General features: G+C 43.8%; 11 protein-coding genes and 3 long non-coding RNA genes across 33 annotated transcripts in view; 6 read left to right on the top strand and 8 right to left on the bottom strand.

The window, feature by feature from the left end:
• Window positions 1-87457: 87457 nt before the first annotated feature.
• On the bottom strand, window positions 87458-133164 carry dysf (dysferlin, limb girdle muscular dystrophy 2B (autosomal recessive)). Of its 9 annotated transcripts, none has more exons than XM_069519056.1 (58): window positions 133026-133164; window positions 131002-131106; window positions 125770-125825; window positions 125369-125460; window positions 124851-124956; window positions 124018-124141; window positions 123628-123887; window positions 123415-123543; window positions 123268-123330; window positions 123109-123159; window positions 122987-123017; window positions 122684-122799; window positions 122455-122581; window positions 122276-122379; window positions 122119-122187; window positions 121764-121807; window positions 121539-121621; window positions 120959-120991; window positions 120632-120747; window positions 120317-120430; window positions 120054-120231; window positions 119833-119957; window positions 119632-119738; window positions 119350-119545; window positions 119109-119255; window positions 118865-118996; window positions 118608-118774; window positions 118412-118526; window positions 118210-118315; window positions 117969-118111; window positions 117412-117585; window positions 117066-117150; window positions 116898-116975; window positions 115161-115342; window positions 114912-115052; window positions 114731-114760; window positions 114604-114639; window positions 114204-114245; window positions 113794-113895; window positions 113482-113643; window positions 110377-110554; window positions 110220-110293; window positions 107615-107674; window positions 101887-101985; window positions 96877-97005; window positions 96540-96695; window positions 96338-96429; window positions 95403-95573; window positions 95135-95277; window positions 93321-93460; window positions 93143-93231; window positions 92930-93025; window positions 92695-92836; window positions 89844-89943; window positions 88413-88585; window positions 88030-88139; window positions 87780-87927; window positions 87458-87665 (listed from the first exon to the last, which is right to left on the bottom strand). In XM_069519056.1, the coding sequence occupies exons 2-58, from the start codon at window positions 131087-131089 to the stop codon at window positions 87609-87611; spliced, it is 6411 nt and encodes a 2136-aa protein (XP_069375157.1). In that variant the 5' UTR covers window positions 131090-131106; window positions 133026-133164; the 3' UTR covers window positions 87458-87608. The 9 variants fall into 9 exon arrangements, with proteins under 9 accessions (XP_069375157.1, XP_069375158.1, XP_069375161.1 ...); XM_069519057.1 differs by having other exon boundaries at window positions 117412-117582; XM_069519060.1 differs by lacking the exon at window positions 107615-107674.
• Window positions 132208-148469, bottom strand: LOC109634807 (zinc finger protein 638-like). Of its 4 annotated transcripts, XM_069519055.1 has the most exons (21): window positions 148374-148469; window positions 145894-147578; window positions 145342-145785; window positions 143719-143780; window positions 143458-143496; window positions 143164-143349; window positions 142677-142990; window positions 141965-142233; window positions 141649-141789; window positions 141114-141212; window positions 140978-141006; window positions 139535-140613; window positions 138798-139285; window positions 138429-138491; window positions 134982-138254; window positions 134621-134720; window positions 134159-134272; window positions 133854-134075; window positions 133555-133671; window positions 133331-133452; window positions 132208-133251 (listed from the first exon to the last, which is right to left on the bottom strand). In XM_069519055.1, exons 2-21 carry the CDS (start codon window positions 147361-147363, stop codon window positions 133177-133179), a joined length of 8706 nt encoding a protein of 2901 aa, XP_069375156.1. In that variant the 5' UTR covers window positions 147364-147578; window positions 148374-148469; the 3' UTR covers window positions 132208-133176. The 4 variants fall into 4 exon arrangements, with proteins under 4 accessions (XP_069375156.1, XP_069375153.1, XP_069375154.1 ...); XM_069519052.1 differs by having other exon boundaries at window positions 145342-147578; XM_069519053.1 differs by having other exon boundaries at window positions 138798-139282; window positions 145342-147578.
• A 495-nt stretch (window positions 148470-148964) lies between these two features.
• On the bottom strand, window positions 148965-166808 carry LOC109634748 (uncharacterized). 3 transcript variants are annotated; one of them, XM_069519045.1, is made up of 31 exons: window positions 166738-166808; window positions 162980-165338; window positions 161941-162002; window positions 161716-161754; window positions 161434-161613; window positions 160753-161321; window positions 160333-160598; window positions 160200-160228; window positions 158814-159892; window positions 158087-158263; window positions 157950-157984; window positions 157665-157817; window positions 157304-157426; window positions 157053-157091; window positions 156836-156961; window positions 156616-156742; window positions 156072-156277; window positions 155504-155668; window positions 155290-155424; window positions 155051-155089; window positions 154825-154965; window positions 154404-154498; window positions 154255-154278; window positions 153413-153827; window positions 150997-153147; window positions 150799-150892; window positions 150582-150704; window positions 150086-150385; window positions 149775-149891; window positions 149565-149686; window positions 148965-149479 (listed from the first exon to the last, which is right to left on the bottom strand). In XM_069519045.1, exons 2-31 carry the CDS (start codon window positions 164921-164923, stop codon window positions 149405-149407), a joined length of 9150 nt encoding a protein of 3049 aa, XP_069375146.1. In that variant the 5' UTR covers window positions 164924-165338; window positions 166738-166808; the 3' UTR covers window positions 148965-149404. The 3 variants fall into 3 exon arrangements, with proteins under 3 accessions (XP_069375146.1, XP_069375148.1, XP_069375147.1); XM_069519047.1 differs by having other exon boundaries at window positions 160339-160598; XM_069519046.1 differs by lacking the exon at window positions 166738-166808 and adding an exon at window positions 165741-165865.
• A 411-nt stretch (window positions 166809-167219) lies between these two features.
• Window positions 167220-189941, bottom strand: LOC109634806 (uncharacterized). Of its 4 annotated transcripts, none has more exons than XM_069519048.1 (30): window positions 189680-189941; window positions 180498-182658; window positions 178893-178954; window positions 178615-178653; window positions 178326-178487; window positions 177668-178218; window positions 177195-177415; window positions 176933-177067; window positions 176605-176703; window positions 176324-176352; window positions 175866-176008; window positions 175644-175748; window positions 175523-175557; window positions 174945-175097; window positions 174671-174799; window positions 174416-174583; window positions 174204-174330; window positions 173797-173967; window positions 173673-173707; window positions 173382-173546; window positions 173168-173302; window positions 172929-172967; window positions 172703-172843; window positions 172511-172605; window positions 172393-172416; window positions 171581-172019; window positions 168519-171387; window positions 168225-168341; window positions 168000-168121; window positions 167220-167922 (listed from the first exon to the last, which is right to left on the bottom strand). In XM_069519048.1, exons 1-30 carry the CDS (start codon window positions 189817-189819, stop codon window positions 167848-167850), a joined length of 8886 nt encoding a protein of 2961 aa, XP_069375149.1. In that variant the 5' UTR covers window positions 189820-189941; the 3' UTR covers window positions 167220-167847. The 4 variants fall into 4 exon arrangements, with proteins under 4 accessions (XP_069375149.1, XP_069375150.1, XP_069375151.1 ...); XM_069519049.1 differs by having other exon boundaries at window positions 175644-175743; window positions 175867-176008; XM_069519050.1 differs by having other exon boundaries at window positions 177219-177415.
• Window positions 189942-191391: 1450 nt separating this feature from the next.
• On the bottom strand, window positions 191392-196634 carry LOC109647653 (type I phosphatidylinositol 4,5-bisphosphate 4-phosphatase-B-like). Its single transcript, XM_069519070.1, has 7 exons — window positions 196327-196634; window positions 194803-194984; window positions 194193-194299; window positions 193956-194067; window positions 193819-193871; window positions 193638-193728; window positions 191392-193182 (listed from the first exon to the last, which is right to left on the bottom strand). The coding sequence occupies exons 1-7, from the start codon at window positions 196427-196429 to the stop codon at window positions 193039-193041; spliced, it is 792 nt and encodes a 263-aa protein (XP_069375171.1). The 5' UTR covers window positions 196430-196634; the 3' UTR covers window positions 191392-193038.
• Window positions 196635-198765: 2131 nt separating this feature from the next.
• LOC109644312 (integrin beta-like protein C) lies at window positions 198766-204714 on the top strand. Its single transcript, XM_020109666.2, has 10 exons — window positions 198766-199019; window positions 199815-200002; window positions 200335-200475; window positions 200896-201034; window positions 201132-201309; window positions 201712-201853; window positions 202340-202483; window positions 202602-202654; window positions 203532-203611; window positions 203963-204714. Exons 1-10 carry the CDS (start codon window positions 198897-198899, stop codon window positions 204029-204031), a joined length of 1257 nt encoding a protein of 418 aa, XP_019965225.2. The 5' UTR covers window positions 198766-198896; the 3' UTR covers window positions 204032-204714.
• A 1728-nt stretch (window positions 204715-206442) lies between these two features.
• On the top strand, window positions 206443-212255 carry LOC109644311 (mucin-2-like). The gene is made up of 11 exons (XM_069519067.1): window positions 206443-206650; window positions 206851-207035; window positions 208146-208286; window positions 208534-208672; window positions 208875-209049; window positions 209176-209317; window positions 209479-209622; window positions 210131-210183; window positions 210285-211118; window positions 211346-211422; window positions 211846-212255. The coding sequence occupies exons 1-11, from the start codon at window positions 206549-206551 to the stop codon at window positions 211933-211935; spliced, it is 2082 nt and encodes a 693-aa protein (XP_069375168.1). The 5' UTR covers window positions 206443-206548; the 3' UTR covers window positions 211936-212255.
• Window positions 212256-212504: 249 nt separating this feature from the next.
• Window positions 212505-218783, bottom strand: LOC109644313 (palmitoyltransferase ZDHHC3). Of its 2 annotated transcripts, none has more exons than XM_069519069.1 (9): window positions 218628-218783; window positions 217622-217710; window positions 217420-217493; window positions 216669-216781; window positions 216493-216554; window positions 216154-216274; window positions 216004-216076; window positions 215690-215861; window positions 212505-215599 (listed from the first exon to the last, which is right to left on the bottom strand). In XM_069519069.1, exons 1-9 carry the CDS (start codon window positions 218720-218722, stop codon window positions 215508-215510), a joined length of 891 nt encoding a protein of 296 aa, XP_069375170.1. In that variant the 5' UTR covers window positions 218723-218783; the 3' UTR covers window positions 212505-215507. The 2 variants fall into 2 exon arrangements, with proteins under 2 accessions (XP_069375170.1, XP_069375169.1); XM_069519068.1 differs by having other exon boundaries at window positions 218598-218765.
• A 714-nt stretch (window positions 218784-219497) lies between these two features.
• Window positions 219498-234330, top strand: stk26 (serine/threonine protein kinase 26). Of its 2 annotated transcripts, none has more exons than XM_069519044.1 (12): window positions 219498-219849; window positions 227427-227495; window positions 227614-227775; window positions 227879-227935; window positions 228185-228293; window positions 228616-228773; window positions 230507-230692; window positions 231277-231419; window positions 231494-231593; window positions 231687-231749; window positions 232080-232207; window positions 233097-234330. In XM_069519044.1, exons 1-12 carry the CDS (start codon window positions 219829-219831, stop codon window positions 233110-233112), a joined length of 1212 nt encoding a protein of 403 aa, XP_069375145.1. In that variant the 5' UTR covers window positions 219498-219828; the 3' UTR covers window positions 233113-234330. The 2 variants fall into 2 exon arrangements, with proteins under 2 accessions (XP_069375145.1, XP_069375144.1); XM_069519043.1 differs by having other exon boundaries at window positions 232080-232216.
• On the top strand, window positions 221970-223645 carry LOC138406545 (uncharacterized). Its single transcript, XR_011239975.1, has 2 exons — window positions 221970-222677; window positions 223117-223645. It is a non-coding gene; the product is annotated as an uncharacterized lncRNA (long non-coding RNA).
• Window positions 233257-242832, bottom strand: LOC109646063 (FERM domain-containing protein 7). The gene is made up of 12 exons (XM_069519042.1): window positions 241740-242832; window positions 239051-239155; window positions 238902-238944; window positions 238547-238625; window positions 238287-238384; window positions 237925-238039; window positions 237694-237841; window positions 237259-237354; window positions 236990-237153; window positions 236838-236891; window positions 236661-236736; window positions 233257-236551 (listed from the first exon to the last, which is right to left on the bottom strand). Exons 1-12 carry the CDS (start codon window positions 241866-241868, stop codon window positions 235328-235330), a joined length of 2331 nt encoding a protein of 776 aa, XP_069375143.1. The 5' UTR covers window positions 241869-242832; the 3' UTR covers window positions 233257-235327.
• On the top strand, window positions 239170-242838 carry LOC138406546 (uncharacterized). The gene is made up of 2 exons (XR_011239976.1): window positions 239170-240428; window positions 240563-242838. It is a non-coding gene; the product is annotated as an uncharacterized lncRNA (long non-coding RNA).
• A 20665-nt stretch (window positions 242839-263503) lies between these two features.
• dachb (dachshund b) overlaps window positions 263504-268727 on the top strand; it is a 56371-nt gene continuing 51147 nt past the window's right edge. For both annotated transcript variants that reach the window (XM_069519041.1, XM_069519040.1), the window contains exon 1: window positions 263504-264423. In XM_069519041.1, coding sequence (XP_069375142.1) covers window positions 263786-264423 — 638 coding nt within the window. In that variant the 5' untranslated portion in view covers window positions 263504-263785. The remainder of the gene's footprint in view (window positions 264424-268727) is intronic.
• Window positions 267459-268727, bottom strand: part of LOC138406543 (uncharacterized) — a 2706-nt gene continuing 1437 nt past the window's right edge. The window contains exons 1-2 of the long non-coding RNA XR_011239972.1: window positions 268341-268727; window positions 267459-267705 (exon numbers count right to left, since the gene is read on the bottom strand). The exon at window positions 268341-268727 is cut by the window's right edge and continues 1437 nt beyond it. This is a non-coding gene — a long non-coding RNA (uncharacterized lncRNA). The remainder of the gene's footprint in view (window positions 267706-268340) is intronic.

The following is a 268727-nucleotide window of genomic DNA, read 5'->3' as shown; positions in this document are numbered from 1 at the left end:
CGGGAGTCGGCCATAAATTCTTAAATGGAAAAATCTCATTACGTTTCTGTTGATTTTTGTAATTTTACAACATCGACCTGGGTGGTTTCTGAGTGCGAGGGTGTGTGAGTGAGAGAGAACTGTTTGTGTAGACGTGTGAATAAGTGCAGACGGTGAATGAATATCTAACACGGATTCTCAGGGTGGTTAGAGAACTGTTTTTAACACAGCCATAAATACTTTGAGTGTAAAATCTAGAATATACTTTAATTTGCAAATAGATAAAGCGAATAGTTAAATTTATTTGTAAGTTCTTTGCAAAAGCAACTACGATGAAGTTATCCAATACTCATCCTCTATGTGTTCAATATAATTTTTACAGTCTTGTTTACACTCTATAAACTAATTTAAAAAATAAATAAATAAATATAGTTATTATTTTCGCCTCTGCTGCTGTAACAGTAAATAACAGTCTGCAAAAAAAACTGTAGGACTCAAAGTTCAAGGTACTTTTGCTCGAAATGCAGCTCCAGTGTTTTTTGCAACCGTCTGGACTGAGGATGCAAAACCCCGGTTTCTCTTTTTTAACACCTACAATCTGTCGTCAACCCCCCTCGCTGCGACTCCGCTGAACATAATCCAACCAGAGATTATGTGGCCGCCACAACGTCGTTTTACGTAGGCTGCATATTTCACCATGATTGATTGGCTCCCACACTGGCCCCGATGTCAAAAAACCCTGCAACCACTGCGATGTAATTCAGCAGATCAATGTTAAAACGTCTGGTGTCGAACGCTGCACATACATCATCCTGTCCAGTGAATCTCAAACGCCCGAGTCGAGCACGGTTAAGTAACGCTGTTAGGCCGAAGGGGTGCTTTAAGGTTGTAGGAAACTAGAAACACTTGTTCGAGCTTAGAGCCGCCGCAGACGTTAAATTAAGGTCAATGTAGGACGAGAGGAGGTGGGATTTGGGGTTCCGGTGAATTATGGGAAATTCACCTGACGGGCACGATGTTCAACTTTAAGTTTTTAGATAATTTTTACACCGTTTGTACGAGGGCACTGTTTCTAAAAGGAATAATAATTATCACACTTTGTAATTTATCTTGAAACCTGTTCTATTTCCCTGTAGCACATGAAATAATGATTTAAACTTCTTCTCAATTTCTAAATTAATTTCCTATTATTCTGTTGCATTGGATTATTTTCCACTCGAGTGTTTTTCAGTGGGTTTCAGTTCATTCAGCCTTTTAAGGTCGATCAAGTCAGAACGTAGATTTTATCGTTGTTTAACCGGCTTTTCAACAGCTGATCATGCAGGTGCAGTTCTATTCTATTCTATCTCTACAGTCGAGTGAGTCGGTTACATACCTGGATCGTTTTCTTAACCCCTCTCCCTCAGTGACACGCTCTGCCATGACGGCCGCAGAGCACGCACTCCCTCCGACACACCTCGACCTGGTTTATACAGCTGTCTGAAATGTGAATGTGTGTGTGTGTGACCGTGCAAAATGAAATGGGGGGGGTGGGGGGGGGGGGGGGGGGAGAAAACTGAAAGAACAACTATGTCTTTGTTGAAAATCTTAATATTACAATGGTAGAGTTCGAGGGTGAGTGAGAGACGGGTGAGTCAAAAATTCACTTCACTCATCAATCACATTTGCAGGGTGAGGGCAGTGACTGTGTATATTTGTGTGTGTGTGTGTGTGTGTGTGTGTGTGTGTGTGTGTGTGTGTGTGTGTGTGTGTGTGCGCGTGACTGTGAGACCGACTCCTGTCCAAATGACTGACTCACCCCATGACTACGCTGAACTTTCCCATGTATGTGTGCACGTGTTCAGTGCATCATTTGTCTTTTGTAGAACGTCCGAGCCTCGTGCTAACGTACGCAGGACATTGCAGTACACAAACTACATACGTGTGCGTGTTCGCGACTGCGTTCGACAAAGTCCGCGCTGAGAGCGAAAGCCATTTTCCCCTAGAATTAAACAGTAACTTAACAACACGGGGCTCCTTCGGTAAACCATCGCACTCTGTGTGTGTAGAGTTACACGCCCGTAACGTGGTGTGCATTTAGTTTGTCTTCTCCTGTCCGGTGCGTTCATGTATGAAAGAAAGCTTTATGTCTAACCGTCCAGTGTTTTGTCTATTGTGAAGTGAATCAGACTGTGGAGTTCACTGAAAGCTTGGCTCCGCCTCTGACATACAGATGATGCAGCTCTATGGCTATGTGGTGGTTTCTACTTCAAATATACAGTTTGGGGACACACACACACACACACACACACACACACACACACACACACACACACACACACACACACACACACACACACACAGAAACAGATTTGACCAAAGGCAGCCCTGACCCTGAATCAGGAATGCTGTGGTCTACACAATGTTTCCCTCCTTTGTGTGTATGTGTATGTGTGTGTGTGTGTATGTGTTAGATATACGTGGATCACCAGTGGTAACGTGTCCGTGCATGACGTCACGAACGCGTAACGACAGGAAGCTCTGCGGTAGAATTCGGATCTCCCACGTGGAGAGGAAAATGTAGAATTACAGCTACTCATTACTTTTCCTATGATTACATTGTAAACACTCGGTAAATTAATATTAGGTAATCTACAAATGTAACCTCCAGCCCAGCTGTCATGAAAATTAGATTTAAATTAATAAAAGAAATACACAAATAAAATGAATATAAAACGAGGCAAAAGGATTAAATATGGGAAAATGTGATGCAAGTTAATTCAAGGAGAACAAAATATACTCACGATACAAAAACACTCAAAAGATTGGTCACAAGAATCGGACTGAAGGAATCTTGTTTTCCCAACATGAGCCAAATGTCGTCATCATGATAAAATAGTTAATGTTAGTCTTTACAAAGATAAACCAGAAGAGTCAGAGTCAGTTGAGGCTGCATGGCAATAACTCTTACACATTTCTAAAAAGTTATTCTACACAAACTGTGATTACTGTTAAATACACGCGCAAGACTACAATTTCTGAGACATACTTTCCCATCGTTATTTTCCAAACTGCCGGTGCAACAACAACGCTGACCGATACCGACGATGGACGCTATTGGAAAGGGGAACGTATAATTTACCATGGCTGTAACTCATGTCACAGATCCGTACTCTTGTTTCCGGGCCATTACGTCTCATTGATATCCACAACACATCCACTCTATCTTCATTAACAGTAAAAAGCCAGTTCTAGCCAAAAACTTTTAACAAAGGAAGTAAACCATTATTTCCTGCAGCTCGGAGAAGACGGAGTGGGCCAACATTTGCTTGTTCTGGATCAGCTTCAGTACTGAAGGGCTCACGATGAATGACAGCGGGAAGGGAGGAGGATGATGAATCAGAGAAGGGCTCGCCACGCTTATTATTCTTTGTGTGTCAGCTACCAGCACATACCAGTGGTGGAGTGAGTGTATAAGCCCGGTCCGTCTGATGGTTGCCTCTGTGACCACGCAGGAAGAACACATGTCCACCCTGATCTCATTTTTCAGAAAGACTAAATCAAAACATGGATGGAACGATGAACATCTACAAAAAAACATCACAGACCTTTTAAAAGGGGCTTTTCTGAGGTTCCCCGGTTTTTGTTGGATTGGCTCGCCAATGCTCGTAGAGAAGCTCCTGAGGACTCCTCCATTTGAGTGGCAGTAGATTGGAAAAGGTCGCCTCAAGAGAAGTAACGGCATCAGTTTCACGTCAGGAGAAGATAAGCAGAACAAATCTGGCGAGGGAAGTCTCTGGGTGATGTTATTGTAAAGAAGAACCTTACCTCAACATGTAAGTGTAGGATTTAAATTAAATTACACTAAAAGCTGAGTAAGAAGAGGATTCTTGCTCGAGGCCAAGATTGTCCTCACAAGCCTTTAGTCATCTAAATGTTTTTTTTGGATTCTTGCTGTACTGAGCTGCCAGCAGACAAGCAGAAAGTAGGTCTATGTATTTGTTTTTGACCACTCCTAAACATTCCTTGGTGACTCAATGACCCCACAAAGCAACCGCATCATGTTTTTCTGTTCTGACTACGTGACACACTGACACTCTGCACCAAATGTGCCCGTGTCCTGAAAAAGGACAACCACAGAGGGCTTCCTCTTGAATCAGTTTAGGAAAACGAATATCCGCTAATGTCCTCCCTGTCAGGAAATAACACGTCACGTCGAGGAGGCGGCGACGAAGGAAAAGAAAGCATAAAGTGGGGTGAAGTCAAGATGGACACATATCAAATCAAAAATTGTGTTGTCGAGGAAAAGTTATTGAGAAACTCAACTCATGGTGGGAAAACTTTGCAGCGAAGCGTTTTAAAAATAAAGATAGAAGAGTGGACGAACCCTGAGATCTATTTAGTAATGCAGCAACTGAAACGCAACAATTATGAGGAGAACAATGTTCTAGATCCACAACTGTGATACAGATGATGACGTTACTGACTAGAATTATTCAACATTCTGGTTCACGATTGTTTATGTGGAATTTGTAGACAAACTCGAACCTCAAAGCAAAACTGACTTTTCTTTTTCTACTTTCTCGATGAACAGAAGGTTCCTGAGGGATGTGGACAAGCTGCAGGACGGACTCATCTTGTTCTGTGTCGCTGTGTTGCCAGGCTCTGTTTATTGTTTCATTGTCTTGTTGTGAATTCAACCAGTGAAATAAACAAGACACAACTCTGTCAAACACACACACACACACACACAAACAACACTCCAGCGAGCAATGTTGTGGTCATTGGAACCACAACTAAACATCCTGGTACCAGACCTCAGGTTTGCCTTGTTACCATGACAGCACAATTGTCACTGTGTCATCTCTATTACGGGATGGGAATGGGGTGATTCCGGGGTTAAACCACACATTTGTCTGTGTGTGTGACCGTCCACTGCCACTGTTACTTATTGTGTGTGTGTGTGTGTGTGTGTGTGTGTGTAGTGATTCCGTGCCTATAGCCTACGTGCTTCTCGTGCATGTGTGTGAGACACGCTGCAGATTACAGGTCTTGCTGAGGGCTGGCTGCAAAGCGCTGTGGCTCGTCACTGTATAAACACAAAGTAAACAAAGTGATCTGACCTTTGGCTGCCCCCCCCCCCCCCCCCCCCACACACACACACACACATTCATTTTACAGTGTAATAGTGTCATTCATCCTGGTTCTGTGGAAGGGCGTGGCTCAAGACCAGAAGGATTCCGGGTACCGATTACAAAAAAATTAAATTAAGGGGAACTAAAGAGGGAAATTGTACTAAAATATCATTATTCTTGTTAACTTATGTCAATTGCACAACTTTCAACTGCCAATGTCCCAACTGTGAGCGCCACGTTGGGTTAAACTCAGTGGACACAGCATTGTCCATATTTCTCTCGTCCATGACGCAGAGTTTGCGCCAATATTTTCAGGTTGATACATTTTCAACTCGTGCGCCGTGGACCACCCAACAAAGTGAAAAAGGCCAAGCTGCTCCAGCATGTCAACAAGATTAAACCACACAACATTCTCTAAAAAATTAAGCCGCAAATGTCAATATTTAAAAAAAAACACTTTGACGAGGCACCAGACTTGTGGGGCAGTTCAGGCAGGAACATCTGAGCCTCTTAAAGAGAACGGGAACTGCTGGAATCGAGTCACCCGTGCTTGGCCTCGGGTGTCGTTGAGTTCAAGACACGAAATCGAGACGGAGGAATCAGGAGAGGTCGTGGACCGTCTGCAGTCAGTGTGTGAGTATAAGCGTACATCTGTGTGTCACGCTGAAATGTTCAAAGAGCACGGAGACAGTGACATCAGTGGCTGCTATAACCGTCGAATGGTGTCTTTAAACGTCTGTACGCGAGTCGCCTGGAATCCTCGCAGGTCAGCCAGGGGCTAGAGAAGCACTTGTCCTTGTATCTCATCTTCTTTCTATTTCCTCTCTTCGCAGGTGTTTAATCTCTTTCTCTTCTTTTTTCATGCAGAAAAAGATAAACAGAGAGTGGAGAGGACACTGATGTAAGGATATGATGAGAAACAGCCAGATGGAGCGATAGCAAAAGAGAGAGGGAGAAGTACACAAGACAGTGATACAGACGACACGGCTGTGCCAAGTATGTGATTGGTCGGAACCAGTAATGGGGGCCTATACATTCCAGTTATTGATTGGCTGTCTGATCCCCTTCCAGTTGCTGATTGGTTGTGATGCTGTCGCAGTCCAACAGCAGTGTCATCCAGCGGGCAGGGAGGAGAATCCAAACCAGGAGGTGACCAGGGCGCCACAAGATTTCAGGTCACAGCATCATGTACTGTCTCACTGTTTACAGATGTGTCTGTATATTTGAAGCAGATACTCAGGAAGACAGCATTGCTGGGTGTTGTTACACGTTCTGGTAAAGCTGAAGAAGACTTTTTGCTATGACTGCCATGACAGTTTCAATTTAATAATAACAACTGCGTTAATCAGCAATACCTTCTTCCTACACATTTAAGGTCATTGTAAGTTGTTATTTTGACCAAATGAAGATTCCTAAAACTCCAGATGTGTCATCTTCTGCTGCCAGTTTTAAGATGTGTCATAATCGAAAGAGCAGAAATCGCTGTTCAACCAGTGTTTGATTACTGAGATACACATTTTTGTTATTAAAGTTATAGTTATACATTTCCCGGGGCTTTTCTTTGGAAATAAACTCATTCATTAACAACGTACGGTTTAGGTTTCCCCAGAAGATAGAAGCATTGTTGAAAGTGATTCATTCGCCAAGAGGTCCACAGCTGGTCTGCATGTGGACAAGACAGCGCTCTGATCACTTGTGAAAGATGAAACCGTTATCCACAGGTGCATCACTGGTTCCAACCAGAGAGGAACTGCCTGGTGTTAGCAGGAAAACATTAGATGTGATGCCTTATAAAGAAAGAGAAGATGTAGTAGCGTCATTTCCAGCAGTTTGACGGTAATACAGATTGGCCTAAATAGTTTTTGTACATTTGAAAACATTTAACAAAGCAGCCTTTTCAGGTTTTCAAAGAAATACTGCAGATTATAGTCTGAGCCAATAATACTGTATGTTGGACAGTAAAAACGTTGTTGTTTAGGCAGAGAAACTACTTTTTACATCTTTCGTGCTCGAGCTCTCATCAAGCATTTGTCCACTTATAATAATAAAGCATGAACGTAGAGGTAAAGAGCATTAGCCTGATATTATTAGAAAATCGAAGCAGCCATTTGGTGATCAGATAAAATCCAGGGTAATCACAACCAGACAATTCAGAGACATGCTGTAATGTCAGGACGCAGACCATGTAGCATATTCTCTATTATCAATCCTTTAAAGCTGCGGCCAAACTGGCAAAAAGTGCTTCGTCTTGGCGAACAGAAGCAAAGAGAATCCCAGATATGCTGTTTTGAGGGGAGCAGCTCGGGATAAATGGTAAGTAGCTAAGCCCTGGTTAGGACTGGTTTGGCCCTGCGGTGGAAACCATGCTGCTGGGAAGAATCCAGAAGACACAGTAGGACGCTGGCTTCAGTTGAGATGAAAACTGCTGGCAAGAAAGAGGGTGGCTATAAAATACAGATATGAAGATGTCTCCATGTCTCTGATGAGTCGTCCTTTTCAGACAGAAGCCAAGTGAGGTTTACAGCGACATATGCCATATGAACCCAAATGTGTGTACTTCCACTTAATATTGACATGTTTAGCATGATTTGTCACCTCCTTGTTCTGCTGCGGTTTGGGTTATTAGCTCTGTTATTGACAATTATGAATTTTAATGCTGATGTTATGGTACCTTTGAAAGTTTAGACCACTGGCGAAGGTTGAAAGGGAACTTTTGGCAGGCTAACAGACAGCAATAAAAAACTCTCGCTAATGATTTGTCCATCTGCCTAAAGAGGACATTCAAGGGTCAGTGCGTGCTCGCTCAGCTCTACTTTATTGCGCTGCCTCTTCTGCTGCGTACATGACTGGTGTGTTAGGAAAGACATGACCCCAGGAGGAAACAGGTCAGATACCAGACGTCCAATTAGAAGGTGGCAATTACAGGAACTGCAATGATTCACCTTTTATCACCATGATGAGGCTGTTTTACGGCACTGTCTCATCGCTTAGTAACACCATAACAAGCTTCTATTGCATTTTTTATGGTTTCAAAAAAAATCTGCTCTGGTCCAAAGATAGCACAGTAGAAATGTATCTGGTCAATATTTTTTATTTCTTGTTCTAGAGTAAGCGTTGGGTAGTTTCTCCCTAAGACAAATACTGAGTAGTGTCAAATACAGTGAGAGATTGAAGGACTGAAACTCACAACACAAGGAGATACCTGCAAAACAACTAAATCCTCACAACACACCTGAATACACAATTACATACTCGCAACACAAACACAATGCAAATTGTACAAATGATAATAGAAGTGTTTCAAGGGGACACTAAAGAGTGATAAACAAGACTGGGATAGGTTTGTTATCGCCATTTTTTTGTGACGTGAAATTATCAGCTGTCCCTCGAAAAATTAGAAAATTTGTTTTTTTGGGATTATTTTAACATTTTATTCACATGATTCAGATATTCTTAAAGATATAAGCTGTTAACCTAGCATTAGCCTAATGCCAATCTGCCAAGTTATCAAGTAATCCGACAAATAAACTAAATTGATGTTACAAACATCAAACCATTTATCAGATTCCTTGTCGCACAGTTTGACTTTCAATAAACATAAAGGGTTGTTGAAGTCTCAGTCTGTCGGATGCCTTCTGCGATTGTTGTCTGATAAAGGTCCTCTTGGCGAAATCAAGGATTATAGCGACCATGTACTGTATTTGTGGTTGCACCCCTGAGCGCAACTTCTCTCCAGTGTGGACAAAGATTTATATCGCCATAGCCACAGCAGAAACAAAACAGCTGCTCTCGGGGCCAAGTCTAGATGCACAGCCATGTGATCACATGCAGCAAAATCCAATCTGCAGAATCAGATCTCAAAAACAGCACAGGGAGAGAGAGGGATGCCAAGTGTAACCGTAACTCTTAATTATCCCTTTAGTTTGGAGGTCAGAATCTCACCAGGTTCCATTTGTCAAGATACACCATTAGCCAGAGGTTAGCTCGAGGTAGGCCGCTACAAGCTGAAATAACAGCCAGATACAGACAGACGGAGGTTACAAGAAGTGCAAATGACTGCAAACCGGGGTGAATACACACATGCATGCACACACACACTTAAAATAACTCCCGTCTGACTTAATCAAAAACTTAACACATGCTAGGATTCATTAGGGTTGAAATAACAGCCAAGAAACCAACAGTGTGACGTTGGACAGTGTTTGGAAGCAGCTCAAGTTGGCAGAGTGAGTGACAGCTATTAGATAGAAATGAAGATGTTTCTCTGTTTTTCTTCTCAGTCACTCGGAGAATCCAAGTGTTTTAAGAGCGCAGCCAAAGGTTACCAGATGCTGCAGAGATACAAGCTAACACAAAGCTAAGTTGAAGGGAAGGGGAGTGTGGCACAACTGGGTGGATTTCTCTCGTTAAACCTGGGGAGGGAGGCGGAGAAAGACCATTTGAGTACCCGTTTGGTTTTTCTCTGATTCAAGTCTGCAGCATTTAGACGAGATGCTTGTTGTAAGGACATCTTTGTTTCACATATGCATCAGGAAAGAAGTAGAAGAAGTGGCAGGAGAAACTCCAACTTTGATCAGACAGAACGTCCCGAAGAAAAGGTGCAGGTTTGGTGGACATGAGTTTTGTAGATAAAAGGGACAAAGAGGGAAAGTTCAAGGCCTCGATCTCTTAAATCACACATCTGAATATGTAGTTAGACAAAAATATCCGAGGTAAGACGCAGTAAGTCACAGTCTTGGCGACATTGTGGCGCGTGAGTGAAGCGCACATTCCACTGGAGCTTAAGATGACAGGGACGCGTTAAAGAAGAGCGGGGAAGCAGGGTTACGGTATCGTTACGGCTTCAATACTTCCAGCGTTAAGTTACAGGCGTACAGTACAAGCAGATGTCCCCCTCCCCTCGTTGTCTGTCTGTCTACTGAAGGGATTTTCTACCTGACTGTGGACGACAGCCAGAGGTTAACTGAGGCTGTAATAAAACACCACAAACACCTGTTTTACACTCGTCCAGCTCTTCTTCAATCTGCCAAGTTCATGTCTTTTTTTTCTTCCCTCCATCCGTCCTGTGACAGTCACCGTATCTACATGATGTTATTTTTTAGTTTTTCTATCGAACTTGGGCTTTTGCTGATGCTGTTGCCATGGTTACTTGCAGTTTAATGCGCAGAGATTGCTGACACACACACAGACACACACAAACACACACGCATTAAACTACAACAACTGAATTGTACACAACTGACCACCGCTGGTATTCATCTTGCAAACAAACCATCTCAAGGTTATTTTCCATTACCTTGTCCTCCTTTTTCCACATCCTTCTCTTTCTGTCACACAGACACACACACACACACTTATCCTTTCAATAACTTACACACAAGATGCACTTTGTTGTATAAACTTCTTTCCTTAAAAAAAAAAACACACATGCACGCGTGATCCTCATAATCCTGACCTCACCTTCACTTTTAACTATGAACGCGCACATGCAGACGTGTACATGTGCAAACACAGACACACTAACACTTTTCAGCATCATGCACTTTCTGTTGTCTTGCACATAGTAGCTCTACAAACACACACACACACACACACACATACGTACATGCCCGGGCGCACACAACACAACAGAGGGAAACCAGTGACTTCTGGCCAACCTCTGCACCACCAAGGTCAAGGAGAACACACACCACACACACGCTAAGTACAACACGAGTACATACACACCAAAAGGAACGCTGACAAACAACATGATTGTAATGATGATGATGTCTTTGTTCATGAACTCTACAGGACCTATGCCCGGCTACTTTTATCTGTAACACACACACACACACACACACAAACACACACACACACACAAACCTGCAAATGCATAGTTTGTCTTTACACTCTCAGCCCCACAGATGTGGCTGGTTGTCTCCGTTTCACTGAGGTGACTTTCAGCCAACATCTGTACACGCATGCTTTTGGTCAGCTCCGCTATTCAGCTCTCTATTCATAGAAGACCACAAACTTATCACTCAGCACTGTGTTGTGTGTCTGTGCGTGTACATGTGCCTCAGCAAGAAACGCAAGATGTGTGTCCACCAAAGCGTTGGTGAATGTAGAGAGAGAGAAGGAATAGAGAGATTGTGTGTGTGAGTGTGTGTCAGTCTGTAATCACGATGTCAAACTAACCATCTGAACGTTAACAAATGTGCCACAGTGACACAAAGATCAGAGACACACATTCCTATGAGACATCGAATGCATCACAGTGACTATATATTACACTGTAAAGTGGCAGGCGCACACACAGACACACACACACACACACAGACACACACACATAACCTGTGGTTTGAGGATCTCTGAAGTTCAACCTGTGAACTTGAACTGAACCTGCAGCTTTGACTCAGAAACTGAAACATTTCAGACCATTTGCATGATCTGACTTTTCTAAAGGAGAAAATTATCTAATAATTTCACTCCAGAAATAAGTTGTAAATAAAAGATTGGTGACACATCTCCACTTCCTGTGCAAAAACAAACCAGCATATCTTGTAACAGCCGAGTTTCACTGACGACAATGAAAATAACAATGAGGAGGATTCAGACCCAGACGATGTTCCTGCTGACCCGCTGACCAACGCTCAGTCGATAAGAGACATGTTTGAGGAAGACAACTTTGAGAAAATCCTGGACAGAGTAAAAGAAACCAACTGAAATTTGGAAGAAAAAAAGGTTTCAAATATTTGTGTTGACCCACTGAAACTCCCTGACCTCCCCTCTTCGCAGACTTTGTGGCTCTACAACAACACGACGCTGCCTCCTCCTTTGCTACGGAGACGAGTCATAACTAAAACAGTCGCTGGAGGTTTTTGTCCCTCGAATGAAAACACGTGTCCTTCTGAGGTATTCACTGAAAAGACTGATTTGCGTTGTTTTTCTTGGACGAACGGTCCTTAGAACGTCCATAACATTCAAATCATTTCAGAATGCAAGTTATCAGAGAATGTCTGACACTGAGACTGTTACCTCATAAAACCCTGCAAGGATTCGCCAAACGCAACATAAGAGGAATTAGGGAGTGAATATTAGAACCTCCACCAGGGGAACTGTTAATTCAGAGATTCTATTCTTGTGGGTAGCATCGGAAATATCAGCTCTTATTCCATAAAGTTTCTATTTATATTAACACATTTTGCAGAATTTCCACAGTGGCACTTTTAAAAACTTAAAATAGAAACAGAAATTAAAAATAAACAGATTACAGACATGAGAAAAAGAGGAAAGAGAAGGACATACCTCAGGAGAGGAAGCTCGACTCCTGTGGGTTTCAAGCTCATCTTCGTCAACGCCAGCATAACCCCGCTCGCCCTGCACAAAACAACAAAGGGAGGAAAGACGGATGAATGAATTTCAGCCTTCTCTTTAGAGTCAAAGCAAAGTGTTCTCACTCAGATTTACACGATGAGCTTCGATCATTTTTTGGACGTGGTTCTCGAGCTTTTTGGCTCAGATGAAATGGTTTTCAGTTCATGTGAGCTTGGCGCTCAAATGAATTAAATGACGACTGAAATCTGGAGCCTGGGAGGATCAGAGCAGAAGAGGGGCTATCAGGTGACAGCAGAGATTTACGCAGGTTTTTGTTTTGCGTCCTTACGAGCTCACGCTGCAACGTTTACGGCGGGAGAGGAATGACAAACAGCTGAGACGAATAAGGGCGATGGACGGGAGTCATTTAGGGGACACACAGGAGGATTAGGGTGTTGATTTACACCAGATCCATCCTGGAGATGAGAACAGAGATCTGATTAGAGGTTCAGGTCATTCGACTTTTATGCTGGAGTTCTTTCTTGCTCCGTGCTTCATCCTTTCACCGAGTTTTGTGAAAATCTATTTAGTAGGTTTTACATAATCCTGCTGCTTAACAAACAAACAAACAAACCAACCAACCAACCAACCAACGGACAATTTGGCAAAGTCAAGGGAAAGAATTTAATGGAACCTAAAATATTAAAAGGGCACCATTTCACTGACTATTAAAACACATTCAGGAGGGTTTCAGAGTTTTGTTGAGGAAATAAAACTACCACAGATGTAGACACACATTTATAATGATTATTATATCCAAAGTGTTATTTGCAGGGGGAAATATAAAATGTTCCAGAACGCCTGGTGGGATGTGTAACTGGGAGATTACAGGGTGGACCCTCACTTTGTGTTAGTGATGAGGTATTACAGTACATGCTACTGATGATTTTAGTGTGTGTGTGTGTGTGTGTGTGTGTGTGTGTGTGTGTGTGTAGGTGTTCGTCTGTTCCTGGAAGAGGTCAGCATCTTACAGAAATCATTCCAAGTCATTATAATTAAATAAGAGAACACACACACACACACACACACGATGAAGAATGGTTTAAAGAGCTCTACTTTACTGGAACAGTGGAGGAGGAGGTGTGGAATTCAACATATGTCAGATTGTAAAGGAAACATAAAGCTCACATAAACCTAAAGTCAAACAAGATCATAATTTCCCGCTTACAGTGCGGCTCCCCTTCGTAAACATCTTCAAACCCTCTGCCTGGGATCTAAAGCTCCAGCTCCGCCGCTGCAGCCTGTGCTTGTTGCTTCGCCAGAGCAGAGGATCTGATTCGGATATTTGGGGTGATTTAGGGCTTCGACAGTCGAGCAAAGACGTGGATGAACCTGAGAGCCTGTTACGAATTCAGGATTACCAACACGCACTCACTGTCACAGATGTTTAAATGAACTGGACGCAACGGACGTCCTGAGAAGAACTTAGTCTATTAAACTGTCGCGTTCTGAAAGTCACTAGACCTGATTTACAGCACAAACATAAAGTATCACATACTTCGCAGACGCAGGATACACGTGGCAGCCATGATGCGTCCCCCTATGGTTTGTCTATGGTCTGTATTTACGGCTTTACAGCGTTTTATCTAACACGCATCACTCATCGACTGCCACACAGCTCAAATTTATGGTTCAGTATCTTGCCCAAGGACACTTTGCCTGAATGGGGGGGTCGGTCAACCTTCTGGTTAGTGGTTGACCCGCACTGCGCCCTGAGCCGCAGCTGTCCCTGAACACAAACTTAAGCAGAACATTTATGAATAAAAAATAAATCTCGTGATTTTTTTTTTTCTGTTCTCCTCTCCTGTGTAAACACACTCAGGTTGAAGGACGACAAAAAGTCTGATGTTCAGAATGCTCGAACATCTCTGCACCGCTGCATTTACGTCTTCTTCCTTGTCTCGCCAGTTTCTTTCTTTCTAAATCTCCAGCCCCTTCATTTTACTGTGTTATTCCTGTTCCTACTGTGTCACACAGTGTAAGTGATACAGATAGAGCGGCCGCAGCCTATGATAACAGGATTACTAGACAGCAGTGTTTAATTTGAGCTCAGGGCAAATAGAGGCCAAGTGTGTGTGTGTGTGTGTGTGTGTGTGTGTGTGTGTGTGTGTCCTTGTGCTTCTATGTTAGTGAGGACCAGTTTGAGGCATAGAACGTACAGAGTGAGGACATCGTGGCTGCTCCGCAACGTCTGACACCGTTAAAAGACTTTCAGGGTGAAGACGTGTTTTTTCAAGTTATGGTCAGAATCAGGTTTGGGTTGGGATCGGGCTTTTAGTTGTGATGGTTATCGTCAGTTTGTGTTTCTCGTGTGAAGAAGCAGCAGGAGATTGTTCAGGTTGTTCACAGCAAGGGGTGGAGCCTGTAGAGCAGCAGGAGGCTGGACATGACGGATAAATACTGTCAGTGTTTTTGTTTACGGCTCATCCGCACCGCTATCGTCCATTTTCACGTCCGTCACGTGTCAGAAACCTCATCGACGCGTCCACTCGCTTGCTGTGAATTTTCCGGACACTGTCCTGCTGTATTCTCACTCTGACATTTTTTTACCAGGGGGCTGCAGGAAAAGTTCCAGAAAAAGTCCAGAGAAACTCGGACTTCTGCGTTCTCACATGCAGCCGCTTCTGGTAAACGTCAGGAAAATGTCCGAACCTCAGCGCAGGACTGAAAGCAGCTTATTATGTCAACGAGAGTCCTCACTAAGATAGAAGTATAAATTTGCGTGTGTGTTTCCTCTGTCTTTTTAGGTGGCCTCGATTCCAGTAAGTGCAGTGTCTGAATTGGCTTAGTACCATCATTTACCTCCACACACACACACACACAGTGTAAGATGAGAAGACACCACCCCACATATTTGGATAATGCCTCCATATCTTTGACCAGTTCACTTATTTTTAGAAGGGATCACATCCAAAGAACATTTTTCTTTGGTTTAAGTCTCCATTTTCTTTTTCCCACTCACACTCACACACACACACACACACACACACAGAGACACACACAAACACACACACACAGATCGGCCACGCTGTCCAAGAAGAAGATGAGGAGAGAATTTTATCCTCCTGCTTCTGCCAAATACTTGAAGTCATGCAAACATAGTTGGTCCTCGAACACACAGACACACACATACACACACACAGGTTCCTCTGTGCTGCGGTCGGGATTCTCAAATTAGCCGGTCAGCAGTCGGTCGTATCCAGGGGGGGTTGTCGGTTGGATTCCCGTAACTGAGGCCATTTAGTCCCATTTTATCTTTTCTTTTTTTTACTACTATCTACATTCTTCAAATAACCATGACTCTTCACATTCTTCCGCTCCCTTTGTTTCTGCCTCCACTTCCTATTTCACTGTTTATATTTGGTGTTTTTCCACACGGTATCGTATTTTCACCCAAAAACCCTGCGGGGGATCATTCAGCTTCATATTATCTAAGTATCCGTGATGTCTTCATTCCTTATTTACAATTAACTCACCGCGGACTTGTGGTTGGAGTCATTCAAGAATTTCTTGCTCTGGAAGAAGAAATCATTTCATTGACTGAATCCAAGTCACTGAAAGTCCATGATTTTTTATCCTCCCATGTATTAAAACATGTATTTTCATCACATGCTGTTTACTGAATTATGTATATTTACAATATGTATTGTTATTGTGTGTATTCTCCACTAAAACCTGCCTGTGATGCTTTTGATGTTTGTCTTTTTCTTCTCAGTCTGATATTTATTGGGACAATTTGTCTCAAACGTCTGAACGTCTCCTACCTCCGTCCTCTCTGCTCCTTTACTTCATCTATTTTGGTCCGAACTAAGCAGTTTTCCAGAGGTCGTATCACTGTGTGTGTGTGTGTGTGTGTGTGTGTGTGTGTGTGTGTGTGTGTTCATGGTTCTCTCAGAAAGTGATGACAAGGCCTCAGAACTCAGTGCTTTTATTTGAGGCCAGAATTTCTCTCTTTTACTTTTATTACTTCTTTTCTTTCTGTCTCCCTCCTCCTCCTCCCCCTTTTCTCCCTTCACTCTGATCCAACTTAACATTTGATTTAAAAAAAAAAAAAAAGCTTTATTGGCAAAACAATGATAAAACAATGATCTCCTTAAGGCTTCTCATGAGAAATCTGCTTTGAGAAGTATTGAAAAGTTTTTTTCAAAGTTTGCTTCGAGGGATATAAACATTTAAATAGACTTTGAATTTATGGACTGACAATTTAATTTTGTTTTGTAAATTATGTATAATAATAAATGAAACATCAGTAAATGGAAACAGACATAAACTGCAGTCTGTCATATAAAAAGTGATTTGACTTTATGGCAGACGATTGAGAAGTCGAGCTACTTAAAGGGAAACTAAGAGAATAAACAATAAAGCTGCTATATTACAACAATGGAGTGATGTTCAGACTTTCTTTCACATAATATTTCGACGAGAAAAAAAGGCTGAATATTGTGAGAAAAAAGTCCGAATTTTAGAAAACACTCAAAATATTTCGAGAATTAAGTTGAAATATGCTGAGTAATCCGAGGCAGAACGAGGGAGATGGGGGGGGGGGGAAGAACGAGGGAGAGATGGAGCAGAAGACTGCAGCTGCTTCCTCTTCTTTTTTCTTCTTCTATTGTTTAATGCTGTCTCTATTTTCTGTGATTGATCCAGAAGTCCAAACTCTCCAAAAAAGTGTTTTCACTGCGAACAGAACCCCGGCTCAGTTTGATCCAGACCCAAACCACCTCTTTTTAATCGGTGGTCCAAGGCACTTTTTCACATCTGATATGTTGGTTCAGACTAAACTGAAAAATCAAAGTCTGAACCAGACGAGGCAGAAGTGAATATGTTCAAAATTCAAACTTTATCAACACAAAGTAAACATCCTTCCTCTGAGGGGTTTGAGACTAGAGAACCAACAATCGCGCCGTTGTTATGGTGACGTAAGGAAATTAAACAGCATTTGGTTGAAATTCAGATAAAAATCGCCTGAAGATTCGGTTGCATTGTCAAGGAAAACTATTTATACTGTTTGAAAGAGCACTGAGATCCCAGTGAAGCAGACGTTGGAGAGAGAAGAGAAGCTCATAGAACAATTTAGAGCGAGGGTCGGACGGAGGGAAAGAGAGACGTTTGGAGGAGATAGTTGTTTAGCATGTGGCGCTAACAACAAAATGAAAGTAATGGAATTAAATGGATCCAAATCCAAAACTGGTAGACTGACTCCAGTTCAATTTACTCACACACAATGGTCTGTTCAATATCAACTGCCTTACTACACACACACAGACACACACACACACACACACAATCTTTTTACACTTCACTATTCTGCATTTTTGTGCGTGTGGCATCTGAAAGCATCTTGGCAAGGCGAGCGACTGGAGAGCGGCAAGGCCAAGTGCTGGGTCACTGAGGGGACACACACACACACACACACACACACACACACACACACACACACACACACACACACAACATGAAACAGACACACACACAGGCCAACTCACAGGAGTCAATATCTTTGACTTCAGGCACATTCAGTACATTCTGTCATAACCAGAGAAAGACAGAGAGAGAGGATGTGTTTAGCAGAGAAAGCTGTTCAGCATCATTCACATCGAACACTCTCACATTTTGACATTTAACAAAACCTGAACAAGGGATCCTGTTGTTGTACAGTATTTCTACCGTGGCTCTGAGATGAAGAGGAGGGTGGAGAGAATGAGTTGATGAAAGACGAGAGAGAAGGAAAGAAGGGAGGAGAAGCAGGAGAAGGCAAAACACTTTTCATCCAACAACATCAGTACCAATACGATCGGTGACCAAACATCTGCCGAACGGATTTCCTCATCGCTAACTGGCTAACAGTAGCGCGTTAACAAGCTAAATTTAGAACAAGATGGAGGTTGAACCTTGTTAGCAAAGTCAATATAAACAGGACAGTGTGCTAAAGTTGGAATTTATCGTAATCGAACACTAGCACCAAGCACAGCGTCCACGAGTCTCTGGCGTGACAAATCAAAAACAAAATATTTTGCATAAGAATTGAATTAATAAATGACGAGCACAGCAGTTTCTTCTTGGTTCTGGCATTTACAGTAATGAAATTATTTCAAATTCACGCAGAGATGAAAGCTTCTTTTATTACGTTTAATGAAAAGATCAAATAACTAAATCAAAGCAAGGACAACCCTGCGCAAGTCCTGGAACACAAGATTGAAACTCAATAGTCACGGTCTCGGTTTTAGTTCAAACTTTCTATTTAATCAGACCTGCGCTGAACATTTCCCTGAACTTATCCAGAGGGGTTGTATGTGAGAATGTCCCGCCTCCTGCTGCTCTACAGGCTCCACCCCTCGCCTGAATGTTTCCCCGCGTGTTCCTGTTGTTGTGAACGAGTCGGACCCGATGTATCTGCTGCTGCTTCTTCACGTGAGAAACACAAACACAGCTTCAGTTTCACACAACATAACACTCAAACTGTTAATGCCACTTTGACTGCATTGTGCATATGGTGTTTAAAAGACATCATTCAATACTGTGTGCGTTTTGAAAACACACCCTGCTCATTCAAAATGCTTTCTTCACGTGTTGATATAAAAACGTGTTGATAATCTGCTCATTGTTAAAGTTTTATCAAAACACATTTCAGGTTTAGTCGCGGCTTCAAACCCGGACACGCACAGATGTTGTGTCTATGTTGGATAGTTTCAAGCATCTGTTAACGGTTTGACAGGAAATATCAGCGATTAAACTTGTTTCATGAAACATTTGAATGTGATTATGAAGGAGTCTTATTGTGCATCTTATTGTTTTGTTGGCTTTTGTTTTCTGTTTTGTTCCTGCTCCGGTTTTATTGATCTACTCTCTTCCGTCGTCCGTCCTCCTAATAAATCGATAGCAAACGGTATTCGTCATCTGGAAACACTGTCATGTGCAGATGAACCCACAGATATACGCGCAGCTCTTTGTCGCAATCTGTCGGAAGTACGAACCTAGAAAAGACACGCAGCTTTGTCCGTTTCTAATTTATGCGTTATAACCGTTGCTGCCCACATACTTCTATAGGTTAGCATGGATGTTGAGTAATAAATCCACAAGAGGGCAACACAGAGTTGAGTTATTGACTAACATGGAGCCTTAAAAAAAGTTTTCGGTGGTACTGCTCTGTTTTGTCTCTTTTGTCCATATAGCTTTCAAGAAAACGTTCAGAAATACGGATGAAATGAACGCAGAGTAAAGACGGCTTCAACCGTTTCCGTGCGACTAACACTGAGCACGAGTTAGTCTGTTAGTACATGTAAGGCACACGTCCCCTGTTTCACGAGAGGGACTCTCCAGCGTGAAATTTTAACTACGTAGCCAGCACTTTAACGAGCGCTGGCTAACGCTACACTGAATGAAACTAATATACCATAAGGACGCGGGTTCACATCGGTGCATAGTCTTCATTCCGAGAAAGCATCTTGTGCCTCGACATTAACTGACCTCTTTATCCAGCCTCCTGTCCAAAACGTCTCTATAATCATTTTCACCCCCCTTCACCCCCCCCACCCTCTCTCTCTCGCTCAGTCTCTCACTCATTTTACTTTTTTTTTTTTTTTTTTGGATGGGGGTTTGTGGGTGTTCCCTGTGCGGGACCACCAGTTTGAGGTGTTGAAGACGTCTTGGAACATCGTCTGAAGCCAGCGAACATGAACGGAAAATCACGTGATCATGTCTGTTGTTCTTTGCATAAGTGTGTGTGTGTGTGTGTGTGTGTGTGTGTGTGTGTGTGTGTGTTCTGCGGCAGGGTGATCAGCTTTGAGCCAGAGGGTTAAGAGAGACAAGGAGGGCGGGAATTATGGGAAATGAAACCAAGTTGAACATGAAAAACTTTTGTGCTCTCTCTCTCTCACACAAATAAAAAGCAGACAAAAGTGAAAAAGTCCGTCATGCCTGAGTGGTTCACAAAAAGATTCACATTCTGTATTATTTTTATTCTTTCACTCGTAATTTTCCACTTGTTCCTCTCTCTCTCTCTCTCTCTCTCTCTCTGTCCATCCTGTCTTTGTCTGTGTGTCTCTCCCTCAGTTTGCAGAACCATTTTAATTTGCAGGAAGCAGAATTCGGACAAATAGGGCCAAAAATTCTGCAAAGAGCCAGTTATTGCTTTAATTATCAGTCAAGTCAATTGATTCAACATCTGTCTGCACTAAAGACATGGCTCGCTGTGCTGGAACGCTCCCACCCCCCCAACACACACACAGGTTTCTACAAGTTCACTGTCCCTTAATGCTCGAGCACGCAAGTATTTTACATTTTTGACCTGTGAAAATATGAACGTTTAATGTATAAACTTGAAATACTGCCTCTTGATGTATCCAGAGTCAGTATTTCAGTTATAAACACGTCGTATAAAGCCCTGTTTTAACCAATGACTCTGCTTAAAGACAGAAACAGATCGTCTGTACGTCGTCTTTACAGCCTGGCTTCTCCCTCCTCCATATTTTTAGCAGATATGTCCCGACAGCACGCTGAGCTTGGCAGCTTTTCATTTTCGACGAGTGCTATTTATTAGTGCATTCGGGCTTTTAAACTTGCGGGTTCAATATGTGCGGACACAGGGAGTCATGGCCGGGGCTTCCAAATTGCATCTGTTTTGAGGATGATGCAAAAAGAGTGGAAGAAGAAAGAGGTAGAGATAGAGTGGGAAACAGAAGGCCGTGGTCTAAAGTGGTTTCGATCGAACATTCGCTCCTACGTCTCTGACGTCTTTAGCTGCATGTGAGCAGAGTTGACTGCTGCGCTCCAGTGTTTTATCTCGAAAAACTTTGCAGACCATTTTAAAACTATTTCAAAACGTTCACCTAATCATTTAAACCTCATTGTTTAGGTTTACAGTGAAGCATCCAGATTCTTTTCAGTCCAGCTCAGGAAAGGTCTCATGCAGGGAAACACAAAGACATTCATCTTGTGCTCGTATCAAACTTTTCAACCAAATAAAGATAAATATGCACATGTAGGATCAGACTTTACTCTTTATCAAACTGAATGTGTCAGTTTCTCAGCAGGACTGCTGAAAAACTACTGAATCGATTTCCATGACATTTTGTAGTGAGGCGGGACGTGATCCAAAGAAAAAGACAGCCTTCAACTGTGGATCTGGATTATCGTGTGCATCCGGGTATTTGTTTTAAGACAGGGCGTCAGAGTTGCAGGAGCGAGCGCCCTTCTTGTTATGAACATACACTTACGTTACTCGAGTCGAAATGAGATGATAAAGTAGTTTATGACTTTAAGTGTCTGACATTAAAATATCTGTGTCTCATATCCTGTTATTTGTTGGCACATCTCTTCGCCAAGGCCCGACTGTTCCCTTAAATAAAATCAAGCTGCACCAAAGTGCACACACTCATAAATATGAATCCGGTTAATCTGCCTGTTTTATATCAACTTCGAGACGAATTTTGTGGAAATCTGATGAGTAGTTTGTTTGTAATCCTGCTGACAAACAAACCAACCAACAAATGGACCGGGGTGAAAATATAAACTGCTTGGAGGAAATAATGAAGCAAATAAACAATGATAGTGCATTGAAATCAAGAGAACAACATTTCCTTTCAATATATTGACTTATTTTTAATGACCGTATATTTGCCAAGCAGCTTTAACGGATTAGACTTTTTTTTTTTAGACGTGCTCAAATCAATCGGTTCATTCACCACTGGAATATCTCAACAACTGACGGGTGAATGACCCTTTAAAAAACAGATTGAATATTAAAAAGAAACCGTTCACTACAACAGTGAGTTAAACTAATAACTATATAAATCTTTTTTTTCCGGCTTGATTGCTGAATTACCCAACGATCAAACCTGTATCCAAATCAGAAAAACGTGACAGAGAACAGAATCCAGGCTGCAAATGAGTCAACGGAGACGAAAGAGCATGATCCAGAGAAAACTCCCAACTATCACAGTCCCACGCTGTTTGATTGACAGGTGATGTCTGGGAAACATGAAAGCACAAACACCACAGCAAAGAGCACTTCGCAGCACAGACAGATAAATTAAACAAAGATCTGGAATTACAGTAATTACACATCACATTAAACTCATTACAGTCTGTCCTGCGTCTATATTTATGTCGCGGCGGCAGCTTTTTCTTTTTTCTGTAAATGCAACGACAAAGCGAGGGAGTCACATGATAATGCCGAACACATGTGTTTTTAAGGTTCTGGCAATAAATAAATATAAGTGAGGATCATTTACGGAGACACTGTTTCTCGGTTTCTTCACTTGATAGTGAAGAGAGAAAACAGAGCATCGCTTCTTCAGCCAGCATGACTGATTACATAACGGCTCACTGCCAGAGCCAAAAGGCCTTTACAAGTTTGTTGATTTCATTCATCATCGAGGCAAACGGAGAGCGAAGGAGCGGAGGGAACGCCAGAGATGCAGACGAAATATTAGAGCGGACAAGGAGTCCAAAAACAGGCCTTGATTGTTGTCAATTCCCGGCACCTCTCTCCATTTCTACTCATCTTTCTGGACGTTTTTCCCGTGTTCATTTGCTTTTTGTCTCAATATTTCTTTCCACCACCCTCCGTGAATTGGTGTGCAAAGTCTCCGCTCCATGCCAGGCTCCGTGCTGCCTCTGCCAACCATAATACTATTGTAGGACAGGACACACACACACACACACACTGGGAGAGAGAAGAGCATATAAATACTTCCACATTACTGGAATAGTTAAGGAGAGAGAAATGCATGGCTGAAGACGGAGGACAGACGGGCCGAGGTGTTCCAGAGGGTAAAGTGTAGATGGATGGAAGGAAAATAAGAGAAAAATAGACCCGAAGGCGAAGTTACCCTGGAGAATAAGAGCTTGTTCTTCTCATGCTTTCATCATGAAACTCAATCCATGATTACAACTTTGTGTATTATGACTTTTAAAGATGCGTTTACATGATCGAACACATGTTGTCTCCGAGCAGAACTTGTTTCTCTGATAACTTAAGAGCCATACGACCGAAGAATAGAAACTTTTCAAACCTACATCTAACTATGAAATTATAAAAAGTAAATGTTGATGCTCCTGGTCCATGATCACGAGTAATATGACAGGCGACAAAACTGGATTCAAATCAGATCCTTTGGTTCAAAATCTGCTCCAAACATCTGGGATAATATTATTTGACAACTCAACAACATGTGAGATGTAGAAAATTTAAGAAACTACAAATTATACTTTTAGATTCTAATCAAAAACTCCACATGTCGCTTTTTAATCCACACCTGGGACCTTTATGAATTTGTTTTTACACGTCTCTGATGGAGAACTTAAGATATACGATTGAAATTTGGATGAAAAAGAAAGAAAAAGAAAAAAAAAGAAAGTTGGACTGAACACTTTCAGGCTCGAAGATATTTTACAAACTTTTTATGCCAACTTGTTCCCGATTTATTAGTCGCTCCGAAAGTGTGTGTACGTGTGCACATTCACTCACAGAGGAGGTCAAACAGTAGGGGAGCATTTTATATCAAAGTGTACGAGCCCAGGCTGGCTCTGCAAGGCACAATCACTCCCGCATGACCCCTGTGTGTGTCTGTGTGTGTCTAAATTGTTCCAGTATGATCATAACAATGTCACCAGAAAGTTAGGAGATCTGGAGCACAGGCGAACACAACAACTGTGTGCGTCCAAATGTCTGTCCGTCAGGCGTGGAGGCGTACGTGCCTTTATGCCTGTGTTTGCAAATGTGTGTGTGTGTGTGTGAGTGATGGATGTCTGAATGTATGCGTTTGTGCAAATGCATCTTTCCATTGATCCACGTGTGACTGTTTTCTTTATGTGTGTGTGTTTGACAGAAACGCGTGTGCATGTAAAAGCATGAATCCAAAATGAGCAACCCCACCGTTTCAAAAAAGGCCAAAGTCAGAATTATGGAAATTTCAGAAGCCGGAATTCCTCGGTTTGCTTCCAAACATCATTCTCTCTCAGCGAGGTCAAGTCCATAAAACACACGCACGCATATAAACTCACATACACGCGCAGACAAAAGGGTAGTCGGTGTAACGTTGGTGAACCGTGTCCGTATAAATCTGATAGTCCCAACATAATACGACGACGGCCACAAAAATGTCAACAGTCTACTTAACCCCCTGGAACGGATGTGAGGGGGAGCAACGGAGAGAGAAAAGAAAACGCAGCGATGGATAAACAGAGGAAGACAGAAATGGCTGCAAGGCGGCCAGAGCTAACGGAGAGCGGCAGTGGAGCAAAACCAGGCGAAAAAAAAAAAAGAGAAGAGGAGTTTCAGAATAATCGTTTGGTTCGCTGCCACTACATCTGAACCTGAAGCATCTCCTGACTGGTGATCACAATCGGACGCCACCAAGATCTTTTTCCCTTAAAAGTTGGTCTTTAACCATAAAATATACATTTCGATGCTTCTGGATGACAAACATACGTATGACATTCACATCTACAGGCAATTTAGCATCTCCGCTTAACCTGTGGAGTCTCTGGACAGTGGGAGACGCCTGAGTACCCAGAGAAAAAACCCACGGAGACACGCGAAGAGCATGCTAACTCCACACAGAAAGGCCCTGGTCCTTGGGCGAGGATCAACTCAGAGAAGTTTTTAACAATGATAGAGAAAAACACTTGAGACGGGTCGAGCATCGTATCATTTCCTGAACTCATCCCTGTGGAGTTTTTTTGCAGACATGTCCAACTGTGAGGAGACCTCAGGGTAGTTCCAGAACACAATGGAGGAATCATTTATCCCAGCTGGCCTGAGAACACACCGGGATCCCCTGTGAGAACTGGAGGAATCAGATTAGGGAAAAGGCCAAATGGGTGGTTTTGGCTTTGCCTGCTACCAGCCTGTGACCCAGACCCATACAAGGAGAAGACACATGGATGGATTTATCGCAGACGACCCTTTTCTCGGAGTGGAGACCTGTTTGGCATTAACGTTCCTTTTGTTGCAGTTTCAAGGATGCACATATGTTTGCCTTGACAGTATCATCAGACATCACAGACAAAGGCTCCACTGACTCCAGCGATAAAACAAAACCCAGGTGTGGGGTCCTCAACTTTCGCCGCCGTACAACCCGAACGCACGAGCATGAATTTTTTTATTGTGATTTGGGAGCTTCTACTGTTTCTCCAGGGCTGTAAATTCCTGTCCTGTAGTCTTACAAATTGCTGTGCAGTGTTTAGCCGTGTGAAAATCCTTTAAACCCCCGGATCCGTTACTCAAACCAGATCCGCTGTCGATAAGAAACATGCTCGCCACAACGCAGCCTCTTTCACTCTCGGAACGCGCTGCTGCTGTTTTTCGGTCTCGACGCTGCGTTGCTGACTTACTAACCTCTCCTCTTTGCTTCCACCTCCACCTTTTGACCTGAAACTCAACTCCTTCGCTCCGCTACCCCAATAACTTCTCGCCCTGCTCCCCCACTCCCTCTCCGTCCTGTCCCGTAAACCAAACTTTACCTCTGTGCCTTCCTAACACTCGACTCACCCCTTCCCTCTGTCCAACCCTAAATTTCTCACCCCCCAACACCTCCCACTGCCAGCTGTAACCCAAAACGTACCTTTAAACATTGTTAGCCTCCCCGCTCCCCCTCCCCACACACACACACACCTCAGTTCACCCTGAGCCGGCCCAGTGGCCTGACCTTGCCTCCTCTGCATTTTAACTCTCCCATAACTTCACACGGAGCTGAACTTGTGCCCCGAGCGCCGCCTCTCTCACCCACAAAGATGTGCAAGCACACACACACACACACACACACACACACACACACACAAACGAGGTCGCATGAACGCTTCCGATCTTGTCTCCCTCCTCTCCTTCTGTGCTCGTGATGAAATGCGTCTTCTTTAAAACGTGTCTGTTGCCTAAACGGGAACGATTCATGAATCTTGAGGACAAAGAATCTGACATATTCTAGGGAACGATGTCAACAGGTGTGACTCATTCATCCAGCGTCTGCACAGAGGACGCTCCTCTCTACCTCCTGAGTCGCCTGTCATCTTCATCCTCCTCCTCCTCCTCTCCGGTATTCTCAGAAACAAAGCGTATCAAAAAAGACTTTTTCTGGCCGACAGATGAACATCATCTCGCTTTCATTGTGACGTCTCCCCAACCCCCCTCTCTCGTTCTGTGGTCGTTGGAAGGTCACGCGCTCGTGAAACATCCGTCGGGTTTCTCTCCCAATTCACAGCCGACCGCTCTCCAATATATTCTCACATTCTCCGCAGTTATCACGTTCTCAGATGTTAGTCGAGGGGCCAAGAGGTCTTATGGATTCTGAGAATACTGGAGAGAGCACGCACATGCACGCACACACACACACACACACACACACACACACACTACAGACAGCCTCTGTCCAACCCTTGTTCTCTGGTTGACCCTTGCCTCGCTCCTGCGTTCTCTCACCCCGTAACTTAATGCTTATTTTCACATTACATGCACACACAGGTAGAAAAACACAGATTCTCTCCAAACTTAAACACTAAAATAGACACCCAGGCAGCCTGTCTCACCTTAACGTGTCTCTCTTACATCTCACCCCGTCTCGTGCACACACACACACACACTCTCTCTCTGACCTAGGAGTAACTCAGTGAAGTCAGCCAATAAAACACAGAGGAATCGTCGGCATGTAACTTGACATTCTAGTGGTTTGTTTGGATAACCTCTCGCTGTGCGGAACCAACACACCCACACACACCCGCTCAGGCACACACACACACACACTGTGGCACACTATTTTACATTTACGACTCTCTGGATCCTGCAGGAGCCCACCGCCTTGCTCGGCCCCCAGCGTTGCCCTCTCGTCCACCCCGCCACACATTCAGTCGACCAACCCTCTGATTTCCCAGCAGTTATCTCCAAACTACACAATTACCCACACGCACGCTGTAACGACCGACCACAGTTATTGTGAAAACTTTTTTTTTTTTTTATAGACACGTTAGTGGCAGCGCTCCAGGGACGTCAATGTCGGTCAAGTTAGGAAATATCCCAATAACTACTGCTCTGAGAAAGTGGTGCAGACCTTTGTGGTGCCAGAACATTTGTACACGATAAAATGTAGAGGCTCCGGGTTGCAAGATGACAAGATAGAAAGAAAAAACAAACTATACTGTGGTGTAATCTTTTTTTACTGGGACAAACTGGAAACAAGAATTAAAAATGAAACGAAAGTCTCAGCTCCTAAAATATGAATATTAACTGCTGTCTTTAGCCCTCATCATAATCCAACAGATTGCTTTGTGATATTTTATAGATTAAATAATTATTTCTAATCAAAAATGAGAACTAGAAAGGAACACACACACCCCCCAATGCCTAAAGCCTAACGCTCTAACTCGCTAAGTTAAGGTGGTAAAAAATAATTCCTGGATTTGCCCGTTTATCTTCACCTTAGTCCAGATCCAGACCAAAATTTAACTGGACCTTTCTTGGCCTGTGTCCGATCCTGCCGCCAAGTTTCACGGAAACCCGATCTGTAGTTTTTTGTGACACAAATCAACAAGAGTGAAAACAAGACATTTCCAGCCTCAGTAAATCATTTTATAATTCCAAGCCTCTAAAACAGTTCAGATGAAGTTTAGGGTCGTTCAGACTGATTGCACCTCAGATCTATGCAAACTGTGATGAGGGGTTTGAGTAGATTTTGCTTTGGTTTGAATTACATATAAAACTGTGGAATATTTCCCGGTGGGACCCCACATTCTGTTCCTGGCGATACAAACATGTTTTCATTATTTAAATCCAAATCCTTTATTTCGTAAAATCTCACATTTCAAAGTCCTTTCAAACTCCTGTGTTCAGCTTCCACTGCAGACTTTGTGATGTGGCTTAAAAACTTTTATGATTAACTTTACGGTTTCTGGAAATCAGAGCGTCATTCATCTCTTTTATATCATCATTATCATTTAAAGATTCGCTTAAATATTCCTCCTTAACTGCGGCATCGTCATGGTTCAGGTTCATATTTATAACTTTAAAGACCGAATAACTATTTTCCGACAACGCATGCGTTTGTGTGAACGTGTGTGTGTGAACGTGTGTGTGTGAACGTGTGTGTGTGAACGTGTGTGTGCTCATGCTCCCCTGCTGTGCTCCAGGTCTGTATTTACGAGTCTCTGGACTCAAAACCAAATCTTCTTTCACTTTAACTTCAACACTAGCCTCGACTCGACTGTGTGTGTGTGTGTGTGTGTGTGTGTGTGCTGGCAGTGTCATCATTACCTCATCATAACCCCTGTGTTTGAGGAAAGTAGAGAATGTGTGTGTGTGTTTGATGTGTATCAGGATTACCTCTACCTCTCACCTAATCCTGACCTTGACCTCTCGACAAAACCTTCTCCTTCACAATATAAAACATCATAACGGCGGCGTTTTTCAAGGCGCGCTTCAAAGGGACGAGCTGAGGTTTTGGGGGAAACTGGCACATTAGTCATTTTACTTGTTAGGATATAAGAACACAGACACCAGAATCATCCATGTGCACCTCGTAGATCATCCGCCGCACCTCAACGCTCACCGGGACGACTCTGGGTTTCGGGGCCATGACTCATTTTTAGGTACCGAAAGTTTCCTGACCCCAGGTTGGATGTGAAAATTGTGTAAATCTGATACTTGGGGGTGAATAAATCTGTCTCATAGATTTGTTTCTTTCTTATAGATTTAAAACAAGAACATTACACTTCAGTTACCAGCTCCGACGATGGTAAGTGTTACAGTCGCACAACTGTGCTCATAAAGTCAACAACTGACTCCACTTCATCATTTACACAAGAATTTATAAAATAACTAAAAATACAAACCGGTTATTTTTCCCAAAAATGAAAATTATTTTATTGTAGAATAAAAAAATCGGAGAAATGCTTTGGCTGATATTATAATAATTTATCTTGTATATGTGTACAGTCATTAACACACCGAACACTTATATATATATATATACATGCATATGCACTCAGTTAATTAAGACAAATATATGTAGATTTTCATAATTCAAGTTAAGAAACTATTTATTATATAACTATGCGTTTGTTGTGTTTTCCTTTAATTTAAGTTTGTAGTTAAACTTTAAAATATCAAACCTCAGTTAAATGTGTTTGTCATAAGGTTTTTTTAGGAATTATTTACGATTATTTTTAAAATATATATTGGTATCAAAACATTTTTACGCCCTAAAAGTAGTATCTGCCCCAAAAATCCATATTTGTCAGGCTCTACCATCGACTGTAAATAAAGGACGATGCATTAAACTGACGAGAGAGACGAAGCACCCGAGTTATCTTATATAGAAAAGAGCATAACATTGAAGAAGGCAGTAAAATGACACAGGAAACAAATCAAGCCAATTCCGTTCTTTAAGCATAATCTAGGTCCACGACAGTTTCCACTGATGTGGTGACAGGAAGGAGGTTCAGCTGTGTGGAGCATCATTATGGTGTCAACAGGAAACATGGCTGCGTTCAGAGAATAACGTTTCAGGGGGGAAAACAAAAAGGGAAAGAAGATGCTTTAAAAGTCTGAAAACACTAACACCTGTGAGGAGAATCATCTGTAATTTTGAAGTTCATGGCAACGTACGCCAGGCGTCGTCCTCTGAAATACCGTTTTCAGGAATGAAGGAACTTTTTTTTTTCCCCCCTCTTCTCTCTGAGGGTAAAATATCCGGCTCAGCCTTGACTGGGGCTCCTCTGGTGCTGTGGTTAGTGTTACTGTCTCCACCCTGGCCCTCCACCGGCTTCAGCTGCAGCTTAATAACGGACGGTCCGACCACAGAGATTTCACAGACGTCCGAGCGTTGTCAGCTGCTACCTCCGCGGCTGCACATGCGAGTGTGCGTCGGTGGGTTTGTGTGTGTTTCGTTTGGCCTTTGCGTCGCTGCGGTTTTTAATGAAACGCCAGGTTTTCCTGCATGTTGCTAAAAGGTGAACGAAGCATGTGCCGCGACGCCCTCATGTGAATAAAGCATCACGTGCCAGTGTCCGTGTGTGTGAGACGTGTGCAACATCTCTTTAATGTCTCTAACACACTCTGACCACGGATGCTCCGCAGATCAACACGCTGTGTCATCTTCGTCCTCTGCTGCTAAAAAGCAGACGACGCTTCGCACACTATGTCTATACTTAAATCTCAGACTCATCTCATTTTGGCAGAACCTCTCTGGAATGTGGAACACAAGTTTCTAACGCTCTCCGGCTGAGCTCAGGATGAACAGAACCTTGCAGCACCGTGGTTTTCACTCTCTAACATCCACAGCTACCGTCTGTCTCAGTTCGGGGGTCGACCCGGTCAACGCAGCCAACGTCGGCTGCATCCTTCATCGGTTGCGTAACCAAAACGAGACGGTCTGGTCTTTAAGCATCTTGTCCGCTCCTTACAGCCATCACCTCCCCGAAAAAACAGTTTGTCACAGAAGCGCAATGAATCATGGGAGTTGTCGGGGCAGGAAGGATCCACCTGATGGAGCCTCAGTTGCTCGGGGGGTGGAGGGACTCATTTGGAGGGACAGTCTTGTCGCGCCGCGGTGACACAATCAGTCTTCAAACGCGGCCTCCGAAGGTCGCGGCCCCTGAATTGAGACACGTCACCGTCTCACCGTCTGGGAGACACTTCTGTGGAGATCTGTCCTGTTAACCTGGACAAGCTCCAGAACGTGTCCACCACCCTGCCGCCTGTGTTCTCACCCACATCACGTCCCCCCCACCCCCATGTAGAAGAAGAAGCTGAGTCAAACCTCTGAGCTGCTGTTTCTCTCTGCTCTGAAACCGAGCGAGCCTCGCACTGACCGTTCTCTCACCTCACACTAATGACTGTTATTGTTCCTCAACTGGCAAAACTCGCCGCTCGCATTTTTCAGAGAAGGCATCTGAGAAATTTCACCACCTGTGTTTCCTTAAGAAGTGATGTGCTGGCGAAGTGAGGCGGCCTTTTTAAAAAAAAAAAAAACGTGACATGAAAAGTTCTCCACTGGACGAGGTGGTAATACACAGGCTGGCAGCTGTGTGTGTTCGTTTGTGTGTCTTTCTCTGTGTGTGTGTGTTTCTGTGTGTGTCTATCAACGTCACTGTTTTACAAGCACATGGACATGATCACTAACAGTTTCAAAAAAGAAAGAAAGGAATTACACTATAAACACCAACATGAAGGTGTGTGTGTGTGTGTGTGTGTGTGTGTGTGTGTGTGTGTGTGTGTGTGTGTGTGTGTGTGTGTGTGTGTGTGTGTGTGTGTGTGTGTGTGTGTGTGTGCGCAACAATGCTATAAAGTGATGGAGGAATGTGCTTTCACTCTTTAATGAGGTTCATCAAAACAGTGAAGGCATCAAGAAACTAGCCTCTTCACACGCGAGGGGAAGAGGATGATGGTTCGCAAAACAGTCAAATATGTAAAACATTACATCATATAGCCAAAATAATCTTCATCGCCCCCCTGGTGGCTGGCTGCAGTATAGGTTAATGCTAACGTTGGCTATGTAGCACAACTGTACATGTCGCCTCTTTAAGCAGCAGAAGAAGAAAACCAGACTGACCTGTTGCCCTTCGACGTGAGGAGGTCTTCACCTGGAGCCGTTTCAAACCTGAAATGACAAAATGAAAAGTTCAGAGGTGTCGTCTCCTAATCGGATGGAGACGTAAACAGTTAAAAAACAAACCGAACAAAAATCGGCAGATGAAGGAAAAAAAAAACTGATGATACTGGAACAGAAGGTGAGAGAACGAGTTAATTTACAGCAGAAAGACGACGGAGCGGAGATTTACTGACGGAGGCAAAACTCAGGTTTTCTTTTCCAAATGTGACGAGTTTCTTCTTCTTCATTACCTCTGATGATGGTAAATCACAGGTTCCACATTGTACCTCCTGGTGTGTGTGTGTGTGTGAGTGCGCGTGTGTGTGTGTAGTCTATATAAATCTACAGTGTGTTTTCTTTCGCTCTGCTCGAGTGGAAAATTTTTCTAATGACTTTTTATCTGTGACGCCGAACATCACATTAACGAACACACACACACCATATGGTAATGAAATCAAGCAGGACTTGCAGAGGCCAAGGACACACACACACACACACACACACACACACACAATGAAATGCAGTACACACTATCTCTGTGTCTTGATGCCACACACACACACACACACATTCTCTGGCAGATGGAAGATAGAGGTCGACAAAACAAGAATCCTGTGTGACCTCTCACACCTCATCTAAGTGACTTCATGCATGTTTAGCTATTGTAAGTGTACACAACAGTTCATTATAGCACAGAAAAACATGCATGTTTCTGCTTGTATGTGTTTGTTTCCATCAGCGCCGCAAGGAAAACATCCAGGTTTCTCATCAGTTCCAGGAAGACAACAAAGTTTGTGACCTCCATTGCCTGTGTGTGTGTGTGTGTGTGCACCAGATATCATCTCTAATCTGCCATCAATCTGGATTTATTGTAAACGGCTGCAGATTCACCTGCCAGACAACACACTCATTCAGCCCCCACAACCTTTTGGCCTTTGCCCCACCCACACAACTGCAGAGGCTCAGACAGAGAATTTAAATAAAGCATTTAATTCATTAAGTTGTTTGCGAACAGATAAACAAATGATTATTTCTAACTAATTAAATCTTTAATACTGATATTCGGTTGATTGACTTTCACGTATGTTTGTGTACAGATTAAAATAAAACAAGAGAAAAGATCTTAATCTGTGAGCTGTTACTTTTCCACAGAGCCAGGCGAGCAGTTTGCGTCCTCTCTTGATGCTAAGCTACGCTAATCACCTGCTGGTTGTAGCTTAGGTTTGAGCACTGATGCGTGAGTTAGGCTCGGTGAGGAAAGGAATAAGATGTAGGCAGAAAGATAATACTTTTTTTTTTTCCATGCATCAGGGTTCTCGTCAACAAACAGATCCACAGAGAAAACAATATTTCGGCACAGCTTTGTGCTCCTCACTGATTTCATCTGCTTGTTTGACGTTGATTTCTCCGGCTGATTCTGTTTCACACACAATAGACGACTCGTTATTTAGTCTACCGGCTTTTCAGTACTTTTACATTCACAGACAAACATTTCTAAACAAGCTGGAGGACAGTAAAAGTTTAAAAAAAACCCTCATATGTCTCCTTTAATAAAACACTAATATTCTTTCCTGTGTGTTAATTAAGACATTTAAAGAATTAGGACCAAAATTCTGAGTTTAATAAAACATCCATTTCTGATGCTCTTAGTTTAATCCAATTTATCTGTATGGCGCCAAATTAATTACGATAACGTGGAGAAGCCCGACAGTTCCCATGGCGACCAAACACTTTGGAGAGAAAAACTTTCAACAGGATGAAACTTTTAGCAGAACCAGACCGTATGGTTACACCAAAAACAAAGGCATTTAGACTCTAGCTCTACCGCCGCCGCTCAGCACTGGTTGTTTGGCTTTAACCATTAAAAACATCTTTCCAACCCTGTTTCAGCCTGAGTCGCGGCCGCGTCTCAGATAAGATGGCCGACATGACAATCTTAACGATCTGACCTCCTCTGGCAGGAGTTCATGAACCGGAGGTAGAATCCAGTAAATCTTATCTGCCTCAGCCTCCCGCCTCCGCTCGCTCAGATAACGCTCAACCTTCACCTTGTAACATTTTCAGGTTCAGTTACGTCTCTGCCCGATGACATTTTATTGAATCGAATCCAAACTGTCAGAAAAACACAGACTCGCCATCCATCAGTGTTTTATTCCACCTCCTACGTTTTTTTTTTTCTCCTTTCTATATTAATCCCATATATTTTCCGTCTTTTCATATATTCTGCACTCGCTCCTTTTTCATCTCGACTCTGACACCTCGGAGTATCACTCTTACACACCAACCTGCACGTGAACTCTCCGCTGGCTGTGGAATGACTCAGGTGTTTTTCCATATATGTATATGTGTGTGTGAGCACGTGCAATAAATGCCTGTGTGTGTGTGACAATATAGTATTGTTTGTTTGCAACGGAGTGTGAGTGTGTGTGTGTGTACGTGTGTGTGTGTGTGTGTGTGTGTGTGTGTGTGTGTGTGTGTGTGTGTGTGTGTGTGTGTGTGTGTGTGTGTGTGTGTGTGAGAGAGTGTGTGCATGAGAGAGTCAGGTGTCAAGTTTACCCCCCGATCGACCCAACCTGGGAATGATCTAGTCTCAGCGGGGGAAGCCAAAACTGCTCCTCTATGTGTGTGTGTGTGTGTGTGTGTGTGTGTGTATATGTGTGTGTGTGTGTGTGTGTGTGTGTCTAACCCTGAGATGACTCATAAACCATCTGGAGGCCAGATGCAGATTAGAAAACTACTCTCTCTCTCCCTCTCTCCCTCTCTCTCTACTCTCTCTCTCCAGTTGCTGTTAGTTCCCTTAGTTAACCCATGAACTTTGACCTCTATGCTGTGGCGTGGCGGCGTGGCTGCGTGTGTGTGTGTGTGGCGAGGCTGAGACCTTTCTCGAAGCTTGTGAACTCTCCCCCCGGTGACCTCCGCAGTTCAAGTTCACTAATTGGCCGTGTTCTCAAACAACCTCCACCTTTCTCCTCCTCCCTTCCTCTGCTGCCTCTCCTCTTCCTCAGCTCCTCCTCATACAGCTGCTCGGAGAAAACAGACCCTCGAATGTGTCGTGGACGTGTTTTCTGAGCGGTCCCAAAGTAACTTAAGCGTCTTTCCCTTGAGCAGATACATAAAGTTAAGAGTTTGGGATATAAGTTGATCACAGTTTTACACAGCAACACAAATGAGGACTCCTACAAAGGCCACAGTTTAACAACAACAACAACAACAACACACAATGGCGTCTGGTTAAAGACAAGTATCTCACACCAAAATAAAACTGGATCAAACTACATGTTTACTCTAAACCACTAAAGAAGAGCTTCTCTTGGGATTTTGAGGTGAACTATCCCCTTAATTAAAGTTTTTTCCCATGAAAACATTTCTCAGAATTCTGAAATAATGAGCTTGTGAATTCAGAAAAACAGAGTAGATTGTTTTTCTCAAGTCGATGCAGTATGCTTCCAGCAGGCTCATCTTTCTGTGAAGTGTAAAGGAAATCACGAATACTGCCGAAAAACAAACCACCCGACAGACGGGTGAAAACACAACCTCCGCGGTGATGATAATGAGTTAATGCCTCTCTTAGAGCCTGATGTCTTTCTAAATCCTCTTTATTCTATCCATTCTTTATTTTAGCTCTCACATTTAGATATGTTTTCATCTGAGTCTGTTATTAAGATGGATTACACAAAAACTACAGAACCAAGAAACTTATTGGAAAGATGTGGAAAGAACTCATTCAGTCTTGGTGTGGATCCAGAGTTTGTTTTCACCACATTGAGCCAGCAGATGTTTTTCAATATTATAATTCATATAATTATTGTTATTATTATTATTATTAATATTTTTGTTATGGAAATCATTTCTGATTCCAGCTTCAGTTGAAAATGAAAAACACAATAAATGATTGTTGCCATGTGCAGTTTAAACAGATTTAGATGGAGGCTCTGCTCCACAGCACAGGTGCATCAGTGGCTCTGCAGGTAAATGGCAGAAGCACCTGCAGCTGCTTCGCCTCCTCGGTCCCACTGCCTCTGTTTAAAGTCATTACTCAGTCAAACATCAACACACAGACATGACACTAACATGTTTACACTCGTGGGGACTCACCCTTTCAGCGGATGTCAACATATCCGGTGTCCCCGGTGGATAAACGTCCAGAAACCCGATGAGAAATCCGCCGCGAAACAAGAAACTCCCACTGAATCCGGAACTCGCTTGGGAATCCTCGCGTTTTGAAGTTTCTTTCAGTCTCATAGTAACCCAGAGACAGTTACATTAATACGAACGTGTTAAATGAAGATAAGAACTGCCACTCTATGGTTCGGCTTGTTTTCTAACTGTGTCATTTGGACGCGATGTCTCCGAGGACAGACTGAGACACAACTCGGCAAACACGGCTGGAGTTGTTCGGGCTAATTAATAGACTTCTTCCCTGAGTGTGAAGGTGGCGCTCACAGCAGCGGGTTTAGGAGTAGATCGCCCCCTGCTGGACAGGAGGATGTAACTGCAGCGCTTCGCCTTCACGTGACAACCGCAGTGAACGATCTTCTTCTTCTTCTACGTTCATGGAAATAAAATGAGTTTATTAAAAAAGAAAAAGGGCTAACGTCATTATATAGATCGAGGGACATCCCATCATTAACATTTCACTTCCTGTTTACGTCACTGCTAGGCCTTGTGGGAATTTTAGTTTCAAAACTTATAGCAGGATTCTCAACCGAGCAACAGTTGTTGTTAATGTGATTATTTAATTCAATTTATAGATAAAGAAAACAATCAAATGTATTTACTTTGTGTTCCACTAGAGGGCGCTCACTATCTGGTTGACCTGTTGCATGCCCTCTCTGTAGAGTGAGCTAGTAATGTAATGTTAACACACTCGAGTGGATTGTGTTTCTCGACAAATTCCGTTTAAACTTGATTCTTCAAAAAAAAAGTGACGGCCTGTGTGTCACATGTTGATCTGCACTGAAATCATGAATCTAACTTCTTTAATTATGGGGAATGAGATATGAATTAAACAATTAAATAAACAATTTCTATAGGTTTCAAATTATCCAAACTACAGTTAAATGTAAAAAAAACAAAACAACAGTTGTTCTTTTGCAGACTCTCATCCCTCTTCTCCGTTTGCTCCTGCTCTCCGTCCCGGCTCCCTTTCGGGAGGAGGGGGGAACAGAATCAGATAATTATGAGATAATTGGATCTATCTGGCTGCTTTGGGGAGACACGTTGCAGAAACATAATGAGGATAATGTCTTAAGTGCCGCCACAATGTTTCCGCAACAGAGGAACAAAGACTTCCACGGTGTGAACACGCAGGCCGCTGCCCCGGGCCATTCTCCGTCGGTGAAACACTTGTTTATTTGCTGTCAGTTATTTCCCCAACTACACCGACCCCTGGTCTTACCAGTAAATCATCACAATGGTAGTGTACGTGTGTGTATGTGTGTGTGTGTGTGTAAAGTGTGCGTGTGTGTGTGTTCCACCACTAAACAAAGACAACGAGACAACAGAGCTGGATTTCTGTCTTTTGTTCGGCCAAATGTTCTGATTTCACCCCAGAGAGGACGATTTGTGCATGAGCTGGCGAATAAACGCTTCGATTAGATTTCGAGATTGTTATTGTGTGAGACTTGATGTGTGTGTGTGTGTGTGTGTGTGTGTGGTTGATAATAGTAATTAAGTTGGCGAGAGATGAGTGAAAACAGTTCCTCACTAAAACCGAACTGAAGCGTTGATTGGCCAATTGAACTTCTTCCTCTTGTGGTTTTCACTTCCTTGGATTTCGCAATTTTCTGAAAGTTCACGACCTGTGACTGCTGATGTTTCAGAAATTAGATCAGGGGAGTTCTTTTTTTCGTCATGTATATTTAGTGGTCAGATTTTCTATGTTGATATTTCTAACACCTGCCTGATAGCTTGCTGAGTGGTGCGTGCAGTGCTTTTATTTTGAAGGCGGGGCAGAGGTGAAATGCAGCAGCAGCTGGATCATATTCATCAATATGCATGAACTTTGGTTTTTCTCCTAATGTGCTCATAAACCAGTGGTTATAAATGTGGACGGTCGTTAAGGGTCGGAGGGGGGAGGGAGGGAGGGAGGGGGGGTGATTCATTCATGTGGGGAAAATAAACAAACAAGCGTTTGCTGACGATGTCGATCGGACCTTTATTTTACTAAAATCCAACTTGGGAGCTTTTTTATTTTATTTGAGGGATGTGCATGAGAGGACCACAAACCTCAGTCAGGCTCTGGTTCAGCGAGTTCCAGTTACGTCCGTCTCTCAGGACACTTTTCAGGATTCATGGTCAAATTCTGGGCAGACTTTGCTTTTTTAATTGAAAGAATTGAGAGACAGAAACGGGTGAACCACATGTTTAGATTAACCACAAAGCCATAATTAACATAAAACACAAACATGGCCATCAAGTCCGAACACGTACGACATCTCTGCGTTGTCTCGGGACGTAAATCGCAAACATCACAAATTCCTCCCCGCGGCTGGGGCGTACATTTAAAGCGACTAACCAGGGCCCGGTCCTCTTCCGTGGCGTCCACCATGTTAAACTCTCATGTTCCTACAGTAGCTCAGAATGGACAAACCATAGTATCGTATTAAAAACAAACGGCCAGTCAAAGTTCACGGCATACTTATCCAACTACTAAATCCAAACTGCTCCTTAAATCCAGAAACCTCCAGCCAATCAGAATCAAGAACGACGCATGAACCCAAACCCAACAGGCACAATGAAGCGTGTGCACAATGACACACAGCAACACAACTTGGCCACAATGTACAAACACTGTAAACACGTAACTGTAAACACATTTTTCCAGCGAACAACATAAACCTGACACGAACACATTGCAATGTGCAGTGAAAACAAACAGAGCCCGACATATCTGGAAGCCACGTTCACGTCCAGCACCTCACAGACGTTATCGTGCTGTAAAACAAATCACCGAAATGTGATTCAGTCAAAATTGATGTTTCTACCTCTCACACAGTCAGAATCACGACTTCCACTAAAAGCCGCACGCTGACGACCGCGTGTTTAACGACCTTTACTGTAACTCTAATGAATCACATCGATAAATCAGCGCTGCAGTCATTCTTCAGGAGTTCACGTTCTCTGTGCTGGGATCTGACATTTCCATGAACCAGGTCTTGATGTTCATCAGATGAACAGAGGGGTGGACGAAGCGAGGGATGAAAGAAACGATAGAAATCTGTCGGACAGATGCCTCTCTCTCTCTCTCTCTCTCTCTCTCTCTCTCTTTCCCAATCATCATGTTGAATAATCTCTATAATGTGTGTGTGGAGTATTTTCCCACAGAGAAACAAAGGATGTCCATCGCGTCCTGTGTGTGTGTTTGTGTGTGTGTGTGTGTGTGTGTGTGTGTGTGTGTGTGTGTGTGTGTGTGTGATCTCATTACTGATTAACACACTTCGTGATGTCAGATTTGACATTCTGAACTCTGATGGCGTTGGAAGGAGTTTCCCCCGAAGGCTGACCCACACACTCGTTTTTTCGGTAAATCGTAAACAGACAGCGATGACTTTGTGTGAGTGTGTGTCTGTTTCCTTTCTTACCAGTGCAACTGTCTCCATGTGTGTTTGTGTGCGCTTACGACAAAATCCGTAACTGGTGACGAGCCTTTACTTACACAGGAAGAGGCTGAGTGTACAAGAATAAACAGGAATAAATAAGATACGCTGGGAGGGGGAGGGGGAGACGTTAAAGAGAAGAAAACAACAGTGAGGGTGAAATTAAAGGTGCAGAGGGAATTAAAGTGGTTGAATTATGGTGTTACCAAAGTGGAATAACACAAAAAAAAAAAAAAATCAGGGGAAATAAGTGAATTATTAAAATCAGACAGACGTTGCAAAGGGTAAGTGGCCGTCCGCTAACATGGAGGAGGCTGTGTTCAGGACCTATACTGCAGCCAGTCACCAGGGGGCGATCGAGATGTTTTGGCTTCATCTGTGGGGAGCTGTCATGTCGTCCATCTTTATTTACAGTCCACGGACCAAAGTGTCAGTGGTTGAGTTGCATTGTGGGAAATAAAGGCCCCAGATTATAGAGCATGTGGAATAAATATCACTGGTTCTGTTGAATCTCTTTTCTTTTCTTTTTTTTTGAATTATTTATTTAGTAGAATTTTGTATCTATTGGAAACATCACAGATTAAATTTTACAGCACGTCCTGTTGAAATGTGTCATTTGCAGGATAATTACATTTACCGTATAAATATGAAATGATTCTTTCCACTGGAGCCTGAAACAAACCAAGTTGCATGTCTGACTGTTCACCAGAAACTGAAGTGGTTTGTCCGCCGCTCCGCTCGTACAGCATCGCTTCATCTGGACGTTTACATGGCTCTTGACAGGTAGGGCCGGTTCCAACCCTCAAAACCCTGTTCAAAGTAAAAACACAAAACCAGAGCAGACATTTAATGTTCGCTCAAACAAGCGAGACACAACAACCAGATGCCCACACCGTTTCCTCTTTGTGTCTCCTCGGCCCGGCCGGCGGGACGATGACGGCGGTTTATATCCCTCTGCCACGTTGTTTATTTGGCTGTTTGCGGGACGTTAAACAAGCGATCTGTCGCCGGAGACGTTTTGTCCAACCACGTGCCTGCGTGGTCGACTGGAGCTAAACAAGCTCAGAACATGATCCGGCAGCTCGGCCGCTCCCGGTAGGTGGTTTGTGACTCAATACTGTTCAGTCGAAGCCAGACAGGAAGTTTTTGGGAAGGGCATGTTGGGAAATTGAAATATACTTTGGTCTGAGTTGGTGTTTCAGCCTCCATCTGTGTCTGCTGAATCCTAAAGTGAGCGGATTATGAGTCTCCAACAATTCCATCAGCTTTAATTATGATAATATGACTTTTCTTATCATTAAACACTTTCATATGCAGAGGCACCACATCACATAACGCCCACAGCAGTGACGTCACAGAGTCGGGAGGATAAACTTCTGTGGGAACATTCACACAGAGGACAGAGATGATCCTGCAGAATCAAGTGATGGAAAATAAATACTCTCCTTATCAAACACCTTGTTTTTGATGATACTTTCAATCTGTGAATTCATAAATTAGTGAATTCCGACGTTTTCCCACAACCTGGTTTTGTCTTTTATAACCAAAAACCCAAACATAAATTATCAAAGTGTTATGAAACAGAGACAAACAGCAAATACGCACAATAGAGACGTTTTGGCGACAAACTTTATAGTTTCTCTGGAAAGCTCTGCGGTGCAACTTTATGTGTAGAGCAGCGGAATGCCCCTTTAAAGACAGATGAAGAGGGGTCGATCCAACCTGCAACCAGAAACACTAAATCTGAAATGATGATAAACAACAGTGAAAAGAAAAAAAAATCAACAAACCGAAGCATCGGAGCCGTTGACTAATGCTGGTTTGTGGCTTCTCCTCCTGCTCAACACGACAAGTGGTTGATTGCGGAGCGGAAAGATGAAAAGAGAAGTTGTTGCGCTCCGAGGTCGAGCTCAGGCTGCAGCAGAAGGAACTGACAAGAGTTTCCTGATCAGCGTTTGTATCTGCGAGGGAAGAGTTTGACTCACCAGGGAAAGTTTAAATTTAAAACATGAAAGAGCTCGAGGGGGAAGTGAAACGGCCTCGTGTGTCGGCTCAGGCATGAAACTGATCACGTCTCCATGTTGATTGAAGTTTCACAGACACGTGTGGGTGTTGTAAGTCTGTGATCGGCAGCGACGTCCTGATCAGTTTGATCTAAAGACGTTCTCGGCCTCTCGGACCTGAGCATCTTTCCTCCAGATTAAATTTGATCGTCACCAGGATCAGAAACCGAAGCTGAAAAACTTCTCGGTTTCCTCAGCGGAACGTTTCTCACACTCTTTTCCCACGTATGATGGAAAATCAAGGGTCGGGGTCGGGACTTCGGGAAGCTTTCTCCAAACCTTTTAATTCGTCCAAAAAGCGTTCTTCGTCTCCTTCTTTGAGAACCTGGCAGCGTCTCTCTGAAATCTATCAAGGGGACATACCATTTGTGTTAAAGTGAAACACGAATCCGCCCGAACTGCTCTGTTTATTCTTACTCTTAAAATCTTACTACAGCTTATGGAGCCGAGCGGAACGGCTTGCATGTAATTTTCAGAGAATTGGTTTGGTTCCCCCGTTGGCTCGGACTAGCATTGCTAACAAATGTTTAACGCCGGGCCACTGCCAAAGTCTGGGGGAGAGAGAGAGGGACCTTTTTGGACGTCCTGCGAGGCATATTGGTTCGTCATCAGGAGAAAATAACTTCTTAACCTTTAAACTCACAAATCTGGCCCCGGCTAAGTTTTCTCTCGACTTTAATGGCTTCGTGGGTAAGACTGAGGCCGTTAAACAGAACGTCCCGCAGCCTTACAAATGTGATTATCCAGAGAAAACACCGACCTTCGTGAGCTTTCATAACTCAGATTCAAAGAAATATTTCACACCTACGAGCGGCCCATCGCAAACTCAGCTGTTATTAGACGAAGGAACACTGGGAATATTAAACACCTCGCTAAAGGCCACCGCGAGGACACAGGGAAGGCTGAGTGTTTTTATTCACCACCTCTTATCTGGGTTTTTTTATGTGGAGCATTTCTCTAAGTAAACGTCTTTATATTCTTCTGGATGTACTTTTAAAGACCTCTCAACTCGTGATCACGAGCTCGAGCTGCGCGGCCGAACTGATTTAAAGTCTTATCGAAATCCCAACGTTTCAGCGATTCATTTATTTTCCATCATTCTCCTTGGACCAACAAACCTAAGTGTTTTCTGAGTTGGTGTGACTTTGTATATTTGTCTTTTCCAACTTAAAAATCACAGATTCCAATTAAATCAATTGATTTGTTTTTCTGATCCAACAATCGTCTGGTTCACGGGAAAGTCACAGTTCTGGGCTAAAATTACTTTCGGCTCAAACTTTAACCTTTTTCACTCGAGTTCAAAAAGAGTTTTGTCAGTTAAATGTAAACTAAGATTTAAATTAAAGTAACAAACAATAATAATAATAAGGAATAACAGTTACATCATAATCTACTTGTACTTCAGAGTTTTTTAGTGTGTGAATATAAAAACAGGCAACACACAAAACTGTCAGTTGTCTTGTTGTTGCAGAGAATATTCAAATATTTCAATAACCAGTAAAGTTCCTGGTCTTTACGGTCAGAAACTGTGTGTTCACACTGTTGAGGCTGATCTGTGGTTTTTGGAGAAGTAAGTTTCACTACACTGTGCAGCTCGGCCGTCTACGGACAAACTTCACTTCTTTAGGGATTTCAAGGTAAAACACAGCAGCTTCGGACTCCGGATCCTGGGATTTGTCTTCAGCGAGAAAAGGGGGCGACTTCCGAGTGTGTGAACCTTTCTCCGACCCTCACCTCCCCTTTCCCTTAACACACACACTTATTGTGTCCCCACCCCCGTTATATAAAGACCTGGACGGGTCCAAATCGACATTTCTCTCAGCCAATGAACTGGCCTCAGAAATGCGTATAAAATCCACATCAGCGTGAATTACAGGCTGATGGGATTCACTGCAGCGCTCTTCAAAAAGCCTCTGGTGTTCAAAAGGGTTTCGCCCTCCCGCTCACCCTTCTTACCCTCTTTTACCTCTCTCCCCCCTCTCTCTCCCTACCCTCCCTCATTCTCCTCTCATTTTTCTGTCTCTTCATTCCCACCATTTCATCTTCTCTTTCATAATTCAGGCCGGTCTGTCATCGACCCATCCATGTGACTTTCCTCCAGCGCTCCCATCCGTCTTTTTCTTGATCTCCGCCCGTGTTTCTTTCCAGCCGGCGAATTTCCCTTTTAACGTCGAGCCAGTGGCCTTTCACAATCTGTTTCACAGAGACGAGAGAGAGGGAGAGAGGGAGAGAGACAGGATGAGGGAGAGATTTAAATGTCTGAGAGGAAAGACTGAAAGATACTAAAGAGATATTGAGATGATGGAAAGTGAGAGAAAAGAAGAAATGAGGCTCGAAAGTAACCAAGTAAATTTAATCATGTGCAATATTTAGGTATTTCCATTCGTTGCTTCTAATTCACCGTATCGTTACATGTATTATTATTTATACCGGAGAGCAGCACCTGCGACTCCTGCGTCCGATATGGTGATGTAAAAAAAACCCAGTTGCGGAAATTTCAGGAAAACGCACAACTTCAATAAAAATAACAATATATTCGACTACGATGCAGAAATCAAGACGTATTTAGAAAATGAAAAGACGAATCGAGGTTTGGAAACGTGGTCACAGCACCACCACTGGAGAAACTGTACTTCCACTTCTACCCGGCTTCGGCTCCGGTAAATGACTGGAAGTCACGGTGACACCGAGGTGCCATATTTTACTGTGAGTGAGCATTAACATAGTCACTGACGCTGAGAGAGAGGCCGAGTTAGAGAGAGAGACGTATTAAAGAGGGAGAAATGAAAGACAGACATGTTTTAGCACATTGTTACTGCAGAGGCCAGTCAGTCTGGGAAGCTCATATAATAACTGTTCAACACTAATGACAAAACCACACACACACACACACACAGACACACACAGACACACACTCACACACCCTCTGGCTCTCAGTAGGTCTGTTATTCATCCTGTATCTCTCCATCTCTATCAATGCCTCTGAAGCTACTTTTCTGACCTCCTCTTCTTCTCTTTTTCCCTTTCTCACTCCCTCTCTCTCTCTTGCTGACACACACACACACACACACACACACACACACACACTGTTGCTATGTTGATGGTAAAACCATATCAGGGTTATTCGGAGGGGAAAAAGTCATTTCTCCTGACAGCCCCGTTAAGAGAAGAAATACCTCCACCACTAAAACACTTAGGTTTCACTCATGACACCACAGCAGACCTCATTTGATTTTCTGGGTTATTTCAAGTGCGATCCACGGAGCCAAAACGCTGTAAAAACTAAGCCAGCGAGACAGCAACGCACAATTGGTGTTTATCGTATTCGGGACGCTGCTCGAGACGCCAACCGTCTGATTCTGCAGCCTCGTATTTCTCCGTTAGCATGAAATCTATATTATCCTGGTTATTTTCTCTCTGGCGTTGGAGTTGCATGTAAATCACGAATGAGGTGCGGACCACCGGCTCTGCGTTGAAAATATGTTGGACCTGAGAACACTGGCAGCGAGAGCAGGAGAGGACTGTAACTCAGAGGCAACTTCACATCATCATAAGACGACTTTATCGTCTTTCAGGCCAGAAAATAAAAACGTAACAGCCTTAACCTGGGAGCTGGTTGCAACATGCAAGTATTCTGAAGGTGATGGTGGCGGAGGCAGCGGGGACTCAGAGTCATCGGCGGTTTAAGTTTGTTGCTCATTTACGCAATGTTCAGACAGGCAGCTGCAGTCCAGGTATTTGTTTTTAACTCTTTATTCCAAAGAACGGGGCGAAACTTTCTGCAGCCTGCACAGAGGAAACAAACAGAATCCTCTCAGATCAGATTTCAACCAAACGTGTTGATCATTGATTGTGAATGTGTGTGAAACAGACAAAAACAACATTATTCTTGATTTGGAGTCATATTTTCTTGACACTCAATGAAGGTACGATTAATATTCACTCTCTCTAAACTCTGGTTTGGTCTCCACCACCGGCTCAATGCTTCCCTGTTCACCTGGTCGTTGTCTGTTTGCTGCCAGAAGGTGTCACGTGACCCAGACTGAAGAAGAAGAGCAGCGAACCAATGAGGGAACAGGGGACACCTACAGAGATTGGGTTTGACACCTCATGACCAAGCAACAGATCTGTGAACAGTCCACGTCTGCCCTGCTCTCTGAACACGCAGCCACATTAGAATAATTACTGGCGCTCCCATCAAATTTATAGGTTTTGATTTCAACTCCCCAAATTCAACTCAGTTCGACAGAAACAAAATCTGCTGAGACGTTTCCAAGGAAAAGACTACATTCGTCTTGGCCTCAGTTGTTTTTGCTGCTTCGGGAAAAAATGCATTTTGATATAACAAAAACACAAAATTGTCTTTCAATCGAAAAAATACAAAGTGCAGAAAAAAGACGGAGTGAATTCCGTCGGGTGCAGACATGCTCAGCTGTTTTCCAGGGATTAACAAACAGAATCACGAGGGTCACGGATCATCGAAGGCGGCTCTGGTTGGAATCGAGTGGGTTTTAATGTGCGCTTTCAAAAAACAAGATTTAGTGTGACAGGAAAATAAATTCCCCTGTGATCACAAACCACCAAGAAAACAGCTCATAGTTGAGCTCATCCGCCTTTCCACTGTGCAGCCTCAGACATTTCTTCATTTTCTCCATGAAAGAGAGATCACAGCGTTGGAGAGATGGACCCAAATGATCCTAATAACATTTTTATCGATCGTTTAACAGCGAACGCCAGAGCTCGGCGATAGACCTGCGACGTTTGATCGGAGCTCCAAAGGTTTGAGATTAAAGATTTTCCGCCTTGAAACTGAAACAGCCGACATCTGTGAAATTAATAGGGTTAATATCTGCGGTATCGGTAAGAACCAAAATATTAAAATGATGTTACAGATACGGCACTTGGGCCCAGAGCAAAAGCGAGATAAGTTTTTTTAAATGAAGCCAGCGACATCGTCATTAAGAGTTTTATATCGCACGCGAGGTTCCAGGGTTTTGATATAAAATACAAAGAAACCAGAGCCACCACATCTGCTGGAAACATAGAGATTCAATATATTCTTTTCCATTTTTTACCTCAAGAGCTCAGGGTCTCGTCCGGGAACAGGAATCAAACGTGTGACCTCCAGTGATCAGCGGACACGTTATGACTTTAAACGGCACTTTACTGCTGTGAGCTGGAGTGAAGCAGCACGGCTCGAATTCTCCGACTGTCTGATATCAGCACGAAGCCAAAAGAAGCTCCGCACCTAACTGCAGCTCATTTAAGAATTAATATCAAGTCAATAATATGAATAATGATAACAATATAATAAATAAAATATGACAACACATCGTTTGCGACTGATCCGGCTGAATTTGATTGTTTTGAACAGACTTATAACGAATCCTTCGCCGCTGACGAAAACTAAGATGCAGGTTTTCTCGAACAGGAGTTATTTTATGAATCCATCCTTCTCATGTTTCCATCGTTGCTCCCTCCCTCCTGTCATTTGGCCCAGAGCACCGCAGTGATATTTTAGACGTTATATAAAAAGACAACATGTATTTGACACGACAGTTTGTCGGGTGGCGTGTTTCTGAAGGATTATTTCCTGCAGGGGAATCCCACTCAGTGAGACGATCGACGGGAAACACAGCGTTAGCGCCAAACAGGATAACAAATACCCAGCGCTGCATGTTGCCACAGGTTTAAACAGAAATGAAAACAATGAACGTTCAATGAAACCACATACTGTACACGTCAACCTGCAGCTGGTTGATGATCAGGTCATTCCCATGATATCATTTTTCATAAAATTTGAGTTTCGCTTTAGAATTTGTCATTTCTGTCGGTAGCAACCAATCAAAACCTTTTTCTTCTCGCAGCAGAAATGAACCCGAACGTTTTAACTAGTGCACACAGAGGAGGACAGGCGAAGGGGACGGAATACCCTAAACTTAAAATCACTGGTCTGCTTCTTTTAACCTCCTCTCGAGCTCCATGTTTTCTCGAGCTCAGAGGAAGCGGCAGAGTGATTTTCCGCGGCAGCCGCTGGATTTGGCCCACGGGTCTTTTTTCTGTGACGGTAAAGCCATGGGAACAGAACTGTAAAACACTGGCCTGGACACACTACTGACAACACATCAAACTATTAAATAAGACCTTACAGGTGTGTGTCAGTGTGTGTGAGTGTGTGTGTGTGTGTGTGTGTGTGTGTGTGTGTGTGTGTGCACACCAAAGAGAACAGTGGAGGAAAATAAAGCAAAAGAAAAATCTTGAAAGGTAAAAATAAAAAGGAGATTAAGAAAAGAAAGTGTGTATGTATGTGTATGTATATATGTGTGTGTGTGTGTGTGTGTGTGTGTGTGTGTGTGTTTGCGTGCACGTATTTGGCTGTAAAACCCTATACAAGGTGCCAACGGCTGTGACCTTTGACCTGTTTTGAATGTTGCTTTATGTTGGAATGTGTATTAGCAGGATTTGGTGTTCCGGTGCCCCTGAGGCCATTCTGTGTGTGCGTGTGTGTGTGTGTGTGTGTGTGTGTGTGTGTGTGTGTGTGTGTGTGTGTGTGTGTGTGTGTGTGTGTGTGTGTGTGTGTGTGTGTGTGTGTGTGTGTGACCTCAGACATGTGTTCGTGTTAACTGGCACCATTAAGCCTTGAGGGGATCATTAGTGGGCTCTGGGAGCTGCCTTTACTGTACATGGTAGGGGACCTCTCGTGCTCAAACACGCACACACACACACACAGACACAGACACACACACACACACACACACACACACACACACGCCGAAACACGTATGAATGGACTGGTACAAAACCACACGTACATTAGCTGCATTAAGTCTGCACACACTCACACACACACACACTCACACTAACGAACGTTCAATTTAAACTTCATACTTAACAACCAGACAAACCCGTGAACATGCTGTCGTCCTATTGGCTGCGTCGACAGACCTGGTTACCCATGATTCCTTTTTCATGTCTATTAATGTCTCGATAAAACTCTTCACGTAGTTTATTTTAATAAAAAGTGAAATAAAGCTTCTTTCATTTCAGACCGAGGCTGAAAACAGGAGCTGCAGCATTTGACAGAATGAGGAAAGTGAGCAGGAAAACTTTTTCAAGTAACGACGCTAATGAAATTGATCAACCTGAATATGTAAAGAATGTTTTCTTTAAGCTTTTAAATGTCAATCAAATGTCCGCGCAGCCTCTTTTCCCTCCAGTTCACTTGAAGTCAACACGTCAGAGGACGCGTCTCCCTGAAGTCCGTTTTTCACCTTTAAATAAAAACGTCGGGTTGTTATTCGACCTGTAAAATAATCCGGGGAAGATTCCAGGACGAAATCCAACGAGCACAAAGCGAAGACGGGAGGTGACAAGAGAAGCGCTGAAAGGCCGAAGACGGACTGAGGATGAGTGTTGTCGGAGACAGAAGGGCATGATGGGAAGGAAACAAAAAGGCAGGTGGAAGACGGGTGGGGGGGGGCGGATAAACACGCTTCCACACAGAGCCTCCTTTCGGGCATTTTAAGTGGCCTCTTTGTCCTCCCTCATGGTTCCCGTCCCTTCCTTTCTCCCTGTCCTCTCGTTCGCCCTTTTACCAGTAACCAGAGAGGCCGCGGACAACGCTGGGAGAAAGAGAGCGAGAGATAGAGCGAGATAGGAGGGGACAGGGGAGAAGGAGGGCGAGGGAGGGGGGGGGGGGGGGGGGGGGGGGGGGGGGGGGGGGGCTTAAAGAGGAGGTGAGGAGATAAAAGCTGTCTCCTCACTGTAAGAGAATCCCTTCTTCTTTTTGCTGCTCGATAAGAGAAAGAGCAGGTTTATCTCTTAATGCTCAATTGAGTCTGGAGACCCAGTGTGTGTGTGTGTGTGTGAGAGTGACAGACGAGTCTCTCAGACCCCTGACGCCTATCATCCTCTCTTCTTCTGCTCTGTTTTCCACCCGTCCATTCATTCAGTTTCACAAGACGAGGTCAGTCCGGCTGTTTTGGCGCTGCGTCCACACACACACACACACACACACACACACACACACACACACACACACACACACACACACACTCACACTCACACACACACACACACACACACACAGGGGTCGTCCCTCAGGTAGCGCTGCATGCATGGGAAACACTGCTCAGGGTTCAGTGCGGGGTTGGCGCGCCTGACGCAACATGGACAGACGTGAGAGAAGAAGAAGTGAAAAAAAAACAGAAGAAGAACCTGGAGGATGTGGAGAAAGATGAGAATGTAAAACAACATTGAAATTCCTGCGGTCGTGCTCATCCCCGAGCGTAAACGAGAGAATCTGAAGATGTGTGAATTTCCCCCCCACCCCTCCGATTTCCATTTTTCATCAACTCCACCGTTCTCTGGCGTCGGCTCAGCTTTTTTCACTTCATTTACTTTGTGAATTTTGTTTTTTTTTAGTGGTTGTGGTTTGTACAGATTTCTTCACGGAGGAGAAGAAGAAGAAGAAATCGTCACCGCACAGATCAAGTTGTTGCTCGAGGGTTTCGTCACTTGATTTACTTCTTTGTCATGTTGGAAGGATTTGCTGAATAAAACGTCAGTGTTGGTTTTGAAACCTGCTCAGAATGAAGATTCATTTCTGAAACTGTAAAAAAGTGACCTGAGCCACGACGAACAAACACCTGCTGCTGTTCACCTGTTCGTTTAAAGGTCGGTGAAGCTGGACTCAGTGTGTAGAACCTGAAGTGGGAACTCAGTCGTCGTTGTTAAGAGTCGTCGTTGCAAAACTCTGTATTAAAGGCAAAAGTCGGGCTGTGATCTCTCCTTCATTTCCTCCACTACTCTCGTCCCCTAGCCTCCTCAATTCCTCCTCTCCTGTATCGCTCTGCCCTCTTCTTCACCTTCCTCTTCTATTCTTTCTGCTGAGTGGGAAGCTCTGATCCAGACACCCCCCCCCGACCCTAACACACACACACACACACACACACACACACACACACACACACACACACACACCGTTTCCCTCTCCCCTTGCCCTGGTCAGAGCACCTCTCCTGGGACACGGCAGGCAGTGAGGTGGGCCTCTCTGGTGGTCTGGACCGGGGATCTGGTTAGTGAGGAGGAATGTGTGGAGTGTGCACGAACACGCACACGCACACACACACACACACACACACACACACACACACACACTCACACACACACACTCACTGTTGAAGACGTGGAGGAATGACGCAGCTCCTCTTGTCACCGCTCCTCAGCTTGTTCTCTTGGATCGTCTCCAGGGAGGATGGACGGATGAACTTTCACTGATCAACACAAGCGAGAAGGTTTTGTTCATCTCTGGGGGGAAGGAGAGAGGGGGAGAGAGAAAGAGGGTGAGGTGGAAGGGAGGCAAAGACCAGATTGGTTTCAGGCAATTCAAAAGCAGCCGCCTCGAGTCAGAACAACAACTTTGGAGCACGAGTTGCCGACATCATTTCTAAACCACTGATCATGATTTCTCAATCAAGAAGCTTCAGATGTGAACTTGTCAAAGGTTTAACTTCTGTCACGAACACGTCCGTCTACCTCCAACACCTGAACCCACTCTTCAGCAAATATAGATCTTTTTATGTTCAATGTTTTTAATCAAACGTCTGATGCGTTATCTTTTGCAGATTTCTAGCAGATGGACGCACAGTAAAGGGTTAATATCAGCTGTGCAGGAGTGTTATTCTCACTTGATTATTGCAAGTACAAGTGTGTGTGTGTGTGTGTGTGTGTGTGTGTGTGTGGCCTTATAATCAGGTGAGTGAGATTAGCCAGTCTACAACCTTCTACCATTTCCTCAAATTAACCCTGTAAAAACACGCCCTGCTTGATCGATTGCCAGACGTTCAGTGCAAACATTCTGGTCAAATTCACTGTTTGTGTGCACGGACACCTGTTCCACATGGCTTTCCTTCGTGTGTGTGTGTGTGTGTGTGCCTGTCTGATTACACAACGTCTTGGATTCCTCGGAGGAGCTGTCTGGCTTAACGGGTTGCTGGTGTGAAAAAGAAAAACAGAGAAAATGGGGGAGAGACGTAGAAAGATGGATGAATGAGAGAGGAAGAGAGAGGAGTCAAGAGGAGGGCAGAGAGGAGAGACGCAGCATTATACATGTCGATGGAGAAACACGTCCACCACGAGATGTCGTCTTTTTTAAAATGTCAAAAACTCTGATTAAAAGCTCAAAGACACTAAATTCATCGCGACGTGAATCAGAGAGAAAACGTTTACAGGAAAATGTCTTCAGGTGGCAAATCATTCGGACGTAAAATCAGATTTTCCGAAACAAAAATATAAATTAAGTGAAGACAAAAAAAAGCTGCAACATCAGTGACGGGTGTGTTTCGGGCTCGGGTGCAGAATCTCCTCCATGCGTCTGAGTCCCAGATTTCAAATAACAGCGGGTCTGGCTCGGTTCAGGGTCGTACGTTTCTGGGTCTTTTCTGAGTTCAGGCACAAACAGTTGAACCTGTGACGACCTCCCTCCACACGCGGCTCCTCCAACTTTCACTCCTCCAGCGCCAATAAAAACATATAACCTCCGTATTTGGCTCTTTTGAGGCCACAGGATCATAATCGGCGTAATAGTGTAACCTGGAATCACAAGCAATCCGTTCAATAGATCCATCTCACTCCAATAAAACCTTCCTGCCAAGAAGTTTAGGTGACAAATAATTTCAGCCTCAGAGACTTCCTGCTTAATAACCTGTTGACATGACGGTTCAACCCCCCCCCCCCCCCCACTGGATCCACAGGGGAGTCTGGCCTCCAGCTCCCTCTAGTGGAGGAGCCAGGAACAAAGGTGAGTTTCGGTCAGAAGTGGTTTAAATCATGGGCCCTAATCCTCGTCTTCGTCGTCTACGGCTCCTCCTCTTCATCCTGAGATGTTTGTGTTCTTCCAGTTTCACGTCACGAGTTAGAAACCTCATCGACACGTCCACATTTCAGGAAAATGTCCAGATGATGACAGAACTACGACCAGTCCGGCTTTAGACTTGAGTTGTGTTTCTTCTATAAATATTTTTATCATCTCTTCTCACTCTTTTCGAACTTGTTCTCCTCTCTTCTCTTTCTCACTGACGAAAAAAAAAAACCCAAACTGGGATGAATTGGAAAAGTGAAAAAAATAAATAAATGAAAGCGAGACAGCTAAAAAAAAAAAAAAAAATGAGGGTTTGATGGCAATTTGCTTCCCCTCTCACATCCAGTCGTCCTGGCCAGACAGCAACGGGTGGCTTCATACCTACCAATAAACTTATTTCCATCACACACACACACACTCTCTCTCTCTCTCTCTCACACACACACACACACACACACACACACACACAGGGAGCATAAAGTTGGCTCGTTTCAAGTTGGGACCATAAAACTCAAACACACACACACTTTGAGGCGGCTGCGTTGAGGCTCCGCCAACCTTGTTCTTTGGCAACAGCAGTGCACCCTTCTGTGTGTGTGTGTGTGTGTGTGTGTGTGTGTGTGTGTGTGTGAGACTGATATCCACACAGTATTTGCGAAATATCTCCGAGATCAGTTGCTATGTCAGCCGCTGTCAACAAACAGGCGACGGGCATTACCCTCCTACTCTTGAGACACCCGTGTCTGTGTTGCATCGATAAAGTATCTACAAACGTTAGAAGGGAGAGAGAGAGAGAGGGGGGCGAGAGTCAGCGGCGTTCAACCTCTCTCTCTCTGACTCTCGCTCTCTTTCTCTCTGGCCAAAGTTGTAAAAATAATCCGAACGCTGCCCTCAATCATTTTTATTCTCGTGAAGACACGAAGAGGCCTTGCTCCAAATTTAGAAAGATGTCCAACTGTGGGGAGATTATATATATATTGTATGTATATGAATACATATATAAAAATCACACCTCTTGAAAAACGAGCGCTGGCGTGCACGGTGGGATACGATGAAGGTTGCGAGTCGTCCCGAGGTCTTGGCTCGAGAAAGTCCTGACGATTTTCTGATGGATTCATTTGTGCGTTTGAATTATTGACGGATAAATCTGACCTACAGGCGACCGGGAGTGAAGTCGAGGCCGCTCAAGTTTATTTATACTGAGCGAAAAATAGAAACACTTTTGTTTTTCGCTGCCAAAAGATCTGAGACTTTTTATGTGCAGACGTCCGGGGGGGGGGGGATCTGCACGATCCTGGTTAGTTCAACTAAAATACAACACGGCCTCTGCATCATCCGGCTCAACACTCCAGCAGGTTCTTAGGTTGACGCCTCCACAGCCACAAGGTTCTACGTCCCCAACCTTCCTCTCACTAATGACAAGGAGTAATTCTGAAGCATCAACACAAGACGAGGAACACAACATTACAAACACACATTTAGCTCGGACGCTGCAGTCGGTAATAATAACGCAGACAAACTTTTGACCTTTCAGTTTACGTTGAACTTAATTACTTGTGTTTGTGTCTCAGAGGTTCAAGTACGAAGGCTCCTCTGTGCCAAGCGTCATGGAGACAGAAGAATCTTCTTCTTTGTGAGAACTTATATATTTTCTTTGTTTAGCTTCCAGAGTTCTTTTTTTTTTTTTTCTTTTTGGAAGTCCTGGACAGATTTGGCGTGTTTACACATCATCGTGCGAAGCCGCGGTCCGACCGGACGTCTCCGCAACCTCAGGGGAGGAAAACAAGCGGTCGGCTTCCAGCATGGAGCCACTGTTTACGCTTGAAGGAAACCGCCATTTTTTTAAATGTTTGTCATTGTTTTTAATCTGCCCTGACACTCCTGCGCAGGACGTGGGCCAATCACAACATGGCGGCAGACACAGAGGGCGGGGCCTCTTAGTAATCAGTTAAATTCAGAGGAGCATAAGGGCCAGATGTCAAAACCAAAAGAAACCTGACTTCAGATAAACCGGGCTGTGTAATTTCCTCTGGGCAATAAACGCTCTTCTTCAGGTTTGAGAGTAAAAAAATATAGTTTTTATCCAAAACCCGACGAAACAGAAACACGAGAGCGGCAGGAAAAACTTCACACAGTCACAAAACCACGTCCGTCTCTTTGTTCCTGATGGATCCATACATATAATAATCAAATGTGTTTGTAATGAACGGTGTGTCTTGTTTGTTTTTGTAATCTAGTTTTGTTTTAGCCCATTCACACACGTCATCAACGTCCTCATCCCCTCCCCCTTCAGCCTGGGCGACAATCTTTCTGGGAGGTTACCACGGTAACTGGCAGGGTCATGACCCCGGCGTGTGCCATACTGGACCGTCCGCTCGGCCCACGCAGCATGATGTACGAGTGTGTGTGTGTGTGTGTGTGTGTGTGTGTAGATGATCACACACAGAAGCCTCTTTATGTTGTTCACAGAATGGAAGCAGTTGCCTGACAGCTGTGTCTATACACACACACAGACACGCACACACACACACACACACACACACACACACACACACACACACACACACACACACACACACACACACACACACACACACACACACACACACAGATGGTCTTTCCCAGTGAACCTGGTTCCCATTGCCTTGGGTAGAGATGGAGACAGTCAGTTGGACATCGCCCAAGAGAAACACTGGGAGTCACTGTATACTGTGTGTGTGTGTGTGTGTGTGTGTGTGTGTGTGTGTGTGTGTGTGTGTGTGTGTGTGTGTGTGTGTGTGTGTGTGTGTGTGTGTGAAGGTTGAACAGTAGCTGAACCTGATCAACATATTTCACATGGATGAATCTGTAGTTTGTAAAGATTCCACTTTTTCACTGACACACGACAAAGACTTGTCTCGACTTCATCGCTCGGAAAAAACTACGAGACGACAACAAACGAACGCACGAACAAACTATTAACAAACTCTAGTTGAAGCACAGCGAGTGATGCATTCTGGTCCATTCGACCAAAGAACCTTTCACACAAGTTATAGAAAATAATAACAGAAAATGACGAGCAAAGCTGATATTATACACGTTTAAAAAAGAAAATACCACTTCAACTGAAAAGTTCAACAATCTGCTCCGGTGTCTTACGTCACATACGTGTGCGTATGAGCATGTATGCTCTGTGGGGAAAGAGAGGGGGAGCACAGAGGGACCCCGAGTATAAGATGGAGAGATCAGCCAAAGGACAACCAGCCAATTGGAGACGGAGAAAGAAAGTGAAGAGAGGGTGATGACACAGCGGGCAACCGTCGGACCGTCGTCCCGGCAGAGAGGCTGGAGCGGAGCGCCGCGGTGCGTTAGAGTGTGTTGAAGAGAAGGAGGCATGTTTAATGTGTAAGAGAGGACACGGGTGTGTGTGTGTGTGTGTGTGTGTGTGTGTGTGTGTTTGAGGATGCTCCAGGCTCACATATGAAACCAATCGTCTCCCAGCGAAGGTTAGATTGACTCCACCACATTATATTAACATGAAGATAAATGGACCAATTATAAAGCTTCACAACACACTAACGGGGTGCTACTTGTCCTCTTGGTGTGTGTGTGTGTGTGTGTGTGTGTGTGTGTGTGTGTGTGTGTGTGTGTGTCGTACCGTCCACATCTGTGGATGTTTATCACATCATTGAAGAGAGAGAAGAGAGATGGAGACGAGGGACGGGCGGCTGAATTAAGATGGAGAGAGCGAGAGAAGAAGAGTTAATGAGAATGATTGTGTTCTTCCAGTCGACCGTGTCTGTCTTGGCTACCAGAGGATCCATGTTTGACTCATCGTCAGGAACCGAAAACCACAGGCAGCAGAGGTAAAACGGGAACACGAGGGGAGGAGAAATGGAGGATAAAGTTCTGCACGGGCCCAAAGCCGGTCTGTTAACCAGAGTCTGGTGCACGGCTGAAATGTACATTCAGCAATTTTTTTTCCTCGCTGTAATCTTTCCTTAAAAACTCGGGTTTGCGATCCTGAGAGAGCAAGAGCAGGCGACGCTTTTAAATTATGCAACCGATACACCCCGCCCTCTCGCCAAAGCTCCGCCCCCAAAACACAGACAGAACAACTGCCAGAAGAAAACTTTCCTGCGACTCGTTCGCTGACTTCTGATTCTCGAATCTGCGAAAGATTCATGAGAATGTTAAAGCAACGCTACGTAACTTTTACTGAGCAACAGCGCCCTCTGCAGACACACACGGTGATTAACCGTGTTGAGCGATGACGTGGTTTTAATAAACAGACAAAACAAAGTCTATCAATGAGCGTTGCTCTCGATATGTTCGTCAATCTGCTTATATTTTGTAGGAGATGATAGCGAAGAGATCAATATATTGTTTTGCTTTAAAGGAGGAAACGTGTTTCTACTTCCTCTTTCAGGATCTGACTTTCTGCAGCTGAAGCCTTTTCTGCTCATTCATCAGCGGAGACGTTTGCCTCGTCTCTTTCATTCCCCGCTGGTTTGTTGCTTTTGCTCAACACAGCGGAACAACAACTTGAGTAGGATGGATGGATGTGGTGGACGGAGGGAGAGACAGACATCCTGCAGCCTTGCTACACGTCCGTGTGGGCGAACGCCCAGAAAAGACGAAGAGGAAGAAAGAAAGAAATAAAAATGAGATGAAGGACCGAAAACCGACGATAATGATTTTTCTATCCAAGTCTAATTGAAGAAGTAAAGATGGAGACACAACTGTGTGTGTGTGTGTGTGTGTGTGTCGTAACTCTCCAACATGTAAAAATCAGGATTTTAACTTTAACCTGCTGGAAAAGTTTTTCCTCCAAACATTTGGCGAAAACATGGGAAGTCAAATTAAAACAAACTTCAGACAAAAGAATAAATATAACAGCAAATAAAATCCGGATTTGAACCTTTGACCCTCTGAAGATGTGGGAAGAGGCGGAGATTCAAACACGCAAAGCCATCACAGTTTAAATCGGGACTCGAACCGTTGACCCCGCACGTCTCACCATGGGGGAAAAGAAAGAAAAAAAAAAAAAGAGTTTACGGGTTTGAATCCCAGCGGCTAAACAGAGCCGCTGAGGCCCATATGGATCCAGTTGACCATCAAAGAGCAGAGAGGGAAAATAAACAGATTTTATGCGATTCCTCTGTCGGAACGTCTCCTGGTGTCGCTGGCTCAACACGCTCCTCTGCATTTGTGTTTTTGTGAGTTTCTCCAAATATCTTTTTGCTTGTGTGATTATGTGTGTAAATGTGTGTGTTCCCTTCCTGTGTATCGATCCTGACTGATGTGGCCCGTCCAAGTCGTGTTTATTTTCTGCTGCAATTACACAGAGGACTGGAGCAGAGGGAGAGCGAGAGAGAGAGAGAGAGAGGGAGAGAGGAGACTCGTACAAAGGAAAAGAAATAAACGAGTAAATGAGAAACATGAGAGAAGATGAAGGAGGAGCAGATTATTTTGGTTTTCCTGTTTAGGGCTCGGGGACAGCTGGGAAACAGAGTCTTTAAATCTGGTTCTGGACGTTTTATTTTCTACACCTTTATAAAATATTGAGATTCATCACAAAATAAAACAAGAGGTGGAAAAGAAAGAAGAACCTGTGTTCTCTCAAATGACCAACAGAGGGCGACTCCACTTGTTTCTATAGAAGTCCATGAGAAAATGTTGCTTCTCATTTGATTTATAACGTCACTAAAACATTTCCCTGACGACTTTTTGTCTCAATCTCTAGTTTCAACACGGGTGACGGGGAGAGCTGATTGTGAAATTATGTAAATAGTTTGTTTTTTTTTAATGATGGAACTTGGAAAAACTCACGGACGTGAACTTTTGCCGGCCAGGAAGTCATTTTTCACTGTCAAATCATCGCAGTGTCGTAAAGATCAGAAAAGATGGAACAGTCAATATTTCGAGAATAAATTGGATCAAAGCCGTCGAGAGGCTCGGCCAGACAGATGTCACAGATGTTAGAATAATAGATATTTCCGAGCAGACCGGAGCGCCGTGACCCCGTCTGCAGGATTGTTTGAAAAATGTCCTTTATGAAAACTGCACCATAACCCCCCCAACACACACACACACACACAAAACCACCAAACCAAACAAGCATTCAGCCTAAACTAAACACTAAACACAGGAAATTTAAAAAAGACCAGGGCAAAAGGACAGAGGGGACCGTATATGTGCCCGTGTGTGCGTGCGTACATATGTACAAATACAGGAAATGCCAGCTACAAGTGCTGTTAATGCATAAAAGATTTCATGTCCACAAACGTCACGAGGGCTGTGTTCTGCATGACAACAACCAAACACACACCCACACACACACAGACACACACCTGCTATATGACCAGAAACTGTCAACACCATCTTACTTCTTCTGCACCGTCACACAAAATCAACCGAGTTTTTTAAAAAAACGAGACGACGAGTTTACAAACCTCAAACGTGAACAAATCACTGTGGTCACAATAAAGCTTCAAAGAATTTGAGGTCTCAGACTATGAATAACTCAGGGTGACCTTTGACCTCTTCGTACACAGGAAGTTAAAGCACGGAGGACGTGTTTTTAGCAGCGAGAGGTCGGGCTTGGTGATATGACCGAATAATTAAATCGAGATAAAAACGTTGATATTGATAATTATCAATAAATGTCCCATTTTAATTTCTTTTAGGTTTAAAGACTGATTTTTCTCACCGGAGTGAATCTTGGTGAAATTTTCACATCTTCCTTTAGACAAACAGCAAAAGGTCGATCAATTCTGTGTTAGTCAGTTTTTAATCTCGTCTGTGCATCTTTCTCTCTTTCCCTAACGATCGACAAAAAAATCCTCCATGAAGCGCCTCGTCATGAAGAGCAGCGACATCAGATCGGGGCTGAAACAGGCTCCGCTGCGTTCTCCCCCCCCCCCCCGAGTTTGGAATTCTGTCCACGTGTTCCCGTTTGATCAGCGACTGACACACAAATCCCAGCAACATTCCCACAACCACATGACTGGAGCGTTTCCAGACAGCAGTTTGTCACAGGGGCTGTTCGGTGGCGGCGACACACGTTCAAGTCCTCACCCCCCCCCCCGTGGAGGTGAGCCCTACAGAAGAGCAGCAGTGGGCCCTCGGGATGAGATGGGCCCTCGGTATGAGGTGATTTATTCTGCAGTCTCTGTCGTGTCTGAAATGTCACTAAACTTTATTTTAAGACACTGTCCTCTGAAATCTTTCAATCACACACACACACACACACACACACACACACACACACCCTGACCCTCGCCAGACAGTCTGTCAGAATACGAGTGGGAAAAGTCGTGCCTCCCACACTGTTAACACGACTCCACATCCTCTTCTCTTGCGTTCACACCCTCTTGACGTGTCGGTAACACGGACACGTATGTAAAAGGCTCTCAGGGTAAATTAAACTGGAGCCAGAGGAACTGAGACGAACTCATTAACCTGTAACGTGCAGTCGATGCACAGGACGCCGATACCCAAAACGACATCTGGCGCCATCATGGAGGTCCGGTGATTGTACAGTACACAGTAAATAAAGATAAACAACAGGACAGGTCCCCCTGGTGGCTGGCGGCAGTATAGGCCGTAAACCCTGCCTCCTCCATGTTAGCAGAGGGGACAAACTTTAAAGAAAGGCTCCTGTCATTCTAGCTCGTTCTTGTCACACGAGTGTTTCTGATAAGTTCGGTTTAGTCGTCACTTGATCGTGAAGTCAAACAGAGAGGAAGAGGACAGAACTACTTCAGGTGAACGTCTGTTTTCAGCAGCGCTAATGTGTCTGTCTTGTTAAGTGCGTCCACCATCTTGGGGGTTAAGGAGCCTCTGTGTTGTTTACTTTAAGGTGCCTGGGAAAAGACCCTGGGTTCAGCAGCGGGTTCATAAGTCCCTCGTAAGATGCTGCTGAGGGGCCCGTAAGGTTTTCATAACATGCTACCATAGACCCCCCCCTCCCCCCCCCTTCCCCTGCTCAAACAAATCATTAGCATCCTGCAAAACCCTCCTATGATTCCAACCAGTCGATTCTTTGAGGAAATGAGAAAAACGAGGCTTATTCTCTCATCCGAGCTGCTGCATTTTTGACATTACAGGAGACGCCGTCGCAGGTCAGACTTCGGCCCAGAGTCGGGGACGTTGCCTGAACTTATTATTTAACATCGTTCAACTACGGGGTGGGTTTTGAGTAAGTGTCTCTTATTGGCCTGAGAATAAAAAAAAAAGAATTGTTTAATGACACTGGCAACAACAACAGTTACTATAGTATTTAGATATTTCCCTGCATTATCTCGCTCCCACTACACTGCAGGCTTTATTGCGTTTTGTCTTATTACATTATTGGCGTTTGCAACGGGGAGTGATGAAGTTCAGGGTCAAACTGAGGCTAGTGTCTTATTGTCTGACCACTGCGGAGATCTAACCCGCGAAAGCTACAGCGCAGCTTCCAAACCACAAGGACGCTCGCCCGTGTGACCGGGGAGGTTTTGGTGTCCGTTTGGGTGACAGAAGGGCCTTTGTGCAGCGTCAAGGGCCGGCCTGGGAAATTGTAGGTTAAATAGCGCTCGGGGGCTCGTAAGAGCGTCCTTGATGGGCTCGCTGGGAGGTCATAGTGTGGTGGAGAGGGTTTGTAATGTAGTGATGAGGGTTCATAAGGCTGGTGTTACAGGCACAGGAAGGTCAGGAACTCTGCGAGAAGCTAATGGTGGGTTCCAACTTGTAGCCTCTCTTTGACCCGAGTTAGCTGTTTCCTTACATCTCGTTGTCGTTCCTTTTTTTGTTTCCCCTCCTTCTTCTTCTGTTCGTTACATTTTCACTCATGTCAAAGGACAACTGCCTGTTCTCGTGTACTTTGGCAACCTGTGAACAAAAAAGCCCATTACCGTTTTATTTTCTGATTCATTCAGTCAATTGCTTGTGCGTTTATTTCATCTTGTCATCTCTTGTTCCCGCTCGCTCTCCTCTGTTCTCTTCCCCTCCTCAAACCTCTGCGCTTGATGGGAAACTTAAGGTCAATGTGTTTAACACACCCACAAATATACGGTCTTTCTTTCTAAAGAGGGCCCCCTGATTCTGCCGAGACCCCAACACGCTCGTTAAAATCCTCCCATAACCCTTCATCCTCTCGCTCAACCACTCCTCTCCTCTCTCTGTTTCTCCTTCCCTCTAGTTTTCCTCCTTTCCTGCCCGCCTTTTATTTTTTTCTGTTTCTTTAATCTTCGTATTCCCGTTTTCATCACCTTCTTCATCGCTCGTCCTCAGATTTTCACCCTCTTCCTCGCTGTCCTTTTCACCTCTCCCATCGTGGAGGGGGAAGAGTGCAGAGGGAAAATGCCATTGACGTTCTTTTCGTCTTGCACTTTCCTTTTCTCATTTCCTTCCACATACTTTCTTCCCATCATGGCCGCGTTGCAATTTCTCCTCGACTACTTTCTCCGCCTAAAAACCCAGGGGTGAAGAGTGCAGAGGAGTCTTGGCCATTACTGAGCGAAGGGACGATCACCAGAGGGAAGGAGGGACGGAGGAGGAGAGGTTTTACACTGTCTGTCGGTGAGACTGTGTTTCAGATGTCAGAAGACGGTTGAAAAAGGCAATTTGGTCAAAACACAAAGAAAACTTGATAGACGTGTTTTGTATTTGTTTTCAAATGGCAGCAGACGAACTACCCGGGTCATAGCTGGGGGCCACTGAGGCCACTTTGAAGTTATGATCCCCAATCGTCTGGCTTGTAACCAGCCAAAGACTCATGACCCCTGGTGGAAGAGGAACATTCATTTGGTTAAATTGACTTTGGTCCAGACTCGACTAATTAGGACATTTTTGTAAGGACATTTTTTATTCTCCAGGGGATTATAAGCCTAAATGACTTTGGTTAATTCCTCAACTCTTCCTCCAGCTCCACCGTGAGATCGATGACAGATCTCGAGAGGTATTGGATGTGTGGGGATCCTCTCACGTTTGATCTTTGGATCACACTGTCGATTTTGGACTCCGAGTGCCACGAGGAGGTCGTGGATCGGTGCAAAATGTTGGAAAAGACCTTCGTGTTCCTCTGTGAATGAATCCTAAAGACTTTGGGGATCTGAGGGAAATTCCTCAACTACTCTCGGGTAATATTTACTCTCAGGCAGTTCTTTTTTGTTTGCATTTTGTTTTATGAACGCATGCCATCCTGTTCCAGTCACAATCAAGAGCACTGGCTCAGCCACAACACGCTGTAACGCTGCACCAGATCTGAGATGGTAAATCACACAAATTCCCCCGAAGAATCGATTTGCGTTGGGGAGGTTTTATTAGCATTTGTTGACAGTTGAAATCAACGATATTTAATGCTTCGATATGACGATAAATAAAAAAACAACAACTATAAATGACTTTTCTTGGCTTCAGTCATATGAATCCACTTTCCACTGTGAGATGTTTCCACTTCCCTCTTTTCTAAAAATCACATTTCCCTTTTTTCTCTCTCCCGCTTTTCTACTCTTCTTCGCTGATGGCTTAAGCAGGCCTCTCCACACACAAACACACAGATACACACACACAAACACACACACACACACACACACACACACACACACACATTCAGAGAAAGAAGAGGACTCTGAGGGGTGATCATGGTTCAGAGGCCAAACAAATGATCTGTCAGATTTACTGGCTGAGCGAGGTTGGTGGCGCTCCCACACACAAACACACATAAACACACACAAACACACACACACACACACAAAGATGATCCAGAGGACAAGTTTGGACAAACAAATTATCATACACACACACACACACACACACACACACACACACACGCTTCATTCCCTCACATGTGACCTCACCACAACATGACCTACCTTAACCTCTCCCCCGTCTTTAACGGTAACCCTCACCGTAACATTCACCACCGCATGGACGACCTTTACCCTCACCCTGACCTGAACCTGACCTTAACTCCAGCCCGGCCCACTCACTTTTAATAACAACAGTAGACCTGAACGGACAGAAACACAGACGACCCTCCCGGGTTTCCAATCTGATGGTCTTCATCAAGTAATTTAGAATTTAAGAGTAAACATTTGAAGTATTTAGGTGCTGACTTTACCATAAAACACATACGTTGGTGGCTGATCCTGTTTCGACAGGAAGCGAGCACGACTCTAGACTTGTGAACATGTGTTAGACATGTGAGAAGCCATTTAATTGGTTCCCAAGATTGTTATTTCAGAGAATAAGGAATTTAATTTTCAGACATGTGTTTGAATGATGTGTTCTAAATACGACTCAATGAAAGAAAGTATTATTAACGAAGCAGATTCTTGGATTCTCATCTTTGTCTGGTCTTCTTAAAGATTCACTTGGGACTTTTTCCTTCAGTTATGAAAGAAGAATTTATGCAACTGCAATAACTTCTAAATTAAGATCTTGTTTCTCTTTGTTTACCCTTAATTCTATTCTTCTGTCCGTTTTCCGGCACGCTACCAGTCCTACATGCTTCCACAGGCCTCAGACCTCATTAAAGCTTAAAAATACTCCCAGGACTTAGATTCTTTATTGTTTAAAGGTTTTGTTGAGGAGATATTTTCCTCTGAAGGGTTTTACAGCTTTTTACAGATTCCGTCAGTGCGTCATGTGAACGTTGTTTGTCCAGGGTCAAGAGTCCATGAAGCGGATGGCAATACTTCTGCTGCTTTTTACTAATCCCACACAAATGTCTCACATCTGAGACGAAAACCCTGGAGTCGAAATCTGTGCTTCTGTCTGTCACAATACGTCCTTCGACAGCTGTCGTTCACACGTCAGTCAGTGCACATTGAAGCACACAGTCCAAAACCAAACATTGGCTTGTGACTCGTAGAATCTTGCTGAGAGATATAAAGGAGGGATGGTTTGTTAAAGATGTCGTTTAGCAGAAATGTGATCAGATCAGTCAGGACGGACAGTGGCTCCAGATCTGCACGGGGTCAAAGACGCAAGAGACATTAAGGCCACCACACACGTTAACGCACATACTAACCCACCTTATTACGTAAAAGTTGCTGGTTCATGTCCCTCCCTCAGGAACCAGCGGCAGTGTTTCCCTGAGTCTGTTTGGAGGGAGTCCAGTAAGTTAAAGGGATTTAAATCAACTTTCTCTGGATAAATAAAAGCACACGCACGCACACACACACACACACACACACACACACACACACACACACACACACACACACGGTGATGGTCACACAGTAACATAAAAGTTCTGAAGAGTTACCTTCTCTTTTCAGGGGCAGGGAATCCAAATGGAGCCCCAGAGGCAAACACTTTGAGGATCACGTTACGCGCTCGCCGGCCCACGCCTGGTAATGCTTTTATATTTTTACATTTCGCTGCGAGAGTGAATGAAACAGCAGATCAAGCTTCAGCTCCTGCGGCCGCTTCATCACACCGACGGCAACAGAAGAGAAAGGTCAGAGGTCAAGCACCTTGATAAACCTTTGAGAACGTGTGCGTCAATAAAACTGTGAAATGTGTTTGACAATACACAAAAAGATGAGCGGTAAAATGTTTACTGACGTTTTAAATAAAGTCATTTTCCTATAGACTTCTATAGAAACAACCAGTGGAGTCGCCCTCTGCTGGTCATTACAGAGAATACAGGTTTCAGGCATTGGTTTTACTTTCCAGAACCGGAGTGTGCGTCCATTTTTAAAAACAGCCTGTGATCAAAAAACCAATGTATGACTAGTTTAGAGTTCTCTCTCTATTTTAATGTTGTGTAACATTATTACTGGTAACTGTTGTTTATTTGTCGCTGATAAAGTGCGTTTTTTTTCTGTGTGTGTGTAAATATACTATAACCCTGGAACCTCAGCTGGTATTGTTTAACATGAGAGGGTGTACTCGGACCCTGTGACTGATCTTTCAACACCTTTACAACACACACACACACACACACACACACACACACACACACGGTCACAAATGAGCTCTCAGCACCTCGGCTACAAGGCATTCCTGCAACATGTACATGCAAAGGCCGCGGGGTCACACACAGGTCTGGCCAAATGATTCTGAGTGTGTTTCATCATGAAAGGAAACAGCAGGAGGAGTTTGTCCTGTGTCGTCATATTTCACAAACTGAAGTGTGTAGTTGTAGCAGAACCTCAAACCTCAAATGTACACATACGATGTAAACATGTATATGTTATGTTCAAGATGTCTTTGTGTTAACTATGTTTTCTGCACTTTACCAGAGTCAGAAACAATAAAATCCTTAGGAAAGACATTTTCATGTAAATTAAAGTTAAATTTGCTCAACTATTGAGTATCGATTGGGTTTATAGCAGAATTAGGAATCCAGAAACTGAGCAGGGAAACTAAGGTGGGATGAGGAGAGACCCATAGTGACAAACGTTTATAAATGCTGATTGGCTGTGGCCACAGGCTGTTGATTGATCAACGAGTGGAAGTGTTGACGGACGCGAAACTGGAAGAATCCAAGTATGGATGAAGAAGAGGAGACGTGCACGTAGAAGACGAAGACGTCAACTTGGAAAGACGAGGAGATTACAGATCTTTTGGTGATCGGGTCCCACGCCGGTGTGGATGAGCTGTAAACAACAACGCTGATCTTTCCACAGCAGAATTTAAACGTCACGTCCCGCCTCCTGCTGCTCTACAGGCTCCGCCCCTCGCCTGAACGCCACCTACAGAAACTAAAGAGTCTGAATCAGCAACACCTCCAGCGTGGTTTGACTGACAGTTGTAAAATCAAAGCATAATAAAGTCGTACTGCCTCAAAACTCGTTCATCTTCATGTTGCTAATAAGTCGCTGTTTTCTCTGCAGCCATCTGTGAGCAGTTCACACTCTCTCCTTGTACTAAAGTAACCTCCCTCCCTCCATCTGTCTCTGTCCCACACATACAGCACGACCCCATAGCATCAGAGGCGAGCGGAGAGAGAACACTTTTCCATAGACATCATAGAGCAAACACAGTGCCCCCCCCCCCCCCCCCCCCCTACACACACACACACACACACACAGGGAGAGAGCATGTTTGTGGTTAGCGCGCTGAGGAATTACCATGGGCTTATTCTGTCATTTGCCAAAGCTCGGGGGGTAAGGAGGAATAACTCCACCAAAACACCAAGAACCACAATAAAGAATTTCTGCTGAGAGAGTGAGAGAGAGAAAGAATGGAATGGAAAAGAGGGGCGGAGAGACATCGGCAAAAACGCAACCAGCATCTGACCCCCAAGAAAGAGAGGATGGATACATGGAGGGAAGGAGGGGAGGAAGGAAGGAAGGAAGGAAGGAAGGAAGGAAGGATGCAAATGGTGGTAACTTAGAAGGTGACGACCTCCAGTGGCTGCTCGAGGTAAAAATGCACCAATATGATTTTTTAAAAAAATCATTTTGATTTAGATTTGATTTCAGTGGGAGCAACAGATTAAAAGTTACAGACTGAAGACGCGGAGTTTAGAAAACACAGGGTGTTACAGAGTAGGATCCAAAAAGTCAGTTTGCATTATGGGTAAACTGAATAATTATAATCATATTAAATTAATCTGCAACTTAACGAAATGACGATACGTCGTTTATTTTACCCCCAGAGTTTAAATAAAGATGGACGACAAGACAGCTCCCCAAATAATGAAGCCACAACATCTGGATCACCCCCTGGTGGCCTGCTGCAGTACAAATCATAAGCCCCGCCTCCTCCTCAATGTTAGCAGACTGGACAGAAACGAAGCTAAAAAGTTAAAGTGCACACAAAATGAAGGTTTCTTAAAGATGGTTTCTGTCACTTGAAGTAGTTCTTATCGCTACACTGGCAGCTATACAAGTACGCAACGTGATGTGATTGGATATCGAAGCTTTGACCAGAGCAGAGGATCAAGCAGAGGGACGATGGAGTCTTTTCACCGAGCCGTCATCGCACTGAGAAACCAGAAATAACAGTTTGACATGTGAGTCAAACATCAGCAGAAAGATCAAGTCACTGAAAGAAATTTCTAATAAAGTTCAACTGCTCCGACAAGGAAGGTAATTACTGCGTCGCCGCTGTGAGCCGAACACCGAGAGATCACAGGGGTTTGTTTCTCCTTTAAACAGAGAACAAATCACTTTTCTGTCCGAAAACAAATGATGGAGAAAATGTTCAAACAAAGGTGCAGAGAGATGGATGAGAGCTCGATGAGAGACTGGATAGAAGAGAGAAGAAAACGAAAGAGAGACGTGACCGAGAAAATGAAAGAGAGAGAAAATCCGAGGGAAAAGGGCGTAAGATTTCCTTCCCTTCCCCAACACGGTGAGGAGAGGAATGAAAGAGGGATGAGAGAAAAGAAAAGGATGAGTGACGCTCTGATTAACAGGTGGAGGAAAATTAAACATCTGTTTGCTGCACCTGCTAATGGCCTATCAGCACGAGCTTTCATTCCTCCAGGAATCTGACACGTCTTTCAACATCTTCCTATTGAGACGCCTGGGGAAGACAATAACAGACGGACCACCTGCAGGAGGAGATTTAAGGACGGGGCGATGACGGCGAACAGAAAGACGACAGATGGATCGACGGGGGACTGTCATCGTTCTGCTTCTATCGATATAGTACTGTCTTTATTTTCTTTTTTCAATTCTTGGGAAACGACACAATGACTGTTGCCTGTAAAAAGTACCGTTTGGTTTCCAGAGTTAAATCAAATACACGGGAAGATTTAGTTTCATATCTGATGTCGAAGTTTCGGGGAATTTGTTTTTTTTTCATCCCCCATTTATCTCTTTAATTGTAAAGTATGACTCAGCGAATATTCGTTTTCTGCTGCAAGGTTTCAATTATGTCACAACTCAGCAGCTCGTGAATCCAGGACTTTGTACATCTGCTGTTAACAAGCCCACGTACGAAAACAGTAAATCTAACGTGGCCCTCAGATTCCGACTTGTCACAACTTGCACCAATTTATTAAATTAAGCTCATAAATATTGGTCATTTTCTTTTTCCCTGAACCCGTCATTAAAAGATCTCGACCGCACGCATCATGATTTCAATTATCAAACACGCTGCCGTCTCTTCTCGGGCCCTCGGTAATGGCAGCCGAGGTAATCCTGGGTAAGTCTCCATATATCAAGCGTCCGGGCTGAGTTCACTGTCAGTAATTGGTCTCATCTTTAGGGCGAAGCATCGAGACAGGGAAAAGAACATGGGGAGATTTACTGTAAAGCTGAGGTCGGTTGGTTTTTATAACTGACTACACACACACAATCAAGCCAGACAGATATGACATCATTGTGGTCTGTGATTCAGTCGTCACCGGCGGCAACCTCGAGCACAGCAGCACGACCACAAATGCAAACTCGTATATCAAGACCCCTGCAGAGTGTGTGTGTGTGTGTGTGTGTGTTGATGATGATGAACTGAGGGGGGGGGGGGTGTCCGTCTGTCATGATAAGCTTTTCTTTTCAAGTCTCCTCCACATGTTGGTTTGATGCATCACTTTCTCTGTTTTTAAAATTTTTAATAATTATCAATATTCATTTTTAGGATCTTTTTTCTCCTGGAAATTAACAGATGGACGCTCGACATTTAAAACAGTATATTATAATAATAATAACAACAATAATAATAATAATAATAATAATAATAATAGGGCGCTGTTCTTCTTGACCAAATACAACTTCACAGGTTTCGCTGATGGCCGACTTTGAACGGAGGGAAGGTCGGTAGAAAAACTAAAAACTTGAGGTACATAAACTACATTTAACAGAAAAGTGACATCAAACCTCATTTATATGAACAAGTGCACCACTGGTGTTGTTGTCATGACTACGTACGGTATGTTGTTGGCATTCCTCCGATGGAAACCATGTGTTTGATATCACGTGAATTGATGTATATTTGTTAATCTACGTATGCTGGAGGCAACAATCTACATTAAATGAGTCACAGTGAACACAGATGTCTCTGATTGTCCCCGACTATATGCAAAGTTCAGTTCGTTTTGATTTAACAGGACATTAAAACGCTGTTAGCGAGTGTTATTGAACGAGCCACGCTCACAGCAGACGCTACACATTGTTATTTGTATGATGTCATTCTGTCCTGACGACCCCACCGACCTCTGACGAGCTGTAAACTGCACTAACGAGCTCCCCGGCTCTTCCTGAGTCTCTCGGCCTCAAGAGCAGAGCGATCGATCGATCTCATAAATATCGAATGCTGAAGAATGAAAGCAGACTCTCAGACTGTGGGTCTGACCCCGACCCTCCACTTAGTCCACATATTGACCCAGGTTGATAAATCCAGTCTCTCCGGGACGTTACTGCCGTGCGGCGCCTGAGGTGACGGATGCTTTCTGTGACTTTCAGCAAATGGTGTCATCAGATATAAACTGGGATCTTAAAACATTTTAGGAGACAGGCTTTTATAACACTTGCTTACGGGGAACACTTTCTAATGATGCCATAAAAATATTCAACTCTCTGGATTAATTCACATATCGGCCTCGTAATAAACGTCAGTCATTTTTATAGATTGTTGGACTTAATGACGATGATGTTATGTTCTGCTCTTAAGACTTTAGTGGCTCCTTAAGTGGCAGGTGTTTTCATGATGGGCAGGGTCAAGAGCTGTAAACCGAGCATCAACATAAAAAAAAGGTTATGTCAGTGATCGTCACGTGAACCATCTTCAACACGGCTCGGACATGTGAAGACTCTAATGCTGAGCTGCCTCTCGTCTTTTGGTCGAACGGAGGAGAAGGAGTTGAGGTATTTCTGGGGGTTTTGCTCAGAGGTGAAGACGGACAGGTGGATCGATGCAGCATCAACAGGCCGAAGGCAAAACTTTCCATTTACCAATCGATTTACCTTCCAACGAGCCCGGACAAGCCGAACACAGTGGACAGTTGATGGACAGTTTTGATCCATAGTTAACGGAGTTAGCACACGATACGTTGGCTTGATTACGTCTTTTTCTTAACGTTGCTTTCACAATTAAATGTCCCGTCGATCACGTCTGGCGTGTTCAACAAAATGTCCAACATTCAGCCAAGTCTGATTCGTCAGACAAACTTCTTAGTCGGTTAGTGTTCGTGAATAAAAAAAAATAAAAAAAAATACTGATTAGTTAAACATTAGTGAGCGAGTCATTAAATCCTGTCCAGCTCCAGAGGCGCTGCTCCAAAGCTTAACTCTGACCTTTGACCTCCTCTCCATCAGTAAAGTATCACCTTATTATCAAAAGTTGGACGATCCCTCCGCAGGGCCGACACTTTAGTCTCTTCAGCTTTTATCAGGTTTCACACCCCGACAGCTGTTGAGTTTGAAACCAGCAGGACGTCCGTCTCTCACTGAGTGTGTGTGTGTGTGTGTGTGTGTGTGTGTGTGTGTGTGTGTGTGTGTGTGTGTGTGTGTGTGTGTGTGAGTGTGTGTGTGTGTGTGTGAGAACAGCACCAGAATGTGTTTTACAGCCTGGGAAGGTACCGTCCTCGGGGCTCGTGTTGTTAGTGAACCACATTCTTCTCTCTTCTCATAATCACGTACAGACCCACAGTTCAACACCAGGGCAAGAAACACACGCTGCTTTCATCACAGAATCTTTTTTCAAAATTTTTTTTTATTGATATCTTTTTCTTATTAACATCTTGTAGTATTTGATAGGACATTCTGCTGAAGCATTTGTACACAGATGATAGCAGTATAAGTATTCACTGCTTTGAAAGCTATATCGTTATCTGGCGTGCCAAAGTTTTAATAAACTAATCGTGTTCCCTGTTTGAAGGAGGTCCACCTTTTGTTCCTGTGATCCTTTTGATTTTTTTTTTTGTTGAAAGTCGATAAAGCTTCAGTCGTAAAATGTGCAGAACTGTTTTCACGATTAGTAAGACTGAAGGATTGTTTTTCCCTTTTTATGTTTAAGTCACGGAACTTTCAATCTCTAACTATTTATTTTCTAATTCTGTTTTTTAGTTTTTTTAATTGTTATTTTTTTAATTTAAAGTGTTTATATATTCAGCATATTCACATGCTAACATTGCTAATATTCTATAAGTAACACTGTACGGGCCAAAGTGTTTGAACTGATGACTGGAGGAAAAACGGGAACATCCTGAGGAGCGAACAAATCACAATTCCTCCGACAGATTAGATATTTCTTGTTCTGCTGACACTTCCACTCCGAGAGCCAACAGCTCACTGGTTTTCTATAACTGCGTGTTGTGGTTAACATACACGCCTTGTAGCATGTCTACACATGAGACATTTACAGCACGGACCGACTAAAGATGATTCTTTAACGTTCTTCTGTCTCGGGGCTTTGGCCTCAGTGAAGCTAACGGGAACCTTTCGATCCAAACACACTGAAAACTGCTCAGCGGATTAACTGCACATGTTCTTTAAACAAAAGCAGAGAGGAAGAAAAGAGTTGTTTGGGCTTCTCACCTCTCCCCCGTCTCCCCCCTCGCCTGTCGTCTACTCCGAGGCCGTGAACCTGACAGGTGTGAAATTATACCTCTATCCCCACGTTCTCCACCTCGTCCCTCCATCGTGCACCCCTGACCTCCGCAAACACATCTGGCAGATGGTCAGCCACGGAACAAGAGGGCTGGTGCACATGAAGCCTGAGCTCATATTCACAGAGCTTCAGTTTGACAGTTTGTGCCGTGCGCTTCTTTTTCCTTCTTGTTAGGATGGAAAAGCAACATTATAGACCGAGGAACATCTGAACCCTAAACCCCAAGATGATGATAATAGTATTGTAGATTGCCTGGAATAATAAATATATATATTCTGAATGCTTTACAGCGAGGGAACGAGTACGGTCATCAGAAAAACAAACCGACTCCGAGTTTAAACGGGAAACTGGAAGAAAATGGTTATTTCCCGTATCAAAGACTTTGGTCTCGACGGACACGTCATAACTCAGGTCGCTCAAGGGCTTTGTTACTTCGTGAGCGGACATTTGCTGAAACCTCCGATCCCGTTGATGATGATCTTGGAAAGTCGACGTGTTTTCGCGGCATCCACGGTGGATTTACTTGCGGTTAAAAAAAAAAAAAAAATTGTCGACACCAATAAATCAAACATGGTTCACACTTCACTGCTGAGCTCGGGTCCGGCTCCTTCTGGACAAACTCCTCCCGTCAGACTGACAGTTAATGAGCGTAAAGTGGAGGCCCGCTAACGTTACAGGATTAAGAGCGCATGAGCTTCCAATGTGCGTGTTTGTGTATCCGAACCTGCGTTAACACTCGAGACTGCCAGCATGTCTCGGCAAGTATCAGTCGAGTGTGTGTGTGTGTGTGTGTGTGTCTGTGTGGGGGTGGGCAGGTGGGTGGGGGTGGGGGGGTATTTGCATGAAGGATATATTCATGCATGCATGCGTCACTCTGTGCGATTACGTGTATATGTGATCCGTGTGCGTCAGTGCCTACAAGTGTGCATGTGTGTGTGTGTGTTCCCCCGTATTGTGTTCCTGTTTCAGTGGAAGCACCACAGAGTTCAGCATGTGTGTGTTCTGTGTTGGGTAATCGATGACAAGTCAGAGCTGTTCCCCATTTTCTCACGTCTTTCCCCGGAATCAACGCTTCTTCATTTCCGAGGTATTTCTTTCACCCCCCCCCCCCCCCCCCCCCCCCCGATCCCACGTGATTCACAGCCGCACCTCGACTTCACCGAAGCCTCGGCCTCGCCTTGAGTCTGCAGAGGTGAAGTATCGCTCGACGACGGTGGAGCAGGTGTCAGTTTGACATGGATCATATTTACATCGACAGTCCATCCCAGAGCTGTGGGTCACTCACCTGCTCCATCATAAATCTTCACCTTTCGTTAAATGAACGAATGGATGAATGAACGGACGGAACCACCCGTCGTGTTGCTGCGTCTTTTTCTGTCAAGTGTCATAAACACGTAGCTGTTGACTCGATTAATAAATCAACTATTATTTACTCATGTTTTCCTCTCTACCATTTTTCCTCCCCTTCTTCTTGCCTCATTCTCTCCCCCTTTCTTTCTCCCTCTTCATCGGCCTTATTTCTTTCCTCCCTTTTCTTTTTCACCTCCTTTGCTTCTCTCCATCCGTACAGTACAATACTGTGTCTGTGTGACCCAAATAGCAGCTCAGGTACAGTACAGTGTTTTCCATATGGCTCCCATTCACTCACTGTGGAGAAAGGCTATATTGTGGCAAACTGGGCTATAAAAACATAACAGGGGCGACTCTTAAAATATAATGAAAACCCTGCTCCTCCATTTACATGGCCTGGAGGAGTCGTTTCACCTGGCTCTCAGAGACACCGTGTTACAGGCGACCTGAGAGCTCGGAGGTTTGATGCTGGTGACAGCTGAACATGGACGCATTTCAGAAAATTAGCAAAGAAATCTTAAATAACTCCGTCTGACTCCAAGTCCTTCACCCAGGCGGATTTAAGCTGCGCTGCGCCAACGATGTGGGGATAAACTTTTGTGTAGTTTTTGTTTTTATTGAAACATTTAAGATTAAAAAAACTTTTAGAAGACTTAGGAAATTAAAGAGTTAACAGGAGCTGCAGCGTCGGGAGGCCATTATCCATGGATGTGTCACTACGGGTGCTTTTAATATTAATTTACAATAATATAAATTTACAACTGCAGATGACAGTGACTTTAAATAAAAGGGAAAAGCTTTTGTGACGGTGAAAATATAAATACAAGTGTAGGGAAATGATGAAGTGGTCCTTGATTAGCGCTCGGCCATTCGATACGTGTTCCCTCAGTTCCTTTTTTTTTTTATATTGGGACAAATTAGTTCAATCTGATTTGGGTTTAAATTGGCGTAAAAAGGTCGATGTTAACAAAAACACACACTGCAGTGAAGTCCAACAGCTACAATCAATCTGGTGAAGTAAAGACAGCCAACCTGTGCAAACGTGGAACAAACCTGCTCTCACTTACGCCCCCTCATGCAAACTCAGATACTCTGATTCATCCAGAAATACGACATTCACTTTGAATGACAGAGCGAGTCGATTCAAGGAAGCACGCAGCGGCCGTGCACGTTTTCTAAATCGAGCTCGGAAATATACACAAACACACACGCGCGAGCGTTTGCTAAAATAATGAACTGACAATTTAAACAAGTAAAAACACACACACAGTCATTTTTCATGACTTCAGAGGACGTTTCATTGACTCACTTTCGTTCCCTGCACTCCTGCTCCGTAACCCTAACTACTGTTAGCCCAACCACGACCATAAGCTCACCTTAAAACATGTCTCCACGTCCTAAAAGTGGACTCTACCGTCGTCCCCACAACGTGAGAGTGTAAACAGGCCGAGGTCCCCACAACGTGGGTAACAACCGGACCACACGGAGCAAATAGGCTTTGATATCAGGGCTGATATAACGACTCCCGAGGGCTCTGACCTTTATAAGTGGGATGGAAAACAAACGCAGTGCTTAGACAGCTGCCTCCACACACACACACACACACACACACACACACACACACACACACACACACACACACACACACACACACACCATTCAAAGTTTTTTGCTATGATTTATTGTGATAAAAGGGAGGGCCGTGGCCTTGGCAGTCTGTGTTACATTTTTACCAAGACATTTTTTTTCCTGCCCCGTTATTTGTATTAGTGCTGGAGCAAGACGCAGTGTGTGTGTGTGTGTGTGTGTGTGTGTGTGTGTGGGTCTAAACTGGTGTGTGTATGTTTGCGTAGTTCTCCAACTTAGGTCTTGATAACCTTCCAGCTACTGAAAACATTTATTTATCCTTTCCTCCCTTTTTATACAAACGGTCTTTAGCAGTCAGTGTGTGTGTGCGTGTGGTAGGTTTTTGTGTATTTTCTTGCCGTAAAAAGTTCAATATTTAAAATCTTAAATGTCAAATATATTATTCTTAGAATTTTTTTATATGCGATTCTCTCCTCATTAATTTAAGAGAGGACAAACATAGAACAAGGAAACATACAGGGAGGTACAGATGATTTATCATCACAGAGTTTACCATTCGAACCAGCGCAGTGTGTGTGTGTGTGTGTGTGTGTGTGTGTGTGTGTGTGTGTGTGTGGCCACGACACAAATGTGTGTGTTTTTCTAGACTGTTGAATACAGAAGCATGTCACGTATGTTGCGTTCACACAGCGCCCGTTTGAGACCTGATCATAGAATGTAAATTAAGATGGACGACACACGTCCACATCCTCCCACTGTCCGGACATGAAGCCAGAATATCCCAGATCCCGACGCCGCCACCTTGGCTTCACGTCCGGGAAGCCGTCCTGTCATCCATCTTTATATCCCACTTAGCAAAACTGTTCTGGCCCAGACTTGGCCCACATACCACATGGTATGATGTCACCTGGGCGGTCCGCTCCTGTTTGCCAGATCTTGGCCACAGGTAAGACACAGAAATACCACATGTCGACTTAATGTGGCCACAAGTTGTGCTATTCGTGCCACAATCATCAATTACCACACGGGCCACTTTAGATTCACATCCAGATTACTCGTTGCCCAGAGCTCCGCATGTTTCGCCAAGAAAGAGGCCCACGTTTCGATTTTACAAGTGGGCCACTTCAGGCTCAGGTCCATTTGGTCCGGGCCACAGAAGAAGAAGTGCAGCATCATTGCATCACTGTACGTCTGTGTTTGCGTACATGGACGATGTGTCCCGAGGAAACCTCCGGACATCACCAAGACTTTGGACAAACTGACCAATGGACAGTATGTAACTACACACACACACACACACACACACCTCATAACGTGCATGACACACACGGAGCACGGCCTCAAACCCACGGAGAGAAAAAGAAAGTTCTGTTTTCTGTACATTCGGGTTCGCTAATTGGCGGAGGCCTCTGATTGGCCGCTGGACGTCTGCCAACAACCAGTGAGTGGCCTCGGTCTGCTCGATCAAAACCATGGCTGTTAAAACAGCAGGAGAGCCGAGTGTGTGCGTGAGTGTGTGTGGTCACTTTAGTCAAGAGTACAAACGGAACATACATTGTGCAACACACACACACACTCACACACACACACACTCACACACACACACACTCACACACACACACACTCACACACACACACACTCACACACACACACACTCACACACACACACGCCTATGGCTGCATGATTACAGTTCGCATTTACCGTAAAACCTGATATTAATAAAGTATGTGAAACATCCTGTGTGTGTGTGTGAGTGTGTGTGTGTGTGTGTGTGTGTGTGTGTGAGTGAGTGTGTGTGTGTGTGTCAGCCACATGTGTTAGAGTCATAACTGTCACAGTAGGAGGTTTTAAAGCCACAGGGGTCCTTGTAATGCAACTGCTGCTGCGCTGCATACGTAAAAATGTTTGACACAACTTCAAACCCAACAACACACACACACACACACACACAATGGCGGAGTCACACATACTTGCACAATGATTAAGGCAGAAACATGAGTGTGTTTACACGTGCTAACATGTGCACACACCGTAATTATCATCCAAACTTTTTTTTTTTTTAAACTTATTTTTTCATGTGCAACAAAATCTAAATATTGAAATGTTTTATTGTTTTTTTGTTTTTTTTAAGCCAATCGACTGTATTCACCTGTCGGACATTTCGGAGCCACTTCAGGTTCACATCCAGATGAAACCTGGACCAGGGCACCACATGTTTGCCCACAGTTGTTCTGGCACAGATGTAAACAATGCAGACTATAGAACAGAGGAGTAATTACAGAATATAAACACTTGACTTGGTGGTGGCCAGTGGAAACAGCCGAGCAGCGGACTTAGCACAGATGTGTAGCTCTATTGTAGCGGACGCCTCTGAACATGCAAACACACAATCATGTCCACGTGCACAAAAATATGAAATGTCAGAAATACAGACACACATGCGAAAAAGATTTTGGTGATTAAAGATTTATGTTTTAGAGTGTGCATGCAGACACACACACACACACACGTGTATGAAAACATGTATATACACACACAACAGGCCTCAGTTCTAAAACAGGCTGAGAAAACAAGCGGTCAACTCAGTTAAAATGGATTTATTTTATGAAACGTAATAATCGAAGCAATAAAAACATATTGGAATAATGTTTTGGCCATTTCCTCTCTGACGTCTGAACCTCCTTTTCCTGCTCGCGTTTACAGGAGGTGAGCGAAAGGATGTGAGACCGTGTGTGTGTGTGTGTGTGTGTGTGTGTGTGTGTGTGTGTGTGTGTTAACACGGGGATGCAAAGAAAGAAAAGGGTGAAAGTCCAAGTTACATTCAAATAAAAGGATTTAACCCAACAGGATATTACATCATGACGCTGGCCGACATCCTGGTCATTTGATAGGTCTTTCTCGTCCAAACATTTAGTCTACATTGATTTTACTTTTTACTGCAGCGCTATAAGCCCCGGCTGTAGGAAGTACACATAAACTGAACATTTAATTAAAAGAAACGGAACGAGACGCAGAGAGGGAACAGAGAAAAGACCAATAAAATTAGCGAGGAGCGCAGCGAGGAGGTTCGGGGCTGGAAAGTAAAAAACGAAAAAACAGGATAAAGAATAAAAAGGAAAACATGAGTTGAACCACTTTAATGTTACAGAGTGAAGTTGGTAATAAAGTGGATTGAATATTTTTTGGGGTTTCCAAACTGTCTTTTCGGAGCTGGTTGACATTCCACAGGCCTCGTTTCTAAAGGTAGGAGATGACACACACACACACACACACACACACACACACACACACACACACACACACACACACACACACACACACACACGGGGCAGCTAACCACATTATGAGTGGATGAAAATATTAAACTGAGGCTCGTCTCCAAATGTTGGCACCGACTCCGCAGACAGAAACCACTTAAAGAGTTATAGACCCCTGAATTCAGCCCCGGCTCAGAATAATGAGAGCGTGCCTACCGGGCATTAACTCACACAAACACACGCAGACAGGTTCCTCCTGCTCGACCACGCACGGTGGTCTGTGGCTGCTGGCACCGCGCGCTATCAATAAAGGTTGTGACACTGAGGAGTCTGGAAGGGTTTAATGTAGCGTGGTATAAAAAGGTAGATGGGGGGGGGGGGGGGGGGGGGGGGGGGGGTTATGGAGGACAGGGTGGCCCGACGTCTGCAGACGGAACAAAGAGACGGTTTAAAATCTAAAGCAGACGATTCAAAAGGTGCTTTTACGTTGGAAGAGCTCGGTTTTTCTCGCTTGCTCTCTTTCTCTGTTCATTAAGACGAGCGCCCTCTGGTGGGTGGCTGCAGCAAAGGTCGCAGACCCCCACCTCCTCCATGTTAGCAGATGGATGTGGACCAAACTAGAGTTGGTCACATACATTTCTCTCAAAGATGGTTTCAGGAGTTCTGGCTTCACCGGTCTAAGATGGCCGCACTCGTACCTGTAGGATATTTGGGCTTCATTTTTGTGCGGCGGAGGGAAGAGGAGTCTAACGCCGCCCCTTCGATAACCACCAACAATAATCCATCAACATTAACGTACACGTGTACACGAAAGACGATGAGATGAAGTAATAACCCGTTAAAAACATATTTCTCTGTAGATTCATACGACACAGACGGATGTTCCTTACATTAGAAACAAATAAACATATTTAGGACGTTGTTAAAGAAGGAAACTGAATCTGTGCCAAGATGATTCTATTATTGTCACCGAGGGAACGCAGGTTTGATTTTACGGATCTGAACTTCACTATGATGATTAAAAACGTTGCTCTCTGTGACCGAAACCTTACGTGAACTCGAGTCTGCTCCGGACTTCATCGACCGACCAACACACACACACACACACACACACACACACACACACACACACACAACCGAGCTGATGTTCTTTTGAGGACGTGAGATGTGATATCGGCCTCAGTGACCAACCAGTTGGGCTCTGGTACGAGACAATGAACAATGAGCTGCCCTCAAAAACGCTCTGTGTGCACTTAGATTTATAGAGCAATCATCACAGTACGAAACTAACTTTACTATCTATTGTTGCTCACAACACAGAGGGATATTGTGTAACTGAAAGCATTGGAAGCACAAACGCACACACACTGTAAATCAAACAAGAACACACACTAACAGAGGGCTCGCACACACACACACACACACACACACACACACACAATCTGTGATACAAAAAAAAAAAGCAGCTTGAAATTGCGTAAACGCAGCAGTTGCGTAAACAAATATAGACATTAAAAAATATGCACGAATAAAATGCGGGCACTAACATTTACAAGTATGCAAACACACACACACACACACACACACGCACACGCATGTAAAAACACATTAAAGTGGAAGAATAAAACAAGCGAACATGAGAAAACACTTTTTTTTGGTTTCGCTGTCGTTTTGTTCTCTGGTTCAGAAACAAAACCTCTGGATCATCTCCAGCAGATCACAGCGGCCATTACAGCAACACACACACACACGCCATTTCACTTCATCGCCGTTTTGTAACCGTCGGCCTCAAAGGTTGTTAAGCTCTGCCTTTAACGAGCAAACTGAACGCACCCCCCTCGATAACGAGACAAAGTAAAGGTCGCTCCTCTAACGGGCAGAGATCTTATGAGAAGTGACGATCATTCGTAATCGCGAAATCCCACTGGTTTGTGTCACTGAGATAAAGGCCACACACACACACACACACACACACACACACAACACAACACACACACACACACACACACACACACACACAAACAAATACACAACAATAGAGGTCGAGAAATACCAGGCTAAACAAAGACAGACGTTGTTTTGCTGGGACGTTGAGGGGGATGGACTCTGAGACATGACAAAGTTACAGCTCCCACACACACACACACACGCACACGCATGCACACACACGCACGCATGCACGCACACACACACACACACACTTAAGGTGGTGTTCAGACTCAATAAGTTCAGCAAAAAAATGTTAAAAGGGTGTTTTTGGTTCCTTTTGTCTCCTTGACCTGAACAAAGCTTCACAGGAAATGGACGGGCGGTTCTAATGTCAGGAGCCTCTCCTTGACATTCAGGGACCATTTGTGTGTGTGTGTGTGTGTGTGTGTGTGTGTGTGTGTGTGTGTGTGTGTGTGAATAACACGACCTTGAAGATGTGCTGGTCGGCCCGTCACTTCACACTTAACTGTTTCTCACAATGTCGAAGCCGTTTCCTTTAAAAGTCCCTTCAGGATCGGTCAGGACGTCCATTCTTCTCCTCTCACGCTCGTCTTCCTCCCCTCGGCTCACTCGTAACTTGTCGGTCGGTCGTTTGAATCTCGGTTTCGAGGTCTTGAACGCAGAGCGTGAATGATCTGGGGACATTTCAGGAATGTGTTGTGACGGAGGTTTCAGAGGGCAGTTTAAAATACACGTGAAAAATAATACATTTAAATATATATTTAAATTATACGTTCTATGAACTCGGGTTCGTGATAGAGAGTTTTTAAATAAAGTTTGAATCAAGGTTAAACCAGAACAACAACATCACCACGACCTTTGACCTTTAACCACTAAAACCAATCAGTTCATTACTTTTCTACACAAACTTGTTTCAACACAGTTTCACTCACGTCTCGACATTAACAAGTTTCCTCCACAAGTGATTCATCGATGAAAGAAGAAAGACACAGGTGAACACACACACACAACTACTTCCTGGTTTGAAGTCACATGACCGGACCTGTGTCACATGACAGGGAACCGATGAGGATTCAGCTCAGCCAATGAGAAGAAGGAGCTGCAGTGATCTGAACACACAGAAGAATTCAGGCTCGTTTCATGAGTTGTGATGCTGTGAGAAGTTTAACTAAACTTAGAGTTACATCAAATTAAAACAATGATATTTGTTGTGTCACTTCTTTTATCGACTTATTGAAATTGAGCTAAATTCAAATGGAAATCTCACCATTGAAATGTGACGAGAACAAAGTTTACACAGACGTTTTCTTTTTTCAACCACGTTCAGTCGACAAATATTCAAACACAATTTGTGACTAAATCGATGATCTCGATTATGAACACGATGTTCTGAACCTCTCGTGTTAGCTCCGCGTCCTCTCTCCTCTTCATCACCTCTTCATCACCTCGCCAGCTGCTCAGCTCAGCTGCATGAGATGAACCGAGGGATGAGGTGAAGAGCAGACCACCCTCTCCTACCTGAGCTCCGCGGCGCGTCGCAGCGTGCGGCCGCTCAGTGACTAAACACCACAACAATTTGGGGATTAGCATCTTGTTAAATTATATTGCTTTTTCCACTGAGCTGTTCAACTGCATTCCTCGCTGCTAGTTAACACAGAGACTAATGCGAGGAGCATGGCGTGTAAAATGAGTTTACGACCGTGCGATGGTCGTGCACGGACAACAGAAAACAAACAACGGCGGAGACACACTGATGCTCCGAGTCCCTTCTGAACACACACACAGTCCAAAATACAAATCCAACATGATGCTGATGGACGCGAATGCAAAAAAAAAATGACACCGGGAAATAATCAGGACAGAACTCACAACAGATTCTTCTCAACGGAGTCGAGATTTACGAAACGTTTTACAGGAATTAGTCGTGGGCAATAAAACATATTGGTTGAGTTCAGCCTGAACAAACAGCAGCTACAGTCGTGTTCATGTGTGAAAAGTGCAACCAGAAGAAACATCTTTCCCCAGAGACACACTGACTCCAAATAAAGATGGACGACGCATCTTCACTGAGTCTCTGGGAGAATCAGCAGCTGTGCGGTTTGGATCTCAGCTGTCGATCCTCAAATAACTAATAAAAACCAAACTCATCAGGAACGTGAACAAACACGACGACATCTATTTAACGTGTACTCTCTGCTAACATGGAGGAGGTTCATGATCGGCCTCGGAGGCGTCGGTGCGAACTGTTAAATCACATCTGTACACATGTGAGCGTCTGCGTGTGGAGAGTTTGCAAGCTGATATCGTGTGTGTGTGTGTGTGTGTGTGTGCAAGCTGATATCACCACTCTGAACTTTGGCAGTGTGACAGATAGACTCACAGGTACAGATGAGGCTACTGCAGTTTTATTAGCTGCAAGTGTTTGATGTTATAGTCCCTGTGTGTGTGTGTGTGTGTGTGTGTGTGTGTGTGTGTGTGTGTGTGTATGTGTATGTGTTGCAGGTGATAATGAAACAACTAGAATCCTGTTTGCCAGCCTCCCCTCAGGCCAGTTTCCATCATGTCTGGCGAATAAGCTGCACTTTGACCTCCTCATGTTCAAAGACACCTTCAACACACACACACACACACACACACACACACACACACACACACACACACACACACACACACACACACACACACACACACACACACACACACACACACACACGTTGGGAAAGGCATCTATGTTCGTTGGCTGTAAACAAACATTTTTTAATTCATCACAGTGAGATGAGGCAACAGGATGAGGAGAGAGGAGGAGAAGAAGGAGTCAGGGAGAGGGAGGCTGATGATGGAGAGAAGGGCGAGTTTCAGGGTGAAGGACAGGAAGACGACAACAAAATATTTCAGCAGGAAACTTTTAAAATATGACGAAGTCTAAACAGAGTTTGTTTGTTACAGCAGCAGCTCTTCTGGTTCAGGAAGCCGGGGATCATGGGTAATATCCAGTGTTCAGGTGTGTTTGGGTTCAGCGGGAAAACACAGCTTTGTTTTTTCTCTCCATGAAAACAACTTCATCAGAATGAATCAGAATTATTCTCCACTCGTGGCTGCAGAGGGCACTGTCGCTCGGTAACACTTACAGTTTACATAGTTTCTTTAAATCTACCGTCGGACATACATTCGGACACGTGTGTTTGGGTTTCTCCGTCATGACACTGTTCGTATGAATGAACTCAACTGACCGATATCACCCCCCCCCCCCCCCCAGGTATCTGGACACGTTTGGAGTTAAACGATCTCGGTAAATGGTTTTCTTCGAGGTTTTACGGATCATTGAAGTTGGCGTCACGATTAGTAATTTTGGTAAAAGCTCCATTAAGTCGTTTTGTTTTTGGTCGAGTTACAACTTGTAAAGACGTGTTTGAAGCCCACCTACAGTCCACGTCCACGTTCTGTTTAAAAGCTGTTCTTCTCTGATGAACGAGTGATATTTCTCTACGGACACGTGTGTGTGTGTGTGTGTGTGTTGAAGGTGTGTGTTGTACGTACGAGAGAAACCCAACAGAACATCTACATGTATTTGTAAGCGTGTGTTCAGTTCACTGACCTCGACATGAACCTGCAGCGAACTGAAAACACACTTTGATCGATTCCTCTCCAGAGCTCCCACAGACCTAAATTATTACTTTGCCTTCCCACCTCTTCCTCCTTTCCTCTCCTCCCTCATCCCTGGTTCCGCTCGTCCATCCCTCCTGATACCGCACCACTCCCATCCTCTGACCTCCCTCTCTCCCTCCCTCCCGCTCTGGTCAACATGACCTGCAGGTGAACCTCTGACCACTGAGTGTGTGTGTGTGTGTGGTCCGTCCTCACTTTTCTGTCTCTCTCGTTCTCTTGGATGTTGCCTGTCTGCCTCCTCCTGCTCCTCCTCCTCTCCAAGCCCTGACCTCCATCCCTCCCTCTTTCTCGTCTTTACTCCTCCTCTGATGCTGAATCACTTTATTTTTTTTTGCCATCTGAATGCACTGATATGTTAAAGCAACAGCGCCCTCTGCAGCCACAGTGGTGATTAATTCTGAAGGGCTCCATGTGATGGTTTTACCCAAGATCCCCTGCTTCCCGAGCCACCTACTGATGATAAAATGTTTGGCGATGTTCGTGATATTGTCGTAAGAATCCCGTCCGCGTACAGAAACACACAACACACGGATCAAAAATGCAGTTTAATCGGTACTAGTGATGAACTGCAGTGCACACAGTATTGCTCTTTGTGGAAAAGTCAAATACATAAGTCACATCTCGAATACATTCAGTCTGTGATTCTCACGGGGCGTCGACATATCGTCAACAGGCCGTCAACATTACTGAGTTGGCGTGTGGCTAGTTTCAAAAAACATTAAAGCTAACAAATGAAATATTTTGGTTATTTCACGTCGGTATTAGTTTTGATTCATGCCGAGCGACGAGTTAGTGTCACTGTACATCCAGACGGCGAAGCTAAAGGCTAAAGGCACGTAGCATTTACGAGAACGAGAAATTGCGCAACAACAATGCAGCATGAAGGCATCTCGAGGCTTTGTGGGAAAAATGATATGAACAAAACTATCAAGAGAAGTGATCACGGGCATGATTGTCTCCGTCCGGCTATGTCACCTATTTACGTTTTTTTCACGATGAACTCGATGCAGCTGGATTGATAGTCAATATTAAAGGCAATCAGTGACTGTAAATAAAGATGGACGACGTTTCTCTATTTCTTCCCGTGGTCGATTCGAGTCTATCGATTAAGGTCCCATCGATACACGAGCTCGACCAATCACGAGTCAGCAGCAGCTGTCAATCATGATGTCTCCACCCATTTTTAATATCATCAAATGACTTATTAAAACCAAACTTATCAGAAACACGTCAGTGTGATAAGAACAACAGGAAAAAAATCAGACACACAGGTCTGTTTTTAATTTGGTCCATCTGCTAACATGGAGGAGGCGGGGCTTATGACTTAAACTGCAGCCAGCCACAAGGGGGCCACTGAGGAGCTTTGGATTCATTTTTGAGGAGCAGTCACGGCGTCCATCTTTATTTCCAGTCTGTGAGAGTGAGCTTTGGCCTGCGTGTGGATCTGCAGCTTAGTTTGCATCCCGTCTTTGTGGGGACGCCGAACGGTGCAAAAGAAATAAACAGCATGGAACGATGCGGTGACTTTCTACATCCCTGAAAAATAAACACTTCATAGAACACACATACTGAGCAGAAAGAAAGAAGAGCACCTCTGAGAGACGGTTTCACCGTCTCTTCATCGAGGTGTTGTGACCAACGAGAACGAGTCGTGTGAAGTTTGTCGCTCTCCTCGAAGTGAAATGCAGCGTTTCTTTAGTTTCTGGGCAGCAACGTTTAAACCATGCCAGAACAACCAAAAAGTTTACAAGTACAAGGAGACACGTTGGGTGTTTGGGACGAACTAAATCTGAACTAAACGTCTGCGTGGACCTTTGTTTTTTTAATGTGTCGTAAATGGATCACAGAATTCCACAGAGGTGAAATTAGCTGAGAGGCCGGAGGCATGATGGCGGGTTTCTAAAGCTCCGTCCTGTAAATGAGCTGCGTGTGGGGCCATGTGACTTCTTGTTTACGGGGCCTGGTTGGCTCGTAATTGGCCGACAAGAACCGAAAAAACGAACCTAACGGGTCTAAGTCAGTTTTTCCACTCTGGTCAGGACCACAGCGGTAGACAGTGAAGCTAGAAAAAAGAAAAATAATTCTTAAGTAGCAACGACTGAGAGGAATATTTCTTTCCATTCTCGTCTCTATGTCTTTTTAATTACGGCTCTGTTCGTTTTTATCGTCCGTCTATGTTTCGCTTCACTCGCTAAGTCAGTGTGTGCAGATCAAAGCATCAAACACACACACACACACACACACAAATGAGCATGTACATCAGGAAATCCAATCGATTACCAGTGGATTAGTTCCTGTCTTTAGTCTTCCTGTTCTGTACTGTATGTGATTGTTGGTGTGTGTCTGTCTGTCTGTGTGTGTGTGTGTGTGTGTGTTTGTGTGTGTGTGTGTGTGTGTGTGTGTGTGTGTGTGTGTGTTTGTGCGTGCGTGCGTGCGTGTGTGTGTGTCTGACTTCATCCATCTGTAAACGTACTTTGTGCAAATAAAAGTCAAACCCTAAGATCAACAAGAACAAATCCACGACTTAACCTGCTGAGCCCTGAGAGTGAAGAAAGACCAGAGGAGGATGGAGAAGAGGAGGAGGAGAGGGTGGACAGGGAAGAGGAGGAGCAAACAAATATGAGACAGGAGGACTAAGAGGTAGAAGAGAAGGAGAAAAGGAGGACAAAGAGAATCAAATGGTGGAGGAGAAGGAGGTCAGAGAAGAGGTGGAAGAAGAAAAAGAGAAGGAGGTGGATGATGAGATGGCGGAGAAGGACAAGGAGGAGGAGATGGAGGAATGTGAAGAAAAGGAGAAGAAAGAGGAGGAACAGAATGAGAGGGCAGAGGAGGAGGAGGAGAGGAAGGACGGGGAAGAAGAGGAGCAAAGAGATACTTTGAGAGAAGGAGAGAACACGGGGAGGAAGAAGTGAGGGAGGATGAAGAGAATGGGATTAACTTGGAGGAGGAGAAGGTAAAAGAAGGATGCAAAATTGAGTGGGAGGAGGAAATAATGTTGAGGAGGACAAGGAGGATAAAAAGACGAGGGGGAAGAAGAAAGGAGGAGATGAAGAGGAGGAAAAGGAAGTTTGAGGGTTGTGGAAGGTGTAAATGAAGAGGAGGATGAAGAAGAGAGGCAGCAAGAGGAAAAAGATGGAGAGGCTGAGATTGAAGAGGAGGAGAAAGAAGAAGAGGAGCAGAAAAGGAGGATGAAGGAGAGAAGGGAGATGGAGGAGGAGGATGTGGACAGAGACGATTCAGAGAGAAATTGCTGAAATATTTTTTCCAACAAACTGAGTTTAGAACGACAAAGTTGGACATCGTGAAGAAGACGAGTCACCGCCTGGTCTGACCTCGGGAACCAGCAGGCGGTGAAAAGATCAAGCGGCCACGTCTCAATCTTTGATTCTGTTTCCGCTTTTTTTCTTGGAAGGCGCCGGCGTTTCTGCGACGGGCTTTTTATTCCCCTTTTTCTCTGCGTGAGCGCAGATGAGACGGAGCGAGAGATGAAAGCGGTGGCGGAGGGAGGACGAGGACACGGGCTGAGGGCGCCGGCGACACATGCTGAGATCTGATGGAAGCGCAGCGACGCACAGAGGGCGAAACACACAAACACACACACACACACACACGACAGATTTGTGAATCGCAGTGTTTCCAATCAGGTCAGAGCGAGTTCATCAGTTCATCTCTGCAGTTTTCATTCTGCGACTTTGGGAACAGGAAACAAAAGAACGGAGATAAACATGAAACTTCCAGAAACTCGTTGTCCTCTTTGTCGCCGTGGTCACTGGGCAGCTTTGGCCGGTCCGAAAGGTCCCACCATCTTCATGGCAGCGTAGTTCTGCAGGAGGAGGAAGAGGAAAAGAGTCAGGAGGGTTTGTTTTCACCCCCGTTCCTTTATTTGTACGTTTTTTTTCGCACACACAGAGAGAGAGAGAGAGAAACTCAAACTTGCCGGGAAGGCGTAGAGGAAGACCCCGAAGAAGAGGAGGATGAGGAAGAGGATGATGAAGAGGAGGATGAACCACTTGAAGCGTCTCCACAGGATGAACTTGAGCGTCTTAAACGGGGAGGAGAACCACAGGAAGGAGGTCTCAGGACGCCTGGGAGGAGAGGACAAAGTTACTACAGTGTGTGTGTGTGTGTGTGTGTTAGTGTGTGTGTGTGTGTGTGTGTGTGTGCGTGTGCTTGTGTGTGAGACTCACTGAGGCTCCTCCAGGTGAGGGTTCATGTTGGGTTCGTCTCTGCCGAGGCCGGCCGGTCTCTCCTCCTGCTCCTGCTCCGTCACGATCTCCAGCGACATCTCCACCTTCCCCTGACACATGGAAAACAACCACGCCCACACAGCGTGACATCACATCGTCTTAGAGGAAGAGAGTGAACAAACAAACTGGTGCGATACGAACATTAGCTGCAGTTCCCCTAGAGGGCAGTAGTGAGTTAGTCCTCAAATGAAGTGAATGAAGCTAAACGGCTAAAATAATTCTTTATCATTGTTCTGATCTTCAGCTTCCGTATTTGATCTTTGTCTTATTTGCGTGTGTGTCATTTCGCTGACGATGTCGTCGTCTTTGTTTGTGTTTCTCACAGCAATGATCTTCTCGCCGTTCTTCTCGCAGGCGCACGGCCACCAGCCTCTGACGGTCTTCTGCTCGAACAGCGACACCAGCCTGTCGCTCGTCTGGTCCAGCAGCTGCAGGTCACATTTCTCCGGGGACTTGGCCGGACGCAGCATGTGGTTCAGATCCATCACCAGGTGACCTGAGGAGTCGTTGACGATTGCGTTCAAACGGATGCACAAACATTTCTACTTAATTCATGAACGTAAACATCAACATCATCATCATCGCGCTGCTTCTCTGATCTCGAGTCGTAAATGAGGACACGTGGCTCGGATCAGTGAGTCGCCAGTTTTTCTTAATGGCTAATTAATGAGTGAGTTCAGAGTGAATTATGTTCGATCCCGCGGTGAGGGTGAGTTAGGAAGTACGTTTTGATGGCTGTTGACATTAAGTACGGAGGAGCCGGGGGTTGATGAACGGCTGCACAGAGACCAGACGTCCACTGGAAGTGTTTTTCCAGAGTCGGCTGCTGCTCGACGGTGTGATTGTAGGAAAATGGCTCGTGTCTGACCCTCACGCTGCGCGGGAAGATCAGTCGGCGGTCTGAGCTGACGAGCTGAAGACACACAGGCACGGGAAAAAAATGCTTTGAGGTGGCGACACACCCGCAGACTGTACGAGGTGAACGCGTTTGAGCGGGAGAGATGGCCGCCGCGCAGAGGGTGAGATGGTGATAGACAGGAACAGATCAGAGTCTGGATTCCTCATCTTCCTTCTCCGGTCGGACGCTCGATCTACAGGCCGTCATCCCTCCCTCTTCTCTGGCAGAGAAGATGAAGTGAGGCAGGCGGAGTGGAGGAGGAGGAGGAGGCCCGGCGGTGGGGCAACGTCAGGGGTGAAGGAAAGGCAGAAATTTTGACAGCTCGAGTCTGAAGAAGAGAAAATAAGACGAGCCCTTCCTCTCTGTGAAATGTGCCGACGCAGTGGAAATGGACGAGAGTTAACTCTGAAGAAAAATGTTATCGCAGTCGTTTTGTCTGCGGACGCGTCGCACACGAGGTTCCATTCAACGTGTCGGAAAAACTGTGGAAAAACCGGCGAATTGTCCAAAACCAAAATTCTTGAAACGGTACAAACCAGTAAAACTTTCACTATATTCGAGTAAATGGAAATTTAAATAAGTAAAAATGGACACGATAGCCGAGACACCTGAAATGCCGCCAAAAACGTCCAACAGTGAACGTGGACTGATCCAATACCACGTCTTTAAAAGATATTAGTCTCAACCAGAGTTGTGTAGTGTGAGTCGAGAATATGTCGGAGACAGAAGAGGTGCACTGAGCCGGACACGTCCATAACGCAACATGTTTGTTTTAATTAACTAAATAATCCATGAAGTTTATAATTGCGTTTATAGTTGATAAGTGTGTGTGTGTGTGTGTGTGTGTGTGTGTTACCGAGGTAGTCGTCGAAGGAGAACTTGTCGTTGTCCCAGATCTGGACGGTGAGTTTAGGAGCCAGTTTGGTCTCGGCTTTATCGATGCTCCAGAAATGTTCCTGCAGAAACACGGAGGAAGAGAAAAGAGAAAAGAACTTTTTATTATTTAACTTAAATTAAAAAGATTTTCTGATTGGACATTAAACGCCTCGCACTCTGATCCCGTCTCTCAGATGAAAACCTGAAACGTCCGCTGACATCACATCTGTGCAGCTGCTGCTGCGACTCGTACTAATTAATCTCTGCGTCGTGATGAGACGAGCTGGAGCAGAGCATCCTGGGAAACCTCGTCCTCTCAGTTTGGAACAGCACTTCACTGACACATCTCTCACTACATGTCCACTTCCATGTGTGTGTGTGTGTGTGTGTGTGTGTGTGTGTGTATTAAAGCTATTATCACCTCTGGTGGATTCACACTAAACTGTCAGACAGAGTCTAAACCTCTGTCACCTCGGAGCTAATGGACTTTACTCACAAACACTTTCCTCTGCTTCTCTTTCCATTCGCTCAGTCGACCTTTATATCTACAACGCTCACGCTTCAGAGCTGCACCTGAACGTTCTCCTGACACGTTCTGGAGGGGCTGCAGCGGAGAACCCAGAGGTTCCAGTCAGTTGCTCTGGATCTTTTCCTGCAGCCCTCTGGTAAAACGTCAGAGTGAGTCCACGTGATGAAAACTGCAGGAAAATGTCTGGAACATTCACAACGAGCGAGCGAATGAGCGCGTTGATGAGGTTTCTAAAACTGGGAGAACACAAATACCTCAGGATGAAGAGGAGGAGCCGTACACGTGGAAGACGAAGACGAGAAATTCAGTTTCACCTTCAATCATTTGAAGTTTTTTGTCCAACGACACATCGGATTTTTGCGAATACGCAGAAACAATCTGCTCCGTTCTGTTCAGTGTGTGAAAGTGATGAATGGAGTCGTCTTCATCATGACTTCACACTGACTCTCCACATCACAGTCTAAATCCACACACGTCATAACAACACACACACACACACACACACACACACACACACACACACACACACACACACACCAGGCGTAAAACACCCGTCGTGTGTGTGTGTGTGTGTGTGTGTGTGTGTGTGTGTGTGTCAGTGCGTTCACTTGTGTGACTTTATCCACAAACTCAGTCCAAGTACATTAAGATATCACTCCACAGCTTTCACAGGCAGGGTGGGACGCTGTACGGACGAGTGTGTGTGTGTGTGTGTGTGTGTGTGTGTGTGTGTGTAACTGCTCTCTGCAATATCTAACAGCATCAATCAACTTCCTCTTTGTTGCCAGTACAGAGTCGTGTTCCGTCTCCTCGCTCTACTCGTCCGACTCTGCCTCTCTCTCTCTCGCTCTCAAATCAAATAAACGTTGTTGGCATAGAAGTGCGGCCACACTATTACGTTTAATTACACACTGATCACACCAAGAAACCAACTTTTACTCACTCAAGGTTTTTTTTTAAATCCAGAGATTATTTTTGTTTAATGGGTTCGAAATAAAGTTTAAGTCCGAGAGGCTACGCAGCAGAATTAAGGTTGATATGTTTCCATGGAAACCAACAAACCAACAAACCCACAATTCTGAGGTTTTGAGAATAAATATATTAATTATAAATATTGTATAAAATAGGAACGAATGGGCAGCGATACCGATAATCAATAAATCGTCTAAATTATTCAAATGTAAAAACAAATTTAAACGGGGAAAAGAATCTTTGGTTGAAATGTTAGCGGTGGAAATTTAATCGCTTAAAGTCAATATTCTGGAAAAAACAACAATAATTCTGAGGTTTTTCCGAGAAAGTGCGACTTCGCCCATCACAGTGTGACGCTGACGGAGCCGAGTGTTGATGGCGCTGCTGATCCGTCCTGTGACTCAGAGATTAAATCACCAACCGCTGAGGCTTCAGGCGTCATAAACGCAGCTCCTGGCTCCGGCTCTGTTCTGGAGTAAAAACCCTCCACCCTGCTTCTTTTTATTAAAACTCCCTCTCGTCTTTTCAGCTGCTCCCTGATTGAGGATGCTGCTACGAGCCGGCGAGCGCCATCGTAAAACATGTCGGCTGCGAGCGGCTAAAGAGGCTCGCTCTCCGGGCCAAGCAAAGCAAACGACGGCCACGTTGTTATTCCACTTTTCAGTGTGATGTTGTTTTAGCTCTTCACTCTGTGTTTCTGTTGGGTCTCAGAGATCCAATAACAGCCTCACTCACTCGTCCTCCTTGTAAAAATGTCACCTCATTAATTTTGTTAATTGTAGATCACTGCAGATTAGTCGGAGGTCTCGCGTCTGATAGTTTTGCCACAAGTCTTGGATCCGTGTCGACGTGTTTATAGAGAATTTTTATTTGATGTGACTGGTGCAGTTTTTTTTTTTGTCTGAGCTCGGCCTGGTCGCGTCTCCTCGACCGTGAACTGTTAAAACGATCATAAACACAACTGAATAAAACAAGAAGAGTTAAACTCCGAGAAAGTTGGAAACAACACAAGTTTAAAAAGTAAAGTTTAAATTGAAGATTTTGTATTTAGGCGGAACCTGAGTGGAAATGGAGCGAAACGGCTAAAGTACGCTGCCTCCTCCATGTTAGTAGATGGAACATTTGTCAAAATGTTCTTATCACACCGATGTTTGTTTAATGTTTCGGACAAGTTTGGTTTTAATTGATGATGTAAAATAGGGGGTCATGATCGACAGGCTCGTGATTGGTCGAGAGCATGTCTCAGCGGGACGTGGGGTTGTTCATATCAACGAAGAGGTGTTCAGGTGCGATAGCTAATAAAAGGAATACGTAGTTCCCTCGTTCCTACCTTCCTGTCGACGACACACAGCTGCTCCGCTGGTAAATAGTTGAAGGGAAACAGGAATCTGTAGTTGAAGTTTCCCTCTCCGCCCAGAGAGCGGTAGTGGACGTCCGTCTTCTGCTTGATGTGTTCGTGACCGTCCAGCCACCTGACAAACACAGGGCGGAGACAACGACGACGTTACTGATGTTTCTTTACTCGAGGGGACGAGAATCAGAGAGGAGAGAGGGAGAGCTCGCACCCTTTCACGTAGATGTCGCTCATCCTCTCGCCACTGATGCTGACATCATCCAGGATGACGTCCATGGTGTTCCAGATGACGCAACGCAGGAAGAACCTGAACAAGAACAAATCAGACAGACAGAGAGAGAGAGAGACAGAGAGAGAGAGAGAGAGAGAGATGGTTTGAATGACTGATTGATTAGACTCGATGTTTGCGTGTTCGTACACGTACTTCTTGGCCTTGCGTGGCGTGACGTTGAACGGGGGTCCGGGGGGTCCCAGGGACTTGGGGAACAGGTCCACCCACATCATCAGACGCCCCTGATGGACAGAGCGGACAGCCAATGAAAAGGCGTAAGGAAGCGGATGAGGAAACAGACCCGTACGTGACGATATCGAACGTGTGTTACCTGCTCTATGTCAGGTTGTAATGGGCTGTACAGAGGCCTGGTCTCCACGTGTTCAGGTACAAGCCCCAGTTTCCTCAGGATGTGGAGCGACAGTCGCTCCTTCACTGGACCGAGGTGACGTTTACACTCATTCTTGTCTTCTGAAAACACACACACACACACACACACACACACACACACACACACACACACACACACACACACAGTCACATGTTAAGGTTTAAGTGTAGGTCACAGCTCTCCCAAAGTGGAGAATGGAAAGACGGAACACTGGGCGGACTGGTTCACATAGGAATTATTCATTATTCACACACACACACACACACACACACACACACACACACACACACACACACACACACACACTAACACACACTAACACACACTAACACACACTAACACACACACACATTCTGCATCACAACGAACGGGGAAAATCTCTGCTGCTTCCAAACAAAATGAAAATATCAAGCAAACGTCAAAAGTTTATGACTGTAAACTTAGAGTCACCTCGACTGTGAGAGGAAGAGGAGGAAAGAGGGGAGGAGAGGAAGAGGAGAGGTGAAGAGAGTTAAGAGAGACAAGAACACCAAGAGGAGATGAAAGTGGGGGGAGGAAAAAGAGAGAAAGATAGCGAAGGAGAACCATGATAAATCTCAAAAATAAGTGAAGAATAAGAGATGAATGAAGAGATGAAGAAGGAGGAATAGAGAGAGAATGGAAGGATATGAAAGGTGAAGAAGGGAAGAAAAAAGAGGAGAAGAGAAGAAGTCAGGTACTTTGGAAAAAGAAAATAAGTGGAAGGTAAAAAAAAAAAAAGGACGGAGGAAGAGTGGAGGGCAAACCAGAGGAGAAGAGAGGAGGATGGGAGAGAGAAGAGGAAGAGCAGAGTGATAGAAACTAGGGATATGAGGTAAATGAAGAGAGGATGAGGGAACAGGAAACTTGGGGGAGAACGAAGGGAAAGAGGAAAGGTTAAGGATGGAGAGATAGAGGTAGGAGAGAAAGAATAAAAAAATGTGATGGAGGGAGGAGGGGAAGAGCCAATTAGCGGCCGCGCTTGACGGACAGCAGGCTGACGCACGGTAACCGCGGCAACTGTGGAAAGAGAACGCGGCGGCTCCTCGGTAACGGAGAGACGACCGCGAGTGTTGACGTTGGCTTGTCTCCCCCAACGCACACGCACACACACACACACACACACACACACACACACACACACACACAGTTGTACCATAAATCACCAAAACGACAACCGTGACCTTGCATCGCACCAGCCGAGGAACATGTGTGTGTGTGTGTGTAAATGAATCTTGAATATTTATCTCATTGCTCCGCTCTTCAGGTGGTCCTGTGATTTAACTCCACTCCTCCTTCCTCCCTCTCTCCCTCCACCACTTTGTCCTCCGCCAAAGTTCTGCACTTTTTGTAGCAGAAGAGGACGGACGGACGGACGGAGGGACGGACGGATAGAGGACAGGAAGGATGGAAGGAGGTCAGGGATGAGGAGTAAAGGTAGGGAAAAGTGGTGGAGGAGAGTGAGGGAATAAAGAAGAGAAGAAGGAGACGGAGGAGATGATGAGAGACAATGGGAAAAGATATGAAAAGGAATGGATGGATGGAGGGAGGGAGGGAGGGAGGGTGGACTTGATCCCCAACTGACTCTCTCAGTCTAACTAGATCTGTCGTTTCCAGCCCACAATGTTTTTAATGGAAACACACACACACACACACACACACACACACACACACACACACACACACACACACACACACACACACACACACACACACACACACACACACACACACACCGAGGTCTGCGGCCGTGTATCTGTCTCCTCTGAAGAGGACGCAGTCGTCCTGGTAAACCGGTTTCCGCAGGTTTCGTCGCTCACACACTCGACACAGCAGCTGTCGGGGCGTCAGCTGATCTCGCCACTGGTTCACCCCCGACCTGACGGGCGAGAGACACAGACAGAGAGCGCGAGAAAAGAGAGAGAGAGAGAGAAGGGAGGATGTTACTAGACAGGTACGTTTATGTGACGGTAAAATAAACATTTCTTCGGAGCGTCCACTCACACGCAGTAGGACTGCGGCAGGCCGCACAGGGCTCCATATCTGGACAGGAAGCGGTTCTCCAGGTCGATCACCGTCTCCCCGATCTTCTCGTCTTTGGTCAGCATGTCGTGGTCGTACAGCATCACCCGCAGGTCCTTCTCCACGGGGAGGGAGCACGTGAACTCAAACATCCTGGAGGGGAAAATCATGAAAACAGGGTCAAGACAAACTGTTTTTCGTGGCGTGATGTGTTGTCAGGTGACGAATCACGATGCCACGTTTCTTGGGACGTGTTATTTTTCACGTAAGTCGCACACGGTATCATAATTTCATAAATTCTCTGACACGTGATGTGACTTGATGTTTTGTGACATGTGACATTCAGGTCCAGTCAGACACAGTTTCTCGTGTCCTCCTCAAAACCAAACAGTTTGATCATCTGATAAAAAGAGACGGAGATTCAAATGAAGAATAAGAAGAATAAACTTCTCCAGGTTTAGAAAAAGTGTCAAGTAAAGATTTGAGGCTGTTCAGCTCCTGTGATCGGTGTGAGTGTAGCGACCCCTACTGGTGTCAACAGAAAATATGTCTCAGAGGAAAGTAGAGAGGACACTCATACTCCTGCTTCTAAGATTGTTTGGTTCTTATGGTAGAAATATAAAGAGAAAATAGGAAGTGGTCATTAAAGGTGTCATTAAAATAGTTCTGCAATATATAATAAACAATCCACAGAAATAAACTTAGCACAGTGTGACATAAAAGAGAAAAGAGACGACCCACCGATTAAAATACCCACGGATCTCCTTCAGGAGATATTTATTTGACTGTGTGCAATGTATCTGTAGTTCTGAACGAAAATCTGGATCCAGCAGATTTAAATGTGGTTTCATAACGGGGACGTTGAGGACGATCGGACTTTCGGATTGAGCCGGAGAGCGAGAGATGAAGTTACGTACTTTCCGAAGACAGGGTCCTGAGTGCAGGGGATGTAGTTATCATGGTCGTTGATGGTCTTCTTCCCCAGAGTGATCTTCACGTAAGGGTCACACTGAAAACACAAAGACGGAAACACTCATTTCTCATTTCTGTAGTGTTTTTAGATCAGACCAGTTAACAATCTGCTCCTCCTCCTCCTCTTCCTCCTCCTCTTCCTCCTACCTTCCCGTTGGTGTCTTTGGGCTGCAGCCCCTGAGCCTGGATGACGTAGACTCGGACCAAACACTCCTCGAGGCCGTTAGGAGGAAGTTTCCTGAACTGTCTGGGTGGAGCAGAGGCGGAGGGGTCGTCTGGCAGAGGGTAGATCTTAAACATGCCCTGGTTGAAGACAGAAAATAGAGCCAAACGATCGGTGTTGAGGTGATGAGGCCTGAGGTCACGTGAAGGTTTGTGACGACACGTTTTGTGTTGATTTGTGACACACGTGATGTGGCGTGATGTTTTGTGATGTCACATCTCGATGACTAAAGGTTCAGTAGGACAGAGACTGAACTTTTACCTTGAACTCTCCGACCACTGACGGATCTTCTCCTTCATCCTGAGTCCTTCCTCTGAACAACTTGAACGTCTGACAGAAATCAGAGAAACCCTCGTAACACTCGACCTTCTCCAACTCCCGGTCCAACACCTGAGGAAGAGGAGGAGAGGAGCGCATCACGTATCTTCAAGTGTTCTCACGTAAATAAAAAAAAAGGGATGGGTGAGAAACTAGAGAGAGAGAGAGAGAGAAGGAATTGGGCCGAAAAGAGAGATGACGGAGGAATGAAGGTTTTCATCTTCTCTTCATCTTTGCTCAAACACACAAACTGGTTTCTGGGCTGAAGACGAATTATTTGATGTGACAATATGTTACTTTGCGGCGTCATCGCTGAGTATTGTCCAAAGTAATTCCACTGGTATTGGATTTAAACCGCAGCCAAACGCGACTCAACACTATATTACAGTCACACTGCAGCGGCTGGCACAACACAGTGTGTGTGTGTGTGTGAGTGTATATGTGTACGTAGTGTATCAGGGCAGGGGCGTCTACGTGTCAAACGCACAAAAAGATTCATTTGTTTTCATTAGTTTGTTTACATCAGTCACACACACACACACACACACACTCCCTCATTCTTTCCCTATCATCGGTGTGTGACAGCTCTGCGGTGAGTCGCTGAAAAGGCGATCTGTTAGAAAACAAGCTGGAAACATCGGTTCACTACTGTTGCTCAGAAGAGGGAGTGAACGCAGAGAGTGAGGATTAAAGGTAAAGGTTAAAATGGAAGAGAGAAGAAGGACAAAGAAAGAAAGAGCAGATGAATAAAGTGTTGGACTGTTCAACCAGGGAAATGCAGGTGATATTTAGAAGTTTATCTTTAAAAGAGCGGCACTTGAATGTAAAAGTTCTGCAAAGTTAAAAAAGTCTGAGATGGAGGGAGCTCCGCTTCAGCACAGAAATCACTGAAGCTCCTGAAACGGCTCGTCATCAGTCCAGACCGTTCCTCCTCCTCGTTCATCGCGATGCCCCACATTTATTCTCCCCCAGCGACTCGTCAACGCACCGTCGCTCAGGAAACCAGGTGAAGTGAGAACCGAGAACGGCGAGTGAGCCAATGAGAGCAGACTTCCTTCCACCGTCCAGACACTGAGCCAACAGTCACATTATCTGATGACACGTAACTTTGCAGTGTTGTTAATAAACAACATAGAGCTGTCATTCTCCATATGATGGAGAGCTGGTGTGTTCAATTCCCAGAGAAACTGATGAACGCAGTTTATTAAAATGAGTTGAAAGAAGTTGGGAGAAGAAAGTTTATGAAAGCAACGAGATGCTTTCCCTCCACTGTCACTTTTATGTAATTAGGAAACAAAGGGGTTAGTTAGGAAAGAGCGACGCGGGAGAAAGAGGGAGGAGGAGTTGGACGACGAGAGGCGTGGACGGTGTAGAGTCGACGGTTTTGGGGCGGAGAGCGGTGAAAGAGTTGGAAAAGCAAGGAGAGGACACCGGGGGGTTTGGAGAAAGAGTGATGAGGGCGGATGATGTAAACGAACGAAGAGGTCTGGGAACGGCGGTTTATTTCACGAATCACGCACCAAACCCAGCACCGAGGGAGAGGAGGAGGAGGAGGAGGAGGAGGAGGGGAGGAGAGGAGAGGGTCTGGACTGAGAGCGACTGGTTGTAGGGTCGGGCTCATGTCAGAAAAAGACAATCAACATTTTATAAAATTCAATTCAATAAATCACAACCCGAGAGGTCGACATTTTTAGCAAATGTCTCTGTGGTAAATATGAAGCTGCTGCTAACACAAAGACTGGGAGATGCTTTCAGGTGCTGCCGTTTCATCCCACTCAGAAACCTCGGAGCACATCGGCGAACTTCTGACGACACGTTGGCCTCTCGGGGCAACGGTCAATATTTTGGGGCAAAGAGTCTTTGGTTGGCTGTGCCCTGTTCACAGTCCCACTAGTTTCTTTAACGACAGGAGTGGAAGCTTCTCTCTTTGTGGCTCAGCTCCACGATCGTCTGTGCTGACCTTCTTTTCTCAGCCCTCTTTACGTCTGTTGATGCTCTCCTGTGAACAAACTGAGTTATTACTTATTTAAAATGGTTTTGATGTAAAGATGGAGCTGAGGTTGAGGAGGTGCGACAGTCAAGTCTGGAAACACTGGCTCACTGTGGTACAACGAATCCTGATTACCAGGGAGGAGGGGTCAGGAGAAGGTGAAGGGGGAAGGAGAGACGTGAAGCAAAGTCATAACAAGGATGGAAACAGCGGCGTCAAGAAAATAAGGAGAGGAGGAGAGGGAGGGAGGTGAGGAGGGGTGACAGCGTGGGAGGAGAGCGGCGAGCCAACAGCATCTGACTTGACTGCGGACGGAGAGAGGATATTGAACAGGACAGTACAAAGGAGGTTAAAGTGGGAAAGGAAGGAGCAGGTGGGAACAAGACGACCGTGGAGGAAAAAGAGGTGTAGCGATGAAGCCGCTCTGGAGGACGCAGCAGATTTCTGACCTGGTTCCGTCAAACACGATTACACAAACATGATATATATTATATATAATCTAAGAGTATAATTATAGCTGATGTCCATCATGATTAAAAACCTTTAGCTCTGTTATGAAATCGTAGAGAGGATTTAAAGCAACCGAACATGGAGCCAAAACATCACGATCGCCCCCTTGTGGTCAGGTGCAGACATACACCTAAATGCACGCACATAAATATTTTGGGACAGTGGGAGGAAGTGGAGACGTCACGTTAGGAACAAGAAGGAGATGAAAAATTCTTACAAACTCTGAAATTCAAGGGTCAAAGTCTTAATTCATGGATACGAAATCAATGAAAGTTCATTTTGGAAAATGGCGTAAAACACTGATTTAGTTTTGTTGGATTGATCTAAAACACCGAGAACCAGATTGATCAGATAATTTACTGTAACCATAGTTACTGTTCTTATCTGTGCTGGATGAACCTTTGGCCTCATGTTCAGGGTTTCGAAGAGATTTCTAAATTGATGGTGGTTCATTTAAAACCGACCTCCATAGTGGATAGAGACAGAAACAGAAAGGTGGCAGACAAGGAGGCAACAACCGAGTTTCACCTCGTGTCAGACCGACGCTGGAAACTGTGTCTCAGCCGACAGTAGCAACCCAACGACCGTCAAAGGGCAGAGGGACGAGAGAGGGGGCGGGGTGAGAGGAAGGTAAAGGTGCTCGGAAAGGTTGGAAACAGTGGCTCATTTCCTCTCGACAGTAGCAGATCTGAACGGAGGGTTAGGGTTAGGAAAAAGGGAACCGGAGAGGAGGAGGAGGAGGAGGAGGAGGAGGAGGAGGATGAATAGAAAAGGAGGCGTTGGCAGCAGAGCTGGTGGAGGGGAGGATTGAGGAGAAGGCGAAACTGAGGCGAGGCGACGATGGAACCAGTGGCTCATTGGTCATTTCAGTAGTTTCCATCCAGCTGTCAAGTGAAATCTCGAGCAAAGTTTTGAAATGTCGCAAAAACTCCAAAAGCGACTCAGATGTGTTTCCATCAGTGAAACCATTTAATAAGCTTCCTGAATGAAAAAAAAAATAAAATACAACCGCGAGAAAGATGGAAAAGGCCTTTCAGGGGTCGTGACTATTGGGCAAGATGTTATTGTTCTCTGTTGTGTCATTCGGCTGTGGCCACATTTTAATGTTTCATCTCAAGAAAAAGACATGACACGGCCTTTCTGGAACATTTCTGGTCGTTAGAGGGTGATTTTCAAATACGACTTGGCTTCAGATTTTACTGCTTCCAAAATTGATCAGATGATTTATTCATCTTCCATAAAAACCTTTTGTAGAAAGTCAGCAAAAAACCCACTCTTGTTCGGTCTGTTGAATGTATGTGAGGACACATGTAGAAAAGTGCTATTACAGATAAAAAGGCTTTGTGGAATTAGGACATCATAATAAAACGGAGAGGACGGAGTTAAAGCTGCTGCACTGATGTGAAATTGCTTTCAAGGGAGAGGTTATAGGTCTAATTTAAGAGCAATAAAAAAGTGGCCAAATTCTGACATGATTCGTCATTTGTTTGAGCATCAGACAAGAAGACTGACGTGTGCTCCGAGTCCCGGGGGCAGGAAAGGTCGCCGCTCGGGGCCGAGAGAATCGGGATAAGGGTTGAGGAGAGCGTGGGCGATGATGGAGAGAGTGGCTCCTGGGACGGTGGCTGAACCGTGGCAGACTCTTGAAAGAACGAGACTAAAAACAGACGTTGAGTTCGGCTGACGTGATCAGTCGTGTGGGACTCGCCAACATCGGAGGGCTGCCGTTTTTCCCCCCGCATGCGTCCCAATGTGGCGTCCCCGAAGCGAATTTGCTGCAAGTGAGTCATCGGAGTTGTTGGAAAACGGTGGGGACGCCGGGCTGCGAGGACGGGGCATGAGAAGAGAGGAGGAGGAGGAGGAGGAGGAGGAAGGATGGAGGGATGGATTGACAGAGAGAACTGGCAAAACGGCAAAAATGTGATTTAAATGGTGATGTTTGGGGCAACGTGCGTGATGTTTCAGTGCAGAGGAACAAAGGGCTGCACTGTCTCCGTCCGTCTCTCTTTCATCTTCCCACTTTATTGAGTTTTACCTTCTTAACATTTATTCCTATAATTCTGGCCTGAAGTTGAATCTGCAGACACACTCCAGATGCAATTTTTTTTTTTACATCCAAGCCCAAGAGAAAACTAACCGAGCCCAACCCGAACCCGACAGGAATTCCGTCCACAACTTTTATCCTCAAACACGGATACGTGCAACATAAAAAAAATCAAAGAGGTCGCCCAGCTAACGTCACGTCGAATCCAAACCGAATACCACTTCAACCTTTTTATCCGGACCCAGTCCAACCCGATGGGTCCTGGTGGGTAATCCACATTTTGATTTTCACACATGAACTAAAATTTATATTCTTAAAAAAGTAACTATGAAAAACATTTTAAAGTGAGATGATTATATTCTATATTTCACACACAGACACACACACACACACACACACACTCTTATACCTTCAGTGTGTCGAAGCCTTTCTCCAGATACGTCCCACACTTGTTTTTCTCTCCCGTCGAGGCGTAGAACTTGCTCCACCAGTCCATGAACTCTTCCCCCTGTCGGTCACATGTGCAGAGGTCAGAGGTCGCCGACAAACCGGACACATTCAGGGACACTCGGAGCTAAATTTGAGATTTTTCTTTCAAACTTCAGAATCTTGAGAAGCAGGATTTCATTCACAGCTCACCACATTTTCTCCAGACGGTGAAATAAATCTAAATAAATAGATTTCATATGATTCTGTCTTAACATTAATGACCTTTGACCTTTAAAGCACCCCCCCCCCACCCCCGGGGTAAAGCCCTGTTTGCCTTTGTGGAGCAGCTCACTTAGAAATAACCCGCTTTTCATGGTTTTTTCCAGTGATCGCATGGCAACGTGAACTCGGCCAACTCACGTCAACACAAGTAAAAAAAAAAAACTGCCTCTGGTGGCTCCGTGGCATGAAGGTCATTGTATACGGGCATTCTGAGGCAATGGAAACGGGCAACGTTGGGATGGAAACACACACACAAAGTGGACAGAACCGAGCGGGACACCAGGAGAAACATGTTACGGCAAAAAAGAAAAGAAAAGAAAGTAAGACAAGTCGCACAGTGTATACATGAAGGAAGAGAATCCTGCTGCTGCTTTGCTCCGAGCTCTTTTCCATCACTTCTCTGTGACACACGAGTCTGCGGGCACATGCAGCGTCCATATGTCGTAACTGCGCTCAAACGCTCTATTTCATCGGCGCGTGTTGCCAGATTCTTGTTTCTGTCTCTCCGGGTGCAGGTTACGTGTGTGGTCACTGACTCAAATTTCTACACGGACTCCAAATTCTCCAAAGTCGACTTTTCAGGGAGCTGCGGCTTCGACGTGTGACCTCCTCAGAATGTAATAATAATAACAAACAGCGAGGAGGTTGATTCATAGATGTACTTTTCACCACAAAGAGTATTCTTTTCTCAGTCCGTGGCCAACCTGCCTCACCGGTGAGTGAATTATGGATGTTACCCATCATGCACTGCCACATTACGATCATTCTCACTAAAGTACAATTTTAAATCTGCTCACAAACTTACCCACTGAACCATCTAGCGTCCACGTTTAAAGGGAAAAGAAAAGTTAGACACAAGTTAAATTTCAGCTCACACTGCATGCAGACACACAAACGCTGACACAGCGTAACCGCACGCTGAAGTTACAGGATTAAAAACACTTTAAGTAGCTTTTCAACACATGTATTAATAGTTATTCTCATAACACGGTGAGGGTTTCAATCCAAAATGAAATATATACGCCATTTGTAAAAATAAATAAATAAGTGAAAACTAAATAAATCCCTAAACTGCTGGCGTGAACGTGAAGTCTCACTTACTCTCACAGCGATGAGTCATCCAGCTCTTACAATGTCGTTCTGTTCTGGAGGATAACATGTCTTTATTTTGAAATGTTGACTGATGTCTCTCTGTGGTTTGGATACAACTCGTTTTATTTGATATGATATGGTTTTCGGGGGGCGGGGGGGGCAGGGGGGATATATAACATCTTTGGATGAAACCCTGTTATTTGCTTTTATCAAGAAATTTATTCTCTCTCAAGTATGAAGCAGCGCCATCCATCAGATTTACTAAAAGTCCTGTCACATTGGCAACAATCAGCAGAGAGAGAGAGTGCGTGTGTGTGTGTGTGTGTGTGTGTGTGTGTGTGTGTGTGTGTGCGCGAGGGAACGACTACTACAAAAATGAGGAATACCAAGGGGACAGATCACACACATATATACACACAAAATCATACATCTCAATTCGACCCGTCTCCGCCCTACAACCTTCAACCCTCTGAGGAACACTCGAGCTTAAAACACACTTGTGACGCACTCACCACTTTTTCCTTTGTGTGTGTGTGTGTGTGTGTGTGTGTGTGTGTCGGCGTAAATGTAGAACAAAAGTGCTCTTATGGCACTGGGTTGGTGTGGAATCCCCTTTCTCCTACTTCCCACAGACTTAGACACACACACACACACACACACACAGAGCAGGAACAACTATGGAATTCCTACTTTTTCCAAAGTGGCAGCATGGCATGGAAAAGGGCAGCACGTGGCGTTGAACTAAGACATCACACACACACACGCACGCACATGCATGGCGCTCAGTGTCTGAGGCGTGAAGTGTCTGGTGTGTGTTAATGCGTCCTCTGTGTGCAGCCGGTGCCAAGCGGTGATGACAGGGGCGCCAGAAACTGTGTGTGTGTGTGTGTGTGTGTGTGTGTGTGTGTGTTCGCCCACCAGTGTGTGTCAGGGTGTGTACACTCAAGTCTACGACTCCTGATTCAAACAGATTAAGGCGGCCGCTGGAGCATTTCAGACTGCAACGTGTATTAAGCATAGAGTCAGGATCGAACACACACACTCACACACACACACGCACACAGGCTGCAGCGGTCTGCTCAGGGTGTCAGTGTGGTTTGCAGCCTATCATTACGCCCTGCAGGGAAAGCCAGGCTAACCAGACCGAGGCTGGCACTGCCAAGAACTCTGCGAGCTGAGAGACGGGATTTACATAAGAGCTCTGAGCTGCTTCATAAACACTCTCTGCGGGGAAATCCCTTCCACAGCAGGGTCAGAGGTCAAACCTGGAGCTGGAGGAGGCTCTGCAGCCGCGTCCTTCGACCTCAAAATTAAATCACCCGGACTCGACCCTCAGTGTCTTGTTGACCCACAGAGTGAAATTATGAGTAAAGTCTCTCCCGAACACGAGCTCAGTCAATCAGTAACAACCTGCGACTATCGGCTGCCGATGATCGAGCTGCTGAAGTGCACAGGAACGACTCTTCTGTTCATCTCCACAGTTTTTATAATACGTTCTCTCACATGTCAGGTGTGAGAGCAAACACTGACACATCAGTCAAAATATGGAACTTTAAGGTGAATGGATTGATTAACATCACAGACTTTAGACTTCACAGTGGCGGCGCTCGTATCTGGGATCATTTGGTTTCACTTTTGTCCAGTGGTAGGAAGCGGAAACGTGTCGTCCATCTTTATAACCGCTCGATTTTCCTGTGAGTAAATGAAAATAATTCAAAAACAGAAGCTACTTGTGTTCGTTCCACTATGTATCTTAACGCTGGAGCTAGACGTTTGTGATGTAATGAAATAAATCTGAAATCCTCAACAACAACATCAGAAGTTGTCGACTTATTTCAGACACTTCACCGTAATCTGCGATCGGAATGAGCTTCAGTGTCTCACAGGGAAGTGCCTGCACAGATTCCCTTCCACCAGATTCTGTATCTCCAAAATAAACTGGTCGATGTGAAGAATGTGGAAAAAAAACTGGCCTGGATGTTTCATCGGAGCTGTTTGTGTGTGTTTGTCATCCGCTCCACTGTGGTTTCAAGGCAGAGCACCAAAACCTCAAGTAAAAATCTGTGGCATTTTCACATAAATAAACGTCTTCTTTGCTATCACTGATTGACGTTGCACAGTCGTGATTTAACGTACGGCCGGTCACTGGAAACATTCCCATTTGCTGCGCCGCACTCACGCTGCATGGTGATTCTTGAAACCAGGTTTTAAAGAAGAAACAAGAAGTCAGAGTTAAATCCACGGTTGCATCACTTTGGTCCGTGCAACTGAAAGCAGCGTCTTATCTCTTTAAGGACACACTGTCCCCCTGTAACATCCACCACTGGACACCTCGTCCTTCACTATGATCGTGATTTGTTTCTTCTCTCGTAGACTTGCACTGATGTTTCCGGCTGCCTGGGGGAAGTCGAAACAAGCTGAAAACGCCAAATTACTCCGCTGATCGCATTTTTAGCATAAACAACGACCAACCGAAGACGTTTGTGTTTGCGCATCGTTGACGAGTGTTGACGTTGCTAACTCAGAAGTTTCCAGTGTGCTAAAGTCTGTGTCCCAAGGCTAATGGTTAGCAACGCGTGCAGAAATTGCATGAACCCACTTAGATGAGAATCTGTGCAGCGTTGATATTCTGGAGCTGAACGGCAGCTTACATCAGTTTGAGGCCGAAATTAGCAGAGCAAGAAAAACAATAATGATTTACTAAGTTATTTTGACATCTTGTTTCTGGTCACAGTGTCATTACAGAGCCATAAATGTGTATGTGGCATCGAGCCACTTCAGTTAGTTTCTCTGGTTTGAACCCCGCCAAGCAGGATTTATGGAACGAGACGCAAACTACAACATTTTCAGAGTGGGATTTTAACCGAACCTGACGGCCTGTTGGCAACGAGCTAGGATAGTTTTGATGACAATTAATGGCGGAGCCGAACCACAGTTATTGAAAGGGGCACAAATTCATATAAAGCATGTCACCGATAGAAAACATGGAAACAAAAGCCACATTATGTGGAAGCAACGTGACGGCTTTTCTCTAACGCAGGGAGGGAAACGATGAGAACAGAGGACGGTCGGTTTGATCCGTGACAAGCGGCATCGTCGCGCCCGGATGCTGCAGATGAAACGTGACAGTGTTCATTCTCCATCTGAGCGACGTGTGATCTCAGATATCTCAAAGTTCGGTCTGCGCCTACGAGGCTTGAGGAGCCATGACCCCACTGACAGCCGGGCTTCCTAAACTTTTCCAACTCTGAAACTGAATCCGACTGATCCGCCTTGGAAGGCGAACGCTACGTCGGGCGCACGCCGCTCGAGTAATCTGGTAATCATCAGACATACGCCCATGACCTGCTTCTTTTTCTTCTTTTTTTTTGTGGCGAGATTAAGAAGCCAGGGTTTATAGCACATGAGAGAGTGAACGTTCTTTTTCTGGTGCCATGAGATATTAGGCTTCCTCCTCTTTTTCCTCATTTCAAACTCTTTTTCTCATTCTTTTCATTCCCTCTTCTTCTTTTTTAGCCACTTTCTCCCTCCCTCCTTAATCCATCCCTCCTTCAGCCTTTAGTAACTGTGTGCTTACAGAGACTTGCGGTGGAGAGGATCTGTAGCAGCTCTGTTGACTTTGGCCCCGGCCAGACAGAAAGCCGAGCCTTTAATTTGACTGGTTTCAATATCTGACCCTTAATAAAACAAATATCTTTGTTTGGAAAGAAAGGAATCATCCCCAATTACTGTCGAGCGACAAGGCCCGACTGGATGTGTGTATTTATGTGCACAGTCTGGTCCGGGTCAAGCTTAGTCTTCAAATTGACCTGGCTTGGATAAATAAAATGGAAGAATGTAACAGGGAGCGTGGTCGTCTGCCGAAATCTGTGTCGGATTCCTTCTGTAACCACACAGCTCGACAAGCGTTGCTTTGTAAAAAAAAAAAACCCTGATTTCTTGACTCAGTTTTCCTGAAGCGAGACCAAGGAAGCGAAATGTAAAAAACTTGCTCAAGCTAAAGAACAATTTACAACGACGGTCTTCTCTCCGCAGTCAGAGCTGAACCTCAGCGTCCAAGTCAAAATCGACTTGAAGAATAAAATCAACCGTTTTATCAAATTTGAAGAAATTCTCTCAAGGCATTTGTGTTTTTTCATGTGAGGTTTGCTGCATAAGATAAAAAAAACTATAGAGAAAGTATTTATGTTTTTAAAAGTCAACTCTGCTTGTTGCCAATGCGCAAGAATGTAAATTTAATGGATGGTGGAAAAGTTAAAGAAGAGATTAAAGAAGACAAATGTAGAATATGTTTGAAAATGGCTGATGAGTTAGAAGATGAGTTTGTTACCTACATGGAGGCTGGAACCAGAGGCTGAAAGGTTAATGATAGCCGAACTGGCTCCATCTGCAAACTATGACACACACATAAAAAAAACACACACTCTCAGGTTAGCTGGTGAGATTAGACGATCTTGTATTAAACAGGTAATCAGTCAGAGAGCACGTGTGTAATGTTAGAAACACACTTTACTTTGTTACAGACGAACAACAGCAGACTTATTAGTGACTCACACACAGCCGTCACCATTGTGCGTTCCCTCGAAGCAGCGACGATTAATCAAAAACGGTTTTGTGAGCAGGGAAAAACTGAGCGCGATGCCATTTTTCTGTCGTGGTCCGCGAGGTGCCGACAGCAGCGCTCGCTTAACGCTGATCGGGCACGACAAAGCCCCGGGATCACAAAGACAAAGTGTTTACATGAGGTCACGGAGGAGCTGAGCACATGGGGGAACTGAGGAGGACGACAGGAAGGGCGAGGACGCACCCGAGCGTGAATACAAACAACGTGGGCGAGAGGAACAAAGTGTGGTCGCACTTTGTTTAACTTGTTCGCTGCGGATGGGACCATTGACACGTTTATCATGACGCTCGGTGTATGACGTGTTCTCATCCTCCGTTTAAAAAGATCTGGAAAGCTTGAATTATGAGAAATTAAAAACTAGGGACAGAAGCTTTGTCCTAATCAGAGAGTGGACAAACCCGGACTAAATCCACTGGGACCTGTTGGAACCTGTCGAGGCTGTTGACCAAATGTTTCACCCTTAAAATTAAGATTACCACATTCGAGTGATTAATCGTCCCGGCGTGGTCGTGGTCACAAACTGCGAATGTTGTTGGTTGGACGACGACAGCAGAACTTTTTTGATGTCACCACAAAATGTGTCCGCACGGTTTCATCACTGTTGTTTTGAGGCGACTAATTAGATCTAGAGAAGAGAGGGGCGGTGATGTCAGGATGTGTGAATGGATTTCAACACCACATGTGGACTCAACACACACACACACACACACAGACACACACACACACACACACACACAGACACACACAGACAGTAGAAGAGACATGGGGTCAGATTTTCCCCTCAGTGATCACCGGGAGGAACTTCACCGAGGACAAAGAAGAGATGGAGGAAAAGAAGAAGAGGAGAGAGTAGGAAGACAAGATGGAAGAGGAGGAGAGCAAATGAGAAGGGAGAATGTGAGGAAGAAGAAGAAAGTAGAAGAGGATAACAGAGGAAGGGTGAGGATATTGAGCGAGAGAGAAGGGTGAGAGGACGGAAGAAGGACAGGAAACTAAGGAAGTAGAAGGAGGGGTGATAACAAGAGAGGATGAGAGTATAGGAAAGAGGATGAAGGCAGGAGAGGGATAAAGACGTGGAAGAGAAATTGGTGGAGAAAAATAAAAGCGAGGAGAGAAGAGTTGGTGTTGAAAGAAGAGGGGAGGAGAAGAAAGCTGGGAGACTGATGTTTAAAGTAGAGGATGAAGAGAGAAGGGAAGAGCGAGGAGGAGAAGAAGAGGTGAGGAAGGAACGAGTATCTGCAGGAGCGTTTGAGGAGGTCGACAGGAATCAGGAGTTTGGAATTCTTTCCTGAAAACTCAGACGTCCTGCACAGATTCCTGGTGTTTGAACGTTTCTTCAGTGTTCCTCAAAGAGCCAGTCCGGTGGTTTTCCATGTTGCAGCTCATTACCTTCAAATCCTGAGCACTTAAACACACCAGCAGAACATTTTCCTACGACCGGTTCCTCAGCAGGCAGCCGCTGCTTTTACAAGATAACAGCTCAGAGGAAACGTCACCGACGGAGACGAGTATTTTCACCCCCGAACTGTGATTTCACTCGTCTCTGTTGGTTTTTTTAAATTTTAAAAGCTCCGTGATCAATAATTTACTCCAGAGAATAATTTGTGGAGTAAAATGTATTACATGGTTTCGCAGCCCTCGGTCTGGTGACAACACTTATTTATCAAAGGAAGAAAGAAACCGGGGAGAAAAGTTTTAAACTCGGAAAGAGAAAATGTTCATGATTGGTGACGAGCGCGAGTCTCGTGGTCGCCGCGGCACCCACCGACCACAGAGACGGCTGCCATGTCATCATGTCAGAACATGTTTATTTATGCTGCTGTGCTGTACCGCTGGACACACACACACACACACACACACACACACACACACACACACACGTACGAATGTTCCCTGTGGAAAGATGAGTGTTTCATATTTACACGCCTGAAAAACACACGTTTACACTCACTTACACAGGAACCAATGTTTCAGTGATGTTGGACTGTGGATCAGTTAAAAAGACTCAAGAATCATTATGAACCGGCGATTATCTCCAATAAAATACGAAGAATTCTAAACAGAGTTACAGCCGCAGCTCCTGTGGTTCGGGAAGCAGAGGATCATGGGTAATATCCAGCGTTCAGTTATGTTTCTCTACATGAAAACCGCTTCATCGCTGGGACACGGAGCCCAACAGAATGAATCACCACGTGAGGCTGCAGAGGGCGCTGTCGCTTGTGTTGCCTTAAAGTTTTCATTGGATTTCAGAAATAATGCGGAGTTGGATTAATTACGTAAAAGTTGAAATCCACTAAGTGATGAGTTGGTTTTACCTGGTCGGGCACCAGCGGCTCCTCATCATCGATGTCAATAAAAACCTCCCCAGAGATTAAATGAGGCGTCTCACCTGCGAACACACAACAGCAAACACATTAATCATCGGTTTTTCCCGGAGACATGTCCTCATCCATCTGTATCTGTCTGTCTTACGTCTCCACCCGTCCTCCTCATCCTCCTCCACCGCTGCTCGTTCCTCCTCCGGGTTGCACCGGAACTCCTCCAGCGACCGGATGGTGCACTGGCCGACCACCGGCTTCCTGCCGAACTGACGGTTGTCGATGACTTTGATGATGATTGGCGGCATGTAGAGCTCCTCACGCGGGAGTCTCTGTGCAGAGACGGAAAGAATGAAACAGAAGAGGAAGAAGAAGAAGAAGAAGGAGGTAGATCTTCATAAAGCTACAGCTAATTGGTTTTGCCACCTGCAGGCAGAGGTTTCTCGTGCCGCAGAGTTTTCAAGAACCTCTCGACAAATACCAAACTACTGATGTGACGGATGTTGCTCAATACTAGATTTTCACGTCTTTGCAGCAGCTACCACACTCTTAATATAGCCTCGCCGACTGCAGGGGAAAAAACTGTTTGACCTCTGTGGCTTTAATAGAAGCTTAAGTGGAGCTTGATGATGCTAAACTCACAATAAAGTGAAAGAGCTAAAGGTTTGTGGTCAGACCCTTCAAAGAGTTCCATGTAAGGAAACTATGCACATGACATTTTCTTATGCTCCTGCCGCATACGAAAGCACTTACGCAGACGACTTAATATTGTTAACGTTGAATGCTTGGACCCGGTTCAGGGGCTGAATTTAAGGGAAAAATATGTGCATATTTCCACAGTCCGGTTGAGGCAGTCGCAGCCTCGCGGTGGTCAAAACACGACCTTAATCTTGTTAACATTAAAATGCCCAAAGAAAGGATCTGCATTTAAAGGGGAAAACTTTGAGAAAATTTCCATCCTCTGCTTAAAGCTGTCATAATAAAACACAGAGGTGATCAACTTCAGACCTTAATGACGTTAACATTAAACTCAGTGGAGCTGCTGTGACGGAAAAATCCTGCGTGACATTCCCATGTTTCAGCTTTCATTAGAAAACACTGTAATGTAAGTGCACCGATGTAAATTCAGTGGAAATATTTCCTCAGGGGGACAGTTTAAATCTCAGGAATAAATAATGGCTCTAATATTGTGGTTTCGTTTGATTAAAATACGACCGAATCACAGATGTCATGTATTACAGCTGCTGTGATCAATACGTTTGTATTCGCAATGACTGTTTGTGTGGGATAGGTGGCGCTCATAGCGATGAATCATCACTCGAGCTTTAAAGTTTCGTTTAGAGAGACCAGCTCCTTAGCTTAGCATCGAGATGGAGGACATGACAGGTCCTCAAAAGTAAAGCCAAAACATCTCGATTGCCCCCTGGTGGCTGGATGCAATAATATTTCTTCAAGATGCAGCAAGAAGGATTGTGTCGTGTGTCGTGTGTCGTGTCAATGCGAGAAATCTGTCCAACCTATTCGAGGACACGTAAGATGGATCGTGATGCTGCTCTTCTGAGTTTATTTCCTGAACCTCGAGGTTAGTCGTAGCGATATTCAAGTTCTTGGATGCTCAACAATTATAAGAAAGTAAGTAAAGGGTTTTTTGACCCCTGGTTATTTTTATTGTTCTGTTTTGTTGTGGGGACAACCCCATCTGGCTCTTATTTGAGACGCTGCCTGATCGCCAAAACCCAAAAGGCACATCTACGAGATCAAAATAAAACCATTAAAATAAATGTTTACTGTGCACAGAGTTATTTCGAGGGCAGGAATGATGAAACCAGAGGACTCGGATAAAACATTTAAAAGTAGTAGCATTTTTCCAGGGAATGTATTGTCAGAAATGTTCTGCTGACACTAAATGACCTCTGCAGATTCCTGCCTGACATAATTCAGACAGTAAACATGGAGGATCAAAGAGTTGTGGCTGAGGGTTGACCCCCCCCCCCCCCCCCAGGCTCCAACAATCTAATGATTTCTGACCAACAATGTCTCTGAACCACAAAATAAGTAACTAGCTAAGAGGAAGACCAAATTTCCAGTTGTTTATTTGCTGTAACAATAAAGCAAATAAAGCCTTTTACTGCATCGCATACTCCAGCTGCTCCGAGGCAACAGAGGAAAGCATCTGCTCCTGCGGTAACATTCCTCAGTTTGCATGAGTAAGCTTTGACCTATTCCCTGTTGAAAGCGTTACCACAGCTTGGGTCTTTGGGTGCCACATAAACAACACACTTAATTGTATCTTCCTGTGGTTTGCTGTAATCTGGAGTGGAAGCAAAGACGCCAAGCGTTGTGGGTCACACGGGCACATTAAGAACTGGAAAGAACACAAGAGGGCATCATTACTGCGGTCGAAGCGGCTCGTATCGGCTTCCTGAAGTTGGAATTTAAAAGCTTTTTAAACTAAACCTACAACAGCCGTTTTATTTTTCCGGTCCCCAGCGTTGACGCACAGTGAGACGATGTTCTGGAGCTTTTGTTTGTTTTTTTTACGTGAAATTGACAAGAGACCTTTAGCCAAAACTCCCTCTATGTTTGCCCCCCCCATCACCTCACTTGGGGACAGAGGAGACAACAACACTAACAAACTTTCAACTTTCAACTTGCATTCACCCAATTAATGGAAACTCACTTTTAGCTCCCTTTTGGTCTCCACCCCCTCCTGAGGAGAAGAACTGCTTCTTAATCCACTAAATGACTTTTGTTGAGTCCCAGCTGTTACTATCAGGATTAGAGCCACATCTGGATCAACGGTACGTCCTCTGAGTTTAGAGAATATATGTGCACATCGTTTGGTTCAGGTTTATAGAAAGCATCTATAGTCAGCATTTGTAAATCAGCCACATCCATGACGAGGACCTCCACCCTCTGCATTAGTAATGGATACACTGGTCGCCATGGGAGCAGTCCTCCACCCTGCATCTTTACAACTGCAGGAACCTTTTCGCTCGACAACAGCAGCATCTGCCAACATCCACACTCAGCACTACTCCCTCTACATCTTCTACGATTTTGGAAGAAGGAAAGGAACAGTTAACGATTGCCCTTTTCCTCCACCGCCGTTATATTGTGGCTCCTCTGATGATGAAAAAACGACCGACGTCAACCACATCACAGCAGACGTCTCGTTAGCCATTAAAGCCTCTGCACTGATTACATGTGTGTAACGTGCGTGTGTACATGTAGGAACGGTTTGGCTCCGTGTTCTCACCACATCAAGGATCAGCGTGTTGACGTCAAAGTTGGGCTTCTTCTTCACACTGCGGATGACGCAGCTCTGGATCATGGTGCCTCCGCACTCCACCTGCAGGCTCGGGGAGGTAACGGTGGCCAACTGGAAGCTCTTCAGGTTACGAACGCCCCACGCTAAGATCTGACAGGAAGTATTTCATTATCAATCTTTACAATCTCATAATTTTATGAAACAATATGTCACCTTAGCCTCTGGGAAATTGGGAATTGGTGCCACCGTAAGCTAAGCACAGCGCACAGTAAAAACAGTCGTGAAAGATCTCGATGATACCTCAATGGCGGTTCTCTGCAGGACAGGTTTGATCCCCTGAGGAACCATGAAGACGTTGGGCTCTCTCTGTGGAGGCAGGTGCGGAAGGTCCGACTCCTCCGGCTGCCAACAGGAACGCAGAGAGTCAGAGAGAGGCTCGTCAAGAATCGAGAAAATGAAATACAACAACAAGACGCGCTGTTTAATATGTCAAAATAAAATACAAGGATAAGTGTTAATGAGCAAATATTTAGTTTTCGACTGTCACATAAGTTTAGAGCATTAAAACATCACAATATGTGAAGAAATGAAATGAAAATTAGTTTCCACATGTTGTTGTTCCTGTAATATTTTGGAAATTAAAATTTATTAAATTCTAAAATAATTGTTAGGAATGTGTTTTGTGTGTATGCGTGTGAACTGTGTCGTACCCATTGCTGCAGGTTTTCGGAGAGGAATCCTGAAAACATCAACTGATGAAGAAAGAGAGATGAGAACAATCAGGCTCAGTGAAATTCCAGAACAAAGCTTCAACACAATAATCAGAAGATTTCATAGGATTAGTTTAGATTTTGGATTCTGCACAAATTTAGGGGGAAAAAAGCTAAAACTCTTTCCTTTTTTATGATTCATTTAGAAACAGGATTCAATTTAAATTATCATCTCGGACACCTACAGTCGTCATGATTCCTCTTTTCCTGATTCTAACAAAATCCGATAGAATAAAAACTTGTATTTTACTTCAGAGGAATGTGTGACGATGCGTTCGAGTGGATTTGAGCCGGTGACAGTGTGAAAGTGTAAATGCTCCTGTGGTCATGGTGGTTTTACCTCGTCGAGAACATGTGTGGAGGTCATGATGTCTCCCTGCGGGTGAGGAAAGAACAGAATTTAAATAAATGATGTGAAAACAAAAAAAGGAAATAGATTAAGAAAAGAGCGAAAAGAAAAAACTGACCTCTTGACCTGGAATATGATGAACTGCCGGCTGAAGACACAAAGTTAAGACATGTATTATCGTTATGAAAGTAAAAAAGTTTTCAAACTCCCAGAACCCATTAGCGCAGGGTTAGGGTAAGTGTTCAGGTGTAGAGGAAGAGAGGGAGGACATCAACATGGTGCTACGTTTGACCTCTGACCTTTTCCCTGCGTGAGAGCTCGAAGGCGGCCAGCAGCTCGCCGGCGTTCTTGTTCCCTAGGCGAATTGGGAACCAGATGAGACGTGGAGAGGAAGTCAGGGTGGGCTGGCACACACAGCGGCCCATGAATTCATCCGCACCCTGGAAATATAAAATACACGTATATATATATATAAAATATAAATTATAAATTATAAACATATACATTTGATTGATAAAAGTACATTTTCATGGACCGCAAACACTCACGTATGTATCCTGATCGTAAAGCTCCACTACGACGTTGGGAGGATTGGTCATCATGGCGTCGGGGTCACCGAAAATCTCCAGCTCGTAGAAGATGAGCGTCTGGTCCCAGGTGGGATTCAAAGTGTTTCGCACCGTCACCGTCCTCTGGGACTGATGGAGGAACGACACGATGGCGTACGGGTCTGCACAGATAAAAGCACGGAATGTTCACGAGTCGCTTGATTTACAGTGTTTGCTTAATGGCGGCCTCTTGTGTTCGCTCTTAAATTGTTTAAATTGACGTAAAAACCCTGAGCCGAGAAAATGAAATGATGGTTAGTGGTAATAAGAGATTCTACGTTGTGTTTTTCAGGCGCTACCGTCGTCTCTGAGATGCTAAAGAAGGGATGAGGTTATTGTTGGAACCAGGGAGCGTGTCCTCACAAGTGTAGCAGTAAAAACCTATGAGTGTGTATGTGCGTGCCTCCACACTATCTCGGCGTCGCACACAGTGACATCATCAACTTGGGAATGCCGAGTTTGAGACGGAGGGCTGGGAACGCCGCTCGGAGAGGTTTGTTATTCCAGGTCATAACCACACTGCACACACACTGCACACACTCTCTGACACACACACACACACACACTCTGACACACACACACACACACACGTACAGTTACACACACAGACGCAGTAGTTTATTATTTCAGGCCGAGTAAAGAGTCTCTATGGAGCCGTTAGCATCAGAGTAAACAGAAGCTAAGTTGCATTTTCCCACCAGCCCTCAATTAACCCTGGAGGTGACACACACACACACACACACACACACACACACACACACACACACACGAACACTTACATAACCCCCCTGGGCTGTTTGTATTGCTGTTTATATGAGGTAATGGACTGTTGGGAATGGACATAATTGAATGGGTCACCAAGGGTGGTGTGTGTGTGCGTGTGTGTGTGTGTGTGTGTGTGTGTGTGTGTGCGCGTGTGGAAGCAGCAGTAGTCATCGGGAGCCGCGGAGGTAAATAAACACAAAGAAAACTGGGAGGAGAGATGGAGAGAGAGGGAAAGGAAAGACAGAGGGATGAAGGGAAAATAAGGGGGGAGATAAATGGAGGAAAATAAGAGGAAGAGAAAAAAGGGGGAGGAGAGGAAGAAAATAAATGTTTAAGGGCGAAGAGAGGATGGGAGGGGAAAAGAACGATTTTTGAATTTAGATAAAAAGAAAGAAAGCCTTTAATCATGGCCGCTCAGACTAACACCAGATCAACACACAACTGAAGTCCATCAATCAAATCTACTCATCCATTCAGCTGTGTGTGTGTGTGTGTGTGTGTGTGTGTGTGTGTGTGTGTGTGTGTTAATCAGAAAACCCACAGCAGACTCAGACGTAAATACAGAAAAAAAGCTTTAAAAGAAACAGAGGGATGAAAAGACAGAGGAGGAGGAGGAGGAGGAATGACAGATGATGAAGATGGAGGGAGGGAGGATGGTTTAAGAGAGAGAGGGGGGAGGGGGAGGGAGGGAGAGAGAGAGAGAGAGAGAGAGCGTGGCAGCATCCTGACCACAGACTGAAATGATAAATCACCATCACTCTCCTTGACTCACCCTCGTTAGCGCACTTGGACACACACACACACACACACACACACACACACACACACACACACACACACACACACACACAACACACACACACACACACACACACACAGGAGTTTCTATGATCTCCTCAGATTTCCACGTACCTGAGAAACTGTCTTTGTCCATGGCCCGCAGGTCTCTGGCCTGGTACAGGTAACAACGCAGGTGATAGCGGCTGCCACCTAAACACACACACACACACACACACACATTATATAAAAAGTTGAGGGGTGAGGAAGGGGGTTGGGAGATAAGTTGGTTTATCATCTCACTGTCAAAGAAACAGGAAATGGTGGGTCTGTTGACTCCGAACGTTGTCGTGACCGACTTGTCTTCGCTCTTGTCCTCTATGCTGCTCTGTGAGAGGAAGAGGAGCAGGAGAAAAGAAAAGAGGAAGAGGAGCAGGAGGAGGAAAGAGAAAGAAATAACATTGAATAAAAAAATAACAGAGTGATACCTTCTTTCTGCAGGAGCCTTCAAAATAAAAGAACACACTCTATTGTGTACTTTTGTTCTGAGACTCTTCTAATGTCTTGGATTGTTCATGTGTCCACGTGGTGCATCATAATGAGCCTGTTAGAGACGATGATGGAGCGGCCTCCTCCTCCTCCTCCTCACCAGAGAGCACTCCAGAGCAAAGATGGCGGCCGGGCCCGTCTTCTCCAGAGGCTCCATGCGACACCTCCACCTGCGGCGCCTGAAGCTGTCCGTCTTCCTCGGCTTCAGGTGGAACTTCCAGCCGAACAGCGACGCGTACTCCCAGCCTTCCCGCTCCGCCTCGTCCGGACGCTGCTGTGAACGCATGCACACGAACAAAAACTACGTTTACTCAAGTCTACATCTGTGCCAGATGTTTAAACAGATGTTCAGGCACTGATCACACACTCAGTTCAATTTAATGAAGTTCTTTATCATCATAAACAAAAAAATTATATCAGACAAATCTGAATTTCTTCAGGTGTGAAAGGGAAATGTTTAAGTTTGTCTCTGCCTCATTTGTGTAACTACATTACCATCTAGTGGTGAGTTGAGGTAACTTCAACATAACTTAGTTGAGCCTCTGATGTGTCAGAATCAGAATCACCAGTTTGATTCCAGCCTGGGACCGAAGAAGAAACTCCTCCGTAGACCAGACGTCTCATTTCAGTTTGGCCGTCCCGGTCTAATGTCTTTACCTTTCTGAGAGCGTCCATCTTCTGTTGGTCTCGCCGTCTCATCCGCATCCACCGCCTCCGTCGGTTGGTGTGGTACATCTTCTCTGCCGGCACCCACGACTTAGGACGGCGGTCAGGGGGGATGGGGATACCGTACTCCCAGCCTGGACGGACACACACACACACACAGTGTTACTTATCAGTGTGCAGTTTGGCTCTTGTTGTTGAATGTGTGTGTTTTCTCGTGTGTCTTCCGCTTCACCTTGATCATCTACAGCTCTGTTGAGATCTTCACTCCACTCCACCTCCTCCCACGCCCAACCCGGCGGACACTCCACCTCATCCTTTGGCACCGCCTTCTCTCCGTTCTGACAAAAAGAAAGTCAGCGTTCAGATTTTACTGCGACGAGTGAAGCTGTGACGAGAGCAGAGACACAGAGACACACACACACACGCACACGTACCACGTCGGTGTATCCCTCCGGCATGCCGATCCACTGCCCGCCTGGTAACCTCATCTGGTTTTCAAACACTTCCTCTGTGAAGGTCATGTGACCGGCGTCCACGTCGAACAGCAGGCTGAGGGTTCATCGACACAAACACAGAAACTTAGTATTTACAGAAGATGAACAATCACGAAATTCACACACACTGACTCACGTCTTCTCAGGGCTGATGAACCAGTCTCCGGCCCAGGTCCAGCCGGGCGACGGTTTGAAACTCTCTTTCGGCAGCTTCACTCTTCCTGTGACGTCACTGAACTTGGGGTAGGTCAGACCTGTTGTTCCCCAGCTGCCCACCAGGGCGAGCCGAGTCTGGTTCTCATACTACGGAGCGAGAGGAGGGATATGTCTCCTTTAAATACAAGTCTGTAAATACTGATTCTATCCTTTCAGCTTTGGATTGTACTTTCTCACCGTTTCAGTGAAGACCGACAGTTTCCCTTCAGCGTACTGGTTGAAATGTTTGACGTCCGCAGCCAAACCAAACCAGAGTTTGACTCTCAGCTGACCGGGAAGTTTGGCCTCTGCACCGCTGCCCTGCGGGTACTGTACGACACAAGTACACAAACGAGTCAGTAAGACTTTATACTCTTGTGTGTGTTTGTTTGTTGTGTGTGTGTGTGTGTGTGTGTGTGTGTGTGTGTGTGTGTGTGTGTACCTTGAGGAAGACAGTCTGCAGCTGTCCGCAGTGTTTCCCACAATGCTCCTGGGAGAAGATGACAGTGTGTGCCGGGATGCGGTGATAAGCCACCCTGCGGTCGCCCTGCAGCATCCAAATCACGATGTCCGGGAGGCTGTTTTGAGGCTGGACGAGAGACATTCACAGAGAAAGAGAGAGAGAGGGTGAGTCTCCTTGTTTTATTTTTCCTCTCAGTGTCGTATGTTCCGAAGCCGCTCACCTCCTCGGCCATGGTGCGCAGCCTGTTGGCCCAGTCCTCGGCCTGCTCCAGCACCGTGGACAGCTCCGTGGCCGGCCCGTGTTTGAGGGCGAGCGCGGCCGCGACGATCTGCTCCAGGTGCAGAGTGCGAATGTGCCTCAGGGATCGGTCCAGCGGAGTCGCACACTGCCACTGGGCGAGAGAGGGCAGCTCCACACTGCAGGAACACAACTTCGGTTGAAGTACAAGTACCTGAAACCCGTGAGTACAGGTACGTAGTACGATAGATTACACAGCGTTCACCTGCAGTCTGTGATGACCTGATCCAGCAGCTCGACCACTCGCAGCTCCAGATCCTCCAGTTCACTTCCTGTGTTCACTTCCAGCTGCACCTGCTGCAGGTTGGCCTCCTAGAGACACACACACACACACACACATACACACACGTGTTCAGTCCGTGGTCTAAAAGTCATACATGTGAACAGAACACATTTAAATATTCACCAGTCGTTCAATGATGGTCAGTAACATGTTGAGAGCCTCGATCCTCGGTTTGATGTCCTCCCACTCGGAAGACACCACCACCACCGGCTTCACGTTTCCCCACGGGAGGTAGTAGTAGTGACAACCTGGAATACACACACACACAAACACACACACACAGGAATGATTTCACTGTATATTCCACATGACCTTTCCCCTCTGACTTGAACCCACGTACGTACCATCGAACACCGCCCTGCTGAACTGGGTGGTGGAGGCCAGAGGGAGGCAGGTGTAGTCGAACTTGTTGCCGTAGTTACCGATGCTGACCTCGAACTGGATGGCATCGTCGACGTCCTGGAGGAGCGTGGCCGAGTAAAACGCCACAAAGAGCGAGTACTTCCTCTTCCGGAGAAACTTCTGTGAGACGGAGGAGAGGATTAAGAAAACAATGGGCGGATAGTCGGACAAGTTGACACGTTGACATCCTCTGTCGCTCTCTCACCTCCACCACCAGCAGGTCGTCTGACGGGATGTCTTCAGTTCTCTGCTCCGGTTTGTCCACCAGCTTCGTGGTTAGTTCAACTAGAACTCGTCCTCGGTACGCTACACCCTCCCCCTGAAGAAGAGAGGACGTTTATTCATTCTTCATCTATTTAACCAGATACAATATCTGTTCTGTCAGGGAGTCCTGGTCGAGATGAAGTAAATAACACACACAAACATACTGGAATACATTAAAAACAAAGAATATAAACATATCTAGATAAATGTTGTATTCAGATAAAAGAGAGAAAAAGAAAATTAAAGGTGAAGTTACTTTTCCGAGGTTCAGATTCTCGTGCGGGTCGTTGAAGGCGGTGAACTCTCTGGGGCTGCCGTACAGGTTCACGAAACACGGACCGAATGTCGGCAGGAAACCAAGACTGTCGTCGACTGCAAGGACACAAAGTGGAGACGGTGTTTTACGATCGACACGGTGGAACGTGGAACTGAAGAAAAAATTTAACCAAACAGGATTATTTGATTCGTCCAAAGACACACGATCAGACACTGAGAGATTTCAGCAGAATTTAGCTTTGATTGAAACCGGAGTTGGAAGAAGAACTGACTGACACAAAATAAGAGATTTGTAGAGAGGACGTACTGCCAGGGTGGACGGTCCGCGGAGTCAAGTCATCTGGATGCATAGAGAGGAAGGACGGTTCAAAGTCAGACAGAAAGGAAACAGATGTCTTTGAAGGCCACGTAAACCCAAACCGATGCTCTTGGCAAACAAACACCACAAACTCACCGCAAAGTCATGCTCCTCGTTTCAAATATGAGACAAATGACCAAATCAAGATTTTCCACCACAAAAACGTTTCTTAGCTCCACCAAGGAGGTTGTGTTTTCTACCGTGTGTCTTAGTTTGTTAAGATGATTAAACCAATTAAAATGGATTCATCTCCCAGATCACAAAGAGAAGTTGCTCCGTGTTGTCTTCTGTGCACCTGAGTGTGAATGCAGCAGGTGAGAGTTAACACAACAGCCATCACTGTGATGTTGGTGATGATCTGCATCCCGGCTACAGATGTGATGCGAGAAGGAAGAAAGAAAGAAACCAAAACAAGTTTGGTAGCAAAAGACTCAAATCAAACCAAACGGGTTACACATGCACCCCACTGCATCCTACTCCAAACCACTCTGTCCACACCAGTTCAAACCAGCTCAGACCAGTAACTCACCATCTATCTCTCCTCCGGGGGCGGAGATCTTAGACATACAGAGGTGGGTGGTGCCGATGACATCGTTGTGACTGGCTCTGTCCCTGGAAAAAAGACAAATTCGAAAAAAACCTTCTGTTAAAGGCTGAAATAAAATGTTTTATATTAAATCATAAGTAATTGATCTGGTCCTAACATTCTGCTGGATTTTATAAAACCAAGATTTTAAAGAATGTTAGGATTCACCAGTCCAGAATCCTGATCCTCATCTTCTCGCACATGGAGGGAAACTGGGGAAGAAAAAACAAAACCTTCACTGCATGAAGAACATCGGATCTCAGAAGCGTTCGCTCCGCAGACGGTAAATACAGATGGACGACACGTCTCCACATCGAATAACTAATTAAAAGTTTCAAAATTATCAAATGGCGTGTACTCTTATTTTTTTGGTTCAGTCCTTGAGCCGTCCACCAACATGGAGGAGGCAAGGTTTATAACAAACTGCAGCCAACCACCAGGAGGCGATAGAAGCTTTATTTTTTTTGAGTGGCCGTCATGTCGTCCATCTTTACGCACGGCCGATGTTGTGTGTGTGTCTCACTCTAATGGGCATGGCCAGACTCTGGTTCCACTGTGGGTTGGCGTTCTTCTCCAGAATCTTCGTGCAGATCTGAAAACGAAACAAAGAGAAACTCAATCCGAAACACGTTTGAAGAAAACGATGTCGTCGGAGCGAAGCTGCTTCGTGTCACACGCACTGTTTTGCCGGCAAAGTGGATCTCAACCAGAGGGTCCACCAAGTTCTTCCTGTTGCTGTCAAACCCAAGAATGTGCTTCACCCCGTCCATGAAGGCATCGTCCACTGTGAACGGAAGACAAACGGTGAATCTCTACTTCGGAGCTCGAGTCATAAACACACAAAGACCTGTCGTCTCACTCTGCGGCAGATCTTCGGCTCTGAAGATCCTCAGGGTGAAGGCGGCTCCTCTCAGGGACAGACCGGCCGGCCTCAGCAGGTTTCCTTCGATGTCCTCTTTGTCCTCCACACACTCACGTTTATCAGCCTGGGACACAAACAGAAACACGTACGAACATAATAATAAGAAGAAGAATGAAAGAAAGAATTCATTATTTTGGGAGACAGGATTATAATTTTGGACACTCACCGGTGGCTCGTCTCCAGCGGCCAGGACGAGCAGGCTGACCTTCAGGTAACCTTTGACCCCCGCAGTGAGGTCGTCAGGGTCGCACAGCAGCAACCATTTCCTCAGGAAGCAGTGTCCTAAAGATTCAAAGATTTAACGTGAGATCGATCTTCTAGCTAACCTGTAACGTGATGGAACCAAACACGAAAAGATAATAAGTCAAATTTAAATTAGAGGTTCGTCCCAAAACTATGAACAACACAACAGCACAAATCTCCGAAGACTCACTGTACATATATACTTGTACGATAAAGAAATACTCACTGTGCTCATTGTAGACGGTGCCGACATCCAACTGTGAAGAATCAGAATTATTTTAGAGTTTCTGTTTTTGCCAGTCGTCATATTTACAAGTTACTAAAAATACAGCGACGGCGACAGTTTACCTTGAATTCACCGATCACAGCATCAGTTCGGAGAGAGCGAGAGTCGCACACCTGCAGGAGGAGAGAGTTCATATTCCATTTATCCATTTCATTTGATAATGAAGGTATCGTGAAATGTAAACGACAATCACGGGAATGAAATGAAAAGTTCAGACTCACGGTGATGAAGATGGGTTCATCAAACAAGTCTGACGGCGTCTCAAAGAAGTTCAGGAAGAACGTCTGTCGAGAGAAAAACACGTCAGAGTCGTAACATCCACGCTGATGACTTTTAAAAAACGATTCGATGTTTGCTGGTTCGTTCACCTCATCAAACACAGGGCTGTTTCCTTTTCTGATGCGGGTCCTCTTTGTCTGCCCGGCCACTGTTACCTTGACAACAGGCTTGATGTTGATGCCCGGCAACTGTCGCCCCTCGATGACCCGCACACGAACCTGGACACGGAGACGCACGAACAGAAACGATGATGCAACACGTCACAAGTCGTCTGTCACTGCGTCACGAGGTGGTGAACCCACCTGCAGGTCCTGAGGTTTGTTGGGCAGAGGCTTGTGCTGACTGCTGGCTCCCCTCCTCTTCTTCCTCAGACCTCCCTGCGCGTTGTAGGACGGCGGCGAACGCTTGGGCATGTGGTTGGTGGTGGGAGACTCCTTGCCCGGGGGCCCCTGAGGGCCCACGATGACCATGGACCGCCCGTCATCAGGCCCCTGGTCCTCTGTGGGCTCCAGCATCATCAAACTCTCCGTGTCCTCCTCACCCAGCGTGTCCAGGGAAATCACTGCAGAGACACTGTCCGTTAGAAACTAGTCCCCGAGGAGGAACCCGACAAACCCGACGTCACAGATTCACTGGTTTAATGTTTTCAGGTGGAAATGTTCATATTCAGTTAAATTTGAATTTTATTTCACTTGTGACCGTGTCCAGCTCCACAGTGGGGTTGTTGTGGGGAAGAGGCTCAGGCTGCGAGGGAGGCTGGAAGAGGGGGAGCGATCCTGGAGGAGGGATGTAGGAAACCTGAAGGGTCAGCGTGGCCTGATGGAGACATGGACACACATGTTTAAAAGAGAGTTCTCGGGGTTCGAATCCCAGACGTGCTGCGATGGAACATCCAGCCTCAGAGGGTCACGCCTGTGATTTCATGTCACGCCTTCAGTGAGCAGGACAACACGGGATACATGAGCATTCGAACGAAAGCCTTTAATTAATTTTAGCACACAGTCTCATTTCAAGCATGTTCTTATTTTTTATAATTATATTCCAATGAATATGTTATTTGTCTTTAAATTGTTTTATCCTGTTTCAAACTTCCAGTGAATTCATTTTGCAAAGTGCTGCACACATGAACTTCATTATGTTTCTAACAGTAGGAGTTGTCGTCTGCAGCTTCCTTCAACAGGAAAACACAGCTTCAGTGATAATTAAAAAACAAAGGCTTCATAAACACACTGATCCTTTACACAAACTCAAACCTTTTCGAAACAGAACGTTATTCACAGTGAAAAACAAAAGTTCTGTCTGAGGCTGCACGACTTAAGATGGATGATAAAAAAAAAGAGGAAGAGACAGAAAGATGGAGGTGAGGGTTTTACTCTATTTTCAGATCCAGACAGGAAACGGTGAGTGATTTATGATTTGTCATTCCTTCATGATACAATGAGGCCGTAGATTAATGTGTGTGTGCTGTGTGTGCTGTGTGTGTGTGTGTGTGTGTGTGTGTGTGTGTGTGTGTGTGTGTGCTCACCCCTGTGTTGTTTCTCTTGGTGTCCAGCAGGGAGATGGTAAAAGAGGCGGCCAGGCTGGGAGAGTTGATCACGTCTCTGAGAGCGAGTCGACATTCTCCCAGGAACCTGAACAGGAAGTACAGACGCTTGGTAGTTTTAGTTTCATCCTGCTGATAAATGAAATGCACGTAAAGGGTTCGACTTTGACCCACACTCCGCCCTGACGGCAAGTTTCAGTTGAATCCTGCTCAACCCGCAGAGGTCACGCTCAAGGTCGGAATGCACCATGAGAGCCCGATGAATCAATCAATGAGGGAACAGAAACACGAGGGAACAGAAACACAGCGACCAATGAAAGGATGAACCGATTCTCTGACAATGCCTCGGTTCCTATCTCACTTCCTGTGCTGAGAGCGAACTGACTCAATGGATGAGAGTTCCTGAAGAAGCAGGATTATATTCTAGGTTGTGTCAAATGTGTCAAACTATAACTTTGTGTAAACGTCTTTCTTTCTAGTGACTCCACGTGTGTTTTCACCTGTTCCTCCCCATCTTCTCATGGTCTTTGACGACACAGTGCAGCTCGGCTCCCGAGTCCAGAGGAATCCCCTTCAGGTCCCATTCAAAGCCCTGACGAAGACACAAACATCAGTGGAAAAGCATGAAAGTCGGATTTTATGGGGAAGAAATCCTGACGAATAAATCACAGTTTCCACAGTGGTGATGTTCAGGAAGCTGCAAGAACAGAGGCAGGGCCAAGAGAAAGGGTCATGAGGTCGTAAAGTAATTAGTGTGGAGCTCTTCTCCATCACAGATCTGTTTCAAATTTTTATTTTCACATTAAATATTCTTGATTTCAGCTTTTCTGACCATCAGAGCGACGTCATTCGTCCTTAAGATAAAACGTTGTCTAAAAAAGAAAGTGTGCGCAGGACGTACCTCGTTCCAAACGGGATTCGGGTTGTTCTTGATGACCTTTGTCTTCTTCTTGGACCCTGAAGACACCAGAACACTAAAAGTCAGTGGACGCACAAAACTAACAATTGCATATGAGGCGTGTGGGTCTGAAATGTGAGCGGACTTTAAATCCAGATTTAAGAACCGTTCCCACGTGAAAGATTTTATTTCTAATGTCGTTAATTCATCAGTAAACATGAACTGGACCTGGATGAGCAGATGATCCACGGACGCTTAAAATGATAATTAAATGTTTTATAATTTATTTTAAAAAGTCACATTCTTTAGTGTGTGTGTGTGTGTGTGTGATCTCTCGTGGCTTCCTGTAACAAAACGCTCTTCGCTCTGATTTCCTGTCTGTCGGACACTCAAGGATGCGAGGACGTAAGAACGAACCAATAAACTGTCAGGATTTAACATTATAATGATGGATGGGAACAGAGACAATAACTATTGTCTGATTTTAGAAATGACTCAATAGAATTACGGCTGGAAAAAAATTACAGTGAATAACAGCATCGAATAAACGTTCGCACCGGCCTCGATTGAATTACCTCCAACAAACGTCACTATAACGTGACCTCTGAACCCTCCTGTGGAAGGGCGGAGGCCTTTTTTAAAAACTTCCAAGAACAGAGGTACACTTCCGCAGGGGTGTGTGTGTGTGTGTGTGTGTGTGTGTGTGTGTGTGTGTGTATGTGTGTGTGTGTGTGAGAAAGTGTGTTCTCACTGGGAAAAACAGGAAAGCAAACAACTTTTCTTAAAGTGTGTATGGAGAGAAAGAAATTGTTGCGTGCCTGTGCGTGTGTGTTTTCAATGAGGAGTGTGTATGTGTGTGTGTGTGTGTGTGTGTGTGTGTGTGTGTGTGTGTGTGTGTGTGTGTCAGCAGCTGATCTCTGATTTAACTCCTCGGACGCACCAGCGGTGGCACAGTGTTGACTTCCTGCTGGGTTCAGCTTGGCACCAGTTCTGTCATGAGCTCAGAATAGAACGGACTGTGCCGCCCCCCCCCCCCAGGGCCGTGGAACACGTTGAGGGGAAACCTAAGTTTAGACGGTTCAGCACCGAGGGGCCTGATGACTGTTTGAGTTTCTCAGCTGGTTGAAACAAATAAATGAGTTCCAGTTAAACGTTAAAAGCTAAAAGCAGCAACACTGATGACCACCGCTCAGATGTTACGAAGGAATTTGAGAAAATGTTTGAATCGAAAGGAGTTTGAGCCGAGAAACAACTTTTGTCATTAGGACTGAAGTTAACGACAAAAATACACAAAAACTGAAGAATAAAGAATATAATTCTACTTATAATAATCAAATATTCGCAAATACTACATGTTCTTCCATCCACGCATTAATTCACAAAGCTCCAGTGATTCAGAAATCAGATCTTGGATTGTTGATGAATCGAAGTGCGACACATTTGTGCGTCATCACCGATATTTTAGCTCAGACAGGTAGAGGTGGGGGAGGGTCGTGTGTGTGTGTGTGTGTGTGTGAGTGAGTCCAGGTTATAATTAGTGGAGGACGGGGGGGCAGCAGCGTTGCCAGTTTTTATTTCTGGTTTTGACAAAGAACGACACACGGTTCCAAAGAACAACACCGCGGCCGGAAATCCTGCGTTCAGCACAAACAGCAGCACATGGCGTCGCATTTTAATCACATACACACATGCTGCACGCACGGAGGGTCGATGACCAACTCTCTAAAAGTGCTAACACTCTAATGAAACCACGATGAGTCCGAATCCAGCACTTCTCTGATCAGAACCAGTGGAACGTTTGAAAGGAGGATGTCGTTTCAGCTTCAGCAGCTTCTGTAAAGATGATGTGCAGCGACCGCAAAAAGAAAGTGTGCATCCCGACCTCTTCAGGTTCATGTGATTTTATACATGTCATCGACCTTTCTTCATTTCATTGGCAAAACCTGTGTTTACCCACAATGCCATGTCAAAGCAGCTGTTTTTACTGATTTCCTTGGTGGAGACATTCAGCACATATTCAACTTCTAACAATCACACATTCATCTCTCTCTCTGACGTCTCTCTCTCCTCCCACAGCGTCTGATCATCATCGTCTCTTATTTCTATAAAAGGACATCACAGTGTCTCTGAATTCCTCAACAACCCAGAGAGCACAGAACACCACCCAGCACGTTCACACTGGGGCAAAGCATTCACTCTATTTCACGGCCCTGCTGGTCCCGGGGCTGGTTCTGGTTCTGGAACATTTATTTTTGCTTTGGTGAAAGGGTCCTGCCCTCACTGACGACCCTTCAGTTTGGGTAAGAAGGTCCTCAGAAATAAATAGAAGCCGGTGTGTGTGATGGCACCAGGAAACCAGGCTCGGACAAAGGCAGGAAGTTGAGAGCGGCGCTCACCTTGTTAAGGAGGCAGACACCGACTCGTGGAAAGTACAAAAATAAACTGGTGGAAAAACAGACGCTCATCTAGAGTCACGTCAAACTGAAATCATCTACAGGGAAACGAAAGTTAGATCTTCAGGGTCAACCTGTCGGAGGTCTTTGTCCTGTCATCCTGGAGTTTGTGACACTGACGATATGTTTTACTGCTGAAGACGAGTCCAGCTGCAACCTTCCTCTCAAAGCTTCGTGTTCTGGTCTCAGACGTTTTCAGAGAAATACCCGGTGTACACAGTCAAGAGACGAGATGATGGACACCAGAACTGGAGCCACAGATACAGCTTCACTTACAAACAACAGGGGACATGACACCACATCAGTGATGATGTTGCCCCGTCACTGTTCCACGTGCACCCGAAAGATGACTTGTGAATTTCTGCTCTTAGACTCATCTCAAATGTCTGAGTTCACTGTGCCACATTACTTAGCCTCCTAATCCCCCATGATCCTCTTACCTCTGAAGGTGACCCCAGCCAGGGGGTCAGAGTGTCTCAGGTTGTTGGCTCGTTGTAGAACACAACGTAGCATGGCCGAAACCTCGGGGGGGTCCGAAGACTGAAACCTGTGAGGTTAAATAACTGGGTTCACCGGGTGAGGTCCAGAACGAGCGGGCGGTCGGTTACATGACCGGAGGAGCTAATAACCAAAGACCACCGAAGACTGGACAACCACAGACCACCAGGTGGAGAAAAGAGAAATATTGATAAACTCAAGTGAAATCTTAAAAAAACCTAAAAGTCCTCGTGTCGTCTCAGCATCGTAATCCACAGACAGACGTGTCCTTTGTCTCACAGCATCGACGTCCCGAAACTACAAAATGAAAGCTCTTTGTCTGAAGAGGAGACGAGTCCCGACGACGCCGGCGTCCTTCTCCCTCTGATTCTCTCTCTGGCTGAGAACATTTCACACACACACCTCACATCCAGAGGAAACCTCTTCATTTCCTGAGCTCTTTTCCTCTCTTATCTCCTGGTTGTGCCCCCGAGTTTCCTGCATCCTCGCCTCGCTCGGCCAGAACATCCCTGCCTCTCTCTCTCTCTCTCCTTAAATCAGGTTATTTTAAGAGGTCAATCTGTGTTTGAGCATTTTATCCACCGATTGAAACTGTAGAAATAATTTAAACAAAAATATCTTTGAATTGAACTTAGAAAAAAATAATCTGACTGCAGTAAAACCTTTGGAATATAACATCTGTTGAATCAGCGCTAATTGAAAAGTTTAATTTGCTCCAAAACTCAAAAGCAGAAACTTAACGACTGGCTCAAGGATTCAAAACTAAAGCCTGACATTAAATTTAAGGACTCTTCAAGGCCTCTGGTTAAACTTGTGACGTGACCTATAAAACTAAACGATCACTGAGGTGTGTCATTAACGATCAAACGAATCCTGAGGTTTCCTTCAGCCTGAGAACAAAGAAAAAGTTTGAAATATAAAAATCTCCGGACCTGGAAGTATTTTCCCTGAATTGAAAAACAGTTAAGGGATTTCAGGAAAATGGTTTTTTGGGCCTCAACTGATATTTTCAGATTCTGAGAATAGAATTCAAAGTCGACCCTCAGGATCCAATCAGGAGGGGGCAGCAAGGTCTCACCCCCCCTCCACACACACACACACACACACACACACACACACACACACACACACACACACACACACACACACGTACAGTGAGAGTGCCACCTACAGACACACATCATGACATACAGCCTCATACTGGGTTATTGACAGTTAATCTAACTAATATTAAATATTAGTTATGTATTTTATTATAGAATGAATAAATGTAAATATATCATATCTGAATATATATTGTAAAGATGTTTATTCTTATATATTAAATATTGTATATTTGTTGCATAATGAATGTATTTCTGTATTTTTGGTATAGAAATAGATATTTTGTATTATTAAATATTTATGTTTGTTCTTTCTCTATATCAATAAATAGTTAAATGTATAATCATGTATAGTATATGTGTGTGTGTGTGTGTGTGTATACATTGATGTTTGTGTACATAGTATTTCAGATATGTAAAATATTAACAAATTGTCCCATGTCCTGATTTTAGTTCTTAGTGGTTAAAATTATAACCAATTTACAAATTTAAGCATCAAGAAGTTTTCATCTGTCGCCATTTTCCCTCTCTGCTGGAGGAGGGAGTTTGATTGACATGTGAGTCATCGTTTGTTTCAGTTTCATGTTCATCCACACACAGAACTTTACACAACGATTCATCCATTTTTATTTTCTGTGTTTCCACTCAGCTGTGTGTGTGTGTGTGTGTGTGTGTGTGTTCTGTGCTGGAAACACAGCAAGAAAGATTATGAAGGGAAAAGAAAAGAGCCCAGAGAATGTGGTATGTGGATGAATGGATGAGATAGAGAGAGAGAGAATCCCAGAGGGTAAACTGTGCTGGTATCTATAAACACAGTGAAGCTTTACAGGACACACACACACAATCACAGACACACACACTTCCGTCTCCATATTCAGTGCAAATAAACTTTCCGTCTCATGTTTTATCTCTCAAATGAAATCAGGTTCATCTTTTTTGGAAAAACGTGAACAGTCTCCATCATCACCTCTTCTTCTCCTTCACTCTATGTCTCCCTCCCTCTCTCTCTCTCTCCGCCCCACCCCAAACACACACTCAGACATGAGAGACGACAGGCCGAGGCTTCCAATAATAACCTCTCAGCTGTTCAAGAGACTCTAACACACGAACACACACACTTCATCCGTCATCTCTCTCTCTCTTCTCTATCAGTGTCATAGTCTCTCTCTCACACTCTCTACCTTCATAGATGACTTGGCAGTAGGCGTCACTGATGTCGTCGTCCGGCGTATGCAGACGCTCTGCACACAGGATAAACACACGCAGCATGGCTCATGCACATTCACCTGTACACACACACAAACACACAGGTCTGTCAAATCCCCCCGGCAGCGAGGTCCATGTGAGCATCAGTGCGTCCGAGAAATATCCTCAAGACGATCACAGATCAAGAACAGGAAAAAAAAAAAAAGACAGAGAGAGAGAAATGGACGAGACCCACAGAGAATGAATAGGGACTGAGAGAGAGCGAGTGGTAGAGCTGCAGCTCTCAGCTGTTTCTCTCTAACACACACACTCACCCCTGTCTCTCTCTCTCTCTCTCTCTCTAACACACACTCAGGGTAAGTAAGGTGCACTAGCTGACTCATGCACACACACAGTCCATTCAATCGCAACTGGTTTAAAGGGCCAGTACACACACACACACACACACACACACACACACACACACACACACACACCTTCACACAATGAACAATCCAAACTCTGCCAACTTAAACCAACACGTGGTGAGGTCACACACACACACACACACACACACACACACACAGGATGAGTGTGTGTCTGGGAGAATGTGTCTGTCGATGCAGTTTTGTTCAGTCAGTCAGAAGTGCATCACGTATATATTTAAAGGGCTTTTATTTTGAAGGAAAACCTGAACAAATGAATCATGTGACTGAAAATATAACGCCTCTGACTCAGGGTGTGGTCACACCCTGGTTGCCATGGAAGCCAGACAGAGACATCTCTTCCACCTTCGAATGTTTTGATTGTGAACAGTATAACTCAAAAACTACTTTTCAATGAAACTTGGTGGAAGGATGTGATAAAGGTCGGGAGCGAACTCTTAAAAGGTCGAACCTGCAGCTCGGTGAGATTTAAGACGCCTCATGTGACTGAGATCAAGCGAAGGATTTAACAAACTGCTTCAACGGATGAGGGAAAAGCAACGAAAGGAATTAAAGAAAGATTTAACTTGTGCGACTTGTTCATGAACAGAGGCCGACATGGGGAGTTTTCTGCTGCTCGTCTATTTATAGCGAAACCCACAAGGCTTCAGTTATGTCATCTGCACTTATGGGCCGGGGGGGAAACAAAGCAAAACATTTAAATTACTGACTTTCTATAAGAAGCTATGGGGAACAAAACTGGAAACAAAATGCAAATTTGGAAAAACTGCCTTTTCTTTTTTATTGTATTATTATCAATATCTTATTACAAAAGAAAGAGTCTGTTCATGTCAAACATTTATAAATTCACACACGTCTAGGACGTCACTCAGGAGAGCTCAAACCTCCACCGAGGCCCAAACAACCACATTTCACAAGATCAAGATTTTTATTTGAATCGGCACCAAATTGCTCACACTCACAAATATCAGTCCCAAAAAAATGTCTGAGGATCAGTGAACTATTCTGTAAATGTCAACACATGTCGCATCCTTCCACAAAGTCTTGTGGAAATCTGTCCTGTGGTTTTTTTCATAATCTTTCTCACAAACAAACCGACAAACTGAAAACTTAGACTGAGGTTGAAGCTCGGATGAAAAACTTCATCTGGTTTTTGTTGATCAAAAATGAATTTATTCTAAAAACAGGTGGAGGAACATTGTTGGAATTTAGAAAAAAATGATTTGGAATAAAAACGTAATATTTTCAGAAATAGTCGTATATATATATATTATATACTTAATACTATTTTTTGACTTTTTACTTGTAGTATTTTGACATTATTTTTGAAATACTGTGTTTTTCCTCATTAAATTTCGACTCTATTTATAATCTTATGACATTATAGTTAGTTTTTTTTATTTACAGATTAAAAATGTGCATAAAAACAGACAAACACTTACAGGCTCTGATTCTACTCGCTTGTTCTGTGCAACTTAAATTAACAATTATTTTTATATATATCAGATACATGTTTTTAAAAACGCATAATCTCATAATGAAAGTGATTAAAAAAAAAAGAATCCTGAATCTACCCTGTTGTCTGGATCCACTTGACCATTGAAGTGGTTCTTTCTTGGCCCATTTTCCATCTTTCCACCAAGTTTCACAGAAACCTGTTGAGTATCTGACAAACAAACAGACGGACACAAGTGAAAACAGGACGTAAGAAGATCCGGATCTGGATCAATCAGAAATGAAGCCTTGAGAGTTGGGAGTTGAACTTCTTGATAGTTTCTGTTGAAGCTTCTGGTAGTGTGCCTAAAAAAAGAAACACAAACAGTGTGAGGCCATGTGTGTGTGTCTTTGTGTTACATTTTGTGCACGTGTTTGTGTGTACCTGCAGGTTGTTGTAGTGCGTCTGGCTGCTGCAGTGAACGTCCTTGGCTCTGCTCTCGTTCAGGTAGAAAACACGGCAGACGTTACAGAAGTATCCTGATTTAGGGACGACAAACTCCTGACCTGAAGAGACACAGAAACACAAACGTCAAAACTATAACGAATGATTTTCAATCCGAAAGAATATTAATAATGAAATAAACTGTGTGCGAGTGTGTTTCTCACCCAGGGGCTGGTTGGCTCTAAATGGCGGCAGCTTGAAGTCGGCAGGAACAGAAGGAGACTGAGAGCGAGATCTCTTTGCCTCAGGTCCGACAATCTCGTTCTTCCTTTTACTCACAACTGAAGAAGAGGATGATAAAAACAAAACAAACGTTTTTCTCTTGCCTCCATTGTGAACTGGATATCTTTGGATTTTAGAATCGTTGCTTCTATTCACTTCAGAGCAATGACTCATTTCTGTTGGTCCCATACAAGAAAGCATCACAGAGCTTAGAATGAAGTGTGTGCTCGGCTCTCTGCACCTTTAACGTCCGCACTGCTCCCTCCGTCTTCCTCCTCCTCCCCTCCTCCCAGACTCTCAGGCTGCAGCTCCTGCACAGCAGAAACAGCAGCGATATCCGGAAGGTTCGCTCCTTCTACCTCTGAGGCATCAAGGGAAGTTGGAGGTGGAGCTTCAGAGCCTGATTCCTGTTTTTCTCTCTCATCTTCTGCACCAACTTTCCTCCCTCTAGTAGATTTTCTCACTGTGCCGAAAAGATCACAAATTCAGCAAATGCCTGAAAGAGTAACCTCAAGAAAAAAATATAGACGTGTGAGTTTGTGTTACCTGGCGTCTTTCTGGTTCTCTTCTTGGCTCGGCCTCTTGTCCTAGGAGCTTTATCTTCTTCTTCCTCCTCAACCTCTCCCACTTCATCCACTGTCACAAAGTTCACATTCTCCTCTACAGTAGGTAAAAGAAATAAAATACAAGGTTTGACTTAAAACACGTAGTATCCCACAGACATGTTCTACAGAAATCGGGAGGTGTGGCTAATCTCACTTAACATTTCAAAATAATCCTTTGATGATCACAGGATTTTCATCCTTCTGGTGACTACATTACCCACAATGCACTGACTGCCGACAGTATTGTTAGAGACTTTAGCTTCAGGCCTCAAACAGCTGAGAAATGAGCTACAGAGGCTTCGGGAATTCATGGTTTTATTAAACTACAATAAATAAATAAAATAAAAGATAACTTTATCTTGTTCAACATTAAACACGCTGTAATTTTTAAGGTAACACACACCTGTGTCGTCATCGTATTTGCGTTTAGCAGATGTTGTTTTCTCTGCTTCATCCACCTTCTCTTCCTCATCCTCGCCTGCTTCATCTAAAGTCAGCAAATTCTACAAAGAGCGAGAGAAGGGCGTCAGTGTTTGGATCAATGGGCCACGGAAGAATTCATTCAGTTTGAAATGTTGCTCTTGACCCAGACAAAAGGAAGTTAGTATTTTTTTTTTAATCTTTATTTACATCTTTTGTCATTTTCACCAAGTTCTCTGAGAATGATTCGTGGATGTGTATGAGTGTGTGCAGCTTGATTGAGTTTAACGCGACTGTTGAGCCTCGGCGGAGGAACGTCTTTTACCGAGTGACATTCTCGTTACCTCTGGGTTTAAGGAGTCCAGTGATTCGTCATCCTTGCTGGGTGGGCGGGGCTCAATCACTCCTTGTCCACCTTTTCCCTCCTCCTCCTCATCCTCTTCTACGATTTCATCCAGAGTGACGAGCCCCTGCATTTCTTCAGCTGTGATCTCAACATCAGACCCATTTAACGCCATTTCCTCTCCAGGCTCGTCTGCTCCCACTTCATCCAGAGTCACCAGTTCCTTGGTGTCTACCTCTTCCTCCTTTTCCCTTCCCCTTTCCATTGTCTTCCCCCTGTGTCCCCCACTGCTGCTCCGGCTCCTTCGCTCCCTGGTGAGTTCCTTTTCTTTAGCAGCAGCTTTCCTCTCCCTCAGTTCTTCCTCCTCAGCTATGTCTTCAGGGTAATCCTCCTCCTCATCACTCACTTCATCCAGGTTCACCAGAGAACTCATCGGAGCTGTTGCGTCACTTTCCCCGGATGGTTTTTGGTTCTTCTCCACTTCTGGTGTTGTGGGATCACTCTGAGACTTTGTTGTCGATGCACCTTCTTTCTTGATGGATGCTTTGGATGATCTTTCCCTGTTTTCCGGACCAGCAGATGGATCATGATCTAAATCCTTGGTGACCACGTTTTCGGAGGCTTCCACAATGATCCTAAACGTTGGTGTTTCTGTAACAGCTGCTTCCTCCTCTTTTGGACGAGTTTCATCTTTTGTCTTACTCGTTTCCTTCGTCCCTCCCTCGGACACCTCTGTGGTCATCTCTTCCTGAACTTGATCATCTTCCACAGAATCTACAATCTGATACACAGGCTCCTCTTCCTCGTTTTTGGATAATCCTCGGAGAGATGCTTCTCTTTGCTTCTCATCATTTTTTGATGTTTTCTTCTTTCTCCCACTTTTCAACTCTTCTGGAGGAGGGCCATCGTCGACCATCTCATCCTCCACAGCATCAAGAATCTGATATGACACCTTTTCTTCATCAGCCTCTTTTTCAGATGCATCTTTGTCCCCCTTCAGTGTTACGATGTCTTTTCTAGTTGATTTAACTGCTTTCTTTGGTCTTCCCCTCTTTCCTTTTCCTCCTGTAGTGGGCGGGTCATCCTTCAGAACCTCGTCCTCCACAGAGTCTAATATTTCATAGGTTGCATCCTCATCTATTTCCTCTCTTGCAGGGATGTCACTCTTCTGTGTTGGTGAGCTCTCTTTTGGAGAAGCGTTCTTCTCTGTCTTCGTTGTTTTTTCCTGTGATTCTCTGGCAGGAGTGCGCCTCCTTCTTGTCGGTGTGTCCTCTTTTCTTGTTTGGTCTTTCTTAGTCGTCCTTTCCCTTCTTCCTCTGGTCGATCTCGTCATAACGACCGGTTCTTCAGTCTCGTCCTCCACAGAGTCTAAAATTTCATACGAAGCCTCCTCATCTTCTTTTTCAGATGCTTCAGTGAGATTCAGAGTCATTTTGTCCTCTTTCTTTCCTCTTCCACTCCTTCTTCTATCTGTCCTTTCTGTGGCAGCTGCATCTTGACCCAGTTCTTCTTCAATGGAATCGACTATCTCATACACCTTCTCCTCTTCAGCGTCTTGGTCTTTCTGAGGACGTTTTGCTGTGGTGTCTCGAGGTGTTTCAGATTTTTTAACCATCCTGTCCTGTTTCTCTGGTGATTTGACTTTCTCTTCACTTCTGGATGCTCTGGTCCTCAGGCCACTCCTCTTGGATGATCTATCATCTCTTCTAGAAGTCGCATCAGGTTTTGCAGTTTTCTTTTCCTTGTTGTCAGACTGTGTAGTTGTTGGCTGATCTTCAACAGAATCCACGACCTTATTGGCATCTTCCTCTTCTTCTTTGGACATCTGATCAGTCAATGCTTCAATGTTTTGGCCGTCATGGTCCATCGCCGTCTGATCGTCAGTTGAATCCAATATCTGAAAGGTTTCTTCAGTAACTTCACTGTCTTTGTTGTCACAGACTTTAAGAGGCTGGTCTTCATCTTTTGGGATTTGATCATCAGGTTTTTCGACTTGTTTGGAGGGTTTGCAGGATTCTGCTGATGTCATTACAGCTAAGACCTCCCCTTCTTCATTTTGTGTTCTCTTCGCATCTTCTTCATCTCTTGCAGCTTGTTTGACACCTGTATCTAACACTTGGACACTATCTTCATTATGTTTAATTGTTGAGTCTTCTATTGCCGGCTTGTCATCAGATGTGTTGCCCACTTGAATTCCTTCCTGAGACAACTGCTTTGCTGTGGATCTGCCATCGGCCACCAGGTAACTCTCCTCTTCAGGTGTTGCTCTTTTGTCTTCAGTACCACTGTCTACCACTTGAAAAGAAGTGTCCAGCTCTTTCTCACAGCTCCTCTCAGAACGAGCTTCGTCGTCATCGTTGACACTGTCAAGGACCTGAAAGTTTTCCTCCTGCAAACTCTGTCCGTTCTCAGGTTCGGGTGGCTTGGTGTCAGAGCTGCCTACTTGATCCCAATCATCTATGTATTCATTTGTTTGGTGATCGAAAGAATCAAGGATTTCGTAAGTTTCACAATCATCCTCCTCCTCCTCTTCTTTCTTTTTCTCTTTCTCCAGGTCTTTGAGTGAGGTGTCCTTTAAATCAGTCTCCAGATTCTGGTCTTGGCTCAACCCTGATCTCTGTCCCTGTGCAGGTGGATGCATCTCTGATGATTTTTCTATTTTTGTCTCTGACTCAACAGTTTTTGCAGCAATGCCCTCTGCTGACACTTTGTGGTCAGTCTTTGCCACTGCACTCTCTTTTGCTGCTTCTCTCTGTGACCCGGGGAGACGCTCTACAGACACTGCTGCTGATAACATCTTTACCATTTCACGTGCAGCTGAGGACGGTCGGACGTCACAACTTGAGGATTTTGACTTGCTCTGTTGTGCTTTGTGACAAGCGGAGGGAGAGGTTTCAAGAGACAGAAAAGACGGAGAGGATGAGGCTGGGGATTTGCTGGGCTTGGATGAGTCCATCGTTTTTGGGGACACAGAGGTCGACATAGCAGACGAGCTTCTCTTCATGAAGTCTTTGGTTGACTTGGATGAGGAGGAAGCGGAGCTCTTAGAGTCTTTCAAGGATCTTGTTGAGGTTTGTTTTGGAGCCGATGAAGTGTCTGAGCTTTGTGTTTCTTGTATCGCTGTGGAGGACTGCTTGGAAGACGAGGAGCTACGGGGGTCAGGGCTCATTTCTTCCACATCATCAGCAATTTCATCAACAGTGACAAAGTCCCTGGTGTTGAAATTTGGCTCATCAAAAGTGAAGGAGCCTGAGGTGTGTAAATCATCCTGACCCTGGATCAAGCACAAAGACAATCTCAAACACTGAAATAGATACAACAATCAAATTTTAACAAAGGCTAATGAAAAAGGGGATTTTCAAGGGTCAGTCACTGTGTAATGTTTTTATAAAAGTAAGTCTCAATTACGGAACAGGACGTTTAAAGGAATTGAAAAAGGGACACTTACCTTTTCTTGGTGTGTGGCTTCATCCTTGACGCTTAAAGAACTAATGTTACTGTTGCTGGAGCTCTAGAAAAGAATTATTGAAAAGAAGACAGTCAGTTTTTCTGGATGAGTGACAGTGGAAATTAAAAATGAAGACACCATGATCTCCAGAATTTTACAGGTATAATGCAAGTCTATGATATGATATGATCAGTGAAGCCCTGAAGTCAGAAATGACGTCATGCATGGTTAAAAAAATCTATTTCCCAGGTTTCTCTGTGTCCTACAGGACTCTAGAGCTCAAAACTGAGGTTCTGGAAGTAAAATCTTAAGCTACGAGACTGAGGAACATTGTTCTATTCTCTTCTGAGATCTGAAGCCAGACGTCACCTCGTTCTCTTCGCTCTGCGTCTGCATCTCTTGGGTAAGTCTGTGCCGGCGAACCGCTGCTTTGATGGCCCTGAATACGTCCTGGGTAATCCGAGGAAGATCTGTGCTGGTTTCTTTAGAGGCGACCGCGCTGGTGTTGGAATCAGCTGGGACGCTGTTTCCATCAGCAGGAGCATCCATGGTTGTTGTTGACACCTCCTCCTTCTCTACGACTTTCTCCACATCTTCATTTGTCTGCGGCCCAACAGTGGAGTCCGGGACGATCTCAGTTCCCACTTCCTCATCGTCCTCCTCCACAGCTACGTCACCTGCAGCAGTGGAAGTTGGTTCTGCTGCGACATCTTCACCAGTGACGGGTTCATTCGGTGCTGCCGGTTGTAGTTTGATCACTGCTCCAGCTGTCGGCTCAGCTGAAACTTTGTCGACAACAGTTGCCTCCTCGGCTGATTTTGGATCCATTTGGTTCTTCACGGCAGACGCAGGATCTTCTGAGAAGACATTGATATTTGAACAGGTCGTTAACATTACCTGTCACTTCTTTATATCGGAAGGAACTAGACAAAAGGGCCTTTTTGTAAAACTGCTAACTGTTCATGGTTCATTAATAACTTTATTTAAGAGACGTCAGGAAACACTGACGGACTAAAACAATGTGGGCTCTTGTCTTTCTATGTAAAATATTACCAGAGGCCTTCTCTTCAAATCACCATCCTTCCACCAACTAGTCTTCAACATACCTTTTCCCATCGTACTTTTCTCCACCTCTTCAGTTGAGCTTGGGGGTTGTGAAGCCTCCATCGTGGTCCCCAGACCAGAAGCTGCAGACAGTTCTGTGGACTCTGGGGCTGCAGAGTCCGGGGCTGCAGACTCTGGTTCTGGTACCAATGATGACGCTTCAGCAGCTGTTTCTGTTTTCATGTCGGGCTGAGACTTCTGAGAACTTGTGTCTGCAGGTTTAGGATCTGCTTCTGTGTTTGGAGGTGGAACAGTAGGAGGTCCGGTCTCATCTTTACAGGCTGGTAGTTGACTCTCACTGGATTTTTCTAAAACAGCCTCCACATTTGTCAGTTTTTCTTCTTTGCCCTCAGCACAACTTTCTACTTCCATGGGCTCTGCCACGTCAACTCCTGTTTCCACAAGCTCCATCGGTTCAGCTTCTTTAGCGTCGTTGGCCACTGCATCGATTCTGACAGGTTCTGGTTCGTGCTTCAGTTCAGTCACATTTCCCATCTCAGCCTTGACAGCCTCTTCCAGCACCACCACAGATGGTTGAACCTTTGAATCTAACTCTTTTGACTCTGCACAATTTTCTGATAATGTGGATTCGGATGTCACAGTTTGGGGTTTTTCAGCTTTTTCTTCAACCTTTTCTTTTGTTGGATCTTCTGCTGCAGCCATATTGTCCACTGGTGTTTCAGGTTCCTGTGAAGCTGAGGCTGTCTCTACTGGGACCTTTACTTCAGGGACACTGTCTGAGACATTAGTTGGTTCAGCAACAGTCTCTTTTTTTGATTTACTGACCTCGACTGTCTTTTCTTGCTGCATCTCAGATGTTGCCGTTTTGACGATAGGTTCAGACGAGACAGTCCCTGGTTTGGAAACCAAGACTTTTGCTTCAGTGACACTGGATGAGTCTTTAACAGCTGTTTTCTGACATTTGCCTGTTGTTGTTCCTTTGTTTCCAGAGGCTGAAGATAAAGGCTTTTTTGGACGAGTGAGTGAAGTTTTCTGAGATGTAGAGGGAACTTTTCTGGAGGTCGTGGGTTTTGTGGATTTAGAGGTTTGAGATGTGGAGACACTGGAAACGGACGGTTTTCTGTGAACAATGGTCAAGCAAGAGAAAACAGAGAAATGAAGGCTCAAGATTGTGGTTTGAATGTTTAACATGTTCTTCAATGTAAGATCGTACTGTCCTTGAAATAATTATAATATAATGCTTGTTAGGAATCGCTCAATTTAAAATAATAAAATGTAATTCCAAATGCAGGAAGTGGAAACAATACCTGTAGATTTTTTACAGAAAATAAAATCATTCTTTGTAGTTTGTATTATTTATTTTATTCTTGTCATGTGTAAATAGACAATAAACTGTATAGATGTGGAATTTAAACATTGTGTCCTGTCTCCTGCTGCTACTAAAGAGACAAACATAGAAACAGTGAGAGTGAAGTATGTCTTACTTCAGAGGAATCTTCTTTGGTTCAGTATCCTGCAAACAAATCAGACTTATTTTAGATTCACCTGATTATAGAGGCTGTATATAATAATTACATGTCTGCTGTTGAGACAGTCAAAGTATTTTTTGGTCAGTAATACCCCCTCTTTGATGACAGTGACGGGGAATCCTCTCATTTTTATTCTCTTTAAGCTCCTCAGTTTCTCAGCGTCTTCCTCTTTCTCAAAACTCACCACCGCCTACATGACACAAACACACACGACTCTGGGTTACCACGACCACCAGGACTTGTTTCCAACAGTTGCCAATGAGCTTGTTGCGATTATGAAGTTATCCACTTTTCTGACATCAACATAACAAATGTCATCAGCATTTTAGCCAGAATACGATGCCAGAATATACGGCACTCAGCCGCTGTGAAACAGAAATGACCAGGGTTATATCGTAGACTGCAAATAAAGATGGACGACTGGTTGGCTTCACTTATGGAGAGCTGTCATGTCGTCGTTATCCTTCACTTTTAACTGTATCTCTGTCTCAATGCTAGTATTCAAGCATTTATACCAAACAGCAGAATGAAATCAACCAATGGCAGCACAGTATATATTATATATTATGAAGAGATATTCAATTGTTGGAATGACAAGCACAAACACAAACTCTTGCTATACGTACCTGCAGTTTTTGCCGATGCATTACGACTGATTCAACTTTTCCATACTGCTCCATCGCAGTAACCATTTCACTGTGGGCGACACTACTAAGAACCCCTTCCAGCCTCACCTGGGTTGAGGGTGAAGATGTCGAAGTACCTGACTGAGAGAGAAACGCGGAGACTTTGTTGTTATAGACTGAAACAGGTTGAATTTTACAAATAGTACGAAGATCAAAAAATGCATCTGAGCCTCAGTGTCCAGGCAAAGGGAACAGGAAAATTGATTTCCAGCTATAGACAGTTGCCAAATGTCCATGATGCTAAAACACAAACAACCTGAGTCTTTGTGGAAACACTTACATCACTCTTCTGCAGGTTGGCCTTGGTTGATGATGTCATCTTCTTCTTTGCTACGGAGGAGGACGATGATGAAGAGGCAGCAGAGGAGTTGCCCTTTCTTCCAGCAGAGGGAGTAGACGTCGAATTGTTTCCTCCTTTGGTCGACGAAGTGGACGAGGAGGAAGAAGAATTCATCTTGGTTATCTTAGCGAGTAGAGTTTTAACCACAGCCTCCAGGTCAGTCTGTTTGGACAGAGACTGGACATCTAGAGAGACAAAGGTGACAAACAGTGTCAGAGGAAAGTTTCCACTGTGTTGATTTTTTAAATAAGTTGCAGCGATAAATTTTGTGTCATTCTTAACTGATTCCTGCTCTGTGGATTTTTCTCTGGAATATTTTACGTCAGAGTTCTTGTAAAAGAAACTGGGGAGATAATTTTTCTTAACAGCGGTTTTTAAATATAAACTCCAGAAAATGTCCATAAAATGTGACTTTTTAGTTTGGTCACTGTCCAATCTACCAACACGGAGGAGGCTAGCTTTATGGCTGATACTGCAGCCAGCCACCAGGGGGATTTGGCTTAACTTTTGGGGAGCTGTCATGTCTTTTTATACAGTCTATGAAGTTATAAACACAGTTTCCTTTACTACTCAGCTGAAGTCGTATCTATCAGCTTTTAAAGTTCTGATGTAAAAGATTTTGTCAAACCTGTGTTTTGCAGGAATTTCTGAGCCAGTCTCTCTGTACTGCTGTTTCTCTGTTGAGGGGACCTCTCTGAGGACGATCGTCTTTCTCGGCTCCTCTTTTGTGGGGACCTTCTCGCATCACTCCGTCTTGGCGGGGACCTTTTCACGTCAGTTCTCAATGGCAGGGACTTTTTCACGTTTGTCCTCCTCGGAGGGGACCTTCTCATGTCACTCCTCTTTGGCGGGGACCTTTCACCTCTTCTCCCCCTCCTCTCCTGGCTCCTTGAACGCGACCGATGACGGTCATATCGTGGAGAACGTGAACGAGACTGGGAACTAAAGTGTGGAAAAATAATTTTAAACGGTTGATTAAAGGAATGGTCAATTTTAAAACAATAAAGTGTTTCACTGAGATTTGTTAAATAAACTTCAAATGAAGGAACATCTTTGGTCAATTCACAATCGCTTTTCCAAATATTATTGCTTATAATCATTTGTGTCTTTCAAACCTGTGAATATATCTGGAGCTGCGCGGTGATCGCGATCGGCTGCGTTTCTCTCCTCTACCCTCCGAGCTGTAGTGCCGACGAGGGCTGCGGGAGCGGGAGTGGCTTCCGTGACTATTTTTCTTGTGACGCTGTTGGGAAGTCTGCGGAGAGGCTGAGGACGAGGACTTGCCGTCTTTCCCTGCATCCCTGAAAAGAACAGAGGGAATCATAGGGTTATTGACAGGCAAAGAAAATTTCCAAAAATCGTCACCACTGTACAACTGGTTCGGCTTCTACATGTCTGAGGCAATGTACCTGGGTTTGAGTGCGATGTCACCATTCCACTCAGGGTATCTGTGGAAAAATGAAACACTTGTTACATGAAGTGTTGTTTTTTGTATGTTCAAATGTGTGTGGTTTTTTTCCCATGGTATTGAGAATCATGGAAATTTCAAGGTATCTGTATCGACTACAACATTTCTGGTATAGTGACATCCCTAATCAGAGACAACAATCCTAAGATGCTTCTCGCTTTCTGTTGGAAAATCCTTCACAAAATTCAAAAGAAAAACTAACTGTGTCCGCAGGACTCTGCAGCTCTCAAGGTGAAGACTAGTGTTCTGGTGGGAGATCCAATCCTGGCAACGAGAACAAAAAAAAAACAAACAACATTTTATCAGACCTCATCACAAATGATATCATCTTAAATATTAAATTCTCTGAGTATTCAAGCTCACGGCGGCCTGACAGACGTTCTTCTGAGCTTCAGAGCTAGTTCCTCTTGTAAGTGTCCAATTCTATCCCTCAGTTTTCATGTTTAACAGGCAATTTTTATAAATGTTCATATGCACGCATTCAAAAAAAAACAGCTCGGGGAGTAAATAAAAAGTTGTGTGTAATTCATGTCTTATTTGACGAACAGAATTGAACATGAAACAAACATAACACCTGAATGTGGACAAATATATTAACACAATAAGAACCGAGCACCCAAGCTGAAAAACTCGACAGAACTGTCAACACGACTGAAACCTTTATTTCTCGGTCTCGGGAGCTGATAGAAAAACATGAAAACAGCTTAACTGCTTGGATTCAGGGGCCAACAGAACAAAGAGTGACTTGTCGCTGCTGCTTTGCAAAATTCACATTGTGCTGCTTTAAATGGATATATAGACAAATATGTGGCACCTGATCTTTAGGATATTAGAACCTTACGTACCTCCACCAAGGAGGTTATGTTTTTGCTCCCGTCTGTTTCTTTGTTGGTTTTGCTTTAGATTTTCATCAATTTCCCAAAGAATAATTCATGGATCTTGATGACAAAATTCTATGAGTGTGTGAAATTTCGTGCACCTTGATTTCAGTTAAGTTGGGCCTTGGCGGAGGTATGCAAGTCAATAAGTGACATTCTAGTCACAGCTGTTTTTATGCAGCTTGGTTTCAAAGGCAACAAATCTTTATCAAGTAATATGACAAATGAGGAATCACAGTTACAGCTTCAACCAAAATAAAAGGTCTTCTTCTTGGGGCTCTGGATTCTGCAATGTCTGGCTCTTCAGTCTTGGGTAAAATCAAATCTTCAGCACAGGTCTCAATCGAGAATGGATCAGGACAAAACCCAAAGCAGACACATCTCCATCCGGGTAAAGGCAGGTCGATGTGGAAACTGGCGGAAGGAAGAAGCCGGTGCGCCTTCATTGAGTTCTCAAAATGTGAAATGCGATGTCCCAAAAAGAGGAAAATAATCAAACAGATGAGCGAGAAAGAAAAACATTTCTCTGCTGATGTTTGATTGATGAAGTGCAATGTTTACCGTTGGGCTTCACGTTCATTGTACGTTTAGTAACGACTGAAATATGTTGGAAAACAAGAATAATCAACAATACCTCAAAAAATGGAAGCTTGGCTCCAAAATAACAACCAATATTACAAAAAAAAGGGACAGTGAACATCTCAAAAACAAAAATATTCAGTTTGGAGTACATGAATAAGGTGACATCCATGTTTTATCTGCGTAACCACTGATCAATTAAAACTCAAGGAACAATTAATCATTCACGTTCAAAGACAAAGTATCATCCCCACACTTCCGTCAGATATTTACATAACTTTCAAACATAACATGAACCTGTTTTAAATGATCTGATGTGAATTAAAAGAAAACTAATTGTTATAGGGAGAGTGCATTCTTCTACTCACCTTCATCTGCGAGCATTCTTTGAAACACAGAGAACAGGTATGTGGAAAGACTTTTGGTGAGGCCGCTGCATAGTCGTACATCATAGCCGACGCTGGCAGCCCCTTGGACACTGGCCTGTTTGCTGGACCCTGGCTGCTGGAAGGCGTCTGGGACTGAAGAAAGTTCATCGGGCTCAGGAGTGGCTGAGGTGGCGGCTTAATGATGGGATGAGGGATAATCGTTAATCGGTCTGGCTGCTTCTGTGGTTGCCTGTCACTCTGCTGCATCTGGCTCTGTGGCATCTGGTGCATCGGGCGCATCTGGCTCTGCTGCATCTGATGCATTTGGTTCTGCTGCATCTGGATCTGCTGCATTCGGATTTGTTGTATCTGGATCTGCTCCATCAGGTTCTGCTGCATCGGGTTCTGCTGCATCGGGTTCTGCTGCATCGGGTTCTGCTGCACCTGTTTCTGCTGCATCGGGTTCTGCTGCATCTGGTTCTGATGCCTCTGCTGCATCGGGTTCTGCTGCATCTGGTTCTGCTGCCTCTGCTGCATCGGGTTCTGCTGCACCTGTTTCTGCTGCATCAGGTTCTGCTGCCTCTGCTGCACCTGCTTCTGCTCAGCAACAACTGACCCTTTACCTTGAGTTGCGCTCTGATTCTTAGTGCCACTGCCATCACTGTTGCCAATGACCACAAGACCAGGTCGGTTAGGATACACACCACGAAACAAAGTGCAAGAGGGTTGGGTCATTGATGCTAACTTGCTATCTGTCTCTCGTTCTTTCAATGGAAGGGGTTTGCAGGTTTCAGGCGTATAAACTGTTCTGTCTCTGTCTTTACTTGGCATAGAAGAACTAACGATTGTTGGAGGTGTCTGGTTTGGTTGGGTCTTCAATCGCTTTGCTGGATCAATGCATGGGGGAGCAAGTGAGCTCTGCACTGAATTGTATGAAGAGTTGGCGACAGAGCTACCTTTCTTTTGAGGTGGTTCTTCACTGTGGCTGCTATTGTTAGTGTTCACTAACAACATACTGCCACTCCCACCACTGTTTGCACTTCTGCCACTATTTCTTCCCACCTCATCCGCAGCCCCTCCAACATATTTGCTAGTATGTCCATAGTCAATCACTTTACTGGGCTGGAGAACAGCAGAGGACCCTCCAGAACTATGGTCCCTGCCACTGACACCTCTGAATGGCTGGGGTTCAGGATAGGGTTTTGACTCAACTGCAGTCATAGCCCTACTGGTCTTCTGAATGCGGATTTGCCGCAAGATGAACGGAAGTTTGGCAGGGGTGAGCTGATCCTCAGGGTATTGGACGAGATATTCCAAATCCTCTCTTTCAAGTCCAAAATTTAAAAGGATGCTAGAAGCAGATTCGGAAGTGTACATGGGGTGAGTTGTCTCAGTCGGAGCTGCAGGTTTGTCTGGCACACGATAGTCATAATCACCTAATTCTGGAACGGACTGTCCATCACGCTGTCTTTCACTGGACGCATTAAACGTACTGCCACCGCTCGTGGTACGGCGACAAGAAGCAGGTGATGAAAAAAAATTCGAGGAAGCATCTGCTGTTGATCTTTCGTAGCACGGCAACCAGTCCAAGGAGCTGCTTCTACTTCCAACATCAGAGTGTCTGTGTCCAACAGAGGCAGAGGACATCTGATAGGAAGTTGTCCCTGCGCCTGAGGAGTGAATCTCATCTCTGTGAGTGTGGTTAAAGCGAGTGCTCTGGCCTATGGATGTCCCCTCTTCTCTGGCTCTGCTAATATGCGAGTTGACAGACCTCTGTATGTCCCCTATGTTCATTCTGGCCGGACCCTGTTCAGGCCTGTAGTTCAGCAGTGATGGGATTTTTCCACCGTGGTTGGCAGGAGTTGCAGAAGAAGTTGCAGAAGAACAGAAGCTGGACCCCGGTCCCAGGACATTGGTTGCCCTCTGAGGGTCCCTCTCTGCCTGCACACTAGAGAGTCCATATGGCCCCTGGGTGGAACTCTGGTTCCCCGAGTCGTACGGGTTATAAAGGGGATGAGACATGGTGTTTAAAATCTTAAGAAGGTCAAGGAGGTTGATGGATGGGGCAGTCCTGGTTCACAGCAGGTCCAACAGTGGAAACTGGGCTTTCAGATGAGCCTGAAGGACACAGTCTGCTCTTCAATCAGGAGCAGGCTCCCTGCGAGCCCTCCGAGCAGGGGCCTCGTAAGGGCCCTGGAGCAGGATAAAGGGCACAACGCTCCAATAGCAATGCAAAGCTGAATTTTAAAAAAAGAAAGGAAATTATTAAACGAGACTGAACATCGGCGTCTACGGTAACATCCATTATGTGGAAGGTCTCGTCTTCTCCGGGGCCTCCTGCCAGATACGCGTTCACTCTGTCTATCTGTCTATTACATCTCCTGGGCTTCACTAGCAAATAAGAAGAGGTGAGGAAAGTCCGACTCTGGAAGAGAAACAAACTCATTTATTTCCTTTGCAGGCTCGACCCCGGTGGAAACAGTCGAGACAAGCACAGACTGACAGAGAGGAACAGTTTCCATTTCAAAACACCTCATTAATCGCAGGTGGTGACTGGCAGTACATACATTTGACTGACCCGTAGGATGAGACCCATCGGGAATCACAGGGTTTATGAAATATCAAAGCTACAGAATGTGTTATATATGTTAATAACACGTTTTAATGGCAGACTTCTCTCTTCTCACTTCGTGAAAAGAACAACAACACGTGACAGTACACTGAGGAGGACTCAAAGAATCATTCTGTCCCAACGACTCGATCGGAGACATTTAGACATTTTTAAAATACAGGATTTATTGTCTGAAAACACCTTTCGGCTTTGACGAGCACAGAAGTTCCCCCCATCCACACACACACACACACACACACACACACACCTGAGCTAGCTCCTGCTGCTAGCACCTGCTAACGCTGCTAGCACCTGCTAACGCCGCGAGGCACGGAGACAAACGACCGCAGAGACAAGCACCGAACACGGCGAGTGTCAGCGGCACCGCGGTTCTCTAACGCAGCTGCGTTGGGTTTCATACCTTCACTTCATCCCTCTCTTTCTCTCGTTTTTCACTTTCAGGCTCAATCTCTTCTGTCCGCCATCGACACCCGGAAGTTTCAAGATCGTGAAAGACTTCCGCTTTGGTTGGTTGAGCCTTCAGAGTAAAAGCGCCAGTGCTGGATTTATTATCAGACCTTATTATTGGGTTCACTTGGATTCTTATTTGTCTTCTTATGAATTCATTTCTTTTCAGTGACTTAACATACTCAAAAACTCACAGGCGCAACAAGTCTTGTAAAAATTTACGAATTTTAATGTGCTCAGGATATTGATTCTAAAGAATTACTCAACGGCGCCCCCTACAAAATTATTTTTACATCGTAACAAGGTTCGAAATCCTCTGTCCTTAATCGTCAACGAGAGCAAAGCTACCAAACCCCCTAAAAACAGGGGTCAGGAGAGCCTGACGGAGTTGGTGAAGGTTTTCAAAGTAAATAAAAATCCGAATAATAATTACAAAAAAAAAAATTTGAATTCAGTTACTCCCTGGATTTTTCAAATTGCCAAGTTGGAAAGTCTTTTTAAGCGTAATTAAATACGAAAGCAAAAATAACATGGATGTCTCAAAAAAAAAAAAAAGTTGAGTTTTATTGTTCAGAGCTTTCAAATACATCGACAGTAGGAAAAATTTGTTATCATGGTTTCTGCTAATATCTTGGTTTTCTGATTCTTCCAACATGAACTTTCAGAGTAAAAGAAAAAAGCATCTCTTTGCCCAGAAATCCTCGTCCCAAAGATTTCCCAGAAACTGATGTTCGCACCGCTCAATCATTCACCGATTCAAGGTCAACCGGACCAAACTTTAATCACATTTCCAAAAACAGTTCATGAATGAACATGTAAATTAATATCATCATATATGCCCTGGATAGTGCAACAGCTTAATGTAAATTATCAGAGCGCCAGGTAAACCTCCAATAATCAGAAACCTTCCCTGTAACTCAAAAAGTTCATAAATCTCCTCTGTGGACCAACCATACTAAAAAAGATCAGCAGCTGAAGTCTGGATCAATCAGAAAAGGAAGCTTGAGGATTTTCCGTTAACCCTTTTCTGGGTTCAGGTTGAAGCTTCTGGTAGTATTTCTGAAAAAAAGAAAGTGAAATAAATGCACAGTGTGAGGCCATGTGTGTTTTTTGTGTTATATTTTGTGTGTGCGTTGGTGCGTACCTGCAGATTGTCGTAGTGCGTCTGGCTGCTACAGTGCAGGTCCTTGGCGCTGCTCTCGTGCAGGCAGAAAACATGGCAGAGATTACAGAAGTACCCCAGTTTGGGGACCAGAAACTCTGGACCTGATGGGAAACAGAAAATGTAAAACTAAATCTCTTAAATCTAACGCAATGGATATTAAGTGAGATTGAGTGCGAGTGTGTTTCTCACCGACGGGGCTGCTGGGACTGAATGGTGGCAGCTTGATGTCGGTGGACATAGAGGGAGACACAGAGCGAGATCTCTTTGCCTCAGGTCCGACAAGATCCCCCTTCCTTTTGCTCGGAACTGAAGAAGAGGCAGAGAGAACCGTTAATAAATCATCTGTAATGATTAGTCAATTAATTAAGCAGCAGATAATAACCAGCAGGAGTGATTCAAGCTAATGTGACCATCCAGTACTCGGCACAAAGTCAAAAAGAAAGAACAAGATCAGGGATCATCATCACACCAGCTACATCCATAGGCTGGGCTCTCTGTACCTTTAACGTCCTCCGTGCACCGTCCTTCTATCTCCTCCTCTCCTTCAGGCCTCTGGTTCTCAGGGGGCTCAGGCCGCAGGTCCTCCCCAGCAGAGGCAGCATCGATGTCCGAACGGCCTGCTCCTTCTACCTCTGCCTCCTGGACCTCTCCCTGGGTGTCACCCGATAACGTTGATGGATCTTTGTGCAATGACGACGAGGCGTCGAGGGAAGTGGGCGGTGGAGCTTCAGAGCCTGATTCCTGTTGTTCTTCTCTCACATCTTTTGCAACAACTTTCTTCCCTCTGGTAGATTTTCTCACTGTGGTAGAAGATGATGAAGTAACGCAAATGAAACAGAAATAGCAGAATTCATTTCATCTTTTAGATCTTCATCATCGTACAATTATGAAGCCAAAGATGACACTTCATGCTGAAATTATATTTTTAATTTTTAAATCTTAGATCTTTGCCTCAGCGTAATGGCATGTTTAAAAAGACGTAGATGTTTGTGTTACCAGGCATCTTTCTGGTTCTCTTCTTGGGTCGGCCTCTTGTCCTGGGAGCTTCCTTCTTTTCCTCCTCCTCCTCCTCTTCGACCTCTCCCACCTCGTCCACCGTCACAAACTTCATACTCTCCTCTAAAAAAAAAAAGACAAAGAACAAAAGACACAAAAATTGAAATTCCCCAAAACTGAAATTCATACACTGTAACTTATTAAAGGCTCCACAAACCTGTATCGTCATTGATTCTGCGTTTCACAGGTCTGGAGGTTTTCTCAGCTTCCTCTTTGTTCCCCTCCTCATCGTCACCTGCTTCATCCACAGCCTAAAAGAAGTCAAGAGATCTATAGCGTCAGCAAACTTGTGTTATGCTGTACATGTGATTTCCCTGCATAAGAAAACTGAATTAACATTTTGTAAATTCTTTACCTCCACTGCGGGGTCCTCTTTGATGGGTGGGCGGGTCTCCAACGTTCCTTCCTCAACTTCTCCCTCCGCTGCTTCTACGATTTCATCCAGAGTGACGAGCCCCTGCAGTTCTCCTGCTGTGATCTCAACGTCCAGCTCTCGACACTGTGCCACCGCTCCTTCCCCTGCCTCATCTGCTCCCACCTCATCCAGAGTCACCAGCTCTCTGGGGTCCCTCTCTTTTCCCCTTTCCTTCGCCTTCCACCTCCCACTCCGACTCCTCTGCTCCCTCCCATCTTTCTGCCTGGTCTTCCTCTCTTGCTCCTTGGCGAGCTGCTTCTCTTTAACAGCAGCTTGCCTCTCTCTCAATTCTTCCACCTTGGCTGTGTCTTCAGGGTAATCGTCCTCTTCATCGCTCACTTCATCCAGGTTCAGCAGAACACTTTCCACAGCTACTGTGTCACTTTTACCGGACGGTTGCTGGTTCTTCTCTTCTGCTGGAGTTGCGACATCTCCTTGGGACTGTTTTGCAGATGTATCTTCTTTCTTGATGTCTATTTTGGGTGATTTTTCCTTCTTCATCACACCAGACTCTTCTGCACAAGATGGATCATTTCCACTTTCTAAATCCTCTGGGAACACTTTTTGTGATGCTTCCAAAACAATGGCACTACAAAGTGGTGCCTCCTCTTTTGGACGAGTTTCATCTTTTGTCTTACTCGTTTCCTTCGTCCCTCCCTCGGACACCTCGGTGGTCAACTCTTCCTGAACTTGATCATCTTCCACAGAGTCTACAATCTGATACACAGGCTCCTCCTCCTTGTTTTTGGGTGACTCTCCTGGAGGAGGGCCATCGTCGACCATCTCATCCTCCACAGCATCAAGAATCTGATATGACACCTTTTCTTCATCAGCCTCTTTTTCAGATGCATCTTTGTCCCCCTTCAGTGTTACGATGTCTTTTCTAGTTGATTTAACTGCTTTCTTTGGTCTTCCCCTCTTTCCTTTTCCTCCTGTAGTGGGCGGGTCATCCTTCAGAACCTCGTCCTCCACAGAGTCTAATATTTCATAGGTTGCATCCTCATCTATTTCCTCTCTTGCAGGGATGTCACTCTTCTTTGTTGGTGAGCTCTCTTTTGGAGAAGCGTTCTTCTCTGTCTTCGTTGTTTTTTCCTGTGATTCTCTGGCAGGAGTGCGCCTCCTTCTTGTCGGTGTGTCCTCTTTTTTTGTTTGGTCTTTCTTAGACGTCCTTTCCCTTCTTCCTCTGGTCGATCTCGTCATAACGACCGGTTCTTCTGTCGCAGTCTCGTCCTCCACAGAGTCTAAAATTTCATACGAAGCCTCCTCATCTTCTTTTTCAGATGCTTCAGTGAGATTCAGAGTCATTTTGTCCTCTTTCTTTCCTCTTCCACTCCTTCTTCTATCTGTCCTTTCTGTGGCAGCTGCATCTTGACCCAGTTCTTCTTCAATGGAATCGACTATCTCATACACCTTCTCCTCTTCTGCGTCTTGGTCTTTCTGAGGACGTTTTGCTGTGGTGTCTCGAGGTGTTTCAGATTTTTTAACCATCCTGTCCTGTTTCTCTGGTGATTTGACTTTCTCTTCACTTCTGGATGCTCTGGTCCTCAGGCCACTCCTCTTGGATGATCTATCATCTCTTCTAGAGGTCGCATCAGGTTTTGCAGTTTTCTTTTCCTTGTTGTCAGACTGTGTAGTTGTTGTCTGATCTTCAACAGAGTCCACGACCTTATTGGCATCTTCCTCTTCTTCTTTGGACATCTGATCACTCAATGCTTCAATGTTTTGGCCGTCATGGTCCATCGCCGTCTGATCGTCAGTTGAATCCAATATCTGAAAGGTTTCTTCAGTAACTTCACTGTCTTTGTTGTCACAGACTTTAAGAGGCTGGTCTTCATCTTTTGGGATTTGATCATCAGGTTTTTCGACCTGTTTGCAGGATTCTGCTGATGTTGATTCCTCTTCATTTTGTTTTCTTGTCTTTGCATCTCCTTTGCCCATTGAAGCTTTTTGGGCTGGATTTGTTTCTTCCACATCATCACCAACTTCATCAACAGTGACAAAGTCACTCAGGTACAAAGGTTCATCATGAGAAACATGTGAAGGATATAAGTCGTCTCTGGACTCATCCTGACCCTGTGATTGCAAAGAACTCTGAAACAACAATAAAATCGTTAATGTCATTAATCAAATATACTTGACAGACTGACTTGTTCATTCATCACAACACACACATTGATTCTGTTCTTAAATGATAACTGATAACTTTACATTCAAATCACTTCAATGTTACATATTGTTAAGAGTGTGCACCTTGATTGAAATGTATTTGACAAAGGCAGCAACAATTAACAGTATGAAGCTGATGTTATTTCAAGTTTTTGTTAGTGTCTACAAAGTCAACAAAGCCAAGCGTCACCTCTTTCTTTTCACTCTGTGTCCTTTCTTGGGCAAGTCTGTGCTGAAGAACCGCTTCTTTCAGGGCCATGATGGCGTCCTGGTCGATCTGAGGAAGTTCTGTGGTGGTCTCTTCAGATTTGGGCAGACTGGAAGCAGCTGGGACAGTGTCTCCATCAGCAGCATCTGCATCTTCACTTGCCTTAGGGGCAGATGTGGAATCAGTGGCAATCTGTGCCACTAGGTCCACTGGAACATCCCCAGCTGGTTTAGCAGAGGCAGGGGTGCTGGTTTGCAGAACAGGATGTTGCCCGTTACCAGAGAGGCCAACAGGAGGAGGCTGTGTTGGAAGCTTGGCTTCAGTTCTGACAATGCCCTGATAAATGTTTATATGGATCTCACTGGAGTCTTCAAGACGCTGCTTTAAGCTCTTCAGACTGGAATTAAAAACAGAAAAACTTCATACAAGACAGCTTCATGTCAACTCTGGTTTTTAATAACTTCTAAGTCTTTGTATCTGATCTACAGTTCAGCTTCACTCTTTCACTTGCTGGACCTGAATCTGACGGTCGAAGCTGTGACTCTCAGTCAGTTCCACACTTCTCACAGGAGATCGAACCCACTCAATAAAGTTACACAGAACAGACGTTCAGGGTGAGCGGGAAAGAAAGAGGAAACATTCTCCATATTCCAAGTCACTAAACCATAAAACTGATTGTCATCAAGCTGTTGCTTTAAGGTTTTATTTTGTTGCTTTAATAGTTCCTGGGTTTTGTCTTCCTGTGGAGCCTTCAAGGCTGCAGCTATTACTTTAATTAACAGTTACAGTGCAGAAACATAATCAATTGAAAGGGATATACTCACGACTGAACGCCTGTGACGTTTGTCCTGTGAGGAGGAAAGAAGAGGTGTCAGTTAAGGTGTGAGGACAGGGCAGTGAAAAATGTAAAAACTCAGAGAAGGAACCAAACTTCATAAAAGGCATTAAGAGGAGTTTATTTGAGGATACTTACGACATCAGTTGCTTAAATTCAGAGTCTTGTGACAAACAACTGTACTTCTCCACAACCTCAGCAACGCCACTGGAGTCAGCCATCTCCACACATATCTGAGGTGGAGAGACGGTCACAGACGGAGTGACAAGAGAGAGAGAGAGAGAGAGAGAGAGAGAGAGAGGGGGAAGAAATAAAGAAAGTGATGAGACAAATCTGGTCAAAGAATCTCAGCAGAGTAGTAGGGAGAATAATTATTGAGGACCAAGCAATAAAAACTAAATACATTAGTTAATTTAAAGGTTTTCTGTCATTGTCAGCCCACAGTCACATCCAAAACTAATTGATGTTACAGACTGATCTGGACCTCGTGGTGCTCTGACATACAGTATAATCATCATTCACATGTAAGGGTGAAAAGTCAAGTGTGTCGTTGTCGTACCCTGTTGGCGAGCGGCAGGAAGCTGACAAATTTAGCAATGGACGCCACAGCTTTCATGACGCTCTTCACAACATCAACACTCGTCTCAGAGATCTCCACACAGAGCAGCCGCTCCTCCAGAGACTCTGCATCTGAAACTCGCTGAAAAACAACAAACAGCCTGGGCTAAGGACCAAGGAGTCAAGAAATAAATAAATTCAGATTAAAATAAAGAATAAGAACTCACAGCGTTGCTCCATTTCATCAAAGATTTGTACATGAGCTCCTGCAAAAAGACACAGAGGATCAGAGATGTTGTTAAAACTCGTTTCACGGTCAAACAACATCGTTTCTCCAAATGGTTCAAACTGTCGGTTTGAACGTTCATTGAGAAACGATTCCCAGGTTTAGTGAGGAACCAGAAACAATCACATTCTGATGCTCTCATCATGTTGTGCTGTTTAATTCTCTCCTCAGTGGCCACACCTCTTTTGACTCAGGATACATGTACTCCAACACGAAGTGGATCCTGAGAGCGCAGCCTCTGACAGAACGAGGATGCCAGATGTGATCTTGGACAAATTTGCAGCACGATGTCCAATCGCTGAAATGCACGAAGGCCTGGAGGAGAGCAGAAACAAAACATGTTATAACATACGTCAATTTGAACAATTGTCCGTCTGCAGTCTTTCGTCCTCACCCTCCTCTGCAGTGTCAGCACGATCACGTTGTAGTACAGGGAGTGAAGAGTTTGTTTGCGGAAATAAGGCCAGACCAGCTTGGCGACTTCCTCGTGCTTGTATTCTCCTTCTGGTAAACCGGTCAACATGATTGTGGGGAACATGGAACGTCGACTCTTGGCCTTCTGCAGGACACAGTGTTCAGAGAGAAGAGTTCAATCAAAGAGAAAATAAGAACGGAAACCGCTGAACATTGTTCTTCTACTGTGAATTGTAATTGCTTTTAATTGTTGATGATCAACACGTGTTGCTCTGCTCGTCCGCTTGACTTCATGGAAAGCTAACATTATGAGGTCACTGTTATCTTTGACCACTGAAATCTAATCAGTTCATCTCAGAGTCCAAGTGAAAACTATTTCAAACAGTCCGAGGTAATACATCTGAATGAATAGTGTGTCATGTCAAATTCATTCGAAAGTGAAAGCGCTCATCAGGAGAGACAGACAAACCGAAAACAAGTTGTTTTTTGATAATCACCTCTGAAACATTTAAGAATACTGGTTGTACTTATGAAGAAAATGTGGTTACCTTGATGTCGTCATTTTCTCTGACAGTCAGATATTCTGGGATGATGAACCAAGGAGACATGGTGGCGAACACAAAGGGAATGGTGGGAATTGTGATCCAAAAAGGTGAAACGCTGCCCAGAGGAACGCCAAATTTTATTGACGGGGTAGTTGCCCCAGCCACAGCATGCTTGCTGTCCGGCATAGCGTTTGCAGGAAGTCTTGGTGCTGCGAGAACAAAAACAAGAAAAGTCTTATTTCTGAAAAGTGACAAAACAAAGAAGCAAGTGACTCTGTGTTCGTTTGTAGCGATAAGAGCCGACACCCGTTTCTATGTGTTGTTAAGAAAATGGTGAGATCTCTGTGGTTGTGTTGTGATGCTGGTCACAGTTTTCTTTCTGAAACTGTAAACATGACCTGCAGTAATGGAACCACGGCAAATGAAGAGCTGCTGCTGGACAAAGAGCTGTTCACCTGTTTATGTCCTGCGGCTTGACAGAGAACGTTCTGCACACAGATGCTATATAGAATCTTTCTGCAACATAACTCCTATAACGAAGACTTACGCAGGGCTGTACAGCCGCTGTGTGGTGTTTTCAGCCGGCATATTTTGTGTCCAGGGGCCCGTTTCAGGAGGCTGTACCAAATTCCAAGTCGATCAGCATCGCGACAAGATTCAAATTCGATAAACACCTGAAACATGTGTGGACAGATTTAATGAGCAGGAATCTTTTGAAGTGACTGAAACACATGTGCTTGTGTGTCTGTATGTTTGTGTGTTTATACCTTGTTGAGAAGAGGCAGGTAGTTTGCGACTGAATTGATTTTTCTCAACGCCTGTCTGAGGTCTCTGGCTTCGCTCGGTGAAATATTCGTGATGTACACCGTTCTGTTTCCATCGTCAACCACCGGCTGCATCAAAATCAACAAGTTCATTATTTTTTTCAATACCTCGAGGTGCAGTAAGTAAGTGTGTGTGTGTGTGTGTGTGTGTGTTACTTACAGAATTCATCCGCTTCATCAGGGCTTTATAAAACCTCATCTGAAAGAAATATCAGATTAGGCAGGAATTAATATACTGGACATGTATCGTGTCAACCAACAACTGGAATTACTGCCTCCTCCAACCGGTACAGTTTCAGACTCACTGTGACCTTTGACCACTTGAGTCTCATCAGTTAATCAATGAGTCTAAATTTTGTGAGATCGCATGAGGCATAAAAACAAGCAGTGTAGCGCAGTGATGATAATTACCGGGTCCATTGGCATGCTGTCCACGACACGCAGACACAGCTTATTGTTTTTGATAGCAATGAGATCCCCTTCGGCAATCAGAACACTGTGTACACTCTCCAAGGACGGCATCAAGACAAAGGCCTGGGAGGAAAAGCAGAAACAAATATACATTAGTAACAGTACTACCTGTGTATATATTACAACTTTTTCAGAAATGTTGAGGTAAATTGTGAGTTACAATCAGTAAAAACAATCTTAATGTTACATCGATGAAATAAAACCCAGAAAAAACTTCACATGAAGAAAGTAATGATGTAAAGAAAAACAAATATTGGATTAATAAACCACACCGATGCAAAATGAATAACTCTGTGCTTACAACGCACGCCTGAGGAAGAACATAGATGTTTTCGTCTGAGTATATGAATCCGAAAGGAATGAACAGATTGGCGACGTCTTCCTCTGTGTAGCAGCCCTCGTGATGCTTCGGCAGGTTGGAGATCATCAGTAGCCTCCTACCGATTAAGAAAAACTGGGAAAAAGGAGAACATTTTCGTATTAATGAAAGATCGATACAGGAGACAAAATGTATATTGAGGTAAATGAATAAATAAATGTTGAGACCTTTTTACTGCAGGAGTCCCTACAAGAGATTAGAACTTACTTTTGGGGACAAGGTCGTTTTTTTATTCAGGAACGCTGTGAAAAAAAAAGGAAAATATTTAATCTACAACTAAAATGTATGAAATAATAAATCCTGATTACAGGATGACAACTGCGTCTCTTTCTTGGATTTCTTACTGAAGCTATTTAGATGAAAGCGCTTTTCTACCAACTCCCCGACTGTCAGAGGGAGGACTACAGCTGAAGAACACGCGGTTGTTGCTTCCTGCTGTTCGCTCACTGTTCCAGCTGCTGGCTCGGTTGAAACGTCGCCGATGGCTTCGGAGGCTGATGTTGGATCCCTTTGGTTCTTCACTGCAGATGAGGGATGTTCAAATCAGAAATGTCACCACGATTAGCAGCTGAACTTTGAAAGATCTTCAACACTGTATAAGTACAAGTATCGTAGAGCACAGAGCAAATAAGGAAGTCAGGAGGCAATGACGAGGGAGAGGGAACATGTTGAAGGTTTTGTTATTGTTGAGTCCGGACCTTCAAACTTTTCAGTTTAGTCGAAACCAAAATATAAAGTGTGAAAGGTTCCTCCGATCAAGGTCCAGACCAACAAACAATAAGAGGAGAAAAAATAAGAAAGAAGAGGAAGCAGCTGCAGTCTTCACCTCCGAAAATAATGTTAGAACGACAATGACGTTCATTTGGTGCATTTGAACTTGGGTGAAGTGCAGTGAAAGATAAGGGATTACTTGTGGGAATTGTCAGGTTATTTTATTTTTTATTAAGTCTGGTGCATCTTTTCTGTGTGCTTCCCTTTGTGGTATGTTTTTTAAAATGAATATTGAACCTTGGAAAATTTCCATCAATGCTTCTCAACAAAAATATTTGACACAAATCATCTTCGACATACCTTTTGTGTGTTTCTCCACCTCATCAGTTGAACTTGGAGGTCGTGAAGTCTCCATCTTGGTCCCCAGACCAGAAGCTGCAGACAGTTCTGTGGACTCTGGGGCTGCAGAGTCTGGGGCTGCGGAGTCTGGGGCTGCAGAGTCTGAGGCTGCGGAGTCTGAGGCTGCGGACTCTGGGGCTGCAGAGTCTGAGGCTGCGGAGTCTGAGGCTGCGGACTCTGGGGCTGCAGAGTCTGAGGCTGCAGAGTCTGAGGCTGCAGAGTCTGAGGCTGCAGAGTCTGAGGCTGCAGAGTCTGAGGCTGCGGAGTCTGAGGCTGCGGACTCTGGGGCTGCAGAGTCTGAGGCTGCGGACTCTGGTTCTGGGACCTGTGATGACGCTTCAGCAGCTGTTTCTGTTTTCATGTCGGGCTGAGGCTTCTGAGAACTTGTGTCTGCAGGTTTAGGATCTGCTTCTGTGTTTGGAGGTGGAACAGTAGGAGGCCCGGTCTCATCTTTACAGGTTGGTAGTTGACTCTCACTGGATTTGTCTAAAACAGCCTCCACATTTGTCAGTTTTTCTTCTTTGCCCTCAGCACAACTTTCTACTTCCATGGGCTCTGCCACGTCAAGTCCTGTTTCCACAAGCTCCATCGGTTCAGCTTCTTTAGCGTCGTTGGCCACTGCATCGATTCTGACAGGTTCTGGTTCTTGCTTCAGTTCAGATTTTCTAACCTTTGAATCACATTCTTTTGTTTCTACATGTGAAGTTGTGGATTTGTACGTCACCGTCGTGGGTTTTGCAGCTTTTTCTTCAACTTTTACTTTTGTCGAATCTCCCGCTGCAGCCGAGTTGTTCACTGGTATTTTGGGTTCCTGCGAAGCTGAGGCCGTTTCCACTTTGACCTTTACTCCGGAGACATTAGTTGGTTCAGCAACGATAAGATTTTCTGATTCATCAACCTCAGGAGATCTTGGCTTTTTAGAGACCTGCTTGGTTGAGACACTTTTTGCTTTCGATACCAAAACTTTTGCCTTAGTTACATTGGTCGACCCTTCATCAGCTGCTTTGTCATCGGAGAGGACTCTGGACACAGCAGGTTTTCTGTGAACAAAAGAGAACAACATGTTGTCAGGCACTTTCTAAATCAACAACGCACATAATGTGAATAAAGAGAAGAAATTCTTCCTTGGTCTAAGTTGTTAATATTTTTTTTTATGACTGCGTAATTTAATAAAACCATTCAAACTGAAACTAAAAATATTTCTGAAGTTCAATATGATTGCAAATGTGTATCCAGAACCTGTGCAGACTTAATAGTACAGTGATGTTTGTCAGGAGGTGAAGAAGTGAAGACTGACAGATAAAAACCTCTGTTACTCTGAAACTATGTAAAAGAAGCATATCTTACTTCTGATGAGTTTTCTTTTGCTCAGTAACCTGCGAACAAACCAGAATAAAATGTTTTATTTAGGGTTAATCAGCTTAATGACACCATCATATTACTACTGCAAAGAAATATAAATAATACGCAAAACACACACCCCAACCTTTGTCTTAGTGGAAGCACCAGCCTTGCTCTCCTGCAGGCTGGCTGTGGTGGACTTTGTCATCGCTGTCGTCTTCTTTGCTTTTGAGGCGGACGATGATGAAGAGGCCGCAGAGGACGAGCTCTTTTTCCCAGCAGAGGGTTTAGACTTTGAGTGTTTTCCTCCTGTAGATGATGACGAGGATTTCATCTTGGCTATCTCAGCGAACAAAGTTTTAACCACAGCCTCCAAGTCAGAGGGTTTGGACACAGACTGGACATCTGGAGACAAAGATGGCAGAGTGTCAGAGAAAAGTTTTCAATGTGCCTGCGAGATGTTTTATACATTGACCATGGTCTAAGATCATTTTGGGTCCCAGGCCCCAAAGGTTTTAAAGAGGAACTGATAAGATTAAATATTTGAAATTTTACTAACCAGATATTTCCAGTACTTTCTTCACCAGTCTGTCTGCACTGCTCGACCTCCGTTGAGGGGAATTCTCTGATGATGATCGCCTTTCACGGCTTCTTCTCAGAGAGGACCGCTTGTCGTCTCTTCTCCTCGATGAAGACCGCCTGTCGTCTCTCCTCCTTGGTGATGACCGTCTGTCGCGGCTTCTTCTAGGAGATGACCGTCTCTCTTCACTCCTTCTTCTTGGTGATGACCGTCTTTCGCGACTTCTCCTTGGAGATGACCGCCTCTCTTCACTCCTCTTTGGAGATGACCGACTCTCTTCTCTCCTCCTTGGTGAAGACAGTTTGTCGTCTCTCCTCCTTGGTGATGACGGTCTTTCACGGCTTCTTCTTGGAGATGACCGCCTCTCTTCACTCCTCCTTGGTGAAGACCGTCGGTCATCTCTTCTCCTCGGTGATGACTGTCTGTCGTCTTCCCTCTTTGGCGAGGACTGTCTGTCGTCTCTCCTCCTTGGAGATGACCGTCTCTCTCTTTTCCTTGATCTCTCATAGCTCCTTGATCGTGACCGATCATGAGATCGAGAACGAGATCTGAGGCAAGGGAAAAAACAGTTCTTCAAATTAACACGATATTTTGAAATATTTGAGAGTGAAGTGTTTCTCCCAATATCATTGCTAATTTAAAAATGAATGCTTCACAGACCGGCCATGTCTGGAGCCACGTGATGATCGTGATAGGCTGCGTTTCTCTCTGCCATCTGGGCTGTGGGGCCTACGGGGGCTGGGCGAGCGGGGGCGCCTTCCTTTACTGGTTTTCTTGTCATGCTTTTGGGAAATCTGCACAGAGGCCGAAGTCGAGGGCGTGGCTTCTTTCCCTGCATCACTGAAAAGAACAGAGTGACATACGCATGTGTTGATGACAGGCAAAGAAGAAAAGAAAGCAGGGTACTATTTTGTAAATGATTTGATAAAAACAGAAATGTACCTGGGCTCGAGTACGATCTCGCCATTCCACTGCGGATATCTGGAATAAAACGATGAAAGTGCAACCATTAACGCAAAAAAGAGGTCCCACAACATACTGCAGAGGTTCATCAGGGACAGACAATATTTAAACCTTTCTCTGTTTGTGTCCAGTATTTCCTCTCAATGTTTAATGATCAATGCCTCAAAAGTAACAGGAATTTACAGAAAATAAAAAAAGACTGACAGCGTCCGGAGGTATTTGCAGCTGTTGAGGTGAAGGCTGCTGTTCTGGTGGGAGATCCAGTCCTAGTGATCAGAACAACAAAACACACAACATTTAGAAAGACCTTAGAACAACTACTGTCAGCATCAATATCTCAACTGACAGTTTTTTTATAACGCAACATTTCAACAGACAGAGACAACTTTTCTTGATACATCTCTATAATTCAAAGAAGTTAAGAAGTCAAAACTTTTTTTTTTTAATCAAGTTTATTTACATCAACTTTACAAAAGATGGGAAAAACCTTGAGTTCATGTGCAGAGCTGTGACATGAGCCGTGGCTTGGAGGGTACATGAAAAGTTTAAGTTAAAAATAATGGCCTATTAGAAACGAGTATGGAAACTAAATTCTTTAGAACCTTTATAATTAATTTACTAATTTTGACCTCAAGGGCAACAAGTCATTATCATGTAATGTGACAAATACAGGAACCTATTTAACAGTAAGACCAACTGTACATAGGTTGTCTTCTTGAGCTCTGGAATCTGTGATGTTAACATCATCTCGGCAGAAGTTGCTGTCGATTATAGATCAGGACTAAACCACCGAGTACAGGAGCAAAGGCGAGTAGATGCGAAGAAGCCAGTTCGTCATCCTCAGCGTTGATGTCTCAAGTTGACAGCATTTGTTAAATATAATTCGGGGAATTGCTTTTTGGGTGACAATAACTTTTTAATGCTTTACAGAAATGGATGATAAGCTTCAATATAATTGCCAACATACTTACATCCATCCGTGGAAGAGGTTATGACAATGGTGCTTCTTAAGAAAGAGGCAAAAGCAGCCACATTGGAAACAGCGTTGGTCTGTGAGGCCATTAAATACATTGCGATGTAGACAATTCAACATTTTCTTCACAACTTGCAAAGTTCTTCCACAAAGTTGTTTTTAATTTTCAGCGGGCAAAACTTAACATTATTGGTTCAATTGAGTCACATGATGTAAATCCGACATTGTAACTGAGATTTAAAGAGAAAGGTAGTTAGCTGACACACTCACCTTCATATTAGAACATCCTTTGTAACAGAGAGAACAGGTATGTGGGAAGACTCTCGGTGAGGCCGCAGCATAGTCGTACATCATGGCCGGCGTTGGCTGCTTCTGTAGGCCTGGTACCTTAACTAACTTTAAAACCGAATCAACGCTGTTGCGTGTGTCTGGCTGAAGTGAAGCTGGAGGAATAACACTGGGGCTGGGGACGAGACAGGAAGGTTTCACAGTGGAGTAAACCGTTGGCCACAACATGTTTCCCACTTGCGATGCTGGCTGTTTCTGCAACTGCTGTGTTTGTGCCTTCTCTGTCTGCGCTGGCTGCTTCTGTGATGGCTGCTTCTGCACATGCTGCTTTTGTGGGTGCTGTTTTGGTGCCTTCTGCTTTTGCTGTGTCTCTTCCAGCGTCAGTGTCTTATGCTGCAGCATCTGCTGCTTTATCATCTGCTCACAAACCCCTGAATCCTGTCCTCGACTCTCACTCACATCCTTAGCGGAACTGGTATAAATCTTGTCAACGACCACAACACCACGTCGGCCTGGATACACATTGTCCAACACAATAGAGGATCGATGGCTTTTCAGCGTTGCCAGGCGTTCTGTCTCTGGTGTTTTCAAAGCAGAGGGTTTGAAGGGTTCAGAGGTGAAGACCTTTCTGTCTGCATCCTTCTTTGGAAGTGGGAAAGAGTTGAAGTTTGGTTTAGAAGTCTGGTCTGGTTGGGTCTGAAATCGTTGCATTGGATCACTTCTTGTAGGAGCCACAGACCTCAGTAATGAACTGTACGAAGAGCTGGCATTAGTAACAGAGCTACTCTGGTCACGTGAGAAACCCAAAGGAATGCTTCTTATCTCTGTATCTTTTTGCAATTGTTCTCGACTGTCACTGCGCTGCTCGTCCAAAAACAAACTAATGCCACTCACGCTACTGTTTGCACTTCTGCCACTGGTCCTTCCAATGTCATCTAACACCCCTCCAACATATTTGCTGGTATGTCCATAGTCAATCACTTTGTTGGGCTGGGGAAGAGATGATGACCCTCCGGAACTGCTCAAAATGTCCCTTTCACTGACACCTCTGATTGGTGGAGGTTTTGGATAGGGTTTGGACTCAACTGCAGTCATAGTCCTCTTGGTCTTCTGAGTGCGGATTTGACGCAAAATGAAGGGAAGGTTGGCAGGGGTGATCTGGTCCTCAGGGTAAGAGATGAGAAATTCCAAATCCTCTTTTTCAAGACCAAAATTCAAAAGAATGTTTGCAGCAGATTCAGAGGTGTACTTGTGGCTACTTGTCTCAGTAGGAGCTGCGGGTTTGTCCGGTGCAGGATAGTGATAATCACCTAATCCTGAAATGGACGGTCCGTCACGCTGTCTTTCACTGGATGTATTAAACCTGCCAATGTCACCACTGCTTGTATAGCTAGATGAAGCAGGTAATGAATATGATTTAGGGGAATCATCAGCAGTTTTGTATTTTGGCAACCAGTCCAAGGAACTACTGACACTTTCAACTTCAGCATGTCTGCGTCCAGAGGCAAAAGTTGATGTCATCGGATAGGAAGTGGTCCCTGCGCCTGAGGAGAGAATCTCATCATTCTGAGTGTGGGTAAAGCGGGTGCTCTGGCCTATGGGCTGGGCAGGTCTGTCAAGACACCTCACCTCCTCTCTGGCTCTGCTAATATGCAAGTCTACAGACCTCTCTATGTCCTCGTTTGTTGTGGCCCGACCCTGTTCAGGCCTGTAGTTCACCGACAGGGTCAGCAGAGATGGGATATTTCCACGATGGTTGGCAGGAGCTGCCGAAGAAGCTGCAGGAGAATTGAAGCTGGACCCTGGTCCAAAACCAGAAAGTTCCCTTCGATGGTCTCTCTCAGCTTGCGCACTGGAGAGTTCATATTGCCCCTGGTTGGAACTTTGATTACCAGAGGCATAGGGGTTATAATGGTGATGAGACATGTTTTCAGCCTTCTAGAGATCAAGGAGATTGATGACCACAACAGTTGAGGATGAGGGTGTTGAGGGTATGTGCGGAGCCTGCGTGACGGAGCGAAATGCACAACTCAACTATCAACCAAGAGAATGTCTTTTATCTGCGTTCGCTGGGATTTCAGTTGCAAGGATGCAGCGCGCTGTTAAATCAGGAACAAGGCTCCCTACGAGACCTCCGGGGGTCTCGTTAAGGGGCCTGCAGCAGGAGAAGGAAGAAATGCTCCGATAGCAACGAAAAGTTAAAGAGTAACAAAAAAGGTAAGAAAGGGTTCAATGAATGGACCGGATTTGGCTCCTCGGCTCAGTAACATCCTTCATGTGGAGAGTCTTGTCTGGTCCATTGTGGAGCTTCCTGTTGTTCTTTCACACTTCTTGGGCTTTACTAGAAAGACAGAAGAAAGAAGGCAAAAGAAACACAGCACAGATAGAGAGAAAAAACAGGGTCACAGCTGTTCAGGGCAAACATCTGACAAACTGAGACAAACAAACATGCTCAACTCTGATGGACACAGATGAGACAATAGAGCCAACAGATGAAGGATGTTGCATTTTCAAACAATCATAACACATCTCTCATCTCTCTCTCAGTAGGGGTGGGCTATCAGAATATCCATGAAGTTATGACTATCCTCTGCAGGCAGGCAGAAGTTGGTATAACATCAGAAGATAGTTTGGAGGAGTTTTCAGGTGACAAATCAAAAAGATCAGAGAAGTAGATCATCCTCGTACAGTGCAGCAGAACATATGGGTGACAAATACAGTGGGGGTGCAACACAAGAACAACCTCTGAGCTGTAAACCACACCCTCTCACGTCAGTCGGGCCTTCGCAGGTCGGCGCGGCCCAGGAAGGAGGCAGCTTGGAACACAGCTAAGAGTTTCATCATAGGTTCCTAGATCCTGGAGAATGTCCGTGCGGTGGAAACGCAGCTTTAATTACACGTTTCTCACATCAGATCTAACAAAAGACGTTGAAGAGAACTAATAAAGTCGCAGAGTCGGGACGAAAGAGGAACCATCCCCTCCGATTCAGGACAGTGCACCTGCAAAATGATTTCGAGGCGCGTTTTACTGAAGGTTCCACTAGTGGGCAGACCACAGAATCATTCTGCTGCCTCCAGACCTGCCTGTGGAAAACATAAGCAAGGATGGCGACACTCGAGGACATCGACGTTTGGCTCAAGGCGATGACACATCAGATCAGATCATTCTGGACCAGGTCACTCAGCTTCTGCGCCATTTCTGCGCTGATGACGTTTCCCCCTGAAACTGTGGAGCACCTGCCACTGCCTCGTGCACTCCGGTGACACAAACACAGAACTCTGACCATGACGTCTGTTATGTACGTTTGTTTTGTTTTATTTGAACTTTAACGTGAAGATTTCACAATCGTTCATTCTGAACTTCTAAAGCAGTTTCTTTACGCTGTTTCTGAAAAAGCGTAAACAAAGTTTGCCGTTTGTTGTCATCGCGTGGTTCGTGCATCTGGCGTGGCCACAGGTTCTGATGACGCGCAAATCCTGCGCGGAAAAACCAAAACGCAGGATGCACGAAGCGTCCGCGTGACGTCAGAGAGATTTGACGCAGGTCTACGTCGAAGCTAACGGGGAATCAACTGCTGCTGCTAACGTGAGAGCCGGAGCAGAGCTAAGCTAGCTGCTGCTAACCGGAGCTAACGTGGGCGCCGGTGAAGAATCGGACGCAGTGAATGTTTCACAATCATCGACTGAAACAACGCGATCGCTTCGTGTTTGAACATCTTTGGTTTTTTTTGGTCACGTACCTTCACATGCGTCAAACTCTTCTTCTCCTCGTTGGCGAACAGGAAACCGTCCGTCTGGACTTCCGGTGTGGGTGACCAGCTTTCAGAGTAAAAGCACGCGCCTTAAGTGTAAATGCGCGGTCACTGGAAGACAATGGTGACAGTTCGATTCTGATCCGATCTCATCTGCATCATGTGTGATATTTGTTTTTAATCATCTAGTTATTTCAAGATAATGAGTGATTTTCCAAAATCATGTGCAATTTATCTTTTGAGGAATTCCTTCTTCCTACCATTAGTACTTCCTGCCACTATGCTCAGTACAAACCTCTTTATATACAGTCTATGGTACAAACACACGTGAAATCATAAAATATTCTTGCGAGAACCTGTGGATAATCTTTCCAAAACATTCCCCCGAACGTTCTCCGTTTTCAGCTGCAAATCTGGAGCGAGGCACGAGAGCGTGGCTCCTCGTCACAATCATTCCAAAGTTACAAGAATGTGTTCAACAGAACTCCTTTATTTGTACTTCCATAAAATACTGTTGGTAAAATGTCATTTAAAATATTTATTCCATATTTTTATTTTACAAACTGGGATTTTAACACTGAAAAGAAATAGCACTGACTGATAAATGTAAAGTAGCAGCAGTAAACAGCAAAAACTGAAAAACAAACAAACCGATGTAACCTTAATGACGTGCGAGATAATGATTAGATATACAAAAACGTACTGTACATATAGTTACAGTGTAGAAATGTCCACCAGCACATGAAGGAACTTGGAGGACAACGCTTATCGTTTTAAATCAACACTTAACTTCTACAAACGAACACTATATCCCTCAAAATGTGCAACACATTGCTTGAGGAATATCAACTGTATGTATTTGACAACCTAAAGATGACTGTCAGCTTTTATTTCACAACTAACTGCAACAAGACCAACATTTATTTGAACATTAAAGATTTTTAAGAACAATGGGACCATCCACGCTAAAACCTGTCACTGTGACCATCAGGGCGAAAACACGACTCGACTACACCCGTCCACAGCGTCTCCAGACGTTTCACTTCTCCAGATTTTAAAGGCACAATCAAACTAAAGGATCAGAAGCTGAAGTCTGGATCAATCAGAAACGTAGTCTTGAGAATTTGGCGTTGAACTTCTTGAGAGTTTCTGTTGAAGCTTCAGGTAGTGTTTCTGAGAAGAAGAACACAAACAGTGTGAGGCCATGTGTGTGTCTTTGTGTTACATTTTGTGCATGTGTTTGTGTGTACCTGCAGGTTGTTGTAGTGCGTCTGGCTGCTGCAGTGAACGTCCTTGGCGCTGCTCTCGTTCACGTAGAAAACACGGCAGATGTTACAGAAGTATCCTGATTTAGGGACGACAAACTCCTGACCTGAAGAGACACAGAAACACAAACCGTCAAAACTATAACGAATGATTTTCAATCCGAAAGAATATTAATAATGAAATAGACTGTGTGCGAGTGTGTTTCTCACCCAGGGGCTGGTTGGCTCTAAATGGCGGCAGCTTGAAGTCGGCAGGAACAGAAGGAGACTGAGAACGAGATCTCTTTGCCTCAGGTTCGACAATCTCGTTCTTCCTTTTACTCACAACTGAAGAAGAGGAAGAACTGATAAATTGATCACGCCTTTATTAACAAATTAATTTGGCCTGAAAATAGCCTCAGACTGTCACTTTTGGGGGGGAAGTGTATTATAAACAACTTTTGGTTTGAAATGAAATCACCAGGTAGCCTTGGTAAACACTTTCATTTTAAAGGTAACACAAACCTTTAGCAGGTCTTGATGTTTGCTTCACTTGGTCCAGCTTTTCTTCCTCCTCAGCTATGTCATCAGGGTAATCCTCCTCCTCATCACTCACTTCATCCAGGTTCACCAGAGAACTCATCGGAGCTGTTGCGTCACTTTCCCCGGATGGTTTTTGGTTCTTCTCCACTTCTGGTGTTGTGGGATCACTCTGAGACTTTGTTGTCGATGCACCTTCTTTCTTGATGGATGCTTTGGATGATCTTTCCCTGTTTTCCGGACCAGCAGATGGATCATGATCTAAATCCTTGGTGACCACGTTTTCGGAGGCTTCCACAATGATCCTAAACGTTGGTGTTTCTCTAACAGCTGCTTCCTCCTCTTTTGGACGAGTTTCATCTTTTGTCTTACTGGTTTCCTTCGTCCCTCCCTCGGACACCTCTGTGGTCAACTCTTCCTGAACTTGATCATCTTCCACAGAGTCTACAATCTGATACACAGGCTCCTCCTCCTTGTTTTTGTGTGACTCTTCTGGAGGAGGGCCATCGTCGACCATCTCATCCTCCACAGCATCAAGAATCTGATATGACACCTTTTCTTCATCAGCCTCTTTTTCAGATGCATCTTTGTCCCCCTTCAGTGTTACGATGTCTTTTCTAGTTGATTTAACTGCTTTCTTTGGTCTTCCCCTCTTTCCTTTTCCTCCTGTAGTGGGCGGGTCATCCTTCAGAACCTCGTCCTCCACAGAGTCTAATATTTCATAGGTCGCATCCTCATCTATTTCCTCTCTTGCAGGGATGTCACTCATCTTTGTTGGTGAGCTCTCTTTTGGAGAAGCGTTCTTCTCTGTCTTCGTTGTTTTTTCCTGTGATTCTCTGGCAGGAGTGCGCCTCCTTCTTGTCGGTGTGTCCTCTTTTTTTGTTTGGTCTTTCTTAGTCGTCCTTTCCCTTCTTCCTCTGTTCGATCTCGTCATAACGACCGGTTCTTCTGTCGCAGTCTCGTCCTCCACAGAGTCTAAAATTTCATACGAAGCCTCCTCGTCTTCTTTTTCAGATGCCTCAGTGAGATTCAGAGTCATTTTGTCCTCTTTCTTTCCTCTTCCACTCCTTCTTCTATCTGTCCTTTCTGTGGCAGCTGCATCTTGACCCAGTTCTTCTTCAATGGAATCGACTATCTCATACACCTTCTCCTCTTCAGCGTCTTGGTCTTTCTGAGGACGTTTTGCTGTGGTGTCTCGAGGTGTTTCAGATTTTTTAACCATCCTGTCCTGTTTCTCTGGTGATTTGACTTTCTCTTCACTTCTGGATGCTCTGGTCCTCAGGCCACTCCTCTTGGATGATCTATCATCTCTTCTAGAAGTCGCATCAGGTTTTGCAGTTTTCTTTTCCTTGTTGTCAGACTGTGTAGTTGTTGTCTGATCTTCAACAGAGTCCACGACCTTATTGGCATCTTCCTCTTCTTCTTTGGACATCTGATCACTCAATGCTTCAATGTTTTGGCCGTCATGGTCCATTGCCGTCTGATCGTCAGTTGAATCCAATATCTGAAAGGTTTCTTCAGTAACTTCACTGTCTTTGTTGTCACAGACTTTAAGAGGCTGGTCTTCATCTTTTGGGATTTGATCATCAGGTTTTTCAACTTGTTTGCAGGATTCTGCTGATGTTGATTCCTCTTCTTCATTTCGTTTTCTCTTCTTCATGACCACTTTGTCCATTGAAGCTTCTTTTCTAGCTGTATCTAACACTTGGACACTAACTTCATGATTTGCCTCCTTACTTTCAGATTTGTTGTCTCCTTGAATCACATCTTCCTCTGATAACTGCTTTACTGTGGACCCGTCATCTTCGACCAGGTCACTCTCCTCTTTACCTGGTTTGTTTTTGGTAACACTGTCCAGTTCCTCTTCTGTGCACTTCTCGGGGCAAGCTTTACCATCATCGTTGACACTGTCCAAGACCGAGCTGTTCTCAGTTTCAGGTGGCTTGGTGTCAGAGCTGCCTGCTTGATCCCCTTCATCCTTCTGTTTATCAGTTCGGCCATCGAATGAATCAAGCATTTGGTCATTTTCACCATCAGCATCCTCTTCTTTCTTTATCTCTCTCTTTATCCCTTTCTCCAGGTCTTTGAGTGTGGTGTCCTTTAAATCAGTCTCTAACTTCTGGTCTTGGTTCAATTTTTCAATTTTTGTCTCTGACTTAATAGTTTTTGCAGCAATGCCCTCTGCTGACACTTTGTGGTCAGACTTTGCCACTGCACTCTCTTTTGCCGACTTTCTCTGCGACACAGGGAGACGCTCTACAGACACTGCTGCTGATAACATCTTTACCATTTCATGTGGAGCTGAGGACGATCCCATACGATAACGTGAGGACGAAGTATGTAAACCTTTGAGTGGAGATTTTGTCTTGCTCTGTTGTGCTTTCTGACCAGAGGGGGAAGACGTTTCAAGAGACAGAAAAGACGAAGACGAAGAGGATGAGGCTGGGGATTTGCTGGAATTAAATGAGTCCTTAGTTGTTTTTGGGGACACAGAGGTCGAGATAGAAGACAACCTTCTCTTCACGTAGTCTTTGGTTGACTTGGATGAGGAAGAAGCGGAGCTCTTAGAGTCTTTCAAGGATCTTGTAGAGGATCTTGTTGAGGATCTTGTTGAGGATCTAGTTGAAGATCTTGTTGAGGTCTGTTTTGGAGCAGATGGAGTACCTGAGCTTTGTTCTACTTTCATCCCTGTGGACGACTGCATGGAAGACGAGGGGCTATGGGGGTCAGGGTTCATTTCTTCCCCATCATCAACAATTTCATCAACGGTGACAAAGTCACTCATGTTGAAATCTGGCTCATCAAAAATGTAGGCGTCTGAAGCAAGTACGTCATCTGAAAAGTCTTCTTGACCCTGGATCATGGACGGAGAGAAGGAATAAATCTTTGAAGCAATTAAATCTCATTAATCAAATATAATTGATGCTTTTTCCAACCTACACTGCGTGAATATAACATATGTATTCAATACAGACAAGGATATAATGATTCCTAATTTCTCCATAAATACAGATAATTCTCAAAGAGGAGGATAAAAAAATCATCACCTCTTTGGCCCCAAAAGTGTCCTGGTCAATCTGAAGAAGTTCTGTGGTGGGTTCTTCAGAGGAGACCAGATTTGTGTGTGTGGCACCAGAAGCAGTGTCGTTGATAGTTGTTGGTGACCCCTCCTCCTTCTTAACAACCTTTTCTTCATTTGACTGAGGACATGCGCTGGAGTCCAGGACGATCTCAGTTCCCAGTTTCTCACCGTCCTCAATTGTTAGGTCACCTGCAGCAGCGGAACTCGATTCTGCTGCAACATCTTCACGAGTGACGGATTCAGCGCACGCTGCTGGTTTAGCAGAAGCACGGGTAGTGGTTGGCACAGAAGGTTTGGAAGGAGGAGGCTGTGTTGGGGGTTGAGCTTCAGCACTGATGGTGTCCAGATCAAGGTTTAAAGTGATCTCACTGGAGTGTTCAAGACGCTGCTTCAGACTCTTCACACTAACATTAAAAAAAAAAAAAAACTTAGAACATTCCAACAACAGCAGATTATATAGCACTTTGTTTCAAGTTCTCATTCAGTGTCATTTATAAGATTTGATTGTTCCTAAACCAACATCCATCTTTCTCTGACAGACTTGTCACTTTGCTGCTCCCCGACATCAGACCATGCTTCAAGGTTAAACAACATAGTTGATTGTTCTTCAGTTACAATTAGACAACAGCTAATGTTAGCAACTATACAATAAGAGCTAACTTTACTGTTTCTGTCACGGGAAAGAGCTGAATGTCACAGATAGCAATATAACACAGATCATTGTCAACGCTTTGATTTTTAATCTGACGAGAATCGATTGAAAAGCGATATACTCACGATTCAACACGTTGAACTTGACTCCTGTGAAGAAGAAGAAAAAATGAGATTGTCTGGTTTGTAAAAAAGGTTAAAAGTTAAATTATATATTTCTCATTCCTGAGTGAAGGACAGATACCTATTTTGGCCCTGCCATGCAGAAGATGACATCAGTGAGTTGTACTTCTCCACCACCTGAGTGACACCACTGGTGTCAGCCATCTCCACACATATCTGAGGTGGAGAGAGGAGGGACAAAAGAAAACTCTGACATTCAGTCGCTTTTCTCGCCACACTTCAATGTGAAAACTTTGCAGTGTCGTTGTCGTACCCTGTTGGCGAGCGGCAGGAAGCTGACAAATTTAGCAATGGACGCCACAGCTTTCATGACGCTCCTCACAACAACAACACTCGTCTCAGAGATCTCCACACAGAGCAGCCGCTCCTCCAGAGACTCTGCATCTGGAACTCGCTGAAAAACAACAAACAGCCTGGGTTAAGGACCAAGGAGTCAAGAAAGAAATAAATTAAGATTAAAATAAAGAATAAGAACTCACAGCGTTGCTCCATTTCATCAAAGATTTGTACATGAGCTCCTGCAAAAAGACACAGAGGATCAGAGATGTTGTTAAAACTCGTTTCACGGTCAAACAACATCGTTTCTCCAAATGGTTCAAACTGTCGGTTTGAACGTTCATTGAGAAACGATTCCCAGGTTTAGTGAGGAACCAGAAACAATCACATTCTGATGCTCTCATCATGTTGTGCTGTTTAATTCTCTCCTCAGTGGCCACACCTCTTTTGACTCAGGATACATGTACTCCAACACGAAGTGGATCTTGAGAGCGCAGCCTCTGACAGAACGAGGATGCCAGATGTGATCTTGGACAAATTTGCAGCACGATGTCCAATCGCTGAAATGCACGAAGGCCTGGAGGAGAGCAGAAACAAAACATGTTATAACATACGTCAATTTGAACAATTGTCCGTCTGCAGTCTTTCGTCCTCACCCTCCTCTGCAGTGTCAGCACGATCACGTTGTAGTACAGGGAGTGAAGAGTTTGTTTGGGGAAATAAGGCCAGACCAGCTTGGCGACGTCCTCGTGCTTGTATTCTCCTTCTGGTAAACCGGTCAACATGATTGTGGGGAACATGGAACCTCGACTGTTGGCCTTCTGCAGGACACAGTGTTCAGAGTTACACAATGACACTAATTCAACGCTATAGGAAAATTTTATTTATGAGAGAACGTTGTCAAGACAGAAGGACATTTGTCGTATTAGTGGAGAAAATGTGGATACCATGATGTCCTCATTTCCTTTGATGGTCAGATATCCTTGAAGATAAAAATGAACAGAATGACGTCATTGAACAAACCTTTAACAAACTTTACTTTTAAATTTTGTTCCCAGCTCTTCCTCTTACTTGGGATGATGAACCAAGGAGACACGGTGGGGAACACAAAGGGAGCAGCTGACATCATGACCCAAAATGCTCCAATGCTGCCCTGTGGGATGCCAGCTTTTCTTGTGGGGACAGCTGCTCCGGGAACAATATCCTTGCTGTCCGGCATCGCGTTCACAGGATGCTTTGGTGCTGCAAAGACAAAAAGCAGCAAAAAAGAATGCATATTAACTTCCTCCACCAAGCAGATTTATTTGTTTGTTTGTTTGTTAGCAGAATCTAAAAGCTAAATCTACTGGAGGGGTTTACATAAAATGTGGGGGAAGGATCCTGACTAGAAGCCTGAGCCACCTCATCTGATCCTGTTCAAGTCGAGGGAGCAACGGTTCTTACATGTACACTTTTAATTTCTCAACACAAAAACGTACCTAGAGCTGTGACAGTGGCAAATGGTGTTCTCAGTCTGTAAACATTGTAACCAGGGGCATGTTCTAGGAGGCTGTACCAAACTCCGATTCGATCAGCATCACGACTGGAGTCAAATTCAACAAAAACCTGAAAGACATGCATACAGGACAGATTAGATGAAGAGGAAGTCTTTATTTAAGTCACTTAAACACATGTGTGTGTGTGTTTATACCTTGTTGAGTAGAGGCAGGTAGTTTGTGACTGAATCGATTTTTGTCAAAGCCTCCCTGAGGTCTCTGGCCTGGCTCGGTGAGATGTTCTCGATGTAGATTATTCTCTCTGTCCGATCCTCCTTTGATTGTATCAGGAACAGGTTCATCAGGGATTTATAAAATACAAGCTGAAACAAGAACATCAGATTTAATACGCTGGACGTGAATAAAAACCTGAGGAAAAGAAACGAGCAGGGTCGTTTGTACATGCTTACCGGCGACTTTAATATGTTGTGCTGCATCACGTGCGGCAGCAGACGAGACCCTTTGAACATGATGCTGTCCTTCACATTGAGTTTCATTATGTTCTGCACATCCTGCAGTGTCGACATCACGAGAAAGGCCTGAGAGGGGAACCAGAGAAAAAGATGTAAGTATTTAAAACAATATGTGGAAACAGAGTTAAAATAAATGACATTAAGAGTCATACTAGAATTACTCGGAAATATGAGTAGCAGTTATGGCCAATGATAAAAATCTGGTGCCTACCATGCCGGCCTCAGGAAAAACATAGATGTTATCGTTGGTATAATTAAATCCGTATGGAATGAAGACGTTGGCAATGTCTTCCTCGGTGTAGAAGCCATCTTCGTACCTCGGCAGGTTGGTGATCATCATATGCCGGTTACCATTGCTCAAAAACTGGGAAAATTACAGAAAATTATCATTTAAGAATAAAATGAGTGCACTTCAAAAAACGTTTGACAAAATCATCTCGATGAAAACTAGAATTATGGCACTGCGGCTGTATGCCTACACCAACCTGTGCAGATTCAATGTACATATTTTAAGAGCTTTAAGACAGACACCCTGTACAATATTACACATTAACACCGACTCATCAACACTGCCTCAGCTGTGAATGAGATCATAACTACAGTCTGAATGATTGGTCGATAAAAAAACAATGATTAACACATTTTATTTCCTCTGTACAGCATCAGTCGATATATCTGGTGAGACATTTTAACTCCTGAGTACCGTATCTAGCATTGTCTGGCTCTTTTACAGACAAAAAGAAACTAGATGTTGAAATAGTGAAGTTGAAATAATTTGAAAAATCCTACCGGATTTAATTGGCAGATTTTCTTCCTAAAGCACTCTGTAAAAAAGCAAAAAGTAAACATTAAACACAAAAGAAAATTAAAGAATCAAGAATGCAAACAGACTCTCTCTTGGATTTCTTACTGATTTTGTTGTGATGAAGGTGCTTTATGATCATGTCCCCAATAGTCAGCAGCTGGTGGCTCACGGATGGATCTCTGCTGGCGGCTTGAGAGGCAGACGCAGGAGCTTCAAAGAGGAGATTTACCATTACATCAACATCACATTTAACAGTACAGGAGCAGAATTTGGAAAAGACATTGATGTTATATAACATATCTGACAGGTCTGACTATGAACATTTACCTTGTATATTTGTTTTTTTGGCTCCAGAGGAATTCTGTGAAGTTTTGCAAGACTTTGGCAGCAAAACCGTTCTGGAGGAAGTGGTGGTTTTTGTGGATTTAGTGGTTTGAGATGTGGAGACACTGGAGGACAGAAGCGGTTTTCTTTGAACAAAAGAAAAGAACATGGTTGTGAAGCAGGAGAAGAACAGAGGAATGTAAAATCCAGATTGTGGTTTGAATGTTAATTTTCCCTATGAGATCATTATGTCCTTCAAAGACTGACTTCCTGTACCAATGTTATTTGTACTTAATCCTAAACACTGTTTGAAAACAACCCAGCAGGTGCACGAATGACTAATATATGAACAATATTTTTTACTGTCTAGACAAAAGAGATACTGGTCGATGAATATAGTAATATACTGATGAATGAAAGATAAAACCACTGTTTAAATGTGTGAGCGAAGCATATCTTACTTCAGAGGCATCTTCTTTAGCTGAAGATTCTGCAAACAAACCAAATCAGATTTGTTATTTTAGATTATTCTGATTAATGACTCCATCAACACACTGAGGCAGACAAATATCAACACGCCCAGTCCAGAATCAACAGGAAAATGTGAGGAACATTCAGGTAAGTGCGAATGGTTCAGTTTTTTCAAATTTCAAAACTGCACAGAGTCCACTGTCCAAATACTTCTACTCTGAAAGGTTTATTTCTCAGTAACAGGGAGTGAACGACAGATCCAGAGTTATACCGTTTGTGTGACAACAGAGACAGGGGTTCCTTTCATGTTGATGCTCTTTAAGCTCTTCAGTTTCTTGGCATCCTCTTCTTTCTCGAAACACACCATTGCCTACATGACACAAGACTTTGGATTACCAGGACCATCAGGACTCACAACATTCTCACAACAACAGGTCACCACAACATGTAAAAACACAACAAAATGCTGAACTTCAGACGTGCCACCAAACTGCAAAATGGTTGCATCCCTATTTTGAATATTTTACCAAAATGTGTCCCCACTTTCGGGAGCTGTCATGGTGCCCAATTTATATACGGTTAAAAGTTTCTATACATACCTCTAGTTTCTTCCGAAACAATACGACTGATTTGGTTTTTCCGAACTCCTCCACCGCAGCGACCACCTCACTGTGAGAGAGGGTGTTAACGATGCCCTCTAACCTCACCATGGTTGGAGGTGAAGGTTTATACACCTGAGTAAAGAGACAACCACATAAATATATGTGTAAGTTTCCAAACTGTGTTTTCGTGTCAGTATTAAAACAGTTGGTTAGAAAAAGTCCTTCATAAACTAACTAACAAACAAACAAACACACCAACCTTAGTCTTTGTTGAAGCACTTACATCGAGCTTCTGCAGGCTGGTCGTGGTTGATGTCTTCACAATCGTCTTCTTTGCTGATGAGAAGGCAGCAGAGGAAAGGCTCTTTTTCGCAGCAGAGGGATTAAGGTTCAAGCGTTTCCCTCCTTGGGTCTCCTTGGCTAGCTTGGTCAGTAAGGAAGGAGTGAGAGTTTTAACCAGTTCGGACAAAGACTGGACATCTAGAGGGACAAAGGTGACAAGCAAGACATGAGACATTAAAAATACTAATAATATTGATATACTACATAAAACATGAGATCTATTATTCTCTTTCCATACTTAGTGATCTATTGTTATTTTAAGTGGAAATTAGGGAAAATTGTACAAAGTTTTAATGTGGGCTGTATAAAGACACTGGTTGATGGGTTTTGTCATCAATAGAAAAGAGCAGTTAGCTGTATCTCTTATCTTATAATTGCAATTTCTCAAACCTGATTTGCCTGTTTGTTTCTTCGACAGTCTGTTGGCACTGCTCAACCGCCGCTGAGGGGAACTCTCTGATGACAATGGTCTTTGCGAGTACCATGTGTCGTCTCTTCTCTTTGGAGACAACCATCTCTCATCACCTCTCCTTGGTGATGAGAGTCTTTCGCAGCTTCTTCTTGGCGATGACCACCTCTCTTCACTCCACCTTGGCGAGGACCATCTGTCGCCTCTCCTCCTTGGTGATGATAGTCTTTCGCGGCTTCTTCTTGGAGATGACCATCTCTCCTCACTCCTTCTTGGCAGTGATGACCGTCTTTCGCGGCTTCTTCTTGGAGATGACCATCTCTCTTCACTCCTTCTTGGCAGTGATGATCGTCTTTCGCGGCTTCTTCTTGGAGAGGACCATCTCTCTTCACTCCTTCTTGGCAGTGATGATCGTCTTTCGCGGCTTCTTCTTGGAGACAACCATCTGTCGTCTCTTCTCCTCTTTCTCTCATTGCTCCTTGAACGTGACCAATCGCGGTCATAACGTGGAGAGCGAGAACGACTCCGGGAACTGAAATATAGAACATTTTAAATTGGTTAACGGTTAATTAAACTAACAATAAATTTTAAACTTGCAATTTGACATTTCAATGGATTCAGATTTTGTGTCTCACAGACCGAGTGTATCTGGAGCTGTGTGATGATAGTGATCGGCTGTGTTTCTCTCTTCTACCCTCTGAGTGTGAGCGGGAGCGGCCTCCATGACTGGTTTTCCTATGACGCTGTTGGGAAGTCTGCGCATAAGCTGAGGAAGACGGTTTGGCATCTTTCCTTGTGGCACTGAAAAGCGCAGGGAACGAGTTAAATATATGTAAATGACAGGGAAAGAATATTTCCAAAAATCTGCAGGTTACTAGTTCTTAACTGGTTTGATTTCTACTTGTCTGAAGAACACTTAGAACTTTACCTGGGCTCGAGTACAATTTCACCATTCCACTGTGGGTATCTGGAGGAGTAAAACAATTCAAACATTAAAACAAAGAGGTTGACAATAAAAACCAAACATTTCAGCGCTAAGGTCGATTGTTATTAAGTAGTCATATTTGGAAAAGGTCACAGCCCTACAGTACATTGGTGCATCCATGGTGGACCTTCAATGTTCAGAAAAGGCAATAATCTTCAAACAATAACTTTAACAATCAAGACCTTTAAAGTTAGAACATTTCAAGAAAACTCAAGACTGACTTTGTCCGTAGGACTCTGCAGCTCTCGAGGTGAAGGCTCGTGTTCTGGTGGGAGATCCAATCCTGGTGATCAGAAGAAAAAACACAACATTTCAACAGACCTCACGACAAATACTATCAGCTTCAATAACTCAACTGCCATGACACACAATTCTGATGATTCATCATTACAGCAGATTTTAAGACGTTCCATAGATCTTCAGAGAGCTTGTCCGTCTCTAAAGTGTCCAATTCTACTTCAGTTTCTTTATATATACACAAAAGAGAAAACTTTTGTAGATCCATGTCCATATAAAGTCAGGGGAGATGGGAAGTCCAAAAATGCAAAACATTTCATCTGGTTTCTTTCAGTCCTGATCCAACAGCAGGTTTGACCAAATTAGGTCGGACATTGACCAACAGCAACAACATCAAAAATGGTGAACAATAAATCATAACAGAAGCTTGGCCAAACAATGGCCAGTAGTACAAGAAAAGTGACATATACTGTTAGATATTACATAAATCAATGTAACAAATGACTCAGAGATTTCTCTAAAGCTGCTTTCAGACATGTAATGAAGCGCGTACATTTTACAGAAATGCTCCAGAGGGGCTCTATATGAGAAGGTAAATGTCTATGTCAGTTGCTCTGGACATTTTTCGGACACAACAAGCGAGTGTGTGTGTTGATGCTCTTACTAACATCCTTACTATCTCAGGATGGAAAAGAGGAGCTACAGATGTAGCAGACAACAATGAAAATCTTGGAAACACACTGAGATTTGATGCCGGTGTGGATCTGCTGTAAACAACAACAACACTGTGCTTTTTACAGCTGTATTTATACTTCCCGTCCTGCCTCTCCAAGCTTGAATGTTCTGGAAATGTTCCTGTAGTCAACATGTCTGAACAAGACAAACTACTGTTGCATTCTTCATATGTAAAAGGCAGACCTTTCCTTCATGTCTGAAAACAGCTTAACAGTGGTAAAAAGGTGCAGATGGTACATTCACTAACATAGTGTGTTGAAATATATACTTAGAAACAGGAGTAACATAACAAAGAGAAATGGGAAACAGTGGCTTTCCATTGACATCGCCATGTCTACCAAGTCTTAGTCCCATCTTGGTATCATAATAGAAGATGACCAGTTCTCATGATTTTATATTAAATTAATCAACAGCCCATATCTGTTGATGGCAGTTACATTGATTGATTACATGACTTTCATCTGACTAAACTAGACACTGATGTTCCAGCAGTTTTAAGTGAATAAAATCATGTAAATCAAGCATCATACAGAGAACAATAGTTTGCTATAACTGGCTTCAATAAGATATTGAGCATCTAGTATCACAAAATCAGTCAACAATCTCACACCAAGCTTACATTTTAAATGTGTGTTTGCAAAAGGGTGCACAGCTTGTAAGTGGAAGCATTGTTTCTTAATGATAACAGCTTCATACAATTTGAAAATATATTTCACATAATTCAACACTTGGGCTCTTTTTAATTGGTATGATACATTCTAAAAGAACAAAAGAACAATTTACAGTTTAGACACCGAAATAATGACCCATAATTTCCAAGAGGGAGAGAAATCAGTGTCTAGTCTTCCACTCACCTTCATATTAGTGAATTCTTTGAAACACAGAGAACAGGTATGTGGAAAGACCCTCGGTGTGGCTGCCGCATAGTCATGCATCATGGCTGTCGATGGCAGATTCTTGGTTCCTGGCAATTTTGCTGGATGCTGTGTTGGCAACTGAAGGAAGTTCTTTGCACTTCTGGCTGGTTGAAGTGAAGCTGAAGGAATACTGATGGGGTGAGGGCTAAACACTGAAGGTTGCACAGTCCGAGAGGGATTTGTGGTGATGGAGAGGAGACAAGCAGGTTGTGTAGCAGTATCAACTGGAGGCCACAACGCTTTCCCCATTTGCGTTACTGGCTGTTTCGTCACATGCTTCTTTGGCATCTGCTGTTTCTGCGTCGGTTGCTGCTGCTTTTTTATCTGCTTCGTAACCGTTGAACCTTTGCCTTGAGTTGTGCTCGGATTCTTGGTGCCAGTGGCCTCACTGGTACCAATGAGCACAAGACCAGGTCGGTTAGGATGCATACCCCGGAACAGAGAGGAAGGTAGTTGGGTTTTTGATGCCGACTTGTGATCTGCCTCTGTTTTTCTCAAAGGACGGGCCTTGGAGGATTCCTCATGTCTGAAGCCTCCGTCTTTGTCTTTTCTTGACAGGGAAGAAGAGCTAAGGATTGTTTGAGAAGTCTGGTGTGGTTGCGTCTTCAGTTGCTTTGCTGGATCAATGCATGGGGGAGCTACTGATCTCAGTATTGAACTGTATGAAGAGTTGGTAACAGTGCTACCTTGGCCAAATGAAGAACCAAGGGCACTGCTTTTCACCTCTGCAAGATCTTTTTGCAGTAGTGCATGAATGTGGCTGCTAATATTGTTAGTCTTCACCAACAACATATTGCCACTCCCATCACTGTCAGCACTTCTGCCACTGGTGCTTTCAATCTCATCCAAAACCCCTCCAGTATAATTGCCAGTATGTCCATAGTCAATTACTTTAGTGTGCTGGAGAACAGCTGATGACCCTCCAGAACTCCGAAAACCATCCACTCCACTCACACCTCTGATGGGTTGAGGTTGAGGACAGGGTTTTGGCTCAATTGCAGTCGAAGCTCTCTCCGTCTTCTGAATGCGGATTTGGCGCAAGATGAATGGAAGGTTGTCAGGGGTCATCTGGTCTTCAGGGTATGCAATGAGATAGTCTAAATCCTTTTTTTCAAGTCCAAATTGCAAAAGGATGTTAGCAGCAGATTCAGAATTGTACTTGGGGTGACTTGTCTCTGTAGGAGCCACAGGTTTGTCTGACACACGATAGTCATAATCACCTGATCCTGGAGTGGGCTGTACATCACGCTCTCTCTCGCTGCTTGTAAAGTTAGTTGAGGCTGGTGATGAATAAAATTTAGAAGAATCATCTGCAGTTGATCTTTTGTAGCAAGGCAACCAGTCCGAGGAGCCACTGCCACTTTCACCATCACAGTGTCTGCGTCCGGCAGATGCAGATGTTGTGGACATCAGATAGGAGGTTGTCCCTGTGCCGGAGGAGAGAACCTCCTGAGTGTTGGTAAAGCAAGTGCTCTGGCCTATGGGCCAATGATCCGGTTTACCAACAAATGTCACCTCCTCTCTGGCTCTGCTAATATGCAGGTCCACAGACCTCTCTATGTCCTTGTCTATTTTGGCCCGACCCTGTTCAGGCCTGTAGCTCACTGACTGAGTCAGTAGTGATGGGATCATTCCAGCAGGAGTCGCAGAAGAAGCTGCAGAAGAGCTGGACCCAGGTCCAAAATGAGGAGATGCTTTCCGAGGATTCCTTTCTCCCTGCGTACTGGAGAGTCCATATGACCCCTGGGTGGAACTCTGGCTGCCAGAGGCATAGGGGTTATAAAAGGGATGAGACATGGTGTTTACAATCTTAAGAAGATTGAGGAGACTGATGGCTGCAGCAGTTGGGGAGGGAGGTGTTGGGGGTATGTAGGGTGTAGGTATGTTGGAGCTGACTGTCAAGTTTGCAGCTTGACTGCCAATTGTGAGGGCATTGTTTATCTGCGTCAGTGCAAGCTGGGCTTTCAGTTGAGCCAGCTGCAAGGTTGCAGCTTGCTGTCCGATCAGGATCGAGCTCCCTGCGAACCCTCCAAGTAGAGGGCTCGTTAGGGGCACTGAAGCAGGAGATATGGCACCACGCTCCGATAGCAACGCAAAGCTGAAAAGTTAAAACAAAGAAAGGGGTTACTGAATTGGACTGTACTTCAGATCCTTGTTTGGGTGAAATCCAGTATCTGGGAGGTCTTGCCTTGTTCACTCTGGTGATTCCTGTTGAACACACACTCAGGGGAGCAAAGCAAAAGTAGCAAAGCACAGATAAAGACAACAAGGTCACAGCTGTTACAAGAAAACATTCAAGAGGATGCAAACTCATTTATTTCCTTTCCATGCTCATCGTTGTTGGAAGCACATGAAACCCACACCAGCAGACACACAAAGCACGTTGCAAAATGTAACATCTCACAACGACGATTTCTACTTCAAAATGCACATGGGATCACTGAGCCGAACTCTGGTATTAAACTTCAATCACGACTATAAATCACATGTTGGGTTTTGGGGTAAATAGTGTAACAACATAGAATTGTAAGTATAGAAACCTTATGTGCAAAATAAAAGAATATGCCCAATGGTTAATGCTTTACAAAACTTTTCAGGAACAATTCGACTACCGCCCTTTCACAAACATCCAGTTACACAGAGAAACCCAATTAATGTTAATATTTTCATTCAGAAGTAGAAATACAGAGCACATTTTCTGCTCTGTCATTGGTGACAAATCCAGTCCATGGTCAAAGTCTGGAAAACTCTCAACAAAGGAGCAAATCATCCTCACACAGCACAGCAGAACCTTTAAACCCACTCTGAACAGGATAATGTTTCACTCTATCCTTGTGCTGACTGTTGCCTGTATCAATAAATCAACTTCTCATAACTTAACAGCAGATTTGCAATTAAATATAACTATAAAAAAAAAAACCACAGCAGCCTTGTCTGGATTCAAGTCAAATTCAGCCTGTAGCTGTCGATCCAGGGGCCTTTGGAGGATACATCTGAAGTCTGAGCACTGAAGCCCCAACAGGTGGATCTTCTCAGGTCTAAATTTCCCTCCATTCATTGTAGTTCAGTTTTTCAACAACGTGGTCTACACAGCCCATGAAGGAGTCGGCCTTCATGGGCCACAAGGACCATATCCTCAGGTAACAGAGCTTCTTTTTGTTCTTCGTTAGAATGCAAATATTCTAAAGGGAATGTCGAGGAGTTGTTTTAAAGTTCTAAACACATAAATACAACACATTTCGTTCAGATGTCTCCTGGACTTCATGTCTGACATCAGCTTTTGTTTACAGCGTCCGTGTTTTTGCCAAATTCCGACACACTTGAGTCGCAACGACCAATTGTGAATAGCGTGTGTCTCCCCGTTCTTTACCCACAATGCACACCAACACATTTTCACACCAACACAATTTCCCCTGTCACGTTTCTCATTCCGGCCGATAGGTGTCGTGGTAGAACATCAGGCAGCAGGAAATGAACCTTTTTTTGGAACCGGAAGCATTCAGAGCTTTCTGAAGTTTCAACTCGTTAATATTAAGATGCATTTGAACTAAACCACGTTCGCATGATGAATCCGTGTTGATGAGATATTGATATAAAAATAAAGTGCTTAAAGACTCCGGACACATCCTGTTTGAGTGGAAACATCCACTTCTGGTGATGTTGCGTGAAACCGCTTCTTAACCTGCAGGTTTATCAATACAGTCGTTTATTGTGAAATAATGAAAAAGAAGGTTATCACGATGTTTATCGAGTTGGAGAGAAACGTGTTTGACACTTGTCACGAGCTGGAGCTCAACCGGGACTCGTGTTGCTAAAGTAGCTGCCGATGCTAACAGCGGCTAACGCAGTTTGAAAGGAAATGAAAAAAGCGACTGTCGCGTAGAAATGTAACGTTAAACCGCCTTAGCGATGTTTTTGTCGCCATACCTTCCGTTGTTTGCGTTGAGTTTGTCGGTTTCGCTGCGTTTAGACTCTTCGTCCACCCGATGACAACAAGGAAATAAACAGCCGGAAACCCGTGAAGACTTCCGGCATGAGGGATCCCGGCTTCCTTCAGAGTAAAAGCGTGAAGCTCTGTAAAAGTATAACGCTTCAGAGTAAAAGCACGGACGGTTTTTTTTTACATGATCACATAAAAATAAATTGATAAGATTTAAAATATATATAAATAAAACACACGCTCAACAAAGTAACATGACAGAACATACATATATATAAAAAGGAGGAGGACGTGGTGATTAAACCACCAAGGGGCAATTAATAAAATTCCTTCCTTTTACAAAAAGTATAATAATATGATTAATAATAATATTAACAATATTAACAACAATAATTAGCTCACGCTAATTTATGGATTAAATATTTACCTTTTTATAATAAATGATAAGGTGTAATGTGGTGAGTTTATACATAAGATTTATTCCAGACAGCACTCACCAACTCAAGACAACTCAAGACCACAACTACATAACATACTGTTTGATATTTATAAATGAAGCATCAACTTCCTCGTGTCTTCATCACTTTCAGTCTGATTTACACCTGAATTAAGATTAGATCAGATCAGATTTAGTTAAGCTCTAAAAAGAAGGTGATAAACCTTCCTCCTGAAAATAAAGACATGAATCAACGAGGGCTTTGTTGAGCTTTGGAGCCGCGCGCTCGTTAAAGTTGCTAAGTTCGCCTTGTTGCTTAGTACGACCACAGAAGAGCCAACGACAGGCCCCGGCCAAATTCAACCACATGCACACAGTGCTCAGAGCTGTAAGCCTCTGATAATACACAGGTATTGACTTTACCATCCACTGAATCAACAGTTTATTAAGATGACGATGAATATTTTCATCTGTCTCTGAGGAGCCGAGCAGCAAATTACTAATATATCCCCTGTTATCCCCTCCCCCGAAGCTCAGGGCTTAACACTTGACCACAACACAACAGCTGACTGGCAGGGGTGTGTGTGTGTGTGTGTGTGTGGTAGGGGACGTTGAGCCAAGAGCCTTCAGTTTTATTTTCAGCTGTCATCGCTCCCCCTCTTTGTACTTCTATCTTAGTGAGGACTCTCACTGGCTTCATACATTGCCAAGCCACTTACCCTAACCTTAACCATCACAAGTAAATACTGACCCTAAACCTAAATCTAATAAACAAAGTAGAAATTAATCATTTTTACATATAACAAAAAGTTATATCTATTTAAGTGTTTTATTTTCATTCATGTGTTTTTATCTATGAGGACGTTTGGAGTCAGAGTCTGAGCAGAAGTGGAGCCGTGGTCTCGAGGTCCCGCTGATTCACGCTCTGGACCAATCACAAGTCAGTCTCAGCTGTCAATCATGACGTCATCAAATAACTAATTAAAACCAAACTCATCAGAAACACTTGAAGAGACATGAGTGTGATGAGAAACCCTAAAATGATATCTGTTACTGTAATTAGGTCCATTCCCCATCTGCTAACATGGAGGAGATAGGGTTTCTGCAGCCAGCCACTAGGGGGCGATCAAACTGATCTGTGGAGACATTTACAGAACTATGTGTTCAGCGATTGTAACACCCACCCACACACACACACACTCTGACTAACTCATTAATCTACATCCCCCCGGCCCAAACAGCATCGTCACATTTTCTCTAACGATCTCAACAATTCTGGACGGAGGAAACCCGACCCCGGATCAGTGAGGACGCGGGACGACCACGGCCAAGTCTGATGAGCGATGTGAAACCTCAAATTAGTATCTGTCTTCAACACGAGGCTCTTCTCCAGAAAAAACAAAGCTCCGATTTCCTTCACCTGGCAAAACAATAAATTAATTAAATCTCAACGCTGATGAGCTGAAAATCATTAAATTACAATTTAAGAATCTTTAAGGATTTTTTCTATCTGTAAAATTTCAGACATTTGAATTTGTTAACTATGATTGAAACAAACTTAATTTAATCGTGTGTCACCACATTAGTTTTTTTAAGTTGGTCAAATAATTCTTCAATATGTGTTTATTTATATTTAAATGTACATTTTGCCCTGCAGGCCTGTTATGACTGACAGTTCCCAGGTCACATGACGTGGGCGCGTGATCACCTCAGCAGCCCCCGGGGGTCCCTGTGTCCTCGGCACTTCGCCCAGCGTTGGACAGGTGGTTTCATTTCCACGCAGAGGAGACACGGTAACCGACGCCAGCAACGACCTGCTGCTGCTGCTGCACATGTCAGAGTCATAAATCTCACCGCAGCAACAGAAGTGGTTTGATAGTTCTGATAATTCGATGGAGGAGGATGATATAAATAAAACATTCGGTTTTATGGAGATTTTTCTCAAATTATCAAGATAATTAAAAGTGAGAACTGAGCCGTTTTATTCCTCGTCTAGTGAACCTGCTCTTTAACTTGAATTTTCACTGTGGGAGATAAACTCGAGCTGAAATAGTAAAAGAAATAATAGAAACTGAATCTGCACGTTCATGTTCTGTGGGTGTGATACCTCAAGAGACGCTGTCGTCATCTGAGGAGCCGTCAGCAGAGGCTCTAATGAGCCCCGATGACAACAATTCACCACTGAGCTGCCGTCACTGACCGCAACACACACACACACACACAAACAAACAAATAAACACACACACACACACACAAACAAACAAATAAACACACACACGTCCTTGGACTGAGATGTAATTTATGGTCAGTATTTATAGTTTATGTATGTTCCTCTGTAGTATGTGTACATGGTGATAAATACTGACATTTAATAGTTTTATAAAGTTCAAGTTAAATTTAAATTTAAAGCAACACCACGTAATCGACAGCGCCCTCTGCAGGTGATTAATTCTGTTAGGCTCCGCTTTGCGTGACTGATAAGAACCAAAGACAAATAGAAAGTCTGAGTATTCGTTAGTTGGGGCGTTCCCTTTAAATGTGCAATATGTAACTTCAGCCACTAGGGGTCTCTCAATCAAATCAGTACTTGTTACGTGCTCGACCGCTCGTAAAAAGCCACTAGTGTGAGAATTGATGCTGTGAATTGTAAAGAAATATTTTCTCTCTGACATGTCTGTGCAGCGGAAAATGATAGTGACACAGCATCGTGTAACACGGTGTGAATATGTGTGTACGTCGGGTTCGTCCTCTGAGGAGAGTTTTCATCACCATCGAGGAATGTGTCATCCTGTACGAGCCGCGGTGTCAGGTGATCGATGAGCTAACCTCAAGATGTGGCTATTTTCAGAGTCGCTGAATATACGTAGAGAACAAACTCTGTCGAAGAAAGAGACACAGAGATAAGTTTCATCTCTGATTTTAAAAGTTCCCGTGGACAAGAGCAGTTGATCTTTTTCTCTCTGCCTCTATTGTCTCTCAGTCAGTGACTGTCGGGCTGTGACGTCCTGTCCTCTCTGATCACAGTTAATAACGTGATTCTGAGGCTCGACCCAGATCTTTTTTTTATTTTTACAAGTGGATGAACTAATGGAGTCAAACACTAAGTGACTCCATCGTCAGGAGGTCGCTCCGCGGAAACGTGGAGGCTGAAAGTCGACAAGTCTCAACTGAGGAGACGATGAATCCAAAAACCTGGAACAAGGAGAGAGCACAACTCTTCTTCTCTCATTAACCGCCTGTGAATAAAGATGGACGGCAGGACCGCTTCCAAAAGTGAAGCCAAATCATCTTGGTAGCAGTATTGGTCTTAAACCCCGCCTCCACCCGTAAAAACCAACGAGAGCGACGAGCGACCGCGTGGAACGTCGTGTTCACGTCTCAAGAAGAAGAGAAAGAAAACGGTTGAATAGCAGCAGCTGCACTTTTATATCTGAACGTGTTGCATTCCGAAAAACTAAAACACCTTCAAACATTTACGAGGCGCTGGGCCACAAGTGTGTGTGTGTGTGTGTGTGTGTGTGTGTGTGTGTGTGTGTGTGTGTGGTTATAGATCAGCCTTTATATAAACTGTGCTACAAGCATCAGATGACTTCTCATGTCAATGTCTCTCTTTTAAAATACAGACACAAACACACACAAACACACACACACACACACACACACACACACACACACACACAATCATCACAGAGGAGGCACGACATGGCCGACACACACAAACACACAAAGTTATAAACACCTCAACCAGCGTCTCAGCTGTTTCAGATTTTTTTTTCAGTATTGCTTCTGTTCCGTAACGATTCAAGACTTTAACTCTTTGAGGCCTTTTATTGATAAAAAAATTAAATGTAACAAACTTGAAGCCTTTAATTTTAAATTTAAGATATTATACAACTTTTAAGATCTTTATTTGGAAAATATAATCTAACTTTTTAAAGTCTTTTATTTGTAAAATGATTTAAAACATATTTAGGGACTTGCTGTGACTCTGTGGAGAACATACTGACACTGGGTTTAATGAACTGAGTAAATTACTGAAAGGATGAGTTTCCTTGTTTATTTCAGAAGAAAATGGATGAATGGATGAATGGATGAATGACAGACAGACTGATGGATTTAACTCTCTAGCAGGTAAACGTCAGAGAAATGAAATGAAGGTGAGAGAGAGGACGACTCAGATTCAACCACTGACGGTTCAAACGTTTGAATCCATCTTCATGCTTTAGTTGCTTTCCTCTACTTTCTAAAACTTCTATCACAAACATCTCAACAGAGCATTTGTTGTGTGTTTCCATCAGATACAGACGCTGTCAACATCCAGCAACACGTGTGTGCTGGTTCTTTGTGCGTGCATGTTATGAACGACATGCATAGCTGAGGAAAACTTTTAAAGCCACGGATTTAGACAGACGAGACGCCCACGTGTGCACAACGCTCTCACATACAGTTGTCTTCCTGTTTTAGCTGAAGGGTCAGCGGGGCTAGCCAGCGTTAATACCACACGACCATTTCACACTTGCTAATTGCTCCACATGCACACGTGGTCGCACAAGAACGTCAGAAGACGACATTAAGAGCATTTACACGTTTAGACAGAAGTGACCAGTCTGTGCTAACTTCTAAATCTGTCGTCAGCCTGTGTCTGTTCGCGATGTACGATAAACACATCGATCTCAGAAAACAAGACGGTGATTATAATCATCACAGTGAGTTTGCAAAACAAGACGTATTGTTCGTCCTCACCGTCGTGCAGGGTCGTTGCTGTTGTTTGCGATGCGGTTGGTGGTTTTGCTCGCAGCCAAGTTTCGGGCGCCGTCGTTGGTCATCTTCGGGTGACCTGTGTCCGCCGACCGTTGTTGTCGGGCCTTCTTTTCCTCCAGCATGGCCAAACAACACAACCACACATATACACAAGTAAACACTTTCTAAATGTCCTTGATCACACAAACACGTGCACCTCTGGTTTTCATCAGCACTTCCAATTTAAAGATAAATCCAGATATCTGGCCTGAGACTAAGGTAAAAAAATGAAAAAGAGGAGTTTTCTCTAGTTGCTCTCCCAGAATTATTTTCCTGCCAACAAAGAAAGAAGCATCATGTTTTAAAATCCAAGCGTGAATCCAGAAGAACAGAATTTCCCAGGTTGCAAATCTTCACACATTTCCAGACAGCGCCTGATCCGCTTTCAGAAAGTCGTTACGATCACTTCCAGCCAATTCCAACACAGGACCAGAAGTTAAAAACAAAAACTTAAGACCAACTCAGCAGCTCTTCCCAAAACGCAAAGTCCTACGTTATTCACGTATTCTGGAATTTCAGGCGTCCCAGACCCCAGGTGTGCCCGATCGGGAGCGTGTGGGGTTTCTGAAGGCTGAAGCCCTTAGTGGGTCAGCGGGATTTGAGCCACGAGGGAACTGGGAGGCAAATCTGGAGGAACGCTGCAACGCTCCACAGCCGTCCCTCTGAGGCAGCAGCTGGAGAGGGAGGGAGACAGGGAGGTAGAGAGAGAGAGAGAGAGAGGAGAAGAGAGAAGCAAGCGAGAGAGTCTTGAGAGCAAAAGAGAAGAGAGAGAGAGAGAGAGGGACTTAAGACCACTACAGGCGGGATCCTGTCCTCTGGTGTTTATCTGCATTTCCAAATGTTGTCAAACGATTTCTGCTTCACTGGAGAGACTGAGAACAGCTGCAGAGCAAAACGTAAAACACCAAACAGACATAAATGTCACATTTCCATCGGTCTGTTGTTGAGACGGTCGGAGCAGCGAGCGGCCGACTGCTCACTTCACGTCAACTTCTACGTTTCCTGTTTCTACGACGTCTTCGCTGAAGAAACACACAAAAGTGATGAAAGTGAAACGGATGAAAGAGCTTCAGAGAAACTGCTGTCTGGGGAAATGTTTTGGTTTTTGGTTTTTGGGCCTCAAGGCTTCGAAAAACTTCAGGTTTCACAGAAGATGCCTTGGGTGCTGGTACTGACTGAATGCTGACCTCTAGTGGTTCTCAGTGGTAAGTACATAAATAAATTCATAAGTCTGGATTAACAGTAACTTTTGCACAATCACCAGCAGACACGAAACTCACATTAATTCATGTTTTAAAGGTGCTAATGTCGCATTATGATTACAAACGGTTCAATTTAAGAATTCTCAAACTTTAAATGACAATTAAAAACTGAATAAAGATCGAAAAATGAAAACAAATTGAACAAATTCTCTTTTATTGAATAAACAGTATCATCTATAATTGGCCTTTGCTTGAATTTAGTTAGTTTTAACCTGACTTGTGGTCAGTTGAGGCCGTTAGAGGCCAAACGGTGCAAGATAAGAACATTTACACTGTATTTACCCATTTCTTCATGTTTCCTGATGTTTGGTGATTTAAGGTGAGAAATATTATTTCAACTTGTCATGTGTATAATGAATTATTGTAAAAAAAAAGACACATTGAGTCAGAAAACCTTGTTAAAAGTGTTAATTTGATCGACAATATTGGAAAAAAAAAAAAAAAAAACCTGACAACAAGAACACACAGTAGAAGTACATGAGTACAAGTGCAACATGTTTCACAGTCAGTGGGTACTTACATAGATCAGCCACAAGGGGAGCTCTCATAATTCTGTACAGTCCCAAAATAATCAACATCCCGCTGATTAATATTTACAATTTAACTCACACAGGTTTTTACTAGAGTGTCAAATGAATTTAGTTTCACTCCTGCAGACGAGACACGTCAGAATTAAAAAGATGGTAAAGAAATTATTTATCGCCCGTGTTAAACTGAAAAAACTGCACTTTTGTGTTGTGTTTAAAACGTTCACGTCGTTCAGAGCTGTTGCGACGTCTAGATAATGACGATGATTGATTTTTTTTTTTTTATTGATATAGTGTTTTTATTTAGTAATATTTTACAGCAGTCTGTAGAATTCTGAACACAATTAATTCGCCAAACAAATGTGATGAAGCGCGAGATCGAGATGAACTTGACTGAAGGTATCTTTATCATCATTAATAAAACGTTTCATGATCACATCACAATAATCGCTCTATGAATTCTAACCGTAGCATTTCGTCCGATGAATCGTTTCACATAAACAAACGCTGAAACGCAACTCGACCGTCTTCAAACACATAAAAAAAAAGACGAGGTGATGTCGTTTATTCTCGGTTAATGCCTCAATTCAAGTTTCACTGACTTTCCCTCATTATGTACATATTTATATCAATTATACATGAACATGTTATATATGTGTGAATGTTTGTCACCGGCATCAATCTGCTTGTTTTAGCTTGAAGCTTTTTTCTAGTGTCAATCAAAATTATTTGTTAGTCAAATAATTAGAAATATACATTTTCATGAAAAATGCCCCGAAACACTTCATACACTGCGTATTTCAAACGATATGTGCACTTTGACTTCATGTGGTTACTGAGATATTTTCAGTTCATAGTGAAAAGAAGGTGTTTCACCGCTGCCGAGTTACTTCTGTCGTCTGTTCCCGTTTCCCAATATTGTTCCTCATTGTGTTTAACGTAACGTCAGCTGATCTCAGACAAGCGTCGTCTCGTTTCTTTACTCAAACACGTTCGGTTTCAATGAATCACACCTGGTCTTTTACATGAATCCCCACGGAGACAACAGAATGTACCTTTTCAGAGAGAGAGAGATCAACAACTTGAAATAAAACCACGTAGCAGCATCAGGCTTTGAATCAACATATTAGTCCAACATTGAAGAAAAACCACAGGGTCAAAAGAAATGATTCAAATATGGTTTTCTCTCCATCGACCCTCGTTTTCTTTTTCACGCTCGTCTGCAGAAACACCACTTTCTGGAGTTAAATGGATTCAACTCAGGTTCAAACTAGCGATCAGGGTTTTTTTGACGGATCAGCAGCTCAAATCAAATTTGTCTTGAATGCGAAAATGTAGAATGTAAATCGTGCCTCTGTCCCGACTCGTCGCTCTTTTTGTCCACGATTCGTTGCTTTTGCAGTCAACTCTGGAATCAGCTTCTCAGTTTAAACCACGCTACCTACTGCTTTTCCTTCTCAACTCCTTCTCTTCTCTCCTCACCTTCCTTCCTTCCTTCCTTCCTCTTGTCCGTCTACGCCACGTTGGAAATTGGATCGCTGATTTTCAGACACCTCCAGTAGATGGTCCTCGCCATGGTGAAGAGAGCGAGCAGGATCAGCAGCGCCCACGACACGTAGATCCCTTTAGAATGCTGTGCAGGCCGCCACGTACCGAACTGAACACACACACACACACACACACACACACACACACACACACACACACACACACACACACACACACACACACACACACAATTCTGTGTTAGAAGTGTTTAACTTTAAAAGCATCTCTGTCCGCACTAGCGCTTTAGCTTCTCATCAGTCCACACATTCAGTACACTGGTCATGTGGTGTAAACAGGAAGTACACTGTCTCCTCTGCGGTTAGTTGCTTAGTTACAGAAAATACTGTTCACGTTTACAAAAGTCAGTTTCTGTTCGTCCAGGCTGAAACACAACCTCAGGGTTCTCGAACTAAAACGAGACCACTGGCGTTCACACAAGTCTCTGATCTGGAGGCTGGGGAACTCCGCTGGGCGTAACCATAGCGACAGCGACGAGTTAAAAACATTAACGTGGATGTTGCCTAAGATTTCTTCACACACACACACACACAAACTGCTACACACCAGGAGTCCTGCAGTGGCGGCGGCGAGGACGACGAACAGCAGGAAACAGAGCAGGCTCCTCCTCCTCGGGTACCGCCGACCAATAGAAGAGCTGGAAATCAAAGCCGGGAAACATAATTAAAAACGAAGCGATGGAGACACGGAGACGAGCTGAGACACGGAGACGAGCTGAGACACTTACACTTTTCTGCAGTGTGGACATCGGGCCAAGGTCCGGTCTGAAAACTCCGTCCACTGAGAGAGAGAGAGGAAGTAAAATGTCAGAGAGAGAGAATTTGTGTGTGTGTGTGTGTGTGTGTGTGTGTGTGTGTGTCCTACCAGGAATGTATTGGAGCAGTGTCCGCAGATGACCCTGATGCCGACGGGTTGGTGCTGCGGTTCAGGACTGTCGCTCCCGATGTGAACTGGTCCCAGGTTGATGATGCGTTTACTGGCAGGAGACACAATCGGAAAGTGCAGAGTTTTTAAAGAACCGAAATCTGCGCTTGAACGTCGACGCCGACTACTTCAGCTGAGACGAGTGAAAACGAATCCGTCGCTGTGTCTCTGTCTCACCAGTACGGCCTCGGACAGGCGATCCTCTGCGATGTGACTTTGCAGATCAGGAGACAGTTGCATGGACAGCGGACGTATTTCTTTCCCACGGGGGCGTTTTTTATCGGCTATTGACGGAGAGATAAGGAAAGAAAAGACAACATTTTATTTCAACGTCCAGAGTTTCCTCGTTCTTTGCTTCCTAAATGTCTCAGTTTGTCTTATCAGCAGAAACTCTGCACATCAGGCGGCGAGCTTTCCTGAGAGGAAGTCTGGATGTGAAACACGACACCGAGAACAACAGCCTGATATTTTTATGGTTCCTGGGCGCAGTCGTTCTCGACGCTTCAACTTCTGAATTTCCTAAAAATGCTGACTCATCGCTTTTCTTTGCTGTGTTTTTAAATATTCTAGTGCCAAAAACGTTTTAAGCAGAAAATCCTGCAGCGAGAGTTCAACTATATTAATCACATAAATGACTCTAAAGAGAAAACAGGATTTAGAGGGTTTTTACAACAACAATAGCAACAAGGTGTTTCATCGACAAAGAAACAGAACCAACAAAAAAAAAGATCAGAACTGGTTCAACACGAAGACGAAGTGTCCTTAAAGAGGAAACCTCCAGTCTCACCGTCGCTTCGTTGCAGATGCTGCACTTCACCACGTGCTGGTGCGTCTTCCCCTCCACGGATATGGCGCTCTGACAGACGCGGCAGTTGATGACCGGAGCGCTGCTGCTGTCCGGGCTGCCCTGAGGCGAGTACGGAGGCGGAGGGTCTCCTGGAGCCACCAAGCTGGGGAACGGCGCCAAACCTGCAGAGAAGGACGAACGGGGGGTCAAACGGATGAGCTACTGAAAGTTTAAAACATGTGTCGATGGGAAGACGGGAAGAAAAACAACCACCGATGTTCAGTTTACAACTGTCTTTACATTCCAAGACTGAACTTTGCAGATGAACAAATCCACGGTGTGTTTTACATCCTGGATATCTTGGCTTCATTTCTGTGTAGTGGGAGGAAGTGGAGACGCGTCGTCCACCTTTCTTTAGAGTCGGTGTCGTCCTATGTTGAAACCTGACACCCGGCCGCACATTTGAAGTTTGTCAGAACCAAACCAGACATTAAGGTTTGATGACAAGCTCCATCAAAGGAGTGTAAAGCTCATATCATTGTCACGGTTACGCTTTCTAAACTGGTTTCTGAAGACACACAGAGGAAACACAATCAGAAGTGACTCAGGGATTGAAACTAGACGTAAAAAACAAAACGAACCGGCCTCTCTTTACGACGGCCGCGTTATCTGCAGCGTGTAAACTTATCTATCAGGGAACCGATCAAACATTAACGAATAAACTGAATACTCATCAGGACATTATCAGGGAGCGACGCACCCAAAAGCCAAACGTTAAAGAGAGTGACAGGAAACGAGAGACGCCGAGCATGAGACTACATTTACTCATTTCAGGTTTCTTATCCGTCTGGTTTCATTAGTGTGGATTTAGAAAATGTTTTAAATGTCACCGTCCCACAAAAATCCTTGGTGACATTTAATGAATGTTTTTTATATCCATCATTTCTATTGTGCATCTTTTAATCATAAAAACCTGATTGTTAATTCTGATTCTTGAATCAACACTAAATAAAAACATGTCGGATTCAATCTGTTCTTTAATGGATTCAATCACTGCAGCACACAGATACATGTCCAGATCAATCTTTAACAACACGTTGTGATGATGCACAACGTGAACAAGTGAGAACACAAAGCTCACGTCACTCAAACCACCTCAGAAACTTTACTTTTCAAACTTTTAAAGGCTAAAACAGCGAATATCAGACAGAACCGTGTCTTTCTTCACTGGACGGGACGTGTGTTGCTCGGACTATTGTCCCTGCGTCGTGTCAGTCTTCGAATATTGAGAACTAACTTTGTTGAAATGGGATTAAATGTAAATAAAGCGAGTTTCCGCAGGTTCACTCTGCGCTCTTCGTGTTTTTAGCCCCAGCTGGTGTTAGCCAAACTAGCTCGCTAGCTTAGCCGCTGGAGCTAACGCGTGTTTCGGGCAGAGGACGAGCTCAGCGTCGAGCTGCGTGTTTGGATTTAAACGTCACGTGCGGTTCTCCGGTGCGAACGCGCGCGAGCAGCGGGACTTACTCTGGGGTTTAGCGGGAGGTCCGTGCGCGCTGCCCCCGGGAGAGAAGCCGTTGGAGCCGTCGTGCTGCTCGGACAGGAGCGGCGACCGTTCCCCGTCCGCCATCACTGAGCTTCCCCGGAGCTCAAGCCCGTCACCGCCCCCGCAACGAAGAGTGTCTCCGGCCGGCGGAGGAAGCTCGGAGTCCCGCTGCAGAATCCCGGAGGAGCCGCCGAGGACACCGACACGGAGGAACCGGAGACGAGGAAACAAACAGAGAAGCAGGAAGTGAGGCGAACACCAGTCACATGACCGAGCGCTGACAGACGGCGAGCTCCTCCAATCACAGAGCTCGGTGAGGATGGGCGGGTCCGATGACGGCCCGGGCCGCGTCCCGCTCCTCGCACGGAGCTTCCTTTACCCGAGGGTTCATCTTTTACCGTCGAGGAAACAAGACTAGGACACTTCACGGCTCCCTCCGTCCTTTCTTCACACCGAAAGTTTCAAACATTACAGCTGCTGTAGTACAACACAGTATCAGTGTTGTAGTACTGTGTTGTAGAAGTACAGATGTGTTGTAGTAGTACAGATGTGTTGTACTACTGTGTTGCAGTAGTACAAATGTGTTGTAGTACAACACAGTATCAGTGTTGTACTACTGTGTTGTATTAGTACAGATGTGTTGTAGTACAACACAGTATTAGTGTTGTACTATTGTGTTGCAGTAGTACAGATGTGTTGTAGTAGTTCAGATGTGTTGTAGTACAACACAGTATTAGTGTTGTACTACTGTGTTGTAGTAGTACAGATGTGTTGTACTACTGTGTTGCAGTAGTGTTGTAGTACAACACAATATTAGTGTTGTAGTACAACACAGTATTAGTGTTGTACTACTGTGTTGCAGTAGTACAGATGTGTTGTAGTACAACACAGTATTAGTGTTGTACTACTGTGTTGTAGTAGTACAGATGTGTTGTAGTAGTACAGATGTGTTGCAGTAGTTCAGACGTGTTGTAGTACAACACAGTATTAGTGTTGTACTACTGTGTTGTAGAAGTACAGATGTGTTGTAGTAGTACAGATGTGTTGTAGTACATCACAGTATTAGTGTTGTACTACTGTGTTGTAGTAGTACAGATGTGTTGTACTACTGTGTTGCAGTAGTGTTGTAGTACAACACAATATTAGTGTTGTAGTACAACACAGTATTAGTGTTGTACTACTGTGTTGCAGTAGTACAGATGTGTTGTAGTACAACACAGTATTAGTGTTGTACTACTGTGTTGTAGTAGTACAGATGTGTTGTAGTAGTACAGATGTGTTGCAGTAGTTCAGATGTGTTGTAGTACAACACAGTATTAGTGTTGTACTACTGTGTTGTAGTAGTACAGATGTGTTGTAGTACAACACAGTATTAGTGTTGTACTACTGTGTTGCAGTAGTACAGATGTGTTGTAGTACAACACAGTATTAGTGTTGTACTACTGTGTTGTAGTAGTACAGATGTGTTGTAGTAGTACAGATGTGTTGCAGTAGTTCAGATGTGTTGTAGTACAACACAGTATTAGTGTTGTACTACTGTGTTGTAGTAGTACAGATGTGTTGTAGTACAACACAGTATTAGTGTTGTACTACTGTGTTGCAGTAGTACAGATGTGTTGTAGTACAACACAGTATTAGTGTTGTACTACTGTGTTGCAGTAGTACAGATGTGTTGCAGTAGTTCAGATGTGTTGTAGTACAACACAGTATTAGTGTACAGTATTAGTGTTGTACTATTGTGTTGCAGTAGTACAGATGTGTTGTAGTAGTACAGATATGTTGTAGTAGTACAGATTTGTTGTAGTACAACACAGTATTAGTGTTGTACTATTGTGTTGCAGTAGTACAGATGTGTTGTAGTACAACACAGTATTAGTGTTGTACTACTGTGTTGTAGTACAACACAGTATCAGGGCCACACAACACAAACAAGACATGGATTTATGAGGTCGCAATATTACGAGAAAAAACACAAAGTTCTTGTCGAGAACAAATTTTTAATGTTATAAGGAAAAATAATATAGCGAGAGTAGAGTAAAATAAATCATAATGTTATGAGACTAAAGTTTTTAATTCAATGAGAACAATAATCATTTGTGGAAAGAACTCCAGTGGTGGATGCAGGACTTTAAAACAAAATGTTTTTAGGGCATTTCTTTGACATTCTCACACATTACAGAGAATCATTCGTGGGCTTTGATGATAAAAAAAACATCTGACATCTTTAGTTAGACGTTTAGTTTGGTGCAGAAATCCTCCTTAATTTGTGAGCGACTATAACATCAGGTGGAACATGCGACTACATCGTCTGATCTGTTGTGTACTTTGTGTTTCACGTCTGTGACATGTCAGAGTGAGAAAAATGCATGAAATTAACCTTCAGTGAGCAAGTGGGCGTGACGGACGTGAAACTGGAGGAGCACAACTATTTGTCATTCGAGAACATTTCCTTCTTGTTTGTTGGATTTGACAGTAAATACTGTGAAGGAGGAGGTGTCTTAGTGCTGGAGTTAAACGGCTGTGTTTGTGCAGAGCGACTGACACTTTCACCATGTCTCTGTCTCTGTCTCTGTCTCTGGCTCTGCTGCTGCTCGCCAGCTCCCAGGCAAGTCATTTTACTGGCACGGTCATTACCTTCCACCCAAAAAACCGCACCGCAAATGGAGATGTCATGGTACGTATTATCTTTGAAATAATATATTCATCTTTTGATATTAGGCAAAAGACACAGAAGTCAAACAGAGTTTTTGGGATCATTATTTTTTTTAAAGGCCAGAAAAAGCATTCAGTGCTGTATTTTAAAACGTTACAGCTCCGAAGAACAATGGAACAAAGTGGATTCTCCAAATTGAAATCTGAGGCGATACAGCAGGTTGAGTCAGTCGCTTCCTTTGAATCAAAGCTTTGTTTGTACCGCTGATTTAATTCTGTTTACTTTTGTAATGGGCGGTGCAGCATAAGTTTCTCTCACATGTTTACTCTTGTATTTATTCTTTTAAAACTGAGTTTTCAATTGTTTTTATGTATTTTTATTTGTGAAGCACATAAAAGATCAATAATAATAATAATGCATATAGATACTTTAATGATCTGAAGGAAATTAAGCTTCAAACACAAAAAAAAAACGCACAAGAAAAGCATTTAAAAGTGAAGAGGCTGTGAAAATGGTCAACAAACTATCAATCATTTACTAAAACCAGAACCAAACATGTGTGTCTCTGTGGACGTGTGCAAATAAAATAGAAAGAAGAGAAATACTGGAAACAAATCCAAACCTGTTGTGCATAAGTATAAGTGTGTTGTTACACCGCACAATATACTACGTGAATAATAAAACATATTGTTCCACAGCAAAAACAAAAAGTTGTCTGTGTATGGAACTTTGGACCATGTGACGATTGTCCTGTTATCCAGGTAGATGTGATCACGTCTTAGTAGAATCACGATGGTCGTCGCTGTAACGTTACAGGTCGTGCTTCGCTATAAGCTGAACTTCCGCTTGAGAGGCTCGGACAGTTGGACCTGCTACAGAGGGAATTGTGGGAGTCAGCGTTCTTTGACGCTGAACGATGTGTCCAGGGAGAGCGGCAATGACTGGTTCCAGAAGGAGGGAATCATGACTCGGCAGGTTCCCTACGGCGCTCCTTTTCAGCTGACGTGAGTGCAACATGACACTGTGAGAAACAAAGGAGAAATCTGACAAAATTGACATACACAACACCCCTACAACCATAACACAATCATGACAACTAATGACCTCTAACCTGAGTTCATGACTTAACGCCAAACCCCAATCCCAAAGCCTGTAACCAAAGCTTTGTTTTTTTAATTCTAAATATACCTTGCATATCTCCTTTTTACAAAGAAACTGGATCCGGCGATCCATTGATTTGTTAATTCTCTTGATGCTGGGGCTTTGGTATTTGCACAAGTGAGGTACATGAGGGTCTGTGCATTGGAAACTGAATTAAACTCAACTCCTACTGAAGGTTGGAAGGTGGTAACTGGATAAATAACATGCAAAATGGCATCGAACGCTGGAGAGCCGTGACGCTGGTCGATCTGAGGAACCGGTCCGACACCAGACAGGCCAACGCGTCACCTCAGACCACCATCCTGCCCGTGGTGAGGTAAGCCTCCTCACGGCTTGTGATTTCTTCATGGTTATTTATTAAAATTGGTCCATGTCAGTTACTAAATCAATAACTAAAACTAAGAATTGTTTTTTTTTTTCTCACCTGAGAATGATCCTTTTAAATCTACCACAACTTTCCATTGTACCTCAGAAAAGGCTAACGAATCACCAGCTCTAGACAGGAACATTCATATATGTTGTATATATATATATATATATCGAAAAAGCAAGAAAACACAACAACGCATCATCATGGATTGCTGCCATCTTCCTCTGAGAGGAGGATGTGATGTTAGCTGGACAGGGATCAGATCTCAGTGAGGTTGTTCCAGACTATAATGGTATCTAGATATAATCTGGATACAACAGACATTTTAATGCAGGTGTAAAGTGTTTGTCTCTCTCTCTCTCTCAGGGTTCCTTTCAACTGTCAGAGAGATTTCAACCTGTTGGCGTTTGACCCTGACGGAGACGAGGTTAGATGCAGGAATGGAAGCTCATCGCTGAATGAGTGCAACCCCTGCACGCCACCGTCTGTCCTCAGCCTCTCGCCGGTGGGTCTCCAGCAGCGACTCTCTTTCACATCTTATAAACTGGAGAGATAACAGAGACCGGTGACGTCATTACAATTTACACACAATTCTTTTGCAGTCGTGTACTCTGTCATTCAGCTCCAACAGCAGCGGTGATACAGGTCCACACGCAGTCCAGCTGGTGATGGAGGACTTTCCCAGACAGAATATCTCACTGACTCAAAGCAACGGGTCACAGACGACAATAACTACGAACAACGCTTTCAGCAAAATACCCGTCCAGTTTGTTCTACAGGGTAAGAATTTTAGTTTTGACAGAATGAAAGTTAGAAAGAAATTTGTCCATTTCAATTCTAGCATTACGGATGGAAACATTGGTACCACTTTGAAATACGTTGACAACCACTGGATCCAGAGGATAAAACTTAACGACCTGTGAGATTCACGTTAACCGTTTAGCTTAAAATGTCTCAACAGTCATTATAGGGGGGGGGGGCACCTACACGGCTCTAGAACGTTTTAAATTCTCTACACAAATATTTTTGCCACTTTTCATATTTAGAAGTGCAACAAAGGCCTTCGGGTCACCGATGATTTGGGGTTTCTTTCTCTATTTCTATCATTTGTTTACTGAAGTTATTGAGCTCCTGCAATTTTATAGCATCCTTCGATCGGTTTGTATTTGTGTGTCGCTCCAGTGGACCCCGCGGTGCCATCCTGCACAGAGGGACTCTATTTGCCCACGTTCCTGCCTCCAACGCCGGCCAACAGAGCTCGGCTTGACTCCATGGTCAATCAGACCCTTTACATCACCATTAGAGCGGCTGCAAATTTGTCCAGGTGAGTAGAAGGAAAATCAAAATCCGCTTTAGACATTGGGACAGAACCTTCGGCGATTGAACCTTCTCTCCTGAAGCTCAGGTCACTCAGGTCACTCAGGTAACCAGAGTGTCTGCAGGTCTCAAAAGTTTTAAAAAGCCTTTAAAAAAATGTCAGAGTGATAAATGTAATTTGCAAAGGTCATGGATGATGCAACAGCTCCCAAAAGTAAAAGCCATGGCATCTTGATCGCCCCTGGTGGCTGGCTGAAGTACAGGTCATAAACTCTGCCTCCTCCATGTTTGCAAATGGGACATTGTCCAAACTAAAAAGACGGAGTCGGAAGCGTAAATTTCTGAAAAAATTGACTCTCTGATTGAGATTTTTCGGCGGCTTAGCTAACTGCCAATTACAGCTTAACATGTCATTCTAACATGAACCTCTGTAACACAATGGAAAATGTAAAACGTCAACTCCAAGATAATTTTCTTCCTCCGCTTGTTAAAGGATCTCTGAGCTGCTGTTCAGCGGGCCGCACAACGTGATCCAGACCAGCTCAGGCCCAGGTCAGTTCACCCTGAGCTGGACGCCGTCTCAGAGTGAAAACGGAGAGAGCCACCCCATCTGCTTCGTCGTCCAAGCGGTTTTAAAGTCAGTACTTTTGTCCTAGAACACAGAACAAGTGTGAACTTACTTAATTAAAATGGACCGAAACGAGAATGTAAAAGTGTAAATATCTGGTTTGATTTTGTTTGATTCTTTTCCTCAGTTCAACGAAGTATCAGTCCGAGATGCGCTGTGTCATCGTAAATGTTGGAATAGGTGAGACACACCCGCCCTTATTTGTCCGTGCTTCAAATTCCACCGCTGATCTCACACAGAGATAAAGATTGAGCACGGCTCGTATTTCAAATATTTTAAACAGTACTCACAACTAAATCAGAAGTGACTTCAACCACCCAACCAACAACTACACCAGAAACTTTGTCCCAGCATAGCACGACCACCATTACCTCTGTAACTACACCACAAACTAAATCAACCACTACACTTTCACGTTCTCAGGGCTTGAACATAATTTATTCAAGTACAGATTTGTTATCGGCTGCTTCTCGTGGGAGAGTAATCACACAGATATTATCAACAAATAAATGATGAGCTTATTTAAGTTTCTAGTAGTGTCCATTGTTTTTCTGACCCAATAAAGGTGAAACTAGAATGGGACTCACTAGAGCGCAACATCTGCAGGGGCCCCATAGTCTCCTTAAACTCTGGAGTAAAAGAGGCGGAACAGATCAACGAAATGCATCTGCTATCTGCTTTTTATCCGTTTTCACTCGCAGATAGCCGTTGATCTAAAACACCCACAGAAAGTGTCACTGTTTGTGCTTTTGGGTGGAGAAATGTTCGATTTAGGAAACGAGTCGGACTCTAAACCGTGTGCGTAGAATGGAAACGCTCTTGGTTCACACACAACTATTGAACTTAGTGCTGCGTGAAAGAACTTCTCACTCCACTCCTCATTCCTACTGCCAGGAAACACTCAGGTGGACCACGCCCTGAAGAGAATATGTGTCTTCTATATTAGTATCTGTCAGGACTGTGTTATTCACTTCATTCAGACGTGATGTTGTGTAACAGCATGACAAAAACAAGCTGTTCTGCCCTGACCAGTAATATTGATTCACTGTCTTTCCAGTTGTCCTTCGTCTGACGGCGAGACTTTCTTCTGTGCTGCCTCTGAGTGAGGAGTACATCAGGAGTACTGTCCTACAGCAGGTCGGTATCTTCTGACCCAAACCAAACTTCAAATATATCACAGTTCCACTTTTTGTATTATTTTCTTCCTGATCCTGAAAAGAATCTGTTGAAAAATACACTGTGTGTTAAGATTTGCTTAACTTAAAACTGAAGCCAAAGGAGACAAACTCTGCCACTTCCATGTGAAATATATATCTGAAAATAATTTGGAGCGCTAACCTGAATCAGAACTACATTTACAAAGTACAAGTACTCGGTTAGTCTACTCAAGTTAATGTCCTGACACACACACACACACACACACACACACATCATCACCTCCAAGATAAATATGATCATATCTCAGCGTCGCTCTGTTTTCTCCTCCAGCTTGAAAACGAACTGGTGAATAAAGGATTGCCACCCGGCACCAATCTGACGTTACTGAGGAAGGTGTAACTGGGAATCACAGCCACCACTGACCCCTGCTGCTTCAGTGTGATCACTTATCGACTCGTGTATGAAATTGCAGAAACTTTCATCTCAGTTTGAAGGTTGAACTGGGGAAAGTGGAGTTTGATATTTTTTGTGGGGAGAAGATACAGATGTTTTTTTACTCAAGGTCCAGTCAGTAGCTTTTCTTGGACTTGTGACGATATCTCCTGATCTTCATTAACAGATGGGATTGTCCTAGTGGACACTCATTGAACTGTGAATGTTCAAATTTGTTTACAGTGTGAAAACGTGTACGATCATCACTATTGCTTATATCAAAGTAACGATTAAGTCTGTTGCTTGGGCTGTCTGTGGTCCAGTCAGTGTGTTTCTGGTCATTACAGCAGGTGATTGTGTTGTTGACAAGTTGCACTTTTTGGTTTTACTAATTGTTAAATGGGAAATAAAAGCTAAACATTTGTTTAATTTTGCAGAAAGTACAATAAATTATCTGCCTTTGTCAAACACATGATAAAATGTGGATAAGGTGTTTATACTGTTGATTGTGATGTAGTTCATGTTCTAAAGAATAAATATTATAACAGTTTATTATAATAGTATAATAAATTATTATACTTTCTGCATTATTATTAATAACTAACCTAAAATAAAAGACTTAATGATGTCACAATTTGTTGCTTTGGAAACGATGGTTTGAAGGTGTCATTAATTAATTAATCATGTGGTTATCATCTTTATTAATGGTCTATAGGTGAATGCATATCACCTGCTTTATATTAATTAATCTACAGTCTTTGAGTTTTTTAAATTCTATTATATATTGAAAATGAGCTCTGACTCCACTTGTAACTTTCTGTGGCTCAATAATTTAGATTTGAAAATTTTAATTCATGGTGATTCAACGGTTATAAAATAATCAGATCCTTTAAGGACCGGCAGGGGGCGCCACTGTCAAAACAGTGTCACATCCATAGACTGTATATAAAGAGGTCACGTCACACACCGACACTTCGCCACTGAGTCAAAACCACATCAAGTGCAAGTCCGACAGCTGAGCTGCAGTGAAGCTCATGCTGTATCTCGGTCAATGTCTTTGTGAAGAACCGGTCGGTTGAGTTGAAGCAAGATACAGTTCTTCACACAAAGGCCCCGATGACGAGCGTTTGCAGACGTCTGATGAGGCGATGCTAAGTCTGATAGTGGAGCTCCGAGCCGTGTTTTAAATAATGTCGAGACATTTCATCATCTATGTTTGTGCTGACTGAGCTGAAAACATTAACCGCTCGACTTTCACCCACTGTGCAAAAATTAAACCTGGTTACGTGTGCTGCCATCTTGCACTGGTGACACCATCAGGAGTCAGAATCTGAGCCGCAGCGATCGTGGAGCGAAGCAACGATATCGACATCGTGCCAATACCGAGTCATATAAAGATGGTAACTGATCAGAAACATGAACACGAGCATACATCAGAGTGATAAGAAATACCTACAATGACAGAAACCCGGAAAAATGCATTGAACATGTACTGGTTTTTTAAATATGTTTTATAATGCAGCGAGCCACCAGGGGGCGATCAAGATTTTGGGCTTCACTTTCGGAAGCCATCACGTCATCCATCTCGTGGAGTTGAAGGAAACCACAGGGAATGTGATAAATGTCTCCATTGTTTCTCTGCTTGTAATCAGTTTGTATTTAACCCAACTGACAGAGTTCTGCGTAGCCTGAGATGAAAAGCTGTAAAACGTTAATAAATTCCTCTGACTCATGATTAATGTTTGCAAACTTTGCAGCCAGAACTCCCCCGAAAACCATTGCAAACAAAGGACATTGATTTGAAGTCATTTAAAAAAAGTATGAGAAGTAGCATAAGTTAAAAATTAACATGTTTTAAGTCCTAGACAAAATATTTTGATAAATTTAGACTTTTCAAGGCCTCAAATTAAACTCTTGAACTATTAGACTTTGTAAATGACTCATTTTGAAACTCTTTCCTTCACCAAGGAGGTTATGTTTTCTTTTTTTTAAACTTTGTGGAAAGATGTGGTATTATTCAGGGAAAAAGTCTTTAAATGTTGGTGCAGATCCAGAAACTTTTCTTCACTTCCTTTATCATTGTGGGATTGGACGTTGGACATCAGTGTGTGTAATCTGATGCCGATTGATTGAAGTTGGGCCTTGGGGAAGGTACGAGCTCTATTAAGTTATATTCTACTTTCTATTTCTACTGAATTTTCCTATTTGTATTTATCCTTTTTCTTTATGCCACATCATTTGAAATAAACACTAAGATGTCTGAATCACTGGACAAACACAACTAGAACTACTGGTTGATCATTATCTCTGAGAAGCATGACAGGAATTATTTCCTCATACCAGGGAGGTTCCTGGTCTATTTAAAAAAAAACAGATTCTCCTGTGAGGTAAACACTCAGTCAGACAGGTGGATAGAGAGGACAGGTGTCTGTCTGTGTGAGTCTCTGCATCTGTGTGTATTTACCAATATTGCGTGGAGAAAATATGTTGCTCTTTCTGTTGCTGTTTCTTGTCTGCGGCTCAGAGGCAATTTTCTTCGGGACGATGACCTATGACCCAAAGACAAGCAACAACGGAAACGTCACGGTATGAATCTTTCAAAAATGTCCAAATATTTCCAAATATTTATCTTTTAAATACACAAAAAAATACAGATTTCATTCTGGCAAGAGTTAATTTAAAGTCTTAAACTCAGTCAGCGCTGTTTGCCTCGAAAGGGAAACCAACGTCCTGAGCAGCTGCCTTCTGGACACGGATGTTGAAATTTTATCTCTGTAATTTTGCAGGTGGTCATTCGCTTCAAGCTGAACTTTCAGTCTTGCAATGAATCGACCACATGGCAATGCCTCGATGGGAGCTGTGAGACAGGAGCTGTTGTGTTGAACACGGTCTACAGCGAAAGCAGTGGAGAGTGGTGTCAGACGGAGGGAATCCTGACCCACGAGGATCCCGGCTTCCGTTTGAACCTTTGGTGAGCGCACGATATCCTACAAAAATGATATGATATCAAACCTCATGTATGTTTTATGTTGATTGTGAAATTGTGCATAAAAACATTGTTAATCTGCCAAAATTAACTCAAAATGACTTGAAAGAGATTGTATGTTTGGCTCAAGTGGAATATATCATTAAGAAAAAAGCAGGAGATAATGTACATGAAGCATAAACGTCCACTTTATGGAGCAATGATGAGAATTAGTTTTAATATATGAAACAAAGAGGAAGTCTGTGATTCCAATGTCTGTACGACAGCTCTCACTCTTTTAATTACACCCTAATTATATTGTTGTAGCGGCTGGAGAATTATCTCCGGCCATTTACTAGTAGTTCATGGAACCGGCAACACCCAAACAATCCTACGATTCCACAGCTGAGTGAGCTCAGAGTTATTGAACATTTGAGATGGCATGACGATGTATGTGACAGCTTGCTTGATAAATGCCAGTGGGGAAACTCCAGCTTCCCCCCACAGTCCAAAGACTTGTGTGGTGAATTGGTTTATCCTTCCTCTATTGTATTATATAGATTTTCTATTTATTTAACTGTTCTGCAAAATTAGAAAAAAATCCAAAAATGTGTTAATTAAAATTTTTAACAGCTCTTGAAACACCTCATCAGTCGCCTCTGCACCATCATGATGCCGTAAGATCATATTTGTATAATACTAACATGTTGTCTGGCGCGCACCCTTACAACGCGGGCTGAAGGTAAAGCGGAGGCCGATATTTCCTTCACACGGTGGTAGCGGTCGACCAATCACAACAGAGTGGACCAGCTGGCCAATCAGAGCAGACTGGGCTTTTTTGGGAGTGGGGGCCTTAAAGAGACACAAGCTAAAACTAAGCGTCTGAGACAGAGGCTGAAAAGAGGAATCAGAAATATTCATATATATGTCAAGTTATAACACAAATTAAAATGATAAACCTGAATATGAGCATGATGTCTCTTTAAAGCTCCTCCATTGTGTCCAAAAATAACAAAAAAATAATGTACCTCCACAAATGTCACAGTAACACCTACAACGCATGAGAACTTTGAGTAGCACAGTAGTGACCAACTTCCCTGTAAACGTCCACCACAGGTTGGAAGGTGGTAACTGGACAAACAACAATATGAATGGCATTGTATTTTGGAGAGCCAAAACTGTGGTTGACTTGAGGAGCCGATCGGACACAGGCCAAGTCAACAGATCACCCCAAACCACGATCCTGCCGGTGCTGAGGTAAGACGACTAACCTGTCACCTGCGGATCCCAAAACCCTCAATGCCAAACACTTCCACTGAGGGTTTGGGTCATATAGTCTTTAGTTCTGCTCTAAGATGCTTTTTTTTATACTATTTTTAGTCCTGACATACTCAGTAGTGTTGCTTAGTCAAGAGTTTGAGCTAAATGTCAACCTACACATTACTGAGACATCATGAAACAGATGCTAAGATGTCGGTTTGGCTCTTTGTTCTCGTTCTCCCAGAGTTCCTTCAAACTGTCAGAGACAAATCAACCTGTTGGCGTTTGACCCTGATGGAGATGAGGTCAAATGTAGATATGGAGGCACAGAAGAGTTGGAGTGTAACCCCTGTACACCACCGTCTGTTCTCAACATCTCCCCCGTGAGTAACCAAGTGCTTGCCATGATTTCCGGAATGACAGTGATGACAGTACGGGTTGTCTGGAGCTAATCACCATGTACAACCATGAATGATGGCTCCAGGAACACTAATAGGAAGGTTATCAACTATGTTTACGAGCAATGAAACTAACAATGTCAAACAATACACAACTCCTTGTCCTCCTTTCTTTATCCTTTTGCAGACTTGCGATCTGTCATTCAGCTCCACCAATAGCGGCAATGAAGGTCTGTACGCAGTCCAGCTGGTGATGGAGGACTTTGCGAGGCAGACTATCAACCTGACTAGTGTCAACGGGACTCAGACGTTAAATACCAGCTCCCCTGTCAGTGCGATACCCGTCCAGTTTGTCTTGAAAGGTACATTTTTATGTGTCAGGCTGTTTTGCATCTCTTTGAGTTTAACCGATCTTTGGTGAGTAGAGGCCATCGGTTTTCGTGCATAATTAGCTTCTTACCTCAGATGTTTGTCTTTTTTTGCTCCAGTGGATCCCGCGGTGCCATCCTGCACAAACGGATTCTATTTGCCCACGTTCCTGCCTCCAACACCGGCCAACAGAGCTCGGCTTGACACCATGGTCAATCAGACCCTTACCATCAACATTAGAGCGGCTGCGAATTTCTCTGTGTGAGTGAAAAAAATAAAAAAATAATGGAAAGAAATTGAGTCTCTGATTGAGCTAACGGCCAATTACAGCTTAACATGTCATTCTAACGGGAACCTCTGTAACACAGTGGAAAATGTAAAACGTTAACTCCAAGTTAATTTTCTTCCTCCGCTTGTTAAAGGATCTCTGAGCTGCTGTTCAGCGGGCCGCACAACGTGATCCAGACCAGCTCAGGACCAGGTCAGTTCACCCTGAGCTGGACGCCGTCTCAGAGTGAAAACGGAGAGAGCCACCCCATCTGCTTCGTCGTCCGAGCAGTTTTAAAGTCAGTACTTTTGTCCTAGAACACAGAACAAGTGTGAAATTACTTAAAGGTTCAGTGTGTAGGACTTAGTGACATCCAGAGGTGAAGTTTCATGTTGCAGCTGAACACTCCTCATTTCACCCTCCCCTTCCCAACATGAAGGAGAACCTGTGGTGAACTTCAGCTGTCATGAAAACTCAAAAGGTTTTAGTTTGTCCAGTTTGGACGACAGCAAAAAACATGGCAGCCTTCACAGAGAGGACCCCCCCTCCAAGTAAATATAAAGTTTTTAAAAATAAAGGCCCATTCTATGGTAAACAAAACAACGATTCATACAAACTAGATGAAACACATTAGGGGAAACAACACTAGGATTATTTTATAATTAATTTCTGCCAAAAATCCCTTTCACCTAAATCTTACACACTGAACCTTTAAATAAAATGATTCTGCAAGTTCTCTAAAGGACTGAAAAAAGAATGGAAAAGTGTAAAAATTTGGTTTAATTTTGTTTGATTCTTTTCCTCAGTTCAACGAAGTATGACTCTGAGATGCGATGTGTCATTGTGATTGTCGGAATTGGTGAGATACACCCTCCTGTGTCTGTTCGTGCTTCAAATTCCACTGCTGATTTTAAACGCAGACAAAGGTTGAGCACGGCTTGTATTTTATGTTTCCAACAGATCCATCATTTACCACAACTACACCCGCAGTGACTTCAACCACTCAACCACCAAGTATAGTGGATCCTTTACCGTTGCCCGAACCTAGGACCATCAATACCACTACAGTTATATTGGGACCTTCACCAGTACTTGCAAATGTTACCATCAATGCCACTACGACCCCTACAAGTACAGTGGGACCTTCACCAGGGCCTGAACCTAGTACCATCAATACCACTACGACCCCTACAAGTACAGTGGGACCTTCAGCAGGGCCTGAACCTAGTACCATCAATACCACTACGACCCCTACAAGTACAGTGGGACCTTCAGCAGGGCCTGAACCTAGTACCATCAATACCACTACGACCCCTACAAGTACAGTGGGACCTTCACCAGGGCCTGAACCTAGTACCATCAGTACCACTACGACCCCTACAACTACAGTGGCACCTTCACCAGGGCCTGAACCTAGTACCATCAATACCACTACGACCCCTACAAGTACAGTGGGACCTTCAGCAGGGCCTGAACCTAGTACCATCAATGCCACTACGACCCCTACAACTACAGTGGGACCTTCACCAGGGCCTGAACCTAGTACCATCAATACCACTACGACCCCTACAAGTACAGTGGGACCTTCAGCAGGGCCTGAAACTAGTACCATCAATGCCACTACGACCCCTACAACTACAGTGGGACCTTCAGCAGGGCCTGGACCTAGTACCATCAATACCACTACGACCCCTACAAGCACAGTGGGACCTTCACCAGGGCCTGAACCTAGTACCATCAGTACCACTATGACCCCTACAACTACAGGAGGAACAACGCCAGCGTCCCAACAAAGTATACTAAGTACCACTATAACTGCACCACGAACTATATCAACCACTACACTTTCACATTCTCGGGGCTTGAATATAATTTACAGAACGTATTACTGTTTGTGTTTCGTGTGGAGAAATGTTCAAGTCGTGTGAGTAAAGAATCTAGTCAGACTGTAAACTGTGTTTGGAGAATGGAAACGTTGCTGTTCTGGCCTGACCTTTAATATCGATTCACTGTCTTTCCAGTTGTCCTTCGTCTGACGGCGAGGGTTTCCTCTGTGGTGCCTCTGACTGACGAGTACATCGTTACTGTCCTACAACAGGTCGGTATCTTCTCATCAGAACCACACATCCTGTCCGAGCTTCAGACATCACACAGGCACTTCAAATATGTCACAGTTCCAGTTTTTGTTTTATTTTCTTCCTGATCCTGAAAGAAGATGAGGAGCAGATATTTAATCTGATGAAAACGTACACTGTATGTTAAGATATGCCTCCCGAAAAGCCAAATCTTCTTGATCGCCCCCTAAGGGCTGGCTGCAGTATAGAAGACAAACCCTGCCACTTCCATCTGAAATATCTGAACATAATCTGGAGCACCAACCTGAATCAGAACTACATTTACAAAGTACAAGTACTCGGTTAGTCTACTCAAGTTAATGTCCTGACACACACACACACACACACATCATCACCTCCAAGATAAATATGATCATATCTCAGCATCGCTCTGTTTTCTCCTCCAGTTTAAAAATGAACTGGTGAATTACGGATTGCCACCCGGCACCAATCTGATGTTACTGAGGAAGGAAACACAGCCCACCCGTCCGCAGTGATGCTTCAGTGTGATCACGAGTTTGCAGAAACGTTAATCTGAATGTAAAGGTTGAACTGGGGAAACTGGAGTTTGCTTTTCTGTGTGGGGAGAAGTCAACAGAGGTCAGAGGTCATTAAACTGTTACCGTGGAGACAAAAAAATGCAATCACTGTTTTTTTTTGTTTTTTTTTACCAACAGCTGCTGATTGATTTTGATGCTGTTGCCTTTTTTTGAAATAAACATTGTTGATTTGTATTGTTGTTTGTCTGTGAATCCCCCCCCCCCCCCCCGCCATTTGAATTTCCCTCCGGGTATTAATAAAAAATGTCTGATTCTGATTCTGACATAATTCATTTGTTGCCATGGAAACAGCTCGTAGTGGACAGGAGTCACTCGTTTCTTAATACGAAGACTGTGGGCGGCAGGTGTCATTGATTGTCTAACCTTTTAAGCTTTTAAGTTGTTAACGCAAAATGAAATCACTAACCAACGACAACTCTCTACTGTTGTTTGTTAAATATCCACCAAGACATAATGTTCAAAATCAAGAATTCACAACACTTTCAAAAAGACACAAAGAGTCAGAGTAGTTTAAAAGACATCAGTTTTACTTCCGGTTGAACGAGCAAGAGCAGCATGTCAATAGGAATAATACACAGGTCACGGTTTGTAAACTTGTTCATCATGAAGCCACATGATATTAAACTCTTTATGGTTTTGTTATGAGGGCGGGAAACTAACTTGTTCGACCAATCAGCCAACAAACATCAAGTTTTTCCTGCTGAGGAAAATTCTTTAGGAGGCGAAGCTGAGTGTGGAAAGCATGAACATTCATTGTTTTCTAAATAACCTGATTGATTCTTGAAGTAGTTTCAAACGTGTGTGACGTTCTGTTGGCTGGTGGCTAAGAGTTAATTCCCTGCCCTCTTTAGTTGTTCACACATTCCTTCCCGCTGTCAAGTTTAACAGCTGATGGGGTGCGCTTGCTTTGCTTCTGCGGGCGAGTCAATGTTGCAGTGTCGCTTGTAGTTGCAGCCTCCTTTCTAAACCGGTCTGTTCAGAACGGGCTGTGTACTGTGCTGATGCTGGTTGCAGCGTTCTCTCTGAAACTGTGAAAGTGACCTGCGGTGATTGAGCTGCAGCAAGTAACACAACGAGCTGCTGTTCATCCAAAGTTCAGTCGGCGCTGGTCGTCTATTTGTTCGAACTCGGTGAATATCGAATGCATCGTGTCAAATCACAAACCAAGTAGCAATAAAAAACTGTTCTTGAGACACGCAAATTATGAGATCGATTGGATCAGTGGGAAGGAAGCAACTGCACAGATGTGGACAAAACGAAAACAAGCGCACCCCTTTTGATCGGCATTGATACAATTAAAATAGAACGACTGCATTTCTCAACAGAGTCAAACAAGCGAGCCAGTACCCTGATAGTTAACACACCCCTGGACAAAGAACATTCAGTTTGAAATGTCTGTCAGGTGTCGGACACTTTTGAGTTGTGTAGTTGTGAATCGCAAATGAATTCAATTTTGCAAAAGAAAACTGTACTGAACTTAAAATAGATCGTCGGTAAATATCAGGAATTCGATTTTCTTTGAAAACATGAAAAGTGTATTTTAAAAATCCATATTGGTCCAAGTGATGAAGTCACTTCAAATAAGGAAATGTGTTGTTTTTAAAGGAGCGTCACAACAACTTAGTTAAAATGGATAAAGTCACACAACCCACTGTAACACAAAGTTCCCTTGTGTATCAGAAACAGTTAAACCCAAGTCAAACACAGAATTCAGAATATCAATATAAACATTCATGAAAACACACTGGTGGGTGAAGCTGCCAAAATATCTGGATTGCCCCCTGGAGGCAGGCTGCAGTATTGATCATAAAAACCTGCCTCCTCCATGTTAGTGGTTGGGACATGAACCACAAAAAAATAAATGATAGATCTGTATGTACGCCAAAAGATGATTTCTGTCATTTTAGGTAGTTCTTATCTATTTATTATAAAAATGTGAGAACTTCTTCAGCCAAATTAAACACTTCCTGGCGTACATGGTGAAATTTAAGATAATCTTTGGCTAAAGTTTAATGTTTTGATTTTTCAATAGATCCACATAAAACGAAGCAGCAAATTTAAACCCATCAGTGTAAAAAAGGCAGCTTCACCCGTAACATAAAAATACAGTAATTGACACAGAAAATTCCACAGAATATTCAGAAACAATAAATAAGTTAAGAATCATCCCTTCACTGAGTTTTAACAGCACACTGTTATTTACCAATTACAGGCAAAAGTGTTTAAGATTCACCTGATGGAAAAATATTTGATATCACCTTCAAGACTCCACATCAGTGCATCCCGAGTCATTTCTTAAAGCTTGACTTCAACATTAAGTAGAATTGAGAAAAACAAACAACAAATACAGAATCTGATTCTGTACAAAAAAAACTACATAGATAATTTCTTTTGGGAACAAAACAAAATTCAGTAACAGTGTTTTCAGCTGTCACAGTTCTCAACGATCAGTTTACAGTCAGAGATCGAGGCTTTCTGCTCCTGAACGTCTCTTAGCATAAATACTGGTGAGAAGTCAAATCCCTCAAACCCACATTGTAAAAAAAAAACTAAAATCAGCTGGAGTTCGACTGATACTTGGGTTTAAAAGCTTCAAAACCAGAAATCGGTGGGTTAATCGCCACCAAAGTATCTCGTCCTACCACTAGGGGTCCTCCCTTTCCCAAAGCTGCTCAAAGAACAATAACACTTTCCGAAGAATCAGCTCTGGTTCTGAAACTGGTTCCATTCAGACGTCCTGGAACCGGCTTTGAGCAGAACCATTGTAAACAAGGATTCGTCGTCGGTAGAAGGCGCTGTGCGATGACGGTAAACAGTAGAAGGAAGATGGTGGATTGCTTCGAGTACACGTGAATGTTTGTACCATTTCAACCTTCACCAAGGAGGTCGTATTTACAGTGTCCCCCTAGTGGTAAGTTGTATAAACCAGTGCAGGCATTTCTGGATTTCTTTTCTAATTGTCATCATGTCCATTTTTCAGTATTTCAGAGAGTTGGAACAAAAGCTTTGCAAAGTGTCAGGACTGATGCCTCATGTGGGGAATTTCTTTCTTCTTTTAACCTTCTGGCCGTTTTGTGAACACACGTAAAAATATCCAGTTTGCTAAACCTGTATCAGTCAAACCCCAGAGTCGACACAATGTGTCAATAACAAAATAAAAAGTTTAAATAAGAAGAGAATGCTGGTTGTTCGTTTATAGATAGATAGATAGACATGAGTAAAGAATGTCTGTCTATCTATAGGTCGGGACAGAGTCTTTCCCTCATTACAGGAAAGACAGGAAACAGATTTCCATGAGTCTGAGGCTGAACTTTTCTTTTCCTGGGGATGAAACCACAAACACACACATTCATCTCATATTCTCTCTCTCTCTTCATTCATCCCCTATGTCGGCCTTTGTCCACCTTCCTCTTCATCGCCAAAGATAAGACATCGTAGTTAGGCAGCAAATTCACTCTCACACGTAAACACACACACACAAAACCTCATCCTCGCTCACAGACCAGAGCTCAGACGTCATAGTCGGGCAGTGCCGAGTAGGTGACGCCGCCGACGGACGGAGGGCTGGAGTGCAGAGGAAGAAACCAAAAAAAGACTGAACCTGGAGAGAGAGGATTAAATCTTGATCAGTGACCTTTAAAGTCGTGACGCGTTGACGGAGCAGGAGACGTGGACAGAAGGACACACCCACCTCGTCCGAAGACCTCCCGCAGCAGAGCGAGCTTGGGCTTACGGGTGTGTGAGGGGGGGTGAGGCAGCTGTGAGGAGGAGGTAGGGGAGGAAGACGAGGCTCCTCTGTCCTTGATCATCAGTCTGTTCCTCATCTGCTCAATCGGAGACTCGTCTGTGATGATGGAGATTAACTGGAGACAAAATGAGTCACAGCAGTGAAGTTTCTTGGGGTTAAAGTCAAACACTCTGTGCGTTATTCATTAATTTATGTATAAATGTGTCAGAGAGTGAAACACAACACAAGCGTGCGTGTGTGTGTGTGTGTGTGTGTACCTGATCATAGAAGATAACCATGACAAACACACCGAACAGCACAGACTCCACCAGCAGGATGATGTAGTGAGCGCTGAGGGGGAGAGGAAGCAGAGTATAATTCTGTCTCCACTGTAACTTTCATTCTCATCCCCTGGGTGTTACACTCACACTATCAGGTGTTTGCTGGGCGTCTCCTCTCCTTCTGTCTCTGCGTCGCCATCTCTCTCGTTCCTTATCCGCCACACCCAGGCCGACACCACTAGCACCATGGAGTACAGACTGGCCATGCCTGCGCAGGAAGACACAACAACCACCGTCACTTCATGAGGGGCGTGACCTCCAGGTGGAGCTTTGGACAACTATTCTATCGCTTATTAGGCTGCATTTCAAAACACTCCATCAAGCTGCCAGGGTTCATCGTCAGTAATGCTTCAGTGTTTTGTGGTTCAGGGGAGAGTTCGTGTCATAAACCTGCCGTAGACCCACAGGTTTCTATCCATCACTCACCAGTGTAGAAGAGAAACTGGATGAAATACTTTTGGTTTAGTTCACCGACACAGTTGTTGATCCTAAAAAAAAAAAGAAAATGGGTGAGAGAAAGTTGAAGGTGAGGGAGACCTGACGATGCAGGAGATGAAGGGGAGACATGAAACAGAGACGCTGGTTGGACGGCGTCTCCTCACCATGGACAGTGATGGTCCATGCGGCGTATGCACCTCTGACAGACGCGGCAGTGGTGCGCTCTGGGAGGTCTGTAGGTTTCACAGCGGCTGCACACCGTCCAGCCCTCGCAGCCCTGAAAACGAACAAACCTTCAGCTGATCCCGAGGTGATGACACCAAACGCACAATCACATCAGGTCGCCGTGACCTTTGACCTCTGGAATCTAATCTACTCCTCTTTTTTTCGGGGATATCGTGACAACCAGAGAACGTGACCGGCTCCGGAGCATTACAAAACAAAAAACTAAACACGTGTGTTTCAACGTTATCAGCCCAGAGACAGACGACACTCTGGTCTGGGAAGGTCTGACATGTTGTAACCACGGAGACGCCAGATTAAAGCAACAGGTTCAGTTCAACAGGAGAAACGAGATTGTGTCGTCTTCACAGACAGTCGGGAGTTTCTGGTTTTTCAGGTGACACGTCATGAAGCTGATAATAACAGGCCTCAGGTGAGCACAGCTGTTAAACACAGTGTTGGTCTGAGATAAATACACAGTTATTAATAACAGACTTATAATTAGATTCTCCTTTGTGTTCAGCTCCCTGTTGAAGTTATGATGCCTTTACTGTCAAACGGACGATTTCAATGTCTTCAGGGTGCATTTTATTCTATTCAATTACTGTCTATGTATTTGTACATAGCGCCAAATCACAACGTACGTTATCGACAGGGTGAGGTTGAGACCAGACAAAATTCAGCTTCACTCACCCGCTCGTTCATCCGGGTCGACTGCGAGCGAAGGTCTGAGAAGTCGATGGCCGTGTCGGGAAGAGGCACCTTACCTGCACAACAGACGCACAACTGGACACGTTAAAACACGAACATGCTTCTCCCAAACATTTGCTCAAATCTGATCTGGTTAAACTGTGAAATATTAAATATGAAACGTCTGTGGGCATTTTGTTCTGACCGGGATCTGAGAAGACGGCTTTGGAGTGACAGGCCAGCAGCAGCAGCAGGATCAGGTTGAAGACTGATCCGTGCAGAGAACACCACACGCTGAGGGACAGAAACCACTGCAGCTTTAATGACCCGCAACACACACTGCTGGTTCTTAATGTTGTCACTGAAACTCAGAGACAAACCGATTTGTTGTTGAGTTTTTGTACTTTGTCACCGTGTATTCTGATCTGTTGTTGTCACTGTGTATTCTGATCTGTTGTGTTGTTGTCACTGTGTATTCTGATGTGTTGTGTTGTTGTCACTGTGTATTCTGATGTGTTATGTTGTGAGCTGTCACTGTGTATTCTGTTGTGTTGTTGTTGTCACTGTGTATTCTGATGTGTTGTGTTGTTGTCACTGTGTATTCTGATCTGATGTGTTGTGTTGTTGTCACTGTGTATTCTGATCTGATGTGTTGTGTTGTTGTCACTGTGTATTCTGTTGTGTTGTGTTGTTGTGAACTGTCACTGTGTATTCTGATGTGTTGTGTTGTTGTCACTGTGTATTCTGTTGTGTTGTGTTGTTGTCACTGTGTATTCTGATGTGTTGTTGTCACTGTGTATTCTGATGTGTTGTGTTGTTGTCACTGTGTATTCTGATGTGTTGTTGTCACTGTGTATTCTGATGTGTTGTGTTGTTGTCACTGTGTATTCTGATGTGTTGTGTTGTTGTCACTGTGTATTCTGATCTGATGTGTCCTGTTGTTGTCACTGTGTATTGTGTTGTGTTGTTGTCACTGTGTATTGTGTCGTGTCGTGTTGTTGTGGGTCTGTTTGCTCCCACGTGTAGTTGTGAGTCGCCGCAGTAAACCTTGTGAAGGAAGCAGCAGAAGTTTAAAATGATCTTGAACCAACAGAGACTCCGCTGCTGTCGGATGAATGGAGGCAGAGCAGCAGGCGCCATGTTTGTACGGTTTCTAACGACACGAGGAGAAAAGTACCGACCTGCCGGAGAACGTGGGGATGAGGACATACCGAACCACCACGTAGTCCGCGTAGAACACGCTGAAGTACGTCAGGAGCAGACAAATGACGCCACAAGGGTCGATCCTGCAGCGAGGAGCCGCCATCTTCTGCCGGGCTCCGCCCCCTGTCACCCCGCTTCCGCCCTGCGTCACATAGAACCCTGACGCTGCCTTCGAGGAGCGTAGGAAAAATGAGCATCTTACTCTTTTAAAGGACCAGTACTGTATTTGTTCATACTGTGCAATGAACACAACGAGGATGATGAACTTTCCAAAGTTTCACCCGAAGGCAACGTGAGCCTCAGTTTCTTTTTGATTTCCAACTTTGAATCAAAAATATATTTTCTATCTTTATCAAAACGACAGATCTCATCTACTTAGCATTTTCGTTTAATTGAAACAAAAAATAGGGATTATTTAATTATAACTATAATAATTAAAAAAATAATATCATCAAATGTGTTTAATTCAATAATTTAAGAGTATTTTTTTTTTTTTTTGTAAACGTACATAAAGGTAAAACATGGATGTTGAATTTAAAGAGTTGCAACATGAGCCCCAATTTGTTTTCATTGATTCTTGAAGTTTCCAAGTTATATTGAACTTTCCTGTAGGTAACACTGGCCTCAATTTATTGATTGACAACTATATTTACATATATAATATATAATATATATAATATATAGATAGATAGATAGATAGATAGATAGATAGATAGATAGATAGATAGATAGATAGATAGATAGATAGATAGATAGATAGATGCACTGACAGTATATAAACAGCAGGGAGCAGTAAAGGATCCTGTAGTGTAACAGTGGGTGGCTCCTCCTTTAAAGGGGCAGTAACCACTTCGTCATCTTGCTCGTTTGTTCGACACTTTTTGTGAGTACACACTCTGTCAGTGTGTGTGTGTGTGTGTGTGTGTGTGTGTCTCTATGTGTGTGCGTGTAGTTGGTTCATTTCCTCACTTTTTCACTGAGGCCTCTGACACAAACAAACCTCCTCCTGCTGCTCTGTCGGACTCGAACCGCACCAGGTTAAAACTGCTTTCATCTCTTTGATCCCGGGACACGTTTGAGTTTAGGTCGAAGTGGGAATAAACCGAGAAGAAGGAGAAGAGGAGTTGAAAGAGGAGAAGGAGCAGCAGAAGGAGAGAAAGAGTGAAAGCTGGAGGAGGAACAGGGCGTTCAGACTCAGAAGAAGTGACCATGGAGGTTCCTGGTATGCAGGTGAGTGAAGAGGTGGATTCAGAGCTTTATCACAGTTTATTGCACAGTCACATCTGCTTTCAAGCAGCTGTTTCAAAGCCAAACTCTCTGTGAACTGCAGGATCGGATCGTCAGGTTCGGTTTACTGGGTTTTAGTGACGGTTTGATTCAGTCCCAACGATATTCTTACTGAGACTTTACTTCTCGGTTCTGCCAATTAAGATTAAAGTGGTTTTTATGGTGTTTATAGGTCTTATAATACATGTACACTGTTTATGTACTGACTCATAGTTAGGGTTTTATTCATAGTGATTTAATGGTGTTTAAATGTATTGTAATACACCTTTACTATGAATGAAGTGACTTCAAATGTGACCTCTTTACTCCAAATTAAGTGTACGGCGATTTTATGGTGTCAAAGTGTGTTGTAATACACCTATATTAATGAGTAAGTGACTTAAAATGTGCATTTCCTACCCCACAGTGTCTTAAACTGTCCTTTATTGATCAATTTAGGGATTCCAAATGTAACTTTAACGCCTCGCACTGACGTAACATTGACCTGACTGTGTTTGAATGTCTTATAATACACTTACATTATTTATTTTAATGACTTTATTACACCAATAGTGAGTTTATGGTGATTTTATGGTTACATTACTGAAAAGGTCTTGATGTTATCAGATAAGTGATTTTAATACTTCATACTGACTAAACAGTGAGTTCATGTTGTTCTGGAGATATTAACTCTTTGACACAAGATGTGACTGATCTCATTATCAGTGAGTTTAAAAGAAATGCATGTTCAGTTTTTTTTTAAATATCAGAACAATACATCTACAGTGGATCATAATGTGGTTATCATACTGACACTGATACAGTGATTTTATGGTATTTATATCTCTTATAAAACACTTGTGTTATGAAGTAACTTCGAATGTAACTTTTCTTACTCCATAGTGAGTAATAGATAGATATAATAGATTTATATAATCAATCTAGTGACTAACTCCACAGTGACGTTATAGCAGTTTCATCCCTCTAAATGCACCTATATTATGAATTAAAGTGTGGCTTTGCTCCTCCATATTGAGTTTAAAGTTAATTCAAGTTGTTTTAATCTCTTAAAATATCACCATAGTACATCTATAGTTACTTATACTGTGATTTTGGTACTTCATACTGACTTTACAGTGAGTTTACAGTGTTAATATCTCCATTGAACGACCCTATAGTGACTTGTTATATGACTGTGCTGCTCCAACTTGAGATTCAGACACTGACCGATGTTTAAATCTCCTTGGACGACCCTGCAAGTTGAATTTCAGTTTATGTCACTAAAAATAAACCTTAAATGTCAATTTAACGCTTTAAAATGTGACTTTGAATGAGTTGTTCTCTGTAGATGTCCCCATAAGACAAATATAGTGAATTATAATGTGACTGTCGTGTTTCTAATATTCATATATAATTATAATGTTATGATGATGATGCTCTATACTGAGTTTACAGAGATATTACGTTGTTTATATTCCTAGGAAGTCTCTGTTATTGATATAGTGACTTGATGCTTGTGCATAACACATACTACGATCATTTATAATGGTTTTATTTCCTGCAGTCATGATATTAATACTCTATAATTACTTATCCTATCTCTGTATTTTTATTTACTGATGTTATCGTGACTTTTTTGGAGGGGTTTCATCGCCGTGACACTCCCACAGTGACTCATTGTGTATTATAACTTTATTTTTAGCTCATTATCTTAACCCACTTATGATACGGACTATAACAGGACTGTGATCACTCAGTACGAGGTGTGTGTCTGCCTCTGGGACGGTGACCTGTGTTGTGTTTTTGTTGCTCAGCATGGTTTATAATCTTTTATTGGACTTCCTGCTGTTGTGTCACTGCAGGTTGCTCCGTCACACACTCTGTTTAACATCACATTTATACGACGTGTGTGTGTGTGTGTGTGGGACCAGGCTTGTTGATTGAAGGTAAACCAGGTGGTAGACCGTGTCGCTGAACAAGGCGTGTGAGCTGAACGCGCTGAAAGCTCGGCCTCCTGTTTGTCCGGCTCTCAGGTGTGTCGACCTGTGGGACTGGCTGTCATCTCGCTCTGTTTGTCCCAGGTGGGGGGGTGGGGGTGGTGATGTCACATGCTGGTTAGGACAACACACACACCTGGCGGCAGCTGTTACAACACGGAGGCTGACGGACTTGTCTGTTGAAGCTGCCACAGAGATCGACGAGGCAGAAACTTGACTAATAACAACCACCAGGAAATGAATCCCTGGTGGTTGATGGTTTGACACTGGCTTGTTTCCTCTCGATGAAACCTGACGGTGACTCAGCTGATACGATCCAAGTGCAATTAGACATTATATTGTTTATAATTGATTGATGAGGTCATCTACGGGAAACCCTGACGATGGCTCCGCCCGCTCAGGTGTGCCAGGAAACACCTTTTTTTTTATTGCTGCTCGTGATGTAATCGTTGGGTCAGGAGTGAATTCTTGTCCCGTTTCAGATTCGATGCTCGCTCTCTGATAAAATGTCGATTTGGCAAAAAAGAAACACTGGACGCTCGTAATTTTCTGCTTTTTATGTGGAAGGGAGACGGGATGTTCTGACACATTTACTTCCATCAATCCATTTTGTTTTGCTGATCCAGGGTTGAGTGGCTGAGGCCCCCTCCTCGACCTCGCTTTCCACCTCCCCCTTGTCGATCCTGAGTCGTCCCGAGGCCTGTTGGGAAATGTAGTCCCTCCAGTGACTTCTGACTGACTCAGTTTCTGGTTATCCTCCAATGGAAGATGTCCAGGAGGCACCAAGATAAAGATGTAAATGTTTCTGCGTCATAGAGTCCGACTGATTTATCAGTTCGTTGGCTGATATGAGTCTTTCAATATCATATAGTGTTTTTAGTTTTGCTGAAATTAAAGCTTTTATTTTACAGAATAACAATATTTTTTATATATATATATCAGCAAATCTATCTGAATCAATGAGCTCTTCTCATTTTATCAATGATTGGAGAAATATTCAGATCAATTCTTTGAGAAAACTAAATATATTAATAATAATATATACGACAGAATACGTTGAGTACCAGTACGTCAAATGTGGAAACTACAGTCATTGAGTAAAAGTACCTGTAACACAAAACACAACCTGTTGTATTTATATTGTTTTTTAAAGTTTATAAGAACAACATCAGAGTTCAAACGTCTCCGTGCTGAAATCCATTTAAATGAGAAGCTGAATCTCTCCTGGCTTTAGAGCAGATACTGTCAGCTGACCTCTGACCCTGACTTCCTGTCTCTCTGCTGAACTCTCACTCCCCCTGGGATCAACTCTGCGGCTTCGGCTAAACTTTCCCGCGCTCTTTGTGTTGAACCCGTCCTGCGGTGAATCAGCGATTCGGTGGAATCAGCTCGTCTCCGGCAGACATTGCAGGGCAGGCATCGGCAGGCGTATCCGTGGTGACAGCCTCGATCAAACTCCAGGGAGTGCCCTCCTCGTCTTCGGCTCTTTGTGAATTTCACGGCTGCACCTTCCTCAGCCTCTCAGGAATCCTGCCGTGACATAATCACAGGCTCGGCCCGACTGAAACCTGAAATCTTCACTTGCTACGTGCGTGCGTGCGTGTTTGTGTGTGTGTGTGTGTGTGTTCTGATTTATGGTGAGCGAGTCAGTGTTTCTGTCGCGTGAACTTTTCTACTGTGTCACAAATAGCTGCTGTATTTGACGTCACTTTGAAGAACACGTCACAACATCACGTCCGAGTGGAATAAAGTCACAGACAAGAGTGTTGTGGTCTGTTGCTTCATTGTTCAGCAGCGCTCTGTCCTCGGTGCTATTGGCCCTGAGGTTTTTACCGTCCACGCAGACAGTCAGACCTGCAGTGTCAGCTGCACGAGAACTTGTTTTCACTCTTTAGTCTGTCAACCCGTCATTTGAAATCCCCACCAAAATTTCACCCAGGCTCATAACGCACCTCTCTACATCATTGATTGTCTGTTCAGTAGGTTTTGTTTCCAACTAAGAGACAGAACGAGCACGAACGACTCATATCGGACGATTTTTTTTTTTTTGCACCAGTTTTATGAAAGTTTCTAATGAAGAAAAACAACAGGTGATGTCACGTTGGTGAACGTTCAGGGAGTTTTTCACATGATGCTTTGTTTTTTTATGAAAATGCTGTGTTTGTACTTCCTCCCCCAGCAGCTGCGACCTTTGACCTCTAACACACACACACACACACACACACACACACACACACACACACACACACACACACACACACACACACAGAGCTGTTTTTGTCCGGATTTTTGGACACACACTTGGGTGATTTAAAAACATGGATCCCTCTCTCTCTCTCTCTCTCTCTCTCTCACTGGTACAAAGTTTCCGTGGCGTCGTCCAAGTTTTTCCTGAGCAGCTGAATGTTTGCTTGTCAGACGGAGCGGCAGGAGTTCGCTGACCTTTAAAACCCGACCACGCCTCCGTCTGTGCTCCTTCTCTCCTCTGTGTGAAGCTCTGACCTAAATCTACCTTATCACCACTTAACCTCCAGCTCTGTGTGTGTGTGTGTGTGTGTGTGTGTGTGTGTGTGTGTGTGTGTGTGTGTGTGTGTGTGTGTGTGTGTGTGTGTGTGTGTGTGTGTGTGTGTGTGTGTGTGTCTCTTTACCTCTGCTCTATAGTATTATTTAAATCTTCAGTCTCATGAATCATCAGCGTCAATAATGAGTCTTTATCAGAGAACCTGTCCTGAAATAGTCTTTCTGTTTGAATGGAGAAAATGAATTTGGTTGCCATGGTGACGTCATGATGGTCTCACTAACAGCATTAGCCCCTTCAGGCGCAGTACTCCACAGTACTACAGTACTCCACAGTACTACAGTACTCCACAGTACTACAGTACTCCACACTAGTTCAAATGCAGCAGATGAACGTCCTCGTGGATCAAACTTTATATCGTCGGAGGTGAAGACTGCAGCTGCTTCCTCTTTTTCTTCTTCTGTTGTTTAATGCTGTCTCTACTTCCTGTGAATGGCCCAGGAAAGTGTTTTCACTCTGAACAGAACCGTGGTTCAGTGTGGTCCAGAGTCAGAACACCTCTTCTGCTCGGACTAAATGTTTTTGTCCGTTGGTTCGAGGAACCTCTCACACCCGACAGAGTCTAATGGAGCCTGACGAACTGAACCAAGTGTGAACGAGGCCCGACTCCCGGTGGTGACGCCTCAATAGGTTTTCTCTCTGCTCTTCGTCTAACTGTTGAAGGATTCTTTTCAGAAACATGATCTGAGCTTTGTCTTCGGTTAAACATTAACATGAAACACATTATCCTCCTTTAATCAGGAAATAGGGTCTGTTTGCATTTCTTCTTGAACGTCTAATGTAACTGATGATAAGCTGAAATTTAAATTCCCAGGCCGTGTGTTGAACCAATAGCAGCTTGAAGATTTTGTTTGTGCAGAAACAGAATTTATCTACAGAAACGCAGCGGCGCTCATGTTCTGTAATGATTGAGCCGGCGTTGAATAGTTAACTTTCTTGTCTCCTCTAACTGTTGTTGTTTCACCACACTGAGACAGAAAGGTCAAAGTTTTATATGATCCCTCCTCAAAGCTCAGTCCGTCACTTTCCCCCCGTTTTTTATTTTACTATAAACACAAGGAGTTGAAATCTGTTTATTTTTATATCAGTGCCTCAGTTTATTTTATTTAACAGCTCAAATTATTAACGTCACTGTTTTTTTAAAACTATTTAAATCAGGAAAACTTTTGTATTTGGAGGAAAGACATGATCCGGAAGGAAGAAAAAGAAAAGATGATTAAATGTTTTTCCAACTTGTGATACTTGAAGGTAAAACTACAACAGGAGCCGAGAGTCCAAAAATAGATGCTGCTGTGATGGGAGAGAGGGACAGAGGCTCCGTTGTCTCTCGCCCGTGCCCTGCAGGGGGAAACCCAATGGTTGATTATTATATCATCGCACCACAATCGATATCAGTGACACGAGAATCCGTTGCCAGATTTCAGCTGAGTGCATACCGGCCAGTCTGACTATGTAGTGAAATGTCTGGGGAAAAGTCACGGTGAGCGAGTTGCTGAGGTTTCTAACACGTGACGGACGTGAAACTGCAAGAACACACATGTGTCAGGATGAAGAGGAGGAGCCGCAGAAGACGAAGAGGCTGTTCGTCTCTGCCGTCTGATCCGTCGTGCTCTCGTCTTCCTGCTGAAAAACTCAAAAGTATCATTAGACAGTAAATGCTGTGTTTGCTGAGAGGGTGTGGCAGCGCTGCGGTCGCTGTGTGAGTGTGTGTGTGTGAGTGTGTGTGTGGTGTGTGGTGTGTGTGTTTTCCTTTTTTTAGTTCAGACAGGAAGTTCAAGCAGCAGCATCACAGGAATATCATACACTACTGTGTGTGTGTGTTTATTAAATGTTCTTCCAACATTTAATGTGTGTGTGTGTGTGTGTGTGTGTGTGTGTGTGTGTGTGTGTGTGTGTGTGTGTGTGTGTGTGTGTGTGTGTGTGTGTGTGTGTGTGTGTGTGTGTGTGTGTGTGTGTGTGTGTGTGTGTGTGTGTGTGTTAAGGCCTCAAACTCTCTCCAGTCCAAACCACAGACTATAAATACAGATGAACGACATGTCGGCTCCTGAAAGTGAAGCAGAATCATCGCCCCCTGGTGGCTGGCTGCACTCTAGCTCACAAACACTGTCTCCACCATGTTAGTGGATGGGACATGACCCGTTTATCCAGGTCCCATCCCCCCACAATTATTTGTGTGTTTTTTTTTTTTCATCTTCATGCTGACGAACAAACAAGCAAACAGACGTTACCTCCCGCTAAGTTAACAAAACCGATAAACCCCCCCGACCTCTCTGTGACGTCACTGTTTAATGATTGTTTTAATTTAAAACCACAGAGTGTGAACACGTGACGTTCACACGGTTTTCACTGCGTCGTTTATTCCTGTAAAGTTTCTGCTTTTTGAGTTTTACAGCAACAGAGTGAAGTGTGTGTGCGTGCGTGCGTGTGTGTGTGTGCGTGCGTGTGTGTGTGTGGTCAGGCAGCTGTGTGTTCAGTTCCTGTTATCTTTAACTGTCATGCTTGTTTCCTTCTGTGCAGGCTTGTGTGTCTGTGTGCGTCTAGTGTTGTGTAGCTCTGTGGTGACAACATGGCTGTGTGTGTGTGTGTGTGTGTGTGTGTGTGTGTGTGTGTGTGTGTGTGTGTCCCAGGGAATGTGATGGAAACATTCTCTCTTTGCTTTAGGTTTTGTACTTTTGTGGACTCAAATAAAATTTATTTTACGTAAACATTTTTAGATACATAATCTAATGTTATACTTAAACAACATGTAGAGTATCTATATATATATATGTCTTTATATTTAGTCAACATTTTTACGAATCACATTATATTTTATAGATCTTTTTAATGTTTCTATTAGTTTTTGACGTTTCACTCTTGGGTTTAGTTTTTATTCTGACTCTGTTTAAGACATTTCTGTGTATTTTGTTGTTCACTTATATTAATATATATATTTATATCTATCTTTTCTCGTCCTCTCCTCTCAGAGCTCTCAGATCGATCCTGAGGAGTTGTTCACTAAACTGGATCGTATCGGAAAAGGATCGTTTGGAGAGGTGTGGCCTAATTGTTCACTTTTCGTTTGTCCATAATCTAGTTAATTGTTTTAGTTGTCGCCTCAGTTTATTTTCAGATTTTCTGGAGTGTGTTTAATTTCTCCTCCTCCTCCTGCAGGTGTTTAAAGGCATCGATAATCGCACTCAGAGCGTCGTTGCCATAAAGACCATTGACCTGGAGGAGGCGGAGGACGAGATCGAGGACATCCAGCAGGAGATCACGGTTCTCAGTCAGTGCGACAGTCCCTACATCACCAAGTACTACGGCTCCTACCTGAAGGTGAGACCCGGACGCAGGCGAGAACAATATGTAACGTAAGAATATTGGTTTTAATCCAAGTGATGGAAACAGACTGAAACGTTATTTACTACATTATATTCAGGGCAGTAAACTATGGATCATCATGGAGTATCTGGGTGGAGGTTCAGCTCTGGACTTGGTGAGTGTTAGAACAGATATTAAAATGATTCCCTCAGTTTGGTCTGAGACATTTACAACGAGACTGTGCAACTCTGCTGTTTGGTAGATTTTTAATAAGTGACGAAGCAGATTTGAATCCTTGTAAATCAACAAATGAATGAGATGAAGACAAAATAAAACATTTTTAGAGGAAAACAAATGGTAAAGATTTAGAAAATAAACTGCAGCTTTTATGTTTACTTTTATTTTATTGTGTGTGTGTGTGTAGCTGCGGGCGGGTCCGTTTGACGAGTCTCAGATTGCCACCATGTTGAAGGAGATCCTGAAGGGTCTCGACTACCTGCACTCAGAGAAGAAGATCCACAGAGACATTAAAGGTGCGGCTGACATTACAAACAATGGCTTCTGCTTTCACTGCCTTTCACCACCGTGGTTAAAAGTTCTGCGCTGAAGTCAGTTTAAGATAAAACAGGTAAATGTGAGTCGTAAAATATCTTCACCCAGCTGTTGCTCCAGGTCGGGTGGAGCCACAAACTAGTTCTGTGAAAAGAAAACCACCAGAGATACGACATATCTGAAAACAAGAAGTACCATCTGTAACGCCTCGGCTCTTCCCGGGTCATAGATAAACTGGACAGTTCATGACTTTACAGCCGATTTACACTGATAATCTAAAGCACGCTGGTAATTTGTCCGCAGCTGCCAACGTCCTGCTGTCGGAGCACGGTCAGGTGAAGCTGGCGGACTTCGGCGTGGCCGGTCAGCTGACGGACACGCAGATCAAGAGGGAAACCTTCGTGGGAACGCCGTTCTGGATGGCTCCCGAGGTCATCCAGCAGTCCGCCTACGACTCAAAGGTCGGTTGCCGAGACAAGAAGTGCACACAAACACAACGAGGCGGACGCGTGCCGCCATCTTGATGTAAACATGTTGGGGGTGTGACTGTTTCTATACGCGCTACAGTCCGGCTGCTCGTGCACGTGGACGTTTTCTAAACATGATGGCGAGAAGCTTTGTTTACTGATCAGATTCCGTGAACAGTTGGTTTCTGATTCGTCTGCAGCAGGAAGGAAGTGGATGACATAACTTCCAGTCAGTTGTAAAACACATGACTCACGTTTGCATTTCCAAATCTGACCCTCGGCTCTGAACACTGTGTTAAACTGTAAAAACCGAATGCGCTCAAACGACTTTGAGACTCTCGTCTCTCTAGAACGACACCTTTCATATCTAACTCTGTGACGTCATCACGTGTTAATCAGCTCTCGCATCATCCGGGCGATCACGCCACTGCCGTGAGTTTGTCGTCTGATGCCAGAGCAGAACGGAACCACTGTGTGTTTGAGTTCTGCAGCTTCACTTTAAGTCGACGGTCCCTCAGTCCATTTTATTGCTCCCCCCAGTTCCCCGTGTTTGCCTGTTGCCTTGACAACGTCGGCCACGTGGATTTTCTTTGTTGCCTCTGGCCTCTGAGGTCGTTTGCATTATTTCCTCAGTCTCCTTTCATTTGCATAGAAACACACACACACACACACACTGTGCTGACGACAAAAAGGAAACCCACGACAAAGTGTTTGGTCTCTGATCTCGTGCGTTGACCATAAACTCCCCTCGTGATGTTTTCTTTATTTCTGAGGGATTTCCCTCGTTCGTTTGTGTCGAGTCGCACAAAGACTTCAATAACGAAATGTCTCCTGCGTTCAGAGCTGCAGCTGCTGTCGTCAAACACACACAGCGTTTAAAGAGCTGAAAGAGAGACGCACAATAACAAAGTCAACAAGTGAAATAATGAGCTGACGTGTTCTGATCTGCTTTCTATCCGTGTGTGTCTGGTTTGTGTGTTTTGGAAACAGAGAATGTCCTGATATGGTTTGATTCATGTGTGTGTGTGTGTGTGTGTGTGGCTTCAGTTTTTATTTAATTTTATTTAATGCTCTGTTTCAGTAAAGTTTTAATGCGACCACATGTGGCGCTGTTTCAGTTTTTGTAGAATAAAGAACAAACAAGCCAGCGAAGAGAACACATGTTGTGTTGTTCTGTGTTGTGTGTCTGTGCTTCACACACAAGCTGCCATATGTTCAGTGTGTAACAGTAACGGAGCCGCTGGAGTTAACAGTCAAACAGCGACCGAGCATCCTGTTGTAACATGACACTGCTACGACCGCTGCGTGCGTGTGCGTGCACGTGTGTGTGTGTGTCTGTGTGTGTGTGTGTATGTGAGATCACGTCTGTTAACCTGGGCTTGACACATGGCTGCTGCGGCAAGTTGAGAAGATGTGTCATTCAACCTGTGTGCATGTGGCAGTCCTGAGTGTGTGTGTGTGTTGCGTTGTCTTTGTGTGTACCTTTGTTGTGTGTGGGCCTTCAGGTTGACATACGGTTTGTGAGTGTTACAAAAAGAACCCACACCTGACTGCCGGTGCGTTCACCTGCACGAAGAAACAGCAAAGTCTAAATAATAAATACCCCGATAATAAAAGTGTAAATACAAAAATCATTTTATGATGAAAAATGCTTTTTCTGTATTTCTACATTTATTCATTTACATGTGTGTGTGTGTGTGTGTGTGTGCGTGTGTGTGTGTGTCCAGGCCGACATCTGGTCGCTGGGCATCACGGCCATCGAGCTCGCCAAAGGTGAACCTCCGAACTCGGACATGCACCCGATGCGAGTTCTCTTCCACATTCCCAAATCTCCACCGCCAACACTGATAGGAGATTTCTCCAAGAGCTTCAAAGAGTTCACAGAGTCCTGTCTCAACAAGGACCCCGCCTTCGTAAGAGACACACACACACACACACACACACACACACACACACACACACACACACACGTAGACTTACACGTGTGCAATTTCTTTAGTTTTCAGTCATTTTTAACGCTTCATTTTGTTTTTCTTATCTTTTCTATTTTTTATTTGTGGCATTTTGCAATATTAATAATTTTGCAATAAAAAATTAGTTGTAGGTTTTATACAGTTTTTCATTTTAATCCATTTCTCTATTCTGGTTTAATTGATGTGGCATCTTGCTGCCCCCTGGTGGACCGTTAGCTTCACTTCTTTCTCCCTTTTATTTTCTGCTCCTCCTCAACATGTATGAACAAATAAATCATACATGATATAAATAATGAAATAATGAAATAAACACAATTGAAGAGAAAATTAAACAAGTAAATGTATTTAAATTATTATAATACAGTAAAAATAAGAATAATGAAAAAAAAAAAAAATGCTCGAGCTCAAAGACAAATATTTATAGTGAAGTGAGTCGACTAAAGACCTGTACATTGTGTGTGTGTGTGTGTGTTGTGTGTGTGCGTGTGTGTGTTGTGTGTGTGTGCGTGTGTGTGTGCGTGCAGCGTCCCACAGCGAAGGAGCTCCTCAAACACAAGTTCATCGTCAAACACTGTAAGAAGACATCCTACCTCAGCGAGCTGATCGACAGGTACAGGAGGTGGAAGGAGGAGGGGCACAGCGACAGCAGCTCCGACGACTCCGACAGGTAATCAGATTACTTCTGTGAAGACAATAACTGCTCAGTGCCTGTGTGTTACAAGTTTCTAAAACTCTTTCCAGTGAGTCCAGTAACAAGGAGAACAGCGACTCTCCTGAATGGTCCTTCACCACTGTTCGGAAGAAGAAGTCCGCCGGCGACAGGAAGGTTCTCAACGGAACGGTCAGTGTTTGTCACAGTAACAATAATATAAATATTCTTCATAACGAATTGTACTGAAACATTACTTTCCTCCTTCGTCCTCCTCTTCATCAGGTTCAGGATCAGTTGAGTAAATCGACCAGTCTGACCACAGTCATCTCTCCTGTCTTCACCGAGGTCAGTACACAGACGCTCAGAGTGAGTAATGAAACGTGTGTCGGTGAAATGAAGCACATCTCTGTTTTATTTTCTGAGACACACACAGCAATTCAATTCGTTCATTGAAATTTAAATGTTCGGTCAGAAATGGAAATAAAACATTTCGGGACTAAAGCAAATAACAGAGGAAAATAACAAAGGGAAGAAAAAAATCAGTTTATCCAAAATTAACGTCAGAGAAAAAAAACAATTCTTCATAAAAAATAATCTTTAAAAAGTGTAAGATTATTTGTAAAACGAGGTGCAGATGATTCATATTGTTGTATTTTTTGTGTTTCTCTCGTGCAGTTGAAGCAGCAGCACAAGGAGCACTCTGAGCAGCACCAGGCCATCGAGGACCTGGAGCGCAACATCCGCCTGGCCGAGGACGTCTGTCCCGGCATCACGGACAGGATGGTCACACACATCATTGCCAGGTACCAGAAGTACGTCTGTCGTTTTCTAAACCGATCGACTCTTTACTTTCACTTTGTTTGTTTCCTTTCTCGCTTTTTTCTTTCTTGTAAATATTTTAAATGTCTCTTCTCTCGTCGTCTTCTTGAACTTCTCCTGATTGAAAGCGGAGCTCCACCCGACACGTCGTTGAATTCATCACTAATTTGCCCGAAACTCTGTCGGGTCCTCGACCTCGTGTCCTCGCTCACGTAGTTCAACTCTGTGTCAAAATCTCCTTCAAGACTTTAATTATTCATGTTGTAAATTTGGACTTAATCAAAGTGCTTTGATTCTTTTTTTTTTCATAATTAACCGCAGGAAAACTGGGGCAGGGTCGTATTATTCCATCAAAGAGGAACTTTAAGGCTCCAGCCGGCAATTATTTTCACTATCGATATATCTGACAATTATTTCTAAGAAAAATAAAACGTCAGTTAACAGAGAAAAAGGCCTTTTTTAAATTCCCTGAAGCTCGCGATAAACGTTTCTGCAGAAGGACTTGATGCTAGGAAGTTTTCAATCCCGATATATCAGCCGATATTGATCATTTATTATCCATTCATTAAATTACTCTTTAAATTATTATTCTCCAAATAAAAATGTCTTTCTTCAAAACATTAACACAATCGAATTTATTATTCTGAACAAGTCTTCGTCAAACATGACACACGTCTGTAAAAGACTCGTGTTCCCATATTTATATTTATCATTGCTTGAAAATGATGCAGCTTTCAATGATCAGGATTTCTAGATAACTTGTTTGCTGGGAAATATTTTTGAAACGCTCTCGGCCTCAGTTTTCTTACAGGGAGTAAAATCTTCCTGCCTCTGATCATTTGTTCACTGAGCGCCTCGGTTCCTCTCCGACAGATTCACGACCAACTAAAGGACGGACGGAGAGAGGAAGTCAGATGGAGACTGTCTCCGTACGGTGACGCTGCTGGAGGATTGGATACGGAGGAGATTTGCTGTGCGATGTCTCCTCGCTGTACACACACACTTACACTTACACACACACACTCACACACACACACACACACACACACACACACTACTAATGTAATATATACACTATATATTATGTATATATATTTTTTCACTGCCGCTGGTTGAACCTTTTTTTCTCCCCACGTTGGATTCAGAAGACGGCTGCACTTTTGAATGAACTGAATTTTTGAGTCAGTCGGATTTTTGGTTTTCGTTTCCCGTTTTTTCGGGTCATGAACTCTCTCTGTTTTTTTCCCCCCAATCACTTCTGCAGCTGAAGTTTGGAATGCAAAGTAAGGCCCAGCCTTCAGTCCGACTTAATTCAAACTTAACCCCATGAATAATCTCCCCAAACTCCCTGATTGACCATCACGTGCCTTAATTGTCGATGCTATCGTTTTCTAAAAGATGTCATTTTGTTGGATGCAGATTTTTTTGTTGTTACACACAGATTATGACACATAAGAGAAGGTTGTCGTGCGTCAGCAGGAGCGTGTTCAGTGTCTCGGCGTGCCTTGACCTTGTATATTTCGTTGTGTTTGCTCAGTAGCACTTGAGACAGTTTCTCTGCCAATATTGCATTTTGTTGTCTTCAGTAACACTTTTCATTTACAGCTCCTGCTCAGATCCGTCATACGTGAAACTTTAAGGGGTTAAGCTTCAAATACAATTTGAACTAATATTCCAGAACTGAAACGACTCTCAGGCGACAGATCAGCGTTACTCAAGGATTCACAGGTTTAATACTGAAAGTTTAAAAACCTGAGCTTCCGCAGTTTGAAACACGTTTGAAGAATTGCTGTCTTCCACCCGCGTTGAGAAACGTCTGCGTGACGTGCACCGGCTCCGGGAAACTGTCGACTTGAACGTTGAAGCATCTTTAACATTGACGTGGGAAAGTGGCACAGGTTCTTTTCAAGAGCACGACGGGAGCTGTAAATCAAGGTGTTACTGACCGTTTGTACCAAAGACACTATAGAACTTTTTATATATCATAAGGGATACAATAATGCTTGTTGGGGGGGGGATGTATGAAAGATGTAAGATTTTACAGTAATGTTGTTTTTTGTAGCGGGACTTAGAGTTTTATGAATAAATATTTAAGTTTGATCAAAAACTTGTGTCTCTAAAGGAAAAGATCATTCATTTTGCTGCAAGCTTCAATCGATTTCTATATTGGGAAAGTTTTAAATTTGTGTTAAATGATTTCTCTTCTGGTTATCAGACGAAATGACCTGATCAGGAACGAGGTATTTTCTTCTTCTGTATAATCATCAATTCACAATTTCAGCTGTAACATCAACAAATACATTAATACAGTGACTTCGCCCAGAACGTTTCCAACCACACTAAATAGTCTCACTGACAGAAACACTCAGGATTCCATATTCAGTTCTTCAGCGTGAATCCACCTGACAACTGTGAAAGAGAATAATCAGCTTCCAGACCTGGTCTCTCACCACGTCTTCCACCAGTTTGGACGTGGGTCTGGAAAAGTTCCAGAAGAGACTGATCAGACGTAAACCGGCTCCTCTCAGCGTGAAGAAGGAGCTCTACACTTCGAGCTCCCTCCAGATGTCCGAGCTCCATGCAGGGAAACCCCAGGCGCGCTCTGACTTTTTCTTCTGGTCCAGTTCTTGCTGCACTAAATCAACATCCACCATCCCGACAGCGTCAACGTCTCAGTTTCTCCGCTCTGTTCTCTGGAGTAGAGTTCACGCGTTTTCAAACGATAACATAAAAGTATTTCTAATGCTTGATTTCTAATCAATCCACTTTTTCAAGAACCAAACACAAAATCTAGTTTTCCTTGAATTCCTTCTAGAAATGTTGCTTCACTCCCAAGAATTCCATCACTGAGGCTTTTTCTTTCTCAAACTATTTTTTCAAAGTTGACACAGGCTTTAAAACTTTCAGTTCAGAGACGAACCTCTTGAGGTTGAGGCTGGTACTGCAGCTGCTGTGTTCACAGGTATGAGTACTCAGGTTTTCTAAGGTTGTACCACGAGGGCGGTTATTGAACAGCAACTGGAGACTCTGAAAACTGGAACAAGGCGAAGACCCGACATCCTCGGTCGGTTCTGAATGTTCTCCATCACTGGTCTGTTCTTCATCTACAACGTGACCTCTGTGATCTTCGCTGCACCTTTAGTCTCATCTCTTTCCTCACTTCCTACTTTGTTCTCCTCCCCCTCACTCTTCATACGCTTTTTTGCCTTTTCCTTCGCTGCTCCATCGTCCTCGTCTTCCTCCTCCCCCTCTTCCTCCTCGTCCAGCTGGAGGCTTCCAGAGGAAAACCTCATCCTGGCCAGTCCAGCGGACCGAGTCACCTTCCCCAGTGGGGGGTGTGGGCAGTAATATGGGTAGAAAACCTCTGGGTCCGAGTCGCTGTAGCTTCCTGCGGTTCCTCCAATCATGCACAGCGAAGTGGGACGCTCTGGCAGAGGGGAGGAGTTTAGTGGGAGGTAGGTGGGTCTGGAGGGCCGTGTCAGGTGAGGGTAGTAACCAAGGGGCCGAAACTCAGAGGCGGGGTTAAAGGCTGGGTTGGAACTCCTTGAGAGATGGAACTTGACATCTGGTTGGCTCGCTACGCGGCGAGGTAGCCCTGGGAGGAAGTTGCAGTCGTCGCTGTAATGCCCGGCCTCAGTGTGTCCAATACCCAAGAACCTCGCACCATTGCTCCCCTGCTGGTAAACTCTGGCCAACCCGCCTGAGCCACCGGGGCGGAGGTTCCTCCTGATTGGTGAAACAGACGGCGAATCGTGGCCTAGTGGGTAGTAAAACGGGCGAGATAGGCTGTCTGTTGTCACATAGTCCCGCCTCCGGGGCTGCGGGAAACGCTCCAGTGAAGAAACAGCAACATAGTCCGTCAAGTAGGGGTAACGGTTAAGCGGCGAGGACCCAGCTGATGGGAATGATGGGAGGACGGGGTGATACTGGTAGGCAGGACTGTTCGGGTAGAGAAGAACCAACTGCTGTGCAGCGTCTGGGTGTGGCTGGGGATTGGGCCGACGCCTTGATCGGTTGCCGTAAACCCCGGCCAGCCTCTGGGCTTGGCGCTGCATCTCGATGCGTCCGCCCCTTGTGTCCTCCATCAAAGATGTAGAAGCTGATCTCATCTTCGGTGAGGGGGTTGATTGGTGGAGAGGAGAGAGGGGCGAGACCTGGGAGAGGGGGCACGGCCTCTGGGTGACCTCGACAGATGAATGGCTGCGTTTAGCCCCTCCTCCCCTGATTTCGATGTTGTCTGCCCCTCGATGATGTGGGTCCAACTCGTCCTGACTGTGGACCGCCAAGGCACGGGTCGACCGGGGGAAGGGATGTGAGTGCTGGTACAGCTTCAGAGTTAAGACACACAAAGATCAAGAAAAGCAATTACTTTTGAGAAGTCGATAAAAACAAATATTTGACAAGAACGACAAACGATTGAATTCAAACTTGTGTTACTTGTTTGGAGACGTCGGTGAGGAGATCAGGAGAAGATCGACACTGTCGGGGATCGTAGTCTGACTGACAGTAGGTTCTGGGGAAAAGAAAAGATGACGAAAACAGATGATGAAACAAAAACCTTCAAAACCAATTTAGTCTCAAACATTTGACTCATGTTGATGAATTTATTCTCACCTCTTCTTTTCCCCTGACCCCATACACTCCAGCAGCTGTTTCTGTGTCCGCCCACTGCCACACAAAATAAAAATACGAACCCGCCTGTATCACAGAGGAAATCCTCATGTCGTAAAATTCTGTGTGTGTTTGTGTGTGTGTGTGTGTGTTACCTGTATCTGAAGCTGGAGCCCTTACAGGACAACAGTGTTTTGTGTACCGCCGTTGGTTCCTCTGCAAGTCTGAAGAAGGCGTGATACTCCACGCACGTCTTCCAGAACGACTTACAGACGTCTCGACTGGCCATGGAAAACTCCAGAGTGTCCTTACATGACGGCTGCATGAATGTCACACAACACTTATATTAAATTCGGCACATATTTGATTCTTTAAAGGAATTCTCTTCCAGTCTGATGATTGCTAACGAACACCAGGTCCTCACCCCGACTTTGTCGTGCAGTTTGATGAGAAAATGTTTCCGTTTGAAGCTCAACTTGCGGATTTTCGCCCAACTGAAGGTATTTATTTTGGTGTTTCCCTGGAAACAAAAAGAGGTAAAAATGATTTAATGTATATTTCCGTGCTAACAACAGGCTAGAGAAATCCATCAGAGCTGACATGTCGTCCATCTTTATGGTTTCTTTACTATCTATCTTTGTCCCTCTGCTTTACATCAAATGAAAAGATAAAGAATCTCTAAAGTTAGAAAACTGATCCTGGACGGTCAATGAATGTTTCGACTGCATTTTATCGCAATGCCAAGCTGCTAACGGCGCCCCCTGTGGGCCGAGTAGTGGCATGTCAGTGTGCACATTTAGCTCCCAGCTCGATGCAAACTTAGTGCATGAAAACCTTGAGACCAACTTAAAGCACGGACCTGAAACACCAGCACTCCGGAGTGAGTGACAGACAGGTTGATCCTCATCCCCTCCCCGTCGTGGGCCGGGTGAGGCCGGATGCCGTACATGTCCAGCTTTCTCGCCACCTCCAGCAGGTGGATGTCCGAGTCTGCTGGAGACACACCTCTACACAGAACAGGTTGATTTTAAAGAGAAAGAACCGGTTTAGGTTTTTCGAATGAAAGTGTCCCTTCACTTCCCGACTGTACCTGTGTCTCTTGTGGAACTTGATGATCTTGTTGTCCAGATATTCCTGGTTGGGGACGTACTGCTTCATCTCTAAATGGTGACAATCCATCTCCTCATCGAAGTCCCCGAGCTCTGCTGTAACACACACAGACACACACACACAGACACACACAGACACACACATGCCGGTGACACAGTGTTAACATTCAATCAAGGACCTTTCTTTTCCCCAGACGCTCCTCGTGCAAGGTGATGTGGAGAACGTTTTACAGAACATCAAAAACAAGTCACATAAATGAAATAATTCCGATGATGATTTGAGTCTCGCTGGTAAATATGAACTTTATAATTCACAAATGAAATCTACACTTTTTATGCTTACACTGCAATATGTGAGAGACCAGCAGGGCGGCGCTGTTGTCATTACAGGTCAGACTGCTGTTAGACAAATCCTGTTTCATCTGTAACGCAAAAAGATACCTGAACACACACACACACACACACACACACACACACACACACACACACACACACACACACTTAATTTCATAAGAATATGGTCACAACTTGTGCAGAATATATTTATCTCTTCAGTGTAAGTTCGTTATTAGTTTTGAATCAGTTGAATTAAACTCCTGTTACCTGGTGAGGCCTCTCTTGAGCTGCCCTGGGTCCGGTGGGAAGAACTTGACTATAAACCTGAAGAACAGATCGTTGGTGTCTGACGGAAAGAAAAAGATTTGTTGGAGAAAACGAGTCAAAGATAAAGAAGAGAAGGAAACGTTTGAATGCATCTCAGGTTCAATTAAGAATTCACCCGTGGAAGTGGGACGAGAAACTACTGAAGCTTTTAAGAAATGTTTAAAATGTGATGATAAGGAATATTTATTTCACTCTGTAGTAGTATAAGTAGTAGTAGTATTGGTTGTACTAGCAGGAGTAGTAGTGGTAGTAGTAGTATTTGAGTTCCTTCAGTGTGAAGGGCACCTTGACTTACATTTAATCTGTTTGGCCAGTGGCTTCAGCAGCTCCAGCCAAACCTGCAACACACCACACACTGAAGTATAAGTATTCGAACATGTACTCTGTGTGTGTGGACGACAGAGGCAACAACAGACGTATTAACTGTGTGTGTGTGTCTCGTACGTAGTTTCCACTGTGGTGTCTGAACTCCAGTCCAAAGTACTCCTTCTCCAGCAGCTTGAGATGACCGCACACTTTGTTGAAGAAGTCGCCTCCTAAAACCTTTTGCTGTGAAAACCAGAGAGAGAATTAAAGGAGGTGGGGGGGGGGATAATTGGTTAATTGGATTTTTCAAATTGAGTCAAGGGACACTCTGGGGAGCACGGCTAAATGTGCTACGACTTAGCTTCACTAGAACTTAGTATAATGAGTTTGGATGAAGTTCTCTATAACCAGCGACGTCTTTGGGTAACGTGCTGCCGTCTCCTTGTTCCCATCCGTTAACATGGAGAAGGCAGGGTTTATGGGGCGATCCAGATGTTTTGGCTTCGCTTTTAGGAGCTGCAATATCGTCCATCTTTATTTACAGACGATGATATAAACTCAATAACCTTCGTGAACCCATTATCCTTTCCTCTTCCTCCTGTCATCTCTCTCTATCGGCCTCCCCTTCTCTCTCATCTCTCTAATTACAGAGATGCATTGTGGGTTTTTTTTAGAGTTTGCCGTCTGCTAGCTGGTGTTTACCGCCCTGCCGTTGGCCACTGGACGTCCTTCATTAACTTGTCATGATGGAGGAAGAGGAGGGACGGAGCAGCTGTGAGCGATTATAAAGAGAACAGGACTAACCCGTGATTAGTGGAAACTAATGGCTGCAACACGGCACTGAGTTACAGCACAGGAGGAAGTACACTTTACTGTCGAACAAAAACCAGTTGTAAAATACACGTTTTATTTTTGTCTTTTTGATGCTGAGATAAGTAGTTGATGACTTTATCGTTTGGGTCAATTATATATATACATATATGTGTGTATGTTAGGCAGTTTTTTCACTTTGAGTTGGATGTGTTTTGGATATAAACGTACTGAGATACACAGTATTTACAGAAACCCCTGCAGTATTGCTCTGTAGACCCCGTTCCGACCTTGACGTCTGCTCTAACATTCATTTATGTATTGAGACAAACTTTACACAAGAAGCAAAGTATCTGCTTCAACTAGTTTATAATGAATTTTAATATTTCATCGAGGGTCACAAAGAAGTTTTGTTTTGTTGATGTTTTTGTAGGAATATCTCATCTCTCTTACTAATCACAAAATACTAATTAAAGTACACGCTGTGAAGTACTTTGAACCATTCAGACATGTTTGATTATCATATTTGAAATAATGTATCTGTACTCGTGTCGCTCGCCCTTTTCCATCATGTTCACTACTCGTCTTTACACCACTCTGTCCATCGCTCTCGTCCTCCTGTCTGATCATTAATCGCTGTTTTGCCCTGAAGGTCTGAAGATCGGGGTCAGACGAGAGAACACAGTGAACCGTAAAACCTATTCCTGTAAGTCACACTTATGACCTCCTCTCTGTAAAATGTACACGCTTTATTTATCAGTTTATTTCTGCCCTGATCTACTCATTCAGTTTTTTTTTCTTTTATCCTTCCTCCATCTCTCTCTCTCTCCTCTTCTAAAGATGCTGCTAATGTCCCAGAGGCTGCTGGGAAACTGACAGATAGAGCATGGGGCGGAGAAAATGGAGCAACAAAGCTGCAACACACAAACACACACACACACACACACACACACACACACACACACACACACACAGTGAGGGTCTCTTTTTAGATTGCATTACTGCCTCAGAGGCGACGTCACCATGCTGAAGACTCGTGCTGTCACTCGTCTGGCTCCTGACCCGGATACTGGATCACACAGTTCATAGACAGCAGAGTGTTGCTGCTTCACGTTCCAGATGTTTACACGTCACACAGCTGTCTAACAGCTGGCAGGTTTAACTAACAGAAAATAGAAACGTTTCACTTGTGCATTAACATGAACGTTTGATTGCTTGTGTTTCTTCCATCGTTGGGAAGAGCCGCAGGACAGATGTGGACGGGAGAACATCCACATCTGTCCTGTACAAGTTGATATTAGCTGCTCCAGAAACAACAAATATGAAAATCATAGAATCTCTGTCTACTTTTATGTTTACATCTGTATCTTGGATTATATTTGTTCATATGAAAACTTTGATTTCACAGAAAGTAGAAAAATGCTTTGGGTGTTCGAAATGGTGTCAGTTAGAAGTTTGTCTATATGGTAGTGTCTTATTTTTACTTTTATTATTATTATTATTAGTAGAAGTAGTAGAAGTAGTAGAGGTATTAGCATTTAAAAAGTGTGTGATGTGCATTTATATTTAAAATGAATTTCTCAATTCAGGTTTTATATATAAAGTTGTATTTGTGTCTATAGGATGGATGGATCTCAATGCTCAGTAATGGATGGATGGTGGATGAACAGAGTTTAGATCTAAACATTAAACAGTTTTTATTTAAAACTCAGTCAGCAGCTGATGGAAGAAACGAAGCTGCAGATTAACTGTGAGACTGAAACATGTTTCAGATTCAAACAATGGAAACCCTCAGCTTCAGTCTGCACTTACATTCAAATCTGTTGAACACAAACTTTTCCAAAGTGAACCGTGATTATCCCGAGGATCCTGATCTGAGATCTGAGAAGCTTCACGAACACATTCACCTCTGAAGATAAGATCTGACGCCGAGTAAAGTGCAGCGATACGAGATGTTTGAAAAATGAAGCTGTGCGTCATTTGGAGAGGACGCACGCGCCTCTGAGGAAGAACTCACCTCCACCTCGAACGTGCGCTCGCTCTCATCCAGGAAGATCACGCGCAGCCGGAGCTTCGTCTCCTTGGAGACCCGGGACTTGGTGGAGAGACTCCCGAGTCTCCGGCTCCTCCGGTGACCGTCCCCCATCTGACCCTCACCTCTGCGGGGAGGACTGAGAGCAGCTGGGGTCTAATCCTCCATCGCATCCAGCACCGTCACAGAGCGGCTTCACGCGCTCTCCGTCACCTTCATCATCTTCATCACGTTCTTCCTCATCATCACCATCCTCCTCTTCATCATCGGACTCCGGGGATCTGCCGCTGCCGCTGGAGCGCGCGCTCACCAGATGCGTAATGGCGCACTGACGTCGTTTCCAGACGCTGAGACTGAAAGTGACTGAGCTTCATCTTATACAAAATTATACACAACATCATATATCAACAACTATACTGCCACGAGGCTTCTACTGCATAAAATACTGCATACTCTACTACATATACATCCATACTCTTATTATATTCTATACCATACTCTATGTAGTGTAATATATATACTCTATAAACTATAATATACTGACCTGACACTGACACTTCTATTATATACTGGGCTGGATTCTACCATATATAAATACACTATACTATATACTATGTTATATACTACATCATTAATATATATTAAACATATTATATACCGAGCTGGACTCTAAATACACTTACTATATTATATACTGCATCCATATACTATATATTAAAAAATATAATGTACCGAGCTGACTGATCTACATCTTCTACTATAAACACTGAACTAGACTCTACCGTATATTCATCCACTATATCATATACCATGTTTACAATATACACCTGTATTATATAATATGCTATATAATATATACTATGATATATGTATATGTTATATACTGTATCACATATACTATTATTACCAGTATGGCTTTGAATACAGGGAGTACTTAAATAATGTTGTATTAATAAGTTAACTTTAGTTCAGTGTCAGATTTCTTCGATAATATCAGCTTTTAATAATATTGATGATTATTGTGTTAAAGTATTTCAAAGATAAACATATTAAATTGTGATTCTTTATCATTTTTATTTCACAACATGATGCGTGGTGTGTTTTCTGTGAACTGACATGTTTCAAGCACAAAGAGGATCCTACACACTCAGTATGTGAAGCCGTGTGTGTGTGTGTGTGTGTGTGTGTTTGTGTGTTTGTGTGTCCTCCATGGGAATAATATGAATTTCACGGTGGCTGGACACTTTTAGAGAAGTGACCTGTCCTTAAGTAGGCTAGTAGTGCAATGTCTCTACTCGCCTGCAGCTTGGACTGAGCACTTAATGTGTGTGTCTGTGTGTGTTTGTGTGTGTGTGTCCAACATACACACACACACACTGAGATGACACACATGTTAAATCCTGGTCGAGGCAGCGTCTCACATTATATTTCTTTTGTCTCTTTCTGTGACTGACACACACACATGCACACACACACACACACACACACATGCTGTGCCAGGTTTTACTTTAATATTCATCTGATGAGGATTTGATTTGATTTATACTAAATTACTAGATTCTGACGTATAAAACTGAGTATTAACAATAGTTTTAAGTCTCGCTAACATTCACGAGCAGTACTTATACTACATACTGTATTTTTTAACAAAGATATTCCAAGTTTTAATTAATATACAGTATTTAAAAGCTCTTTCATTATTTTATTGTTGGTGTTTATAAGCCCGCCTCATGTTTTCTGAGTCAAGTGAAACATATAATCATTAATGTCTCATAACTACATAACTATAGACGCCGATCATAGAGTGATACTCAGATCTGACCACTAGATAGAGCTAAAGACCTGAGGATACTTCAGAGCTGCTGGTAGAACACACACACACACACACACACACACACACACACACACACACACACACACACACTCTCCTTCTTTCTCTGTCTCTCTCTCTCTCTCTCTAACACACACACATTCACCCGCTTGCTCGCCCAGTAAACAGGAGTAGTTTTCATACTGTAACATGAACCTGCCTCAATCCATCTCTACTCACCATCTGCCACACACACACACACACACACACACACACACACACACACACACACACACACACACACACACACACATTTTCCATCCACTGTCTCTCACACACACAAACCTGCCTGACACAGTAGCATCTGGCGTCTTTATGCTGCCGCCTCCCTCCTGAGACACACACACACACACAGACACACACACACACACACACACACACGCACTCTGACAGCTTTCCCTCTCATATAAATTTTCCACTGCAGCAGTGTGTCGTAGTCCTCCTCTAACGCAGCACGTTCATGTTTTACCTGCAGTTTAATGAGAGTCACAGTAAAACATTTAAAACCCTCCAGCTCTTCAGTGACACACCTCCGGTTCTGAAACAAGCTGCAGATACAGACACACTGAAACACGACAGAACGATGTAAATGTTGTAAATGTTTCACGTGAATTCATGTCTTGTTTGTTTAGATATTTTCTCTTCGTGTGAAGTCTCGTTGATTTTAATTGATATCTGTAGCTATTTTCAGATATACATGACTTCTGGAGGATCTCCGGAGAACCGGGTCCAGACTCTCTCCACAGTTTTCATCTCACACATGAACAACGCAGCGGGAGATTCTCACAGATTCTCAAACACTAAAACACCTTCATGTCTTCGCTCAGCTGCCGTGACCTTTGACCTGTGAATCTGGACAAACATCTGTCAGGGAAAAAAAATCCGACATGTCAGAGTGTGTGGTGCTGGAGTTTGTACAGAGAGAAGTGAAGACGAGACGCAGAGTAACGAGAAGATGAAGAATAAGAAGAAGAAGAAGAAGAAGAAGAAAAGAGGAAGTGGAAAAAGAATGAAATGATGGACGATGAGCTGGAAAAAACTGTGCAGAGCAAAGCAGGTGCAAACTATTAACCACAGGACGGAAAGTCAAGTGTGTGTGTGTGTGTGTGTGTGTGTGTGTGTGTGTGTGTGTGTGTGTGTGTGTGTGTGTGTGTGTGTGTGTGTGTGCGTGCTGAAATGATAAGAATGAAAATCACAGCAAACCATTAAAAATCACGACCGACTTAAAACTTGTTTTGTTTCCGTGCTGGTTCATTAAGCTCCACCCACCTGCCCCAGTGTGAAACTCAAAACAAACGCCCCCGACCTTTCTCAGTACCTGCTCATCTCTGACGCTCTCTCGTCGTTTTCCATCACCTCAGATGTTCTGTCGTGTTCTATCACTTCGCGTTTCACCGGAGAATTTCTAACATCAGGAGAACTCTCGGAAAAGAAAAGACTTTAAAATTAAAACTTGAAAACATGAGAAGAACAAGAGAAGTGAACAAAGGGAAGAATGGAAGGATGAGGAGGTGAAGGAGACAAGGATTAGGAATGGAGAGAGAGAGAGAGAGAAATGGAGAAAGGAGAAGATTAAAAGAAAACACTGAAAAAAGGAAAAGAAGGAAAACGAGTGTGTTAGACTGGATTTTCCCAGCAGATATGATCTCAGTCATCAGCTCTCTCAGTTTTCCCACATGTTAGAATCGCAGCTGCTTTATCTGCGCTAAGAGACGGAAACACTGATAAACACCAACTCTACGTTTGTTTTAAAACAATCACAGATTCGTGTTTTAACGATTTGCTCACAGGAAACCACTCAGACGTGGAAGGTCGTTCGTCAACTGTCGGAGAGGAAAGATGTGATCGCGAAAAAACAAGTGTTCACCGAACAGACGTTTCGTTTATCGACAAAGGTCTATATATAATATATAATGAAGCCAAAATATATTTTGGCATCTCGTGCTGGCGATGTCAAGGTCCTGCAATCAACCGATCACTGGTCAGTCTCTGGCTGTCAATCATGTTTTTATATCATCAAATAACCAATCAAAGCCAAACGACTTTAATTTAGTTTGGTCCATGTCCAGGCTGCTAACATGGAGGTGGGGTTTATGACCAGGCAGCCACAAGGGGGAGTTCATAGACTGTAAATAATCGTGTGATGTCATAATGACGCTATCAACATGATGACGTATGGTTAATTTAAACGAGCTCTAGATCTCGTAAATGTCTACGACGTCATGATGACATCCTACCCACTATATGATCATGAGATAATTTATTGACCTGTAAAAGCTCTCGTCCAATAGGATGCAGAGATTTTTGACCCATGTGTGACGTCACCTTTCGATCAATATCAGCTTCGGTTCGTCTAAAGTCTGTTTTTAGTTTTTTTTTATCATAATTCTGCCGATTTTGACTTTTTGACCGATCAAGCCACGCCCTTTTCCCACAGCTGAACAATAACTCTGAACATCTGACGAGTTTCCTGGCACGAGCACAAACCTCGATTTCTCATCAGAGGAGGAAGATGATGAAGATTGTTAACAGATGTGTCTGATTGACGTCCAGCAGCCGATCACCAGAAAGTGACTGTTTATTTTAAACTGAAGAACATTCGGTCACAAGAGAGAGAGCGCATCTTCATCATCATCTTCATCATCATCATCATCTTCATCATCACCACAGAGGCTGAGCGGAGTAAACAGTGTGAAAGTGATGAATTCAATCCAGCTCCTTCGTGAACACAACGAGGAAACATTTTAATTAACAACGGTTAAGTTTGACGACGGGGATGTAACAACACTTAAACTGTGTTCCCAAACAAAAGTACCCAGAATTGCGGTCGGGTCGAAAAGAGATTAGACAAATTAGGTTACTGACGTATGAGGAACCATTAATTAAAACAAGCTGATCCACTCCAGTCCACCAGGTGGCAGTAAGACAGAAGACCAAACAACAGGACGGCAGGAGGAAACATGGAGACTGAAACTGTGCTGCTGTTGATCGGAAAAGAGACGAACTTGAGTGTGTGAGTTTTATTTTAATGTTATCAACTTCATAAATTGTTATCGTGTTAACATGTGACATTCATCTAATAATAATAATATCATTAATTAATATTCAGATTAATCGTTTTATTATTGTTGAATAATTGAGAAAAGCATTCATGGTATGATTATTACCATGAATATTATTTTCTTACATTTTTATAGTTTTTTAAAATATTGCTATATATCCATATAATCTAAAATACACTGTGCGCAGTAATCTACCGGATTATTCATGAGGTTGATCACGTTGTCGTTTCGCTGGAGGCTCGGTCGCTTCTAGAAATAAACGTGTTGCATGTGTTGACGTCCGGAGCCGAACTCGGCCTCGAGGAGGAAGAAACAAAAGGAGGCGAAGAGGATGGAGAGAGGTGGAAAGAAAAGGAAAAGAGGGAACATAAACGAAGGCATTTGATCTCACACACACACACACACACACACACACACACACTCAGACACACACTCCTCTTTTATCTTGTGCAACAGGCAGGGTTAGGAAATGAGACGAGTGTTTTTTGTCTGAGAGGGCAAAGCAGAAAAAGGGATTTGTCTCCAAATGCAGCTGTAGCAACAGGCTACGTGTGTGTGTGTGTGTGTGTGTGTGTGTGTGTGTGTGTGAGTGTGTGTGAGTGTGAGTGTGTGTGTGAGTGTGTGTGTGTGTGTGCGCAGCTAAATGAGATATTGAAACGCAGACATCCTCTGCGTTTGTTCTTGACTGATGAGGGCTGAAAATAGGATTTGTCTTTGAAACAGAGGACGTCTTTAAGCCAGTTAAGACGACTGAAGAGCCTATTTCACACTGAGGGAATGGAAGTGGCTGCGGAGCTCTGACAACAGCAGAGATCACGAGGTGAAGACTTCTACGACGTCGACATCAGGAGGAATTATCCAGAGTGGATGAAATGTGCCGATGTTGTAGTTCGGAGAACGAGACATAAACAAAAGGTTGTGTCTTCGTCAAAACTTTCACATACAGGAGAGACGGACTTCCTGTCATTTTTCTCACTACAGTACAGCTAGCGTCGCTGGAAGTGAGGGGGCTGAGGCGCCTTTAGCACCCACCGACTGGTGAGAGACAGCAACTGCAAGGCAGTATCTGCAGAAATGGTCATAAACCCAGCCTCCTCCATGTTTGCAAATGGGACAAGGACCAAACTAAAAAAAGTGAGAGAGAGAGAGAGAGAGTCCAGGACCAGAAAGTGAAGCAAATGCCGAACCGCCTGAAACCTGTATTCTCTGAATTCAGGACATCCTGTTTGTATACACAATAAATCTTTACACGTTTTTATAATAAAATTTGAAATATATAAGATAAACCTGCAACAGATTTCAGCGACGTGTCGTTTCGAGTCGGCGGCAGAAGAAAGGAGAGAAAATGACATTAATTTAAATGGGTTGAATCTGTTTCATTGAGTCTGGGGCAGAAAACAGGATTTGGCTTTGAGACGGCGGAGAGCAGCTATAAGCCAGTTAGCACGTTAGAGCGGCCTATTTCACACTTAGAGCTGCATTCACCACGAACCCCGGAGATAACAAGAAAAAAGGAGAAATTACTAATTACGGCTGCATGACACTAGATTTGATTCACATATTGCTCGTACATAAATGGCTCCCGAAGACTAATCTGTGGACGAGTCATAAACCAGTTAGAGGAATCAAACGGACGATTTCACACCGAGAAGATGAGACTTCTTCGAGACGTTTGGCTTCAACGTGTAGAACACATGAAGCTTATTGTCACTTGTTGGTTAAAAATTTTAGTAACCTGAGAAATTGACCTTTAGGCTTCACACAGCTGCTGAAGATCAGATTTTCATGAAGATGTGTCTCAATCTTAATCTCTGCCAGATCCCAAATCATGACGATAACAAACATCAGAGGACAAGAAGAAAAAATCAAAGCAAATATAAAAAAATCAATATGAAAACACGCAGAAGATTAAAAAAGAAGAAAAGAAAGATTGTGCTCAGGAATTTGGATGAACACACACACACACACACACACACACACACACACACACACACACACACACACACTTCAATAGCCCACAAAGTGATTAAAACACAGTAAGACTCAGACTTAAATTACACGTCTTTAAAATGATTTGACTTGACCTCAAATTTATACGGTTACATTTTTTTGAAAGAGGATTGCAGTAGATCTCATTATTACAGTGGAAGGGTTTAATCATAGTTTTCTAGATGGTGTTTTCCACTTGGTTAGCTCTCTGTCTCTCATCTTACAAATTAGACACCGACGCTCTTAATACACTCGTCTTTTTTCTCTGCATTTCCCCCTCAACACTTTTTCACTTCTTCACTCCGTCAGTCAACCTTTTCTCCTAAAAATCATTCCTGTTCTCACAATAACTTTGCTTGGTTGTGGATTTGGGTTTATTACCTTTATTTACAGTTAATTTCATTTCATTTCTCTGTTTTCTTCATTTAAAAGTATTTTTTTATTTTATACTTATTTGCACATTTAAAGCTTCGGATTTAGACGGAGGTAACCATGATCCCACAGAAATACAGAAAATACAAATACACCAAATATTTATTGCATATTTATATATGTATTTATTTCTTGACTTATGTATTAATACTTATTTATACTGTACATTTTTCATACAACGACTTCAATCCCTTGTTTTCTCCTTCTTTATCTTTACTTATTTCTTTATCTCTTGTTATTTGCCTTGATCCTTGATTCAACTCTAATATAAATTTTTCTCCAAATTATTCTTTTGTCCCATGAAACTTTCTTTCTTTCTCCTTCTCTTCTTCGTTTCCTTCCCGCCACCTTTTGTCTTTTCCTTCTTCCTTCCATCATTTCTTCCTCTTCTTCCCCGCTTTTTTATCCTGTCCTGTTTTGTGTGTCGGCAGGTGCAGCAGACGGAGGTTTCCAGTGAAGGAATTCCCCCGTTCTTTCCTTCCGCTCCTCCCTCCGTCCGTGTCTAATCACTCACACGCTCACTCTTTCCAGGACTTTGATGGTCGGCGTGGACGAGGAGGTGGAAGATCTGAGCCATGTTCACATGGCAGCTCTTTAGAGAGAGAGAGAGAAAAAAAAACATTCCTCTCTCTTTCAGGAAAATATCAGCTTCAAATTGTCTGTTTTACTTTCACGATCTGTCACATCTGGATTCATCCCTCCACCTCTGAACTCCGACTGAAACGCTGCTCTGTGGTATTCTCAGTGTCGAGTCACGTAGGTGACGTTAATGAAGGTGAAATGGATGAGATGCCTGTTGAGCAGCAGGAGGCGTCTCGAGGTCGGATTTGGAGAAGTTGCTAAATTGCACATTTCAAGACGAAATTTGTAACAACTGCCGAGCAAGTTCTCGATATCCCATAATCCTCTGCACGTTGAACGGTGTTTGCAATGATTTGGTTTCACGTCACTCAACTTCTGAGTTTGAGACCGTGTTCACGTGATCTGTGGTAACTAGTCGGATAAATGACAGTTCAGCCATCGACACGTCACAAGCGCTGATGTCATCAAAGTTTTAGTTTCTGTCGCGAATTTGTTGGCAAAAGTTATAACTCGTGATGTTTGTTCAAGTGTTTCTGAAAGGTTTGGTTTAAATTAGATATTTGATGATAATAAAAAAAAGAGACGTCATGATTGACAGCTGAGAATGAGTCGGGATTGGTCGAGGACATGTATGGGCGGGACCTGGATAGTGCTCCACTCCAAAAGATGTCAAGATGGCAGCGTTCATATCCGATATATATTTTGGCTTCATTTTTGTACAGAGGGAGGAGGAATGTTTGATACGTTATTGAAATCGTTTTATGTCTATTATATTCAAATGAAGTAAAGATACTTCTGTTACTTCCAGACTTTAAGTTACATTCGTGATATCATCATATCCGTGTTTGCAGTCAAGTCAGAAATCCTGCATCTTCTTCTCTAAAGAGCAACGTAGAGAAAAGTTGGATTTACTGCGATATAATAAATATTTTAGAGAAAAACAGGAGGTGAAACTTCTCAAACGATCAAATCTGAGTCGTCATGAAATAAGTTTTGATCATTTTAGTCATATTCACGGAGACATCGTTCAATAACAACTCAGACAAAGTTTTAGGCGTTTAGCTTCGTTCAGCATCGTGTCACTTTCAGCTGTGTGTGTGTGATTATTAAAGATGCAAAGTGAGTGAGTGTGTGTGTGTGTGTGTGTGTGTGTGTGTGTGTGAGTGTGTGTGTGTGTGATTATTAAAGATGCAAAGTGAGTGAGTGTGTGCATGGTGTGTGTGTCTTTGCCTTTTACCCGGCATCTTAATGACGCCGCTGCTGAATCAGCAAAAACGGTACAAAGTGAAGAGGATGAAAGATGGAGAGGGAGGGAGGGAAGAGAGAGAGAGAAAGAGAAGGAGGGGTGAGAAACAAAAGATAGACAGTAGATATAAAAGATGAGAGAGCGAGAGAGAAAAGAAATCACAGAAAATGGAGAGAAATGAAAAGAAAAATGGTCAGAAGGAGGTAAAATGTGACGGAACATGTGATGATGAAGAAAGAGGAGAAGAAAGAAGATGATAAAGATTCAGGTTGATGAATTTTCTGTCTTTTTTGCTACAAAACTACACATTTCATGTTTTTGTGTGTCCTGTATGCACAGTTGCACACACTCCTGCAGTGTGTGTGTCTGTGTGCTCAGCGCCAGGCCCATGCCAGTGTGTGTGTGTGTGTGTGTGTGTGTGTGTGTGTGTGTGTGTGTGTAAACAATAGAGTTGATTAGGCGTTGCGTGGCAGTGACAGCGCTGAGGGGAGATGATTAATGATTCTCTGTTTAATGTGATTAGTCCATTAATACCTCCTGTGATGGCTCCAACCGGCTAACACTGGGGAAAGGTCAGAGCGCACACACACACACACACACACACACACACACACACACACACACACACACGCACACACACAAGCTGCTGTAATGGATCATTAAGGAGGTCAAAGAAAGGAGTGCTGCTGTAGTTTCCTGTTTGAGAGTCAATAGTATTTTTAGTTTGATGCGATTTTTCCATTAATGCCGCTACACACACACACACACACACACACACACGCACACACACATACACACACACACACACACACACGTACACACACACACACACACACCTGATTGGTGTGTGTTTTCAAAATACAGTAATTGCTGTGACAAAATTAAAAAAATATATTTTTTTTTAGTTACGGTTGCAGCCACAACAACAAGCTGTGGAATTACTGGAAGATGCAGTACCACTAACAGCCACTAGATGCTTCTCCGAAAATACTTAGAGATGGAATTAAAGCCTCGTTTACACTTCACCTACAAAAGAAATATAAAATAAAAAAAATGATCTCCACAAAAACGACAACAAACGCTTAAACAAGTCGGGACAGAGACTTAAGTGACTTGGTTTCCCGGAAAAGACACTACCACTAATGTCCACTAGATGCTGCTCCCAAAATACTGGGCTTGTAGTGATGGATTTAATAATCTGAATCTTGGTTCGAGTGTGTGCGTATCCAAAGCTGTTACTCTCAAAGAACTTTTGCAAACACTGTGTGTTGTGTTCCCTCGTTACCGTGAACACATACACTGTCCTGTGAAGCTAATGTGGATTTATCCGCAGCTGAAAATAGTCCCAAACAAACGCACGACTTCCTTGTGACTTGTTTGATTTAAAAAAAAAAACGTAAATGAGTCATTTTAGTTGAGTTTGTTTTTCTTTAAACTGAAGTTGAATCAGAAAACCACAACTAACTGCAGCAGCGGTGAAATAAGAGCTGATAAAAGCAAACGAGCTCACTGCACATGATTTCAGGCAAAAACACGGCAGGTTTAAACACACACACACACACACACACACACACACACACACACACACACACACACACACACACAGAGTCTCCGCAGGGTGTTGGAGGGAGAAATGATGAGAAGATCAATCATCAGCTGTCAACAGTGGCTAATAGAGTATGAGAACAACATATTAACTATACTGGTTAGATTAACGCTCACTGTCACACACACACACACACACACACACACACACACAAGTGGACTGTATTAAACCTAAACACCAATACATTATTGGCTATTGATCAGTTTCATGGTTGATTCATTTTAACAACCAAAAAAATACAAGAAACACAACACATGTAACTAACACGTAACATGGAACTAACACGTAACATGTAACTAACATGTAACAAACACAAATGAACAACTGCAAAGATGCAAATAAAGTCACGCGAGTAAAATCTACAAATCAAATAATCAAATTAATCACAATTAATAATATTTAATTCGGTTTTGAGACAGTTACTCCGACAAAAAGAAGAAATATACACAGACCTAATAAATCGAAATGTAAAAGTTAAATAAAAATGTGTTCACAATGCAACAAAACACACAGAATGAGTGAATAAGAAAATGTCAAGATATAATTTAAGATTTTCAGTTTCTTTGGTTTTTTCTATTGAAACGTATGTTTTCATTTTTGTTTTATTCTTGAAACAAGATTTCTCCCAGGTCTCTTAATTTTTTCCACAACTGAAACATATGTATGAAAATACATAGCGATGCAGTGATGCTCTGCTCACGTTGTCCTGACTGTGTCTCTGGAGGTAAACACTGAACTCCATGGAGACAAACTGGCTCCGCTGAACTGTTTCCTCCTCAAACCTGCCAGAAAGAGACAGTTGATTTTAAAGGGCTATTCTCTCTGACACACACACACACACACACACACACACACACACACACACACACAGGTTGACTGAAAGCTGGAATTTCACCTGGGCGTTAACAGAAGTATGTGAGCTTCTTCTAATGAAGCCTCAGAACTTCGACTGCTCTGAACTGAACGAAGGCCACAGAAACGTACCGTTAACAGAGAATAATAATAATAATAATAATAATAATAATCAGCTTGTGCTTTAACTTTGAGCTTGCACTGAAATCCACTCCAGCTTGAGCTCTTCTCCTCGCGCTCACATTTCTTGCATGTTTTGTTTCGTTTAAACCAAACAGGTGAACTGATGAAGAATTAAATCATCTGAGGAGAAGAGCTGAAGCTGGAGCGCAGGAAGTCTGTGATAAACGACGAGATATCAGAGAGCAAGCGTAGGGTTCTGAGTGAAAGCATTAGAAAAACATGAAATCAAAAAGTCCTGCTCTCGAAGTGAACGTCCACGAGGAAGACTGACCATAGAAATGTTTTGATTGACAGCTCAGACCGACTCAAGCCCTTTGTTTTATGTTTTCTTTCCACTCCTCTTTCTTATTTTGGTTCCGTGTTCTGTGTATTTGCAGTATTTTCTCATGTCGTTTCCGACTTTACAAACTTATGTGCATTTTTCTTCATTGTCGTTCCTCGATGGAGGTTGAATAAAGGTCATTTTGAATCTGTTTCTCTGTCCCCTCAGCCCGCATGAAATGCTCTCTCCTCCCGCAGACTTAACTTTGTGATCCCTCTTGATAAGACGAGCATATTTTAGCCTTAAAATCTCACCTGCCGCAGGTTTAACCTTCCAGCTCGCTGTGTTTTATTGAGCTTACCTTCAGCGAGGCCTCGCAGGGTCTCGGGAAAGCCTTGGCAGCCTCACACAGCCGATAACTCACCGCGGCGCTCAGGCAACGCGGTTAGGACTCAATTACTCTCCACCTTTTGTTGCGTCCCTACCGGTTCTCTAAGAAACCCCCTGTCGACGCCACGTGAACCAAGTTTGGCGGCCGTAAAAAAACATCACTTCCTCTCGCATCTTTTTCACATTTAAAAAAAGAGAAACCCTTCAAAGCAGATCAGTCACCAAAGCCCGAATTGGAAATTAAAGCGTAAACGCCTCGTGCGACGGCTTTCAAGTTGGTGCCCGGGCAAAAGTTTTTCGGCTAACGAGGCTGTTATCTATATGAGAAAAGTTAAGCTATACGTTGAAATGCATATCTTAGGAGATCGCAATTTCAAAGAGTCACTGGCGCTTATCCAATCACACAGCAGTCAGTCTCCCCCTTCCCTCCCCTCCTTCCTCCCTCATTCTTTTCTTTCATTTTATCTTTACCTCTCACACATCCCCTCAATCCTGCTCCCTTCTTCTTCTTCTACTTCTTCTGCTCCTTTTCTCTGAATCACATCCATGTTTTGCTATCACTCCCCTTCAAATCTCTCCCTCCCGCTCTTTATCTCTGTTAGAGAGTGTTGATCCCTTTCTCGCTCTAGAAACCGCGGCGTCAAGCTCCGCAACACACACACACACACACACACACACACACACACACACACACACACACACACGCATTTTAATTAATACATAGATTTAAATTGTGATGCCTGTGTGGTGAAGTGATATACACCCCCGCTAGTTAAAAGTCTTTTTTATTGCTTAATCAATGTTGAAATTAATATGATTTAACTCCCGACCCCTCGTTACGCCCACCCAGCACACACACACACACACACACAGCACACACACACACACACATACACACACACACACACACACACACACACACACACACGTCTGCTAGGTTATTAATTATAACACTAATTAACCTACAACTAATGATTTGGCCTCTGTGTGAGTGTGTGTGAGAGAGACAGAGAAATTATGTGAGAGCTTGTGTCTAAGTGTGTGTGTGTGTGTGTGTGTGTGTGTGTGTGTTCGTGTAAATATATGTTAATTTGATTTCCCAGATATGATGGATTATAGGGGCTTACGATAACGACAGCTAAACTTCTCTTCAAAGCTCCGGGTTCGTTTCCGTAATTCCGTTTGGCACCCGGATCAATAAAGTTTTTTTTTTTTACCCGAGTCAAATTTAAAAACCGAGCCCTCGTCCAAACACTTTCATTCTTCCTCTGCCATTTCCGAGTCCCCGTTGATTTTTGCTTTATTTATTTATTTGGTTTTTGGGGGGGGGGAAATGAAATGTGCAGCACCACCTGGGGACGCCCGAGCACACACACCACCCGCGTCCCAAAACAACAATCAGCTTTGGGTTTGATTTACTCGATTGAAGGTGTTTCTCACTCTGATTTATTCTGTTTAATGTTCACTTCTTAACGAGTTCACGATCGACTCTTTTTAACGCAGCCGAGGGGACAAGTCACAGTTTCCTGAAAAACACATTTCTTCAATCGAACGCTCAGTTTGAGACATTCCGGTGGTTGTGATGTTAGTTTCCTTGCTGGGATTTGAACCAGCAACACTCAGATACTTGTTTGTACCTGAAGCTCGGATCAGTGTCGACTCTCTCCTGTACTGTGAAGCTTCGACGAGCTTCGTCTGAGGTGTGAATGATAACGTACACACTCTAACATCGAACTGGATACAGGTTTAAGGCACTTCTGCATCGGCTTCACCTTTCGTGTGGAAGCTAAACTCACGTCGTGACCTTTGACCTTTACGACACTGTCTCCATTTGTAGCTCAGCGTGACGAAGTTAAATATAATATCGATTTGTTCTTCATCTTTCTGTCCTCCACTTTGTCCTTTTGCTTTAATCTTTTCTTTTCATATCCCAGTTCCTTCCTCCGTTCCTCCACTTCCACTCATCTCTCGAGCCTTTCCTCCTCTCTCGGCTACTTCCTTCCTTTCATCCTTCCTTCCTTCCCTCCTCTCCTAGCGCTGCCTCCTTTGTCCATCGCCCAAAGATGGGGACTATTGATTTTACACACCTTGTTAAAATTGCGTCAAATGCACACTCACCTTCTCTCTCTCTCTCTCTCTCTCTCCCTCTGTTTGACTCTCTCACACACACACACACACACACACACACACACAGCGGCGCGGTGTGACAGTCAGGCTGACAATAGGAGGCTGTCACAGTGATTGATGGCACTGATTATATGTTAATAATGAAATAAACATTAAAAAACACATTCAGTAACGCTCTTCATTAATAGTTCTCTCCATCTATCCGTCTATCTCTCACTCAGTCTCACAATTATGCTCATTTCTTTTGCGGAGCCGTTTTTTTATTTGGCCCTCAGCGATCACAAGCGAGTGATTTGTCCCAAAAACGACATGTGTTTGCGATCGAGTGGATCAAGCCCTCGACCATCTGTTTTGTTTTTTTAAAATAAACTCAGCGTCCTTATTAATGAGGGTCGCCCTCCGTGATTTCTCTTCACTCAGTAGAACTTAGTTCCAGAACTCTGTCAGAGTGTTTCTGTGGAGCTGAAGTTTTGGATCTTGTCGATCGTGGAGAGCGACCCTCGACCTGCTGCGCAGCTGGAAAGACTCGTGGCCTCTCGGGCGACCGGCTTCTTTGCCATTTTGCTTTGTGGGGATCCGGGTGAAGAGAGGAATCCTTGTGTTGAGGTGAAATCAGGTGTCACACTGAAATCACTGAGTATTTAAAGTTAGAGCTTGGATTTTTGAGACGCACGACTCATTTTAAAGTCGTTAAAGATGTTTCAACACAGAATTACACGTATGGTCAAGATGGCGTGTTCCTCTGTCTCAAGTCTGTGGAATCGATCAAACGTTAAATCTCCCACACGGTTTCTGTATCGATGTAAACCTCCTCACATTAAACCTGAGGCTTGACCCTTATTTTGAAGGCTTATGGTCTGGTCTCCGGAAAACATACACTGTAAAACCCGATGTCGTCATTTTAACCGGGTGTATTTTTCATGGTTATGAAGAAAAAAGTCCTTGCGTTACTTTGAACACGCACACACATACATGACCCAGCAGGGGGCAGCTTTCATATCAGCACTTTAAAACAAGTTGAAAAAGTTTTGAGAGGACAGAGAGAGAGAGAGAGGGAGGGAGGAGAGATAAGAGAGAAGTAAAAAAAAAAAAAGTATTTTGGTAAAAACAGAAAAGCAGGACACAACGGTAACCGACGGCAACCATCATCAATCAGAGTTTGAAGACATCGCTGCTGGCAAAGGCGACAGGAACAGAGAGAGAGAGAGAGAGAGAGAGAGAGGGTGGCGTCGGGATGAAGGGATGTAAATGCTAAAAGAGAACGAGTTGAATATAAAAAAAAAAAGAGGGAGAGACGGGGAGAAAGACAGGCAGGTGATGTTTTTAACCTGTTTTAGTGAAGATGGAGGGAGAAGAAAAAGAGAGATGAGCGAGACACATTAGAAGAGAATGAGGGAAACAGGGAGAGAGAGAGATAGACAGAGAGAGAGAGAGAGAGAGAGAGAGAGAGAGAGAGAGAGAGAGAGAGAGAGGGGGTGTTTTTGGCCTCTTTAGCTGTTTTAAAAGAGGAATTAGGACAAAGACTCGTCACCTTGAGACCCGCTCTCTCTCTCTTTTAATCTCTCTTTTTTATCTCTCTTTCTGCCTCTCTCGTCCTTCTCAAACCTTTCAAAGTTTTTCATGTCACATCAAAAAAGTTAGCCGCTAAAATTAATTCATGAAAGCAAGAAATTTTCGCGAAAGTTTGGTTTCTGTGGAAACCGAACGTAAACACGAGGCACTGGGGTTTGCCAGCATTAAAAAGGCTCCTCCCACCCAGGCTACGTTTTTCATTTCGAACTTTAAAACGTCGTCTACGTCCGGACGTTTGGAAAACACAAACATTGAGGTGTAGTCATCTTTAGCCTAGCTTAGCATAAAGCTTATTCACAGCATGCATCTCTATCTTGTTTATGTATCTCCTTGTGCGTTAGTCGTCTTACATCCGTGATTTTTTTGTGTCTCTTTGTCGCAGTTCGTCGACTTTCTGACGAGAAATGTTCACTTCAGATTCACGGCTGGAGCCCGGGGGCCTCGAACAACTTTGGCCCTTGTGCATTAGCCTGGTCCATTCAGTGATTCTTCCACGCCTCATTAATATGAATGATTTTCAAATACAATAATACAAACTGCAGCTACTGAAATGACTGTGAAGCATCAACATCCCTATAAAACAGTTTCCATGAAAACGGAGCCGTCACGAATGCAGGATTTATTGCACGACTGCTGTGTTGGACCGCATTACTTTTATCCAGGTGTACCTAATAAACTGACCAGCGAGTGTGACTGACTGCAGGCGGACCGTGCCGCATCTCTCTTGTGGAACCGTTTATACGCCAGCAAAGCAGGTTATTTGAAATTAAATGGTGCGACTCAGCTAAAATGAGAGCCGCCTCAATTTAGGACTCTCCGGCTCCGAGTTCCCTCAAAGGTCGGCACGGGGAGAACCATCAGTCAGCGGCGCCACCGTGCACCCCAACCCGCCAAAGTTGGATTCCACAAAACAAACTCAACGCAGATTAACTCTAGATTCCGTGATTTGATCTCAACAATTCCATTTAAATTAACTTATCTGAGCCCTCTCACAAACTCTGTTGTGATTGGACACTTAATTCTTTCTGTATCCTCCCTTAAGTCTCTCCTCTTCCTGTCTGTCTCTCCATCTTCCCTCTTTACTCTCCGTCCTTGCCTTTATCCCTCGTTCATTTCTCTCTTCTTCCTCTTCCTCTCTACCTCTCTCTCTCTCTCTCTCTCTCTCTCTCTCCCCCATCCTCCTCTAAACTCTGTTCTTTCTGGATGAGCAGGTTTTATGAGCAGAGTGATAAAGAGAAGGGGGGATGAAGGGCAGAGAGGGAAGGAGAGGTGGAGGACAGAGGGGGACGGAGAGGGGGAAAAAAAAGGAGGAGAGAGATGGGGACGGAAAGAAGTGGAAACAGGGATGAGCTCAGTCTTTATTACACCAGACTGGATACTGCCAAGAACATTTTTTATGGCTTAAATATCTGTCTGTCCCTCTCGTGTCTCAAGGTTTATTTCGGATTTGAAACTTTTAGGCTGATTTGAGGAATAAAGTGAAGCCTGAAACATCTGTGAAATTAACCCGCAGGTTTCTGAAAGGCTGTTTTATAGTTTTATAAGAATCAGGATGTTACGCAGTGACTCCCTCACAGTAAACAGTAAATGGACTCGGTTTATTTAGAGCTCTTGTGGTTGTAACGGCCTCTCGAAGTGCTCCACACCGCACACTCACCCATTCACAAACCCATTCATTCACTCAGGGCTTCTGTACATTGTCTCCCTCGTGAATCCCATCCACCAACTGCCATCAGGTGCACTCGCCGTCTTTATTCAACTTGCAGGACAAAAGGAGCCGGGGATCAAACTACCGACATATTCTATTCGTTCAGTCGTTGTTGTATTATTTCACCATCAACAGAAGCATTTTTCCGCCTCATGTGATCATAAAACCTGGAGATTCTATTGGATCCTCGCTTCATCTATTGACTTGTAATTTAGCTGAGAAAAAAAAAAAAAAAAAAAAAAAGGCTCCATGTCCATGAATGGAAACGAAGCGTCGCTGTCACTCCGACCGGCCCGGAGACGCTCGCTCTGCAGTTTGACACTTAGTAATTGCGTTGTTGAATTAGATTATTAAAGAACACAACTTGAGCCGCTGTCGTCAACATCATCGCTGGAGGTACCGCTGAGGATGATGGGAAAAGACACACAAACACACACACACACACACACACACGCACGCCATCTCAGAATTACTGTATATCATCACAAACACAAAGTTGCTTACATGCACGCATTGTCATCTGCTGCCCGCACACACACACACACACACACACACACACACAGTAATGAAAGCTGGGGGCTACTGTGTGTGAGATGGATGGTTTGACTTTAAGCTTGTATAAATAAAAGCTAAATAAATCCTGATGGCCTCTAGTGATGAGTGAGATACAGCAGCAGCGTGTGTGTGACAAGAGTTTGAACACACACACACACACACACACACAGCCTGCAGCTCTTCCTCATTCATGTTTCCGTCCCAAAGTGAAACAAAAAAAGAAAATTATAAAAACCCAGCAGACCAATGTCACCCGATGCTTGAGTCTAAAATATTCTCCCTCTGTTTTTCTCTCTTGTCCTCTTTTCTTCATATTTTAAGCACTGCAACACATTTTTCATCTCTGTTTGTTCTTCACCCTCTTTTAGACTCATCCCTTTGCAAACTCGGGGTCTTGGTTCTCGACCTTGGATAAAAGATGAAGTTCAGACTGAATGAAATGAACTCGAACGATACATTTAAGATACGTCTCGGTTACATAAGAAAGAAATCAGAAGACCACGCTCTGATACGAGGTAAAGCGTGGGTTGTGCGTTTGTGCTCAGAAGTTGGCAGAACATAAACTCTTAATTTACCATCTCGCTGCTACCATATACTCCCACTGGGCCACACCCTCCAGTGACGAGGGTCTGTCTCTATTTAGCGCTTTTCTATTCTTGATTCTCTTCTGGTTGGAGGACGACCGCTCTACCCCCTCAGACACACACTTTGGCTTTACTATAGCCAGAGCCCTGTACGATGCTTTCTTGATGACGGTGGTTTGCTATACAGACATTACTGACGGCCATGGTAAGAGCCGGTGGGATTCTCTAAATGCTAAGGAAAGGTGCCTCAGTGCTTCCTTTCTCATGTCCTTCAGCATATAAACCAGTCTTTAGGAAAGGAAGCAGTCCTCCCCACAAATGGAGCGACACTTGAGCGCTAATTCAGGAACCCTCTATAATACATACCCTCCTAATTTGGCAGTCTGTCTATGCTGCAAAGATTTCCCATCTCTCCCTTTGCTTGTCAAGGCCTCTGCTGCCCTGCGGCAGAATCGCTGCCTCTCCACCACCCCAGCGTCTGAGGGCTCCGACACGGGTCAGAGATATTTGCTAATTGTTCCCGCGTACGCTAATTTAACAACATTTAGAGGAAAACCAGAATATGTGTGATGCTCAAGCTGTGAAACAAAAAAAGAAACAAAGAACAACAATTCCTCATCTGTACCTTCAACATCCCCAGTTGCACCACCGTAAAACTTTAAAATTATCCTTCATTTAAAATCCAGGTAACTTTCCCCGAACATACATCACTGTCAAGTGACGCTGTACTTCCTGCAGCCGCCCTGGGAGTTTCTCCTCACTGATAAATGACATTATTTCACCTCCCTGCCGTCGCTCATGTGGGCCTCAGAAGAAGAGTGTGATAAACAGAGATGATGTAAAGACGAACGCCACCGTGGAGAAACAAAAACGTGTTCTGTCTCACGGGAGTGGACAGGCGGTCGTCCAGCACAGCGCACATTCACTGCAGCGAACGTTAGCATCACATTATTCAAGTTAAATTAGTTAAGAGCTGGTGATCGGGATCGACCGAGGGAATTCTCTACAATAGCAACACACTAGTAGCTTTACAAGCTCCGATAGAAATAGAAATCTGAGTTATTTAATGCACTGACGACAAAACAAAGTAAAATGGTCTTTCGTGTGCAACATCAGAATCGTCCTCCGTCCGTGTCTCAGGGGTTGAAAAGCATTTTGCCGACAAGTTTTTCCACTTTTGTCCTCTCACTCTTGTCACCTCCTCTCACCTCATCCTCCTCCGAGTTTACTCCTCTTCCTCTCTTTTGCTCTCGACGCCCCAAAGTCCAAGTCCAAGTTCATCTGGGTCATTATAACCCCGCTGAGAGATATTCACCTCCACTAAGACCTCATCTCTCTCTGTCCGCCCGTCTTTCTTCCGGCCTGAGTCCAGCTTCAGTTTGATCTTTATTGGTCCTGAGAGGGAAATCATTGCGCTTATGTCGCTCTGACTCGTTTTTTAAACCTCTGTTTTCGTGCCACCTCTTCCTTTCTTTCTCTCTACCTTTTATCTTTCTGCTTTGCTGTCCCGCCTTTTCTCCTTGACCCCCTCGTCCCTCCTCCACCTGTGTCTCTGAACCGTCCCCCTCGGATTCTTATTTTTACTTTACTCTACATTGTGATCGTCATTCCTCTCCGTTACAACCAACCAGCTTTTATTGTGAAGACGCAGCCACACGACGCTGATTTCAGATTCTACTTCTTTGTCTGAGGAAACCGTCTCGTCCTCTTTCTCCCTCACTGTCGTCTTTTCCTCTGTTTTTCTCTCTTTTCATTCAGTTGGAGTTTCTCGGTGTAATGAGATTACACGGGATTATAAAACCCTGTCTGTGTGTAATCCACACCACTCAATCCCATTTAGCTGCTTACACACACACACACACACACACACACAATTAATTCTCTCTGGATCGTTTTCTCTTTTCTTCTTTTATGATGACAATTATCACCCCTTCATTTAGTTTCTTCTCTTTTCCTCATCTCCATTTTGTTCTTTCCTTATCCATCCATCCATCCAGAATGTTTCCTTTTCTTCCTTCCTTCCATCCATCCACTTCTTGCTCTTTTTATCCCATCCATTCCCTCATTCCTTCCCATCCAACTTTGTTTTTCATCCCTCTATCATGCACCATTCTTCCTTTCTTTCCTTCCCCTCTTCCCAACTGCATTGTGAGCTTCATCCCTCCATCTTCTTTTCCTTCATTCCCAGCTTCCAGTCTTTTATCCACCCATCCTTAATCTCTTTCTTTACTTTCTTTTTGTGGTCAACCTTCCCACCCTCCCTTATTTTCTTTCTCATTTTACTTCCCTCCTCTCCTCCCCTTTCTATCCTCTCCTTCCCTCTGTTCCTCTCCTCCACCTGTGCTCTCATCCCTCTCTCCCTCATCGGGAGGACCATGCGCCTGTCTCACCACCAGAGCTCGCGTTTGAGCCACAACTGGACACACGCGCGCGAACTCACGCGCACACAGAGAGAACTGCAGAAGAAGAAAAAATAAAAACTTCCGTGAGAAAGTTTACGAAACAGCAAGATCTGACCGACACACACACACACACACACACACACAAACACACACACACACACACACACACACACACACACACACACACACACACACACACACACACCTTCTCTCCTCACCAATCACACCTCCAGTCCTGCACAGGCGCCTCCCTGATTGGCTCTCGGGGCTGTCAGTGTGACGGGGGGCGGGGCCCGGGGCTGACCTGGAGTCTGCTCCAGTGTGTTTTACGCACAGACCGGACAGTCCGCGATCCGCGCACCGACGCACCGGCACCGAGCGCCCGCTGCCGAGGGAGAGAGGAGCGAGTGACGGGAGCGAGGAGGAGAAATAAGACGAGAGAGAAAAAACAAGAAGAGGAAAAAGTGGGGTTGGAAAAAAAAGAAGAGGAGAAAGAGACAAACAGTGTTTTTTTGTTTTTTTCTTCTTCCCCAACTGGAGCGAGGAGCAGGAGGAGAAAGTGTGAGAGGAAGAGAGGAGGAGAGTGCGCCTCCACCGCCGAACACCTCCATGTCGCTCCCCGGCTCCCCTCCGCTGCTCACGCCGGGCTCGGGCACCCAAACTCCGGTCGCGCTCTACCGCTCGGCCCCCGACGGGCTCCACACCTCGGTGGCCTCCAGCGGCACCTCCAGCCCCCACACCAACTCCCACCCTCTGTCCCCGTCCCCGCGGCTCACCAGCACCATGCTCAGCGCCTTCCTGCCCGGAGCGGGGGGCGCCTTGGCCGGCCTGGGTAACGGCGGCGCGGCCCCGCTGGTGTCCGGTCCCCTCAGCGGGCTCGGCTCGCTCAGCTCGGCCGGCCTGACCCCCGGCTCCCCCGGCTTGGCGCAGACCTCGTCCAGCCCGGGTCTGTGCAGCGAGTGCAAGCTGGTGGAGGTGCACGGAGTGAAGGTGGCCAGCTTCAGCGTGGACGGCCAGGAGCTCATCTGCCTCCCGCAGGTGTTCGACCTGTTCCTGAAGCACCTGGTGGGGGGGCTGCACACCGTCTACACCAAGCTCAAGCGCCTGGACATCGCGCCGGTGGTGTGCACCGTGGAGCAGGTGCGCGTCCTGCGGGGGCTCGGAGCCATCCAGCCCGGAGTGAACCGCTGCAAGCTCATCTCCAGGAGGGACTTCGAGACGCTGTACCAGGACTGCACCAGCGCCAGGTCAGTGGTCGGTCCTCTCAGTTTCATTCTCCACGATCAGAGCTGCTCTGTTACTGTCTCAGCAGACTTTACATGAAATGTGTAGAAAACGACAGAGCTTCCTTTATTTCAAATACCTTCAACATTCATGTGACTTCAGCTGAAGTTTTATTATAAATCCTGCTTCTCCAACACTTTAACTCGGACTTAAAGGAGTTTTTAATGATTTTATTTTGCAGGGAATCTTTTAAAATAAATGTTAAACAGGTTTCAGCGATTCAACATTTATTCTCTAACTTTTGCTGAAGTTTTCTTTGAATCCGTGGATCTAATTCTACTTGAAATCCTTTATCATTGCAGGATATTTTTTTTTAAACATCCAGAGCTATTGAGGCTTCATTTCCATTAGACTCAGAAATGAATCTGTGGCTTAAAATCCCCTTGTCCTGACTCCAGATTTAAGATTTAAGTGACTTTATTTTGCAGGGAATCTCTAAAACGTACTAAGGCTTCATTCCCAAAACATCTTTATCATAAATCTACAATATTTGTATAACTTAAGTGTAGTTTTCCTCTGAATCTGTGGTTTTAAACTTTAAATAATGAGTCTTCAACACTTGTCCTGGGTGTTTTTAGAGACTTCATCTTGCAGGATATGTTTAAAATATAATTTCCCATGACCTCTGAATCTGTGGCTCTGTCTCGTCTGTGAATCCTGCAGCTCTCTCACTTTGTCCTGTGTGTTTAATGTTTTTAAGTGATTTGCATGATCTTTCTCAAGAGCTGCTGTTATTATTATAACATTTGTCCAACTCTAATAGAGTTTTCCTCTGGATCTGTGGTCAGAACTTTAATTTAAACCCTCTCACACTTCTCCTGGATCTCCAGGTTTGTTTGGAGTTGATTTTACGCCACATGTTTCCGTCCCTGTTGTAATTTTACAGATCATGAGTCCGAATCAAGTCACATTTTCCGTCTTCAACACGTCCTGTCCAGATAATAGAATGTGATGTGCTCATTCAATCAGCATTAAATCATGTCAACATCATATTGAAGATACAATCAGAGACTTTTCCTCCATCCTGTCTGATTAGTCGTGATTATAGGCTTTACGTCGGAGCTCGGTTTGTCTCGTGTGTCTCATCGTTCAGATATTCTTCCAGAGTTTTTATTTCATTTTGTGGCTGCTCACAGTTCTGACTTCCTGTTGTGTTACCAGCTGATTCCTTATTTTTGTAAAAGTACAAACTGACATTAAACAACCTGCAGCTAATGTTGACTTTCTTATAAGAAAAAAGATCATACTCATAATGCACTGCTGTGTGTGTTGTAGGAATGCAGCTTTAGTGTGTGTGTGTGCGTATAAACAGTTATTTTACAGCACGTTTATCTGTATGTGTGCGACTTCCTGTCACCTGCTCTTTCACACTGATAATTTGACTTCAAACTTTCAAATTAAAGCGCCTCAGTGAGTCTCCACCATTGTCAAACAAGTCAGTTCAGTGTCCGGGATTATTATTATTAGATCAGAGATTATAAATGTCACTTGTTGGAGACTAAGCGAAGCGACTCTTAAGATTCTTCTCAGCAGGCTGCACGTCTAGATCTAGACAAACATTTAAACGTAGCCGGAATGTAAATTGGTGGTTTGAATGCAGGAAATATTTTTTAATGACAAAAAAGGTACTTGGTGTCGGCTCCTCCGTAATTCTGCCAGAAAAGGGAAACAAAATATAATATATATTTTTTTGCATCAAACTAATATTTTCAACAGAGTCTGATTTGTCGTTACATTTCTGGATTTTCATGAAGACTTTTTCTAAAGAGGAGAAATCAGGAACCCTGATATTTGAAGATGAGCAGACTAAAAAGAGTCGCTGCAGTTTCTTTCTACATCTTAATTTAAGTTCTGCTCAAGTTTGTTTTTAAAGTTCAACATTACATTAGAAGCTGAAACTGTTTTTTTACGTAATATCTTGAAACAGCGAGGCAGGTGCATGATGGGATTTAGGAGGATCCAGGAATTAATGTAGTTTATTCAACTCTTCAGCATAAGAACATTTTACACCCGACTGCTGAAATTTGAGTCAGAAACTTCGCTGCGTGTGTGAAACAGAAGTTGCCTGAGAATCTTTCAGAATCAAATGAATCCAGAGATAATTATCTGAACATCAGTCGGCACATTTCAAACAGAGATGATTCGGTCGAACTTTAAATGAAGCAAATGCGACAAATTAAAAACACAAAAACTAAAAAAGACACTTTAAAACTCCCTCACTCGCTGTTGGTCGCAGTTTTTCAGGAGAGAGAATTAACTTCAGTAAGATTCAGAGGATGAGAACCGACACGTTTATGTTCAAGTGCTTTGGATTATTCCTGGAAACCCACTGAAGAGTCCTGGAATTTCACATTAGTCTTCAGTTTGAAAACTGCTCGTCAACATTTGGATGAAAAGCATTTTACGTTTGACAGTATGTTAGAAAAAAGTATATGACAGTAGAAAAGACGCAGTTTTAAATGTATATACAAGGTGTTGATATTCATTTACGGGCGAGAAAATCTATTTTTGCATCACATTACCATCACCGTAAAATTTAAATTAGAATGTCACTCAGACCCGCACCAAAACAAACAGTCTCAAATTCAAACTGCACCAAGTTCCACACACTCGAGGATCAGTCCTCTGAATATGTCAGATTCTTCTCATCGAGATCTATGAAGCATTTTTTGAGAAATCAACTAAAAAGTTGAACAACTTCCTTCTCACAACGTTCAAGAAAGTGATGGAAGATATTTCGATATGCACCAAATATTAAAGAGTTCATCCCTGACCCAAACCACATCCCTGCTCCAGGTTCAGTCACCACCTGTCCAGAAGTTTTTTTTGTTCAAATACAATCAAACCGATAAACGGGGTGAAAACAGAAAGCTCCTCGGTGGGAGTTTGAAAATAGAAAGTACGATAAAATAATTCTAGTTTATTTGAAAGTAGTCAATCCTCTATGCAACCGACTTTGTAGAAGTAATAAATACAACACAAATGTACTCGTATCACATTCTGATTTTCAAATGATTCTTTTATTATCAAAAAGTAAAAAAAACTACTTCAATTACACAAACAATAGTAAAGTAGTTAAGTGCAAAACTCCATCACACACACACATTTAGATGTTTGAGTAACATGCGGCCTCGTTAGGGGGCCTCTGACCACGGTGTGGTTGAAGACTCCTGTACATGACATTGATAGGATTAGGGGCCCCAGGTGTGTTCCTGCGCCCCTGGTGGTCAAGCTCGATCACAAGCCTGTAAAACAAGCAACGCATGTCCCAGGATAAATATATTAAAACAATTATCAAGAACATTTTTTAAACATAACTTAGAGAAATGGTCCGACACAAACATATGTCATATTTTATCTTGTCCATTCACCCCCCCCAACAAGTCGGAGCATCTCTGAGTAAACTTTTTTTTTAAAGAAACTTTTAAATGAATAAAATATTAACTGACCTCAAACAAACTTAACAAACCCTAGCTGTTATCTCGTCGCTCAATTAGGAGGCAATGAAACTACCTGAGATCTCGGCTCCACTCAAACATGATGAGCAGTTTCATTCATACAATGTTATTTCAACGTGAACAGAAACATTAAAAACACGTCATCAGTACAAACAGTAACTCTTAATATACATGAAAACACAATAGTATTTTACATTTATGTTGATAAAACTGTTGTAATCCACCTTAAATCCACAGCAGCTTTGTGCTCAGTGTTTGAAACATGAATTCACCTTTGGTTCAATAAACAAATTACAAACTTAAATCTCAAAATCTGCTATTAAAGTAAAACATTAACCTTCAGTGAAACATTGGACACAACAACCACAGAATATAAATCAGATTTGTTCGACGTTTAAAACCAACAAATGAGAGAAACTCACAGCGCTGAGGGTCGAGGCCTCGTCCACCATGAGGCCCTTTGTTCCCAGAGACGCTCAGGTGGGCTTACTTCCTGTTAAAGACTCTGTGGGCGGAGCCACGGGAAGCAGGAAGTGCAGGGGCTGCGTTCAGTGGCAGTAAGATTCGTTCACTAAAAAATAAAGTCACTTGTCGCGTGTCGTACTTTTTCACGCTTCAGTTTTCACGTTGAACAACATGTTTGGTGAAAACAGTGTGAACGAGCTTGGAGGTTGGTTTTCCCTCGTTTGGTGGGTGTGTCGGAGGTGTCGTCCAATCAGCAGCCATGTGTATATAAACCCAGATGTAAGAAAATAGACATTAAGTCGCTTTCGTGTTTGTCGTCGGTATTTTACAAAGTTATATGAAGT

The sequence above is a fragment of the Paralichthys olivaceus genome, chromosome 22 (genome assembly GCF_024713975.1).
Source record: "Paralichthys olivaceus isolate ysfri-2021 chromosome 22, ASM2471397v2, whole genome shotgun sequence".
NCBI classification, from domain to species: domain Eukaryota; kingdom Metazoa; phylum Chordata; class Actinopteri; order Pleuronectiformes; family Paralichthyidae; genus Paralichthys; species Paralichthys olivaceus.
This window is presented reverse-complemented; position numbering and strand designations above follow the sequence as displayed.

Bases quoted from the DNA above. Each gene is read 5' to 3' on its own strand.
- dysf (XM_069519056.1), bottom strand. From the start codon at position 131,089: ATGCTGCGTGTGTTTATCCTGTGTGCAGAGCGTCTGCATACGCCGGAC. The intron at 115,343-116,897 runs GTACGTGGAAAT...TTATCTGTGCAG, and splicing joins GGACAAAGACAGTTTCTCAG to ACCCGTACGCCATCGTGTCG. The intron at 101,986-107,614 runs GTAGGTAACAAA...TGTGACCGACAG, and splicing joins CCTCTGGTTCCAGCCTCCAT to GGGGAAGAGTTCATGGACTG.
- LOC109634807 (XM_069519052.1), bottom strand. From the start codon at position 147,363: ATGTCTCATCCCCTTTATAACCCGTACGACTCGGGGAACCAGAGTTCC. The intron at 142,991-143,163 runs GTTTGAAAGACA...TCCACACTTTAG, and splicing joins AGCTCCAGATATATTCACAG to TTCCCAGTCTCGTTCACGTT. The intron at 138,492-138,797 runs GTGACGTCTGGC...ATTCTTTTCTAG, and splicing joins CGCAGAGCGAAGAGAACGAG to AGCTCCAGCAACAGTAACAT.
- LOC109634748 (XM_069519045.1), bottom strand. From the start codon at position 164,923: ATGTCTCATCACCATTATAACCCCTATGCCTCTGGTAATCAAAGTTCC. The intron at 156,278-156,615 runs GTAAGTCTTCGT...TTGTTCTCGCAG, and splicing joins CAGCGGCTGTACAGCCCTGC to CACCAAGACTTCCTGCAAAC. The intron at 155,090-155,289 runs GTGTGGCCACTG...GTCTTTTTGCAG, and splicing joins TGTATCCTGAGTCAAAAGAG to GAGCTCATGTACAAATCTTT.
- LOC109634806 (XM_069519048.1), bottom strand. From the start codon at position 189,819: ATGCTGGAGGAAAAGAAGGCCCGACAACAACGGTCGGCGGACACAGGT. The intron at 176,353-176,604 runs GTATAACTCTGG...GTTTGTTTGCAG, and splicing joins TCTCTGTTGTCACACAAACG to AATCTTCAGCTAAAGAAGAT. The intron at 172,020-172,392 runs GTGAGTATATCG...TTTTAATGTTAG, and splicing joins CAAGTTCAACGTGTTGAATC to TGTGAAGAGTCTGAAGCAGC.
- LOC109647653 (XM_069519070.1), bottom strand. From the start codon at position 196,429: ATGGCGGACGGGGAACGGTCGCCGCTCCTGTCCGAGCAGCACGACGGC. The intron at 193,872-193,955 runs GTAGGACACACA...TCTCTCTCTCAG, and splicing joins ACTGCTCCAATACATTCCTG to TGGACGGAGTTTTCAGACCG. The intron at 193,183-193,637 runs GTGTGTAGCAGT...GTGTGTGTTCAG, and splicing joins CCGCCACTGCAGGACTCCTG to TTCGGTACGTGGCGGCCTGC.
- LOC109644312 (XM_020109666.2), top strand. From the start codon at position 198,897: ATGTCTCTGTCTCTGTCTCTGTCTCTGGCTCTGCTGCTGCTCGCCAGC. The intron at 202,484-202,601 runs GTCAGTACTTTT...TCTTTTCCTCAG, and splicing joins GTCGTCCAAGCGGTTTTAAA to TTCAACGAAGTATCAGTCCG. The intron at 203,612-203,962 runs GTCGGTATCTTC...TTTCTCCTCCAG, and splicing joins GGAGTACTGTCCTACAGCAG to CTTGAAAACGAACTGGTGAA.
- LOC109644311 (XM_069519067.1), top strand. From the start codon at position 206,549: ATGTTGCTCTTTCTGTTGCTGTTTCTTGTCTGCGGCTCAGAGGCAATT. The intron at 207,036-208,145 runs GTGAGCGCACGA...CGTCCACCACAG, and splicing joins GGCTTCCGTTTGAACCTTTG to GTTGGAAGGTGGTAACTGGA. The intron at 211,119-211,345 runs GTATACTAAGTA...CTGTCTTTCCAG, and splicing joins AACGCCAGCGTCCCAACAAA to TTGTCCTTCGTCTGACGGCG.
- LOC109644313 (XM_069519068.1), bottom strand. From the start codon at position 218,722: ATGGCGGCTCCTCGCTGCAGGATCGACCCTTGTGGCGTCATTTGTCTG. The intron at 217,711-218,597 runs GTCGGTACTTTT...TCTGTCCCTCAG, and splicing joins ATCCCCACGTTCTCCGGCAG to CGTGTGGTGTTCTCTGCACG. The intron at 215,600-215,689 runs GTGGGTGTGTCC...CTCTCTCTCCAG, and splicing joins GCGGGAGGTCTTCGGACGAG to GTTCAGTCTTTTTTTGGTTT.
- stk26 (XM_069519043.1), top strand. From the start codon at position 219,829: ATGGAGGTTCCTGGTATGCAG. The intron at 230,693-231,276 runs GTAAGAGACACA...GTGTGCGTGCAG, and splicing joins TCAACAAGGACCCCGCCTTC to CGTCCCACAGCGAAGGAGCT. The intron at 231,594-231,686 runs GTCAGTGTTTGT...CCTCTTCATCAG, and splicing joins GGAAGGTTCTCAACGGAACG to GTTCAGGATCAGTTGAGTAA.
- LOC109646063 (XM_069519042.1), bottom strand. From the start codon at position 241,868: ATGGGGGACGGTCACCGGAGGAGCCGGAGACTCGGGAGTCTCTCCACC. The intron at 238,945-239,050 runs GTACGAGACACA...GGTGTGTTGCAG, and splicing joins GACACCACAGTGGAAACTAC to GTTTGGCTGGAGCTGCTGAA. The intron at 236,892-236,989 runs GTAACACACACA...TTTGTGTGGCAG, and splicing joins GGCTCCAGCTTCAGATACAG to TGGGCGGACACAGAAACAGC.